At 37.6% G+C, this 288,358-nt stretch overlaps 1 protein-coding gene and 1 long non-coding RNA gene across 3 annotated transcripts; one reads left to right on the plus strand and one right to left on the minus strand.

Moving 5' to 3' along the window:
* The first annotated feature begins 34,679 nt into the window (after window positions 1-34,679).
* On the plus strand, window positions 34,680-236,802 carry MAN1A2 (mannosidase alpha class 1A member 2). Of its 2 annotated transcripts, none has more exons than XM_074188551.1 (13): window positions 34,680-35,093; window positions 103,800-104,055; window positions 119,462-119,558; window positions 132,410-132,528; window positions 146,280-146,360; window positions 166,288-166,382; window positions 184,312-184,435; window positions 184,746-184,839; window positions 206,486-206,601; window positions 208,569-208,788; window positions 218,740-218,912; window positions 222,355-222,470; window positions 229,626-236,802. In XM_074188551.1, exons 1-13 carry the CDS (start codon window positions 34,786-34,788, stop codon window positions 229,756-229,758), a joined length of 1,932 nt encoding a protein of 643 aa, XP_074044652.1. In that variant the 5' UTR covers window positions 34,680-34,785; the 3' UTR covers window positions 229,759-236,802. The 2 variants fall into 2 exon arrangements, with proteins under 2 accessions (XP_074044652.1, XP_074044653.1); XM_074188552.1 differs by lacking the exon at window positions 34,680-35,093 and adding an exon at window positions 40,055-40,178.
* On the minus strand, window positions 197,096-206,596 carry LOC141488465 (uncharacterized). Its single transcript, XR_012468694.1, has 3 exons — window positions 206,332-206,596; window positions 200,695-200,910; window positions 197,096-198,177 (listed from the first exon to the last, which is right to left on the minus strand). It is a non-coding gene; the product is annotated as an uncharacterized LOC141488465 (long non-coding RNA).
* Window positions 236,803-288,358: the final 51,556 nt, after the last annotated feature.

Consider the following 288,358-nt stretch of genomic DNA (forward strand, 5'->3'; position numbering starts at 1 on the left):
CAAAAAAGAAAAAAAAAACCCTTGGATAGAAAAAAAGTCAAACATTAGCAAATGTGGTTTTTTTGCTTCCTTGTATCTCCATCCCACTCAGCAAACACAGTGACTGATAATTGTTGAGTGCCTCATAAAAACTTGTTGACTAAATGTCAAGTACAGTATGTCTTTGTTATTGGATTCATAATCAAACGGTTTCTATTTATATTATACTTGGACAATAACAAAGGTCTTTTGCATATTTTTTTTTCCTATACAAGAAAACCAAGAGAGAGAAATGTAAATGATTTGCACACAGTCACAGGACTAGTAAGTAGCTGAACCAAGCTTTGGCCCCAAGCCTTGTGTCTTCTTCTCTTTCCACTGCACCTTCATATTTGAAGACTCATGCTGTCAGATGTAGCTATGCCTTTTGGGGCACTAATTAAACAAGTTCTTAGAATGATGACATTCTTCCTGGCAGATTCAGGATTCCACTCCCCACACAGTTTGGAAGTTAAACTTAGCACGTTCTGTTGGAAGCCTTCTTTCCGGACTTGTGCTGGGGTTTGTTTTGTTAACATTTGAATCTTCTATCTATTCTGTTGCTCACCATCTCTGTGTCCATAACCAACATGCACAAACACTGACCGCCTACTTCTCTTTCCTCATGATGCCATCTAACCAAACAGAGATGACACTAACCTTTCCTATCCAGCCAAATGAACAGGATGCCCAGAATTCATGTCCCTCCCAGAACTATCATCTTTCCTACTGCCTGAGGGATTTATAATGTTATCTCTGTAGAAAGGACAATAACACATCATTCTCTGTCTTCAAAATATGAGGAAATTGGCTTAATTATAGTAAGAAAGATTTGGGTTAGATAGGAAAACCTTCTTATAATTTACTAAATTGGATTTTTTAGGTCACTTGCTGAATCTTATTTTGCTGAAAATTCAAAGTAATAGGACTTAACAGCTATCATGGCTGATAGTCTTGTTTGAAGAGGGGAGATAACTTTTGAGATCCTGTCTATCATTATCATCATCATCATCATCATCAATAATGACAAGTATTTATTAAGTACCTTCTATGTGCCAAATACTGGGTTAAGCATGGGGATACAAAAAGAAGGAAGAAGAAGAAGGAAGAAGAGGAGGAGGAGGAGGAGGAGGAGGAGGAAGAGGAAGTTATTAGAGATAGACATTATAAAGGGGTTTTGTTTATTGGAGAAAATTATTCATTTACTTAACAGTCATTTGTCCAGTGCCTTAGCAACATTTTATTAAGTTCCTTCTATGTGAAAATCACTCTAGTAAGAGCCAGTGGGAAAAACCAAAAACAATTCTTGTGTGAGGAAAATAGCATGTTAGTATCTCTAGACACCTCAACTGTAGATTCAATGGTTTGAGGGTTATTAAAAGGCGGGACCAAAAATATCTTCTCTGTTGATCTATCACCATTTCTTTCTTCTGTGGTCATCTTATTGGCCCTCCTGTGTTAACTATCATAGCAGTTCTGTTCTTTTTGATCTTTAGCCTTTTAGGGAAAATCAACTCCTTTTATTTTTCTGAAACTGAATTCACTGATTTGAGAGAAGGGGATAAGAGTAATGAAAGTAGAGTTTCTGAACAGAATCAAGAACGAATAGGGTTGATAAATGGTCAAAGGATGTCAACAGGCAATTTTCAGATGAAGAAATCAAAATGATCTAGGGTCATATGAAAAAATGTTCTAAATCACTATTAATTAGAGAAATGACAATTAAAACAACTCTGAGGTACCACTTCATACATATCAGATTAGCAAATTGACAATTATGACAGAAAAGGAAAATGATAAATGTTGAAGAGGACATTAATGGACTATTGGTAGAGTTGTGAACTGATTCTGGAAATCAATTTGGACCTCTGATCAAAGTGCTATAAAAACTGTGCAAATCTTTTGATCCAGAAATATCATTATTAGATCTGCATCCCAAAGAGATAATTTAAAAAAGGGAAAAGTACCCATGTGTACAAAAATATGTTAGAAAGTTGTTTGAAAGCTCTTCCTGTGGAAGCAAAGAATTGGAAATTGAGCATGTCCATCAATTGAGGAATGACTGAACAAGTTATGGTATTTGAACCCAGAACCATCCAAAAATATCTTCTAGCTACAAAAACATCCTATGTTAGAGTCCATGAGATAGGAGACTGAACCCTAAGTTACTCTGAGGGGGGGAGGACACTAACCTCATTTGGGAATGTGGATGATATTTTTGTTACTTATTGTCCTGATTAAATGTTTACTTTTTCTATGACTTTCTTTGCTAAATCTACTAGTACAAAAAAAATCTAGACCTGAGTCAGTTATATTCACTCTTCATATTGTTTCATTAAACTGTTTTTGAGGATTGTGCATTGTGGGGGATTTAATCAGGAGCATAGTTGGCATGTGTTTACTTTCCAAAACCAAATCAAAATTAAAAAAAACAGAAACAGAAGTTTCTAGTTTTTAGACTAGGTGAGGAACAAAGAGCCAAAATAATAAAAGCCAACATTTACAAAGTTTGCAAGGAACTTGAGGTATATCATGTTCTTAGATCCTATCAACAATGCTAGAAGGCAGATACTATTATTCTTCCTATTTTAGAGACTTTGAGTTTATTCTGGCTCGCAGAATGGCTTATACTTGTTTGTGTGTGCTTACAACCCTGATAACAAATGACCAAAGAGGCATAGTAGCTCTGCAACTGATGTAAACCCTAAAATAACCAGAGAGCTCACACAGGTTATCAAAACCACAGTTAACTCTCAAAATAAAATAAACAATACAAAACTAACAAACTAACAGTGGTGATAAGCAAAAGGCTTTGTTTTTTCCAGTGACCTATTCCACTAGCAGGAGACCTGCTTTAGTGTGGACAAATCTCAATAAATATACTAGTGAACAGACAGTGAACTGTAGCCCTGACAATGGGGGTAATAGATAAATTTCGTGAGTAGAACATGGGTAGTACAGGTATTTCCCTACGTTCAGAGACTACCCGGTGTTTGTTAACAATGAATTGTTATATGTATATGTAAACACACATATGTATATTTATGTATATTCACACATGCCTATATATACATATTATATTATATTTAATATTAAATATGTATGATATAACATTCATTATATATTATATCTGATATTATTAAATATATTTAAATATATTATATTTAATATTATTAAATACATATTACATATATATTTAAACTTATATTTCTAGAACATAAGTGGTTGGAAATTCACCTTTCCTTAAAGCTTTCTTTTTAAAGAGATCAAACTAGGGAACTAGTTTAATCAAGGCAATCTGACAACTGAAAAATATGCTTAGAAGAGAACTCCCTTCATTACAAAACAGGGGAAAAAAGCTCATCTTCTTAATCCCATCAAAAGCCTCTCTTCTTGTCTTGCCCCACTCCATCCAACATTGAAGGACCTGAACCCTTCTTTGACTGGACAGCTAAAAGGTGATGTTTCAGATCACCATTTTGATGATCAAGGTTATTTCAGGAGAACAATAGGTCTCCTTCTTGGGGAGTCTGCTTCTCCAGCTAGACCCCTCCCACCACCACCACCACACAGGTCTATGGAATTCTCAATTTAGAGAACTATCAATAAATGTGCCTGCTTTCCTAATTCTGTTTTGTTCTTTCTTAAAGCCAAAACCTCTGGTAGCTTTTGTCCCTGATTAGGCAAAACTCTTGGAAGGTTAACAGTTATTTATTCTCACAGGCCAAAATTCAATGAGAACCCTTCTTCATTTTGGGTAACCACTTAGTGTGAGACAAATCTGGGATTTTGCTGTGACTGAGATTATCTCCAGAGGGTGAGATATAAAGGATTGTTGTTATACCAATTTCAGGATATAGCTTGCTTGTAAGAGTCTTAGCTGTGAAAAACAGGGTATCTCCTAATAGTAAAAAAGAGGAGCAAAAAGAGAGTTGGTTTTGGCATGGGCATCTTGATAGAATAACACATATGAATATATAAAATGCATATACATACATAGCATCTTATATGATCAATTAGTAAACATTTATTAAATGCCAATTATGGGTCAATCACTTTGCTAAATACTAGGAAAACAAAAAGAGGCAAAAGAATATCCCTGTTCTCAAGGAACTTAATATCTAATTAATGATCCTCATAAGCATTCAATGAGGTAGAAAGATAAAGAAGCTGAGACATGGGGAGAGCCAGTAATTTGTCCAAATTTACAAAGATTAAAAAAAAAACGGGACTTATGCTTGTATTTACATCTACTGATATCAAAACCAGGGTTCCTTTTTCCTAAAGCATAACAATTCTTTTAAAAAAGTGTTTCATTTCTTTATGTCTTAGCACATCTGCTCTAAATTCTCAAGACAAATGTTACTTCGTTAGACTATTAAATAGAATTATCAGTGAAGGAGAACTTTGAAGTTTCTTTTCTCATTTGAAATTTTGAAATAGTGCTAAAGCAAATATGTGGTCTTACAATTTATAATTGGAAATCACTAACTTCTCCAAAGTTCTTTCAAGCGTGAAGCAACTAAATAAAGTACCATTGGAAGGAGAAAGCCAAGTAACCTTGGCTCAGGACTAAGATATATTCCCATATCACTTAGTCAATACCAAGTCACTGTTCTCTAGAGGAAAAAAATTTGCATACACAATCCTAATACAAATATTAGTTTTACCTAATTAGTAAGTAAGTAATGTAAATGCATGAGACATAAAGTCTATGTTTCTTTCCCTACAAAAATTCACACAATCTCAGAATAGCAATATTCATTCTTAATAGGAACTGTGTTAAGGAATTTTATATATCTTATCATTTTTTGCCAGCAATGTGCAGTTGAATGAATGTGAACAGAGACTGTTCACCTTCTTAATAAACTGAGAAAAACATGAAAGATGACATTAGTGAGAATGATTTTGACCCTAGGTGAATTTAAAGTAACTAAATGACATGGAAAATCAACTTAACTCCATTATTGTCACACTAGATTCAGAATTTTTTCTTTACTCAAATAAATGAATTTCCTACATAACTGAAGTCTATCTCTTAGTACTGTAATTATTTAATCATTTGATAAAAGAAATTAAATATTGATTTTTTTCATGTAACCTTCCTTTCTGACATAGGCAGTTAAAGGTTCAGGCAGAACATGAAAGAATTCATGTAAAAGACTGGCTCCAACCCAAAAGAAATTTTAGGGACAAGAAGTATAGCTGTAGTATATATTTATTTATAGTATATATGTGTGGTAAAACAGAAGTTAAAGGAAAGAAAAAGTAAAGATAGTTGGAAGCCACTGCTCCCTAAGTAATCTAAATATTCTTTGCTGCCATGAGAAGATGACCAATAAGGAGAGGTATAGGAGCATGAGAGGTCCTGGGGGTAACCAAAGAGTGGGTTAGCTTCACTGGAAGACAAGCAACTCAACTAAGTAGAGGGTCAGCTTTTAAAGACTACATAGAGAAAACTAGATGTAGGTGGGAGGACAGGCAATGAGGGATATGTTGATAGTAGCTCAAAGACTTGATCTTTTCAGGTTCTGGAATCCATTGTTTTGAGGACAGGGGCTTGTCCTTGACCAGGGAAGGGCAAGGTACTTCACTTAATAACTTGAACAGTGGGATGGGGATTTATGTTACCTTGAGCAATGTTACTGTCAGTGCAGAGAATAAATTATAAAACATATTTTTCTATCCAATATTTCCTCTATTTCACTTTCCAAATATATTCTCCTTTATACTTTTTCCAGAGATTGACCCCTTGTAGCAAAAGATAATAAAGGAAAAAAGCAGTTCAGTGAAACAAAATACTCTATAAACTTAAAATGTCAGTTTATAAAATGGTGCATACCCATAGTCCTCTACCTCCTTAAAGTGAGAGCTTCTAAGAGGGCACTATCTCTTCTCTTTGGGGTGAAGCTTGATCACTATAATTACACATCATCTCCTTTCTTTCTCTTTCTCCTTGATTAAAATTTTCCTAAATGTGATATATATATATATATATAGATAGATAGATATATCTATCTATCTATCTATATATATATATGCTCCCTGACTTTACTAATAAGATAATAATGACCTTGGGTAAGTCATTTAGCCCCTCTCCAACTCAATTTCCCCAGTTATAAACTGAGAATATTAGTAGGAGCTGCCTTCCAGTGCCTTTATAATAATTGTAAAGTACTTAGTATAATGTATGGCACACATGGACCCAGGATCACCCAACCTTTTGGACAGTGCCTCCCCCTTCACTTTGGAACCCATTCTTTCTAAGCAACCATAACTAGAAATACAGAACCTAGAGTACTTAAAGTAACCAAAAAAAACCAGATCATATAATATCTCCTTAATAAATTTGATTTAGGGGCAGCTAGGTGGCACAGTGGATAGATCACTGGCCCTGGAGTTAGGAGGATCTGAGTTCAAATCCAACCTCAGACACTTAATAATTGCCTAGCTGTGTGACCTTGGGAAAGTCACTTAATCCCATTGCCTTAAATAAATAAAATTTAAAAAATCAATAAATAAATGTGATTTTCCCCTTACCTTCTCTCCTTCCTCATGAGCATCATTTAGCCTCTTATGGCTGAATCAAAATCATCATTATGGCCATAAATTATTGTCTTTCTCTATGATGGAGCAATGTCTTCAAAAGTTCAGTTAAACTGAGCAGGGTTGCTTGCTCCAAGACCAAATAGTTCTCTGGTGGGATTTTTGAGTGCCTTTGTCTCCCTTCTGTTGAGGTCCTTTATTTTCCCCGGGTCTCTCAGCTTTCTTTTCTTGCTGCTACAAACCTGAATGCCTCTAGTCGTCCTTATTCTAATTTGCCATTCATGATCCGAACTGAGACTGAACCACGATATAACTAAGGCTATTAGGATTGTTTGTAAGGAAGGGAACAAAAAATTTATTAGGCACCCACTATAACCTGGACATTTGGATAAGCACTTTACAAATAATATTTAATCCTCATAACAATACTGAAAGATGGGTGATTTTATCTCTGTTTTATAGTTGAGGAAAATGAAGCAGATAGAAGGTGACTTGTCCAGGCTCTCACAACTAGTGCTATAAGTGTTTAAGGTCAAATTTTTAAACACAGATCTTTCTGACCCCAGACCCAGTATTCTACCCACTGCATTGCTTAGCTATCTCTAACATTTCCCTCAATGGTTTTACTGAAAACTTGGTCATATTCCCATATGTTTTTGTATTCTGGCTTTGGGTAGGCTTCTTACCTCTTCCTCCTCAGGGTACCTTCATATTCTATAGTCTTGTTGGGAGGCTGGGGATGGGGATGCTGGAACTCAATTGTGATATTTAGATACAGAATTGATCAGGATTTATTAACTTTCTGAGATCCCAGAATAATGACACCACTCTATGGGTTGGTCCCAGGACCACATAGCTTCCTAACCAGTGTCCTTTGTTCTCAAAGAAGACCATTATGTCAGGGAGGTGATGCCATGACAAACACATGAATTGGATTTGAGTGGGGGGGCTGTGCTAAATCACCAGCCTCAGTTTCTCCTCTGGAGCCATCTGGGTCTAGTGGCCAGGACAACTGGAGGTGGCCCTGGATGCAAGGTAATCAGGGTTAAGTAACTTGCCCACTATCACACAGTAAGTATATGAGGTCAAATTTGAACTCAGGTCCTCCTGGCCCCAGGGCTGCTGCTCTATCCTAGCTGCCCATAAAGACAGAGAACAATTCTAAATCCTAGAACCCATTCTTTCCAAGCAACTTTAACTCAAGCCATATTCACTAGGAATACAGCAATGAGTCTCAGAGACTTGACTCTAAACCATTAAAAAAATATACTTAAATTGCATGGAGATCCATATTCAAACAGCATCCCCCCTACCTCCCCACCATTCTCATACCACTGGTCATTCAGTCCAACATTAATACTCTCCACATTTGCATGATTATTACACTATTTAACTACTATCACTGTTTCAACATATTCATTCAAAATACTCTCTTATCTTATTCTTCCTCATAAATACTCAAAGTTCTTCCAAAAAATTGCAATTCCACTGATATCAGTAGGGACAAGTGGTCCCTTCAAGATTCATCTCAGATAAGTCCACAGATTTTTGAATATATATGTTGTCTATTCAAAGACATATAATTGTGTCCTACAAAGTTGAGGCTACCAGATAAGTGACTTCTAGATAATTATATTTTTTAATATGCCTGTTTATCCATCTAAACTTCTGAAGTCAATCCATGGGGAATGTAGGGAATTTGACTTGAATGATTCAACTTGACTTCCCAAAACTTCCATTTTTAATAGATGAAGCCCAGTAGATATTGCTGTGGAGGACAATGGGGGTGAGGAGCACTTTTCATCCTTACCACCCCAATTTGGAGAAAAGTCAATGGATTTGATTCTCCCATCCAATCCACAGTATTTGGTTCAGGTCACCACCTTCTTTTAAGGTTTCAGCCCCAATTCCACTTTTCTTTTGCCTTAGGGTTGGGAGTGGAGAAAACTCAAGATATCTAAAACTAGGAGTAAATGAGATTATTTTGTAAGAGTCTTAATCTAAGACTAAGATCCAGATTTTCTAGGCTTCTGTTCACTGAAAAGCTAGAAAACTTAACAATACAGATACAGACTATTAACAAGATTCATAAAATGACGAGCCTCCAAGGTGATTCTTTAAAACATGACAAACACTGTAGTCTAAGAATTGACCTAAACTCCTCTCATTCTGAGGTCAACAAATTGCCTGGGGCTGACCAAATTTATTATTTTGTGGATTTTCAATACCCTCAGGGGATCCCCAAGCTTTCTTTATGCATTCTTCCTTATTTAAAACAACCTACCTTGTGAAAGTGAGATGCCTAAGCATTCTCATCTTCAGCCTAGTCTTCTTCTCTGACTTACTACCCAATATAAACCCTGTTCAAGATCCCTTCTTGGGTCCCAAATATTCACTTTATGGCTCCCCAAGTTGCAGTTCCATTCCCCTGATTAAAGACCTCAATTTTGTTGCTTTGTAACAAAACTATGTAAACCACCTATCCTATATCCTCCTATGACTGAAAAAAAACAAAACAAAACAAAACCCAAAACCTTGTCAGAGAAAGAGAGAACAAGAAAAAGGGAGAGAACTGTTGCAAGGGGCTGACAGCCATGGCTACATGAGATCAAAAAGAAAGGGACTGGAAAGACAGCTTAGGAAAATCCAGTCCATCAAGAATCTATTTGGGTCAGGGACCTCTAGGGCTCTAGGTGGTACAGTGGATAGAGCACTGGCCCTGGAGTTGGGAAGACAAGAGTTCAAATCCAGCCTCGGACATTTAATACTCACTGAACTGTGTGACCTTGGGTAAGTCATTTAACCCCATTACCTTACAAAACAAAAAGGAAATTTTTCAGCATGGAAGGAGACCAAAACAGCCTTCCACTTTAGCTTCAGGGGTATTTCTACAATCACAATCAAAGTGGGAGGAGTTAGAATGAATAAAAGAGAATATAATGAAAAAAACTCAAATCAGCAAAGATTTCAATGGAGGGAAAAATTCTTTTGAAAACCTAGAGAACAAGCTGGCAAATTAATGAAGAGAATTCTAAAATTAGGAGGAAGAATGAGTACTAAAAAAAATAAAAGTTCACATACATCTCCAGATAAATATTACAAGGTAAAGGAAATTGAACCAATGCCTAATGAAACATAGAGCCATGTTGATACAGAGGAAAAATGAAGAGAACTGTGATAGTAGAAATTAGGTAGAGATGTAAATTGACTAGAAGTAGAGAATTATGATTGTAGGAGAAACAATTTGTAATCTTAAAGGCTGCTTGGGTGGAGATCCCCATTCTTGATGTACCATTGATTGTTTAATGTAAAATTTGACTTCACCCTCTACCTAATTCCTGGTCCAGTAAGAAAAAGGGAGTTCACCTTTTGCCCTCTGGATGAGAGGCAAAACATTAAAAACCTGGGTTGGACTGCAGTTCAAGGCCTGGCAGTCTTCTCTGACCTGTGGCCCAGCCAACACTGCTTGGCTGTTCTTTCATCTCGCTGTACCTCTCTTTCTATCCCTTCCTATATCTTGTAACCTTTTTAATAAATTTTTGTTTTATTTCCACCCTTGCTTTCCCAAGTCTGAATAATGATTTCTCATAGGCAGAACCGAACTCAAGTAGCCAGCGGCTATACTGTGAAATGCCAAGAGAGCAAGGACGAACAAGATGTTCCAGAATAGTTTAAAAGAGACAGAAAATCATAAGAGAAAAGTTAAGAGAGATCAAAGAGCAGAACTTATGGTCTGCACAAGAGAAATCATTAACTGAGTTAAAAAAACCTCCAAAGAAGCCAAAGAAAGAACAACAGGTTTGGAATACAAATATGCTGAAACGAAGGACAACCTAGGTGAAATGAAACAAAAGGCAAAAAAAAAAAAAAGATTAAAAAAACAAATACCCAGTCTTTTTGCAAGCAAAAGCTATTGATCTTGAAGACAGTTGTAAACTATTAACTTAAGGATTTTAGGTCGTTTTAAAAAAAACATGAAAAATGGAAAAATCTGAACATCCTAATGTCTGAATATAAAAAATGATACCAATCAATAGAATCCAAATATTGCTTCTAAGGAAAAAAAACAGCAAAACACATAGCGGTAAATTTAACAGTTATGATAACAAATTCTGCAAGTGGTCAAAGAATTGAATAGGCACTTTAAAAATTGGAAAGCCAACAAATAAGCAGAATGAGCAATTCTTGAAAAATTAGAGGAGAAACAGATAAGTTGGAAATCAGGACTATAGAACAAACCAACAGAACTCAAAACTAGTTCTCACCGAAATGAATAATAAAATTGATAAATTGTTGGCTAACCTCATTCTTTTAGAAGGCATAAATAAAATCTATAAAATGAAAAAGGCAACATTTCAACAAAACCAAAAGAAAAAAGAATGGGGGCAGCTAGGTGGCACAGTGGATAGAGCACCAACCCTGGAGTCAGGAGGACCATTAGTTCAAATCTGACTTCAGACACTTAATAATTACCTAGCTGTGTGACTGTGGGTAAGTCACCTACCTCCCCCCCACCATTGCCTTGCAAAAATCTAAAAAGAAAAAAGAAAGAAAAAGAATGATTAGAAAATACTATGTACAGTTGGAGAGAAAGAGAGAGAGAACACAAAAGAAATAGATTATCTTCAACAGCATATAAATTCTCAAACTTAAAGAACACCAAATAGAGTTGTTAAATAATATTATCTTGGGGAAAGAAAACAGTCTTAGCTTTAAAGAAACTACCAAAAGGAGGTAAAAGCAACAACAAAACTCATTCCTGATAGTGGTGGAGTTAAAGAAGAATTTTATCAAAGATTAAAAGAGCAATTAATATATATATATATATATATATATATATATATGTATATAGTACACAAATTATTACTAAAGACTGAGAAATAAAACAGTCTGCCAAACTCCTACCAAAAGTTAACTATGTTGGGGCAGCTAGGTGGTACAGTGGTTAGAGCACTGGTCCTTGAGTCAGGAGGACCTGAGTTCAAATATGGCCTCAGACACATAATATTTACTTAGCTGTGTAGCTTGGGCAAGTCACTTAACCCCATTGCCTTAAATAAATAACATTTTTTAAAAAAGTTGAATATGTTTCTAGACCAAGAAAGAAAGGATAATGCAAAGAACAGACCAATGTCATTAATGAATATTTATTCAAGAAATTCATAAAAAATCCTGCCTAAAAGATTACAGCACTTCATTTTTAAACACTTTCATTTTGACTGTTAGATTTATGCAAGAAATGTTAGGTTGTTCAATATTGTTAGAAATTATTGGGTGTTTGTTTTCCACAGGATATGAGAGGGTATTGCTGGGTTCTCACAGGTATCTGTTAGAACAATTCATTACAAAGACAGGAGTTTCTAGTTATTGATTAGGGTAAAAGGACCCATGTTACATGTAGGAATGTGAAGAAGAAACAAAGGAAAGGGCGATCAAAGAAATGACCCCAACCAATCACTGAACTGGAAAAGGTCCCCAAACCCAACATTAAGGAACCCTAGTTAGGGGTAGACCAAAAACCAGCTCTAGCTAGTCAGGAGTTGACTCAGGGTCTCTGACCTTTCTGCAAGTGCACTTGCTCAGTAAGGTCCAGGTATGTTAATATACAATCCCCCTATGATGATTGAGGATCATCAGAATAACATATATCAAATGGCCAGGGAGAGGGAAATCATATTTAGGAGTGTCATGAGATGGGTGAATCTTTTAAATTGTACCCCTACTGAAGAGGACCTATCAGGACTCAGAGGGGAGGACAAAACCTCTCAAACTGCATATAAGACTGGACACTGTCACAAAGCTTTTAATCACTCCAGGCTAAGTTATTATGAGCATTTATAACAAATATCATGAAAATAATCTATATAATCAATCATATATTAAAGATAGGAAAAATGGGCTTTGGGGAAAAGGGGCTTAAGGATCTATGTGGGTTCATTTTATGAAAAACTCACCTATCTGTGGAGGTCAGGTTACAGTTCACAGGTTACAGTTTCCAAATTACCACAATAAGTCCACAAACAAATACAAATTAGATCCTTTGAAGAAGCAGCTAGATAGTGAGTTTCTTAAAAGAGCTTGTAGTTTCTAAGAAGTTAAGCAAAAAGAGAGGGTTGAGAGAGAATAGTAAAGGGGATAGTCAAGTTAAAAAGGAAAAAGTGAAGGAGAGGAAGCCTAGATCAACATAGATCCAGTTTCATGGAGCTGAGGCCATATTGGTCCAGCAGCATGAGCCAGAACATAAGAGGAGAGAGGAAAGGGAGAAGAAGGAAAGGCAAAAAAGGGAGAAAGCTTGGGCAGAACCTTGCTCAAGTACATTTTTGTGGTGGACAGAACAAGGGTGGTGCTTGAGGGGTGATTTAGCACCTGGCTGCAGGTGTTCTCCAGTTCTCATGCAATAGGGGTGGTCCTCAAGGAGTGACTTAACAAAGTATGAGCTGACTAAACATGCTCCTGCCCTAAAGAGTGGGACCAAGATCAGCCTTACTGTTAAATAGGGTTCATGAAGAGCCAACACAGATTGAAGAACAAACCCCTCCCCAGTATAGAAAAGTTTCCAGCACGAAAAGATTACAACATTTCTCTGTACTGAATTCCCCTTCTTCAATATAAAAACCCCTACATCCAAAATTTTATAATTATCTCAATAGGTTGTTTTTCTTATTTGTGTCCCCGGTTCTTTTCACAGTGTCTTGCATTTAGTTGATGCTTCACAAGTATTTATTGAGTTGAATTGAATACAAAAGGACTTATCCAAAATCAAAACCAAGCATTATTTGTATTGAGAATATATACTGGAAGTTTTTCCAAGGAATACAAGAGTAAAGCAAGGATGCCCATTTTCCTTGTTCTTCTGTAAGATCTAGAAATGCTAGTAATAGAAATAAGATAAAAGAAAGAAATTAAACATTAAAACAAATGAGAAAATAAAAGTATTCTTATTTGTTTATGATTTAAGATAATAGCTTTAGCAAAGTTGGGGGCTATAAAAGAAACCCACAAAAATTCTTTATTATATAATAATTTTTCTGTTTTCACACATATACTTTTCATATTTTGTCATATAAGGACCCATGGGTAAATGGCATCCAACAGATGCCAACCCTGATACAAAATTTGGGGGCATTTTATAAAGAAAGGACAAAGAATCATAAAACTGAGTCAGCTAACCAATGAGATTTCATATAGATGACATAGTTCTATATTTGGTCCTCTTATAACTTATACTATTTGCTTCAAACTCCTATTGATAAGAATCCCACTTAGACTGGAGAGGGAAAGTTTACCAAGAGCCATAGGATTGCTCTCTCTTCATCCAACATGCCTCTTATCTTGTGGTTTGTTAATCCAGGTGAAGGAATTTATTGATGCTATCACAAAGCTGACCAGGTAGTTTTGACACAGGTCAAGTCAACATTTAGATGTAGGAGACAGGCCTTGACGTAGCAGATTAACATTTTTACACTCTGAAATAATATTCCAATTTGTAACTATTAATTGGAGGATAAGAAACCAATTTTTTATCAGAAATATAGAATTAAAGGGTATCAGACTTAGACACTTGATATCTTTGTGGACTCAGTTACAAAATGTTCTTTAAATTTAAAAAAAAGCATCTTAAATCACTAGTTATATTCAGTGCTGAAGGTTGGTTCATGTTAATATAATTAAAATGACAATATTACCAAAGTTAATTTGTAGATTTAGTGATCAGAGCAAGACAAAATAATAACAAAACGTATGTGGAGGAAAAAATGATCTTGAATATGAAAGGAAATTATTGTAAAATGATATAAAGAAAAGGAATAGCATTCCCAGGCCACATTCTACAATATAAAGGAGTAATCATCAAAACATGAGGCACTGGTTATAAAAATAGAAAAGTCAGTTGAACAGACCAAACAAGGAAGAATCACAAACAACTCAATAACCCTGTGTTAGATAAACCCTGAAACATAATTACTTAGGGGGAAGAAACTTCCTCTTTCATAAGAACTTATGGGAAAACTAGAAAGAAGTCTGGCAGAAATTGGGCTTGATCAACATCTTAGATCATGCTCTATAACAAACTCAAGATATATACATAGCCTGAATATTAAAGATTAAAACAAAAACTGGAAGAGAAGCACCTCATCTAGTTTTCATGGTTATGGGGATAGAGGCAATTACAAAAGATAAAGTCAATAATTTTGATTATTATATTAAGTGGAACAGTTTTTGCAAACAAAATGAACACATCTCAGATAAAAAGGGGGCAAATTCAACTTGAGGGGAAAAAAAACTTTGTATTATAAATCTCTAATAAGGTTATGAAAGCCAAAAGATACAGATAGCCAACAGAAACATATGACTAAAAACCATTCCCCAATAAAAGATTTGTTAAAGGATATGAACAAACAGATCCCAAAAGAATTACAAACTATTAAAAATGTGAAAAAAATATTCCATATCACCAATCCTATCAGAAATGCAAGTGAATGCAATACTTAAGTTTCTTCTCTTACCCCAAAAGACTAGCAAATATGGTAAAAGACAGAAACAAATAGTGTTGTGAAGAGACAGGATCATTGCTGGTGGAGCTGTGAAATATATAAACATTCTGGACAGCAACTTGGAATCATGAAAATAAAATGTTTAAAAAGACTCCACTCTATGTGTATACCTCCAAAAAGGGCATTTTTTTTTTTAAAAAAGGTGCCTTGTATATCAAAATGTTTATGGTAGTACTTTGGTGGTAGCAAAGAACTAGATAAAAGGTAAATGCCTATCAGTTGGGAAAAACCTAATTAAACCATGCACATGAATACAATGGAATGTTATTATGCCATAAGAAATGGCAAAGATGATGAATGTGGAGAAACTTGGAAAATCTTGTATGAACTGATTCAAAGGGAATTAAGCAGAATTATAAACATAACATATACAATGACTCCAATAATGTAAATGGTAAAAAAAAAAACCCACTACAAAACAATTGAAATTATTTGATACTCTTTAATTTTATATTTCTGATTAAAAATTGATTTCACATCAAGTAAATGTCCTTCAATTGGGGAATGGCTTAGCAAACTGCAGTATATGTATGTCATGGAACACTACTGTTCTATTAGAAACCAGGAGGGATGGGAATTCAGGGAAGCCTGGAGGGATTTGCATGAACTGATGCTGAGTGAGATAAGCAGAACCAGAAAAACACTGTACACCCTAACAGTAACATGGGGGTGATGTTCAACCTTGAAGGACTCATTCATTCCATCAGTGCAACAATTGGGAACAATTTTGGGCTGTCTGCAAAGGAGAGTGCCATCTGTATACAGATAAAGAGCCATGGAATTTGAACAAAGTTCAAGGACTATTCCCTTTAATTTAGAAAAAAAACAGATATCTTATTGTCTGATCTTGTTATTTCTTAGACTTTATGTTTCTTCTTTAAGGACATGATTTCTCTCTCATCACACTCAATTTAGATCAATGTACAACATGAAAACAAAGTAAAGACTGACAGATTGCTTTCTGTGGGGGTGGGGTGGGGGGAGGGAAGTAAGATGGGAGGAAATTGTAAAACTCAAATAATATCTTTTTTTTTTTTGTGCAAGGCAATGGGGTTAAGTGGCTTGCCCAAGGCCACACAGCTAGGTAATTATTAAGTTTCTGAGGCTGGAGTTGAACTCAGGTACTCCTGACTCCAGGGCCGGTGCTCTATCCACTGCACCACCTAGCTTCCCCTCAAATAATATCTTTAATAAAAAAAAACCCTAAAAAAATTGATTTCACAATCTTGAATGTTATAAGTCTGAATGTAGTTTGTCTCAAGGCCTGTCTCCTACATCTAAATATCTAAATGCTCTCTTGACCTGTGACCACACCACCTGGTCAACTTTGTGATAGTACCAATAGATTCCTTCGCCTGGATTGACAAACCACAAGATAAGAGACTTAGATGAAGAGAGAGTAATCCTATGGCTATTTGTAAACATTTCCTTTCCAGCCTAAGTGGGATTCTTATCAATACAAATTTGGGGCAAAAATTATAAGTTATAAGAGGATCATAATGTAGAACCATGTCATCTATATGAAATTTCACTGGTTACCTGACTTAGTTTTATGATTCTTCGTCCTTTCTGTATAAAATGTCCCTAAATTTTGTATCAGGGTTGGTAACTGTAAAGATGCCATCCACCCATGGGTTCTTGGTAAAATCACAGAGAATAAACTTTCATTTATAAAATTAACTTTTGTTATTTCATTTTTAACCTAAAGAAAATTATGGTTAATACAATGAATGTTGCAAAATAATATATATATATATATGCATATATATATATATATATATATATATATATATCAATCTTTGTCCCCAAATAATTGAAATGAGAAAAAAAATCTTTCTTGGCCACTCCTTACTTTATAGGCATCATTATATACATTATATACATATATGTATACATTATATACAATGTCAGATTTCTTTTGATATATTGAATGGACTTTCAAATTATTTTTCCATATTTCTTTCTTTTTTAAAAAAATTCTTTGTTAATAAAGAAATTTTCCCCTTGAAGTGGGTGGGAAAAGGATATAGTTGAAGACTTGGTTAATTTCAAAACAAAAGATACCCCCCAAAATCATCTATTTAATAATGCATATATACTATATTCTTATAGCAATGTATGAATGTAGTATGTTTGCATGTGGGACCTGAGCCAAAGTAGTTTGGTGTAGGAGGTGTGGTAGTTGTTACAAAAAAGCCATGGTATTTCTGATCATAAAGTTCACAGATACTGCACTATATGGAATAATATACAAACTCATGAAATTAAACTTGTGAAACTTTCATTGTATAGTAGAAAGACTTGGGAATTTAGAATCAAAAAAGTCTGGATTCAAATACTGCCTCTGTGGGCAGTTAGGTGGTATAGTGGATAGAGCACTGGTCCTGGAGTCAGGAGGACCTGAATTCAAATGTGACCTCAGACACTTAATATCTATGTGACCTTGGGCAAGTCACTTTAACCCCATTGCCCTAAATAAATAAAATTTAAAAAATACTGCCTCTGACACTACGTGACCCTGGGTAATTCAATGAATTTTCAGTTGCCTCATTTTAAAAATAAGGAAAATAGGGACAGCTAAATAACTCAATGGATAGAGCACCAGTCCTGAGTTCAAATCCAGCCTCAGACAATTAATAATTACTTGGTAGTGTGATCTTGGGTAAGTCACTTAACCCCATTGCCTTGCAAAAACTAAAAAAAAAAAGGAGGAAAATAATACTAGCTATCTGACAAGGTGGGAATGAGGAAAGTACTTTGCACATCTTAAAATGCTACAGAAAAATGAGTTATCCTAAGTGATTGTTTTCATGATGTTACTTGTCTATATTTGAAATTGCTTTAAATACATTTGAAATTATTTTAAAATCTTGCTTTAGTGTTCAAATAAATGCCAAAGTCAAGAAAGTAAAATTTGAATAAGCTAAACCTATAAAACATGCTTTAAAAAGAAACGTGAAGATCAATAGTTTTAACATTTTGCACCCAAATGGTGGCGGGGTAAATGTTGTTCGTGGCAGGAAGTCTGACAGTTACATATTCAGTCAAAGAAATATCTGTAAGGGGCCAGTTCTGTAACTTCAGTTTTCTAATAAAGAAATTTCCCCTAAAAGATGATTTTTATTACAACACATTTTGTAGGAAAGAAGCAATAATTGTGTATCAAACTCTAAAAAGTAATGTTTCACATTGAGATTTAAATTCTTTCTACATTGTTTGACTCTAAATTTCCATTATCATGGATAAAAGAAGTTTTATTTTTTTGAAGTTTTATTGGTGCTTTTTGCATTTTACAAATCAATTCCTCACATAGCCCACCTTCTCTCACCAAAGTGCTCCTTAGTAACAGACAGTTGAGGAAAAACTGAACAACAAAACTGCAATTTCCATTTTACATCTCTATTCTCTTATATAGCCAAAGAAGGGCCAAAGAGTGTTTTCCTCAGGACAAAGATTGGTAATTTCATTTAATTTGAATGCAGCTCTCTTTTAATCTAGTTTTTCATTTACAGCAACACAGTCATTGCATATAATGTTTTCCTGGTTCTGCTTACATTTCTTTGAAACAATTGATGTGTTTCCATGTTTTTTTGAATTATTCATCTGCATTACTTCTTACAGTGCATTGCATTCATATTCCACAATGTGTTTATTGGATTCATTCTCCCATTGGTGCTCACCCACTTTTGTTTCCAGATTTTTGCTACCATGAAAATCGAACAAGACAATTTTGAAAAATGCTTTTGCTCCAGGAATCTCAAAATATTTGATGACCAGAACTGGGTGAAAATTTGTGTCTTGGCTTTCTGAAAGATTCCTCTAATCCCAAAGTTCAGAGGAATGTTCTTTTCTTAGTGAGATATTTTCATGGAAATTCCAACTTTAATGTGAAAATTCTTGAACTGGATACTCTATTTGATGAAGCTGTTGACAATTTGATTATGGTTTTTCTATTCTGAACTGCACAAGAGTTGTTGATAAAATTGCAGTCATGTAAACTAATAATACTGACTTCAGAAGTGCAAAAAATAAAGGTTTGAATTCCTTTTTCTCCCCCAGAAAAGGTCAATTAACTGCAATAGAATGGTGAAGATTGGTTCTGGTGCATAAATTCAACATCTAGATGAACAATGTTCTAGTTGACATGGAAATTACGAATGTAAAAATATTCAATTTTTTCACATTTATATGTTATAAGTTAAGATACTAAAATCCTTCCATGATTCATCAAAGTGGAGGACCAGCAAATTTTGTTACACTTCAACATGAGATTTCTGAAAAGATAGGCTATTTTTAAAAGATTCTAATAGACTTATTTTTTCAGTTGAAAATGTTACTGTTAATTTTTTGTTTGCTTATTTTATCATCACTTAATGTTTTTAATATTTTTTCCCAGTTACATGCAAAGACAATTTTAAACATTCATTTAAAAAAAAAATTGAGTTCCCAATTGTCTCCATTCTTCCTGCACTTTTTCCCTCCCTAAGATGATAAGCAATTTGATCCAGGTTACATGTGTTCAATCATGCTATTTGAGTTTTTTTCCTTCAAAATAGTGCTATCATTTTCCAAGATGTTATTTCCAACATGGAAAAGTTCAGCAATTAGTTTCAGAATCTATACACATCAATTGATTGAAGATATACCAGAATTTTGTAGAAGAAATTTCAAGTCTTTGTTGCTCAAAGAAGTGTTAAAAATATAATAATTACTATAAGTTTTCATAAACTATTTTCCCGGTCAAAGACTATTTTTCATAACTGTTGTGAGGAAAGGAATGTGTCCTCTTTAGACTGAAAAGAAGACTGGTTCTGTCTGGTCAGCCTTAAATCAAAGAATTGGGTCCACTTTTAGATTTCAAAAACAAGAACTCTCTCTGCCCACCTGGTACTTAAAATTAAAAAAAAAAATGTTACATCCCTCAAAGGAAAATAGCATTGGGAAAGGATGCTTCTCTAAGATCAAATAATAGAATGGTCTCCAGGCAAGTTTAAGGTCTTCTCTACTCTTGTTATATATATTGTTTCCCTCTTCCCCTTGTTACTGTATAAAACCTCATTCAGTTCAGTTTCTGAGATGATTTCCATTACCTAATGGTGGTGGATAAAATTCCCAGAGAAATAAAACTTTGTGTCTAATCTATTTTTCTTCATTGTTGTTATTTTAGTTCTCTTTTAAGATTCTTAATTTTAGGTTAACAGAAGATAGTTTGAGAGGAAAATTCCTAGGAATGGTGTTCATGGTGACCTTTTGCAACATGAAAATGGGAAGCTCTGGATCAATTACTTATATTCAAGAACTGAATCTTTGGAAGTGGAATCTTGATAGTCTTTATCAATTATTTTGAATTTAGCTAAAAAACAACTTTTTAAAAAGGTTTTTGCAAGGCAAATGGGGTTATGTGGCTTGCCTAAGACCACATGCTAGGTAATTATTAAGTGTCTGAGGCCGGATTTGAACCCAGGTACTCCTGACTCCAGGGCCAGTGCTCTGTCCACTAGGTCACCTAGCCACCCCTAAAAAAACAACTTTGAAAGAGATTATCTAGAGAAGAATGGGCAAATAGTTGATTCTGGGGCTGGAATCAGTAAGAATCATCTTCCTGAGTTCAAATTCCATCTCAGATTCTTACCTTCATGAATTAACTCTATTTTTCTCCTCTTTCCTCATTTTTTAAATGAACTACAGAAAGAAATGAGACTCCCGTGTCTTTGCCAGTAAAACCTTAAATGGGGTCATGAAGAATCAGGCATGACTAGAAAATCACCTGAACAACAAAAATGTAGAGAAGATATGAACTCTTTTTGAAAGTACAATTGAATGTAACTCAGTAATGATAATAATAATAAAATAATTGCTAGCATTTATATGTCTTAAAGTTTACAAAGTGCTTTATAAATCCTCCCTCATTTTATCCTCACAACAACAAAAGGAGGTAAGTGCTATTATTCTTGTTTTACAGTTGAAGAAATTGAGGTAGTCAGAGATTAAGAGACTTGCCCAAGGTCACATAGTGTCTGAGGCCAGATTAATGGAGCAGATAGTACACAATCCTAGGTTGGCATCTGTATGGGCAAAGAAGAAAAGATAAAAGAGATGTATGGAGGTTGATTTCACAGGAATTATCAACTAATTGAGGGGAGAAAAAGAAGCCTGGGTTTCCAGTCTTGGGGACTGGGAAAATGGTGGTGCATGCCATGAAGAATAGGGAAGGTGTGTATGTATTGGGGCAGGTTTTTGTGGAGAGATGATGAATCCTCTTTCCACTTTGATGTAAAATGATCTTTTAAATTAAATTTATGTTCTCAGATCATATTTTAAAAAGAATTCTGAAGCCAAATGCAACGAGAGAAAAGTACTTCTAGATCAGAGATGGCTTGATATACTTAAGGATTTTTATCATGAGAACATTAGTATTCCAACCAGAAAGAAAATGTGTGAATTTATCCTCTTAGTGCTAGGAAGGAATGTTGAAATGGAAAGGTCATTTTTGCTGATTAATAGCTTTGGGGGACTAGAAAAATAATAGATGATCACTGAAAGTAGAGAGCCTCTTTTGATAATTTAAAAGACTTATTTAGAGATGATAAGAGATATTTAAAAGAGTTAAGGATATATAATTATTGAGCAAGCTAAATTACTTGTTCAGATAAGTAACAGTGGCACAATAAATATGACATTAATTTCGACATTGATAAAAAAGGAAAATGACACTGTTTTAATTGATAAGTGGATGAATGATACAGCATTTATTTATTTATTTTGTCTTCTAATATACCAACATCTATGCTGTATAAAGGATATACATACAGAAACAAAATTGTACTTGTCCTCAAGGAATTTGTATTCTAAACAGGGAACATTAATCATATACACACACATACATGCACAATATTTTATATGTATATTATATATACTTACATATGTAAATATGTCTATATACAAGACATATGCAAATCAAGGTAACCTTGAAAGGGATGGCACTGATACCTGGGGAGACCAGGAAAGGTCTCATGCACATACATGGTAGTCACTGGGGATTCCAGGAAGCAAAGTTGTGATCAGAGAGATTAGAAGAATGGGGAGCAGTCTGTGTAAAGGTTTAGAGATGAAAGTTGGAATTTGTTCTTGATGAACAGCCAATAACCAGCATGTTCTGACCTGGGAGAACAGAGTGAGGAGTAATGTGTGAATAGTCAGAAAAGAAAGTAGGAAAAGACCAGGCAATGAAGAGCTCAAATTCTAGAAGAATTTATGTTTTCTTCTGGAGAAAACAGGGAGGGCAGCTAAGTGGTGCAGAAGATAAGAGCATTGGCCCTGGAGTCAGGAGGACCTGAGTTCAAACCAGATGTCAGACACTTAATAATTGCCCACCTTTGTGACCTTGGGCAAGTCACTTAACTCCACTGCCTTAAATAGATAAAAAAAAATTTTTTTTAAAAGAAAATAGGGAACCATTGGGGTTTATTGAGTAGGTGATATGTTAGGAAAACATTGCTGGCTGGAAACTGGAGTAAGGATCCAAAGAATGAGGATACTTGGGTAGGCAGAATGATTAGGAGACTAATGAAATTTTATGGGCAAGATATGAGAAGATGTGACATGGATGATGATCCAGCAAAACAAAGGGAGAGAGTGATCAGATGGGTAGTTGAATAATAGAGTCACTAAAACATAGAAAGGAGAGGATAGATCTGAAGAGAGGGGGAGGAGCAGTGCAGGTTGAAAGTAGAGAGGTCAGCAAGGATGAAGATTGAAAAAAGGACATTGATTTGACAATGAAATGGTGGCTTTGGAGATGATGTTTCAGCTGAATGATGAGGTCTGAGACCAGGTTGCAAAAGATTAAGAGGAAAATGGAAGGAGAGGAGAGGATGGGTAGGTATTGAAGATGGTCAACTTTCTCAAGGATTGAGAAAAGAGGGGGCATACAGTTATGACAGCTAGCAGGAATGGTAAAACCTAGGGATCGTTTTCCTTAAGAATGCCAAGGAGTAAACATATTTGTATAAAACATGTAAGTAATTTATACATAGAAATAGAAGATGAGAGAATGGGCATGGCAATCAGTTGGAAAAGACTGGAGGGGATGTATCTAATTGCTTTTGGGATTCAATTGACATGGATGATGAAAGGAGGGTTCACTTCATCATTGGTTGATTGGTGATTGTTGTCCTTCATTCTCAGAGGACCAAAATGACATCACTCTGAGCCAAGTTACAGTGTGCCCAACTATGAATGATCAGACCAACCCGAGCTCTCAATGCTCTACCCCAGGTCTGGCTCAGATAGTCCATGTCAATACCTCATCAATAGAGAATGGAGAAAAGGAGGAAATAGTGAGGGCTGAGATCAATTTACTGTGAGGTGAGGAAGAGAGAGAAGAGGGAACTTCATATGCATGGAGGCTGTCTTTTCCATTGATTATGAGAGGAGATCCTTGCTGAGAAGGCAGGTGTCACTGGGGTCAGAATCAAGGATCCAAAAGTAAAAGGTTGTCCTGCATCTTGTGAGGGCCCATTACTTGATGGCACAGCATAGAATGGATATATACACACATACTGGCAAACACAATGAGAGATTACCCTGCATTATAATATAACTTTTATAAATGCAGTCCTATTGAGGCTTCTGGACAGTTCTAACTAATGACACTGCTCTTTCCTGGTTTTCTTCTACTTGCGAATCTCCTTTGCCGGATACTTGTCTAGGTCACACTCCCACCCAACCTGGAGTGTTTTCCAGGCTTTATCCTGGGTCTCTTCCTTTCTCCCTTGATACTATTTTTCCTTTCTTTTTTTATTGATATTTTATTTTTCCATATATATATATATGTTATGAAAGTTGTTCAACAGTCATCCATATACACATGTGTATTTTTAAGTTACAAAATTTCCTTCCACCTTCCCTTCCCACCCCCCTCTGCTCAGCAGAGAAGAGTCAGGTGAATATTGTGCATATACATTTGTGTTAAACATGTTTACAGAGTAGTCATTTTTGGCATGAGGAATTAGGATTAAGGGAGAGAAATGCATGAGATATTTTTTAAAAAGTGAATGTAGTGTTCATTCAGATTCTGGAGGGATTTTGTTTTGTTTTGTTTTGTTTTTCTTCCTCTGGATGGGGATAGTATTGTCGACAGTCGCTATAATAGAGTTGTCCTTGCTCTCTGAACTGCTGAGAGGAGCTGCTTCCATCAAGATTGTTCACCTCACAATGTTGTTATTGATATGTACAGTGTTCTCTTGGTTCTGCTCCTTTCACTCAGCTTCAGATCCTGTTATTCACTCCATGTTTCTCTAGAGTCTGACCATTTATGATTTCTTATAGAACAATAGTATTCCCTAGTATTCATGTACATAACTTGTTTAGCCATTCTCCAATTGATAAGCATCCCCTCAATTTCCAGTTCTTTGCCATTATGAAAAGAGCTGCTACAATGAATATTTTGGAACATGTGGGACTTTTCCCATTTTTTTTATGATTTCTTCTGGATATAGACCTAGAATTGGAATTGCTGGGTCAAAGGATAGGATCAGTTTTATTGCTCTTTGGGCATAATTCCATATTGTTCTCCAGAATGGTTGGATCTGTTCAAATCCATCATCAATGTCCCCATCCTCCCACAACCTCTCCAACATTGATCATTTTCCCTTTTTCTCATCTTAGCCAGTCTGATAGGTGTGAAGTGATACCTCATTGTTGTTTTAATTGCATTCTCTAATCAATAATGATTTGGAGCATTTTTTCCATATGATTATATATAGCTTTAATTTCTTCATTTGAAAATTGTCCAGTCATGTCCTTTGACCATTTATCAATTGAGGAATGACTTGCAACCTTATAAATTTGATGTAATTTTCTATATATTTTAGAAATGAGACCTTTATCAGAACTCCTGGTTGTGAAGATTGTTTCCCAGCTTTCTGCTTCCCTTCTAATTTTGGTAGCATTGATTTTATTAGTGCAAAATTTAATATAGTCAAAATCATTCATATTGCAGTTTATAATGTACTCTACTTCTTGTTTGGTCATAAATTTGTTTCCTTTTCCATGATATATTTTTCTAAGTGATCTCCAGAGCTCTCATGACTTTAATTATCATCTTTATTAAGATAATTCTCGGGGTGGCTAGGTGGTGTAGTGGATAAAGCATCGGTCTTGGAGTCAGGAGTACCTAGGTTCAAATCTGGTCTCAGACACTTAATAATTACCTAGCTGTGTGGCCTTGGGCAAGCCACTTAACCCCATTTGCCTTGCAAAAAAGAAAAACCTAAAAAGAAAAGATAATTCTCAGGTTTCTTTGGCATGCCCCGGTCTCATTTCTGACCTCTAGTCATGCATTTATGACAGCCTCCTGGACATCTCAAATGATAGACATCTTAAATTGAACATTTCTAAAACTGAACTCATTATATTTCACCCCAAAACTTCCCTTAATTTCTTCCCTGTAACTTTCAACAGTATCACTATCTCACAGTCATCCAAGTATCTTCTTGACTCCTTATCTCTCACCTCCCCATATCCAATCAGTTGTCAAGCTTTGTCAGTTCTACCTTCTGCTTTATATATTTTCACTTTGATGTGTACAATGTTCTCTTGGTTCTGCTTTCTATATCCTCACTTTTAAAAATCTGTTTTTATTTACTAAACCTTTGTGGATCACTCCATCTTCATAAGAGATCTCTTGTAACAAAGTATAAAAAGTAAGTAAAACTAATAAAACCTTGGCCTTATTAGAAAGCTCAACATTATCAACCACTACTAGGTCTTTATCCCAAAAAAGATCATTAAAAAAGGGAAAAACCCCACATGTACAAAAAATTTTATAGCCAGAATTTTTGTGGTGTCAAAGAATTGGAAATTGAAGGGATACCCATCAATTGGGGAAATGGTTGAATGAATTGTGGTATATGATTGTAATGGAATACTATTGTTCTATAAGAAATGATGAGGGGGTGGCTAGGTGGTGCAGTGGATAGAACAATGGCCCTGGAGTCAGGAGTACCTGAGTTCAAATCCGGCTTCAGACAATTAATAATTACCTAGCTGTGTGACCTTGGGCAAGCCACTTAACCCCATTGCTTTGCAAAAAAAAAAAAAAAAACTAAAAAAAAAAAGAAATGATGAGCAGGTAGAGTTAAAAAAAAAAACCTGGAATGAGCTGAACTGATACTGCGTGTGACATGAACAAAACCAGGATAACATTGTACACTTTAACAGCACTGTGCAAAGATCAACTATGATAGCTCTTCTTAGCAATACAGTGATCAAAGGCAGTTCTATAAGACTTGTCATGGAAAATGCTATCCACAGCCAGAGAAAGAACTATTGATTCTGGATACAGACCAAAGCAAACTATTCTCACTTTTAACATTTTTTTGCTTTTTCTTTTCTGTGGTTTTCTCTTTTGTTCTGATTCTTCTTTCACAGCATGACTTATATGGAGATATGTTAAACATAATTATGCATGTATGATGTAGATCAGGTTGCTTGCTATCTTAAGGAAAGGGTAGGGAAAGGAGGGAGAAATTTTATAAAAATGAATGTTGAAAACTATAAGTGAAATTGGGAAAAAAAACTTGAAAAATAAAGTAAAAAAAGTGCATGCAACATAAAAAAAAAATTGAAATCCATTTTTGTTCCTTCATTCCCAATACCCACTCCTTTGTGTAAAAAAGAAAATCCCTTCATGGTTGATATATAGACATCCTTATGTGTATATGTGTGTGCATATATGTATGTTTCTAGGGCCAACTAGGTGGTGAAGTGGATAGAATACCAGTCCTAGAGTAAAGAGAACTTGAGTTCAAATATGACACTTGACACTAGATGTGTGATCTTGCCATCTCCAGTCTTCCTGATTGATATTTGACCACTGGACCCAGATGACTCCGGAGGAGAGAGTGAGGCTGGTGACTTAGCACAGTCCCGCTTCACTCAAATCCAATTCATGTGCTTGTCATGGTATGACTTCCCTGATGTTGCGGTCTTCTTCCAGAATGAAGGATGAACATCATCATCATCATCATCATCATAGTATATATATATATGTAATGTCTCATTCTGCACCTTTAATCCATTACCTTTCTATAATGGACAGTATGTCTCATCCTTGGTCTTCTAGAATCATAAATTATATTGTTATATTGATTATAGTTCTTACAACTTTCAACATTGTGTTTAAACTATTGTATAAATTGTTCTATTGGTATTGTTCATTTTATTATCAGTTTATAAAAATCCTCAATACTTTTATACTTAATGTTTATCAATAAATTTTTTATAATATTGATATTTATAGTATGCATTTTTCTAGCTCTACTTCATTCTGCATTTGTTTAGATAAGTCATTCCATGCCTTTTTGACACCATCTACTTGTTCACTTCTTATGGCACTCTTCTGGTGCTGCCATCACTCTGGGGGAAGCCTGTTTCACCTCAGAAGGCAGTCTGAGGGTGGGTCTCCCTACCTTCCGGCCTCTCTCCACTCCAGTCCATCCTCCACTGGGCCATTAAAGTGATTCTCCTAAAGTAGGGGTCTGACCATGTCACTTCCCTATTCAATATACTCTATTGGCTCTCCATCATCTTTTTTTCTTTTTTGCAAGGCAAATGGAGTGAAGTGGCTTGCCCAAGGCCACACAGCTAGGTCATTATTAAGTGTCTGAGACTGGATTTGAACCCAGGTACTCCTGACTCCAAGGCCAGTGCTCTACCCACTGTGCCACCTAGCCTCCCCTCTGCATCACCTTTGTAAGCCAGTCCCTTCTTCTTCCCCTTCTAGTTTTACTCTATTCCCCTCCACATCATTGACAACATCATCTTCCAGATTTTGAATGTTTTCACTGGCTGTCCTCTATATCTGGAATGCTCTCTCTCTCTCTCTCTCTCTCTCTCTCTCTCTCTCTCTCTCTCAGCATCATCTCTGCCTCCTGGCTTTCCCAGATTCCTTTATATCAGTAAAAATCTTCTCATTGGTAAGAATTCCTCCTTAATCTTAGTGCTGTCCTTCAGAGACGATCTTCACTTTAACCCACATTTATCTTGTTTGCACATAACTATTTCCATGTAAGTCTCTTCAATTATATGAAAAGCAATTTGAGTGTAGCACCCCCCCCACACACGCCTTTTCTTGTATTTACAGTGATACAAGGGTCAAACCCATAGGACATGATAAATGCTTGTTGATTCGTTTTTGAGTTTGTAAAAATAGCTTAACAATTCTGTTCCAGGATGAATCTCTGTGTAAATGTAGGAGTTCCAAGGAGATAGATCATATCCTTTGAAGCGAGGACTCTAAGATCCTTTTTCTAGGTTTTTTTTTTTTGACCTACAGATGAAGAGAAATCTTAGTGAAAGGAATAGTTTGAAACTTCATTGCTAGGATTATGTTCTGTGTGATAAAAAAACTGTTGGTCAAGCTAAGGGTAGATGAAAAATTATAACTATTTTTTGCAACATTTTAGAGTGTGATAGGTGTTTTCTTTTCAACAACTCTAAGGTAGATACTGCTAGTATTTTCATCACCATTTTATAAATGAAGAGATTGAAACCCAGAAGAGTCACATCATTAGTTAGGGTTAGAATCCAGATCTTCAGAAAGTTTTCTGAGTTTCCTGAACATTTAAGATAAGGCAATGGAATAGAATATGTGAGGTGTAGCAGGGAGACTAATTAATGATTGGCATGAGCAGACCAGGGAAACAGAGCTCATGATGGTGGTACATTAAGCCTCAATTCTATTGATTTCCTTACATTCTGGACACAGAAAAACCTTGGTAGATTTAGTTCAGTCCCATGATTGTGAGATGAGGCTGGGAGGCTCTTCTGATGCAAGTATTTCTGTTCTAGATAATACCATCTGGTTATATCACTCCATCATACCTACAGTCTTGTATTGATAAAATTGGTAAAATTCTCTTAAGTCTAGTCTTATCCCTGGGAGTTTGGTCAACTCAATTTTAAGACTCACAGAAACTTACATAAAATAGTTAGACCCAGGCACCATATTCCGTTTTAGCAGATACTTGGTTGGCCTTGTTAAATCACCATCCCCTACCATATGTTTTTCTGTTGTTTTTAATTCATGTTCAATCCTTTGTGATTTGATTTGGGGTTCTCTTGGCAGAAATACTGGAGTGGTTTGCCAATTCCTTTTTCTGGCTCATTTTACAGATGAGGAAACTGAGGCAAACAAGGTAAAGTGACTTGTCCAGGATCACACAACTAGGGAGTGTCTGAATTTGAACTCAGATCTTCTTGACTCCCGGCTCAGCATTTACTGCCATTTATTAGGTTTCCATATTCCTTGTACTTTCATGCTACTCATCTAGGCTTTGCACTTGGCACCTAAAGTCCTGGTATTGCAATCATTGAATAACAGGTTAGTCTGGAAGAAACCATAGTGATTATCTGAGAGGTGATGTGTACTATAACATTGGACTTTGAGCTAGGAGACTATTTGGTTCAGTGATCATAGGTGAGTTGACTTTTCATATCTTGTTTCATCATCTTCAAAATGGGAACAATACTTTCACTAATGTTATAAGGAAAGTGCTTGTTGAAACTTATGTAATTCTCTTCTCCAGGACTGTCATTACACAGATGAAGCCTCTTTGAAGCCCAAAGAGAGATTGTGACTTTCTCTTCAATGACAGAGCTTAAGCTTAGAGTCTTAAGACTGCTTCCTTAGTTTTTTTAATTTCATACTATTCTGTCTCCTAAATTACCCCTGAGGTCTCTTATTCACTTCAAAAATTCTGTGAATTCATCTCACATTTTGGTCAACATAATTGCAAGCAGGAAGTTGTTTATAATCTTATGTTGTGATTTTTTCCCCCCCTTGATTTTTGAGCCAGAGCTTAAACTCAATGAAACATGTTGCCCCCCCAAAACAATATCCAAGTATTCAAAGGGATTCCTGCAACAAGGGCTGCATAACTGAAATCTACAGATACTTAGACAAAATTCAGGACTTTTGATTTTAGATAGGTATTCTATCAGCCATTCAGAGTCAATTTTGCTTCTCCAGCAGAGTAAGAAGTGGTATACTATTTTCCTCTCCCAAGTTCAAGATGGGATGGAGTGGTGGAGATAAAGGAGGCCTATTTGTGCAAATAATGAATGCAGTAGAGAGGTTTGGAGTGAGAAGGACCAGGAGATGGGGAATGGTACCTGGTCTGGGGTGAAGCAGCAAATGACACTTTCTGACTATTCTGATAATCAATGGAGATTATGTAAAATAGAGATATTCTGTTTTATACATATGCTTTTCTAGGTTCCTTAATATTTACAGAGTAGGGAAGTTTGCTCCTCTGAAGAGGAAGGCACAGGTTAGGAAGGAGGCACAAGTCTGGTTGTAGTTTTCCTTACAAACTCATTTTGTGCCCTAGGCTTTTCTTTTTTACCTTTGTCTTCTAATATTACAGTAATCAACTAAAATCAAAAGGAGGATTTTAAGGAGTCATGAATGATATACATGGGAACTGAAAGACTTTCTTGTACACCAAAAGAATTATTCTTGTAGCAAATTATGACTGCAGCAACACTTAAAACAGAGCTGGGAATTGTATTTTTTATGTAGTTGTGGGTGTTAAAAAATGCATTGATACTGGAAAGAGCCAACACATGATTGCACAATAAAAAATATAGTTTTAATTTTAATATAGAAGCAGTTTCCAGGAATGAACCTATAAATCTGAAATTCATACATGCCAATTTTGTTTGGTAATGATTCATGAGACTAGGTTAATTTTATTTTCATAAAAATACTCATTAATTCAGATGAATTTTGTAAAAGGGAAATCAGTTTTGTACCTGCTACTTCTGACAAAACACAAATATTCTTTGAGGGCAAAATGTTCTCATGTAATTTCTGAGGTGAATTGTTTTCTTTACTGTTCATGTACATCATTCAAATTATGTGAGATATGATCCAAGCCCCCTCAATTATCACAGATTAAAAAAATCAGTAAATAGGGATCCATTTAAAAAGTTTTATTGATGTTTTTCCCCCCATTACTATACTTTTTCAATATTCCCCTTCCCCTCAACAGACGTCTTACTTGTCTTACAAAAAAGAATAGGCTAGTTAAACCAGGTCTAATAGCCTATCCTGCACATCATTTTGTACCCATTTTCTACTACCTCTCCACTGAGATGAGGGAGATATAAATTTATCATCACAAAGAGGCCCTTTTCTTAGGAGAAAATATGTGGTCTTGATATAGGATATTGCTTAATCCAGTAATTCTTGGAACTGCAAAGTCCAGATATAGGTGCAAACAATTAACTTTTACTTTTAATGAAGTTCCTCTTAAGCAAATACATTTAGAAATAGTTAAGGATAGAAAATTGCCTAAAATCTAGCATTAATCTCAAACCAGATTTAAAGGGCAGATTATTTTAGACTCTTCAAAATTATGGAGGGCCTTCCGAGAGCCTTTGTTTATATGGTTTACAAGTAGTAATATTTACCATACAATAAAACATCATAAAATTATGAAAAATTTTTACCATGAGGACCCCCTAAGAGAGTCTCTGGGGTATTCCCAAAGGATCCTCTACCACACTGGTATAGAGGAAGGGTTTCTGGCCTAAAAGTATAGGCTTAGATTTAGTTCTGGTCTTAGGTAAATTACCTGACCTCTTAGAGATTATTTTCTCATCTATATAAATTAAGTCAATTGGAATGGATGACCTCTATTCTTGTTGGGGTTTATACCTCCATATTAGGGTTTGGCACTGGAATTCTAAAAGAATTCATGAGCTTTGGAGCTCTTTCCCAGGCAAGTTGGTATTTTATTGGGCATGGTGCTGGGCACTGTGGACTGAGATGGATCTGACATATCCTTGTTATAAAACAAGGGAGAGAAGTTAGAAGAGAGAAAAAACGATCTCACACAAATAATTATTTGTTGAAGTGAGTCTGGAGGTCAGAAATTGTCTCCAAGAAGGGCTTCTGAGTAAATGATTAAATCCTGAGCAGACCCCTGAGAAAGGGCAGTGGGTGAAAATAACCCCTAGTCGTGGTTACTGATAACAAACACCCAAGAGGCCCATCGCTCTGAGATAGGATTTGTGGGGCCAGTCATAGTTAGAATTCCTGTCTTTTGCAAGGACCCAGGGAGGATGCTCAGAGCAGATCTGAATGTTAGGAAGGGGGTTCATTAATTTGTACCCCATCATACTCTTCAGTTCTAACAGTCCATGAGTCACAAAGACAAGGAAAAAAAAGAGAAGATATAGTGGTTTTTAGGGCCATTATTCTGACCAGGAGGGATACCAACCAGCACTAAAGCGGGGAGAACCCTCAGAACTTATGGGGTTCATTATCTCATTTTACAGGGCTGAACCTAAGTGACCTGCCCCAATCCAAACAAGAGTCGACCCTGCTGGGACTATCAAACCAGCAACCGGAAACTTGAAGTGTGTTTCTCAGGGTGCCTGGGCAGGCTGAGCCTGGTTGTGGGTGAGGAGGCTGGTGGTGGAGCTGGCAGGGATGTCAGGACCAGGGTGCTCGCCAGTCAGAAGTGGACAGTTGGTGCAAACTTGTTTTGTGGATTCACTCGGTTTAAGAGTGAATGATTATGGGGCGGCTAGGTGGTGCAGCGGATAGAGCACCGGCCCTGGAGTCAGGAGGACCTGAGTTCAAATCCGACCTCAGGCACTTAAGAATGACCTAGCTGTGTGGCCTTGGGCAAGCCACTTAACCCCACTTGCCTTGCAAAAAACTAAAAAAAAAACAACCAACCAACCAAACAAAAAAGAGTGAATTTTGGGGCGGGTGTTCTGGTGGTGAGGTCAGAGTTCAAATCCGACCTCAGGACCTAATAAGGATGATCTGGGTGACCTTGAGCAAGTCACCTAACTCCATCGCCTTGCAAAAAAAATTTAAAAAAGGGAATAATGCAGGTAAAATGAAAGGTAGGGAAGCTTCAAGTCCTCCCCTCCCCCACACTCCGCAGCACGTTCCTTTCTGGTTCTCTGAGCCTCGTTTGGGCTCAACAGGTGCCAGAGAGGACTCGGGGTGCGGCACCCCGCCCGGCGGCCTGCTTGGCCGCGTGCCAAGTGTTTGCCATCTCTCGGGACCCCCGCGATGTTGGGGGGCGGCCGGGCGGGTCCCTCCTTCTGCACGAGGGTAGACTGAGGCCCGAGGGCGGGGCCGGCTAAGGACCCTCGAGTCGCGGGAGGGGGCTTTGATGGGTGCCAGGCGTGCCCGTGCCCCGCGCCCCCGGGGGAGCAGGCCGAGGGCTGTGCCGCGTGCGGCGGCTGGGGGGGGGGGAGAGGGGCCTCGGGCGGGGGGGGGCCCCCTCGGGCCGGGGGGGCGGGGCCTCGGGCCGGGCGGGGGCGGGGCCTCGGGCCGGGCGGGGGCGGGGCCTCGGGCCGGGCGGGGGCGGGGCCGCGGCAGCGGGGGGGGGGCCTCGGGCCGGGGGGGCGGGGGGCCCTCGGGCCGGGCGGGGGCGGGGGCCGCGGCGGCGGGGGGGCGGGGCCTCGGGCCGGGGGGGGCGGGGGGCCCTCGGGCCGGGCGGGGGCGGGGCCGCGGCGGCGGGGGGGCGGGGCCTCGGGCCGGGGGGGGGGCGGGGGGCCCTCGGGCCGGGCGGGGGCGGGGCCGCGGCGGCGGGCGGGGCGGGGCCTCGGGCCGGGCGGGGGGCGGGGCCGCGGCAGCGGGGGGGCGGGGCCTCGGGCCGGGGGGGGCCCTCGGGCCGGGCGGGGGCGGGGCCGCGGCGGCGGGCGGGGCGGGCCGGCAGCGTGCGCGCGCAGCCCCCCCCGCACCCATCCCGCCCCCCCCCGCACCCATCGCGCTCGCGCCGACTCGCCGCCGCTCGCCCCGGCGCGGAGGCCGCGCTCGCCCCCCGGCCGGCGCCCTCGCCCTCGCCCCGCGGCGCGCGCCCGCTCGCCGCCCCCGCCCAGCCGCCCCGCAGCTCGGCCGCCCGCGGTGGGGGCGCGGGGCCGAGAGGGGGCAGGGAAGGAGGCGGGAGCCAGGCCCGGCCGGGCCCCTCGCGTCCGCGCGGCGGCGGGGGGGAGGGGGCAGCCGAGGGCCGGCCGCGGCCCGGAGCCGGCGCCCGGAGGCCGCCGTAGCCGCCCTCCCGGCCCGCCCGCGCCGCCGCCCTCTTCCTGCTCGGCGCCGCCGCCGCCGCCTCCTCCTCCTCCTCGCGGCGGCCGAGGGGGCATGAGCAGCCGCCCGCCGCGGGCCCCGGCACCCAGCGCGCCCGGCCACGCCGCTGCCCCCGCCGCCGCCGCGCCGGAGCAGGCCCGGGCCGGGCCCGAGAGCCGCCGGGGCTAGCGCCCGCGCCCCGGCCCGCCGCGCCGCCCCCGCCCCGGCTCGGGCCGCCCCCGGCCCGCCGCGCCCGCTCCCCGCGCGCCCCGTTTGAAACTTGGGAGGCCGCGGCGCGGCGTGTGAAGCCCCCCCGGGGCCGCCGCGCCGAGCCCAGCCCGGGCATGAGCGCCGCCCCGGCCGCTGCTCTCCGGGCGCGGGGCCGCCGCGGCCAGCCCGGGCCGTGAGCCTTCCGGGGCGGCGGGAGGGGCCGCGGGGCCGGGGCCGGGCCGAGGGGCGCGAGCGGCGGCGGGCGCGGGAGCCGTCCAGCCCGGAAGGGCCGCGGAGGCCGCGGACGTTGGGCCGGAGATGGCGGCTCCTCGCTGAGCCCCGCCGCGGCGCCCGTGGACCATGACCACGCCGGCCCTGCTGCCCCTGTCCGGCCGCAGGCTGCCCCCGCTGGCGCTGGGGCCGCCCGCCTTCTCCCACCACAGGGCCACCTTGAGACTGTCGGAGAAGTTCATCCTCCTCCTCATCCTCAGTGCCTTCATCACCCTCTGCTTTGGGGCATTTTTCTTCCTTCCGGACTCCTCGAAACACAAGCGCTTCGACCTGGGTCTGGAGGACGTGTTGATTCCGCACGTGGACACCAGCAAAGGGGAGCGAGACCTGGGGGGCGTGTGGATCCACGGCCCGGGGCGCGACGAGCACAGGCACAGGTGCGGGGGCGCGGGGGGCACGGGGGCGGCTTTTGGTTTTATGGGTTTGCTTACTTTTAGCATTCTGCAAGGCCGTGGGCTTCAGCCGCATGCCCAAGGTCTGAGGCCGGATCGGAACTCGGGTCCGCCCGACTCCCCACTGCACCACCCAGCCGCCCCCCCAGCATCTGAAATGAAAATTTCAATCTTGTTTCTTTTTGGCAATGGGGTTCCGCGGCTTGTCCGAGGCCACGCAGCTAGGTCATCATTAAGCGTCCGAGGTTGGATCTGAGGTTTTATATTCGTGTGATTTTTTTTTTTTCTCATTTATAGTCATCCATTCGGCTGTTTGGTACGGTACTAGATTTCTTTGAAACAAGATTATCAAGTTAAAATTAAATTCTCAAAGAAATCAATCCGTTGAATTGTCTGATTTTACAGAGGACTCCGAAGCCTTTAAAAAATGTCTTGTGCGGGTGTCAAATGTACAAAAAAAAGGTTTCTCTCTTATCTATGTGTGTACATACGCCCCACCCCCATCGTAAATGAAATATGCCACTTCTTACAGAAGGCTTTGCATGTGGCGCTAATGGTGTACTTTAGACCCGGTGCCTCATTTCCAACCTTTCTTTGAAAGATTTAATTTTGGACCTCAACTTTTAATCCTTTACTGAGAGACAAGCCGGGAAGCTGTCTCTTTCATAACTTCTGGCTCTATGTATTAAAATTAGGCTTTGAGGGGCGGCTAGGTGGCACAGTGGATAGAGCACCGGCCCTGGAGTCGGGAGGACCCGAGTTCAAACGTGGCCCAGCTCTGTGGCCTGGGTAAGCCACTTAACCCCATTGTCTTGCAAAAAAAAGAAAGAAAGAAAGAAAATTAGACTTTTTTTGGTCACATCTAAGGAGAGGTATTGTTTTATATTGTAAGCTCAGTTTAAAAAAGCAGGACTTTAAATTCACTTTGTGAGCCTTGTTTTACAAAAAATACAAATGAATAATATTAGCCCATTTTTACCTTTTGACGTTGATTTGATTTAACTTGCCTTTTTTAAAAGATAAAAGCTGAACTCTTTTCAGCTGACTTCTCTTTTAATTCATTGTCTTATAGTTTATTGTACTTTAATTGTGCTGGTCAAGATTTAGATAAATAAATTTAATGTGACTAAGCTGAATACAGATGTTAGGATTAAAATGGGATTGTTTCCTTATGTCAGCCAAAAGGAGTCTTTTTGAGAGATCTAGACTCATGGTTGCCAGTTTGGTCTTTTGGGACCATGACAGTTGGCTAAAAAGTTGGGGTTAGCTGTAGCTCTCTTTCTCCTTTCTCATTCTGGGCAAACTTCTCCAGTTCCTTCTCTCCACAGTCTTCCTTAAATGTATTGCCTGGAACTGAACAGGTTATTTCAGATCTTATCTAAGGAGAATATAAATGCTGACCTTTCACTCTTCTCTTTCTGGAAACTCCCACTTGTATGAATTCAGCTCATTAGCTTTTTTTGTCTGTCAGTTCTGTTGACTTGAAGGAGCTGTTGTCTGATGTTGAACTTGACAGTTCCTTCAGAGCCTTGAGTTCTTGGGACATTGGCAGTTTTCTGAGGGGAATCTGATGGCTGAGCCTGGAGGGGCCTAGTGTGTGACCTTGGGCAAGTCATTGTGAGCCTGGTCTGCCTCAACTCCCTCTACTGTAAACCGAGAGAGAATGGTGGTACCTCCTTCCAGGACTACTGTGGGAATCAAATGAAATAATATTTGTAAAAGCTCTTAGCAGTGTCTCCTATGCTATATAGAAATGCTTGTACCCTTTCCTTCCCCTCTAGCCTTGTCTCTTCTGTTTTGGCTTTTTGATAAAAGGAATTTACATTTATCTTCATTAGAGTTTAGAGATGAATCCAGTTTAATACTTGAAAAAATAAGAGTATAAATAATAAGATTTTGTTTTTGCACGCTATTTTTTTAATCTCTCACCCCTTATTCAGTTCTAAGCTCAATTTAAATGAATGGCAATTTCGGTAACTTTAATATCTCGTCTATGAATTAGCTTGGAGGTTGTTAATTATTCTGTTAGCTCCCTTTAATTTGCCAATACATTCCTTAAAGGACTGCTTTAATAATTAATAGATTTTATATAGGTTACTTTATTAACCGACTTTATATAGGTTACTATTTAACAAATTTTACATAGGTTACTTCATTTGAGCCTAAAGGGGTCTTGGGAGTTAACTGCTATAAATATAATATTGTATAGATTATTTTTAATCTGTTTTATAGATTAGGAAACTGAGGCTCAGGGAAGTTAGGTGATTTGCTCATATCACTAGTAAATTCTTAAGGGCTGATTAGAATCCAGATATCCATCACTGCACTATGGAAAGATGCCATTGATATCCCAATAATCCTCCTAAAAGTATTGGTGGTATTTTTCATTTCGGCACCAATTTGTATAAGTTGTTATAACGATTTAACAAAATCCAACATTTTATTCTTTAAAGTTTGCACTTTGCTCTGATGACACTACTATATTATTTTGATCAAGGCACATATCCTTTCTGATTCCCTGTCTTTAAAATGAATGATTGGATTACGAAATCTGCGGGGGCCTTTAGAGGTCCAGATTCTTATTGAGAAATTCCTGTCTGAAGTGACAGTGGGTGACACTGTCATCTCAGGAACATGCCATCTACCAGACTCACTGTATCATATTTTCTGTGTTAACTTAAAAATATGTGGTTATTATACAGCCTGAATCAAAATATTTAGACAATCTAAGTGTCATGGTAAGGCTAAAAGTAGAAAGCCTGATTTAAAATAGAAATGTGTACATTTTAGTCTCATTTTTTTTTGTAAGCACGAACAGGTTTACCAAAATTCCTTATATTCATGGGGCACTTTTAACTTTTTACCTGTTTTTTTGTTGGTTTATTTTTGTCAGAGTTTGTTGTGCTATTTCTGAGGACTTTGCTTCCTTTTTTTCTATTTGAGCTTCTTGCAGGGGCATAGTCTTGGAACCCTAGGATACTCAGAGTTGAAGTCTGTATTCTTGGGGGGGGGGGGGTTGCATAGAGCAAAATGAAGAAGGTAGTGTGTCCCTGACTTGGTCCAATATGGATGGATAATAATCCATTTATTTAGTTTACAAAAGGCCTTTCTCATAATGACAGCCCTCTGAGATAGGCAGTTACTCTTTTTATAGATGAAAACATTTAGGCTCTATAGAAGGTGTCACTTACTCATTTATTCCTAACTCGAAATGCTGCTAGAGACTTTAGACATTCTCTAGTCCAAACCATTCATTTTACAGATGAGGAAATTGAGGCTCAGAGAGATGATTTGCCCCAGGACCCAGGCAGTAAGTAGGATGGAATATGAACCAAGTCAGCTGATGAGTGTCTGCAGTGGGATCTTCCCCAGGTCTCCTCAACGAAAGGCCAGTGCTTAGCCGTTATATCATATTGCGTCTTACAAGCATCTTTTCTCTGATTTAAAAGGATAAAGTGTGGTTAAAGCTGAGGTTCAATATATACTATGTTTAAACAAAAGATGGTGACAGTCTTTGAACCCTCATGGATGATGGTTGGTAATGATATGAATGCCAAGTTTTTGATGAGTTTCAAATAAATCCTGTTAGTACTGGTTTGCATAGATTCCAGGGATCTCTTTGATATGAGGAAAGTGCTTTGTAAACATTCAGGTACTTTGGAAAATATGAGTTACGGACCTGTTATTTGCTGCATATCTTTATTTCATTGTAATAATTTATTCTGTTTTGATGTAATATGAAAATGAGTGAAATCTGAATACAGAAATAATTAATTGATGGCATTATGTTTGGGCTTTTAACCAGTTAGCCTCTTTTTAGCACGAGACTTGAGAAGGATAATGGACTGATGATGTTCTTTACAGAGGAAATACAGTGAACATTTTTAGCTTATGTATTGAAAATTTATTTAATTTGAAACTTTCGTTGTTTCTTGTTATCTTCACTCTTTTCCTGTCTCCCATTCAGCTTTTACCTTCTCTGCCCAACTATTCTATTTTCTAATCTCATTGTGAGTAATCTACTTAACCTACTCTTTTGGGTTTCTGTCCTTTGCATTTTGTATTTGAATGTTCATTTTTATATGTTGTGTTTAATCATATCTGAAAAATAATTGTGATAAAAATATCTTAGTGAATAATAAAAATTTTATTGATAATAATTTTCAAATAGGTATAACATGGGTACATTCAGGATGTCAAATATGCTTTAATTATATAAATATAGAAAGATTCCATTTTGATGGAAAAGATGAGACAGGATCATAAATAGAAAAATCGATAATTTCTTCCCCCTAGATATTCCTTCTTAATATATTTATTGCAAAATTTATGTGAATGATGATGAGAAGTAAATCATTGTCTTCCCATGCCTTCTATCTCTCCTGCCCCCTTTTATTTTACAGAGCAAAGGACTCTGCAAATATCCAATAAATACTTGCTGTCTGATGAGTTTTCCATTCTTGATTGAAGAATTGGGATACACAAAAACTTAATTAGAAAAATACAGTGTACCTTGCTTTTTATAATGGTGTTCCTGAAAAGTTTAGTGAATATTAAATCATTTTAAATGCATACCAGAACCTGCTATTTAAAATTGAGAATTCTATAAATAGTGTAATCATCCATTTAAAAAAATCAGATTTCAATACAAGTAATCAAGTTTACTCAGAGTAGATATATAAACAAATCCCTTAACCAACATTCAGATCTTTATCAGTGATTTTTTTTTGTTGACATTATATAGAAATGACATTTTTCTGTATTTTGTCTTAAAATCAGACTCCAAGCCCTTATATAAATGGCATGCATTTTGGTTCACTTAAAATAAAAATCTGTCAGGTGACAAAATGAAGTCTCATATTGGTCTAAATATAGACCATTGACAAAATGAGCCACACCCGTAAGGTGAGGTTCTTTGAAAGGAAAAAAAATGCACTGAAAAAAGGTCAAACAAAATAATTATGGTAAAATTAGATGTATTTACCAATCTGTGTCAAAATTTCAGAGCTGGAAGACACCTACCTCACAGGCCAAGTGGTCAATCTATATCTCAGCAAGCATCCCCAACAAGTAAGTGGTCATTCCTCCTTTCCCCTCTGGTAGCAGCTGATTGCCATTTGGGACAGTGCTTATCTTTTGAAAGCTTTTCCTCTTCAGTTTAAATCTGTCCTTTTGTGACTTTTCATTCTACATTCTGTTCTCAGAGCTCTTCAGAACAAGTGTAATCCCTTTTTCATATGACATCCCTTCAGATACTTGAAGATTACTGTCATGCCCCCCCCCCCCCCAGCATTTCCATTTCCAGTTGTTTCAAACTAATTCTTGTATACTGTGATCTCAAGGAGGTTCATTCTGCCCAGCTGAGAGGCTAGAGGGCCACACTGGAGTCAAAAAAATCTGGGTTCAAATGCTGTCTCTGACATTCATTGATCAAGGTGATCCTGTGTAAATTAACTTAATCTCAGTTTTAGTTGCTTTTTTCTTCTTTTGTTTTTTGCAAGGCAATAAATGGGGTTAAGTGACTTGCCCAAGGTCACACAGTTAGGTAAGTGTCTGAGGCTCGATTTGAACTCAGGTATTACTAACCCCAGGGCTGGGCCTCTATCGACTGCACCACCTAGCTGCCCAATCTTAATCTCTTTAATCTGCAAAATGGATCTGATGGTAACACCTCTCAGGGTTGTAAGGGTCTAAAGAAGCAATGCATAAAATACTTTGCAAGCAATGTGTTATGTAGCAGATGCTTAGGAGGTATAGTAGAATCTTGATGTTGCTAAGATACAAAGATCATAGCAGAACTGCTTCCTGATACAAGTAGTCCATGTGCTTAACAGATACTTTTAAAATTCATTCTTTCATTGAATGAGAGAGGGTGACATGAACAATTTGTTAGTAACAACAGCCCTTTAATTTTTAAAGAATAACTTCATTCATTCATTTATTTATTTTTTAGGTTTTTGCAAGGCAAATGGGATTAAGTGGCTTGCCCAAGGCCACACAGCTAGGTAATTATGAAGTGTCTGAGACTGGAATTGAACCCAGGCACTCCTGACTCCAGGGCCGGTGCTTTATCCACTGTGCCACCTAGCCACCCCTAAAGAATAATTTTAATTTTGAACTTGAGAAACACGAGCAATTAGACATTTCATGTAAAAAAGATTCTATAAGAAAACATCTCCATACTACATCTTGTTTTGTAAAGTATATAATAAATTTGAAATATAATTTCAAAACTGTATTTTTAAAAGAATTAGTTTGTGTCCTTGTAGAGCCTTATAACATCATAGAAAGATTGGAGGTATACACATTACTGTAATATAAAATATGATTGAATATCAGAGAAATTTGTACAATGCATTAGGAGGAGGGAGCATCATTACTAACTGATGGGCTCAGGGGAGACTATGAAAGACATACTACTAACTTTATACTAATCATTATGGGCTGAGTAATATTTAACTGGTGTGCAGGGGGTGACTGTGAAAGGAGGGAGTCTATGCATAGGGAATGGCATAAGTCTAGGGATAGAAGCTAAAAAGCCAGGGTCGCAGTGGACAGCAGAGGGAGGCATAGTGCAGAGGACAATGGGCTTGGAGTTCTAATATGACTTCAGGCTCTGAATAACTGGGTGACTTTGAGCAAATCACTTAACTTAGTTTTACTTAGTTTCCTCATCTGTCAAATGAACTGGAGAAGGAAATAGCAAACACCTCTAGGACCTCTGCCAAGAAAACCTCAAGTGAAGTCAGTGAAGGTCAGATATTATTGAATAACAAAATAAGTGGAAAGATGAGGTAGTACTGGGAAGTGCACACAGATTGTGGAGGCCTTGAATGCCAAACTAAAGAGTGGATTCTAACTCCACAGTAGGGAGCCATTGTAGCAGAAGGAGAATAGAAGTGAATTTGTCTGTAAGGAAGACCAGTCTGGTAGTAAGGATGGCTATTGTAATAGAGCAGCTAAAGCATTGAGACCCTCTGCTCGGATGGAATATTTGTATGCTTCCCTGTCTGAGATCAGAAAAATCTTAGAGAAGGATCAACTTTCAAGGAAACTTAAACCTGCTTATGGTGCATCCCACTCAAAATAACTTCTCCTCAGTTTTCTAAGAGGTTTCCTTTCTTTTTGATAGTCTAGTCTCATGTGTCTGGGGTGATCTAGATAGGGTTCACTCTCATCTCTCTGTAGGCCAAGGTCAGATGTTCATTCTCCTCCACTAATGTGCTTAGATCATCTAGGTACAAGGCAATTGTGTACCAGGGTTGGATTTTGAAAATATTAGCTGAAAATATGGGCAGCCTTTTTAGGGATCTTTAAAAAGTAAAGGTCCTATTGTATTGGTGGTGGTGGGGTTTGTCCTGAATAGTATCATCCACAGGTCGTCTTCTTTTTATTGTGCCATACTCCTTCTCTGCCTTGCATTTAGACCTGGGCCTGGCCCTTTAGTTCCCACTCTGGGGCCTTGGACCACCCAATTGAGAGTTTACCAAATCGAGACTATTCTACTTTCTATTTTTAAATTAAGGTAAACTGAGTTATTGGTTTGAGCAGCTTATTAGTTGGGCTAGCAGGAAGGAACCAGTAAGTTGGTGCCTAAAGACCCAGTGCCTAAAGACCCTGAGGTTGGGCTCACCAGTCTTATAGGGAGTCCATTGTTGAGGAAGTAAGGAAAAGGGTGATTAATTATGGGGTAGATGGTATCAATCAAGGGGGGGGGGCATAACACAATATTATTGATTGATCAAGGAATGTAGATTAGCACTCAGAGGGGGCTAGTAAACATCTCTTTCTGACAATTAAGGAATGATAATTGTTTCATGGGACCCAACAGGCTACTTGTAAGCTTTGTTAGGGGATCAGAACTATTCCCCTTGCTGTCTCCTTAAAGGGATCAAAAGTAATTGCACAAAAGTAGGCAAGGATGGATGACCTCTTTTGGGGCTGGGATTATAACTTTAAGCTAACTCAAAGGGAAAGCTGAATTCTTGAAGTCAACTCAAGAATGTAGAAAAGGCATTAAGCAGATGCATAAGCAGATATAAAGTTAATGCAGTATAAAATCAGTTACATTATAGAGTCAATACAGTAGAAATTCATACGGTAGAAACCAGAGGTAAGAATTTTTTTTCTTTTCACCTGGGTGCGCGCTGCTCTCTAATCTTTTTCTTTTTGCTTTGGAGTGTGCCAAAACAAACTTCCTCAAATTCCCCTTTACCGTTAACTGTTTTATTATTATTATTATTATTATTGTTATTATTTTATTTTATTTTAGATTTTTGCAAGGCAAATGGGGTTAAGTGGCTTGCCCAAGGCCACACAGCTAGGTAATTATTAAGTGTCTGAGACTGGATTTGAACCCAGGTACTCCTGACTCCAGGGCCAGTGCTTTATCCACTGCACCACCTGGCCGCCCCTGTTTTATTTTTTTTATAAGTTTTGTCACCTTTTGTTTTCATGTTAATCATTTCCTCTTAACCACCTTTGAATCTTCCCTTTAAAAACAAAACAAAACAGACTGGCTTTATGTAGTAGACTTCTGTATTCCTGTTTTCCTTTGAGAGGGGAAGGTATAGTTCAATATTAATTTTCTTTGAACTGATGTCCCTAATATGAGTTTGGAATTTAGTTTACTTTGTTTTTTAACATTTTTGTTAAATTTTTGTAGTTGTTATACTCCACATTGTATGGGTTCATAAATCTCTTAAATTTCTTTGGATTCCTTAAGTCAGAATTTCTTATGGAAAAATAGTATTCTATTACATTCATATAACAAAATTCTTTTGACTTCAATCAGTGGTCAAAATAACTTTGTTCCTAGTTTTTCTTTTTTTTTAACCACAAAAAAATGATGTAAATATTTTGGCATATATGAGACTTTACCCCTGTCTTAGATTTCTGGAGTTTCTGTGAGTGGGATTCTTGGGATCAAAGAATACAAACAGTTTTAGTAACTTGTTAAAAAACAGAATTCCAAATTGCTTTCTTCATTCAACCTATCCAACAGTAACTATTTACATTGATCTTCATAGTTTTTAATTAGAGGGGTGTGAGATGAAAATTCTTATTCTAATTGACATTTCTCTTCCTAATGATTTTGAATAATTTTCAACTGATGAATGGTATCTTGAAGTTCATAACTTTTGCTTGTTTACCTTTTTTGAGGGATAGTTCTTGGTCTTATATTTCTATGAATTTCTGATATACATTTGATATTAGATTCTTTCTGGAAGCAAAGTTTTATTCCTTACTTAATTTTTTTTTAAGAAAGATTTTATCTATTTTGAGTTTTACAATTTTCCCCCTAATCTTGCTTCCCTTTCCCCACCCCCACAGAAGACAGTCTGCTAGTCTACATTGTTTCCATGGTATATATACATTGATCTAAGTTGGATGTGATAAGAGAGAAAGCATATCCTTAAGGAAGAAAAATAAAGTACAAGTAAGATCCTTGCTTAATTTTTCTTTTTACTCTAGCAGTATTGATTTTGTTCATGCAAAATTTTTAAATTTTTCATACTCAAAATGATCAGTTTTGTCTTTTGTAAGCTAATCTATCCCTTTTTTTGGCATCTCCTTCCATCTTACAGTTTTAAAAATGATGTGACCCTTGATATTTGTCACATTCCTTTGGTGATTATGTGTATTGTAGTAAGGCATTAGTAGCTAGACTAATTTCTGGAAAACTACCTTCCTATTTTCAGTAGGGTTTTTTTTTTTTGTTTTTTTTTTTAGGTTTTTGCAAGGCAAACGGGGTTAAGTGGCTTGCCTAAAGCCACACAGTTAGGTAATTATTAAGTGTCTGAGACCAGATTTGAACCCAGGTACTCCTGACTCCAGGGCCGGTGCTTTATCCACTATGCCACCTAGCTGCCCCTTATTTTCAGTAGTTTTTGTCCTGTCCCTGAAGTTCTTAGATTCTTTGAACATTGGGCTACTGTTAATCACTTGGTTCTAGGTTAGTGAACATATATTAATCATCTTCTATGTAAGCAAGGCAGTGTACTTAGCTGAGCTCCTAGTCTAATGCAGGAGACAACATGCAGACCACTCTATACAATTAGACCATATGGAAGATAAATTGGAGATCAACCAGAGTGAGGCACTAGCATTAAAGGAATCCAGGGAAGCCAGGAGGGAGATAATTCCAGGAATGAAGGACAGCCTATGAAAGTGCATGATGCTGGGAGACAGATTATCTTATTTGAGGAACAGCAAAGAAGTCATTCAATCACAGAGTAGTAGGTGGGGTTGAGTAAGGAGGAAGAATATTGGAGAAGGGCATGTATGTAGGGAAGAATACAAAGGACTTTGAATGCCAAACACAGGATTTTATATTTGATCCTGGAGGTGTTAGAGGAAACCATGGGAATTGATTCAGTGGATGAGGTGGTGGTGTGGGTGACATGATCAGACTCAGTCTTTGGGAGAAACTCTTGGAGAGCTGAGTGGAGAATGGGAGGCTTTGGGGAAAGACTTGTGGCAGGTGGACCAACCAGTGGTTTATTGCAATAACCCAGATGAGAGGTGTTGAGGGCCTGCACTAGGGTGTTTATAGAGTTGGAGAAGAGAAAGGCAGGAATATTAGGAAAATAGAATCAATAAGAGTTGGCCACAGATTGAATATGTGGGGGGTAAGGAAATCAAAAATGACCCCTGGTAATTGTGAATCTTGGTGATGGGAAGGATAGGGTAGCATCCTTAATAGGATAAAAAGTTAGGAAGTGGGGGAAGGTTTGAGGGAAGAAATAAAAGACTCAGTATTGGACATGTCAAGTTTAAGATGCCCATGGGATTTCTAGTTGTAGATTTGAGAATGAAGTTTAAAAGCATAGAGGATAGGGCTGTTAAGTAAATTTGAGAATTATCAGCATAGAGATGGTAATTGAATGCTTTCATTCAAATTTGAAATGCTTAGCAAATTTCCATGGGTCTGCTTTATCTATATTGTTCCACTACTTACATTCTGTTTTTGAATTCATTACCCAATAATTTTATTGATTACTGCTTTCTAATAGAGTTTGAGATCATGTGATGCTAGACCTCTGTCATCTTTTCCCTCTCCATCATTTTTCTTGAGATTCTAGTCATCTTGATATCCTCCAAGATAATTTTGTTATTTTGTCGGTGAATGCTCTTGGCATAGTGGATAGAGGGCTGGCCTTGGGAGACAGGAAGAACCGTGTTCAAGAATGGCCTTTGATAGATACTGACTGTGGGGACCTGAGCAAGGATATTAGCATATTGTCAGACCTTATGTTGTAGGGAGAACATCAGATCTGTATACAGTCTATATTGGCAGAAGGACTTTTTTCCTTATTGGAAATTTTTTATACCAATAAAATCACAGTTCTGGTAAAAAAAAAATCTTTAAAGTAACCCTTGAGAGGTTTGATTGTTTTAACTCTGTATCTGCAAATTGATTTATATAGTATAGTTATTTTTATTATATTGACTCAGCCTAACCATGAGCAATGTCTCTTGCCAACTTTATTTCTTTGAAAACTGTTTTGTAATTGTATTTATTTGTCTCCACTATCTCTTGGTAGATTAACCTCTAGATAGTTTATGCATCCATATACCTGTTCTCAATGGAAATTCTCTGTTTTCCTATTGATTTTGTTAATACTTTATAGAAATACCGGCAATTTTTATGGATTTATTTTCTATCATGATAGTTTAATCAGTTTCTTCATTCTCTCGGGTTGATTATAAACCATGATATTTTTAAAATGGGTTAATTTTTTGCTGAAATGCTTTCACTTTACTTCTCTTGATTTATTGCATCAAATATCAGACTTCAAAAAAATATATGATATAAAATTTGCTCACATTTCTGCAACTATGTTAAATATTAGTGGAAAGAAGATTCTTCCCTTCCTACTTTATCTCTGTGCTTAATAGAAAAGCTTTTTAGGTATTTTCTTTTGCTCATATTAATTCATCTGTGTCCATGCTTTTTAAGATTTTTAGCATAAATTAATACTATAGTTTATCAGACTTTTCTCTTTAGCTACATCATTCAGCTTTTCTTATTTGTATGATTAATTTTAATTGTTTCCTTAATTCTGAATCATCTTTGTTTCCCTGTTATGAACGCAACTTAGTCATAGGAATAATTTATGGTGCTATAGTTTGTTTTCCAAGAAAAAATTACATCAGTAATTAGTGAGAATGATCTATAATTTTTTTCTCTGCCTTATTTTTTCCAAGTTTAAACTCATGATCATATTTATTTAGTAAAATGAATTTGATAGAATGTTGTCTTAATTATTTTGTAACCATTATTAATTTCTCTTCAATAGTTTGGTAGAATTCTCTTGCAAATTTGGTTGTTTAAAGGAAGAATGACTATTTGTTGGGGACGTTGTAGAGATAATTTTTCTTAAGGGGTGGATAAGACAGCCTTTCGATCCTGAGATTCTTTAATCAGGTGACTTAAGAAAAATGATTTAAGTGATTCCTCTTCATTTCCTCATGTGTAAAATGGAAGTAATACTTGGATTATGTCTTCAGTCTCTTGTTGTGAGGAAAGTTCGTGGACCTTAAAAAGTTGTATGTAATTGTAAGTTGCTAATTATTATTATTGTCCTCATTCACTAAATATCCAAGCACTCACTATTTGCCAGGTGGGGACTGGGGATGCAGATAGGAAAAAAATTTACAGGGAGCTTAGACTCTAATGGAGAGACAGCTAATAAGTATATAAATAATACTGTTGAGTTTCATTTGTGCTCAACTCTTCATGAGTTTTCTTGGTAAAGCTATTGGAGTGGTTTGCCATTTCCTTTTCCAGCTCATTTTACAAATGAGGAAACTGAGGGAAACAGGGAGAAGTGACTTGCCCAGGGTCAGCTGTTAGTAAATGCCCAAGGTCATATTTGAAAATATGTATATATATATATATATATTTTTTTTTTTTTTCAGTTTTTGCAAGGCAATGGGGTTAAGTGGCTTGCTCAAGGCCACACAGCTAGGTAATTATTGAGTGTCTGAGGCCGCATTTAAACCCAAGGTACTCTTGACTCCAGGGCCTGTGCTCTATCCACTGCACCACCTAGCCGCCCCATGAGGTCATATTTGAACTCAGGTTCCCCTGACTCCTGGTGTGGTGTTGTAGCCTTTGTGCTACCTATCTACCCATATATAAATATATGGAACATAAATATAAAATGAATTAAGTATAGTTATATGTTCACATACTACATACACACCACACCACACATACATACATATACTAATGAGGCAACATGAAATTTCATGTAAGGTAATTTGAGAGGAAGGGCCCAATTTTGGGCATATTAGGGACTTCATGTAGAAGGTGGTGCTTGAGCTGCATCTTGTTTTTTATTTTAGGTTTTTGCAAGGCAAATGGGGTTAAGTGGCTTGCCCAAGGCCACACAGCTAGGTAATCATTAAGTGTCTGAGACCGGATTTGAACCCAGGTACTCCTGACTCCAAGGCCGGTGCTTTATCCACTATGCCACCTAGCCGCCCCATTGAGCTGCATCTTAAAGGAAGAGGGGAACTTTAAGGTGGAACTAATGAGGGGAGCCTAAGCCGGGCATGGGGTAGATGGAGCATCATGTGTGAAGGCCAGTCTGACTGCAGAGTAGAGGTCAGAAGGGGGAAACTATTTATTGAGGTGCAAAGATAGGGCTTTATGAGATAAACAGAGGGCAAACTGGATAGAATAACTGACCCAGTAGTCAGAACTTGAGTTCAAATTTGGCCTCAATCACTTACTAGCAATGTGACCCTGGGCAAGTCACTTAAACCCGTTGCTTCCCCACCTCTTTCCCGTCTTTCCCCCCTCCACCCCCCTATAAAAATAGAATTTTGCTTTTTCATCTCAGAGGCAATAGAGAGCCTGGAGTTGATTGAGTTGGGAGTCAGGTATTTGTTTAAGGAAGAATGCTTTGGCAGTAGTGTTTGGGATAGATTGGAATGGAGAGAGACCTGATTTATAAATTTTGTTTAGATGGGACAAGGACTTGAACTAAGGGATTGGAACTGGGAAGAAAGGTTCAGCAAAGAGATGTTGTGGTAGTAATAGTAAAATTAGATAACTCAGGAGAGTGAGGAATCCTGAATAGTGCAGAATCCTTGTAGAGGAAGTTTGTAATTTTTTTTAAAAAATATTTTTCACTCTTATTACTTTGTTCCCTTTATTTTTTTCAACTTCATGTAACAGTAGTTTTCAGCAACTTTTTTTTATATTTTTCTCTCTCCCTTCCCTCCCCCTCTCTTCCTGACAGAAAGCAATGCAACATCTATAATTATGCTAAACATAGATCTTTATTAATCATGTATGAAAGAATATCACTTCCAAACTGAAGAAAAAAATTGGAGAAAAAATAATTTATAAGACAATTTTTTGGGGGTTTTTGCAAGGCAAATGGGGTTAAGTGACTTGCCCAAGGCCATACAGCTAGGTAATTATTAAGTGTCTGAGACAGGATTTGAACCCAGGTACTCCTGACTCCAGGGCCGGTGCTTTATCCACTGCACTACCTGACCGCCCCTCACTGTGCCACTCAGCTGCCCCTGACAATTTTTTTAAAAAAAATTAAAGTAATAAGAAACTAGAAGCATTCCCTGTAAGATCAGGAGTGAAACAAGGATGCCATTATTATTCAATATTATATTAGAAATATTAGCTTTAGCAATAAGAGAAGAAAAAAATGAAGGAATTAGAATAGGTATTAAGTAAAATTCTCACTCTTTGCAGATGATATTATACCTAAAGAACCCTAGAAAAATCATCTTTAAAAAACTACTTGAAATAATTAGCAACTTAAGTTATAGGATATAAAATAAACTCTCATAAATCCTCAACAGTTTTATGTAATACTAACAAGACACAGCAGCAAGAGGTAGAAAAAGAAATTCCATTTAAAGTAACTGAAGACAATATAAAATACTTGGGACTCTACCTGCCAAGGCAGACTCTGAAATCGTATGGAAGCAACCATAAAACACTTTTCACACACATAAAACCAAAGCTCAGTATCTGGACATATGTCAATTACTCATGGATAGACCAAGCCAATATAATAAAAAAGACAATTCTACCCAACTTAAATTACTTATTCAGTCTCTTACCAATCAAACTTCCAAAAAATTACTTTATTGAGCCAGGAAAAAAAATAGTAATTAAATTCATATGGAGGAACAAAAGATCAAGAATATTAAAGAATTAATGAAAAAATGCATAGTTATGCCTGATCTAAATTATATTATAAAGCATCAGTCATCAAAATTATTTGGTACTGGCTAAGAAATAGAGTAATGGATCAGTGGAATAGATTAGGAATTCCTAGTTGTTGTTGTTGTTGTTGGGTTTTTTTTTAGGTTTTTGCAAGCCAAATGGGGTTAAGTGGCTTGCCCAAGGTCACACAGCTAGGTGGTTATTAAGCGTCTGAGGCTGGACTTGAACTCAGGTACTCCTGACTCCAGGGCCAGAGCTCTCTATCCACTGTGCCACCTAGCCGCGCTAGGAGTTCCTAGTTTTGATGCTTATCATCTTCTTTGTAGTGACCATTCAGGACCTTAGAAATCATAAAAATAAATATGACACTTCTAAAGATTTTAGTAATGTAATTTTATAGTTTACTACAATTTTTAATGCAATCTAGTAATAGCTACTTTAGAGAAACACTTTTCTTCAAATAAAAAACAATGTACTGTATGAATTGTGATGCATACCTGAAAGTGAAAGTAATGATTCTTTTTCCATTTATTATTAACCTTTCAGCATATTAAAAATGAAATTGATCTAGTACACCAAAGAATAGGTTTATGGAACTATTCATAACATTGAGAGTTGGCAGGTAATTTTTAATCAGTTTAGGAGGATTGGTTCTTCTAATTTTCTTGCTCTAAAATGGTTAGCACCTGCTGCCTAAATCTTAAGTTGGTTGAATTCCATTGCTCTAGTCTGTAACTGCTCAGGAGGTTTTGCTGTAAGCATGGATCAGCCTTGGGAGTTTCATTACAAGTTCAATTCGGGAAGTTTTCCGAGGGAGTCTATTGGTGTTTGTTTTAGAGACTTAGAACTAGGTCTTGAATTTTTCCTGATAGAGCCAAATCCTTGGAAAAGAGTGGAGCTAGCTAGTTATGGTGAGCCATCTTGATGATGTCCTAGAGACCACCAACTTTTAGAGTGCTCTATATTGGGAGAATACTTTTCAGGCTTTGATTGGTAGATAATCATTGCCTTAAGTACATTGTGGAACTCATTTTCTTTATTAAAATTTACACAAATATTTGTCTTTAAAATGTAATATTCTCAATTATGGAAGTAATAACTCAGTTAAATATGGAATGGGTTAGGGTTGTAGCAACTGGCAGTGGAATCATATGTGGATCAGTATTTCCACTATTTATCACATCCTAGTAAGGAAAAAAAAGAACCTTAATATCGAACATGCCATTTAGTCAATCAGTAAGCACCTGCATATTCCAGATACTATGACAAGCACTAATGAAGCAAAAAAGAGGCAAAAGACAGACTGTCCTCAAGAAGTTCACAGTCTATGGCAGAGACAATGAGCAAACAAGTAGGCTAAGTAGTCATTAATAGCAAAGGGAAGGTACCAAAAATTGAAAGGGATTGGAAAAGGTGTCCTGTAGAATATGGAATTTTAGTTGGAACTTGGAGGAAGCCAAAAGCCAGAGCTGAGGAGGAGAGAGCATTTCAAGTAAGGAGAACTGCCAGAGGAAACATCCAGACTTAGGAGATATGGAATCTTTTGTATTGTTCTTGGAACAAACAGTGTCACCACATTACAGATTATGTTTGGGGAGGGGGGAGTAAGGTGTAAGAAGATTGGAAAGGTAGGAGGAGGCTAGGTTATGAGGGACTTTGAATGCTAAATAGGGTATTTTGCAGTTTTCTCCTGGAGGGAATAGGGAGCCACTGGAGTTTATTGAGTAGGGGGAATGATTTGGTCATTGAGTGGGCCAAGTGAACAAATATTTGTTGACAATCTACTGCTCTGGGAGCTGCAGGAATACAGTATCTGTTCTTGCCTTCCAGGAATTTGCAACCTAATCAGGGAAGCACGATATAAATACAACATTAATAATAATAGTAGCTAACATTTATATAATATTTGCCAGTTGGTGTATTAAGCCCTTTATAATAATTATCTCATTTGATCTTCAAATCACCCTGGGAGGTAAGTGCTGAAATATTGGATTAATTGCCAAATAAATATTATAGGCTGTAATTATTGTAGGAATTGCTAAGAGCTCAGACTTACTGTGGAGTTGTGGTCTTGAGGAATGGGTCAGCTTGAAAGGACCTTGAAAGATGGGTAAACTTTGGATATTGGCAAGATTATACATATACATTAGACATATTCCGAGAGTTTGGGAATGTCCTGAGCCAAAGCTACTGGGGAGGAACATATTTTGTGAAAGGGAGTGATGTTTGGCCTTACACTGGGGAATGCCCAGAAAGAGTTGGGCCTTGATTTAGTTTTCAGGGAATTATTGAAGGTTTTAAATCAGGGGATTCTATAAATCACAGTGCAGATGATTTATGGTAGAAGTGGCTAGAGTGAACAGTCTCCTTAAGATTAAAAACTTGCTGGGTATGACATCTGGAATGCGTTGCTTCGTTGAAGGGTTTACTAAAAGAAGTTTTAAACATAATGAATGTGAGGTTAATTTGTGTTGGACTTTGTGAAATTAGGGCATTCAGAAGGTTTGAATTCTTAGATCTTCAGAGACTTCAATAGATCTGTATCAGTACTCAATGAGCAATAATGGCTTTTAAGCTTTTTCATAGTATATTACCATTTTGTGTGTTGTCATAATTTATTAAAGGTAACTATCTAGTATTCATTGTAATGTTTTAAAGAATATTAACAAAAGATAAAATTCTAGTATTAAATCAATATGAGCATATTAGTATATATTCTCCTTTATTTTCATTATCTATGAGAATATGATTTTACTAAATTACTTTATATCATTTTTAAGTGAAGTAATTTTTAGGAAATTTATATTATATGTGTGCTAACTGGATTTACTATAAATATATAAATTCAAGGATAATTATTTACTTGACAGAAGATTCCTCTTCTTTTTCTCAATACATAACCCATCTCTTGCTCTCCTCCATATGCAGATCAGAGAGTTTTACTTTTTTTTCCTTTCTCTCTCATGGTGTTTCCCTTTTGTTCTGATTCTTTCGCAGCATAACTATTGTGGAAATATGTTTGACATCATTGTATATGTATAATCTATATCAGATTTCTTTCTGTCTTAGGGAAGGGAGGAGGAAGAAAAATTTGGAACTTAAAATCTTACAAAAATGAATGTTGAAAACTATCTTTGTAATTGGAAAAAATAAAATATTATTAAGTAAAAATAAAGTATAAATTCATTTTTCCCTTTTCCTTTCTTGTTTTCTTTTATTTATTTTTCAAGTTGCATGCAAAGGTAGTTTTCTGTATTCCCCTTTTGCAAGCTTTTGAGTTCTACATTTTTTCCCCCATGCTCTGTTCCCTCTCCTCTCCCTATGGCAGCAAACAATCTGGTGTAGGTTGTATGTATATTATTGTGTTGAACATATTTCTATATTAGCCACAAAGGAAATTAGAGGAATTAGAACTAAGTGAAAGAGGAATTAGAACTAAGGGGGGGAAGCATAAGAAAGAAAGGAAAATACATAAAAGCAATTTAAAAAGGTGAACATAGATGCTTTGCAGACTCCAGTTTTTTTTTTCTGGGTGTGGCTGACATTGTCCATAGCAGATCTCTCAGGATTGACCTTGATCATTGAATTGCCTAAAGGAACCAAGTCTATCATTGTTGATCACATCACAGCTTGTGACTGTTCATGTTCTTCTGGTTCTGCTTATTTCCCTCAACATTAGTTCATGCAAGGGGCGGCTAGGTGGCATAGTGGATAAAGTACCGGCCCTGGAGTCAGGAGTACCTGAGTTCAAATCCGGTCTCAGACACTTAATAATTACCTAGCTGTCTGGCCTTGGGCAAGCCACTTAATCCCGTTTGCCTTGCAAAAACCTAAAAAAAAAAAATTAGTTCATGCACATCTTTCCAGGATAAGCTATTTCTTTTCTTCTTTTTTTCTCCCCAGATTTTTGCAAGGCAATGAGGTTAAGTGACTTACCCAAGGTCACACAGCTAAGCAAGTATTAAGTGTGTGAGGCCGGATTTGAACTCAGGTCCTCCTGACTCCAGGGCTGGTCACTGTGCCACCTAGCTGCCCCTGATAAGCTATTTCTTAATGAACATTCACTCTCCCTATCGGACCAGAAACCAATAAATCACAAATGGACACTGCCTTTGCTGAGGGTATATAATGTAGTCAAAATTTAGGCCAGCATATTGGCAATTAGCCATTTGAAGAGCAACCAAAAATGAAAAGTTCAAGCAATTCTGAAATTACAATGTTAAGTCAGTGGAAAAATTATTCCATCAAAATTTATGTTTATATTGAACTTTTCAGGAACACCAGTCCTGCCTAAAGTGTCTGTAATGTTATTAATAGGACAAAATCAATCAATAATTAACATTTAGTGCATACTGTGTTAAGCACTGGGATACAAATACAGGCAAAAGACAGTTCCTACTTCCAAAGAGCTTGCACACAGTCTAATGGGGAGACAACGTGCAAGCAAATATATACAAAATAAGCTGCAGTCGGATGGTTAGTTGGTTCCTGGCCTTTGTTATCAAAGAAGAATCATCAAGTAGGAGAAATCTTAAGTAATTAGGAGAGAGAAGGCAACTGGAATTAAGAGGGGTTGAGGAAGACGTCTGTAAAAGTTGGGATAATAGTTGAGAATTAAAGGAAGCCAAAGAAACCAGGAGGCAAACACGAGAAGGGAGAAGGAGGCCTGGACAGCTAGAGAAGACTGGAGCTGAGAAAGGAACATCTCATGTAATTGTAAGGATGCCAGGGTTCCTGTATGGAAGTAATAAAAGAATATTGTTGGTAAAAGGGACTCAAAGGGTGAGGCTCTCAGTCAAGCACTAGTCCTTTTTTCTTGTTTCCATTTGACCTTCATTTACATTCATGAAAGAAAATTAAACTAAGACACAGCCCAACAAATTCTTTTTCTCTAGAGATTTCTATGGACAAGTACTTTCCTTTGAAGGCTTTTCCTTTCTTAAAAGAAATGAAGCTGCTAAAAATAAACACATAAAAAAACCAAACACTCAAAAACTTGTATTTATATATTATCTTATTTGAGAACACCCCTGTGAGGAAACTGAAGATTGAAGAGGTAATGTGCCCAAGATCACAGAGCCAATAAATGACTGGTTAAGAACTGAAATTTCCTTTGGGCTCCGTCAGGTTCTTTCCTCCTTGTACAGCTCTCCTTTGCAACTTCTTATCTCACCATTCTCCTAGTGAAGCTGTTGTAGCATTAAATTTTAAGCTAAATACAGTCTCCAAAGATTTAAAATTTTAGATAATCCACCAAAAGACAATGTAGAGATAAATGATCCTATTGAAGAAAGAATGTCCCTGAGCCATTGCTAGCTTGGAGAGAAAGATATCCGGATTGACATTTCTCCCTTCTCCCCCCACTGCCATTTGACTTGACTGCCCGAGATGATTTCAGCTAACACAGGTATCCTGAAGAAGAAAAAGGTCACAATATGTTAAAATAAAGTTTGGGTTAGTGGTCCAAATAGTTAGCACTGAATTCCTTCCTTTACCACTTCCTTTAAGAATTGAAAATAGGTTTTTTAACCTGTGGCAGATATCTTAACCTTGAATGCAAAAAAAGGACTCTACAAAAGAGATAGGTAGTGGTGCCAGTCACTTTAGGAGAATGAGAAGGCTCTGATCTTATCTAAACCAGAATTAAATTTGGTTTTAACCCTTAATCTTTTTTCCCTAGGAAAGACTTTACCTTTTAATTCTGCCTTTCTAAAGAGAAAAATATTAAAAGGGTTTTATTTAGACTGGAGAAATACTATTTTTTTTTAATATTTCTAGAGAAACTAAAAAGATTTTAAATGGTTCCATACTGTTTATGAGTGGGCTGCTACAGCATATTGTAAGATTTGACATGTAAGAAGTTGCATACAATCCTTCCATATCATAGAGAAAAGAATATGATAGATACAAGAGAGGGACTGGTTATGTAGCAAGAATGAGGGACAGATAGATGGAGTGAATATTTGTGCTGGTAACTGTGAAAAGTTAAAAGATTCCACCTCCTGGGCCCCCCCCCCCCCCCCAGCATGTTGGGTGGATAAATCAACAGATTTAGGAAGGACATTTAAGTAAGAATTGAGGTGCCGTTGAAATAGGAGCTTATGTTATTGAAGGAGGGGCAAGCAGGATCATTGCATATACTGAAACTTAATGTGATTGTAAAAAATATTAAAATAAGGTTGACTAATATTAGATGTTTGCTTTTAAATGCCTTTAAAGCAAAAATATTTTTTACTTCAGGAAAATTTTTATAATGAAGCTTCCAGCTTCTTATAAGTGTCAAGATGCAGTTTGTCAACTATTTTCTTTAACATTCATGAAGCAAAATACCTTTTCTCTGTCCAAGCTATCCACTCTTTTTACATTTTCCTCAGTGTGAGAGTTCATGTCTTTTAATTTGCCATTTGCACATTTTGATCTCTGCTTTCTAAGGAAAATCGAACTCTGCATGATTTGAATCTCAGATACTCTGAAAGTCCCTGATTGTACTCCAGGGAAAATTCAGCCTAACTCAAGGTTGGAATTCCCTAAGCTTAGTAATGAGGAATGCCAATTTAAATGTCTGTCTCCATGCTTTAACGGGCACTGTTGGGAAAAGATAGGCTTATTAATAGTGGAGAAAAACAAAGGATAGGAAGCAGTACTCCAGAGGGCACCTAGGACATATTCTGCTTTAGATATTGGTATTCATTTATTCATCCCATTAACCTCTCCAGCTCAGTCATTTTTCTTGGCTTTTCTTGATAACTCTTGAATTCTTTTCCTTATCAGTGAGAAAAAGACAGAAAACAGATTCTGGCTTTGGTTGGGGTTGATGATGCTGGTTTTATTAGTTTTCCTAGTATTATCCTATGGCAGATATTAATACTTCAGGGGCCTGTGATTTCATGAGCGGACGCTCCCTTCAACACTGATGACCTTTCTAAGGCAGTCAGGAAGTATTTTTAAAGTGTTGGAATTCAGAAATAAAAATGAAGTAACCCTTGACAAGGTGGGTACAGTGGAAAAACTGACTGGCATTAGAGAATAGAGTTCAACATTTGACATTCACTGCCCTTGGGCATATATTACATGAACTTAGACTGATTCCTCATTTGTAAAATAAGGGGGTTAGATAGGCTGTATGGTCCCTTACATGTAATCGTCATTCTATTGAGAGGGTACAAAATATGTGCAAAGTAACCCCAAGGTAATTTTGGTGAATGAGGAAAAGTGGTAGCAGATTTCTTGTCAGAGGTAACTTTGGGCCAGGGATTCTGAGGGATGGAGGCCCCAGGAGTGAGGGTCTTCAGAGGGCAGGGAGAGGCACAGAAAAAGACCATGTAAAAGGGAGTGTGGAAAAGGAGTCTGGAAAAAGGTTGACTGCTCAGATTGTGAAGGACTGCATTTTAAACAGAAGCTTTTATTTGATTCCAGAGGTAATAGGAGCCACAGGAGTTTCTTGAATAGGGAGTGACATGAATAATGTATTCCAACATTATATCCCATCTGTGGTCCCTTTTTCCAATGATTTCAGGATTTCTAGTTTGGGAAAGTCTCAGGCCAGTCAGCCTTGATTCTGCTCCTGGATATGCGTTTGACTTCATGAACATTATACCCTGCTCCCCCTTTACCTCCACTCCTTCCCCCCATTCCCTAGTGCTTATTTCTTGCCTTCTTTGAGAAGCTGTGTGATGGGAGAGACACCTGTCGGCCCTTTGAAAGGCTGCAGGTAAAAGGAGGGACAATTAAGAGAATGGTGATAGCTTTGGTGAAAGCAATTTAAAAGGATCATTTCCTGCTGTGGGAGGTTTGTCCCAGTTCCTGAATAGATTGGGGTAGGCATGGTCTTGATCCAGAAGGACCCAGCTGACATTATGCAGCATCAGTTAGTGCTGGGGATACAAAGAAAAGCAGACCTGTTTTGTGCTCTCCAGTAGCATCCATTCTGATGGTGGAGACAATGTGGGAGGAGATATGGGAAGTGCAGAGTGAAAGGCACCAGAATCCGGGACTAGGGATTGTTTGGTTATTTTTCACTCTTCTTTGTATCCACAGCATAGCACAATTCCTGGAAAATACTAAGTACTAAATAAATGTCATTTGAGGGATTCCAAGTCATTCAGTATTTAACAGAATAAGTCAAGGACAGAGCTCTTAAAAATCTTGTCAATTAGAGATAACTCCCTTATGTTGACCTTGAGCGGTTGTTTGGGTCCTTCCACAAGTTTTCGCAGCCACTTAACCTCATATTTCTATCTTGTTCACAGTTATCATGAGAGACTTTGTCAACCACCTTCTTGGTGAAAACTAGGCACACTGTGTTCAGGTCTGGGGAAACTTGTAGAGAAGAAAAGGAGATTTTTTTTTTTTCCTGAATGTCTTTCTAAGATAGCCAAAGAAGTGATTGTTGCTTCCTTTCTAAGAGTCTAAACTGTGGGTTTAATATTCTGATCTAGATTTTTGGGTCTGTAATTCAGTCCTTAAAATTTGCAGATTGTCTATTTTGAAAATGAAAAAGAAAATTCACAGTTCTCAAAGATCATTAACAGTGGGTTCAAACATTCAGAATTTCTTTATTTGTAAAATGTTTTCTTAAGTTCTTTTCCTAACATTTTTTTCTTTTTTCTTTTTTTAATGTATTTTTTTATTCTCATTTTGTACAAATTTTTTTTACATCAATAAAATATTCTTGCCTACAAATAAACAAAATACCCCTCCTCCCCCATGAATATAGATAGACTTGCTTGGGCAAAAAAAGTAAAGGAGAGAGAAAAAAACTAAAACCAAAAAAAAAGTAATAGTAATAATTGTAGGTATGGCCAGGTGGCACAATGGATGAAGCACCAGCCCCGGAGCCACGAGCACCCGAGCCCACATCCAGCCCCATAAACCCAACAATCACCCAGCCATGTGACATGAAAGCCACCCGATTCCCACTGCCCTGCAAAAACCAAAAAAAAAGAAAAAAAAGACCCAAAATAAAATAAAATAGTAACAATAGTAGGGGTGGCTGGGTGGCAGACAGAGCACTGGCCCCTGAGCCAGGAACACCCAGGTCCAAATCCGGCCCCCGACACCCAAAGATCACCCCAAGATCACCCCGCTATGCGGCCCCAGGCAGGCCACCCAGCCCCACCTGCCCTGAACCCTCCCCCAAACAATAACAAAAAATGTGCTTGAGTCTTTGTTCCAACACCAACAACTCTGTCACGAGTGGAACACATTCTTTATGGTAAGTCCATCACAAAAGTTACTTCCATATTTTTCCAATGTTGCCATTGCTGATTGAAACCTCCCTCCTTTCTTATTTCTCCACTATCACGTACTATATTTTCTCTCTCCTTTCACTCTGACTCTGCTGTAGGGTCGCTGAGTGGCACAGCAGACAGATCCCTGGCCCTGGGGCCAAGAAGCCCTGAGCCCCCATACCACCCCTTAGGCCCAGAATCCACCTGGCCCTGTGGTCCTGGGCAGGCCTTCCAATCCCAGCCACTTGCGTGAAGTAAGAAAGAAAATGTATTATATCTGACCACTCTCCCCCCATGGTCCATCCTCTCCTCCTTTATTCTCATCCCCACCCCTTCCCCCTGCTCCCCCCTCCTTCTTACTCCAGATGTCTATACCCCATTGAGTATATTTGCTGTTTCCTCTCCTAGCCACCTCTGATGAGAGCAAAGGTTCCCTCATTCCCCCTTGCCTCCCCCCTTCCATATCATTGCAATAGCTCATTGTAATAAAAAAATCCTATGTGAAATGTCTTGGACTATTCCCCCTCTCCTTTTTTCTTTCTCCCATTCCATTTCCCTTTTTTTCCTTTTGACTCCATTTTTACACCATATTTTATCTTCGCATTCAGCTTTCTCCTGTGCTTCAACTATAAAAGCTCTCTCTACCTGCTCTATTAACTGAGAAGGTTCCTATGAGTATTATCAGTGTCATTTTTCTATGCAGGAATACATGCAGTTCATCCTCATTAAGTCCCTCATATTTTCCCCTTCTCCTCCAACCTCCATGCTTCACCTGAGTCCTGTATCTGAAGATCAAACCTTCTGTTCAGCTCTGACCATTCCAAAAGGAACATTTGAAATTCCCCTGGTTCATTGAAAGTCCATCTTTTTCCCTGGAAGAGGACATTCAGCCTTTCTGGGTAGTTCATTCTTGCCTGCATTCTAAGCTCTTTTGCCTTCCGGTATATTGTATTCCAAGCCCTACGAGCTTCCAATGTAGCTGCTTGCTAAGTCCTGAGTGATCCTGACTGCAGCTCCACGATATTTGAACTGTGTCCTTCTGGCTGCTTGTAATATTTTCTCTTTGACTTGGGAGTTCTGGAACTTGGCTATAATATTCCTGGGGGTTGGTTTTTTGGGATCTCTTTCTCGGGGGGATCGGTGGATTCTCTCCATTTCTATTTTGCCCTCTGCTTCTAGAATATCAGGGCAATTTTCCTGTAGTAATTCTTTGAAAATGATGTCAAGGCTCTTTTCCTGATCATGACTTTCAGATATTCCAGTAATTTTTAAATTATCTTTCCTAAGTCTGTTTTCCATATCAGTTGTTTTTTCAATGAGGTGTTTCACATTTTCTTCTAATTTTTCATTTTTTTGGTTTGGAAGTATTGATTCCTGATTTCTGGTAAATTCATCAATCTTCCTGAATTCCATTCTTTGTCTGAAGGATTTGTTCTCCTCAGAGAGTTTTCTTATCTCTTTTTCCATCTGGCCAATTTTGCTTTTTAAAGCATTCTTCTCCTCAATAACTTTTTGAACTGTTTTGTCCATTTGACCTAAGCTGGTTTTTAGCAGGCTATTTTCTTCAGCATTTTTTTGGATTTCCTTGACTAAGCTGCTGACTTCATTTTCATGTTTTTCCTGCATCTCCCTCCTTTCTTTTCCCAGTTTTTCTTCCAACTCCCTCATTTGATTTTCAAAGTCTTTTTTGAGTTCTGTCATAGCCTGAGCCCAATTTCTGTTTTTCTTGGAGTCTTTAGATGCAGGAGCTTGTGCTTCCTCATCTTCAGACTGAGTATTTTGATCCTTCTTGGGCTCATTTGCAAAATATTTCTCAATAGTCTTCTTTTTGTTTCTCTGCTTGCTCATTTTCCCAGCCTGGGCCTGGTTTGGGGTGTTTCTTGAGCTTTTGGGACACTCCCACAAGGGTCTCAGTGTGTGAGGCTCTGTCCTCCCTCCTGGTCTGTGAATGACCATAAGCTTCCCCCTCTGCCACGGGGCTGAGGTGGGGGCCCCTGCTGTTCTATGGGGGGGGCCTAGACTGTGGTCAGGATCTGAATGTGGTCAGAGCCCCAGAGTCCTGTTCCAGGGGCAGAGGACAGAGCTCCGCAGTTTCTCTTCCCTCCCTGAGCTCAATGGGCTCATGCCCTGGGGGCTCCTGCTTCCAAGCTGCTCCCTGTGTGCCCCAAGGGCTGGGCTCCACGTGCTCGCTCTGGCAGAGGTCCCCCGCTGTTCCCCCACTTTGTGCCCGGTGCTCCCCGGGGTGCAGCTCAGGAGGCTCCCCCGCTGCTGGGAGCTGAGGCTCCCAGCGCCCTGGGGCTGCCTCCGGGAGGCTCTGGCGGGCCACCCCTCTGGTAGGTCACCTCTCCGGCCTGGGGAGCAGAGCCTTTCTGCTCTTTTGCCGGTTACCTTGAGTAGGAGAACTGCCTCACTGGGTCCCTCTGTGGGTTCTGTCTCTCGAAAGTTTAGTTAGAGTCCTTAGCTTATGAGTTTTATCAGAGAGCTCCTAAGACTGGATCCCTTCTTGTCGCCATCTTGGCTCCGCCCCTCACATTTTTTTTTCTTGATTGGTAAAATTTTTAGTTCCTCAAGTATAATTTGTCTAGGCAAATTGACTTCAGTTCATTTTAAGGTCAGTTAAGTGCTTTTCATTTTTTATTTACTTTTTTAGGGTTTTTGCAAGGCAAATGGCGTTAAGTGGCTTGCCCAGACCACACAGCAAGGTCATTATTAAGTGTCTGAGACCGGATTTGAACCCAGGTACTCCTGATTCCAGGGCCAGTGCTTTATCCACTGTGCCACCTAGCTGCCCCAGTTAAGTACTTTTTAAAAATCTTATCTTCAGTCTAAATTCCCTTTATTAGTAATCTTTTTTGTTCTATATTTTTCAGTCCAAAGGTCATTATCTATGATATAGGTGAGAGAGACACAATAATTCTTCTTCTCGATTTGAACCATAAAGAACATGGTCTGTTCCAAGCAATGGGGCACTTTTCTTATTTGTTTTTGTTATTTTTCCCAACTGGACATTAAAAAAAAATCTTTTATTATTGTTGTCTTTTTCCTGAACCTTTGATCTGGAATAGTATTAGAAATTCTTGTTTCTCTTATGTTTCCATACCCATAAATAGATGCAAGCATCTAGCTTTTATATTATTCTCAAGATTTTTCTTCTGTCTAAGAAGGGTAAACTCTGACATTTTTCTCCAGCCACTCTTTTCAGTGATTTCCTCGTGGCCAAAATTAGTGACCATTTTATGTCCTTGTTAAATAAGAAGCATCTGTGGTTATTAACCTCTGTGTTCTTCATTATAGTTTCTCATAACTTCCCCGTCTCCTTTCTTTCCCTGATTTTTTCTTCTTGGTATCTTTATTAGTTCTTTCAGTTATCATTTCTGTGTAAATAACTCTCAGATCTTTATCTTCTGGTGTCATCTGTTCGGTGAGTTCTAGTTTTGCCTTTCCGGTTTCCTCTGTATGTATTGGGTGAGGAAAAGGGGGTAGGATAACTTGTTGTCATCTCCATTTGGATATACTGATGAAACATCAAATTTAATATGTCTCAGACCAGACATTTTTTCCTCCCACTCTTCCCAAATTTCCTATTTTAGTAGGGTTACCAACATGTTTCTAGATACCAAGATTTGAAAACTCAGTCATCTCTTAACTCTTCTTCACCTCAGGTGCCAAAGCCATTAAAATAGACCTCCATCATTTCTTTTATATCCATCCCCTTTGTTCTGTTTCTGATGCCACTACTTTTGTTTATATTCCCATTACTCTTTCCTAGGTCTACTATTAGCCTCCATAGTGATTTGCCTGCCTTTGGTCTTTTTCTTCCTTTTTATGTCCATATCAGTGTCAGGATAATTTTTTATATAACTGTCCATATCATTCCCTGGCTCAAAACCTCAGATGGGTAGTTAGTTGCCTCATTGTTTATCAACTAAAATACAAAATCTCTAGATTAACATTCAGGGCCCTCCAAAATTTGGTACCAATCCATCCATCCTTATTTAACTCTGCTTTCTTTCATGAAGCCTAAGCTGCAATCTCTCTTGACTCTTAGCATTTGCTCATGTGGACTCTGACACCTAGAATGAATTCCCCCTATTGATAAACACTCATTGAAAGCTTTCTTTAAAACCTAACTCAAGTACTGTTTTCTCTTTGTAATACATTTTTTGATCTTTCAACTTTGAAGTGGTCTCTGAAATCTTATTTCTCTTTTTAACCTCTCTGTACTCAATCACATTCTAAATTGCATTGTAATAATTATTATTAGCATATATAGTTTACTTGCATTATTGTGTATCTTTGGGTACTTAATGTAACACTTATGGAACTTATTGAAAATAACTGCCTCTTGTACTGAGAATGAGCAGTTTTAAACTCTTTAACTGCAGAGACTGTATGATTTTTAAAATTCTTTACATCCTCAAAGCCTTGCACAGTGTTTTATGCATTTGAGACAGCTATCTTTAAATAATTTTGAAGCACATTAATATCAATTAAAAAAGTTTTGACATCACACTCTTACTATAAACCTTTATTTATAAATTATATACCTGTACTACTCTGTACTATATATAGTATATATATTGTAACTATACTCTATATAAATATATACTTAGTATGTTGTGTTCATTACAAACCGTAGACAAAAATAGAAATTAAAAGATAAGATAAAGATAATAGAAAGGTTATTATATCAATCTCTCAATGGTTCAAAATACCTTTTTTGATTTTTTGCTGAATATCATTAATATTTTTAGTGAAAATAGTATGATTGAAATACAGTTTATTATTTTTGAAAGTTTTGATTTAACATTGTTATAACAGTATTTCCTCGTATGCTGAAAGTGAACCAGTTGAGGGAATGACTGTCAACTCCACTATACTGTACATCTCCTACTCTTTGGATACCATGTATGACACATGGACAAACTTGGGCACCAATATCAACCCACTTATTAAATAATGGTTAAACAATTTTTATTAAAGTTTTCTTGCCTGGGATTTATAATTTTTCTCAAGTGCCTACAAGGATCTGTCAGATGATGGTGGTTCAAATCAGAAGTTGCTATATTTTTAATTAATGGAAATAACACTAAAGAAGCTGCCTTACCATCTGCTCTGCTGCTCTCATAACTGTTGGACTTTTGCATCAGACTTGCAGCTGAAACCTCTTCTTTAGGTCTTCTTCCTGTGTAAGAATGTGACTTTACGAGAATGACTGCTGCTCTTTGCATGCCTGTTGCTGTGTCTTACATCTGTGATTATTTTTTTTTTAATTTTCTTTCTTTCTTTCTTTCTTTCTTTCTTTTTTTTTTTTTAGGTTTTTGCCAGGTACTCCTGACTTCAGGGCTGGTGCTTTATCTGCTGTGCCACCTAGCTGCCCCTCATCCGTGATTATTAGAGATTTCTTTATTTGTTTGAGTAAGCGAGCAGTTCCTGAGTGGCTGGGAACAAACTCGGCCTGATGTGTGGGGAAGGATTCCTCTGGGTTACATTTTAAGCTAGAAAAGGGGATTGTGGTCTGAAATAGAGAGCAGCACACACTGGTGCACTTCTTTGGAGTCAGTTCATCAATAACTCTGCATGGCGTGTTACTTCATTTTTGTGTCTGCCATTTTAATAGTGATAAGACCAGAAACAGGGATCATAAGAGCAGCTAACCTTTCTGCATCATCTTGTTTCTTCCCCACAGCAGCTCTGTGCTAGATTGCTATTTTTTTCAGTTTTTCCAATAAGGAAACCAGGCTGAATAAAGCCGAGGGTCTTCTGTGAGATCATGCCCCTAGGAAGTCTGAGTTGGATTTGAATTCAGGTTATCTTGGCACTAAGAATAGAGCTCTTGGCCATTATGCTTCCTTTGAACTCAACTATAATTTTAATAGAACAGCTATGCATTTTCAAGTAGTTTTTTCTTTACAAGATCATGCTCCCAAACCAGTCTACCAGGTTTTATAGTCTGTAACATTCACAGTTTATAGTTGGAGGTGGGTCACATTCCATGCACATACTTTTTGGAGGTCAGTTTCCAGGAGCATTTTCTTCTTAGTCTCCTTCTGATATTCCTTGGATTTGGAGATCCAAACCGTAGGAGTGTTCCACTTTTCACAGGAGTATCTGATTTTTCAGTGGATCTAGTTGTGCATCATGAAGGTTCCTTCTCTTGAGAATATCCTGCCTTCTGCCCCAATACACTGGGGCCCACATCACCTTATTACCTAGGGCCATGAGTTTTTTCAATAATTGCTTGTGGATCAGCCAGTAGCCAGCCCTACTCTAAAATGACCTCTCATCATCCACCAGAATGATTGTTCCAAAGCACAGGTCTGACAATCTTGTCTGCACTCCTGCCATTACTACCTACTCAGTAAACTCCAATGGCTCCCTATTGCCTCCAGGTATTAAAAAAAATCTTCTATTCAATGTTCTAAAACCTTTCTGCTTTTCTTCTGCTTACTTTCTTCTTACATTTTTTCCTCTTTTTTCTCTGGTACTTCTCTTATCGAGGTGCCTCATCTGTCCTCCCTGGATATTTTCTCTGATTGCCCTCCCAGTGCCTGGAATACTCTTTCTTCTCATCTCCATCTACTGACTTCAGATCCTGATTAAAATACATTTTCAGTAGGAAGATTTTCCAACCAACCCTTGCTTTCCTTCTGCTAATTAGTTTCTATTTATCCTGTGGCTAGCTTGTTGTAAAGAATAGTTTCATGTCTTCCTCCTTAGATTGTGAGTTCCTTAAGGAGGAGGGACTGTCTTTTTCTTCTTTTTCAATCCCTTGTGCTTGGCTCATAGTAAGTATAGCAAGTTCACAGACCTCAAGTTAAGAGCCCCCTTGCTCTCTTCCTGCTGGTTAATTCTAGAGTCAGTTACTCCTACGTTGGTATGTCTGTCCTGGTTATATACATTGAAGCAGGTTCCTTTAAGTTGTCCATCTGACTCCATCATCATCTAGTCAGAATTTCTTTATTGACATGGTCATTAATCCTGCTGGTTAGGCTCCACTCTTCCAAATGCTTCAAGATGTCTTAAGGGAGGTGCTGCATGCAGTGTCATCCACAGGGAATCGCTTTATTGCTTTTCAATTTGGATTCTATGCTAGATTCTTTTCTATCACTTGGCAAACATGTCTCCCTATTTTATACCTTGTCTAATGTTTTATAGTCAAAGGGTCATTGTACAAGACGTTTTATTGTTCTTTCAACTAAACTTAAATTATTTATAAATTAAATGAATTATAAATGATTGACACTTTTTTGGAAGGGATCCTTTAAGTCAGTATTTTGTTAATAAATCAAATTATCTTTTCAAAACAAACAGTAAGTATAATGAAATCTTATTCCCTACATATTTCATTTACTTTTTAGATAAGATTTAGTATACTGTAGAATGTTGTTTGCAAAAACCTGCTTGATTCTTATTAATAATCTAATAAGAATGCATTCAATGTGCGTGCGTGTGTGTGTGTGTGTGTGTGTGTGTGTAGATGGATCTCATAAAGATTTTGGAAACAAGGAAAAATAGGTATAAAAGAGTGGTTGATGTTCTTTTATGAGGTTGCTTTTTAAAATTAGGATCTATTGCTTCTCTTTGTTTTGTGAGATGATGTTGATCATAATCATTATTATTTGTTTTACAAACAGTTTTTAAAATTTAAAAGTATTTTGAAATTGATTGCCTTTGGCTGCTGCCCTTTTTTCCTTTGGTAAGCAAGAATTTAACTTTTACTCCTTTAAGACTTTTATTTTAACTGTTTACCACACTCATTTGATATGGTTAGTAAACTTTTTAGGGTTTTTTTTTTTTTTTTTTTTTTTAGTTTTTGTAAGGCAATGGGGTTAAGTGGCTTGCCCAAGGCCACAAGACTAGGTAATTATTAAGTGTCTGAGGCTGGATTTGAACTCAGGTACTCCTGACTCCAGGCCGGTGCTCTATCCACCGCACCACCTAGCCACCCCTGGTTAATAAACTTTTATGTGAGATGACTGTAAGATCAATATCGATATAGTTTTTACTGTTCATTATCTATTTTTCATTATCAGTTATTTTAAATCAGGATTATATTTCTTTTGTATACTACATGTTTTTCTCCTCTATTTTTTTAGGTGGGTTTTTTTTTTTTTTTTTTTTTTAGTTTTTGTAAGGCAATGGGGTTAAGTGGCTTGTCCAAGGCCACAAGACTAGGTAATTATTAAGTGTCTGAGGTTGGATTTGAACTCAGGTCCGCCTGACTCCAGGGCCGGTGCTCTATCCACTGCGCCACCTAGCTGCCCCCCCCATTTCATTAGAAAAAATTAATTCTGATCTTTGCTCTAATAGGTTGGTGGTCCATTTGAACATAAACGATTCAGAGACAAACCCACAACAATAGCAATCTCTGTTAAAATGCAGTACATTTCATTTTCTATGATTTTATTCATTTATTTTTTTGTGCTGATTATATATCACCTACTCGTTCTTTTTTCAGTGAAAATATTCATTAAAAGTGTGAAGCTTCTGTGTCTACAATTTTTTGGTCCTTTTTTATTCCTTTTTTTTCCAGATTGATTAAAATGGTTTTTAATTAAGATATCTTAACAAAATGGCCCACCTCCCTCATGGTAGGAGAGAAGGGCCTTTTTCATTCCTTCTTAACCCATTCATTCTACTATATTTCTTACCATCCTTTCCTAGTTCTACCTTGGCATTGAAGCTGACATTTAGTTTGGTGAATAAAACATATGTTGAGTTAATTTGAAGGGTCTTATTGAATTCTTTATAGAATTTTTGTCATCTGTAGCGGATTTTGGTATATAGGCTACATTTAATTTTATGGTGTTTTTGAAAGTACTCATAAGCATTGCATTATGGAATGACCATACATGACTAATGGCATGTTTGTTATTACTTTTAAGCATACAATTATGCCAATTTAACAGAATCTTTTCTTTATCTAAGAAGAATTTGTGAGCCATTCTTCCATTCAGCTGTTCCTTTTCTTTCTAATGCTTTTGTTTATTGCAAGAATACCATTATTGGTGGAATTTAGTTTCTTTGACAGGACATCTACTTGGTCATTGGACAGAGATTTCTCTTTTGGAATAGCAAAAGTCATATTAAAGAATAACGACAGCCTTATAATGGATAGTTTAATACCCTTTGATCTTTTTTATGCCACTTTGCCATTATTTCTGCAGAAGGAGAAAGGGAGTCCATGCAGAACTGAGGGTCCTTCTCTGTTTTTCTCTATTTCTTGGGTTGCTATGACATAGTGGCCAGCTTACTGTTCATGAGCCTTTCCATTGCATAGATTGTTTTTTAGTCTGATGTCGTGAGCATATTCAGAGTCTTATCAGCATAGTGGTAGGACAGGACAGGCCTTGCCTGCTAGCTGGCATAGCCCTATATCATTCCCACAAGAGGAGGAGATGTTTGAGTAAAATTTTGTGTAGCGTGTAGGACAGCTGGGTGGCACAGTGGATAGAGTGCCAGATCTGGAGTCGGGAAGACGTCTCTTTGTGAGTTCAAATATAACCTCACCTGTAAAATGAATTGCAGAAGGAAGTGGTAAACCACTCCATTGTCTCTGCCAAGAAAACTCCAAATGAATTCACAAATAGTCATACATGATTGAAAAATGTCTAAACAACAGCAGCAAATTGTGTAGGTTTGGGGAATTTAACAATGATTCTTGAAGGCTGAGCCAAACATTGTGGAACTAAGTATCCTGTTGGTACTAGGGAATCATTGAAGCTTTTGACTGAAGTGATGTCACTTCAATATTTCATCTTGTACGTGTCGCTCAGGTGGTTTTCCTAATGTAGTCAATAGGCATTTATAAGAACCTACTATGTGCTGGGCCCTGTGCAAGTGCTAGGGATACAAGAAAAGGCAGGAGACAGTTCCTGCCTAGGAGCTATCTAGCTAATAGAGGAGGCAGCAAACAAACCAATGAGCTCTATACAGGATTAATAGGAAGCCTTCCTAGGTGGGATTTTAGTTGGGACTTGAAGGAACCCAGGAAATAGAAGAAGAGGGAGAGTATTCTAGGCAAGGGAGACAGCCAGAAAAAATACCTGGAGCTGAGGCCCAGAGTGTCTTGCTCATGGAACAGCCAGGAGGTTAGTGTCATTGGATCAAAGAATATGAGGATTTGATTTTAGACATGATAAGGAGTCACTGGACTTTATTGAATTTGGGGGTTATATGGTTGGACTTTCATTTTTAGAAAATGTCTTTGGCAGATTAGATAATTGACTGGAGTAGGGAGAGACTTGAGGCCAGCTAGCCCACCACTAAGAAGTGATGCCTGCAATGGAGTGTGGCTGTCAGAGGAGAGAAAAGGATGCATTGGAGAGATGTGACAGGTGCCATCTGCAAGCCTTGGCCAAAGATGAAATATTGAAGGGTGAGGGAGACAGAGTGAAGTGATGAGGCTGACTTCTAGGCTGTGAGCCTGGGGGTTAGGGAGGATGCACGGCATGGGGTGTGGGGGTTAGAGGGGGGAGGATGATGAGTTTTGTTTTGTACACCTGGAGTGTATGATGTCCACTGGGCATCTAGTTCAGATGTCTGAAAGTCCCTTGTAAATGTGAGGCCGGAAGTCAGTAGACGATGGCTTAGAGCTGGCTGGGTGCATTTGGAATCATTAGCATTGAGATAATACATCCCTCAGAGCTGATGAAGATCACCAAGTTGAAGTAGTAATAGAAGGAAAAGGGAAGAGTCCCTATGGGATCTTTTTGGTTAAGGAGTGATCTGGATGAGAATTCAGTAAAGGAGACTGAGGAATGGGAGGAGATCCAAGAGATAGCCAGCTTCTGAAAATCCAGAGAGAAGAGAGACTGCAGAGGATCGAGAAAAGGCCATGGATGACTGGTGATTGTGGAAAGGACAATTTCTGTAGAATTAAGTTGGATTGTGAAGGATTGTTGGGGGGGGTTGAGAAGAGAGGAAATGGAAGCATCTCTCCCTGACGCCTCTCTCTTCTATGTCCATGTGGAAGCCAAAAGGACATTCCAGTATTATTCTACCCCAGAAGCTTCACTACTTCCCCATTTCCACAGTGATTGATAGACAAAACTCCTAGTTTGGCCGGTCAGAATGTAGAGTTGGCTTCTCTGTCCAGGTTGGCAGTCTGCTGGCTCCTCTCACACATACTAGACTCCAGCAAAAACTGACAGACGAGCCGTGCTGTCTTGTGCCTCCATCCCTCCGTAGGCTATGTGCTCTGCCTGGAACCTTTTCTTCCGTCGCCTTCACTTTGGAAACTGGAGGACTCTTATAGACTCAGCTGAAGTGCTGCCTCCCCCTCCGTGACCTTTTCATTCTCCACTGCTCCCCACAGCCCTAGATGGCTGCTGAAGTAGCATGTGTGCTTCCTGAAAGCGGTGGTCATCTCACTCTTCTTCAGTGCCTTGTGAAGGTCTGGGCCCATAGAAGCCTCTTGCCGATTTTTTTTTTTTTTTTTTTTTTGCAGGGCAGTGGGGTTAAGTGGCTTGCCCAAGGCCACACAGCAGGTTAGTATTAAGTGTCTGAGGCCAGATTTGAACTCAGGTACTCCTGACTCCAGGGCCGGTGCTCTATCCACTGTGTCACCTAACTGCTCCTGACCAAATGTTTTTGAATGATATATGGAAAAACTGAATTGAACTTGACAATTCCATTGCACAGGGAAGTATGCACCATTAGAATAATTAGGTACACAGAGTTTATTTGTTTCTATTAGGAATTGAGTTAAAATAATCTCAGTTCTTAAAGAGGCTACTAAGTGATACAGTAAATAGAGTGCTGTAGCTGAAGATAGGAAGACTTGAGTTCAGATTTTTGCCTTAAAACACTTACTAGCATTGTGACCTCAGGCAAATCATTTAATCTTGTGCCTCAGTTTTCTCAATTGTAAAATGAGGATAAGAATGATTCCATAGTTGTTTTGAGCATTAAATGAGATAACATCTATAAAGCACTAGCCTTTAGCCTCTTTACTAAGTCATCAAGTTTCAACATTGTTGAACTCATTGTTCAGTTTCTGTCACCTTTTTGAAAATTGAATGGTCAAGGGACCAAGGGATTGGAGATCACAGCATGGGTGAATATATCTCACTGTGACATAGAAGTAACCCTGAGTTTTAAAAGGTTATGCCAGCTGAGTGGGTAGATATGAAGCCTAAATATAAATAGTCAGATCTTCTTTTTTTAAATTGGGGGAGTGGAAGGAAAAGTTGAGAGTTAGAGTGTATGCACTAGTATCTAATATGCAGAATTAACACAGGTGTATGTTAAGAAAAAGCTATGAAGTGTACCAAGGAATAAATGCATACTCACCACAATGAAATGAAAGATTCTTTCAGATGACTAATAACAAAGAACTTCAAACAAAAATAACCCTTTGTGGCTTCAGCTCACCTGGAAAAGAAGCAGAACAATAAAGAAAAGTGTCCAGTGTCACAGGGGCTGCAAGGAAGATCGACACAGGGACTATTGAATTGATCCAATCATTCTAGAGAACTCTTTGGGATTATACAAGAATCACTTAAATGTTTAATAATCCTTGACAGAAATGATCTGCTGTTTGCTGTATCCCTCCATGGAGGTCAGAGACAGAGAAAGCTACATATATATGAAAGTATTTAGCACAACTTTTTGTGGAGGGAGAAAATGATAAAGAGGTTATTATTGATTGGGGAATGACTGAACAGATTATGATTTGCAAGTGTAGTGGACTTTTTGTACCATAGTAAATAATGAACATGAGGAATTTAGAGAAGCATGGAAAAAGTTTTATGAAATGATAGAGTGAAGTAATCAAAACCAGAACAATGTACAAAAAGACTAAAGTAATACAAGCAAAAAAGAAAATTACCAGAAATATGAATGCTAAGTAATTTTAATGATATTGGCTCTGAAGAAGTAAGAAGAAAGCACTTCCCTCCCTGATAGATAGGGAGTTTGAGAAATGCCTGTTAGTTGGGGTTATTGCACTATTTGGCATTGCTTGTTTTTTTTTCCCCCCTCTGTGGAATACTTTGATTTTCTTTAGAAAATATATCTAAAAATAACCCATGAAAAAGGAAAATGTATCAATAAAGCTTATAAATTCTTGCAAGTTGATTAATTTATTTTAAAAATTATTTGACTACTGAGTTCCCGTGATAATCGATATTGATCTTTATAGAAACTCCCCCTTTGCCTCTTAAGAATTTTATTTCAATATCTGGACTGATTTCCTCCATAGAACTTGAATCTGTTGTGTTTTATCTCTCTTTCTCTGAACATTTTGAAAATGGTTCTCCCCAAATAAAGGCTTTAATGTCAGACCACCTGGTTTTCTTTTCTGTATCACAAATTCTAAGAATGAATGAATAGCCATTTTCGCCAAGGTTCCTGTCATTTTAGTCCTGGAAACAAATTCTTCCATATCAATGAGACTCAGATGCAGAATAGAATTGCCTCTCATTGGTTTCTCTACTTTTTTGAAGGCTGATCTTATCATTAAGACAGTTCGTGAATTTTATTAGTTGATCTGCTTATGGCAGAGATCGAAGTTTAGCAGGATGTCCTGATAATTGAAGCCTGACCTCCAATCTTCTGTGACATGTCTGTTTATCCTAGACTTGTGTTTAATTTCAAAATTTTCTGTTTCTTCTTTATTTACATGTAGTCTGTAGCATACTCAGAGGATAATACTCTTTCTGTCTACCTTATTTGTTCACCTGTGCTGTTGGATTTCTGCATGAGTGTATCTTCAGGTTCCACTAATGCTATCTTGCTTGTATGTAAAGTATTTTTTAAATTAATAGTATTTTTTTTCAATTGACATGGAAAAATCATTTTCAGCATAAATTTTTTTACAATTTTTAGAAAACTGAAAATAGTCCGCTTTTTTCTTTGCATTCAGATTACATAGTTCTTTCTCTGGATGTGAATGGCATTTTCCATCACAAGTGTTTTTGGAATTATCTTTGATCACTGTTTTGCTGAGAAAGCTAAGTCATCTATCATAGATGATCATTACATAATGTTGCTAATATTGTGTACAGTGCTCACTTCACTCAGCATTAGTTCATGAAATCTTTCCAGGTTTTTTCTGAAATCCACCTGCTCATGATTTCTTATTGACAGTAGTATTCCATTTCATCCATTTCCCAATTGGTAGACATCCCCTTAATTTCCAAGTCTTTGCCATCACAAAAAGAACTGCGTGTCAAATGTATAAATGCTGTAAATCACTAATAATAAGACAAATATTAAAATAATGGTTGTATGTGCATACCCTTTGACCCAGCAATACCACTACTGGGTCTATACCCTGAAGAGATGATGAAAAAGGGTAAAAATATTACTTGTACAAAAATATTTATAGTAGCCCTCTTTGTGGTGGCAAAGAATTGGAAATCAAGTAAATGTCCTTCAATTGGGGAATGGCTTAGCAAACTGTGGTATATTTATGTCACGGAACACTATTGTTCTTTTAGAAACCAGGAGGGATGGGAATTCAGGGAAGCCTGGAAGGATTTACATGAACTGATGCTGAGTGAGATGAGCAGAACCTGAAAAACACTGTATATCCTAATAGCAACATGGGAGTGATGTTCAACCTTGAAGGACTTGCTCATTCCATCAGTGCAACAATCGGGAACAATTTTGGGCTGTCTGCAAAGGAGAATGCCATCTGTATCCAGACAAGGAGCTGTGGAGTTTGAACAAAGTGCAAAGTCTATTCCCTTTAATTTAGAAAAAAACAGATATCTTACTGTCTGATCTTGTTACCTCTTAGACTTCTCTTCTTTAAGGATATGATTGCTCTCATCACACCCAATTTGGATCAAGGTACAACATGGAAACAAAGTAAAGACTGATAGAGTGCTTTTCGTGGGGGGGTAGGGGGAGGGAAGCAAGACTGAGGGAGAATTGTAAAACTCAAATAATATCTTTAATAAAAATAAATTAAAAAATAAAGTATTTGTTTTCCCCATAAGAAAATGTTTGTTTCATACCTATTTGATAAATGTGGGAAAAAGATAACCATTCAATTTTATCATTTTACAGGTTATCATTAAAATAACCTATGTGAAAGACATTTTGGTAGGTGTGGAGGATACAAAGACAAGACATAACAAAAAAGCGTAAACAAACTTGTCTTCCTAAATAGTTCTTGCCCTCCCAAAGCTTAGATTCATGTACATGTGCACAAGCATGCACATAAAATGTAAAAGGATTGTATTGTGCCTTAAGAAAAGATGAATAGGATGGATTCAGGGAAATATTAGATAACTAAATGTTATGCAAAGATGATAAAGTGGAGCTCCTTATTGTGGTGTATAGGGGGCTAATGGGGGAAAGACTATCTGAAACTGCTAAAAGCTGGCTGAATTTTGTACCATCTCGGCTCCTGAGAATGGAGGACGTGATACATATTGCTCTTCATAGAGAGAGAGAGAGAGGAGTTGGCAGGTATAGAGTGTTTGATTGTCAGCCCAAGTGGACAGTTCAGGGGCTGGTGATTCTGCTTCCTGGCCTGCCTTCACAGGTGTTCAACAGTGAGGTCAGCTGGTGGCTCAGAGGCCCTTCGAAGTGGTACCCAGCCTGACACCTCTTCTCTCCCACACTGAGCCAGCTCTGGCAGTGTGTATGTCAGCCTCATCATCAGTGTGTACTCCTGGAGAGGATGCTGCTGAATGTCGAGATTAAGCAGATGTGCCCCTGCTTCAGGGAAAACTTGGGGCCATTGAAAGAGCAATACAATTTCCAAATGCAGCCAACTCTTCATTCTACTTGATTAGGGTCCATGTTGCTGTCCAGGAATTCAGGCTTAGGATTGGAAAGCCATTAGATACCTGGACCATCCCACATGTGAAAAAGAGTTTGTTTAACAATAGCATGGAAAGCTCATCAAAGATATGGCGCTGATTTAGCTGCATCCATCTCCCCATCTTCTGGAAGGAGGCTCTTCTGGTCGGATGGGCGCATTGAATTGGATAGGAGATTCTACAAAGCCTTCCTTGGATGTCCTCGGTGACCAGAAATGGCAGAATCACTTGACCTTTAACACCAAGACCAGTGAAGTTTTTTAGAGAACAGTAGCCTGGTCAGTGCGGTTGGAGCCTCAGCTCCATGCCATGGCTCCGATGCCACCTCCGTCTCTCTCCTCCCCCCCAGTAGTAGTCTTTGACCCTTTGAGTACAGTGTGTTTATTATACATGTATGTCACATTTCCTCCTAGGTTTTAAATTCCATAGAGCTGGGAACTGTAATTCCATACAACACTCAGTTGCATATAAATATCTCCAGATTATGTAGGGTTCTGTGGAGTTTATAGTCTGTTGTGAAGGAGACACGTTTAATAAAAGGAGACTCAGAACCAAGGAAAAATTGGACTAGATGAACTTGAAGGAGTAGGAAAGCCTTCCCATGAGAAGGGGCACCAGAGCCAAACCTGGAAGGGAGGGCAGCATTCTTCAAGGTGAAAGGCCCCAGTGATTGCATTGAGCAGGGTGATGTAATTGAATGGAGTCTGTGATATTAAATTTGGGAAGAATAGATTTCCTGCATTAGTGAAAGCTCAACTGAGGTCAGAAAACATAAATTATCCAGCAAATTCTATGCTATAGACCCCTGTGTTACAAGGAAATGAATGAGGCATTTGGGAAACAGATGACAGACCACTGCAGACGCATGATGTCAGATACATCTTCACATGGGCTGTGCTAAAAGCGGAGCTACGAATTGACTTGCTTTAATTAACAGGATTTTCTTTTGAGTTCATGGAGGGTGTGCCACTCAAATTAGATTTATGTTTGACTACATCACTAGAAGCATCTTTTGAGTTCATGCTCTTGGTGAATTTTGTATCTTTAAATGCTGTTTGGAATGGGAAGATCATAGACAGTCAACAGGAATTTATTAAGCATCTCCTGGCAGGAATCGTGTTGAGTCTTGGGGACACCCAGGCCCTGCTCTCAAGGAGCTTACAGTCTAATAGGGAGACAGCATCAAACAGGACAGAGATGGAAAAAGTTGAAAAGGGCACTAGCATTAGGAGGGAGAGGACACAGAAAGAAAGGGAGTGGAAAGATGTCTGAGGGATGTGAGTCAGGGAGCTCTCTGCAGATGGCCAAGTATGAGAAAAAAAAAAAAAAACAAAGGAGCGAGGATCACAACATAAAATGGAAATTTTTGATTAAATAAAATTAAAACGATAAATCCTGTAGGGAAGCAGTTAACTTGGGGGGACATGACTTGCAGCAAGTTTCTCTGATAAAGGTCTTATTTTCATGATACATAAGTAACTGACTAAAATTTATAACAATAAGACACATTTTCTTAGAGTAAGATAAACATTTTAAGGATATGAACAGACAATTCATAATGGAAGAAATACAAGCTACCTATAGTTACGTGAAAAAGCACTCCAAATCTTTGATAACTAGAGAAATGCAAATCAAAGCAATTCTGAGATTCCACCTCTTACTCATCATATTGGCAAAGATATCTAAAAAGAAGGAATTACAATTGTTTGAGGGTCTGTGAGTAAACAGGCCTATTAATGCATCTTTGGCAAAGCTGTAAATTGGTCCAGCTCTTCTGGAATGCAATTTGAAATCATGTGCAAAAGAGTTACTAAGCAGTATATATGCCCTTTGTCCCAGGAGAGTTCAGATCTGGCCTCAGACACTTGATTCTTACTGACTGGGTGACCTTGGACAGGTCACTTAACCCTGAGTGCCTCACATCCATGGCCATCTCCAGTTGTCCTAATTCATATCTGGCCCCTGGATGACTGGAGGAGAAAGTGAGGCTGGTGACTTAGCATAGCATTCCCTCACTCAAGTCCAGTTTATCTGCTTGTCATGGTGACATCTACCTGATGACATAGTCTTTGGGAATGAAGGACAATCACCATATCAAAGAGAGAAAAAGATTCTATATATATACAAATATTTCTAGCAACTCTTTCTGTGGTGACAGAAACAGACATTAAGGGGACATCCTCTAATTGAAAAATGGCTAAATAAATTGTGCTATTTGAAGGTGATGGCATAATTTATTGCGTGCTGAACGTGAGGGAGAAGATGCTTTCAAAGTGATGTAGAAAGGCCTGTATGACTTGAAACATAATGAATTAAGCAGAATTTAAAGAATATAATAAAATTATTTTTAGAAAAGTGTAGAAAGATAATTAAAATTTTTTCTATCTCATGTAAAATTTTTTTTTAGTTTTGAGTTTCAAGTTCTCCCTTTCTCTATCCCATTCCCTCTCTTTAAAAAGGCAAGCAGTTCGATATGGATTACACAAGTGTAGTCATGGAAAACATTTTCATATTAACCATATTTCAAAAGGAAACCAGGGTCCCTCTTGCACCCCCCCCCAAAAAAAACCCCTCACAAAACTCATTAAATCTCATGAAAGCCAAAGGGAGTAAACAAAAATATGCTTTGATTAGCATTCAGACTTCAATTCTTTCTCTGGAGGTGAATAGATAGCATTTTTCATCATAAGTTCTTTGAAGTTTTGTTTTACTGAGAATATCTAAGTCATTCACAGATAATCATTGTACAGAGTTGCTGTTGCTATGTACAGGGCTTTCCTGATTTTGCTTGCTTCACTTTGCAGTATTAGTTTATGTAAGTCTTTTGAGTTTTTTTTGAAACCATCATACAATAGTATTTCGTCACGATCATATACCACAACTTGTTCAGTCATTCCCCAATTGATAGGTTCCCCTTAATTTTCAGTTCTTTGCCACCACCAAGAAAACTGCTACAAATATTTTTTTTACATTTGGTTCTTTCCCTTTTTTTAAAAAAATAAATTGGGAATAGAGGTATTGCTGGGTCAAAGGAAATGTAATAGCTATTTGGGCCTAGTTCTAAATTTGTTTCAAGAATGGTTGTATCAATTCACAACACCCACAGTGTGTTAGTCAAAATTTATTCAAATCCTCTATAGCATTTGTAATTTTTCTTTTCTATTATAATACCCAATCTGTTGATCTCAGAATTGTTTTAATTTACTTTTCTCTAATCAGTAGTGATTATCATATTTTTTGAAAGATAGTTCTTATCAACCTTGATTTCAGAGAAAGGATAAAGAATCCTGTCCTCATGATGGAAATTGATGGTCTAATAAGTAGAATAAATAGTTAGGTCACTGGGTCTGAAGTTAGGAATACCTGAGTTCAAATCCAGCCTTGTGTACTCCTGGCTATGCAACCTTCTGGGCAGGTCCCTGAACCTCAGTTTGTCTCATTTCCCCTATTGTAAAATGAAGTGTGTAAAGCACTTGATGCTACAAAGTGGGTGATAAATGCTTATTTTCTTCCTTCTTTACTTCTTTCCCTTACGTTTTGGATATGACCAATGTGGGAAAATGTTTTACTTGACAATGCTTTTGTGATACAGAGGTTCTGTAGTTCTTTCTTGCCTTTCTTTTCTTCCAGTGGATGGGAGCAGAAAAAAACTGAATTCTTGGTAATTGCAAAAAAAAATTTTCTAAATGAAAAAAGTATCCTTTGCTGTGAAGGTTGGGGAAAGGGAATGAATGCTGTGGGAGACTTGTGGAAGAAATAAAAAGGTTTTGGAATGGCTTCTGTGGTGAGTGGGATAGTGAATTGATTAAGGCGATATATAAAGACTGCCTTTTGAGATTTCGCAATATAAATTTGAAGTGGACCTAGTTAACATGGTTTTTTGATTTTCTTCAGCTTGATTCAACAGCAGGTGAAAGGGAGCCAAGGTGGCAGATTATGGGAGTAACCCAAAGCTGAGGTTTGGAAAAGCTTGATCGATGATAGGGTTAAGGAGGCAAGGGTTTCTCATGTAAAGGTTAAGGTGTAGAGTTGAACTGGTTCGCAAAGGGATTGAGTAGGGAAAGGAGGAGAGGATAACTGGTGCCAGGATGCTGGCCTGGAAAAGAACTTAATTTGTTCTTAATTAGTGGTCACAGTGGGGTAAGGAGGGATTGTAAGGTAGAGGGAAAGATAGAAAGTTAGTGATGATCAGATGAGAGATTTCAGAACATAAGAACTTGGAAATGGAAGAATATTTGGGGATGAAGACCAGTCCAAGGATGTGACCATCTCTGTGTATGGTTCTAGTGGACTCTATGTCCACCAGTTAGAATTAAATATATTGAAGAATTCTGTTTATTTTATATACTTTAAAACAACGTAACATATTATCCCAATATGAGGGCAGGGATTGGAAAAGAGAAACTGAGCCAGGTACTAAACTCAGTGAAGCAAGAGACTGTTTTGGAAGATTCCATAGACAACAGCCATCAGGATGAACTTCAAAAAGATGAGCAGGTACTGAGGGAAGATAGTAGAGAAGGAGTCTGGCAGTGAAGATGGGACTATTGATGGGAGGGAAGGGTAAAAGAAAGTGGAAACCATACTGGAAAAGGTTTCCACCAGGGATGCAGTGTCAATAGGAATGAGTCAAATCACAGTGAAAATGGAAATAGAAGGAAAAGAAAAAAATTGAAGAAGTAGGATACAGATCACACTTCCTTAATATAGACCATAAAATTTTTAAAAATAACAAGATTCAGGACCTTTTGGTGTGTTCACCGATTCACTTAATAAATTTTGACTTGTCTTAAAATTTTGCTTTTGGGAAAGGTTAAGAAATCGGATGGGTGGGGGAGTTACTCTGTACTCAATTCTGAACATGGTTGAAGGAGAAGTTAAGATAATCTGCAAGAGAGTCATCATGCCTTACAATTCTTATAATGAAGGAAGAATATGCTGGCTGATGCCACTGTGACTTCCCAGACCACAATATTCATCCTGAAAGTGTTATCTTTTCCCTGTTAGAGTGTAAACTTCTTAAGAGCAAGGAGTTTCTTTTTCTTTGTTCCCACTTAGGGTTTAACACAGTGCAGAGAACATTGTAAGTTCTTAATAAAAGCTTTTTCATTCATAATCCAAATTTCTTTCACATCTTTCTAGCTGCGAAATGACTGGGCCAATTCACCACTCCATCAGTAGTGTATAGATTAGCATACTTCTTCTTTCATAATTTCTCCAACATTGATTTGTACCCCTTTTTTGTTATCTTTGCCAGTTTGTTGAGTTATGTGGGTATCAGTCAATAGTTGTTTTGATTTCCATGTTCTTAATATTAATTATTTGGAATAAAATTATCATTGCAAAATATGTTACTAGTTGTTACCAGTTAGCATTTCTTTTGAGAATTTTTCATTTCCTTTGACCACCTATCTATTGGTGAATGTATCTTGGTCTCTTCTATTTGCATTAATTCCCCCAGGAGATCTTTAAGAGAAAAGAGGTAGTACTACTCATCGATAATTCTTTCTGGAGCTCTTGATGAGGGATGTAATTGAATGCATAGAGAATGAATTTTTTCTTTTTCTTTTTTTCTTTAGCTTGTTGCATTTTTTATTTTTATTTAACCTTAAAAAATTCATATCCATTGATCCATTGGGTGAGTTCTCCAGCTTTATCCCATGTGCTGATGAGTTCAAAAAACCAATGAGAGAAAACCAACTTTGGCTGGACCCTTCAAATGCACTGCACCAATTAAATTACATCAAATATATTATTATACCTTTGAAAATTCAAATAAAAAGTCAGCTTTGTATTACAAAAAAATAGAAATTAAATAAAAATCACAACACTGAGTGAAACTATATGCAGTCAAGTTTTTCCTTTCTCTCTTCTGTCTTTCTTTTTTAGTCTTCTAGGAATGAGAGAATGAATTTTTTCCATAAGAAATAATGTAATTAGAAATACTTAATGAAAATTCCCCAGAAATTTCACATTTTACTAGGCCAATATTAAATAATGAACTTGTTTTGTGATACAGATGTTAAAACTAAATAAACATGGATTAAAAAACTCATAAAAATAAAATAAAATTTAATTTCTCTTTACCTATACTGAGTGGAGTTCCTGGCATTAGAAGGTTATTTGTCCCTTGCACTTGAGAACTATAATATCAGGGAAGTAATGCCATGTCATATGATTGAATTGAAGGGAGGGATGCTGTGCAAAGTCACCACTTTCACTTTTTCCTCTGGAGCCCTATGGATCCAGAGACAAATGGGGATCAGGACAAAGGTTGCAGTGGGAGACTTTGGCCTATTAAAGCTAAGGCCTTTCCCAGGTCACAGTTTGGCTGAGGCGAAGCCCTTCAATGATTAAGGGCTAGATTAGAGAAATGCAGCAGAGACACCAAGAATGGCCACTTATGTTTAGTCAGAAAAAAAATTAAAGACCTCAGGACTTTTCAGAGTAAGGCAGGTAATAAATAATGCAAAGTATAGTCACTTTTTCAGAGTCAAAAAAAAAAATCAGTCTTGGAAGGGCTTCTGTCCAAAACAGAAACAATTTCTGTTTATATTTATAGCCTGTGAGCCAAAATGAGTCAGTTATACAGACTTACACAAGTTCTAGCAAGTGCCACAAAGTTGGTGAAACATTTTTTTCTCCCCCCAAAATGTGAATGTAATGGGTTTGATGAGTTATGAAGACTATGAATATTGGGGTATTTAATGAGACAGTTTTTTGAAGCTCCCCATCCTAGTTATATTAATTTTGTTAATACAGAAGTTTTTAAATTTCAGTCAAATGAACTCAGTTTTTAAGGAAATGAAGGAAAAGACAAACTATGAAATGACACACAATTCTTTCCCCCTAATTACATGAACAATTTTAACATTTAAAAATTATTTTTGAGTTCCAAATTTTCTTCCTCCCCTCCTCCCCTCATTGAGAAGTCAAGCAGTTTGGTACCATTTGATACATGTGCAGTCATGCAGACATTTCTATGTTAGGTTGTGAAAGAAAACAGACAAAAAAGCCATGAAAAAGAAGGTAAAGAAAAGTATGCTTCAGTCCTCATTCATTTTCTGCCAGTTCATTCTCTGGAGATGACTAGCCTTTTCCATCCTAAGCCACTCTTATCCCCTTCTCTTCTAACTTCGGCAAGAGATTTCTATACCCAGCTGAGTGGGCGTTTTTATTCCTCTTTGCACCAGTTCTGCTGAGAATAAGGTTCTTGTGCTCGCTCATGTCTCCCCCATCTTCTCCACTATCAAAGATGGTTTGTGCCTCTAAAAGAGGCACAGATAATTTATCCCATTCAACTTCTCCCTATCAGCTTTGCTTAGTGCATTTCTCTTTCTTTTCCCTTAATTTTATTCTTTTATATAATATTCCCATCATATTCAGCTCACACCTCTATCTGTGTGTATTCCTTCTAAAAATTGCCCTCATGATGAGAAAGTTTTTGGAGTTAACAAGTATCATTTTTTCCATGTAGGAATGTCAACAGTTTTTCCTTATGATTTCTCTTTCCTGTTTACTTTTTTATGTTTTTCTTGAGTCTAATATTTGGAAAGTCAGATTTTCTATTCAACTCTGGTGTTTTTTATCAGTTTCATTGCATGCCCATTCTCTTCCCCCGCCACTGGGCAGGTGATTCTTGGTTGTAATTCTAGTTCTTTTGCTTTCCAGAGTATCATATTTTAAACCCTCCAATCTTTTAATGTAGAGTTTATGAAATCTCATTATCTTGACTGTAGCTACACAGTATTTAATTCTCCCTCTCCCTCTCCCTCTCTCTCTCTCTCTCTCAACTGCTTTTAATATTCACTCCTTGACTTGGGAGCTCTGGAATTTGGTTAAAATATTCTTGTGAGTTTTCATTTTGGTATCTCTTTCAGAAAGTGATTGGTAGATTCTTTCAGTTTCTGTTTTTACCCTCTGGTTCCAGAATATCAGGGCAGTTTTCCTTGATACTTTTTTGATGATGATGTCTAGTTTTAATTTTTGATTATGACTTTCAATGTTCTAATTATTCTTAAATTAGCTCTCCTGTATTCATTTTCAGGGTCAATTGTTTTTCCAGTGGAATTTTTCACATTTTCTTCTATTTTTTTGATTTTTTAAAATTGTTTCTTGATTTCTCAAAGTCATTAACTTCCACTTTGCCCAATTCTAATTTTTTTAGGAATTATTGTCTTCGGTGAATTTTTGTGCATCTTTTACCATTTGACCTTGCAGCTACCTGGGTCCTGTTCTGATCTGGTGTGGCTGCAGTGGACTGAACTGGGCTCCACTCTCCCACTAGTACATGGACCTTTCCTGCCAACCTTTTAAGTTCTCTTGGGATGGAAAATTGTTTGACCCTGTTCTTTAGTTATCCTTGCTGCTCCAGAATTTATTTTGAGACATTATCTAAAAGTTACTGGGTAGAATTTTGGGAAGAGCTCAAGGAAGTCCCTCCCTTTTCTCTACCATCTTGACTCTTTCCTCAGTCCAAAAGATTTATTTTAAAGTCATATTTAGAGCAAAATGATCCAAAAAGCAATTGATTAAATATTTGAGAGAGCTATTTTGTACATTTTTGTAATAAAGTTGACCAGCCTTCTATCTGTCTTCTGCCATCAGAGGAAAGGAAAATGTTGAAAAGAAGATGATGTTGATCACTGAAACCCCAAGAAAGGATGATAGCATTTATGAGTACAAGTCTTAAAAGCCAGTTGAATTAGATCTTTGACTATAGAAAACAAAGAGGATTAACAAGAAAATAGGAGAAGAAAAGACATGAAAGTAACCAACCTTGAAATGAATCTAAAAGATGGAGGATGAAGTGAGACTATTTCAAGTGGAAGAGACAGTTGGAACCAACTCATCAAGGGAAGAGACTGGAACCTAAGTTTAATAATAACTAGTAAATAATTTTGGTAGAACAAAGCCTGCTGAATGGAAGTTATGGAAAATAAGCCTGGAAAGATATTTTGGAATTGTATTCTTAGAGACTTTAAAAGTCAGGATAAGGAGTTAAAACTCAAGTTAAACTTTATAGCAGTAAGGAGCCACTGATGAAATTTTAAACAGAAAGTGACTGACTGGACTGTGCTTTAGAAAGATTATTTTGTCAGATTTGTAGATTGAAGAGGCAACAGACTGGAAGGGAGGGGACCAGTTAGGGGATTGTCGCAATATTATAAGCATGAGGAGACGGGTGAGCAGAGTGGAGGGGACAGATTGAAGAGAGGCAAGAGATGTTGTGGATTCAATATCAGCAAAGTTTTCCAACTTGATTGATTGTTGGAGGTGAGGGAAGAGGAAAGATTTAAGAATGTTTCCCTTGCTGTGACCCTGGATGACTGGGAGCATGCATAATAGGGAGGAAGATGATGAATTCCGTTTTAGTGCTATTGAGTTTGTGATGCCAGTGTGTATCCAGCAGACAGTTGGCAATAAGAGTTCAGGAAAGTTTAAGGTTGATTAGAAAATTCTGAAATCATCTGCTCACTGATGAACCCATGGTATCTAAAGGAGGATTACCAAGGTCTTGGGGAGCACCCATGCCTAGGATGTAGGAGATAGTTATAATTTTATTTAAGGCAGTGGGGTTAAGAGTGACTTGCCTATGGTCACACAGCTAGGCAATTAGTAAGTGTCTGAAGCCACATTTGAACTCAGGTCCTCCTGACTCCAGGGCTGCAGCTCTATCTACTGTGTCACCTAGATGCCCTTGAGAGATGGATAACAGAAAGGGAAATCAATTAGGGAAGTGTTTCTAGGTGAAGGGAGACAGTAATGTCAAAAACAACCCAGATAGAACTCCAGTGAGATGTAGACTGAGAAAAGGCTATTGATTTTGTAATTAAGAGATCATTGGGAGTTCAGGTAATAGGGAGATTCTGAAGTCAGACCATAAAAGGTAGAGAAGAGCGTGGTGGGAGGGGAGGAGATGGGAGCAAAGATATCCAAATGTGGCTGGGGAAGGGGGGGGATAGGTATAGTATGACACCTTGAGGGGATGACTGAATCAAGAGGAAGTTTTTTTCTTATTCTTAAAAGTTTGGAGGATATCCACTCCCTTATAAGTGAATAAAATATTGAACTTGGAGTCTGAAAGACCTGGACTCATCATCTCTTGATTGAAGGGAGGTGACCTGGGCCACTTCTCTGCCTCAGATTTTTCCATTCTATAAAATGGAGATAATAATAGGAAAAAATTATTGCTAATTGTGTGATAATAAATAATGTAGTAATGTAGAATGGTTTTTAAAGTTAAAATAAATGCCATTTGATGCTTATATGCATCCTTATTATCATTCTCAGTCCAAGACATCTTTTTTCCAAAATAACTAAGCTGATCTCCTTCTAATTTAGTATCTTATAGTCATAAGTAATCCTGATGAGGGGACTTCTTTTCATTTTCTGTGATGAGCTAAACATCTAAGAGATAGTATTGACCTTTCCATTGAGACAACTGTTCTTTGGTCTATGGTTAATTACAGTTCCTCATGTTTCTGCTTTTGTTGTTGTTTTTCTTTACCTCCTGAGAGGTATCTAGCTGTTATTCATAAAGTCCTCCCTAAACTTCAAAAAACTAAACTCATATTTAGACTTTATTACCATGAAATGACTTGAACTAAATTGATTATAGGTTTTTATGGCATGTGCCAGACTATCATTTCTGGTAAACAGGAGGTTGTGGGAACATTGCTGTAAGTATTTTCTCCCTCTTTGAATTCGGTTTGCCAGTCCTTTGCTGTGGTCTGATCCTTTGGAAGTTGGCTTTTCCTTTGGCCAGGGCACTCTCTGCTCAATGGCCAGATGACTGGCCCTCTGTGGAAGATGTGCCCAATGGGCTGGAGACTTTCCTGGACTGTTTCCCAAGCTCTTGTTGTATGACAAGTCAACTTCCTTTGCTGTTAAAGAGGTGCCCTCTGGCTTTCGTCATCCATTTCTTTTTTTTTTTCCTTAAGGTTTTTGCAAGGCAAATGGGGTTAAGTGACTTGCCCAAGGCCACACAGCTAGGTAATTATGAAGTGTCTTAGGCTGGATTTGAACTCAGCTACTCCTGACTCCAGGACCTGTGCTCTATCCACTGCGCCGCCTAGCTACCTAGCCGCCCATCCGCCACCTAACCGCCCCATCCATTTCTTATAGTTAAGTCATCCTTGGGAATAGGTATTTGCAGCCCCTATTCATATTCTCCTTGTCTGCTTCCACTGACCTATGGTCTACCTCTGAGACAGTGATGTGTTCCATAAGTAACAGCCTCTGACTCCTCCCCATAGATGGTTAGTTAAGGGGATTAAATAAAAGTGGAGTTTTTGTGGGTCAGGCAGCATCATTCAAACCCTTTATGGATTCTGAAATGTTCTCTCAGTCAATTCTCCAACTTATTGCCTTTCTGCTTTGCTTGTCCAGAGTGCTAATTAATTAAATGGGAAGCTTACTGCACTTGCTATAATACAGGCAATATGTATTCTTCATCCTTCTTTCCCCAGCTAAATTGGGTGATTTAGAAGATTATATGGTTCCCCCCCCCCCCCCCCCCATGACTTCTGAGAAGGGTTTTTGAGAAGTTTCTCTTTTGTTGATGTTGTGTTTGAGTCTTTCTGTCCTCATTTGGGGTCTTCTTGGCAAAGATATTTGGAGTGATTTGCTATTTCCTTCACCCATTTTACAGATGAGGAAATAGAGGCAGGCATGGTTAAGTGGCTTGCCCCCAGGGACACACAACTTGTAAGTGTCTGAGGCTGAATATGAACTCAGGAAGTTGAATCTTCTTGACTCCAGCTCTTTATCCACTGTCACATTTTATTTTACAATCTGTAATTATTTATAAGGTGATTTTTTTTCTTTGCTTTTGAACACACCTCAGCAGGATGACAAAAGTACCATAAAATAATATTTCCTGTTGCCTTTCAATTATAATTTGAAACCAACTTTGGCAGATCTCTTCACTTTGCCAAGGAGAATTTATAAATCCCATTTACTGAACTGCTTTTTTTATATTTTCTACTTTTATTTATAGTAAGATTTTTTGAATATGATTTGGTTTCATGTCTTTATTTGTTTAATTCGTTGCTCTGGGTAAAAAATTTCAGTGGCCATCGTATTGGGTTTGAGTTGTTCCATCCTTACCAGGTCTAGTCCTTGAACAGCAGACAGTCTGTTAATAGAAACATGATTGCTTGGTAGAATATGCCAGAGCTTACTGTCTTCAAATAAAGTATTAGAATAAGACATTTTGTGGATTTTTTTTCAGCCTGAAAGTTGTTGAGATTGCAAGATCCTGTTTTGTGGAATGGATTGCAACCTGTACTTACTGTAAAAGGGCCTGAGAAAGCAGACTATCAATAATTGGTTGTTTTTTCTTTTGATGTGAAAGACTTTTTTCCTTTTCTCCCTTTTTTTGAGGGTAGCTTCCATGTGTTCTTATGTTTACTTAAAAATCTTTCTTAAAGGCCACAATGCTTTTAAGATTGTACTTCCATATTTGAACTGAGGATGATGAGTCTTCCTGACTCTCCTTCCATTGCATGTCTAGATGCCCTTTTTTATTCAATTGTTTTTCAGTCAAATGAGAAATTTGCAATTTTGTTTCCATTTCCAAATTAGAAAGTCCTATTATACTTCTGTACTAGATAAATTGGTTTTAGTCTGCAGTACATTAAAATGAAATTTCTTATTGGAGATATGCAGATATCTTTCAACAAAAACCCCAGAGAGAGAGAGAGAGAGAGAGAGAGAGAGAGAGAGAACAATCTGTAAATCATAATTTTATATGAATGGCTACTATTATTCATATAAATTTGAGTCTGAGTGTTTTCTGATAACCTCACCTTTTTCACTGTGTGAATGGATAACTTTTTCATATGACTACATTTTTTTTCCTAAGCCATGTTCTTTATCCAGACTGAGAAGTAAAAAATGATGAGTTTTTAGTCTGTTAATTTTTTTCTTCTTTAATTGGAGACTATTTTTTGTTACTTGTCAGTATCATTAACTACCTGTAAAAGATTATCATCCTATGGGTAGCTCAATTAATGTTCAATTAATTATTTCTTTGAATTATTGAGAAACCAGAATTTTCAGGTGATACAGAAGTAGCAGTTAAACATTTTAGTTGAGGATCATTTCAACTAGGTCTAGATGTAGAAATATTTTTATGGGTTTTTGAATAAAGCAACCTTTCAGTATATATAGGGAATACTGGTGTTCATGACTCAGTAATTGTTCTTCATGCATCAGGGAAAAAAAACTTGTAATGAAATCAAGATGGATTTGATAGTAATGAAATTCTTTAAAAAAGGAAATAAAAAAATAGATTGCTTCAGTTCTCTAAGTCATACAGAAGCAGACAGAAGAATTACTTTTAAAAATTTGGGCATAGATTTAACATTAATACTTTTTTTTTAAAAAGGGCTAGGTAGACCCTTGGAGGATGCATTTGCCAAACCTGGTAAAACTTTCAATTCAGAGCTGGAGGGTGATGGATGATTACATTCTCACTGATGACATAATGGTTGGAATGGTATAACCTCAGAAGGGTGGGTAGAGGCCAAGAAAATTAGAAAGAGAGGAAAAAACTTAAATCTATGATAAATCTATTTTTAAAATATCCTTTACTTATGAATCTTTTTGAGACCTTTATGAAAGTCTAAAATAGGTTATATCTCCTTAAAGAGGTAATGAGGTAAGTTTTTCCCCTTTTTCAGAGACCATAATTTTTTTTGCTCCAATTGTTTATATTTAGTGATTCTTTTTTTTTAAAGTTTTTTTTTTTTTTTTTTTTGCAGGACAGTGGGGTTAAATAGCTTGCCCAAGGCCTCACAGCTAGGTAATTATTAAGTGTTTGAGTTCTGATTTGAACTCAGGTACTCCTGACTCTAGGGCAGGTGCTCTAGCCACCCCCACATTTAGTGATTCTGCTTTTTTTTTTAAATCTTGCCAGCCTAAATGGAATGAAAGTAATTGTTTTATTTTTCTCATTGTTCAACTTAGTGATTTGAGTTACAATATCTATTCAGTAATTTTCTGTCATGGATACAATTTATGATGATTGGTTCCACATTTTGATCAATTGTTAATTAATTTCATTCTTTCTTAAACTCTAAAAAGCAAAGTTATCTGGTTTTAGTGATTTATTGGTACTATACCTAGAAAAACATGTTTGGCACTTATCTACTTCAACCCATCTGCTTACAAAAAGAGAATTGGAAACCACCCTTTCAGCTTAAATGCCCATCTCTCTTTCTGACCTCCATAGTTGTTAAGTGCTCTCTAAAATGCAGAACTTGGGAGTCAGGAAGACCTGAATTTAGTACCTGGAATCCTGGGCAGGCTCTGTGCCTCAGTTCCCTCATCTGCAAAATTAAGAATTAGCAACTTGATGGTCTTTCAAGGTCCCTTCGATCTCTAATTCCTAATTTATTGTGTATTTATTTATCTGTAAAAAGTTCTATCTCCTCATATTGTCCATTTTAAGTTCTTTAAAGACAGGAATTGTTTTTTACATTTTGGAAGCAATTTTAGAAGCAATAGAGTTCAACTCATACCAGCAAATTAATCCTTATAGATCAATAATCATCCCTCTTCTGATTGAAGACCTTCAGTGATGGAGAACCTAATTTCTCTTATGTATCTCTTATGTATATCACTCTAATTTCTCTTATGTATAGCTCTAATTGTTAGCGAGTTTTCATGACATCAAGACTGAATCTGCTTCTTTGCAACTTTATACATTACTCTTGGTTTTGCTCTCTGATGCCAAGTAGTACTTTATCAGGAAGCCTTTTCTGAAATACCCTACTGGCCAACCCCATTAATTCCTTCAAATTTCCTTGTGTATCTTCTGTATATACTTGTATAAGTACATGCTGTCTACCCTTATAGACTGTAAGTTCCTTGAAGACTAGTAATTTTTTTTTTGTCTTTGTAGCCCCACTGCCTAGCATTGTGCCTGGCATAAGGTAGGTTTTTTAATAAATGTTTGTTTATTGATGGATGAATTGAAGTCCAATGTCCTTTTGTAAGATAGCTCTCAGGGTGTAAGGGCTATTATGTGTGTGTGTGTGTCCCTGTCTCCTCCCCCCATGCTTCCACTGTCCTTCATCTTTTCCTCTTTTAAGTCAAAGGTCCCAAGTTCTTTCAGCAAGTCTTCCTGTGGGTTGGGCATGGGAACTCTGACCAATTTGGTTATCCTCATTTTGACATACAGAATTTTTCAAAGTCCTTCTGAAACTGTCCCAACCAGACCTGAGCAGAATCCTCCCTGTATTGTGGCTGAGGCAGAGCACAGGGGGTTGTCGCCTAATTTCTGTGACCCTGGGTTGAGTCCAGGGTTGGAGTCTGTCATCCCTGGTTCTTTTTTCTCGATGGCCACCAACCATCTCTGTAGCATGATCCCAGTCATGCTCACTGCTCTGGAGCTGTCTGACTCCAGTCTCTTCTTTGTTTTTGAAATTGGTCCTATCTTTGTTCCTCTCCAGACTGGAGGTGCAACTCTCCTTTGTCTTCACTGCCAGCAGCTCAGAGGTTCCAGCTGCCGTTGTTCAGGACTTGAGTCCATGAAGGGCAACTAAGCAGCATGCCTCTTATTCCTGGCTTCTCTTGGGTGGTTTCTTTTCCCAGTCTAATGGTTATTCTTTTTTTAAAATATATTTTATTTTTAATTACTATAGTTATTCTTGGCAGAGAAAATAGAAATGAAATGAGAATTGGAAGCTCTTTCATGATTAGCACCATGTTCTTTACATGGTGTGTCTGCTACAGTGGTTTGCTTTGTTCGCTTTACTGTCCAACATATCTTGGAGGTGAAAGCCCTTGAGGAATTTCCCTTTATATTGTGCTTTACTAGAGAGGATAAAGGATTTTAATATAGGATTGAAGAAAAAGAATCTGAGCATATTGGAGAGAAACAAACTTAGGACCAGAAACTTAACAAGTAAAAGAATGAAATAGAGAGGAGCAAGAGAAAATACACTTTTCTCATTGGAGCTTTGCAGGAGCTGTGAGGGTTTTATTCCCCCAGAAGGGAACATTGTTTTCCCCTCACTCCCAAAAAGGAGGGAAGAAATTCCTATCTTTGAAATAAGCAGCAACTTCCTAACCTCCACAGAAGGAAGATTCAGTCATAGACACTAAGAAGTTAGCCGACTGCTCTCAGCCCTTCACGTCATTTTCTTCGCTAATCCATTATTGTACCTTGACTTCAAGGGAGAGAAATGGCCCAGGATAAAAAATGTGGTATAGTTGTCCTGAATCCAACATGGAATCTTTTAGGATCAATGGAACTAATCCTCATCTTTCTCCCAGGTCTCTTATTTCATCAGTGGGAACACCCTCAATTCTCACTTTCCCCTTAACTTGAATAGTTCTAACCTTACAAATAGAATACACATAGGTAGGCCCACTAAATAGCTCGAGCTGTGACCACAAAGGTGAGATCTCATGAGAATTCTCAAGTGCTTTAGACAATGCTTTCACAATTTGCTTTAACAGAACTTATATTGGGCCTCAGCTTGGGTCACTAACTTGAAGAATTGGCAGGCCCTTTGTATGCATTGCCCATAATTGTTTCTAGGAGTGTATTTAACCACAGCTGATCTTTGGGCTAGTACTTTCAGTCTGTTCTAGTAATAGATTAAATAATAATTTGATCTTGCCTCTATCCACATTCCTGCATTTACTGACATCAAGAGGAAGACATGAGTAATGATTAGTGACTTGCTGATGAGTTGCACAGCAATTTATTGGAACTGATGTAGTTTAATAGATAGTTGTGCCATCTTCCCAGAATATTCATTTGAGATATGAGGAACTTAGTAGATCTGCCCATTGGTAGATTTCATTCACCCACAAGAAACCTAGACCTTTTTCTTTAGTAAATGAAGTTCAAAAGCTGATTTCAACTTAAGGAAAAGTTTTTTTAGTGGCATGATAAAAGGCTTGATTCTTGTACCTCTCTTGGTTCAGTATGCTATTGATGACTTTGATAAATTTATAGAAATACTTTAATCAGTTTTGGATTATTGGAAACTGAGATGAATAGATAATTCATTTCTTCTGTGATAATGGTCCAATTTTATGACCCAGAACATACCAAAAGATAGTTTGAAATACTTAATAGAAGCCTTTACTTACTTAAAAACTAATTTTAAAACATCTTCCCTGTCATTTTTTTTTTTTTTTTACTGTTTTCTTACTTATCCCTTTGATAGTCTCAATTTATTTTTTGCTACCTCCTTCTCCTTGGCTACTTAGTAGTCTCTGTCCTTTGAGAATTCTGGAGCCAGGTAAGCAGAGAGAATATAAATAATTTAATGCAAACTCTCTGTCTGAGACTTTGTAGTCTGCTGATATGGTAGCTCATTTTTTAATTCTTCTATCACCAAGTCTCAAGAGGAAGGGAGTAAAGGAAACAAACAAACCTGACTCCTCCTTCTCTTATGTTTTCCTTCTCCCTGTGTGCTTTTCTTATTCTTATGTTGTTCTCATCCCATCATTCCTTGATATCTCTTCCTTAGGGACCAGTCTCTGTTGGAGAAATCTTAAGCAAAAGAGAATGGAACACATTCCCTCATTACTCACATTGTACTAGGTGAAAACCTATCTCATAGAGATCATGGGAGCTACTCACTAGAGGTGAAAGGGGAAAAATCTTGTTAATTCCAGGATTTCTTTTTTTTAAGATCTTTCATCTCATCACCTTTTATATAATCTTATGAGTGTTGAAGTTTCACTGTATCCTTCTATGAAGATTAGAAAAAGACCTCTATAAGTATTGCCTCTATCAAATAGTTGATCTCAGAGTACTATAATTAGAATCTTTTTCTTGTCGAAGTTTACAAATCTCTACTATTCCGGCCCTCCTACCTACCCCATTATTAAGAAATTCTTTATAATGTAATCAAATCATATAATCATGTATTGTGAAGGCAGTGGAGAGATTCATTTTGGGTGAAATTTGACTTTTATAGGCCTTTGTAGCTTGAGCAGGGGGTAGCTAATGGACAGCTTCTTTTTTGCTTTGGTAGTCTCATTCAAGAGTTCAAGGGGATGGTCCCTGGCACAGTGTACAAACGTCTTTTGGAGTAGAAAGTTTATGCAAATAATATGGAAAAGTGTCATAGAGAATGAGGAAGGCATGGTTGGGTGATTGGCTGCTTTATTAGAGGATGTCCTCTTATTGAAGAGATCATGTAGCCATTCATATATTTTAAAGTAATGTAAACATCCACAGCTTTACCAAAATAATCCCCCAAAAACTGATGACCGTTAAAACTATATCTCTCACTCAAAATTTCTTAATGTATTTATGTGTATTTTTACATGTTTTAATCAATAGATGCATTCTCTTTTGTGCATAGATTTTTTTTTCCATTTGTGGTCATTTACACGTAAAACATTTTTGTATGTTGACTTCATTCACATTTATGTATAGTATTAGATTATGTAGAATTTCATTGTCTTTAAGTATCTTAAGACATTTGCTTTTCCATGTTTGAGGATTAAAAAACAGTTGTACATCTTTAATGATGAGGTAGAAGGAATGACTTAGGACAATTTAGGAGTAGAAATTGATTGTTTTGTATGGTCCAAGGTTTGCCACCACCAAATACTTGTTGACTATTCATAATTTGTATGTGCTCTACTTCTCCATAATCCCTTGGGACTGGAAACTCTTAATCTGGAAAACTATTATTGTAGTTCTCTGATTTATCTGAGAGATCAATTTTCCCCTCTGAATTATGAGGGATTTTGTCTTTATGGCATTTTAAAAGTGATTAATTATTTTCCTACAGCAATATACTGTGTATTATATTTTTGGCATATTCTTAACCTTGGGATGTATTTTGGTTGGAACTAAATGTTTGTCACCAATAGCTTTGTTTTAGTGTGGAAACTGGGTTTAACAAATTGGCTTGATAATCAAATGTAATTATATAGTTATCTGGAGTCTTGTACAGCAGAAAGTGATCTTAGGAATTCTAGAAGGATTTTTCCTTTTCTGGAATTCATTCTCACCCAAACAGATATACTGCTAAAGGCAATATCCCAATTATGTAAAATCAGATAATATTTTTCTTTAGTCACATGAGTAGGAAGTGAAAATGTGGTATGTGCATGGCAGTGTTGACCAGGACAGGTGGAAAACTATTATTGTGGTTCTCTGATTTGTTTGAGAGCTTGGTTTTTCCCCCTCTGTATAACGAGGGATTTGTGTATAGAGCACCAAGGCCAAGTGGAAGACCTCAGTTCCATCCTTTGTCAGAAATTTGCTGCCTGTGTGACTGGACAATATTGCATTACCCCTGTTTGTCTCAGTTTCATTGATTGTAAAATGGGGATAATTGAACTGCTGGGTGTCAGGAGGCCCTGAGTTCAAATCTAGCCTCAGACGCTTACTAGCTGTGTGACCTCACGCATCCAGGGCCATCTCTAGTCATCTTGATTTATATCTGGTCACTAGACCCAAGTGATTTGGGAGGAGAAAGTGGGGCACCCCCTCACTCAAATCCAATTAATGTGTGTGTTATGGTATCACCTCCCTAACATCACGGTCATTCTTTGAGAATGAAGGGAAAACATTATCATCATCATCAAAATGGGAATAATAATAATGGCACTTATCTCTGAGGTTTATAATGAGAATCAAATGAAATAATTATAAGATGCTTGATTTGGTCTCTGGTGCATAGTGGGGCCAGATAAATATTAGTTGCTGTTATTTGAAAAATATTCCCTGATAGTACTAGTAACCAAGAGAAGACTTTAAGAAAAAATAAGGCATTATATTGAGAGCATAATTCTGGCATTAAAATAGTAAATTTGATTTAGAGAAAGAAGAACCATAAACGATTTTATCCTCATAGTACAGATTGTTAAAGTGACTTGTCCATTAAAGAATGATGATGATAATAAGGTAGCAGTGGGCCCTGGGCTGTTTGGCTTGACATTTGGGATTCTGAACTTTTTCCCTGATAGTCATCTTCCCCTTGCTCCATCCCCTCCTACCCCCATCCCACCCACTGGCTTCCCTTGTTATATTCCTAGCCCAGTGCCCAGCCTCCTCTGGGGAGGCGTCTGCTGGACCCCCTCCGTGCTGGTGTCTTCCTTCCCTCCACTCTGTAATTCATTCCAGTCTCTGGTTGAGGAGGGATTGTCTTTGGGTCTCCAGCACTTAGGACAGCACCTGTGGAGCAGGGGGATGGAATTAAATCTATTTTAAGAACCCACTGGTTCTTTTTCTTTATATTAGTATATTGCTGGGTGGTTGTTGCACATATTTTTTGTTTGGCAAGACTTTAAACTCTTCAAGATGAAAACTACTCTCTTTACATATTACTATGGGGTATAGGACTTCTCAAAGTTGAGTAAATGTTTTGATGTGACAAGTATTATTCATATCACGTGAATGATTTAAATGGGTCTTGGCTTAACGCATCACCATTTTATGTCACTTTTAAATAGGCCACCTTATTCTCCTGTACTCAGAGGGAGCCATGAGCTCATCTCTGATAATACAGGTTGCAACCTGTCCATGCCTGCCCAACCTCAGACACCTCATGTATCTGTCTTTCCAGAAGTTTGCAACAAAGGGTCAAATTAGGTGCTGGCAGCTTTCCTCTATTTTTGTTTTTATAGCTATTGCCATTTTGAAGGTAGCAGCTTGCCCAGTTTATCTGTCCACTGGTTACCCTTTGCCTTATCACCTTGTGACAAGTTCATCTGTTATAACACACACACACACACACACACAGAGCACATACCCCCCCCCCCCCAATTCCTCAGATTTAAATGGGGGAAAAAACCTTTTCACTTTCATAGAAAATTCTTGAATGTCGCTGAGATTTTGTGACAGACCTAAGTTTTGACATTATTCATTTACCCTTTTTGTACCCCTGCCAGGATGGAAGAAGGTCAGAAGTCTAGAACTGTGAACTGTTGACTTGGATTTGGATGAACTTTGGAGTTGGTAGAAATGTGATTCGATAGAAGCATTGACAACTCCTGGCTCTTATGAACCTGACTTCTCTTATATTGCTTATCACTCTTTCAGATTTTGAGACTCCTAATGGTCTAATAGTGTCTATGCATGTCATCTAGTGGGGCTGGTGTGATTCCCATGCCATACCTCTTCTCCCAGCCCCCTTCCCTATTTCACATTACAACTTCAAAGGGCTGCTATAAGTTTCATGCCATCGTATTAAGAAATGGTGTCAAGCCAGTTGTAACTTTCTTAACCCTTAAGAATAGAAAACAAAAACTTTCTTATATTTTGGTAATCAAATTTTATCTTACTATTTGTCAACCACATCATTTTATATATTGATAATGCACATTGCATTCTTTTGCAACTGTGTTGTTTGTGGTGAGGTTCCTTGCTTCCCAAACTAGGGAGAAAAACATTTCTCTTTTACCCCTTAAATCCAGTCAGCCAGCCCTAATCTTGGTTGGAGGGCTGGTACACTTCCAGCTGGGTCTTTCTAACTCATTTTTATCCTGAACTCTTGGTACCCCCATGCGTGCCCTGTTAGCAAATGCTTCCTGATTGAACTTCCATGGGGGTCCCCAAATTGAGCAGCTCTCTTAGAGTGTTCACCAATTAGAATACAAAACAGCCTGTGATAAGTTCCGGAATAGTGGAGCCAGCTGACAACAGGAGATAGGAGTTGGGGTCTGTATCCGGGAGGAGGTAGTGCTTGATGATCTTGAAGGGAGGAAGACAAGAAGTGGAGCTTGGAATACTTATGGGGAAGTTGGGTAAAATAAAGTGCAAAAGGGAGGCTGGTGCTGTATTTGGAACAATCTTGAATCCTGAGTCTTGCAGTGTCTTGTGGCCATGTGGATTGTTTTTCAGAGGAGCAACTGCAGTTGGAACTAATGTAGGAAGATTAATGAGAGGTTCATAGGGTTGGAGGAGAGTTCAGGGCAGGGACAAGTCAGCTCACCATCTCAGAAACCTTAAATATGATATACTCAGATTCAGAACAAGTGATATTTTTAGAGTCTCCAGGGCACTGTCACCTTTTAGACTAATACAAGTCATTGGGAAGGTGTGATTCGAGCTGGAGAAGAGTTGGGGGATCCTGGAATTTAGATTTTGGAAATTTAGTAGGATTTTAGGATATAGAACTAGGAGGGAGCTTGATGATTGATTTTGGTAAAAGAGTGATCTTCAGAGAAATATCGGAAGTCAAAATCCATTCTTTTGATTTTTAACTCTAGAATCTGGAGATATCACTTTTCTCCCCTCCTTGATTTGTTGAGCCTGAGCCTCACCTTACTGAAGTCAGTATAGAATAATTGATAGGGACAGATAGATTTTGAATTGAATAGAGAGTCAGAAACGACTGAATTGTAGGTATCTTTTAAAATGTACATTTTGTGTTGTTTTGACATTGCTTCTGAGGAATATTAAAAAATATACTGTTTTGTGGAAGTATATAACGATATACTATCCCACTATGAATGATGGAGGGGTTACTGAAAAATAATAAATCATTGCTATAATTGTCAAATTTTCCCATTAATTTCAAATGTTTTTGCTATAGCCCTGTTTTATCTTTAATTTGCAACTTTTTTACTTTTAAGTTTGCCACTCTTCCCTCTGGTAAGATGCAAATGCATTTAAATAAGTCAATATACAGACTTTTTTGGTGGATGGTATTTACAGGATTTGTTTCATTGTATCTTCACCTATTGTATAATCTAAAATCTGGAGAAACTTAACCAATTTTGGGGGCATGTAAATGTAAAGATTTTGCATTTTCAGATTTTGTAACATCACCTGGACAGTCAGAAATAAACTTTTTTATTTTCATTTTGATAGAGTCAAATCTTGAGCATAGGAAAAATTATAGCCTAATACTAATTAATTATTTCATTTATTCTTTTGCCTTTAATTTGCCATCTTGTTTGTGATTATTACTTTCCCTCCTATGTTTATAGACTCATGGTTATACAAATAGAGATTAGTTTATATTCTGTATCAATAAATTGGGTAGGAATTATAATTCAAATAGCAAAACGTTTTTTGGGGGGGGGTTAAGGCAATGGGGTTAAGTGACTAGCCCAGAGTCACACAGCTAAGTAATTCTTAAGTACTTGAGGGCAGATTTGAACTCAGGTCCTCCTGACTCTAGGGTCGGTGCTCTATCCATTGTGTCACCTGACTGCCCCCAGCAAAACTTCTAATATGATAAATTATAAAATGAAATAAGAGATAACAAAATAAAGGAATAATTTTTTTCCTGCTTCCACACTACTTCATTTTTTTGTAGGCTTTTCGCTGGCGTGCAGGGGGAGTGGAGGGGTGGCCTGTGCTCCATGATGGTCTTCCATAGTGGAAGAGGAAATATTCCCTGAACTCCACAGTGCCTTGTACCTAATTATTAGTAAATGCTGTTTGTATAATTACATTAAATTGACCTGTATTCCAAGGATAAGCATTGTGCTTGGAATGCCTCACACCTGTATCACTACTTCTGAAGTTTACTTATTTCAAAGAGACTTTTACTCTGACAACTTGTGCTTGGGGTGGGTATGGCTAGATATTGGTCTCTTTTTAGTGAGGCCTGCAGAAAGATCTTAAGCTGTTCTTCCCTCTTTCTCCCTGCATGCCCCTCCTTCCTGCCCCCCCCCCCCCCATCCTATTATTCACACAGAGTCAAGGTTTGGGTGAATGAGTTGATTTCTTCTGCACCTTCCTAGGATGTGAAAATAAACCTTTAAGTTTAGATAAGCAGACACTTAGCTACTTTGGAGCTGGCAGAGGAGAGTTTGTCTCACATTGTTGTAGCTATGGCACAGGTCTTTGTTGAAGTTGTAACATTTAAATTAAATTAAATTATAGGATCAAAAAAGGAGTTGAATAGTTCTGTGATATTTCATTCTAGCTATTGAGAGAACTGAAAGAGTTAACCCTACTTTATCTAGGATGTATTTTTCTAGTAAGTAGATGTTGAATCCATCTGATCCAATCTCTTTCATAGACAGTGCTGTGGTTAACAAATAGCAATTCTCTTTTAAACAAAAATTCTTATTTGCTTTTAAATAGGCTACTGTCTATTTAGTTTATTACATATAAGTATTAACGGAATTCTTTATATTGAGGTCTCATGATGGATTGTTTTTAAACTTGGATTTTCAAAGGCTCTGTCAGCAAAGTATTTAGGCAGGTTCTAACTAAGCCTTGAAGGCTTCAGATATAGGTCAAATTGTGGACATGTTAGGTCAAGAACTAGCTTAGTTAAATTTGTAGATAATATTTCCTGAGGTTTAGTTATCAGATTGTAGTTTTTCATTCTTAGAGATTTATGAAGGTTCTACTAAAAGCGTGAAGGGCTCATAGTAAGGGAAGGCTATCCCCACTGATTTTTCAGTTCCTTGAAATTTCTGATATAGAGTCTTTTACAAGTATATCTACATATATGTTTTCCTTTTGAATTTTTAGGATAAACTCTAGGTTCCTTAAAGTGATTTAGGGAAACATCCTACCTAAGGAACATTTTTATATTTTATCTTTTAGATGGATTATTTTCTGAAGAAATATAGATTTATAAATATTATTTACTTAGGTTGATTCTATTTAATCTGTTTCATAACCTTGACATTTTTTTTCACCTTTTCCCCTATTGCTATAGTTCTTTGTTTCCATGGGTTTTTTAGATGCTGAATTTTTCCTCAAAGATAATACTTTACCCTAGACTTTTTACATTTGAATTATGAAGTATTGTCCTCATTTCTCTCTTTGCCTCTAGCTTTTTCCTGTTCTACTCTATCCAGTATAAAGTTTTTGCTAAGTCATTTTTTTAGTTGCATCCAACTCTTCATGATCCTTTTTGGGGTTTTGTTGGCAGAGATAATGAGTCATTTGCCATTTCCTTCTCCTGTTCATTTTACAAATGAGGAACTGAGGCAAACTTGCCCAGGGGCACACAGCTAGCAAATGTCCGAGACAAGATTTGAACTCAGGAAAATGAATCTTCCTGACTCCAGGCCCAGCACTAATCCACTGGATTACCTAAATTGCCCCCTTGTAGCATAATGCTATTACTTATAATAGGATATCTGGTATAATGCTGGCAGACTGTTCTCTATAAATGTGGCTTCTGACATGTGATTTGACTGTTTTGGAACATTTTATTAACTATTCATATTGAAGGCCTTCCATCATATCTGACTCTACCCATCTTGTGTATTCAGATTTAATCATTCATGCATGGTTTTATTTTTATTTTTATTTTTTTTTTGTAGATCAAAAAACTTCACTGGCAATGTTTATTATTTTGTTGTTTACTATTACTGCTTCTCATACCACATCAAGACCTTTTAAGTTCAGATTCTCATCACCTTTCTCCTGCACCACTGTAATAACTTCCAAGTTGGTCCATTCTCTCCAGATAATAAAAATTGATATTACAAAAGCACGTAGGTCTAATTTTGTCTTTCCTCTGCTCCAGAAGCTCCTTTGGTCCCCATTACCTCTAGGATAAGATAGCAACTCCACTGACTTCATCTTCTGTCTACTTTCCCTGAAGCATTTCTTCAGTAGTTCAGCCAAAATAGCCCTCTGGCTATTGCTCCTATGGGGTATTCCATCTCCTTACTCTTTGCCTCTGACATTGAATTGTACTTTTGTTTTTCAAATCAACTGGCACCTCTTTGAAGAAACTTTCTTTTTCCAGGTGATGTTCTTTTTTTTCTGCCTCCATCCTCTTCATCCTCATACCTCCACTGTGATTCTTTCTTAGACCGTCCTGTGCCACTTGGAGTCTTTTCTCATCGCCTCTTATCAGTCAGTCAGCATGCATTTATTAAGTATATTGCCCTCAGAGAGGCTCCATTCTAGGGAAGATAGACAGCTGTATGTAGCTGTAGTCCCCAGGTGATTGTGGAGAACACTGTCTAAGAGGCGGGGTTGACTGAAGAGGCTTAGGGTTGTCATGTGGAGTGCTGTGCCTAGGCCTTCCAGCACTTCTAGTAAGACTAGAAAAGTGAGGTGAAGCCAGACTGAGAAATGCATTTAAAATTCCAAGTAGAATATATTTGTTCCTTGAGGTAATAAGTAGTGTGGTCAGACTTGTGTTTTTGAAATATCCCTTGAACATGCATGTAGAAGATGGATTGTAGTGGAGTGAGACTTGAGGCAGGGAATAAATTTTGGAACCTTATGACATAATCCCAATGAGAGATGACTATATGATTCCTGAATGAGTAGAGAGAAGAGATCTTGGGAAGATAGAAATGAGAAAATTTAGTAAATGATTGGATAAGTGAGGTGAATGAGGAAGTCAAGCTAAGAAGGACCCTGATGGTGTAGACCTGGGTGTCTGTAAGGGTGGTGCCCTTGATAGAAATAGGGAAGTTTAGGTGAAGGGGGTATGGTTTGGGGGGAAAGAGGAGGCATTCTGGTTTGGACATGTGGAGGTTGAGAACTAAACGTTCAGTAGGACAGTTGGTTTAGTGGGACTGATGAGGTCATCAAATGAGAGTGTGTAGAAAGAAAACAGAAGAAGATCCAAGATAAGAGTCTTGAACTACATTTCCAGTTAGGTGATAGAATATGGATGATGAGCCACCAAATAAAACTGAAGTGGGGTACAGATAGAAAGGAGAAGAACCAAATGAGAACTATATCATGAAAACCTAGAAAAAAGAGAGTATCCAGAAGTTTAAGGTGGTTAGCAAATTCAAATGTTACATGGAAATCGAGAAAAGGCTTTTAGGTAGTTTAAGAAACCATTGGTAGCTTTTTTGAAAATAGTATGTTACCTCTTCCCACTTTTGTGTTCTACTTTTTTTTGTTTTGTTTTGTTTTGTTTGTATATCTTGCTCATCCTGTGGGACCATAAGACTAAAGGAAGGGGGCTGTGACTTTATTTTATTCATTGTTTTAACATTAAATTCAAAATTGATTTTTTTGTATAGGAAATATTATTACTGTGAAAATTGATCTGATACTTGAAATGATTTCATAGGTTTGAGTTCAGCAGACTACCTTTTCATTGACCATTTACTTGACCATTTACTTTCTTGAAATTCTTCTTGTCATTTATGTTGTATAATACCGTGGGCCAGTTAGGATTTATATAGGTGTATACAACTGAGTCCCTATTTTAGAATATGATTTAAATATTCACGAATTACTAACTTTTAGAACCAATATTTAAATATTTCAAAAGTTCTGTTATTTCATTAGATATGGGAATAAAAATTACTTTATCATTAGTTAATTACAAAAAGATGTTTAAATTGTACATTTCTTTGGATGATACCACCATTCTTCCAGTCACTTGAATTTAGAAATTCCTTGTTATCCTTGACTTCCCTCACTTTATATATCCAGGCAATTGCCAAATCTATTTGGTCTATTTTACCTCCTCACTATCTTTTGTATCTGTCCCTATTTCTTACTTGCATGGTATCTATGATTTTGGTTCAGAACCTTACCATCTCTCTTCTTATTAAAAGAACCTCCTCTTTGGTCTCTTGGCTTCATGTCTTTTCTCTCTTCTGACCTCCACATGACTGCCAAAATTATACTCCTCCATACACACCAACAGAGGTGTGACCTTGTTACTTCAGCAGCTTGTTCAAGAAGCTCCATTGGATCTCTGTGGCTTCTAGGAACAAATACATACAGATTCATCTGCCTATCTCCAACTTAATTTTTGAAGTTTATTTTAAATTACTCTCCATTCATTCTTCAGCCCAGCCAGACTGGTTTGATGTCTCTGTTCTCACCTGTTTTTTTACAATCCTTGGCTTCCTTAAAAACTTTGTTCAAGGGCCACCTCCTAGATGAATGAAGTCTTTACTAAAGCAGTGATAGCTGTGCTACCCTCCCCCAATTAACTTGTATTAATTTGCAAATATTTTATATGTATTTACTATATATTTGTTTCTTAGCATGGAAAGAAAGCTCTTTGAGGGTAGGCATATTTTCATCTTGTGTTTGCATCCCTTGTGCATGGTACTTAGTAGGTTTGGTTATTGAATTATCAAGATCCATAGTACATTATGAAATGTTGTTGATCTAAACAGACATCATTTCCTGTATTTGTACTGTCCCTTCATTTTTTTTTTGTTTGTTTTATTTCCTTGGCCCACACATTTATATTTCCATCTTCTCTCTTCTTCCATTGATACCTTTTGATCATTATTTGATCTTATTCATCTTATTTCTGTCTTTCTCTTCATGGTCCTACTTTGCTAGCTGTCTTGGTTAGTCTGTGCTTGTTTTCTTTCCCCATCTGCTCTCTGGGTTCTTGGCTCTTATGGTTGCTGAGTTTGCCAACCGTGCATATATGTTTTGATGTCCAGGAATTTTTGAGTCTCTTGATAATGGATTGCTTCTACAGTATAGTGGAAGAGTTGAAAACAGTCAGCATGAGATGGCAGAGTAACCCAATAGTTATATGTGTAAAAATTTAAGTTCTTTTTAGCAAGTCAGCTTCTGATCAAGCCCTTTTTCCCCTTGCTTATCTTTTAGGGAAGAAGAAGAACGTCTAAGAAATAAAATTCGTGCTGATCACGAACGAGCTCTAGAAGAGGCGAAAGAGAAACTAAAGAAATCTAGAGAAACAATAGAAGCAGAGATTGAAACAGAAAAAAATAAGGTAGCCCAGGAGATAAAGAAGAAGGAAACCAAGTCACTGCCACCAGTCCCTTTACCAAATCTCATAGGAAAAAATGGTGGAGAACCAGAAGATGAAGACACCCGAGAAAAGAGGGAAAAAATTAAGGAGGTAAAGAGCTGGAGTTACTCAGGACATATATTTTGTATATTTTTGGATCTGTACTATTTATGGCTTTGTATGTTATGTTATTCCCTCCTTGTCTGGAGGGAATCCTCTAAGTTATTCATTAATCTTATTCTCTTTTTTTTCACTTGGGTAATTGTTTCTTTTAATAATAACAGTAATCTGAAATGTGGATATTGTTCTATGTTTTTATTGATAGTGAGATCATTATCTCATTATTGACTTGCCTTATGTCACTGTGTCATTCAGAAAACTTGTCATGTGTAATGGCTAATTGACCATATCTAAAATTGGTTTATTGTTATTATTTATTTAGTTATTTATTGAATATTTAATCATATATGACTTTAAGGATAGAGCATAAAATGATTTAGACATGGCATCTTGGTGATTATAATCTAAAAACAAAACAAACTCCTCTTTTGTTGTTTCATTTTCCTTGTTTCTTAAACATAGCTGAACACAAGTCCAGTAACTCTTGAAGGTGGAAAGACTTGAAATGCAAATATCTGAGCATCAGCTTAACTAAATTCAGATAAGCTTGTACCACTTTGAGTGTCAGATGAAACAGTGCACACATTCCCACATATTCTCATTCTCTCTCTCTCTCTCTCTCTCTCTCTCTCTCTCTCTCACACACACACACACACACACACACTTTTTGTCATTCAAATCAGACACTGCACTAATTATGCAAAGGGGAGGGTAAAACCCAACCTAGTAATAATTAAATCTGATCAATTTTAGAAAAAGGAAGAGAGGGGTGGCTAGGTGGTGTAGTGGATAAAGCACCAGCCCTGGAGTCAGGAATATCTGGGTTCAAATCCGGTCTCAGACACTTAATAATTACCTAGCTGTGTGGCCTTGGGCAAGCCACTTAACCCCCTTTGCCTTGCAAAAACCTAAAAAAAAAATAGGAGAGAAGGAAAGGGAATGAGCATTCCTGTAGTGCCTGCTAGGTACCAGACCTGTGTGAAGTATTTTTATGCAAATATCATTTCATTTAATTATTTAAATGTTTATTAATTCATTCAAAATAATTAACTCATTGTGTTAACATAAATAACATAATACTTGTGAAAAACAACTATTTTCTAAATAGTAATTATAATGAGAAGAGTGTATTCTTTTACATATTTTTGGAAATCTCTTTAATGGGGTTGTGAAAAGATACTTAAATTCTCATTTGTGATGCATTGGCCTTACAGATGAGAGAAAATTTTCTATTATATTAATTACTAGTTATTAAATTGGGATCCAGGCATTTCTTTTTCTATTTTCTCATTTAGGGCCTAGCCCCTGTTGATTGGTCAACCAGTTTCTGAAGGACAGCATGTTAGATGAAATAGCCCAATCTTTCAGGAACAGTTCCTTCCTCTTAGATTACACCTCACTTGACTAAAATCTAGACAGAGTCTAATCTAGATGAATTCAAGCTTCATCTGTTAAGCCCACATCCTTATACTCTTTTGGTGGCATTTAGGGATACCTTGCTCTTGAAGGAGAAGATCTATCAGAGGGGGTCTGGATGGAGATGGACTTCGCTGTCCTGCCTACTAGAGGTGGCTGAGGTTCACAATCAAGTCACATGCTCAGCAGGAGGGACTGAAGACAGTTATCCCATCTCATTAATAGGGTTGATCAGAAGCTGACTTGCTAAAATTATCTCATTTAAATTGATTGTTAGACAATCAGGGTTTATTTTCTTCTGTTATATACTAAGACATTTACTATCTCCACTAGAGAGTTTTGGCTACTGAGACAAATCACTGACCATCAATTTATTGATTATCAGCTAGCCTAATAAGTTGATGATTAGTTACTCAGAAACTCTGTGTCTCATGTCTTTCATTTGTATCATAGATTTGTAGCAGGGAAAAAAGGAATATTTTAAAAGGAGAATCACATCTTAGTGTTACTATAAAAATAGTTTTTAACCTTGCTGAAAAAGAACCAATGCCCCCTTGAAGGTCCTGATCTAGAGAATAACATCATTCAATTAGTCAGCTATGTTGGGTTTTTTTTCCTCTCTCCATATTTTGTGTTTCAGATCCCCATTAGTTGGTCTTCTGTCCTTTTTGGGATGGGGATATTATCCTTGATAGAGGGAACACTGACAGAATAAGAGTTGAAAAGCTTCAGCTTCTTCAAAAAATTTTTTTATCACCTCATTTACATGTCAAAGCAGTCCTACTTCCATTTGGCTGTTTATATTTTTTTTCCTCTATTATAGTTGAAAAACAAAACACCTTGGCTGTACTTTTGTGTTCACCATTTCACAAATGTCCCTCAGTATGCCCCAGCCTGATCTTGTCCCTTCCCTTGGTGGGTGATTTCTCTCCTAGTAATTCCTTTAGTGTACATACTTGGTAGATCCTTGCATTTAAGTATATTGTTCCCCCTCTGGAATGTAAGCTCCTGAGAATGACTTCTGCCTTTGTTTCTCCTCAGTGTCCTGTGACATAGTGTTTGCTTAACAAAATGCTTGTTTGGTTGGTTCATTGGCAGGTCCCTGTCCTTGCATTTCCACTTTTCCTGCTCATCAGAATCGTTGGGTTTGTCATTCTAGCTTCAGGAGCTCATTCTGGGAATTTCCTAGCCTTCTTGGGATAACTTGCCTGTGGTTATGGTAGATGCTTACTAGTAATTGATGTTTTCTTAAACAGCTAGATGGTGAAATAGAAGTGAGCTTTCTTTACAGGGAGGAAGACTTGTTATGTTGGGGATATAAAAATAATGAATAACCACCACCATCAAGGAATTTACATTTTGGGGGCTAACATCATATACTCAAAGTCAGAAATCCCAGCTAAAAATTCCCATTCTATTATTTAACAGGTTTTGTGTAATGCTGGGTATATTACTTCTTATGTGATTTTCCAATTTCTTTTTCCATAAAATTCTACAGGGTTAAATTAAAGGATTCCCGAATGTCCCTTCTAGTGGACTCTAAATCCTATGATGTTATTAACTCTACATAGATTGAAGCTTTACTTGTGTATTTTATATGCTCTTTGCACACCGTCCTTTGTGAGTTTTGGTTCTATTTTAGGGACTTATTAATTCATTCAATCTGTGGAGATAAGAGACTAGAATGGTAATTTGAAAAAAAAGTCCTGCTCTAAGCGTCAAGAACCTAGGGTTCTTGCCTAGGGTTCTTTGACATTAGCTAACTGTGAACCCCCCTGACCAATGATTTATCCATCTCAGTTTGATTTCCTTATTTCTAAGATGAAGAATTTGCACAAAGTGATCTAAATCTCTCTCTTCTAGTATTCGTGCCCTGTGACTACTGAATGACAGAGCTTGGCAGAGTATGAACTTCTACCAGCCCCTCCCCTCCTAAGTTTGTGACTTTGAATTGACTAAAGTAATATTGGTATTTTGGCATAATTACTAACAAAATTCATCAACCATGTTTTTTTTGTAAATTACTTTGCCAGGTATCAGCTTAAAAGAAGTATTCTCATGATATATACTGCACAGCTGTATACTTGATTTTTTAAAAAAAATTATTGATGATTTGGATGAAAATATCAATGTCATGCTCTTCAGTTTTGAATTGTAAATGAAGTTGAGAGAGACTGGTGACAGAATTAGGGTCTAAAAAATCATTACATGAATTTTAAAAGATGAAATGTAAGGGATCTAGGGGAGTTTACTATATTTAGTTTCAGTTTTGGACCTTTAAAAAGGACTATAACAAAAATTCATAGAAACTTTAGGAGATGTTTGTAGTATTTCCTGAAGTATTGTGTTTATTTCAGGCTCTCATTTTTTAGGAGAAGTTTTGATGACCCTCAAGGTCTTAGAGAACATCTACTGGAACAGTAAGGGGATATGAAGTCACAAAGTTTGAGATTCATTTGAACAAAATGCAAAAATTTAACTTGGTGAAGAGAAGACATGGAGAAATGTGATTTTGGTCTTCCAGTGTTTGAAAGATGAGTGTAAGAAAGTAGATTTATTTAGTCATATTGTTTGGATTCACATAACAAAGTTAGGATAAATGGGTCAAAGTTAAAGGAAAACAGATTGTGGCACAGCTTAAATAAGGGGACACTTCTCAAGAATTTGGAAATGGAAAGATTGTTAACTTTGGAGCCTAGTGTATTTCCTGTCACTGGCCTTTTATCTTAGAAATAAATTCTCTACTTTCTGCCCCTTCCCCTTTCTCTTCCCTTCACCTTCTACCCCTTTCCCCTTTCATCCCTCTTCTCTGTCTCTTTGTTCTCCTTCCCTGGACACTGTTTCTGGCCCTTCTTTCCCATTCACCCATATTCTTTTAACTGCCCACAGGGCTCAAATAAAGATGGAGATCATCAATTCCCTTCTTTTTGATGAAAGGAGGATGGCGATATCTCTACATCTGCATTGCTACTGCCCCTTAAGATAGATCCTCTAGGCCTTCCCATCTCCCATACTTCTAGACCCTGTAGTTCCTCTTGCCCCTCCTGGCCTTTTGAGTGATATAGTTTAAGGACTTCTTCCTAAGATTTCCATCTCTCCCACTGTGGAACTCTTAGGATTTTTGTACCTTCCAGGAACTCTGAAAGCGAATTTTGTTTTATATATTGTTTTCCCCATTTCCCCTAAATTAACCATTTGGGTTAATTTTTTTTTTTAATTTGTATCTCCAGCTCTAACTTAGTGATTGGCAGCTAGTACTCACTGAAAGATGCTTTAAAATTCATTCGTATCTTAATATGTGACTACAAACAAAATTATCATTTAAAGAAAACTCAGACATTGAAGAAAATTGGTGAAACATTTCTAAGGAGCAGTGGTGTTCTGATCATATATATTTATTTATCTTGCTTTTAAATGAATTAAAAAATCAGATGACCACAAATGTGTCTCAATGTAAACTCCTGTGATTCTGAATTCTTAGATTTCATCCAAAGATTTATATTCTGTAAGCATATTTTTTTTTATGCCATACTATTTATCACCTAAAGTCTTACTTTTTCTTAGTATAAGTCCACCACTCAACAATAAGTCCACCACTCAATACCCATTTATTTAGTACCTACTAGGTACTAGACTGTGCTAAAACAAACTGGAAATACAGTGCAAAGCTAGAAACAAAATCTAAAATATTTTTTAAAAGCACAAGCAAACCAGTCTTGGCATTCAAGGAGCTCACAGTCTACTAGAACAGAAAACATGAAAAGAACTGTACAAATTAGATAAATATAGGATAATTTGGAGCTAATCTCAATGGAAAGATTTTAATACATTTTAGGCAATTCACTAATTAAGTAGGAAACAATTTATTTCATTTTTTTGAAATGCAATTTTTTTGTTTATTTTATATTTATATTATTACAAGATCTTGTTGTGAGAGTAAACAGAACCCCCCCCCCCCAAAAAAAAGATGAGAAATCTCAAGAATAGTGAGAGAGAGAAAAAAAAAATGTACCTCATTCTAAATGTGTTCAGATTCCAGTGGCTCTGTCTCTGGGGTGAATTGCTTTCTTTATGATAAATCCACCAAAGGATTGCTTCAGTATTTTTTCCACTGTATTTCCCTCCACTCTATTCTTTCCCAGTCTCATTATTCTATTCTCTCTCTCTCCTTTCACCCTATCCCTGTTCAGAAGTTCGTTATATCTGAGTACCTTCTCCCACGATCTTCCCTCCCTTCTATCACCTACTCCCCCATTCCCCCTTATTCCTTCCCTTTCCTCTCATTTTTATCCAGGGTAAGGTAGATTTCTATATTCTTTTAAGTGTGTATGTTATTTCCTTCCTGAACTATTTCTGATGAGAATTAAGGCTCACTCATTCCCCCTTGCCTTCCCCCCATTCCATTCTATTGAAAAAGCCTTTTCTTGACTCTTATGTGAAATATCTTAGTCCCTTCTTCTTTTCCTCTCCCTTCCTCCCAGTATTTTCCTTTATCACCCATTGACTCCATCTTTTTTACTATATTATACCATTATATTCCATTCTTTCCTGTGTCCTGTCTCTAATAGCTCTTATGAATGAGGAAGTTCATATGAATTATCAATATCTTCTTCCCATGCAGGAATACAAACAGTTCAACATCATTAAGTTCCTCATAGTTAGTCTTCTCATCCAGCTCATCTATGATTCACCTGAGTCCTGTACTTGGAGATCAAACTTTCTGTTCAGCTCTGGTTGTTTCAGTAGGAAAGTTTGAAAGTCCATCTTTCCCCTGAGAGAGGATGTTCAGTTTTGCTGGGTAGTTGATTCTTGGTCATAAACAAAGATCTTTTGCCTTCCAGAATATCGTATTTCAAGCCTTACGAGCCTTTAATGTAAATGCTGCCAGATCCTGTGTAAACCTGAGTATAGAGTCACAGTAGTTGAATTGTTTGTTTCTGGCAGCTTTTAGAATTTTCTCTTTTGATTTGGGAGTTTTGGAATTTGGCTATAATATTCCTGGAAGTTTTTCTTTTGGGATCTCTTTCAGAAGGTGGATGGTGAATTCTCTCAATTTCTATTTTACCCTCTGCTTCTAGGATCTCAGGACAATTTTACTGTATTATTTCTTGAAAAATGAAATCTAGGCTCTTTTCCTGGTCTTGACTTTCAGGTAGCCCAATAATTTTAAAATTATCTCTCCTGGATCTGTTTTTGAGGTCAGTTGTGACCTATCTTATTGGAAAAACATTTTTTCTTCTAATTTGGGGGGGGGTTGGAATAGTTTTATTTCTTTCTAATTCTTGAAAAGTCATTGGCGTCCTTTAGTTCCATTCTGTATTTGAAGGAGTTCTTTTCTTCAGAGAGTTTTTTTATCTCCTTTTCCAACTGGCTAATTCTGCCAGTTTTAGTTTTTACAAGGCAATGGGGTTAAGTGACTTGCCCAAGGCCACACAGGTGTCTGAGGCTGGATTTGAACTCAGGTACTCCTGACTCCAAGGCCAGTGCTCTATCTACTGCGCCACCTAGCCACCCCCTAATTCTGCTTTTTAAGGTATTCTCATTTACCTCTTGTGTCATTTAGCCTAAACTGGTTTTTTAACATATTATTTTCTTCAGTATTTTTTTTTAATATTTCTTTCACCAAGTTGCTGATTTGGTTTTCATAATTTATTTGCATCGCTCTCATTTCTTCTCCCAATTTTTCTTCCACCTCCCTTAATTGCTTTTCAAAGTCTTTTTTGAGCTCATCCATAGCCTGAGTCTATTTTCTATTTCTCTTGGAGGTTTTGGGTACAGAAGTTTGCATTTTTTTCATCTTCTGAGTCTTTCATGGGACCAAAGTAATTTTCTTTGGTTATATCTTTTTCTTTTGTTTGCTCATTCCCTTAGCCTATGACCGATTTACCACACTTCCAAAGTTTTGGAGACACCCTACAGGGATCTTAGTTCCTCTAGGTCTTATGTGAGGCTCTCTTGCCTGTGCTTTGATATGTGGATGACCGCAGGCCCTCCCTTCTGCCCTGTAGCTGTGAGGAGGGTTCCTACTCAGTTGTGGTGGTATGGAGGCCAAACTGCAACCTGGATCTGTGTGTGGGCACACAACTGAGTCTTGCCCCAGGGAGAGCGGAGAGACCCTGCAGTCTCCCCTCATCCCCTGTCTGTGGGCTGCCCTCCGCAGGTACGGACTAGCTTCCCTGATTCCCACTGCAGGTTCTCACCACAGGGCTGCTCTGTGGCCGGTACTGGCTCCACACTCGCTCTGGGGGCAGAGTTCTCTCGCCACCTTCAAGCTGTTCCCGGTGATCCCTGGACCAGGAGGTCTGGACACTGTCACGGACCCAGGCACTGTCAGGGAGCTAGGCACTCGGCCGGCTGCGCTATTCTGTGGCTGCACTTGTAGCAAGTTTTTCCACTCCCCAATTCTGATGAAACAGATCTTTCTCATGAAACTTCTAAGTTGTCTTGGACTAGGAAATTGTATCACTCAGTCTTTCTTGTTCTGCCCCTCTAAATTTTGACTAGAATCATAATTTGACAGCTTTTGGAATTTTTGGGTGGAATGAGTTTCTGGAAATTCCTGCCTTCATGCTGCCATCTTGGCTCTGCCCCTGGAAACAATTTTTTAAATAGGAAAGAGATGATTTAATAAAACTTTGTAGCCTGTTATAATGATATTCAAAAGATCTGTGATTTTGCTTGAGTGTAAGACTGATGTAGATAAACTCCTTCCATCAAGACAACTCATAACGACTTACTTTTAAAAAAAGCTTTATTGATTAATTTTTTTTCTATGTTACAAACATTTACAGGTCTCCCTCTCCATTCTGCAAAAAATTTCTGTTACATTACACTGTAAAACTACAGTGTAATGACTTAATCAGAAAGTGTATCTAACATTTCACATCTTTAGCATCTCCTCTATTTTTTTAAATTTATTTTTTTATTTAAGGCCATGGGGTTAAGTGACTTGCCCAAGTTCACACAGCTAGGTAATTATTAAGTGTCTGAAATCAGATTTGAACTCAGGTATTCCTGACTCCAGAGCTGGTTCTCTATCTGCTGTGTCACCTAGCTGCTCCACTTCCTCTATTTTTAAAAATGTTTTTGAATTTTTTTTAAAAGCCTATTTTCTTATCTTCCCACCCCATAGAAAGAAAGAAAGGAAAAATGTCAGATTTGTTTTAACAAATAAGTACAGCCAAGTAAAACCAATTTTGTTCTTGGTTGTCTACAAAAATAGGTCTCATTGTGGGTTGGGTTGACTATTGGGCAACGGGATTATGTTGTGGATCCAGCCTGGGCAGAAATCACATATATACCTCTGTGCTTTGTAACCCCTCCCTGCCTCATCTTTTGTGTGGGTGTCAGGGGTTTGAAAGAGAAGTGAGCTTGATTAACTGCCCTTTCAACTTGTCAAGGGTTTGTGTATCTGCAAGAGAAAGTCAAGAACTGGAGTGTGATTCCTGCCCTATAGATTGCATTTTTTTTTGGTTTTGTTTTTTAGGTTTTTGCAAGGCAAATGGGGTTAAGTGGCTTGCCCAAGGCCACACAGCCAGGTAATTATTAAGTGTCTGAGGTCAGATTTGAACCCAGGTACTCCTGACTCCAAGGCCGGTGTTTTATCCACTATACAACCTAGCTGCACCCTATAGATTGCATTTTGAGTAAAGTGGCATCCCCCTAATCTGGATGATGGCCACACAATGCAGGGAATCCACATCTCTGAGCTCTGGGTCTACAGAAGGTAGAGAAAGACCTCTAAACATGGGCCAGGCCTTTGAGGGGGAGATTTTTCCATCACCATTTCTGGCATCCTGGACCTCTGAACCAACTCAGATGACCTTTGTCAGAATAGGTTGAGCCTGGATATTGACCTAGGGGTGCGGATCTTTGATTTCCTGATCCTAGTGCAGTTCCTGACCATTTTGCTGGAATTGAGGAGCAAGCACTGACTGGAGGATTTAGAGTAAAATTTCTGCGTTCAACTACTTGTGGACTTTGGAATCCCTGCTCAAGTATGAGTTACTAAAACTCCACTTGCAGCTAGGTGGTACAGTGATGAGAGCATTGGTTTGGAGTCAGGAAGACAGGAGTTTGAATCTAACCTAAGACAAATTGAGACTTAGTAGCTGGTTTACCTTGGGCAAGTCACTTCAACCCGATTGCCTCACATCCAGGGTCATCTCCAGTTGTTCTGATAAAAATTTGGTGATTGACTGAGATGACTCTGGAGGAGAAAGTGAGGCTGGTGATTTAGCATAGCCCCTCTCACTCAACTCCAATATTATGTGGGGCATGTCTTGGCATCACCTCTCCTGATGTCATGATCTTCATCCTCCTCTTCTTCCTCCTTCTCCTCCAACTAGAAACAGCTTTGCTTGGTCAGAACTCCACAGAATAATAAGATGACCTTCTAGGATAAGTTGATAACCAAAATTATTCTTATGCTGTTTAAGCCTTGGAGACTTCCTCAGCCACTTTCTCCTCATTAAATTTAATTGCCATGAAAAGAGAGAAGAATGGGTCAAGGAAGAGGGATGTATGCTAGTGTTCAAGACTGTAGAGAGGTGAGAAAAGGTCATTAGATTCAACAATGAAAAGATTATAGGTAAAACCTTAATCTGTGATGGCTAAACTAAACCTGTAAAACTGGAAGCTATGGAGATGTATTTCAGTGCATTATTTGATGCTTGTTTCTATCAGGATGGAAATAATAATAATAATAATAATAATAATAATAATAACAATTGTTATTGTTATTATTATTATTATTAAAGTTTTTGCAAGGCAAATGGGGTTAAATGGCTTGCCCAAGGCCACACAGCTAGGTAATTATGAAGTGTCTGAGGCTGCATTTAAACTCAGGTACTCCTGACTCCAGGGACAGTGCTCTATCTACTGTACCACCTAGCCACCCCCAGGATGGAAATTATTCATTTATCATATAATATCAGAATATTAAATAAGTGGATTTATTATATTTGATCAAGTTAGTGATAGTTTTAAGGGGAAAATTCAATATGGGCTAAATGGTTTACATTAATCAAGTCCTATTTTACAAGCTCTGCTAAAAAAATTCAATGAAATGTCATATAAGATTGAAATATTTAAATAGAACTTTATTAGGGTCAGTTTATAGAACTTAATAACTCTAGAATTTTAACTGCAAAAGAACTACAGAGGATAATTAGTTCAGAGCTGTAGAGAACCAGTATGGATGTCATCCTTGAGTCTTCCTTCAGATCAACATTTTCATTTCTCTAGCCATGGACTCCAGGCCCTTCACCTTGCTAATCACCCATCTCTCCAGCTCTGCATTATTCTCCAGCTCTTTGGTGTCCTTCCTAAAATGTGATGCCCTGAATCAATCAATCCAGTGACATTTATTAAGCCGTTCCTAAGAGCCAGGCTCTGTGCCAGGCTCTTGGGAGAGGGGAGCACAAAATTGCAGCTGTGATTTGACAAGGACAAGTACAGAACGTCACCTCTTTATTCTCAAAGGCAGTTCTTCTCTTAATGCAGCCTAACGTTGTATTAATGCTTTGAGCTGCTCAGTCACAGTTCATTCATGTTGAGTTGGCAGTTCACTAAATGACAGGAACTTTTCCCCATAAACTCTCTGCTTGCCTCTTCCCCCTCCCCCAACCTTTTGTATTTGTGAAGTCATGTATAAGATGTGACCTTTATTTCTGTTTCATTGTTTTGTATTAATTTTTCCCAGTGTTTGTGTCTGAATTCAGTCATCTGTGGCTTAGCAGTTCCTCCCCCATGAAGGTATCCACCTGTCAATGAATCCTGTAAGAGGTGAACAAGTATTGTTTACCATTTATTCTTACAGAATGTTGTAATTTTAGATTTGGTCCATTGCTTTATCCTTGGATCCCAAAGCAGTCATCCAACTTTTTAGTTATCCTTCCTAGTTTTGTGTCAACTGCAGATTTCATGAACAAGATATCTCAGCCTATACTGAACTTTGTTCAGTAGCTCAAGGCCAAGGACAGATCCCCAGGGCATTCTACTACAGTTTTGCTGAAATACTATATAAGCATTACTGAATCTAAGGTATTTGTTCCATTTTCTGTATGTGTTGAATTAAGGAAATGAGACTGGCTTGCTATGACTTTTTAATGAAGCTGTATTAGGGTCATTGATTACTATTTTCCATTTTTGGTGCTTATGATAGATTGCTTATCTCTTTTGGCTATCTCTTTAATTATACATTAAATAATTTCACCAGAAATTGTTTAGAACGAGGTCATTGTTCTGTAGTTTGTATATGCATCTGCCTCCCTATTTTTCTTCTTTTGGAGACAATTCAGGTTAAGTGACTTTCCCAGGGTCACGCAGTAAATGTCTGAGGTCAGATTTGATCAGGAAGATGAGTGTTCCTCACTTCTAATTCAGGACCAGCTAGTTGCCGAATTCTAATAATAGCTAACATTTATGTAGCATTTTAAGATTTGCAAAGCACTTAACATATTTTACCTAATGTAAGGAACAATAATTATCTCCATTTTCATAAGTGAGCAAACTGATTCCAGGGGACTTATGACTAGCCTCAGGTCACACAGCTCTGAGTGGTTGAGGCAGGATATGAACTTGATTTGTCTTTGCTATCTACACTGTAGAGCTATTTAATCTCAGTTGGGCCCTAACTGCAAAGATAGTCTTTCTATAACTCCATCTACCCCAGATGGAGTTAAACTACTTAAATAATTCATTTAAACATCCTGTCCTCAAGTCTTCCTCACCTCTCTTTCTAACCTACATCTTAGCAAAGACTCTTATTGTTTCTGAGAAAATAGAGGCTATTTGTCCCAAACTTGCTCTGAAAAACGAGACTCTTTTGCTACATCCCCAAACTTCTTGACATCATCCCCCATTTTATTTTCCTTTACTCTGGGTGAATATATGATGAAGAGGGGGGGCCTTCTCTCTGCCAAGGCTAACTCTCCCCTCTCTCTCCCATGCCTCCATATATATAAATATAAATATATATATATATTTAATAATATGTATATAATAGAATATTATAATTGTAATATTATAATATATAATATCTAATATATCTAATATATATTTATTTAGCCTCTCCTGTTTTTTTAATACTAGATTGACCATGTAATCATTTTCTTTTTCACAAATTTTCATTCATTCCCTATATATTGACTTCTTCCCAGCTGCCTAGAGGCCTCTAGATCTTACCTAATTCTCTTTTTTGTCACACAGCCAAACTCATATAAAAAGCTTTCTGATCTCATTGACTCTATTTCCTGGCCTTTCATTGTAATTTGACTTCTTACCTCCTTCATGAAAAGGAGTACTCAGTGATGGCTTAATTGTCAAATCTGATTAGTTTTTCTGAATTTCTACATTCCTTGAATTCTTTACAACATTTGACACTGGTGCTGATGCTTCCTTTTTGGATACTCTTTTGTCTTGGTCACTTCCTAAATTCTCATCATACTATCTTTGATTATGTCTGCTACTGCCAAATTGATATTCTTAAAGTACAGGCCTGACTTTGTTAATCATAAATTCCTTGCTCAAAAAAGTGATCTCCTTGGTTCTTAGATTCAGTCCTTTACTACCTCATTCCAATCCCTTTGTCCAGGTTATTCCCTTCAACACACTAAAGTCTGTCCAGAATGGCTGTGAAAGATTTAGCTAACTCTGATCAAAAATGATCTAAGGAGCAGCGAGGTGGTGCAGTGGGTAGAGCACCGGCCCTGAAGTCAGGAGTACTTGAGTTCAAATCCAGCCTCAGACACTTAATAATCACCTAGCTGTGTGCTTAACCCCATTTGCCTTGCAAAATCCTAACAAAGAAAAATTCTCTTGACGAAAAAGACCATTTACTGAGAGCACTGATGATCTCTTAAGTGTAGATTGAAGTATTTTCTTTCTTTTCTTCCTCTTTTCCACCCCCTTCCAGGCAGCATTGCTAATGGAAATATGTTTTGTATGACAGCATGTCTATTTGATATAGTGTTTGCTTTCTCAGTGGGGGGTTGGAGAGACCAAAAGGAAGGAGAAATTTAAAGCTCAAAATGTTTAAAAATAATTCTCAAAAGTAAATACAAAGAAAATATCATTCCTGTTTGAAGTAATGGTTACCTGCCCTTCCTGCATCCTTAATTTCCTTTTAGAAGAAACAGATTTTTGTTAATTTCCTATAGATTCATCTCATCATTTCTTGTTTATTTCTCTGAATAATTTTTTTCACATTGTTTAGATGCAAAATTCTAAATTCTTAACCCTCTTTAAGGGTTCTGTACTCCAGGTTTAAAGTCATGAACTTGTCTTTTGTAAAGTTTTTGATATCTGTATCTCTTCAGGTTGTGAAGTTTTGCCTTTTTTTCTCTCATCTTTATTTTAAGATTAAGTGATCATTTTATCTCAAAGTTCTTATCTTTTTTATTGTAACAACTAGTATTTTGGGTTTTTTGGGGGGAGGCATAATGAATTGTAGAATAATACTATTGATGATTCTATGGCATTTATATAGAATGAAATTATCATTAAGGCAAATCAAGAATTTATTTGTTGCTCAGCTACTTTTTTTTTTTTTAGGTTTTTGCAAAGCAATGGGGTTAAGTGGCTTGCTCAAGGCCACACAGCTAGGTCATTATTAAGTGTCTGAGGCCGGATTTGAACTCAGGTACTCCTGACTTCAGGGCCGGTGCTCTATCCACTGTGCCACTTAGCCACTCCACTCAGCTACTTTTGATAGAGAGAGTATCCTTTGTAGATACTGGTACCATATTGTGTCTCTGTATCAGGGTTTGTGATTCATTTATATTTTTCCCTTTACAGTATAAGTTGCATGGGAGAAGTCATACATGGTTTGTGGTTTGCTTGTTTGGTGAGCGAACTAATGCTGATGAGATTATTGAGTCATAGAAATATTGAAGTGCAAGAAGAAATACATAGCAAATAGTTGGGGATATTGACCCAGAGCTTTATAGAAACAATAAGATTGAGATAAAACTTTAGAATTATTCTGCATTGAATTGGTAGTGGAAAATGTAGAAGTGGATATGATAGCTAGTTCTACCTCAAATATTTATTAATCCCTTATTCTTTGGATAGCTATGCTAAGGCTTGGAAAATATATACACAGTTTAGAAAAGAGAAGGTTTTAGTCCTCTTAGAACTCTCATTTGAATGGAAGGACAAGACATAAGATCAAACATATGTATTTACACAGTATTTTGAAATGATACAAGTCTTAGGGGGAGGTATCCTAAGGTGAATGGGGAGATATGGTTATTTCTCGGGGGGAGAAAAATATCAAAAAAGACTAACAGAGTCATTGGAATTTGAGTGGTTTTAATGGAGGTGAATGGGCAGAATGAGGGAGGGGAGGGGTAGAGTCCAGGCATGGGAAGCTGTGTGGACAAAAGTTTGAAGAAAAGACAGGGTGAGTCATCTTGGGAGTCAGAGAATAGTCATTTTTGGCTGGAGGGTAGAATTTATGAAGCAGAACAGTGTGAAATAAGTCTGCAGAAGTAGGAAAGTGAATCTAGAGACACCAAAATAAATCCAAACAAATACTGGAAAAATAATTTGTAGTTTATGTTTTCTTGATGTCAGACTTATATCACCCATCTTCATATGAAACATAACATTTTATTATAATCAAGTTTGCTTTATAAATAAGTTATAAATAATTGGAGTACTATTATGGAGTTTAGATATTAAGATATATAGCCTGAGTGAATCAGGACTAGTTCAATGTGAGGGTTTATCTTTTAATTGGCATACTTCAAAAATGGATTGTATAAAAATTCTTTTTTTCAATGATGAACAATTTTGACTTATGGGAGTTTTGTTTTAGTATCCTACTTTTAAGTGCTGACATTGTGATAGAATAAAAAGGAAATAAGAAATATAAATTAAGGAAAATAATAAAGAAATAGGAATAAAACTTCAGGTTTTTAGGAAAAAATGTGTGGTGGATATCCAGGGTAATGTATTCAAATTTTTGTCTCTTCAGATGATGAAACATGCCTGGAGTAATTATAGGAAATATGGCTGGGGGCACAATGAACTCAAACCCATTGCTATGAAAGGACATTCCACTAATATATTTGGTAAGTTGATTTTGTCATATTGTCTTATTTCACTTTTTAACCTAGATCCTTAAAAATTAGTGTCATCTTAGCCATAAAGTACTTGAAACGTTAGATATTCACTTTAGGTTTCTGTAGTTCAAAATTACTGTACTTATAAGCATCATGTACAATATGTAAGAAAATGTCCTAAATTGAGGGAGAGAGGTTATTTGTTGAGTTACAGTTGCTAAAATTTCTGCCTCATTTTTCTCTTGTAATAGAAGGCAGCCTAAGAGGTTGATACTTGGCATTGTCTTAGTCTTTAGTATTTTAATAGGTCCTGGAAATCTTGGAACAGCTTTTGATGTGGGAAATGTTAAGAGAACTGATGCATGAGGCAATTCTAGGCTCTTCTGAGAAGTTCTCTTGTTAACTTTGAAGGGAAAGTTGAGGTCGGGGGAGATTTGTCTTTGTATCACTAGCACTTAACAGTTGAGTTGAATGTAATAAGTCAAATTCCTGATGGTTTCAGTTCATTTCACTCATCTGTAGCTTCTACCCTTTCTTATTTGACTTTGTAGCTCACAATCCCATGGAAGTTCAGGTGTGCTCAGGGTTTTGGGATATTGGTGTAAGAAGATCCAAGTTCTATTCTTGGCTCTGACATTTACTAGGGATGTGACTTTTGTCAGTATATACGACCCCTTAGAAACTTCTATTGCCCTTCAAGATTGCTCTGAGGAGCAGATGGAATCATGTCTGGGACAGGACTATGTTATAACATAAATCAGTATGGACCAAACGAAGTCTCTACTGAAACCTTTAGTCCTCTTTGCAGTCCTGTTATAATGAAAATACCCATTTCCCTTTAGCAGTGACCATTCAGGGCCAATCCTGGGACTTTCCTTAGAGATTCCTTGAAACTCTTGTGAATTCTGGGACTGGGCTCTCTAAATATAGCTTTTCCTTAAACGTATATTTTGTGATGATTAGGATAAAACATCCTCCTCAAATCATAGACTTTTAGAACTTCAAATATTGGTTAATCAGAACGTTGTGAGGTTGTTGATGTGTTTGTTTTTGGTACACATCCAAACTCACAACAATACATATATGTGAATATATGTATATGTGTATGTTTATTCACATATGCATACACATTTGTGTATGATACCTCAATAGGCAACTCTCTAAGGAGATTGTGGGAATTTAGGATGGGGATTACAGGATGCAGTGAAAGATACTGAATTCAGAAATTGGGTAGGAGAGGATATAAATTTTGAGCATAATAAGAATAATAAAGTTTTAGTGTGGCTTCCAAGGGCCAAAAAAAAAAAAAGTAAGAAAAGCTTTTTAGGGACTCTTTCCCTAAAAGATAAGAGAAGTTACTTCTGGGACAATGATAGGGTAAACTAGGATGGATGGCATAGTCTGAATGTAAAGGGTTTCAAAAGTGATCAAAGGAGTGGAGTGTGGATTGGAGTTTAAAAGTAACTAGAATTGATAATATGAATTTTTTGTTGTTCTTGGTATCTTTATAGACTGAATTGAGTAATTTAAAGCAATGTACTTGTAGTTTAGCTATCTGATACATAATTAGTATATTCTTAAGATTTTCTTTACATTGTAATATTTTTGTGTTGACTGATTTTATTATTAATGTTTGGAGGAGAAAGCAAGGGTCTTGAAAAAGATCCTCATTAAGGGACAGCTCTTTCATGTTAGCTAAAAGCTATCCACAGAGGGTAAACATTCTTCACTGCCTCAGAATCTTGAATGAAATGTTACTTCTATAATCTGAGCCCAGATTTGAGCATCTGTTAGTTATCCATGGAAATGTTAGTTCTTTAAAGGTATACAAAAGTATAATAAAATATAGATTCTAATTACTTTTTATTTCTACTTTTAGCGGTGTGTTATATTAGTTGTAAGTTCCATATGGAGCATAGATTGCACTGTAATTATCATATAAAAGCATCATGGACTTTTGTAAATCCTTTCTGTCTCATCATGTTTGCAAACCACTTCTAGATTAATTTCCCCTAAAATGCTGTTTCTTTTTTTTATATTTTTATATTTATATTTTATATTTATATTTTCTCTTGCTCAAAAACCTTCCTATTACTTTCTGGGTAAAATAGTCCTGCATATTTAGTGTATTTTAAAAATAAAACAAAAGTGTGTCAGACTACATTTTCAACTTTATTTTATAGGTAGAAACATCATGAATCCTCTCTCAACTACAGTGATTTCTTTAACATTTTCTGACTATACCATGCTATTGTATCCCACTTAATCTGAAATGTTTCCCTTTCCTTATAACTTAGTCACATCTTATTAACTCTTCAAAGTCAGTTCAAGTTGATTTTTCTTTCTTGAAGCTGCTTTAAACTGCTTTGGATTCCCATGGCAATTATCCATGTTATTTTAAACTTAAACATTGTATTGCCTAGAAAACTATCTTTTTATCTTTCACACACACACACACACACACACACACACACACAAATCTAGTTTTCTCAACTAATTTTGTAATGCCTGTATGACATTGGATGGAGAATGAACCTCAAAATCAGGATGATTTTGAACTTTAAAATTTTTATATATTCAAAATTTGCAGGCAGCTAGGTAACAGTAGATAGAGTGCTGGGCCTGGAATCAAGAAGAATTTTCTTAAAGAGTTCAGTTTGATCTCAGATATTTGCTAACTTCATGATCCTGGGCAAGTCACTTAACACTGCCTCAGTTGCATCATCTGTAAAATGAACTAGAGAAGGTGATGGCAAACCATTCCAGTATTTTTGCTTTGAAAATAGGGTCACAAAGAGTTGAAGATCACTTAAAAATGACTGAACAACATTAACAACAAAGTCAATTTTCTTTTTTAGTTTCTGTGAATGTTTCTCTTGCTTTTGTCATAAATCCTTATCCATGTATCTAATAGATCGTTTATTCCATGTTTTTCTATGTTGTTTTTGATGTCACCCTTTGTTTCTAAATTCTATCCCATGTGGTCTTTGCCCACACCATTTATAGACTTTATTGGTCTATAAGTGGTTTCTTCCAGATAGTTTTTCTAAAGTATTTTGTTAAATAGTGCATTCTTTTGCTTCACTAATAACAAGTTTTAGACTTAACAAACATAAAAAAAATTTTATCTAACATTATAGAAGCTTGTTTGTTTCTATATATTATATACTTAATCTATTTCATTGATCACCTGCTCTGTATCTTAGCCAATACCTAACTGTTGGATGATTGTGGCATTGTAGTATAGTTTGAGATTTAATACTCCTAGACCCCTGCCTTTTCACTTTTTTCAACAATTCTCATGATATTCTTAACCTTTTTGCTCTCCAAATGAGGTTTTAAAATTATTTTTTCTAACTTTATAAAGTATTTCCTTCTTAATTTGATTGTTATGATGCTGAATATATAAATTAATTTAGACAGTATTTCATTTTTACTGTATTGATTTGGTCTTCCCATAAACGGTTAATATTTTCCAGGTCTTTATATATGTCTTTATTATGTGGAGAGGGTTTTGTAACTGTTTATATAGCTCTTGGTATGTTTCTTGGGAGGCAGATTCCCAAGTGTTTGTACATTTTGTAATTATTTTAAATGAAATTTCTCTTTATCTTTTTTTCCTCTTGGAATTGGTAATATACAGGAATGCTGGCAATTTGTGTGAATTTATTTTACATGCTGCAACTTCTGATTTATTAATTTGATTGTTAGATTTTTAGTTGTTTTTCTGTGGTTCTCCATAGTGTTTTATTTTTGACGGCAATATGCATTTTTATTATATTTCTTAAGATGAGTAGTTCACATTTTTGTATTTATTTTTATTTTTCCAACTACATGTCATGAAAGTCTTGCAACATTAATCTACATGCAATCTACATGCATATTCATATTACATATTTTCCCACCACTCTCCTTCCTTGCCCCAGTGACAAATAACTTGGTAAAAGTTGTCATGTATACCCATGTTCAACATGCTCACATATTAGTTTTTTTTTTTTTATGTTTTTGCAAGGCAAATGGGGTTAAGTGGCTTGCCCAAGGCCACACAGCTAGGTAATTATTAAGTGTCTGAGACCGAATTTGAACCCAGGTACTGCTGACTACAGGGCTGGTGCTTTATCCACTATGCCACCTAGCCGCCCCAACATATTAGTATTTTTGTGTATGAGGAATTAGGATCAAGGAAAAAGAAAGAAAATTATGGGATAGGAAGAAAAAGCATAAGAGAAGTTTTTTTAAAAAAGTGAACATACATAATATCCATTCAGATTCTGTGGGGGTTTTTTTTGTCATTTTTTCCTCTGGATGTGGATGGTTTTGTCCATAACAATCTACAGGATTGTCCTAACTTTCTGAACAATTGAGAGGAGCAGCATCCAATATACTTAATTAGCTATTTTGTTGTTAATGTATACAACGTTCTCTTGGTTCATTCCCTTTGCTCAGCGTCAGTTTGTGTAATTCTTTCCATTCTTCTCTAAGTCCGACCATTCTCTCATCACATTCATATACCATAATTTGTCCAACTATTTCCCAGTTGATTGGCATCCCCTCAATTTCTGATTCTTTGTCACTACAAAAAGAACTGCTATAAATAATAATTTGGAAGATGTGGGACTTTTCCCATTTTTTTTTATGATTTCTTTTAGATGTAAGCTATCTGATATTGGTTTGTTGGGTCAAAGGGTATGATCAGTTTTATTGCCCTTTGTGCCTTAGTTCCATATTGCTTTCCAGAATGGTTGGATTAGTTCACATTCTATCAACATCTCATTTGTACTTGTATCAGAAATTGATGTTGTATCTCATCTCCCATTAAATTTCAGTGTCCTTTCTTGTGACTTTTAAATATACCAAATTTCTTCTCTATCTTTAAAAAATTCTCATTTGACCTAACCATCTCTGCTAACAGTTTTCTTATATCTTTTATTTCCTTTTCCTTTTCCTCTGATTATATCATGCAAGAGACTTAAAAGTATAGTATATAAAAGATTTCTTATTGTAAATAGTTCATATGTTTTTGAAATTGTTCTTTAAAATTTTGATAGAATTCATTGGTAAATCCATCTGATTCTGGAGATTTTTTTTCTTTTGGAAATTCATTTATGGCTTTGTTAATTTTCATTTTTTGTTAGATAAAACCTTATTTCCCTTTATTAGTCTGAATATTTTAGATTTTATAAGTATTTCCCCTTAGTTATTTTTTTATAGCATACCATTACACAAAATAGTTTCAGTTGATTTTCTTTCTTTTTTAACTATCTGTATTATTTTTAATTTGTGAAACCAAAACACTGGTTTTCCTGTATCTTTAATCCTCTTGTTCACCTGGATTTTTATAATTGGCTATTTTGTGTTTAGGTTTTAAAAATTTGTTAGTTTCCAGATTGTTGTTTAAAACTAATCTTTTATCATTTATCTGCACCCCCCCCTTTTTTTGATAATGAAAGAGATTAGAGGTGTAAATTTTTACCTAAGGACTTTTTAGGCCTCATCCAACCAGTTTTGGTATGTTGTTACATTGTAATAGTCATTTTTATTGATGAAAATATCTGTTGTTTTCCATGTTTTGTTCTTCTATTCAAATCTTTAGAACTGTTATTTAGTATTCAAATTTATATCCTTTTTTCAGCGGCTAAAGAAGCTTTTAAAAATAATTGCAGTGTGGTCAGTAAAGACTGTTTAATATGTATGCCTTTCCTACATCGTTTGTGAAGCTTTTTCATGCCTTACTCCAAGGCCAAATTTTGTAGAGGTGCCCTACACAGCTGCTCCCCTTCTTTCTATTGTCATGGTACATGTTCTCATGGTCCTACCCTTGAACAAATGCAGTATGTTTTGGATGTTCTTTTTGCTTCAGATCTCTCCCCTCTCCAATTCATCCATAAATCATTTGCCAAAATATCTTTTTTATAGTGCAAATCTGATAAATCAGCCCCAATGCTCAAAACTCTTTTACATCCAGCATAGGATGAAATCTGCTTTGTTTGTCATTTAGAACTCTTGACAAATTTTCTTCATGCTCTATTTCTTGTCTTCTTACAATTTGCAGTCCTGTCCACTCCATTCCTTTTCACTGCCCCAACAGACTCGGCTCAAACCTGTTTCTGTAGAGGGTCTCTTCTACCCCTCTCTCCTCTAGTATATCAGATGTCCCCAAAGACTTATTATGGTTTTAACCTATTAAAGTTTTTAATTATTAAAACTGCATTAAGACTTTTGGAATAATTTACATAGTTTGTACATATATAATTGTTTACATGTTATTGTACAAATAGAATGGGAGTTGTTTCTGTTTTTACGTTTGTCTAGGTCTGAAATGGATTCATTGTTTTGTTATTTTCTCCACTCATATTAAGCATAATGTTGTTTCTTTTTTTTTTATCATTTTACCATTTGTTTTTGCTTTTCTTGATCTGTGATTGATTGCTACAACTGGTTTTTTTTAAAAAAAAGTTTCACCTCATGCATAATAGATTTTGCTCCAGTTTTTTTATTTTAACTTTCTGGAACCCCCCCCCCCCCCCCCCGGTGTGGTTTTTTTTTTTTTTTAAATACTGTTGCATCATTCTACTTTCTGATTCATTCTGATAACCTCTTCTCTGGTAGGATTTTTTTTCCTTCTGTTTGTTCATTTCCCCAACCTGTGACTTGATTTTAGTTCTTTGTTAAGGTAGAACTCTGCTTCCAGGGTGGAGGACATACTATCCCAAGCTTTTGAGGGTTTTTTGCATCTCTTTTCAGGGATATTCCCAGGACCTGCAGGTTCTCACTTCCTCCAAGTTTCCTCTAAGATGCACAGTTCGAGGGTTTTTTTTAAATGTCTGATTTCTTACTTTTTTTACTCTTCCTCTAAACCACTCTCCTTTTTTCTGATCTTCTTTTTTCCTGTTGAGTTTGATGGTTTTTTCCTTTCATTAAATTCTTTGTGTATTTTAAACCCTTCCACGTCTAGTTGAGATGAATAGAATGTTGCTGAGACACTTGCTTCCTCTACTCTTTCCTTCTCATTTGTTGTATTTTTCTTGTATACCCTGATTATGTGAAATAGTAAGTTCTGTTGCTCCCTCTTTCTATATTGTTTTCTCTTATCTCTTCCCAAATACCACTTAAGCTTCTATCCTATTTCTCTCTGTGATTTTTGAAACCATTAAGATTTTCAAGGGGATACTGGTTTCTTCTCCCCTTATTAGAATGCCAATACTAGTTTCAGTTACTCCAGTGTATCTACTTTTCTTGGTTTTTCTTAACTTTGGTATTTCCATTCCAGATATTCTCTTCAGCATCTTTGATCTTTTCTTCAGAAATATTTGGAGCACCTCTATTTCTCCCATTAAATCCCTTTCTGCATGATTATACTCAATTTAGCTAGTTAAATTATTCTTGGTTGTAATTCTTAGTCATTTGTCTTTTGGGATATCATTACAAGCTCTCTTGTCTTTGTCATGATAGCTGCCAAGTCTTGTGTGAAACTAGTTCAGTTTTCTGACTGTTCCAAATGTGCAAAGACATAGGAAGGAAGGAAAGAAACATAATACTGTAGTTGTTAGACTTATCCTGGGCTAACAGCAACTAGGGATAAAGGGTCAGATTTCACGAGCAATAGGGGCAACTATAGAGTGTTTGGAGGGAACATGTGTAATAAGGCTAGAAAGGGTTAGGTTGGCTCTGGAACTGAAGAGCTCTAAAAGCCATTGAAATAACTATCTGATCTTAAAAGTTAAGAGGCCCTACTGAGTTTTTTTTTGAGTTGGGAGAGTGTAAAGGTCATGTTGATATTTAATAAAATTACTTTATGGTTTGGGCCCAGAGTCAAGAAGAATGATTTTTCTGAATTCAAATCCGACCTCAGATACTTCTTAGCTATGTGATGCTGGGCAACTCACTCAACTCCATTTGGTTCCCTCTCCTGATCTATAAAATGGACTGGAGAAAAGAATGCCAAATATTCCAGTCTCTGCCAAGTAAATCCCAAAGGGGTCATGATGTGACTGAAACTATAGAGCTGTGGTGCTGACCTCATTGCTGTATGCCTGTGAAACCTGCACAGTCTACCAGTGAGTGCCATGTCAGGAAATGGAATTGCTTCCATTTAAATTGCTTTAGGAGGATTCTGAAGATCAATTGGCAGAAGAGATCAGACACTTTCTTGAGCTAAACTGCCAAGTAGTCAAGTGTTACTAAAGAGAGCATAGCTACAATGGCTGTTCAAATGCCAAACCTAGGCTTGCCAAAAAGACTTTTATAGAGAAGTCACATAGGGCAAGTGCTAATGGGAGGTCAGAAGAAGGGGTACCAGGACACCCTGAAGGTCTCATTGAAGAACTTTAGAATTGACTGTGCAGCATGGGAGACACTGGCATAGGCTGCATGCCCTCAGCAGTGAGAGAGCTTTACTCTATGAGGAAGGCAGAAAGGAGGTATCTTAAAGGAAATGTGATATTTGTAACAGTTCCCATGGACTGTTGTGCCCAATCTGTGGCAGAACATTCCATACTCGTCTGATCAGTCACAGTTGGGCACACTATAAATTGTCTCAAACATAGTAATGTTATTTTGGTCTTCTTCAATAATGAAGGACAAGAATCAAACCAACCAATTCTTCTTTTCTCCAGTGGGCACTTTGTAAATGCTTTCTGTCTGACACAAGCTGGCTGTGTCCTCTAGGCACATCATGTAACCTTTTAGTGTGAGAGACAACTCTCAAACTCTTAAGCTGCAGAGAAAGTGCTGACCTATATTAATAGAGTTTCCTCACCCGAGTCATGGAATTTTATAGAATTAAAAAGAACTTTACCAGTCCTTTAAACATCCTCTAGTGTACAAGATCTTTGGCATAGCCAAGGTTATGGTACAGTAGATGGATTGGAGAATCATTAACATAGAGGTGGTAAATATATCCATGGGAGCTTAATCAAATTATCACTTAAAGAGAATAGAGGGAAAAGAGATGAGAGCCAAATGGGATCTGGATGAGGGTGTCATCTGGATAATGATCCTACAGAGAAAGCTGAAGAGTAATAAATAGGTATGAGAAGAACCAAAAGGAATGGTGTCTTGAAAATCTTGAGACGAAAATATAAAAGGAAAGGGTGAGAGGGTGCTCAACAGTGTCAGAGGTTGTTGAGAGGTCAAGGAGAATGAAGATTGAGAAAAGGACAATGGATGTGGCAATTAAGAGATCATAGGTTCACAAAGAGATGGATGTGAGGTTCAGGTGGAATTGGTGAGGTTGGAAGCCAGATTATAAGGATTTAAGAAGAAAGTAATAGGAAAATTGGAGGCAACCTAATGAAGTGCAGTTTCAAGGAGATTAGCCATAAAACACAGAAGGACCATCGAACCTTATAGTTGTGAGAATGGAAGGATTTGTAAGTACTTTTTGAGGATGGGGGGACACAGTTCAGGACCTCTTCTCCATAGTCAAACTAAGTCTTCAATAGATGATGTAATAGTATTTGTTAGTTGTTTGGAACATAAAAAAAATGTCATAAATATGATTAAGTGGCCAAAGATATCCCACAAAATCCTGCTTCATCAAGAATGTAACTGAAATTTGTACTTTTTGCAATGAAATATTAGAAATTACTTTGTTAATATTTGTTGAAAGATGAAGTTAATACTAATTTATTAAACAAAATAAAAAAAGATGTGAGTACAAGGAAGAATATAGACGAGAACATGACTGGTATTGAAATATACTACTGATCATTTGCTACTTTCCTGAATTGCACTAGAATTAAAGAGCTTCTGAAATAAATTTACTTTAAGAAGGATGAAATTCTTAGGAAGTCATCTAATCTAAGTCTTTGATTTTATAGTTTAGAAAGCTGGTGACTTTCACAGAAGTTGTCATATACACAGAAATAGAAAAGGTATTGCCAAAAGAGAAGCCAGTTCATTAATTGAGACAGTTTCAGAATTGGCAGGAACTTCAAAAACCATCTGGTCCAAAGTATACTTTAAATTCTTTTTGTAGCATCCTGTACAAGTGTTTATCTTTCCTCATTTACAGCTAAGTCTCTGTCCCAAGCTGTCCATTCTGCAGTTTGATACCTCTGATTGCTAGGAATCTTCCTTATAATTTTATGTTGAGGATTGTTTTTTTTTCTTTTTTTTTGATGGGGTGGGGGGATTCTTTGTTTTCTTTCACAACAAGACTAATGGAAATGTTTTGCATGTTGCATGGTTATAGCATATCAATTGCTTGCCTTAGAAGTAGGATGAGGAGAGAAGGGAGAGATAGAATTTAGAGCTCAAAAATTTTTTAAATGAATGTTAAAAATTGGTTTTACATGAAAGTGGCAAAAAAAGAAAATATTCAATTTAAATTTAAAAGTAATGTTATGATTCTGCCTTTCCACCTTTTGAATTTAATTTGTTTTTTGAGGCTAACCAGAATAAGTTTTCCTTATGACAGTATTTCTTTATAGTTGATTTTCTCATTCTCTCACCATGCCTCCCACCAAGTCCCTTATCTAGGATAAACATTTTTAGTTACTTCAACTGTTCCACATAAGGCAGAGGCAGAGTCTAAAGTTCCCTTGCTGTCCTAATGGTGGCCATCTGGATTTATTGGAGCTAGTCAGTACTTTCCAGAATTGAGCCCAGTGGTCCAGATGTTTTTCGATAAGGGTCCAGTACAGTGGAGCTGTTGCCTCCCTGGTACAGTCCAGGTACAGTGCCTCTTTTCATGCATCCGAGGATGGCATGAACGTTCCACCTGCTGTGCCGTCGTCCTCTGCAGTCCTGCGATTTTTCACTATTATCCTGCTTTCATTGCTTGCCTCTCCTAGTAAAGTGATGAGTTAAGAAATGGAATATCTGAGTCATTCCTCTGGACTAGTTCCCCCAGTTCTTCCAGTTTTATCACGACCCATGGTCAGGAATGGAGCTCACATCTGATTAGTGATTCTGAGCCCTCTCTTTTTCTGTAGCATTTATCCAGGGTGGAAGGAGTCTGGGAGAGCTTGTACTGCAGGGGGGATCATTTGGCTGAAATCATGCAACTATTTTCTAGCTGGATGGGAAATTAAAGAATTCAGAAGAATCTCCAACTTATCCGAGTCTGGCTACATACAATCAGCCAGAATCTGTGCCCCCTTCGTCTGTGCTTCCTCGCCCCTGACCATTCCTGGTAACATTTTTTGTGGGGGGGGGGGGGGAGCTGCTCTGCTGTCTTATCACTTGTCTGTTCACTGAGGAAGGAGTTTAGGGAAATGCTCCACTTGTCTGATAGAAATTGGTTTTGTTATAAGAAAGATAGAAGATGGGAATGTCTGCATGTTGCTTCTCTCCCATGATTTCCCAGGCCCTGGTAGAAAATAGTAATCAGTGCTGGTTTGCATGTTGCCGCCTCCATTATAATGTGAACCTCTGGACAACCTGGACCTGTTTCCCTCCCCCTCCTACCCCCCTCCTCCAATTACATGCAAAACAAGTTTCCACATCTGGGGCCATGTTTTTACCTTTCTTCGTATTCCCCAGTCCTTAATACATAGTCACCACTTAATAAATGTTTGTTGGATGAGTGTCAAAATTATTAAATATTGAAGCAGAAATTTTGAAGATAATCTGATAATTTTTCTCTGTTAAGATTCAGTTGCTCATTATGTTATTAGATTTAAATTGAGTGAACTTTGTGAGGTTTTTAAACAGGTTTTTAACTTGAGGGAAAAGGGTCAAGGAAACATGAATATTAATTTTAACTTACAGTGCCACCTACTGTTATGACCACCATATTGTTTTCCTAAAGATTTCTGATTTACTTCTGATTAGATAATATGGCTAATGAAACATCATTGACTTTTTTCCAATTGAATCATTTTTCTGCTAACTTAAGCAGTCACTTGCCAAGTATTTATTAAGAAGTTGGTTATGACTTGTAGTTTGCTGTTTAGTGAGGTGAGACAATATGTATAATGATAAATATGTACAAAGTAGATGCCAGATAATTTTTGGGAAAAGGAAATGGTAAACTGGGAGAGGGTCATGAAAAGCTTCACATGGAAGGTAACAGATATTTTTCATATACGATTTTGCTTTAATTGGTTGACTTTTCATTTGACTTTGATTCCAAGTACCTCCATCATAATGACTGACATAAACTTTTGATATTATATAGTAATTTGTAAATCATAAATGCGCTGGAGGAAAGAAACTCACTATTATCATTTTCCTGAATTCTAATTTTTTAGTGATAATTTCTTTTTGTATCAGATTTTTCTTAAAGTACAATGTCATCTTTATGTTAATTGCCAAATTGGATACTTAGTTTAATTTTAGTTATTCCTCTAACCATATTAGAATTCCTTTATTCAATATTAGCAATCTCTATTGAAGTAATCATCTGAAAAATTGGAATAATAACATTTGTACTACTTAAGGATTGTACAAGGTTGTTGTAAGGAAAATGCTCTGTAAATTGTAAAGTCCTTTAAAATTGGGAATTGAAACTGAACTGAAAAATTGTGAACTATGCTTTCATTCTTTGTTATCAAGAGTCCCTAAGACACTGTGAATTTTTTTTATTAACATTGATATTTTCCCATTAAGTATTATAAGAAATTTGAACTTTTTCTAAATCTTCTTTTCTCTGCCTCTTTCCCTTAAAAATAACATCAGCAACAACAGATTTTGAAATTCTACTTTCTTGGTTGTGTGAGATGAATTGCTCAAACTTGAATCAAGAGAATTAATTAAAATCCTTATTCGTGAAATAATGATGTGGATGCCTATCTTTCCTTATGCTTTTAAGATGGATACTCTGCCAGATTTAATTTTTATATAATTTTTCTTTTATAAAAAATCGATTTTAATGAAGAGAATACTGACTGTGAAATTTATTTTCTTAACTCTAGGAAGTTCAAAAATGGGTGCTACTATAGTAGATGCTTTGGATACTCTTTATATCATGGGACTCCATGATGAATTCAAAGAAGGGCAAGAATGGATTGACCACAATCTTGATTTCAGTGTGGTAAGTATATAATAGGATTACTGATCTTTTTAAAGCAACTTTGAAAAAACCCACAGACTTCTATTTCAGGTAGTTTTGTATAACATCCTAGGAATTTAGTATGACAGAGTAGAAGGATACTAGTTGTATAATCTGAAAACCTGAATTTAAACTTTGGCTAAACAATAAGTAATAAAAAACGTGTATCCATGTAAAAGTTGCTTAACTTTTCTGATCCTTAATTTTTTTCTCATTTGTAAAATAAGCTTAATAATATTTATTCTCACCCCACAGGATTGTTATGAAAAAAAAACTCTTTGTAAACTAAGTATGAGCTATTATGTCAACTGGTAATGAATACTAGACACAACCCTTTTTCTTGCTATTAGGGATATAAAACTTTGACTCTTAAATTTTATTTTATTCACAAACTCTGTTTTTCCTGATAAGTCTTGTTATTCTTATTACCACTTTGTTTTTTTGCTTGAATTACTGAACTAATTCTTTGAATGTTTTAGGGGATGAAAATAGCTACAAGAATATATTTTATGGTATTTTTATATTGCTTTTTAATATTTTTTTTCTGTCACTTGTATAAAATTCTGGTGTCTGCCAAATAATAGATACTTAATCATTGGGTTAGATAGTAATTATTTTTACAAATAATATGAATAGAAATAGATTCCTATAAAGGGCTTAGTATAGGTGGTAGATTATATTGATTACACATATTTTAGACTGTAGGAAAGGAGCATTTTTTGCTTTGTAAATTGTCATTTTAAAACCTTTCCCCCTTCATTCTTCCCATGCTTAAATCAATTTTTTTTCCTCTTTTTTTTCCTTCTTTCCCTTTCCTTGTCACAACATGACATGAGCTATTAACTTAGAGTCTTCCTCAGTGATTGTTCAGAATAAAAAAAAGGCATATTTATGTGAGAGAGGTGTAGGGCTTAGGGACTAATTTAATCTAAGAAGAGTGCATACTTTTTTTTTGCCAATGAATGAAGATGAATATGGTCACTTGGGAGTGAAATGGAAGTACTGACCATGGAAAGTAGTTAGTGTGAATGTAGCTGGCCAGATATATCCAATAACTGAGAATCCTTCTAGCCTTTCTTTAACCAATCCAGCTAACCAATCCTTTTTTCCCCTGTTCTTTCTAAGTAACTGATAAAATTTAAATAATAGTTATACTTATTACTTTTATTTTTTAAAACTTAAAAAACTTGTAGTGTTAGTTCTACTGTTTTATAGAACCTGCTCTCTTGAAAGTTGCCAAGACCCTCCAGCTTGGCAAAGTCCATTGTTTTTTTCAGTGAGCATCTTTCCTCACATCTCTGCAATATTTGACATTAAAGACTACTGCCTCCTTCTTAAAATTGTTTCCTTCTTTGGTTTCTGTGGTGCTGTCCTCCCTGCTTTAACATCTATGATTGTTTCATTTTTTCTTAGCATGGTGATTTTTTTCCTCTAAATTTGTGTGTTTCATTGCTCCCTTTCCCCCATCCCTAAATACTGTCAAGGCATAGTCTTTCTGTTGAATGACTTTCCCCCTCCTTTTTCTTTTCCTTTTTCTTTTAGTTTTATTTTTTTTAGGCAGTCATGTTTAGTGACTTGCCCAAAGTCATATAGCTAGGCAATTATTAAGTGTCTGAGGTCGAATTTAAACTCAGGTCCTCCTGGAGTCAGGGGTCCTCCTGGAGTTAGGAGTCCTCCTGACTCCAGGGCTGGGCTCTATCCACTGTACCACCCAGCTGCCCCTTAGTTAGTCTTTCACTGCAGTGCAGTTAGCATTTAACCTCTTCTTATAGTGTCCCAGAAATCATGTTTTACAAGCAAGGAATAATTAATCTTTATTAATTGATGTAGGAAATAGGCTCTGCTATTAGTAGTTCATATGGTCTGATCCCAAAGGTTTACAGAATACTTCGTATTTGCTATCGCATTTGATCTTTATATTGAATTCTGCAAAGAAAGTGGGTACTACAAATATCTCCATTTTACTGAAAAAGAAGTTGAAAATAGCTGAGACTTACCTAAGGGCATATAAGAAAGAAGTTCCTGAGATGGGTTTTGATCCTGACTTCAAGCCCAGTAGTCCTAGCTGCCTCTAGTCAGGACCTTTATATAGTATGGAAGCCCAAAAAACGAATTTGCTCTTTTTTGGGGGGGGGGGGTGGGTCTTAACCTGTGGTTTCATTAACTCCTGGTACAGAAAGTGATTTTCCCAGTACTTCTTGAATCCTAGGTTAACTCTCTGTCCCTTTGATATACTGTCTCAATACTGTCTTAGGCTATATTAATGGAAATAGGGTCACTAAGCAGAAGTTCTTAATCTTGTTTGTGTCATGGATCCCTTGGTAGTCTGGTGAAATCTATAATCTACTTCTTAGAATAATGTTTTTAAAGCATAAAATAAAATACATAGGATTATAAAAGATACCAATTATTTTGAAATATAATTATCCAAATCTGCATATATTTGGAAGTTTATAGACCCTGGACTTAGAACTTCTGATTTAGAGCAAGGTTCTGTTATACTTTTTTGTGGTCATATCACTTCTTGAGTAGTATAATTCAGAATATGTTATTTTAGAAAGGATCTTGATGAATTGTAGCACATTCAAACGAGGGTGACTAGAGGATAGTTTAGGGAAGTCAAAATTCCTAATTTCAATTAAAAATACTGAAGATGTGTAATCCAGCAGGGAAAATTGCTTGGTGGTAGTAGAATTGCTGATTTCAAATTTTGAAGGGCTTGTTTATATTTGGTTCTATGATGCAATGGTTAGATATTATAAATATTTCTTTAGTCTGTATTCTTGTTTATCACACGACTTGCCAGGCTCTTTGATTTAGTGTCCAGTGTTCTATTTTCTATTTATAGAAAATTATCTTCCTATTGACATTTTGACAGATCATTTTTGATTTTCATCTTTTGTTGTCCTACTTTCATCCTTAGACACTTGTGTTGATCTGGTTTAATTTGTTATCCACCAGATTCTCTGTAAACGACTTTTTTACTTCTCACTGTGTTATGAAGTGATGCTGCTTCTAACCTACTCACCTTCTTTATAACATTTTGCAGTTAGATTTAAATCCTATGAGGTTGATATGCAAGGACACTTGACTCTCAATATATAATCATATGAAAAATATTAAATGATTAATGAAAGCAATACATATTATAAGAGTTTGTAATAATGAAAGATCAGTTTAGCTAGTGAAGGCTTTTGGAAGGAGATGAGATCTGAACTGGACTTGTATGCATTGGTTAGGATTTAGGTAGGTAGAGAGGAGTAGGGAGATCATATTCCATATATGAAATTATATGAATAAGTGTGAAGGTTGGGAAGATAAAGATGGGGCAAAAGTACAGTGAAATCAAAGGAGACAGGGCTACAAAGAGAAATTGAGGTTAAATGGTAGAAAGTCTTAAATACCAGAGTAAGGAGTGTGGACTTTATTCAGTAGATAGTGAAACAGCATTAGGTTTTCTTGAGAAGGGAATGGCATGTTAAAATGCATTTGGGGAAAGATGAGGATCCTGGTTCCATAATAGGGAATCTGAACGGGATTCTATCTGATTCAACTTTTTTGTCTTATAGAGACATAGTGTGGACATGAAATGTTCATGGTTACACCTGTTAAAGGGATTTGAACTTTAGGGGAATTTCTCCTCATTATTAGTCTAAGAGCTCTCTGAGAGCAGGCAATGTTTTATTTTTGTTTTTACACATTTATATTCCCTTTGTATTTGCTGATATTCCACAATGCTTGAAATATAGTAAGTGCTCAATAAATTCTTGTTGGCTCGTTTATTTGCCACAGTTCCTCTGATTACAGGTCCAGTGCCCTTTCCATTTTGTCACCCTAATTATTCTGGTTGGTTCATAGAATAAATAGGGATAGAAACTGGAGCTGGAGAGATTGATTAGGAATATATTTGAGTAGTTGACATCCTGAGAGTCTGATCTTGGATGGTAACAGTAGGAAGAACATTTATGAGACATGTTGAAGCAATCATGGACACTTGATGACTGGCTATTAAATATAGATGGTAAGGGGAAAAAAGTCAGTGATAACCAGGATTTTGAGCTCTCTACTATATTGTGTTCTCCAGTGATTGATCACATATTCTATGAGGATAAGGACAGTTATTTTGCATTCCAATAGTGCTATTCGCCAGGTAATCAATTTTATTTAGGGGATCATGAAATTATCTGCTAAGATAAAGGGGATTTGCCTTCTATGTTGGTGGCAGAAATGCCCATCAAGTAACCATTTAGATGCTGAAGTCACAATATATATAGCAAATTGGAAAAGTAGCTTTTTTTTTTAGAATTAATTTGAATATTTTAAATTATATATGACAGTCCTTTTTTCAGCTTTTTAAAAAATGAGCATTGAAGATTTTGATTGTATATCTACTCTATGGATATGTATTTATATGCACAAATCATATATCTATATCTATCTATGAATGAAGTGTGTTTGTGTGTGTGTGTGTGTTCCTGTGTTCTGTGCACTAATGCCCCTCTCAGTCAGTACCTCCTTATGAGATCTGTGCATCTAAAAATACCCTAAGATTTGGACTCTTTTTCACACATTGCTTTTGGAAGAGATTGTTTGGTTCTTAATTTTTGGTTACAAATTGACAACTTTAAATTGTCTTGACTATATTTCTTCTTTAATTTTACTGTTATTTCTTCTTTTATGCCTACTTTTTACTTTTAGATATTGGAAACAATAAACTTCAACTGAGATTAATTTATTTTACCAGAATCTGATGTTCCAGTATATCGGATGGACTATCTGATGGATGTCCTGGAAGGAAGTGAATGATTTGGAAGTAAAAGTTTCCAAGAATTATTGGTAGCTTTTTGATCAATAAAACCAAATAGGCATCCAGACAGACTTGTCAGATCCAAAACAGATGGTTATAAGTTTAATTCTATATTCCATTTTTCTAGATAAAAATTTTACTTTTTAAAAAATAATTTTTAATAAAAATTTTAAATATTAAATAACTGTTTTGTTAATATAATTAAATTATGCAAATTGCTTAAATACTAAATGTGTAAACTTGCCACCTGGTAACAGGCCTAGGAACCATAGCAACAGATTTAAATGTTTAAAAAATGTCATTGAATATATTACAAAATGATCTTTTTGAACAATTGATGTGCATTTTCAGATATATTCTATACATGGGGCAGGTACCAATATCTGAACAACTTATAATAATAGATGACTAGTGAAGTAGAACATCTCATTTGGTAAACTAAGGATTTTAATTTTCTTGAAAGCTAAGGATTAGCTAACTGACAGTTTACTTTAGTTTCCTCCACACCAGCAAGGTATATAGGACTTGGCTAGGTTCCCCTTAAGAATTCTGTCCTTGATAAATCCATTCAAAAGACTTTATGAACCCATAGTAACTGACATAAGTTAAGACTCAAGTTTATAGTAAGTAAATAGCTCTAGTATTATTTGCTTTTTCTAACAACAGTGACCTTGTTCATAAGTGTTGATCCTTTTTCTGTTTTTATATTTAATCATATTTTACAAACAAGTTTTGTAGCATTTGCCTTTACCATTGATAAGCATTTCCCCTCAGGAAGAACTGTGCCATATTTAATTCTTCCAGATTCTTTCATTGCAGTTATTTTTCCAGCTTTCTTACAGCTTTATGGTTAATTATCTTTTTCATTAATTTTATTTTCTCTAGGTTAATTCTTTTAAACTTTGTATATTTCACATTTCCATGATTATATAAATTTCTGGCTGTGCCTACCTATTTTCCTGAGGTGTGAAGCTGGGGACAGAGTTTGGGGATATCAAATCTCCAATATCCCAGAATTCTCAACATTCTTCCAAAAAGAATACATCAAGGCGAGTGATAGCACTACTGTTAATATTGATTTGATACCGCTGAGTGAGAGCCAAAGAAAGGGAAGGGGATGTGACACCTTTCTTAGAGAGAATATAAAATACCTAATTATGTTATATTGCTTCTGCAAATACTGAAGACCTCATCTCTTTGGGAATTTCTTCTTAGGGATGTAGCTAGCAAACTATCCATACCTACTTAAGACCTATGTGATTCTCATCTGTGTCCTCCCAGAATGTCAACCTAGGGGGCCCACCTTATGCACTAATGACCTTTTTCTTTTCTCTTAACATCTACTTGTCATCTATGGCTAGATGGCAGAAAGACCATTTTCAATGGGCATGCCCTTTGTTTTTACTTTTCTTCCTCTAGTTCTGTCCCCTTGGCTAGCCCAGATATATATATATGAAACTCCTAGGTGGAAAGACAAGTAACCAGTGAAAGTGCCCTGTATCTTTTTCCCCTTGAATCTCTCTCGTGACTGTTCAAAATCCCTTCACGTTGCTTGACTGCTTCTGTGTCCTGAAGATATGAAGAGCTGCCAGTCTGATCATCTGCCCTGTGTCCACCCCGTAGGATCCTGCCACCATCATCTCACATGAAGGGGGTTCCGCACCTTCCCAGTCTCCTCATTGCCGAACCCTTAGGTTTTTGGCCCTTTCTGTCTGACTCACAGCTGGACATGTTAGAGTCTTGGAATGTAGTAAGCATTCAATACATGCTTTTTATTCATTCATTCATTTTTTCATTATTCATTCAACCTTTCACAGGTTGATCAGCCCAAATTTTCTTTCTATTACATAGTTCTTTCCTTTACTTCTTTTTTTCAGAATTTCTCATTAGTCACATGTTGTAACTTGCTAATTTTTCTAGGCACCTTTCTTTTGTTCTCTCTGTAAGATGCTTCCCTTAAGTTATTTGGAGGCAGTGGTCTTCCAGGATTTGCAGTCATATGGCAACACATGTAAAATATTTGTATTAAAAAAAAGCGAACCTTTGATTTCATAGAAAACTAGAAATAGTTAAAAGCAATTCAGCTCATTTCCTCCTTTTCAATTTCTGGGCTAAACTTATTATCTATCTCTTTTGTATATCCAGTACAGATGTAGTCAAATTCTACAGGGGTGTCTCTTTAATGGCATATCGAAATCCAGGCAAGAAATATTCCCCATCCACTTCATCTTTCATATGCAGCCATAGTCTTTGGAGTGATTAATTTCTTACAGGAATCTCTGCTATAGCTAGCTATAGCTTTATATAGTCCATGCAGTGCCTTCTGTAAATATGAGCATCAAAAGGATCTTGTCATCCACAGGGAATCCTTCCTCAATCCAAACTCTGCCCTGAAATCAGTTCTGAATCATCTGGTAGGTATACAGCTCCAATTTTATGTCTGATCTGAAGGTCATTTAACAAGGTTATTTCAATTTTCATCATCTTTCAAGGAATTTTGAATAATTTTGATGTATGAAGGGTGACCCTTGCTGTAAAAGAGCTTATTGCAGTATAATTATTGATACACTGCTCATGCTCATTACATATTTTTTTGAATTAACAATGAGGCTTTCCCTTTTCATGTACTACTCAATCACTGCCTACAACTTTACTTAGTGGCTGCTTGGGTACCAGTGGCTACCTGGGATCAGTTTATCCCTAGCTTCCGCCTCTTCTTGTCTTGACCCTGTTCTTAACTGTTCCTCCCACATGTCCCACTCTTTCTGTGCCTATGGTAGTGAGATCTCAGCTTTGGAATTCAGATTCCATGATGATAGAATACTAACTTTGCTGTACTTGCATTTCTTACTCTGTGCACCAGCCAGGATCTTTTCTGTTCCTTAGGACATGAGATGTCATCTTTTGTCTCCTGTTATCCTGGCCAGAAATGCACTCCTTCTGTATTTCTGACCCATAGAATTCTTTACTTCTTTCAAGATATAGCTTAAGCATCTTTTTTTATAAAAAGTGTTTGATTCCTCAACTGCTAGTGCTTCCTTACACCACTTCCCTTGTATTGAACTACATTGTTTTTATTTTGTATTCTTTATATACTTAGATAAGTAAAAATATCTCCCCCAATAGGATATGAGCTCCATAACTGTAGAGATTTTAAAAATTGTATATCCACAGTGATGAGCACATGTTAGATGCTTGCTGATTAATTGACTAATGCAGTCTTTTTTTTTTTGCAAGGCAGTGGAGTTAAGTGACTTGCCCAAGGTCACACAGCTAGATAATTATTAAGTGTCTGAAGTCGGATTTGAACTCAGATACTCCTAACTCCAGGGCTGGTGCCTTATCCACTGTGCCACCTAACTGCTCTAACTTATGCAGTTTTTTTAAGTGAAGCATCTAATTTAGCAATGTTCCACTTATGAGACTTAATCAAATTCTCTCCCCCTCCTCACCTCCCCCCCCCAAGCCCTTCAGACTTAGGTCACAGAATCACAGGTATCTCAGCTGCCACCTAGTCCAACCCATACCTAAGAGGATTCCTCACTTCAAAATATGTTACAAGTGGTTCTTCAGGTTCTTGAAGACTTTCAGAAGAAAAGCCAGGCTGCCATGCCACTTTTAGGCTGCTCTTTTATTAGGGAGCTTTTCTAGATTTGTCTGTCTACAACTTGCCCTTGTTTCTGCCTAATCTTTCCCTGGACAGCCTTTCAGATCTTGAAGAAAGTGATCCTGTGATCCTTGTGTCTTCATTTGTCTAGGTTAAGCATCCTCTCTGCCTTGTACCAGTCTCTGTAGCTGGATACAGAATCTTCACCATCTTGGATGCCCTTCTCTGAGTTTTGTCTAGCTTATCAGTATTTTCAGAATTTTATAATTAAGTCTAAACTCAGTATTCCAGATGAGACCTTTCCAGGGTCAAACATAGACAAGCTGATCAGCTCCTTTTTCCTGAAATACTATGCTTCTCTTAATAAAGCCAAGAGCACATTAGCTTTTTCTGAGTGCCATAATCACACTGTGAAATCATTGAATTTGCAATTCACTAATACCATCCCATACCCAAATCTTATCAAAATTTTGTCTTACTATGTTTTTTTAATTGAATTTCATTTCATTAGACTTGAATTTCAATGTTTTAACCTGTCAAGATCCTTTTAAATCCTGCACTATTGTCATCCATGACTTTATCCTTGTCATTACTCAATGTGTTAAATAGTTCAGAGTCAAGCCACACAGGTTCTTGAGCATTGCACTGGAGATTTTCTACCAGTTTGATTCAGTTTGCCCCTGGTGTTTGAGCATAGCTTTATCATTAGCACTTTTTCTAACTTGTAATGCCATCTATTCCAGATGTCTCCATTTTCTGGTAGAGAATAGGAGGGTATTTTCCTAATAGCCTTGCTGAACTAGATAAATATTGGTTGCAGAGTGGCCCTATCTAGTAGTTTAGAAAAAAATTATTCAGTTGACTTATTCTTGATGAAGCCATGTCATCAACCATCTCTTTAATAAACTCTTCCAGATTCTTTATAGGAATAGAAGTTAAAGCTCTTTGGCCAGTAAAATTATCTTCACTTTTTTGTAAATCATGGCATTTGCCCATCTTCAATTTTAAGGCATTTTAAGAAAAAAATCTAAGATAATGAATGAGTTTCCTTTGCATCCACATTGGTCTCTTTTTATAGTTTTTTCAGTCTTCATTGAGATTATTTGGTTGTCTTCCACCCATTCTGGACTTGTTTTCCTTGTAGATTTTTATTTCAAGGGCTCTGATGTCCTTCCTCTAAACCCTCTGAAATCTGTTTTCCCAAAATCTAGGAGATCTATATCTATATCTATATCATCTACATCTATCTATATATGTTAGATTATGCCCAGATTTCTTTTATTTTTCTTTCATAATATCTAAAATGGGATGGTATTTTCTCTCCAGTTTACTCTATTTCCATCCCAGTGAGCATTTCTCTCTAATAAACATAGTCAGACCCAGTGTAGAACTCTCCCCCTTGTTGGATTCTTCCATCTTTTGAAGTATGAAATTATCACTCAGCCAAGTCAAAAGTTATTGCTGTTTTGACAGAGCTTCAAGCTGCTATATGAACATTTGAAGTCCTTTGTCATTAGTGTATCATTCCTCTGTGCTAGTCTTTGAATCTTTTCTCAAATTCCTTGTGTATTTCCTTTTGTCTGGTGTTCTTTAGTGTGTGCCAATGTCAAAATTATGTGTCCTTCTTCCATTGTCTTCACTCTAATACTCCCTCTTTTCTTCTTCTGGATTTCCTTATGGGAACATACATTGTTAATGTGCTATATTATAACAGATTGCTTTTACTTATCTTGCAGCTAGGTGGCATAGTGGAGTTCTGCGATTGAAGTCAGGAAGATCCAAGTTTAGATGCAGCCTCAGACTTTTATTATCTGTGTGACCCTGGGCAAGTCATTTCACTACTGCCTGCCTCAGTTTCCCCTCTATAAAATGGAGTTAATAATCGTCCCTACCTTGTGCACTTGTGAGGATCAAATGACATAAGCTTTGTAAAAAGCACTTAGCACGATGCCCATGACAGAGATGTTATTTATATACATGTTTGCCCTGTTACCACCATTATCACAATTATCATTTATTTGAAATAAGTTCTATTCATGGTTTGTTCATGAGTTTCACCCCATCAAGTCTTCATGGCATCTGTGAGGTTAAATTTGCTCTTCTGTACTCCTTGTTTGTTGCTTAATCTTTGTAGATTAATGTCCAAAAATATGAGGCCAAGGGATTTTGTTACCTAGGAATTTCCACCTGTCTCAGTTTTCATTTGTCCTTTATTATAGCTACTCTCTATGCTATTTAGATAGGGGAAGGGGAAATAAGCTTTCTTATGTCTTTACTATCCCTTTTTTCCTTTAAAGTTTTTTTAAAATAGATTTGCATAATGCTTAACAAATATTTTTACTAGTCTTCTTTAGGTGCACTTTATCTCTAATGGGGAGGGTATATAGCATCCTTATTGCTATTTCCACAATGCTTTTATATTCAGTAATTCCAGAGTGAAAAATAAATATGTGAAGAATTTTTTATTAATTTCTTCTGTGGCTGAGAATCCATGAAAATTTTTACATCAGAACAGAGTTCTGTTTGAAGGTACTACTCTGTGAAAAGCTCACTTACTGTATAATTTTATTTAAATTGAAAACACATCTTTTTTTTTGTTAGAATTACAAAAGGATTTTGCTGGCATTAAAAACAATCTAAAATAGAATTGAAAGTTAAAACTGAAAATATTTCATAGTACCATTGTCAATATCTCAGAAGTAGTTCTTTTCAAGATTTTTTTTTCTTCTTCCTAAAGATAAAATGTCTTAAGTTTTTCCTTCTTCCTCTTTCTTGGGGACCAAATAATCTTTTAAAATATCCTATGTCTACCATCTTATATTTCATGACAAGTAGCATATCTACAGATATACCAGTATTACTATAGGAGACTGTGGAGTAAAGAAAGGCAGGTATTGAAAAAGTGTCACAGGTCACCTGAGGTGGTTTTGTCTCTATTGTAACAGCTTTCTTCCCTTTTGTCAGCATTATTTGTCTAGTATAGTTTCATATTTCCACTTATATGCTCTCCATTGGTGGAAAGTCTTTTCCATCTTTTGCACAGGAAATTACAACAGCATCTCCCCCTGATTGATACAAATTTGTGCAAATTCACCAGAAGACGTTTTTATCACACAGCTGTAATCTTGTTCTAGAATTCTAGCATTCACTATCTAAATTCATTAACTTTCATTGCATGGTTATTGTCCTGGGAAGATGTGGGATGAATGAGTCCATGCTATCTCATTGATGAAGTCCTTTTTGAGACTGGAGCCTTAGACTAGCTTTGCCTCAATCATGAAGGTAAACAGGGCAAATGCCAAGAGAGACTGGGAAAAAGAAAGCTGACCCAGACCTGAGAGAGAGATAGAGGTCTGAACTCTCTGATGCAAGGTCCTCAGCCCTAGAGAAGACTCAGACACAGAGAAACAGTCACAATGGCCATCTCAAACTCAATGAACTTGTCTTCTTTGTGTTTTAGGAGGTTCTGTTATGTCTTGGGATACTTGCTCCAAGAAGACAGAAAAAACAAGCCAAAAAATTCTTTTGTTGTTATCAGTTATACAATAGTTACCTCAGAGCAAGAGAATCATTTGATTTTGCACTTATTTTTCTTCTCTTCTTTTTTTTTTATCCCCTTCTGGATGACCTGTCATTTCTATGGCTGTATTGTACCATTTCCTCCCTTTTCAGGATCTTTTTTTGAACTGTAAGTATGCATCTGTCTTTATTCTTCAGTTTTCTTTCAGCCTTTCTTTCAAGTATCATGACTTTTTTTTCTGTGCCTCACATCCTTTCTTTTCCCTATTGAAGTCTCACTTCTGATTCTTTTAGGAATGCTCCATTAAAAACCTAGAATATGGAGATGGGTTCCTTTAGTCTTCCTTCATATTCTCCAGAAGGGAGTTCAATCCACAGACTTTTAGGATGGATATGTTATCTTTAGACTTGATGAAAGTCACTGTGTATACATACTTCTAGTCTCACATAATTGAGATTTTCAACCTTAAAAAAATTACTCATACTTCCAACTTAAGTCACTTGGTTACTCTTTTTTTCTTGTCATGAGCTTTTTTTTTTTTAAGGTTTTTGCAAGGCAAATGGGGTTAAGTGGCTTGCCCAAGGCCACACAGCTAGGTAATTATTAAGTGTCTGAGGCCAGATTTGAACCTAGGTACTCTTGACTCCAGGGCCAATGCTTTATCCAACTTTTCCTTTTCTTAATCATAACAATTCCATAGGCACACTCTTTCAGCCGTTTGGCTTTGGCCATGGCCTGTCTTCCCAATTGTTTTTCCATTGTGCCTCAACCACCACTTTTTCCCATTGCTTAACTTGTCTATGCTTGAATTTTTAACCTTTTTTCACTTTCCTTACTTTGTCTTAACAGTTAACATCTCTTTTCTTAGTCTTCCATTTAACGTCCTTATTCCTTAATTGTTCTGTTTCTTTTATATCCTGTTTCTTCCCTTCAATCTTATTTCATAGAACTGTGAAGTAGATACTAGTATGATATGGAGATTGCATTTTTTGAAATTTTCTTCAGTTTTTCCCAAATTCAATCTTGCCCTTCTTTAGTAGTTCATACTTCTCTGAATCATATCTATAGTTTTTTTCTTCCCTCCTAGCTTGATCCTTCTCTCATGGAAGCCAAAAGAGGTTTTAACTAAAGTATGTTAGAGGCAACGTTATCATACATGTTCCATGAAACAGCATATTCTCCTTTTGTTTAATTATAGACTGACAGTGGCCACTACATTATAGCCAGAGAGACTTTGATTTATCAACATATGTTACTAGGCAAGACATAAAACATATCTATCAATAACTTCTTTGAATTAGGTTGGAGAAATACTTTGTTGCCCCCTATTACCACCTTTTGGACTTAATAATCATAGATGTCCATTTGGAGTATGCCATTCTTTCTTCTCAGTGTTAGAAAATGTGAACCTATATAGCAAGGCTGCAAAAAAATCCTTAGGCCAATTTCATTAAGACAGTAGAATCCCAGAAAATGATATGTCTGGGAAGTGTAGAATGCCAGAGCCTGAACAACCAGAACTTGTTGGGAAACTGGCATGTGTGTATTGTTTTGCCATTTTCTTTGATTTGTCAAATCTTGAGGTTAAATGAAAGTTGACTTTATTACATTTTTCTTTGGGTGTTTTTAAGGGTTGTGGATGCATTAATCAAAATAAACAGTATGCCCTTGGCAGAAATTCTTTAGAATTATTGTTTTCAAAAAGGAAAACTTTCTCATTTTTTTACTAGCTTTGAAATATCTTTTCTTTTATATAAAACCTTGAAAGATATTTATTTTTCTTCCTTTTTTCTTCACAGAATTCAGAGGTGTCTGTATTTGAGGTCAATATTCGTTTCATTGGAGGACTTCTTGCAGCCTATTACCTTTCTGGACAGGAGGTAATTAAGTAATTAAGTAATATCATTTTGCCACTTAAAATATTTACTCATAGTGTCTGAAAAGAAAACAGTTATTAATATATTAGCTAGATTGATTGCCTGATTAGAATGACTGCTAAAGGACTGGATATTTGAGGGAGAATTGTTTCATAAGACATATAAGATAGTGAATTTTTTCCTTTTTTGGTTCTTCTTAAGTAGCAGATAAATTAGATAGATTTATTGTTTTATTTCAGTCTTGTTACAATATGATGCAATTTGAAAAAAAAAATTTCTTCCCTGTGCAGTTAATTGAAAAATCCTTTTCTATTCTTCTGAGCTTCAATTACATATCACCAACTACTAAAGCTAGACATTCTTACCTCCTAAAGATACCACAAACTCATTATGTTTCTCCCTAACTCTCCCCTTTCTCAGAATTTCGCCACCATCATTAATTCAGTCTACTAGGCTCATTGTTGCTCTCCACATTTTGTTGTTGTTGTTGTTATTGTTGCTTTGGTTTTTGCAAGGCAGTGGGGTTTAGTAGCTTGCCCAAGGCCACACAGCTAGGTGATTATTAAGTGTCTGAGGCCGGATTTGAACCCAGGTACTCCTGACTCCAGGGCCAGTGCTCTGTCCACTGTGCCACCTAGCCACCCCTGCTCTCGCCATCTAATCACTTTTCAGACTCTATTATTTCTACTTCCATAAGTCTCTTATATTTACTTTTCTCTCTTTTCATATAACCTCTATTCTTGAAAAGTCATATGCTTTTCAACTCTCTTAGACTATTACAATAGCTTGGTAATTTAGTCTTCCAGCCTTTACTTTATGCCCTCTTCACTCCATTCTCCTCATGAATGGCAAAGTGATATTCTTAATGTACAAGTCTTAGCTATATCACTCCCTTGCTCAATAGACCCAAGTGGTGTCCTGTTATTTTTTTAGGATCATATTCTATGAATGAGATAGTAAACTGATTTGGAAGGTTTAAAAGGATTGTTTTGCTGTAGTGCATGTACAATTGAGATTATACATTAGATTCTTAGTGAACCCACTTAGCATGGTTTTATAACTTTCTCCACTTTTGGTTTGATTTACCAAGAGGTCAAAGGAGGGAATGAAGGGAGGGTGTAGCCAATACAGATGATGGCTTGAGAAAGAACCAGTAGGTACAAGGATTGGATGTTTTGGTAAAATTGAAGAATAGGGTTAGTAGTCTTAAAACCTAGGTAAAAGTAGAATGCTAATTGATTTTGATTAGATGGAGCAATTTGAGAGTTCATGAACAAGTAAAATATTTGAGGGTGACGGCCGTATCAAAAATATGTCTCTGTAACTGAAGTGTAATGGAGAAGTAGATTATGGGAATTGAGAAGATTGAGGGACTAAGCTATTAGGATAAGCGAAAGGGAATGTCCATTTGGATAGGTGTCCCCTGAGAGAGACCATGAGGCAGGCATGAAGTTACTGAGGAAGGAAGGAAATAAATAATGGCCATCAGGATCTGTATTGGGTGATTTATCTATGTCGCATGCACTGCAGAGGAGGAGAGATTGCCTAGCAGTTGTGGTAGAGTCAGGAAGTGGCAGTAGGGAAGAAGGAGGGTTAGCATTTCCCCACCATGACCTGGAAAAGTTGGTGATAGTAGGGGAAAGTATGAGTGAAAATGTAGTAAGTACTTGAAAGGGTAGCGAGGTATGTTTCTTTTGGTAAGTAAAGTATGTCATCAAAGCAAATTTCCTCCTAGTGATTGTGATCTTATTTTTTCAGAGACAATTTGAAAAAAATAAGAAATAAAACTTGACATTTATTATTTGTAATTTTCTGTAAAATTGATTTGCATTTTAAAAAGTCTGTTCAGGTTTTTTTACTAAGACATAAAGGGGCTTTACAGACCCAGACTAAGACCTGAATTCAAATGTGGCCTGAGACACTTAGTAACTGTGTCACTTAGTGAGAAAGAAATAGCAGCCAAGAAAATGGGCCAAGAAGAGCCCTTGGTTCTCAGTGTCATAAACACCAGTAGCACCCCCATATAACACAGTGGCTTGCGGATCATTGTGGGTGGACTTAGTAAGAGCCTCCTATGGCCCTGGCCTTGGCCTTTGGGAATACAAGTCCAAAGAATGAAATGGTTTGGGTTCCCTCTGAGAGCTTCAGAGGTTTCTTCCAGCTGGGTGGATGAGGGGAAACTTTAGGAAGGGCTTTCACTTCCCTCTTTGTAGCCTCTCCAGGTAGCCAGTGGGTTGTCTCAGCTGATTCTCGGCCGTCCTGTGAGCTAGCTCTTGGGATAGCCGTGGTGGCTTTCCTCCAGTGAGGAGGTAGAACCCCAGAGATCCCACAGGAGAGGGGTGACTGAAAGCTGGTCCTTGTCAAATGACACCCAAGCCCTTACAGCACTTGCAGAGTAGCTCCTGGGCAGGGTTCCTTCACATTGCTTGGTGCCTAGATTTTCTAGATTTCTAGACCCTGCGTCACCACCACACTACCGCCACCAGAAGAGACGTTGATGTATAAGACTTTGAGTGGAGGATTTGGTTTCCCGATTTTTTTTTTTGCAAGGCAAATGAGGTTAAGTGGCTTGCCCAAGGCCACACAGCTAGGTAATTATTAAGTGTCTGAGGCTGGATTTGAACTCAGGTACTCCTGACTTCAAGGCTGGTGTTCTATCCACTGTGCCACCTAGCCAGCCCCCCCCCCCAATTTTTTTAAAAGTATCATTAATAAGAGGATTCTCATTAAGAATTCTTTATGACATTTTCTTAGAATAAGCCACATTTGATAACATTTTGATGACACTTTATAGTATTAAAAGCACTTTCTTATTTTTTGTTCATTAAGGGCCCACACTATTTCAGGCATAAGGTGTAGATTTTGGAGATGGAAAGACAAAAATGAAATAATTCCTCTCTTTGAGGAGCATAGGTACTGCTGAGGCCAGAGGACCTGTGGCTGGTATATGACAATAGGAACAATCTGGCTTTGAACAGCTGGGAGCCTCAGGGCAGGCCTAAGGAAGAAGCTCAGGCTGGGGGCATGAGGAGGGGGATTCTGTGCAGGAATTTGTGCAGAGTCATGTGTATATGATTAGAAGAAAGAGAACAATTTGGGGAGTAATAGATAATGTATATAACGTGTAATGATAGATAATTCTACATAACATCATAATAATTTTGTAGTAATACATCATAAGGCTGCAGAGGTCAAGTGGGTCCAAGCTCTAAAGGGTTTGGTGTTATACTAGCCAAGTCAAGAATGTTGTGGAGATGGTCCTGACATTTGGGGCTTGCCCAGCTCCAGTTACCTTTGGTAGTATGTAGTCACTTACATTAAGGGAATGGTCTTTTCAAATAAGTTGAATAATTCAGAACTTGAACTCTGCTGTGGTGAGACATCTGCACTCTCCCATGACACTTTTTTGATGATAATATTCTTTACAATGGAATTTTGAAAAAAAACTTGGCAATAAATACAGAAACAGTTCTGAAAAGAAGAAGAGAGAGAAAGATAGCATTAGTCATTGAGGAATTTTTCTGGAGAGAGATGTTTGGTTAATTTTGAAGAAAATAAGAAAAGGAAAAAAAAGCAGGGTGAGTCTGCTTGGAGAAAAGACAAGACAGAAGCCAGAATGGAGCAGTCGTGGGTACAAGTGATAGAAGTGACATAAAGCTTAGACTTCCCTGCAGCTAGGTTGCCTGGAGTGAATGGCCTCCACTGGGGGAATGATCTGACCCAAAATAACCTATACATTACAATGGGACCCCTTGTAATGTTTTTAGGGGAGACAAGTGGGTGCCCTAATGGATAGAGCCCTGGACCCAGAGTCAGGACGACTCATCTTCACGAGTTCAAATCTGACCTCAGACACTTAATAGCTGTGTAACTCTGGGCAAGTCACTTAATTCTGTTTGCCTCAGTTTCTTCCTCTAAAATGAGCAGGAAAAGGAAAGAATGAGCCATTTCAATATCTTTGCCAAGAAAATCCCAATCCAAATATGTTTTCTTAAGAGTCAGACACCATTGTATAAACATGCAACAGTGGCTTTTTTTTTTGGCTAGGCAGTGGTGTTAAGTGACTTGCCCAAGGCCACACAGTTAGGTAATTATTAAGTGTTTGAGGCTGAATTTGAACTCAGGTACTCCTGACTCCAGGGTGGGTGCTCTATCCACTGCATCACCTAGCCACCCCCAGCAGTGTTTTTAACCTAAAAATTTCCAAGAAATTCAGTTCAGTATTTATTAAGTACATCTAAAGGCTTAGTCCTGTGCCTAGACACTATTCTTCTTTTTAAAAGAAGGGGAAACTTATTTGGTTTTAATTCTAATTTGTTTAAGATCCCAGAAGAGGCTGCTAAGGTGCTGGACTTTATTGGTTCATTTACAAAACATAGATTGTGGAAGGGTTTCTAGTTAGTAGCTTTTTTATATTAGATCCCTATAGAATGATTGAGGTGGGAGTTATTAATGACACAAGCAGTGACAGAAACACCCTTCTTGGTGTTCTTGGTGTTCACATTCTTCTTGGCTTTCCTTAATTTCCTAGGGGATTAGAATTATTAGTTTGAGAAGCACCCATTATTATAACACTATTATAACAATATCTTTGACAAAAGAGAGACTATGGTGGATAGTAGATAGTTAGAACTTGGGGTGAACTTACCACCTCTGTCTAGGTATGCCAATTTTTGCCATCCTAGGAAGGTGACTTACCCTTTCAACATCCCAAGCCACTGTCTTCAGATTGAAAGCTTTGAGCAATTGCTGTTTTGCACAGACGAGTTTATTTGTATAGTAGCTCTGTGTGGATCAGTGCAATCATGGGACTTGGAGACTAAAGTAAAGTGAACTGTGTGTTGCGATATTAAGAGATAAATAAACTTTTCTTTTTTCTTCCTTTTCTTTTAAAATGAAAATTCACAGTATATTTACTTTTTCTCTTGGTATTTTGTACCAGAAACTATGAATTGTTTCTGCATTTGGAGAAAAGTAACAAGGCTCCAAAAAGCACACAAGAGCCAACCAAACTACTTGAATGACGACATAATACTAGAATTGTATTGACACCAAATTCCCACATCTTGTACATGCTTAGAAACAAATTGTTATTTACACCCTGGTAAATTGCTATTTTTTAAGGGAACCAAATTATATATTAAAACTAAGAAAAAATTTATATCAGTGGTACTTTGTAGGGCAAGAAAGTAAATGAACACTATAGTCTACCCTAACAAAATATTCTTGTCTATTTTTGATATATATATTACACACACACACACACACACACACACACACACACACACACACCATAAATGGAAACTTTATTATTTTCTTCCATAACAAGGCTATTTATATTAAATATTCACAGGATAAAAAAACTAAATGATTTATTGTGTTTACTGATCCTTGTCCTAAATAGAATGCGTTTCTTTTACATGATTGTCTCTTCTCATTTTTATAATAGCTATCAAAATGGCATCTCTTCCTGGATAAGATAACAACATAATTTCTGTGGATAAATGTTCTCTGAAATCTGTCAGATAAAATAGAAAAATGGAACTTTGGCATATTTAATACCTTAGTCACAAATAATGATAATAATAAGGAATCCTTCACTAGAGCACTAATACACAAATATGTAAGATGATCCTCGTTATTATCTTATTTGTGTAACTTACAAGTGCAATAGAAAGAATCTTTTTGACCTAAAGTCCTCAAGTATTTACAGATTTTTGCTAGATTTAACTGATCTTTTCTGTTAGACAATCTACAAAAAAGATATTGTTTTGAAGCAGAATAAGTAGGTTAAGGACCAGATTCTCAATCAAAGTCTGTATTTCCCTAATATAACATGATCTTGCTCCTGCCCCCCCAACCCCCCATGCTATTTATCTTCAATTTTATAATAAAAAAAATGCTTTTAAATTGTTTTGTTCCCCCCCCCCAAGTCTAAGGCGGGGAACTTGATAGCTGTCTTCAAGTAAATGGAGGACTGCCTCATTGAAGAGAGATTAGATTTGCTCAGGATGATCCCAGAGACCCAAAGAAGGCCTACTAGGGAGAAGCTGCTAAGAGGCCAGTTAAAGTTTGATGTCAGGAAAGATACCATCACATTGAGAACTCTTCCCCAAGTGGGATGATTGAAATAAAGTCTCCACTTCATAGAACGTTTTCAAGCAGAGACTAAATGGCCACTTAGTATGTGTCAGACTTCTTTAGATGTGGATGGATCCGAGTAGGTGGACATTGAAGTGCCCTCCAACTAAAAATTTCTGTGATTCTTTGCCTGGAAAAGGATTCAAGTAAGGAGAAAAAAGGGCTACTTTAGAAAAAAAGGATATTATAGAGGATTATTGGACTGATGTTTCCAGATAAAAGGACTGAGTTAGGGAAGGATGGATGAAGTGATTGACCTACCCTTGTTAAACCTGGGTGGTAGTTTTCCTGTTATTTAACCTTTTAAAGCCTGATAGAAAGTAAATGAATTGGTTGTTTTCAACTTAGGATGTAAATGAGCCTAACATTAAAAAGACTCAGAGAGCTATTGGGAAAGTGTGTATTTTAGTATTGAGGACAGTTAAATTTAGTATTGAATTATCTAATTTGTAAAAGTAAAATTTATAAATTGGATGCTAACAGATTCACTTTCATCAAAATCCACTTCTTTTCAGGAAGAGCACTTCTTTTGCTGATTAAAGTATCTACTCTTACTGAGTCACTATATAAATGAAAAAAAAAATTTTAAAAGCTCTTTCCCCAGAGAATAATATCTAATAAACTAAAATTGTGTGTCTTGTTCAGTTATTTGTCATAGTCTTGTCTCCTGATTCTCACTCTCTTGGAGAAAATCATTGCTTATATTCTACTATTTTCCTTTTTATAAATGAGAAAAAAAAACAACTTAAGCTCAAAGAGATGACCATATGTCCTTTTATTTGACTTTTAAAAAGTATCAGATTAAGGATCACAGGATCACAAAAGTTAGCCTTGGAGGGACATCAGAGGTTATTTTCTTCTGCAAATGAGGAAACTGATGTCCATAGAGGTTAAATAATTGATCAAATCAATGAATGTGTTTTTTTTTTAAAAAGTTTATTCCAAATTTTTTCCATCCTAGATACTGTGCTAAGGTATATAAAACATACCTTCCACAAGGGGAGATGGCATCGATGTTGGAGTAGGAGCCAAGAAGGGTACCAGAGAAATCCACTGATGTGTGTTTTCTAGAAATAATTATAGTATATTAGTATTGATTTGATTATTGAGCCAAGTGTAAGAATTAGACCTGGGCAAATGGGAAGATGGGTGGTGGACAGTGATGAGATGGGAAGCATGGTTTCAACTAGGCCTTGACTATGGATTTACCCAATGGTCATATAGCTAGGGCCATTGTTTTCAAAGCTGAGAAGATTTAACTCCTTTAGTGCTGGGGACATTTTTTTATTATTCTATTCCAGATTGGAAGAAGTTGAACGTCTTTGTCGGAATAGGTAATAAAATGGCTGGAACAGATTGTCTGAGACCCTACAGGTGGTTGAAAACAGAGATGACATCATCACACAGTGTTACTGTTTTAGGGGATAACTGTTATTTGTAGTTGAGAACTACTTGGTATGCTTATGGTTTGATGTTTGCTCTATAGCTGTCTCTTCTGTGGGTGTTAGGCTTAGGAAGTTTGGTGGGACTCTGAGGGCCTTTTGTGGGAATTGGCTACAGTTTAGTTATCTTAAAAGAAGGACTTGTGGTCTGTTCTTTTTAGCCTTAAAAGAGGTAGCCAATTTATACTTAGGGTCATTCATTTGAGCATGGTCAGTAACTAAAAATTTTTTTTTATTTAACAGCTTAGTTGACAGGCACCATTTTATAATTGACAAATCAGTGTGTTTCTACAGCTCATCCCAGAAACTTTTGTTACAGTTGAAATTCATATGGCAACTTTTGACTTAATCTATTTTTGTATTTGATCATTTTCTTTTTAAAGTGTTCTGTTAATGCTTCTTTAGCAAGAATCCCACCCTTCTGGCCTGGGATAGGGCAGGGGGGGGTGGGAGTGGGAGGCAGAGATGAATTCTCATCTTCCTAAGAATAAGTTTTTGTTTTAGAGACAACTTTGTTTTTATAACAAGATTAGATAATTCCATGTGCCAAGAATTTTCTAATTTTTCAGTTTTTTTGAATTTGCTAATTATAAATGTAAATTCTCTAGCTTAGAGGTTTCTAATTTGATGGTCTTAATAGAACTATAAGGCTTGAACTAGTCCTATTAATAATGACCTAATCTGGTTGTTAGCACAGGAAACTTGAATTGTATTAAGATCTTTTAAGTTTGCTTTGCCAATAACTGAAAAGGGGATCACTACAAATGACCTAAACCTAAGAAGCAAATTCACTTGAAATTGTTTTGAAACTCCACCTGTTTCAGAGTACCAAAGAGGAGAGATTTCCAGAGGATGGCCATTACACTAATATGATAATAATATCTGCAAAAGGGGTGCATTGGTACCTTGATCCTATACTCTGAGCCTGCCTCTCCCCCTTTCTCCCCCACCTCTCTCTCCCCACTCCCCCTCTCCTTTCTCCTCCCCTTCTTCTCTCCTCCTTTCCTTCCTTCTCTCCCCCTCCCCCTCTTTCTCCTTTCCCTCCTTCTCTCCCCCCTCTTTCTCCTTTCCTTCCTTCTCCCCCCCTTTCTCCTTTCCTTCCTTCTCTCCCCCTCCCCCCTCTTTCTCCTTTCCTTCCTTCTCCCCCCTTTCTCCTTTCCTTCCTTCTCTCCCCCTCCCCCCTCTTTCTCCTTTCCTTCCTTCTCTCCCCCTCCCCCCTTTCTCCTTTCCTTCCTTCTCTCCCCCCTCCCCTTCTTTCTCCTTTCCTTCTCTCCCCCTCCCCCTCTTTCTCCTTTCCCTCCTTCTCTCCCCCTCCCCCCCTCTTTCTCCTTTCCTTCCTTCTCCCCCCCTTTCTCCTTTCCTTCCTTCTCTCCCCCTCCCCCCTCTTTCTCCTTTCCTTCCTTCTCTCCCCCTCCCCCCTCTTTCTCCTTTCCCTCCTTCTCTCTCCCTCCCCCCTCTTTCTCCCCTCCCTCCTTCTCTCTCCCTCCCCCCTCTTTCTCCTTTCCCTCCTTCCCCCATCCCCAAAAGAACATCCCTCTTTTGTTGTACTGACCACATACCTTATCAGGGCTGAGCCCCATCAGTTAGCCTTTTGATAAAAAATCATCCACGAGGGCCAAAGAGTAACACCTAGTGGTTCAGCCTGGCCCACTTCTGCTGCTTCCCTTCCTGTTCTCTTTCAGTTTGCACTTGGATTGTTCATCTCTTTTCCCTGATTACTTTCAATATGAAAATAAATCTTCTTTTCCTCCTGAAAAAGGGGGTGCATTTGTGGGAGATGTGACTCAGTTTTCAAAATGGATGAATTATATGTAAAATTGTACTCGTGAAGAAGATGAAATTACATGAAGCATCTATTTGTTAATTTTAAAAGAAAAAAAGACTCATTTTCCAATTCTGGTTCTCCTGATTTAACAGTTGGGATTATTTGAAGACAGGTACATTATAATGTGATGACTCTTTTTAAAGCTCTGTTTCACACACACACACACACACACACACACACACACACACACACACGTATGATTGGGAGTAAAAGTGGGAAGCAAATTCTGTGGAGTTTTTGCATAATTCCCAGATTTTTGTTTATTGCAGCAGTTTTAATATTTTTTTTCTTGCAATGCAGTGGGGTTAAGTGACTTGCCCAAGATCACACAGCTATTTAATTATTAAGTGTCCAAGGCTAGATTTGAACTCAGGTACTCCTGACTCCAGGGCCGCTGCTCTATATTTTGTTACTAGATAATCGTTTGATAGATTTAGCGTGAGAAGGAACTTTGTTGTTATTCAGTTGTTTCTCACTCTTTGTGAACCCATTTGGGATTTTCTTGGGAAAGATACTGGAAGGGTTTGCCATTTCCTTCTCCATCTCATTTTACAAATGAGAAAATTGAGGCAAATAGGGTTAACTGACATGACAAGGATCACCTGGCTAGTAAGAATCTGAGGCTGGATTCATCTTTTGAACTCAGGAAGATGAATCTTCCTGTCTCCAGATGTGTTGTTTTATCCACTATTCCACCACCTCATTAAAGGACTTAGGAAGTCATCTATTCCAACCCCTTCATTCTACAGATTAGAAACTGAGATCTAGAGAAGTAAAATAATTTTTGTGAAATCACATGGGCAATAAAAGAGGAAAGCCAGGATCTGAACTGAGGTCCCTTTGACATAAATCTAGGATTCTTTGTTGTAGCCCATTTCCCGAGAGTTATTTTGTAGTTTCAAGTAAAATTGATTTCATTCTGAGAATTTTATGATAACCATGGAGGAGGCAGGAATCCTCCAGAATATCTCAAGACTGTAATTTGTAATCTCTCAAAATTCCTGTTCTCAATCAGTTTGCACTTCAATGAAATGAGAATTTGCTTAGATTACCTCTGAGACCCCTTCCAACTCTTAAGAATCTTTATGTTGAATTAGGCACTTCGATCTCATTTCCTCATAGTGTCAATTATTTTATATGTACTATTAATCTCTGATGAGAGCATGAACTTCAATGGTGCCAGTTGACAATACTGAGTTAATTCATGATTTATGGCAGCAAATGGAGAAGATGATTTTAAAACCTTTAGTGTGAGAATGGTGAACCACTTAAGGATGGGGAATCCACAACCTCTTAAGGTATACTCCCAGTTTTGGATACCTCTCTGTTAATAAAGACCTTTAGCAAACTGACCCTCTATGGTTTTGCCTCTTGGGGCCAAATGAACTAAGTTTAATTTGTCTAACATATATATAATCATCAATGCTTCAACTATTTGTAGATAGTCATGTTACCATGTTCCTACTGAGTTTTCTTTGCCAAAGGTTCCACATCCCCAGTTCCTTCAGTCTGTCATCCTATACATGTTCCTCCATCTATTACTTGTGAGGTTTGCTGTACCAGTGGACTTGCCATTTTGTGCTTTGTGGTTGGGTGGGGGAAGGAGGAAATCTGTGTGTGTATTTGTGTGTGTGTGTGTGTGTGTGTGTGTGTGTGTGTGTGTGTGTTTCACATTCTCTTGGAAGCTCCTTGAGAGCAGGGACTGTCTTTGTTTTCATTTGACTCTGTTTCCCCAGTGCTTAACTATGCCTCATTTATAGTAGATGCTTAATGAGTATTTATTGACTAGCTGACATTAAGTTTAAAAAATTGTTTGGAGTAAAGAAACTGGCAGTACTCCCAACAGAACCTGAAATGTCATAATAGTTCCCTTAAAATTAGGTGGCTAGTTAGCATTGTGGATTGATCTCTAGATTTGCAAACAGGAATACTGCAGTTCAAATCCTGCTTCACCACCTTATTAGCTGTGTGACTCTGTCTCAGTTTTCCTGTCTGGAAAGTAGAATTTAAAATTGTTGTTTACTCTTCCGTCCCCTAATGTTACATTGAACTCAGATCCTCTTGACTCCAGGCCAGTGCTCTATACATGTGCCATCTAGCCCCCCCCCCCCCCCCCCATCTATCATTTCTGACCTCTGAATGTAATTTTTTTTTTTTGCTAATTTCTTCTTAAATGGCTAGGACCCAGATTTGACTTATCCCAGACATGCCATTTAGCTAATCCATCACATCATCAAAGATCACATCAAATATATTTGTACTTTTTTGTCTTATTCCAGACTTTAGTTGCTCCCCTCATTTTGTCATTTTGATTATCTCCAGGTTCTACAGCCACTTTACCATTTTCAAGGCCTCTAAATAAAAACTTTTCCCAGATTTGGTTTCTAGCTTTTTTGTGAACTTGATTTTATGACTCAAATATGATTTATTATAATCTTTATTAAATGTAATTTAATAACTCTAATGTTCATATCAAAAATATGAACCTTCATTTCTTTTTTTTAAGGGTTTTTTTTTTTTTTGCAAGGCAAATGGGGTTAAGCGGCTTGCTCAAGGCCACACAGCTAGGTAATTATTAACTGTCTGAGACCGGATTTGAACCCAGGTACTCCTGACTCCAGGGCCAGTGCTTTATCCACTGTGCCACCTAGCCGCCCCGAACCTTCATTTCTTGAAGAAGTTTGGGGTCTTTGAGAAGTTTTGCAGATTTCCATAAACAGTACAGGGGTCATTATGGTTTTCTCAGTTCCTTTCTTGATCTGAACCTGCCAAGCATTCAAGCTCTCCTGTAGAGAACCCAATTCCAGATAGTTGGCATATTGTTAAATGCCAAACGTGTTTGCTTAAAAGACCATTTTACAGAGAAATCACCCAAGGCAAGGTCAGAAGAAGTGATACAGGTGTTGGACTTCAGGAAAGTAGTATTGCATTAGCTCAAGAAGAGATGCATGATCACAAATTTAGAGACAACTCCATTCCAAAAAAAAGCATGTAACAGATGTGCATTGAAAAAAGAAAATGGCCTTGTCAGGTTGTGAGAACAGTGGATTTTTGGATGGATGGACCTCTGTCCTTAAGAGATAGTACATTGGATGGAGCCTTTTCTGTGGAGCACTTTTTAAAGCATTCTAAATTCACTAAGTTGTACTATTATTTGGTTGTATCTCTCTGTCTTTCCCTGCAAAATAATGTAAGAGACTGTCAGATGCTTTACTAAAAATCTAGGTAAACTATCTAAAATCAGTTACCTGATAAAACTAGTGATGTATAACAAAAAGAAAATGAGTTTATTCCCTTAAAATATCTTATTCTTATTCTAATACTCCTTTCTAGGATTTTGCCAGGAATCTGCAATCTGATCACTGGTTTATATTTTGCAGACTTCATTCTTTTCCTTTCTCTAAAGTTGAGACTTATCTTGCCTTCTCTAGCTTGCCTAGCTTCCCTAACCCCATCAGCTCCCCCAAGGTTCAGTCATCATCTCCATGCAGATGATGCCGACATCTCTGTTTGCAGTTTCAGTTCCTTCTCATCTCTGATCATTAACTCATTGTGGATCTTTACCTGTATGATCTGGACCTTCAGACTCAGTTGCTATCTCATTCTTGTTTATGTCAAGGACAACCCCATCCTTCTCATCCCTGGGCTTTGTAAACCTGAGAGTCATCCCCCAAAGCCTTGGAGCTGTCCACTTCTTGTAGTTCTCTTTTTTTTTTTTAGGTTGTTTTTTTGTTTTTGTTTTTGTTTTGCAAGGCAAATGGGGTTAAGTGGCTTGCTCAAGACCACACAGCTAGGTAATTATTAAGTGTCTGAGACCGGATTTGAACCCAGGTACTCCTGACTCCAGGGCCGGTGCTTTATCCATTACGCCACCTAGCTGCCCCCCCAGAGTGTATTTTCACTTCACTTTTCTCTCCTTACACATAGCGCCTGCTCTATGTTTAAGTGTCTTGTCCCCTCCAGGGGAGTCAGTCTGTCACAGTGACCTGCTCCCAAGCTGTGCCCAGAACTGTCAGACAGAGGTGTGACAACCACACTCCCTTCTTTAAGAGGACAAATTTCAAACTGTTTGGCTTTTAAAGCCCTTCATGGTTGAGCTTAAACCTAACTGTGTAGGTTTCTTATATTTCATTTCCCTTCTCCTCATGGACATTACCTGTCCACAGTGTTCCGTCTAGGCAGTCATCTAGGTGTCACAGAGATGGACCTAAGTCAGACTGTAGTTTTGAAGGCTTGTTAGCTGTGTGACTTTGGGCAAAACCTCTTTCCGCCTTACTTTCCTCGTCTGTAAAGGATGATCACATAAGATACTATCTGAAGTGCGTTGCAAGTCTGAAGGTATTATATAAATACTAGTTATTGTTGTTTTTTTTTTTATTTTCTCTCTTCTCTGTGCCTTTTCCCAAAGCTTTCCTCTATGTATGTATGGAATATACTCTCTCCTATTTTCACCTTTTGGAATTCTCTTCTTTTAAGGCCCAGCCCAGATACCACCTTCCCCAAATATTTATTCAATTTGCACATGCTCTTTCCTTCAGTAGAATGAATGGAAACTTCCTCAAAGAGGGGTTTGCTTTTTTTTGTCTCTGTGTAACAGTGACTACAGCAATAATATTCTTTTTCAGCCTCACTTTATTCCGAGCCATTTGTACTCCTGATACTGTTTGTACATGACCATGACACATTTTTATATTCATCCTCTCCATATATTGTCTGACTTGGCTTTCTGTTCTGTGCAATCATTAAAATAGATTTTATACATGTCTTATGTTTTTATGTCATCTGTATTTCTCATTGTATTGCTCATAAGACCTTTTTCAGATCAGATTTGTATGTTGACTTCCTTGTGCCATCCATATTAGGTCTTTTTAGAAAACTGACTTTTTCTTATTTAATTATTCCTCTTTTCTCTCCATAAATTCAATGATGATAGCTTTCATTCTGTGATGACCTTTTGAAAGATACTCTCCCTAAATCTAGGGAACCCACTACACTATATCAGCATTTTCTTCCTTCTCTCTCACATTCCATTTACTTGCCCCACCAAGGTTCCAGTCATTTTCACTGTAACAAACAATTTCTCCTTTTTTATGAGAATCCAGAATAGAGGCTATCAAAAAGATAAGTCAAGAATTAATTAGTTGCCCTGCCCTTTTGCAATAAGAATAGTATGCCCCAGCAGATAAATATATCCTTTTACTACTCTATCATATTTCCATTCCAGGTTCATGTATTTTTTTCTTGATTTTGACATGTTTCTGTTTCTATATCTGTTGATTCTCAATGAAATGAGAACCATCATTCTTTTTCCTCATATGCCTTCTCGATAAAAAATTTAATACTGAAATAAACATTAGTATAACAAGAACCAGACATCTCAACAGATAGAACTAGCTATATGTTAGATAGATATAACTATATGTAAAAGTATCTGTTTATGGAAAGACTAGGAGTAGGAAGGGAGAAATTGAGTTTCATATTATACATTACTGTTTTTCCTTCTCTTGATTCTTATCTTGTTCCTTTACCATATATTATAGAGCCATTCTTGAACCATTAGGATCTTTATTTCTTTTAGCTAGTTGCCCATATTTTTGCTCTCTGTATCAGCAAAAGAGGTCATGAGTTTTAGGGATGGGTCTTTTTTTATGTTTTTTTCCTACTACATTCAGAGTCAGGGAGGAAGGTAATAGTCTCACTATATTCTGACAACATCTGAAGCATTAGATCACAAATTGACAAATTAGAGCAGGTGCACCTGAGCCTGATCAGGATGGTGAGAATATGGGAAGTTTGTGTCTTGTTGACTTCTGTTGAAGGACCTATTGAAGGACCTGGGGATATTTAACCTAGAAAGTAAAGGACTCTATCATGGTAGTGTTGTTCCTGTGTTTGAAGGAACATTCATATGGAAGAGATCTTAGATGTGCTTGCTTGATTCCAGAGGGTACAATCGGGGGTCATATGTGGAAGGTGTTAGAAGTGGGGGTGTAGGGGAAAAGTTACTGAAATTGAAATTTGAAGAATTATGGAATTTATTTAGAATTGAAAGAGAATATAAAGATCATCATTGCCAACGCCCTTGGCTTACAGAAAAGGAAATTGGACTCAGAGAGATTAAGAGATGGAAAATAGCAAAGTCAGGATTTGAACTCAGGGCTTATGACTCCAAGTCCAGCACACTTACAGTGCTGCTTTTCAAATTTCATCTAAAGCATAATGGGGGCAGGGCATCATACTCTCCCTAAACTTGACTTTGCTTCTCTTTAGATTAGGAATAATAATAGCACCCAGGGTTGTGATGGACATTCGTGTGGTGAGCTAGTCGTAGACAATGGTGTTACAAACCTTCTTAATTTTAGCTTCATCATCATCCTAACCACTATTAGACACAGGCAGGGATTTGATGTAAGAAAGTTTATTTTAAAAACACACTGCTGTTGGCTTATTTGTGTAATTTCAAAGTAAGGCAAAGTTCCTCACAATTAGAACTGTCCCAGGGTGCAGGAGGATGACTCTGTCGTATAGAGTGAGGTAGTTTGGAGAAATGGTTGAATGACTACTTGTGCCTTCAGGGGCACAGGTTAGGACAGAATCCTTTTCCTCCCAGGCTTCATCAGGCTTGAGAGCAAGATAATACGGATGAGGCAGAGGAAAATTCTGAACGTCATTGGCAGACGGGCCCATCTTCCCATCTCCTCAAGAGTCTCTCATTCAGAGACACTTTACTTTTTCATTGCCTCTGTTACAGGATTGACAGGTTTTATCAAGGATGGTAAAGCCATTACCAGTCACTTTTATAGTGTCTGTAAAACTTTTCCAAGTGGTTTCACAGAAAGGAAAGAAATAATATTTGTGTAAATGCCATATTATCCCAGTGTTTCCTAAGCTAATTTGGCCACAGAACACTTTTGAGAAAGTAGCATAGTGCCAGTATCCATAAAAACTGATGGGGAGAGAAGCATTGGTTTTCTAGGAATGTGGGACTGAGCAGCTGTGTGGCTGTCATCACATCTCTTAATGTCTCTGAATTTTGGTTTCATCCTGTCAACTATAAAGAGCAAAACCTGTACTATTTGGATTTGTTTGACCAGTTCTAACCTTTTCTAACCTCTTGTCTTGCATGTCAAATGGACATGCATATCTAATGGACATCTTGAACTGGTTGTCCAGTACACTATCCTAAGGACAGTATGTTTAAAACTGAACTCATTATCTTTCCTCCCAAATCTTCCCTATTAGTATGAAAAAATACTACCATCTTCCCAGTTACCCTTTCTTGAAATTTGGTTTCATCCTCTACCCCATATCTATTCAGTTACCAATTCCTATTGATTCTGTCTTCATAGTGGTGCTTGTCTGTTTGCCATGATGCAGGCCCCCATCGCCTCACCCCCAGACTGTTGCTGTAGTTTCCTGGCTTGACTCCCTGCCTCATCTCTTCCACCCTCTGTAAGACTGACCATGCCATTATCCTGTTAAATAGCCTTTCCTTGCTCTCTGTCTGTAACCTGGTCCCTTTTCCTTTTCCAGTTTTTTAACATCCCAAACAAGGCATACCTTCAGTTGCTTCAGAGCCTTTTCCCTGGCTTTTCCTCATGATTCGGACTTCTTTCTCATCTTTGCCTTGCAGATTTCCTGGCTTCTTTACAGTGTCAGCTAGTGTTCCCCTTTCTACAGGAAGCCTTTCCCAGTTCTATTGCTTGCTTTTATAGAATTGTCTCTCCCATTAGACTATGAGCTCCTGGAGAGCAGGGATGCCTTTATCTTTCTTCTCGGCATCCCCAGTACTTAGCCCTCTTTCTGGCTGCCTGGCTTCTGTGACTATTTACTACCCAGTTTTGAGGAATGTGCCCTTGCCGAAATTCATTACCCATGTGACCTTGTTTAAAATCATTACCTCTCTGGGCCTCAGTTTCCTCATTTGCAAAATGATCAGGGTTTCACTAGATGAATTCTAAGACCTTTTCCAGCTGTATTTCTATTATACTATGATCCTAAGTAACAAAATTGTGAGTATGTTACTATGAAGAACTAATACATTACTTAATGTTCTCAGTAGGTTTTTTGATTGTAATCCTGGCAGTTTTTCCTTCATGACCGTACCCTGAGTCATATTGATTTCTCTTTATGGAACATCATTCAGTTTGCCTATCCAAATACAGATATTTATATGTAACTTTATTAATTTGAAAATGGCATTTTTTTGTCCTCAAAATTGGAGTGAATTTGAAATATTTAAGTGAGATTTCCATCCTCACTTTTGCTGTGCTTCCTGTATTTGCCACTTAAGTCTCTTTATAAGAAAGCAGTAAACATAGGACTTTAGAATTGGAACATTGAAAAGGAGCTCAGCCTTTATCTAATGTCTCATTTTTCATTACTGGACAATGACTGAATCATTTTTTTCTTGCCATTTTTGTGTTGTTGCCTAAATGTTGCCTTTTTTAAAAAAATTATTTTTATGATAATGGTGTCCTTGTTTCATCTTTATCCCAGTCTAAAACCTCCCTGATATTTTCCTAAGCTAGTTGAGTATAATGAAAATTTATAATCACCATATTATCAAAGATAAAATTAAGATTATAGTGGAAATGGGATGTACATTTTTTCGTTTTGAGGCAGTGGGGTTCAGTGACTTGTCAAAGGCACACAGCTAGTAAATAATAAGAGTGAGGCTGGATTTGAACTCAGGTCCTCCTGACTTCAGTCCTGGAGCTCTATCCACTGAACTACTGAGTTGCCCCTTGGTTGTGCATTTTGAGCTGTTGTCAGTTATCTTGACTTTTATTCTGCCATTGAACTTAGATGATTTGGAAAGAGAAAGTGAGGCTGATGACCTTGTGCAGCTCTAGCTCACTTAGATCCAGTTCTCCACAAGTCACATTTATTAACCTGTGATGTTGATGACAGATAATAATAGCAGTTAGGAGTTGGATGAAGTCAGTTTGTTCTAAACTTTTTTAACTTTAGTTCTTGAAATAGCAATGTTGAATTGGGTAGGAGGACATCTGTATAAAAGAACAAAACTTAACCTTGTCAGATTTGGTTTTATTTGTTTAGAAACTAAGGTATGGGCCAAGTTACCTTGAGTTTAAGGAGGTGGAGAGGCATTTATAATCATTAATTTGAGAAGAAAATCTTTTATAACTTAGCCCATGTTCTAGTGTCCTATTGTCAATATAGGAGAGAAAGATGCTAATTCATCTATGATTGCTTTGGGCAAAAATGACTGAGAGATGAGCAGAGAGGAGCAAGAGGAGGCTATGGACCCATCCTTATTTTTTGTCCAAACTTCCTCCCCTTTTTTAAGCAGTCCTGGGCAAGGATGAAGTGATCAAAGGAGGAAAGTAAGGTTAGGTGGGTCCCAAAAAAGAAATGGAAAAGCCATTTCTTCCATAGACCAAACTGGAAATGATAGCATCAAAGGAGAGAAACTACTAAACCAAAAGCCATTTTCCTTCTCTCTTGCCCCTCCCTCTCCTCCTTCCTTACACACTTTTCCTTTATTCAGTCACCTGAACTTCTACAACTGTGTTTTTTCCCCTATCGTTGACCCATCTGTTGGCTAGAAGCCCTAGTTTACAGGGTCTCCCTCAACCTGCTTCCTCCTCTCTCCTCTCTCCTCCCTCCTTATCCCCTTGTCAGGACTCCCCTCAGGGTAGAACCATGCATCTTTGTCAGGAGGCCATGCTTGTCCTCCTGATCTTCTTTTCCTCTCCCTCTGCTCCTTTTTTGATTGATGTAAAACTTTTATTTAGTACTTTAGAGGGAGAAATAGAATTCACATTGAAATGTTGAGGAAATTCTCTTCAAGCCATAGCTATCACAAGGTTTCTCAGGGACAGAGGTGAAGCAGGGGTTGAAAGGATTTTGAAACAAAGCTTGATCAGTGCTAACATTTTTTTCAGTCTCTATACTATGGCCACAGCCTATATACATACATATATATGTATATCACCTGTTTACTTGTTTGATGAGAAAATGATAATGAAATTTTTCATGTTTAATTTTAGTGTTCTTATCAGGCATCTTTAGAACAGGAATTAGCTTCCTATCTCCTGCATGAAATTGTTTGAGTTTGGTGGCAAAAAATAGGTAGAATAAATGACTACATGAATCTAATTCATTAATGCATGCCTCAATATTCCGTCTTTTTACTCAACTTTTTATTTAACTTAGAGTTGAACTAGCTTTGTAAGGAAGAAGCAAATATAAAGTTGTTGCAAAGATGTTAGTTTTTCTTTAAGTTTTTGCCTAATGAAGTATACACACACCACTAATATCAGGCCATCTCCTTTCTTCTATAAATTGAATTTCCATATTTAACTCTTCTGGTTGACTTTCTTTGTCATCATCACTAGTTTCCCCCAATTACCAGCATATTCCACTTTTCCAGCAATTTAAGCGTTTCATCTTTTTTTCCTTTGTCCTGAAGTTCAGTGTCATATGCACTCTGAGTATTCAATTAATAGCGACTAATTAATGGTATAATTTATGACTATTCATATTTTTGTCTCAGGTATTCAAGAACAAAGCAGTGCAGTTGGCAGGGAAACTCCTTCCTGCCTTTAACACACCTACTGGGATTCCCTGGGCAATGGTGAATCTGAAAAGGTAAAATATGTTTTCTTCAGTTATTCTTTGCCTGAAGAATTAAATAAATCATTATCTTCCTTTTCTAAGCATAGGAAATTTTACGAATCTACTTTTCGTTTTCTTTTTTGAGCTTAGGCTTCTTATTTTTTCCTCTTCATGTGAACAGATGTTTATTTTCTTATATTTTATCTTTAAAGAGTTTTCTTTACCTTATTCCTTCCTTCCAATTATCTTCTTCCCTTTATATTCTGTGTCAGTTCAGATTTTTAACTAAATCCCCAGGTTCTTTCCTATTTTGTCTAATTTATACAACTCTATCTTCTTCACCTGGCTTATTCTGCATGATCATAAAATGTGTCTACTTTCTTCATTATTCCCTTATTTCCAATTCTGGTGGTTCTTTTAGTCCATTCTATGGACCTAAAGGAATTTTTCCCTTCTGTTCTATGCTACCTGCTTTTCCTCTTCCAAATCGGATTGAAAATGACATTCAGAGAGCAGTGCTTCCTTTAGCTACATAATTTATTAATGAAAAGGGAAGCTTTAGGCCCTGGTTTAGAATTATAGTGCTTTCAAATTCAACAAGTGAAGTTGAAGATTAACCCTTAAAATTTTTTTCCCCAGTATTTCATATCTTTTTTTTCTTAGAATATAGTTTTGCTTTCAACTTCACTGTAGATCATAGATTTAAACAAGGTACCTTAATGGTCATCTGGACAACCCCATCATTTTATAGTTGAGGAAACTAAGGTCCATAGAGGTTAAATATAGCTAAAAGAATTTTGGTGTTTTTGTTTTTTTTAGTTGTTTCAGGTATATCTTCTGATTCTTTGAAATCCCATTTGGGCTCATTTCATTTATTCATTTATTCATTCATTCATTCATTTATTTATTCATTCATTCATTTATTCATTTACTCACTTATTTATTTATTCATTCATTCATTTATCTATCTATCTATCTGTCTGTCTATCTATTTATTTATTTTGTGAGGTTACTGGATTGGTTTGCCATTTAGTTTCTAGCTCATTTTAAAGATGAGAAAACTGAAGCAAACAGGGTGAACTGATTTGCCCAGGGTCAGTCAGCTAGTAAGTGTCTGAGGCCAGATCTGAACTCTTGAAGATGAATCTTCTTGATTATAAGCCCAGTGCTCTGTTCACTTTGCCCATCTAGCTAACTGCCCTTTGAATTTAAGAAGATGATTTTGATTGTGTCAGCCATTTTTAAGTTGTATTTAAATAATTTATTTTATGCTATGAAGTATACATAACTTTAAAATCTTTCTTGTTGGAAAAAACCATACCATTTATTTTGATGTTCATTAGGTTTTTCTTTTCTTTTTCTTTTTTCTTTTTCTTTTTTTACTAGGCAATGGAAATATGTGACTTGGCCAAAGTCACACAGCTAGGTAATTATTAAGTGTCTGAGGCTGGATTTGAACTCAGGTGCTCCTGCCTCCAGGACTGGTGCTCTATCCACTGTGCCCCTTATTTTTCTATGTAGACTTAAAAACTTTATTATCAATCCATTGTAAAGCTTAAAGAAATGTACAGGTATAAAGAAAACCCTACCCAAGAGCATTCATTTTCTGGGGACATTGACTTGATTAGTAATTTTTCCATTATAAAATCAGAGTTCTTTAGTAAAATCTTAACTAGAGTATACATCTGAACATTTGGAAGCCAGAATTCTTTGCTGTGCATTGAATCTAATATACTGTCTTTTGATTATAGTGAACTATGTATGTTAACTATTTCCATACAAAAAAACAGAACTGTGTAGCAACTGCATTTTAAAACATAGGTGTGCACAACAGTGTAGACAACTTATTTTCTTGTAACTTGGTCTCATGACAAAGTTGTTGGTATTTTGCTCAGCAGCAGCAATATTAATAAAGATGACTTTAAACAATTTCAAATTGTCTTTATAGAAAAAGACCCTGAAAGATAGATCTCTCCTTTTGTAAAGCTGTAAAGTCTGCAGAGTGGACTGACTTTAGGGTTGCAGAATGTAGGATCTTAGGAATCTAAGATGTGCTTTCAGATCCTGCTTTAATGCTTAACTTGGATCATCTGCAAGTCACCTAAACTTGCTGTGCTTTATTTAATAGAACAGAAAAAGTTTTTTCATGTGTCTAATGGAAATAAGAACTATGTTCCTTAGATCAGATAATTAATGTGCAGCTCACATGACATCTCTACAAAGCAGTTTTCAGATTTTTAAAGTTGTACATCGATATTAGTCCTAGTGCTGTTAATTCAGCTTAGGGCTACAACTACTGCTGGTAGTACTACTAGTACTGCTGCTGCTGCTACTACTAACTACTACTACCAACTACTTACTACTACCTATTAGCTACTTACTGCTACTACTACTAACTGCTTACTACTACTACTTACTACCTACTACTACTACTACTACTACCACTACCACCACCACCACCAACTACTCCTGCTCCTATTTTACGATGGAAATATAGTAAAATTGTTGAAAGAAAAGGTTATTGAATCCTCAAATACATTACCAAGAAAAGTCCTACCTGGTATCTCTCTTTACTCCTGTAAATTCTTAGGAGTATAATAAAAAATTCTTTACTTTGGATTATTGTCATAGAAATTTTCATGGCAAGTGGGATCTAAATAAGTTGATTTTTTGAAGCTTCTTTCTAGCTTAGATTTGGTCTAGAACAATGCAGTGTAAAAGGTGAGGTATAGAGTAGGAGAAGAATGAATAGAAGAGTAGCAATGAAGGTATTGAAAATAGTTGAAAGTCTTGAGAAAAATTTATAATTTATACCATTCTATATTCTTCCTTGTCATTTCCTCATGTGGGCAGTGGCAGTGCTTTTGAAATGTCAGGTTTAAACTCTTAATTTTTCTTTAGTTTTGATATGTTAGTGTCTTTGAAAATCTAACTTCATTCTACCTCACTTTTAGAAATATTAATTCAGGAGAGAAGTAATATCAGAGTAAGATTAAGGAGTTGCAGACATCAAGGTTGTGGCACACTTGGGGGAAAATGATGCTTCCTTTAATTATAACAGATGTGTTTGGAAGAAGAAAATGGTGTCAGGGCCAATGCTTTCTGTTCTGAACAGATTGAGTTTGAAATTTCTATGAAAAATCTGTTTTGAGATATCTAAAAGGCAGTTAATGATATGAGACTGGAATTTAGAGGACAGATTAGGGTTATTTTTGTTTATAAGTCTGCATAAAAATGATAACTTTGTAGAAGGGAAGAGAAGACAGTCCAGGACAGAGCCTGGAGAGAAACGTACTGGGGTATGTTGAAGTGAATGATCCATCAAAGTGAAATTAATGAGCAGGAATCAGACAGGTAGTGGGAGATTCAAGAGAGAGCAATGTCATGAAAATCAGGAGAATAGTTTTACAGTAAGAAAAGGTGATCAGCAGAGTCATGCTACCAAGAAGTCAAGGATGAGAGTTGATTTTGTGTGCTTCAGTTTTATTCATGTTTTCTCTCCTTTTGTATTTCATCTATTTTCTTAAATTCTTAGATTCAATGTCCAATTCTTTGCCATTACAAAAAAAAAATTTTGTCCACACCTTCATTCTGCCCCCCCCCATCCTAAATCATCCCTATCTCCCATCAGACTATGAGGCTATCCCAGTCTTTTTATCAATACAATATCAGTATATCCAAATGGGGATATAAGACTAATGGGCTTGAAAGAATATTCTTGGTTTTTTTTCCATTTTTTTCTAATTAAATGCAAAGATAGTTTTCAGCAATATCCTTTTTGCAAGCTTTTATTTTTTACTTTTTTCTACCATCTTCCCTTCCCCTCCCTGTACTCATGGCAGCAAATAATCTGATATAGGTTATATATGAACAATTGTGTTTAAAATATTTCCATCTTAATAGTGTTGTAAAAGACTCTAAAGAGAGGAAAAAACCAGGAGAGGATAAGGACATAAAAGAACATGGTATGCTTTGCTGTGCATTCAGACCCCATAATTTTTTTTCCTCTGGATAGTGATGGCATTTTTTATCATAAGTCTTTTAGAATTGTCCTTGATCACTGAACCGCTGAGAGGAGCAGTGTCCATCACAGTTGTTGCTGTTCGTATGTACAGTGTTCTCCAGCTTCTGCTCACTTAACTCAACATCAGTTCCTTCAGGTCTTTTCAAGGTCTTCTGAAGTCCATCCATCACATTCATTTACTACAGCTTGTTCCCCAATTGATGGGCATCTCCCCAATTTTCAATTCTTTGCCATACAAAAAGAGCTGCCATAAATATTTTTGTACATGGCAGATCTTTTCCCTTTTTTTTATGATCTCTTTGGGATATAGACCTTGGGGTGAAACAAGGATGCCCATCATCACCAGTTTTATTTAATTTTTTTTTATGTTTTTGCAAGGCAAATGGGGTTAAGTGTCTTTTGCCCAAGGCCACACAGCTAGGTAATTATTAAGTGTCTGAGACTGGATTTGAACCCAGGTACTCCTGACTCCAAGGCCGGTGTTTTATCCGTTACGTCACCTAGCCACCCCTAGTTTTATTTAATATTGCATTTGAAATATTTGCTTTAGCAATAAGAGAAGAAAAAAAATTAAAGGAATTGGAATAGGCAATGAGAAAAAAAAGCTTTCACTCTTGCAGATGATATGATGTCATTCTTAGAAAACTCTAGAAAGCTACTTGAAATAATTAACTTCTTTAACAAAGTAACAAGATAAAATAAATTCACTAAATCATCAGCCTTTCTATGTATTACCAACAAAGTCCAACCACAAGAGATAGAAAGAGAAGTAGCCTTGTAAAAGTAAGGGAATCAAAAGGACTGGGTTCTAGCTGGTTTTCCTGTCTCCTTCCTTTCAATCCTATACTTCTGCAAACTATTTTGTTTCCCATATAATTCCTCTTCCCAAGCTCCAGGTAGGTCTCTCCAAGACTGTTAGATTGAGTGACCATATCAACCAGCAGGAATTGAGAGTGTCTTCTCACTCTAGGGATCCCCTACACTCTTGAAATCACAGGTTCCCACCTACAACTCAAAACTAAATTTTAACTTTATCCTGTTCAGCCACTTCTTTTTGTAGACCAAGAATCTGAAATTAAAAAAGAGATTGACAGTATGTGTAAACATGGACATTTATGTAGTTAGTCATTTTTATTTTGGAGTTCTGTTGTTTGACTATTTTGAATTACAGAAGAATTTTCCTACCTAAACTAAGTTTCATTGGTTCCTGAGTAAAATATTTCTAAATGACATTATGTAAAGGCAGATTGCACCAGACTTTACTGGTACTTTACTAAAGTAACAGTTTATTGTAGTTTACTGACCAATTTACTGAGAATCTCCATGGTCAAACTTCTAACTGAAGGTGTTAGAAACTTTTTTCTCTTTGTTCAAGTGTCCCCAGTGGTATTGGCTTTAGGGAGCTGTATATTACATTCCCAAATACTCTTGGTATGCCCAGTATGAGTTCTTTATTTTGTATTACGTATTCTCAGAACACAGATGCCTTTATTTAAAAATGTGTGTGTGGGTTTTTAGTTCAAAATTCAGTGTATCAATATAAGGGTATATATTTTACATTTTATGTTAAGTAATTTTGATGATTTAATAACTACATTACCAAATTATTATTTTTAAATTTTTATCTTATTTCTTTCATTTGTTTAGATAATTAAGGGTTTATTTTAAATTTAAATACTGACTATTATGTAGCCCTTTTCACAACCCACACTTTTGGATTTTTTAACTTAGAATTGAGGGAAAATAAGTTGTGGTAATGATTAAAAAATAACATTGAACATGAAATTAATCAGGGAGAAAAATCACTTAAAAAAAGCTTGAAGTTAAGCTACCTAGACTTCTTAAAGAAGCTAATAAGTAGCTTTAAAACTTATCTGGTTCTGCTCCACTGATTTTTGTTAAGGAAACTGAGACCTCGAAGAGGGTAGATGAAATATGCCCTGGGCTTATGGCCAAGAGTCAAATCCAGTTTCTTTGAGTTCATTTCTAGATGTCTTTTTTTTTACTCTACCCCAAAGATTATGATGAACCTCATGAGGAAGTCAAATACTTTAGGGTGCCAGAGGAAGTCATACAACTTGATTTAAGTTCTCTAATCTCAAGTGAATTGATTTTTAGACAATGCTTTTACTATGCCTCATTGTCTTTCTTTTTTCTTTTTTGGCTTTTTGTAAGGCAGTGGGGGGTTAAGTCACACAGCTAAGGTGTGTCTGAGGCTGGATTTGAACTCAGGTGCTCCTGACTTCAGGATCAGTGCTCTATCATACATTGTACCAACTAGCTGCCGATCCCCCTCCTCCATTGTACCACCTAGCTGCCCTCCTTATGGTCCTTTTTACACTTCCCACAAGAGCTATATAGTTTAAATATTTTCTTTTCAACACCTCCATCTCCCCTCCTTCCTCTCTAGCAGTAGATCATTTGCCATGCATACCTCCTCCTCAATATTTTAGACTCTCTTTTATCTGCAACTGATGATGAAATGGTCTTTTTCTTTGCCAAAATCAATCCCTCTACTTTTGCCTTGATCCTATTGCCACTTTAGTCAATTTTTATCTTCATATTTTTTCCTCTCCTTTTTTAAATGCCATCCTCATTTTTTAATATAATTTCCCATTTTCCCTACCCAGTTGGGCTATCTCTAGTAATGAAGATTAAAATAGAACCACCCCCCAAAAATAATTCTTTTGGGAGGGGAGGTATATTATCAGCACCAAACAATATGAAAAATAAATCTGACAATAAATGCTGTTTACCCTGCCGATTTTTGCTAGGAATGAGTAGTGTAATTTTGTATCTTCTCTGGAGCTATGGTTGATCATTATAATTTTTTGCAGTATTCAGGTTTTGTATTGTTTTGTTTTCCATTTCACATGTACTCATTTATTGCTCTCTTGATTCTGATTGCTTCATTTTGTATCAGTTCATTTAAGTTTTCTGCTTCTCTGAACTTCATGGTCATGTTTTTAATGCTGTAATAATGTTCCATTACATTCCTGTACTCCGTTTGTTTACCATTCCATAATCAATGGTTTTCAGTTCTTTGCTTCTATAATAAGTAATGCTTTGCATTATGTCCCAGTAACTCAATTCTCCCAAAGATGCCTTCAGTTTTGAACTCATGCCTCCCTGGTACCCTCTCTTCTTTGGGCCTCTCCCTATGAGTGAGGATGGAGGTGGAGGCTCCTTGCAGCCCCTCCATTTAAGGGAGGTGCCCAGGCTAGACATCTGTCCATTTTCTATCCAGTCTCACTGTGAGTTTTGTCATCAGCTCTCCACACTGAGAACGTTGTTTATGTTAGAGTAGGAACTGCCTTCTTTTGGGAGAGGAAGGGTATTCCCAGCACTTAGTACAGAGTTGTTATTCAGTTATGTCAAATCTTCAGGACCCCATTGGAAGTTTTCTTGATGAAGGTAGTTTGCCATTTCCTTGTCCAGCTTATTTTGCAAATAAGGAACCGGAGACACATAGGATTAAATGACTTGCCCAGGTTCCCACAACTTATAAATGTATGAAGTCAGATTTGAACTTAGGAAGATAAATCTTCTGACATCCACTGTCCCACCTAGCTGACCATTAGCTAAGATATATGCTGACTGACTGAGGATCCTTTGGTATAAAATATCAGAGGCAGTAGTCAGTTTATTCACTTTGTTTAGCATAACGTCGAATTGCTTTTCAGAATGAATGAATTTTTAGCTGCATCAGTAGAATAATTTCAAGCCTGTCTTTGTGTAGCTGTAGTGTCATTGATAAAATCTTTTGTTATTTTGTCAATTTTGTCAGATTTGCTGTATATGAAATGGAACTGGAGTGTTTTGATCTTCATTCTTGTTATTACTCATTTGGAGAACTCTTTGCAAGGTCTTTAATGAATATTTCTTAATTTCTAAGAGTTTAAGCTTTTTCTTATCAGAACTGTTTGTTCACGTCTTTTGACATTTTATATTAGGGAATGTTTCTATCTCTAACTTTTAATCTCTTCTTATAGGCAGTTCCTTTCCTGCTGTCTTTAAGTATGATCAAGTCCCTTCTTTAAAGGGACATCTTAAAAAAATCTGGAAACTTCATTTGACCCTGCCATCCTCTCATGCTATCATCTTATGTTTCTCTTCTTAACAGTCATTTTCATTTAAGCTGAAAATCACCTATAATGTCTTGCTCTCATTTTCTGTCCCTCACCTTTCAGTCCTTTGTAGGATGGTGCCCAGTAACATCATTCAGTTGAAAAAACTTTGCAATCTTCCTGGGGCCCTCTAGATCAGTGGTAGATCATAAATCTAGAGCTAGAAGGGATCTTCAGAGGACATCTGGTCTAACGCCTAACTTAGTTTTCAGAGATAGGATTTGAACGCAGCTACTCTCTGACTGTAGAACCAGTGCTTTTCCAGTTGTGCATTTTTTGCTTCAGTTTTCATTTTTTTCTCAACTTTTTCTCAAGGCTGTATCTTGGGTACCCTTTTCTTGTATGTTATCATCAGTTACCATAGGTTTAACTCCCATCTATTTCATTGGAGATGACTTCTAGATTAATATAATCAGATTTGGTTCTCAAATCTAGCTTATCTATGCTTCTATATTCTCTCCCCTTTCATATTTCCTTATTATTGGCCATAGCACCACCATCTTATACAGGCATTCTTAATTTTCTTTTACCTCCCTTCCCCCATTTGTGTCCCCCTTTGGAATCTTCTTGAAAATGTCCCCTTCCTCTTCTGATGTTGGAGGTCCCCTAGTACAGGGCCTCATCTTCTGCCTGAACTGTTGTAAGAGCTGGTGAGTTTGCCTGCCATTTCGGTACATCCCTCTAGTCAACCACCAAAGTGATTTTCTTAAACCTTAGGTCAGACCATATCATACTCCTATTTAGATTCTTTTTAAAAATTTTATTTAAGGCAGTGACTTGCCCAAGGTCATGCAGCTAGGCAATTATTTAAGTGTCTTGAAGACTGGATTTGAACTCAGGTTATCCTGACTCCAGGGTCAGTGCTCTATCCACTGCACCATCTGGCTGCCCCAGATTCTTTATAAAATTTTTTAAAATTTATTTAGGATTTTATTTTTCCTGGGTACATGTATAAGCAATTTTTAACATTTATTTTTAAAACTGTAGATCCAAATTCCTTCCTTTCATCCCACTTCACCCCCATTGAAAAAGCAAGTAAGTTGATATAGGTTATCAATGTACAGTCATTCAAAACATTTCCATAATAGAAGCCTGAAGAAAAATAAATTTTAAAAAGTATGCTTCAATCTTCATTCAGACACTGTGAACTCTTTCTCTGGAGGTAAGATGCTTTCTTATAAGTCTTTCAGAGTTTTCTTGGGTCACAATATTGCTGAGTATTATGCTTGGTACGTTGCACTTTGCATCCGCTCAGGTCTTCTCAGGTTTTTCTGAGAGCATCCTGCTTATCATTTCTTCTAGCAGACTAGCATTCCATCATTATCACATACCACTTTTTGTCCAGCTATTCCCCCAGGTGATGGATGTCCCCTCAATTTCCATTTCCTTGCCACCAGAAAAGAGCTGCTATAAAAGTCCTTGTTCATACGGGTCCTGGTAGTGGCACTGCTAAGTGAAAGGGAAAACATGGTTTTATAGCCCTTTCCAGGCATGGTTTGACATTGCTCTACAGAGTGGTTGAACCAGTTCATACTTCCACTAACAGTGCCTTAATGTCTCATTTTCCTTACATTCCCTCCAATATTTGTCATTTTTCTTTTCAATCTAATGGGTATAAGATAGTACCCCAGAATTGTTCTGTAGCATTGAGAACTTCATGTGAAACTGTTCATATCTTTTACTCATTTATTTTTATGAATTTGGCTGTTCTCTATGTTTGAAAAATGAGGCCTTTATCTGAGAAACTTGCTAGAATTCCTAATTGTCTTTTCCTTCAGCCTATTCTCTCTACTCAAATTTTAATAATTTCCTAACACCTCCAGTTTTAAGTAGAGTATCCTTCATTTGACCTTCAGAGCCCTTCATAACAAAACTCTCCTCCATCCAGTGATTCAGGCCTTGCTGTAGTCCCCTGGCTGCAGGCAGAGCCCTCGATGCTGGTGTCTGCCCCTGGCTTTGGCAGTGTCCTTGTTCAGGAAGCCCTTGCGGGCCTGCTTTGTGCTGGGGCTTACCTCTGCTGAATGCTTCCGGTTGATGCTGTAGTCTGGCTTGTTTGCACATGGCCATTGGTGGCTCATTTCCCCAGGCCAGGTGTGAGCTCCTGCAGGAGGAGGACTGTCTTGGGACTTTTTCACACCCCTAGACCTTAGGAGGTGCTTAATAAATGCTTACTCACAGATTTCAACTGCAGCCTCACATCAGAAATTACTTATTTGAGATTTCCAACTGAAGGTTCTAAAAAGAGGTTTCAGAATGTCTGCAGCAGAAATCCTGTGTCTTCTTCCTTTTCTGTTTCTGTTGGGCTCACTTAGTGGCCGCGCCCCCTGGCCCTGCCCCATGCTTTCAGGGCTATATTAACCTGTGTTAGTCGTCTCTACCTACCATTGTTGGTTGTCATCACCCCACTTCAGGCTGCTCCTAGCTTAAAACTTGACCAATGAACCTTCTTACTCTACCCCACCCTGGCTCTTTAATTCATAAGTTACTCTGCTATTCATTTGATATTTTCTAGCCCTGATCTTTCCATGTTTATTCCCCTGCTCATGAAACTCCCTTGGCTCCCTTTTGTCTCTCCAATAAAATAGAAATACCTCTGCTTAGCGCTTCAGGGTTTTCAAAATGTGAAGAACTTTACTAGGCATTATAAGTTACTTTCTTTAATGTAATCTGAGCTCAACATTTCCATCTCCTGTATTGTACCCTCCTTGCCTGAAACCCCTCACACCTACCTCCTTAGCCCCAGGCCCACCTTCTCTGTGAAACTTGTTTTGTACTTTGTTCATACAGATTTTGTGTTTGCTTTTTTGTGTATAGGAAACACTTACATTAATATTACTATAGACAGAAGAGGTCCAAGGCTGGGCACTCCAATTATACTAGGAGTCTTCAAAAGCTCTGGGAATGGAAGTCTCACTCATTCGAGTTCCTTCTCCCCTTTCTCCCTTCAACCTTAGATTGCTCCCAATGTGAAAGGGTTTTGTCTCTCCTCTGAACTACCATAACACCTTGTTAGCCTTTCACAACTTATTTTGTATTATGATTAGTATACATTTGTCTTATCTCTTACTAAGTTTTAACCACATTAAAGTCAGAGTCAACTACTGTTCTCTTTGCTATGTATTAAATGCCAAACTTTTAGTAGATTCTTAGTCATTGTCTACCATAGTTGTTCAATGGCAGTAAATTGTTTATTAATTCTAAATCTTCTCTTTAACCACATGAAGACCTTCATTATATCCAGACAAGACTCTTAATTGTATTCATATGCTTTACTTAAGAAATAAAATGTTTTATGCCTTTATTGTGAATTGTTCAAGGGACTACCCTTAACAAATATTTCAAAGTAATTGAAAGAATATAGATTTGTTTAAGAATAGATGCACTTTCCTCCCCTAAAAATAAGTTTAAAAAGTAATAGACTCAATTTCAGCTGGTAAGTTTCTAGTAATATTAATGTAGCATTATTCCCAGATGATAAAATCTAAGTATATTAGGCATTTCTGTCCTTTATAATTATATAAAATGTTATAGCAATAAGTTTGGCTCTAGAAGACCCTAGTTTTCTTTTAGAAGAAAAAAAATCTAAATTCTTCACAAAATGTACCCACAAGAAAGGAATTGAGGATATGAAAATCAGCAATGTTGGGATATGTTTGTTTTTCTGAATCTTTTACATAAGCATTTTATAGAGTTATTTTTTTTTCATTTGTGGAGCTATTTACTTTGACATTCTTCAATTAATTTTAGAATGGTAATATAGGAAATTTATTTAGATGCAAAACAGACTTTCATAAATATGCGTCATTGAAAATATTTTTTTAATCTGTAGTTATTCAATATGTCAAGGATCTGTGATTTTATCATTTGTGGAGTACTCCCTCCCACCTCACAGATCACAACCCATCTCATACTCTTTGGATGGTATTTGTTGTGGCTAAAAACTTCCAAGTTCTGTGCCCAGACTGTTAATTCGTCTCAACCACCCTTAACTCAGTTGTCCTGAGAGAATTGGCACAGCCCTAAGTAATTACTTTAAACCTTTCCACGTCCGTGGCACCTACATTGACATAACTGTCAAGAGCCCATTTGCCTCCACACCTTGATAATGTGCCAGAGAAGGAATGGAGGAATCTGTCATTATTACTGAATAAATTGAAATGTAAAAGTAACTTTTATTGTGCTAGACACACATGAGAAGCACTGGGGCATAGGAGACAGAGAGCTTGCCTTAAAGTCAGGAATCCTGAGCTTCAAGTCCTGTCTCAAACACATTCTGGGTATCTGATCCTGCTCCTTGACTCTTTTGGACTCGGAGTTGCAGAAAAGATGCTAGTCTGCATTGGTTGAGATGTCCCTACCTGACACTTCCTTATGTCAATGAAATCACCCATTGGGTCCAAGAGTACATGATAGGAGTATGATTGGAAACGACAAGAGGGCACCATGTTAAAATTATACTTGGTTCTAAAGGTTCTAGGGGTGAGGGTAGGTTGGAGTGAGAGATAAGGTCAAAGGTAACAGTTAGATTCTGGACCTAAGGGCCTGGGAAGCTGGTGCTACTCTACTACGGAAGTCTGTATGGGGAAGAGTTTTAAGGAAAAAGTTAAAAAAAGGTTGTTTTGGACCTGTTGAGCTTATGATGTCCCTTGGACTTCCAGTTTGAGATAACTGAAAGGCAGCTGGAGATGCAAGATTGAAGTCAGCAGAGAAGTTTGGGCAGGTGAAGTGGATTTGAGAACAATTAGTAGAGAAGATATTAGGATTACCAAGTGAAATAATGTAGAAAGAGGAAAGAGAGGCTAAGAGAGGGCTCAGTGGGACACCTAAGGTTAATAGTCCTGATCTGGATGAGCATTTAGTTAAAGGAGATAGAAAAAAGGCAATCAAATAAGAATGAGGAGAATCAGGAGATTGTAATGTCATGAAAACCTAGAGAGAAGAGAATATCAAGGAAGGAGGATGATGGTAGATGATGGCATTAAAGGCTGGAGAAGTCAGGAAAGATGAGAACTGAGTACAGACCACGATTTTTGTCAATTAAGAGATCATAACTTTGGAAGCTATTTAATAGTATATAGACTAGCATTGATGAGGGCCTGGACTAAAATGATAGCCAAATAATAGGGGGGAAAGACGCTATAATATTGCAAACTGCACTGTGGTTGTAGAATGGATAATATTATATAAATGAATGGAGTATAAGGGAGAGGAAAGTGTTGAGAAGTCTAAGGTTGTGAACATGAGTGGCAGAAAGAGTGGTTCTCCACCAGCAAAGGGGAGATTTGGAGGGTGGATTTAATGAGTTCTTTCTTAGGCATGCTGCAGTATAAATGCTTTTGGAACATACAAGAGACAGCATTGTAGAATAGTTGCTGATATGCATTAGCATTGGGGAACTCACTGAAAATTTACTCCCCCCCCCAAAAAAAAACAAAAAGGGCATCTAGTTAGAATGTGTACTAGAACTCAACTGAAAGATTAAGACTAGGTGTTAAACATCCAAGTGTCATAGGGATTAAGGTGATAATTGAACCTATAGTCACTGATGAGGTCACTGATAAAGAAAGAAAGGAGCCCAGGACAGAACCTTGGGGGTAGATGGAGGCAGAATGAGTGGTGTAACATAAACATGACCCCCCTCCCTCAGACTGCCACCTGCAGTACCCGCCACATCTACAAACCATCACAGCCTAAAGCCCAATACCTCAGTTCCTTGATCTGCTTGCCAGTAAACAACAGGAGGTTGGACCAACAGCGCTTACTTCAATTGAAGGAAGTATGAACTCCTTCTTTCCCTCATTAACATTCACCCCCATTGCTCAGTTCCTCCACTGTTGCTATCCTAGACCCCACCCTCCAAGTGGAGGGGACCCTCTGCCCTGCTCTCACTCCCCCACATCCCCAGGACCTTATTGACTACTTTGCTCCCTTGCCTGCCTAAGAACTGCTGGACCTTCCTGTCCTTCAGAAGTGGCCATGAATATCAGTCCCTCCTTTCTCTATGTTACATCCCCAGTTATAGAACAAACTTCCAGAGAGCCTGTGAGGTGTGAGTTTTCTGTGGATCCCTTGAATTAACAGAGTTCTTAGCACCCATAGGAGGCACTTAATAAATGTTTGTCCATTCCATTTCTTAGTATAGCAAAGGAGATGAAATGATTTGACTGAAACTGGCAGGACGAGAGCCCAAGATAAAGCAGAATGTTAGCAAAGATCAACTGCTGCTGAATAGTCCAGAAGGATGGGGACTTAGCTGATGATAGCATTGGCAGTCTTGAGGAAACCAGTTTCATTTGATTGGTGGAGAGGAACATGAGGCACTGGCAATAGCTAAGGTCCTAGAATGCATAAATGAAAAATTTGTTTTAAGTTTGGGGCAACTATCATGTTTGTAGATTTAGGGAAAGAACCACTGGATAGGGAAAATCTAAAGATTACAGGGAATTAAGGATCCAAGACTCTTGGAGGAGAAGAAAAGGAATATGCTTGAGGATACAAGTATGGGAATCCCCTTTTGTATGTTGGAGTACCCTTTCATTAGGAACATAAGAAAGGTAAGAAAAATGGAGGATTATATAGAAGATATAGACTAGACAAAGTATTTTAAGATACAGACTGGAGGAATAGAGGGAGCAGTACAGGTTATCTCTGTTTTTCCTCACCAAATTAGGTGACCAAGATCTCCTAAGGTGGGGAATGGGAAGATTTGTCATTATGAGACTTTAAAAGAGCAAAAAGTGTCCAATAGTCAGTATCTTTGAAGGATAAAACAACAAGCATGCAGGCTCCAGAACCTTGTTTTCTAAATAGCTAAGTTCTTAAGGAGCTGGATCAAGTCCTGATCACTATCAACAGAGGGATATAAAAGTTACCTGTAAGCTTGGAGGTGAAACAGGACTTTTCCTTTATATTGGTTCTAATTCCCTTCAATATTTGTGGATAATTGAGAATATTTTAAGAGGAAGAGAAATACTTTTTGGTTCTACTCCTAATACTTAAAAGTTCTCTTCTACAAAACCTGATGTCATAGCAGTGAAACTGATAATTTATGGTAAAATCAGTCTCTTCTAAAATATTTTGAATTCTAATACCAAGACTTTAATATCCACTAAAGAAAAAGAAAGAGCTATTATGTCAAGGATTTAGCCCTGGACAGGACCCTCATTTTCATTTTTTTTCATGAAGAATCTTGAGGTTCACTGAATTGAAGGGAGTTGAACAAATTTCAGTGCATCAGCACTTTCCAGACTCTGGTACAAAAGTGGGGAATAGGCAGAAAATAAAACAGTAGCTCTGGTGTCAAAAAAATTTGTATTTTGCTAACTCCAAGTCCTCCATTTCCAAGACTCTTCATACTCAATATCCTGTAAGACGTAGGTTTGTATTAGATAGTTGATTGTGAGGGAGTTTAGGAGATTAGGAAGGGATCCTTTATCATTTGATAGAGTTGGGGTTGGGGGACTTAGACTGTGTTACCTGAACTTTACCTAATTATAACTCCTTGCTTAAAGAATCATTTGCATTTCCCCAAAGTTTTAATTTGGTATGCATTTTTGTCAACTCATTCACTCTAAAAATTAAATAATTTGACAGTAAATTTAAAGTGATTTATATCTATGGTCGAATTTTTGTACAGTCATTTATTCCTTTCGGCAATCTTTATTTTTTTTCCAAGGAGCAATTTTTGTTCTATGTCGCTACTCTGTCAAACATTTTAGTGATGGGAAATGTCTGTAGAGGAACTGGTTGTGATTTTGGTTTTAGATTTATCATTTAGCTAAGATGTCTTTGTTAATTAAAAAAGATAGGGAGTATGACCCAAAAATTAAACAAAAAAGCTTCTGCTTATAGTTATAATATGTAAATGCAACTCTTGCTCTCATTGGTATTCTTTAATAATTACTTTTTATTGTTTTGTTGTTTTAGTTAAAATACAAGATGAGCTGGAGAAAAGTATAGTAAAGCAGCATAGCGATGTGTACTGAAATTAATGTTCATTAAATGCTAAATAAAAATGATGGCTTTTGAATTTTGACAATGCTATGGAAAAAAGCTTGGAATGGTTAGGGGACCAGCCAGAGATGCAAAAGGACCTGGATTCAAGCCCCGACTCTTAATACAGTGTGATCAGAACAAATCAACTAATCTTTTAATTCCCACAAATGATTTTTTATTACATTAGGAGCTATGCACTTCCACTGCAGGAGTTCACTGAAGAAACCTTTGGCTTTCCTTCTTTTCCAATACCTGCAGAATGAGAAATAGTTGATGTAAAATAAAGACAAGACTTTCACTTTGTCTAGATTTCATGCTTCAGCAATCATTGACACTCATGTTCTATTTAGTGTCTTAGGAAACAAAAATATTATTTACCAAAGGAATTTGTGATGTTATGAGTTAATAAATCTACACATATTGGCTTATTTACTCCAATTTCCCCAATAGACTTAATTAAACTCAGTTAAGCACATTGATGGGAAGCATAAAAAATACCACCTGTATACTACTATTTCTGTTAAATTGTGTAACTTCTAAAGTTTTGAAATGAAAGTAAAGAAAGAAATTTTGTTTCATTTCAAACTGATACTTTTCAAACAGTTGGAACACGAACTGCTCAAGAAGATTAGCTTTGGGGCAGCCAGGTGGCGTAGTGGATAGAGCACTGGCCTTGGAGTCATTACTACCTGAGTTCAAATCCAGCCTCAGACACTTAATAATTACCTAGCTGTGTGGCCTTGGGTGAGTCACTTAACCCCATTGCCTTGCAAAAACTAAAAAAAAAGAATGTGATCCACCCAAGACAGAGCTGGTGCTTTGGAACACAGACTGAAGCACATTTTTTTCTTTTTCCTTTATTTCTCATGAGGGTCTGGTTTTTTTTGGGGGGGGGTATTATGTTTTCTCTTAAGCATATTTTACTAATGTATAAAAAAATCATTTGCACAAAAACAAAAATAAATAGCTAAAAAAAAAAGATCAGAAGCTTTTGGCCTAATCTTCATCTTTCTTACTTGCCTCCACAGAGTTTTTGCATTTATTCATCTATTTTTTCTTCTACCCTTGTATTCCACTTGTTCTCAGGTCTCAGATCCACACAGCCTGCTAAGACCTAGTTCTTCCCTCTTTTGTCTCCTCTTCTATCCTTTTTCATACTTCCTTTCAACTCTAACCTCAAAAACACACAGGCCATTCTCTTCTGTTCTTTAAGTTACTGTCCTTTTGTTTTTTCCATTTCACTACCAAATTCTAAACATTTCATTTTCCATTCTGTTCTTGCATTTTCTTACCATTCAACTACTTATAATCTAGTTTTCCTGTCTTTTTCTATATATTTTCTATTCAAAGTCTGAAAGAATGCTTTTAGACCATTATTGGTCTGTTGTCCTTCCCCTTTGTTATTGTCAAACTCCTCAATATGTTATATGGAATATGTACAGTTAATAGTTTTTCTTTAAAAAATTCTTTGACACTGCTCTCTCTGAAGACACTGATTATGTTCTGATTCCTAAATCTGAGGGTTCTTTTGTCCTTCTCAATTTTCCTTTTATATTTTATATTATTGCCTGCTTCATCCTTAAAATTTCCTTCCTTTATTCTGTGACACTAATTACTTTGGTGACATTTTTTATTCTTTAGATCAATCTTTCTTGTTTCTTCCCTTGGGTTTCCTTGTATGCACACTTCTAAATATGACCTGACCAAAGCTCAATCTAAAATCTCTCCTCTTGGCCTCCTAAGATATCAGTCTGTGTATTCATTGATGATTTTTCCAGATTTTCTCCCAACTGTTATATATCTCTTATTTTTTCAGTGGAATTGGACGAAACTGGGGTTGGGCTTCTGCAGGTAGCAGCATTTTGGCTGAATTTGGTACCCTACATATGGAATTTGTCCACCTCAGTTATTTGACAGGGGACCCAATCTACTACCAAAAGGTCAGTATAAATTTCAGTAAGTTGGAGATGTTAACTTTAGAAAAACGAGTAAAACTTAATAGGTCAAAAGTATTTGACTTTTTGAGAATTTGTTTTTCAGGACCTTGTCCATTATTTTATTAATAAAATAAATTTTTTTTAGGAAGCCACATTTAGAATTATCTGCTACTTGGGTATTTTTTAATTTAAAAAAATCCATGCAAAAATCTAATTGAATAATAATGAGATCATGGAATCTGAGAGAAAAATGGGGTAAGTTGATGGTGTTTACATCGATGGTTTTATATTGTTTATATTTTGTTTTGTTCAGGTCATGCATATTAGGAAACTACTTCAGAAAATGGATCGACCTGATGGGCTTTATCCAAATTATTTGAACCCCAAAACAGGCCGATGGGGTCAGCGTAAGTATTACATAATTGACCTTTGTATCGTTATTCAAACATAATGTCTTCTTTAACACATTGTTTTAGATACTTAATTTTAAATATATTTTAGTACAGCAATAAATTCATACATATAAGATCATGTTAAGAAACTGCTTGTTTTTTAAGCCTGCTATTCCTGATCCTTGACTCTCTTTGCCTCATGCTTAACTTTTACCTTCCCTCTCCATTCTTGTCGTGTGTTGACATATTTGTGCTTTCAAGTATATCTAAAATGGCACATCTGTTCTGTCCTCATTATGCCAATTGTAGGGTGGCAATGTTTCTGAGAGGATGCTGAGATGCCCATCAGAGAAGGGTAGGTCAGGTCAGCTTGAGGTTATGAGACTCAGCCAGGGTGATGGCAAGGGGGGGAGATCTCTGGACTACCCTTAAACTGGGTCAGCTATTGTGGAGAAACTGAACAGAGAGGGAAGAGTGCCAATGGCCCAGGTGGGCCAATGAGCTGGGGATTTAGAGACCCCCATTCATTCTTTGGTACATGTAGATCTGTACATCCCTCTATGTATGTGTTCTTGTGTCATGTGTGAATGTCCACATGTGTATGTTTACATTTGCTCCTTGGAGAGGGAATATATGACTTCATGGGTGTACTCTCTGCACAAGAAGCCTTTTGGTATTTATCATGCTTCACCATATGCTAGGCACTTTGCTGGGCATTAGGGATTCTGACCAAGATAAAATGACTCCTGGCCTCCAGCAGCTTGCATTCTGTCAGAAGAGATAATATGCATATACATAAGTATAGACGAGCTAAAATCTTTTGAGAGGATAGAACTAGGAACTGAGAATATAGAAATGACTTAATGTAGAAGTTGTGTTTGAGCAGTTTCAAAGGAAACCAAAAACTCTTATGTATATGGTGAAGAGACAACTCAATGGGTATAGAGACTGTATGGAAAAGTGTGGGGACATGGATGATGTTAATCTTTACAATGTAGGGAAATTTGGAAGAAGCATGGCATTTGATGAAAAGATAACAAGTATTGCTTTTTTCTCAGGTACATATAGAATAACTAATACAAAGACTGGAGTTGAGGAGCAAGACTAGGGCTTAGTATACAGATGATGAATGAGCTCATGGGAACTGAGCTGATGAACTAGCCAAGCTCAAGATTACAGCAAGAGAAGAGACATAGGATAGCATGCCCAAGACATGGGCTGGGGGGGTTTACCTGCAATTTAGGGCATACTATATGGATGATAGTTGAGTAAAGGAGGTCAAACTTGAGTGGTTCATATAAACAGAAGAGATTCAGGTCATGAAAAGTCTCAGAAGAGATGATCCAGGAGGAGAATGTCTTCATTAGTGATAAAATGAAGGAGAGAGTTCAAAAATGTCTTTTTGTGCAGGAGAGGGGACACATTTAAGAACTCCTTTACAACTTTGATGAAAGCCATTACCTCTGAGAAATGAAGTTTGTTAAGGACAGATCTGATGCCAGTACCTGGATGATTCATTTCAATGTTGGTACAAAATGAAGCACTCAAAGGTCATTGAAAAGTTTACTAAAGGAGGTTTACTTAACCCTGACATAACAATTCTGTTATACTTATCTTCAATAGATGAGGCCCCTTTCATCTCCTTATGGAAATAGCTCCAGTCTGCAAGCCAGGGTGTGTGGTGACTCTTGTGGTCATATAAGCCACTAGGAACTTGTGCGAAGGGAGGCAGCGTTTGAGTCTTGAACATGATACCTACCATCTCCTCCACCACCTTCCTCTCTCCTCCACCCAGTCACATCCTGGTTTTGTCACTCTTGGGAAGAATCTAGCCTAACCCACGCTGCTGCAAAGAGATTAAGATGGATTAGAATTGAGGAGAAGCCATTAGATTTGTTAATAAAAAGATCATTAGTAACTTTGGAGAGAATATTTTCTGGTGACCAGCCCAGTTTGGGAATTTGGAAAGACTTTGGCATCATTAATGTTTGGGCAAGAGATTCAGGAATAGAGGACAATGTAGATCAGGTGGTTTTAACCACAGCATTGAGTTTAGGAAGATTTAGGTTAAAACAGGAGTGACACTCTAGGAGAGGACTGAAAGATAAATTGATCAGAGGTCCTAGGGAGGACAAAAATAGATTTGGGGAGCGGCTAGGTGGTGCAGTGGATAGAATACCGGCCTTGGAGTCAGGAGTATCTGAGTTCAAACCTGCCCTCAGACACTTACCTAGCTGTGTGGCCTTGGGCAAGTCACTTAACCCCATTTGCCTTGCAACCCCCCCCCCCCCCAATAAATTTGGAAGTAGTAAGGAATAGGGAGAGAAAGAATGATCAGAAATTAGATGATAAAGGGACAGGAAAATTTTCGATTATTTAAATGGAATATTTGTGAATGATGATGAGATCAAGGGTAGATTTATTCTTGTGTAATTGGAATGGTGAACTAGGTCATAAGAATTGAGGAATTGGGAGGTTAGGTGTTTTAAGTTACATCATCACATATATTAAAGTACTTTAGGGCAAGAGTAAGGAAGGACAGGATTCTATAAGCCAGATACTAAGTTCCCTAAGCAAAGTGGGATGTGATTTAGGGGCTGATAGATAATTGCTTGATTAAGAGACAGATTTGAATGCAATGAACTTCAAAAATTCACCTATAGGTGATTGGCTTCAAAAGGAGAGTTTGGAGGATGGGGGGAGGGCACAAGAAGGATTCTGACATTCCCCCTCCTGGGAACATGTGGGAGGGGATAAGAGAAAGTATGACCAGAATCTGGTATATGGGTGTTGGGGAGGGAGTCAATGCTATCTTCAGGGATTCAGATCTCTTTGAGTGGGAGTAGATGGAATGAATGAACATTTTTTGTTGTTGTTGTGAAATGGGAGGGTGATTGGATATGGTGTCAGGCAGATATACAACTGGAGTTGGGACTTGGCAGGTGACCGAAATAAATGGTGCTATGAGAGTTGGGGAGGGGTGTGGCTGGAGAGTCATCATTAAGATTCAAAAAGGAAAGGATAGTATAAAATTGCTAGTTATCAATTAAGTCTTGGGTGATTTTAGAGGGCTCTGTAACCTACTTTGCCCTCAGAGTCTCTAGGCAAGGGAAGAGGGAGGGTTTGAAGATGAGGGAAGCTCCTGATGGGTGTGAAGCAGGAAATGGTTCTGTGGTCTGCTCAGTGTTTATACTATGTGTGATTGTGTGTTGAAGGTTGTGATTCAAAAGCTACATTATTATTATCATCAGTAAAACCCATTTACCCAAAGCTTCAGCACTTGGCTATTGCTCATATATATTCAGTAAGCAATTTTATATTTTTTATTATGTATTTAAGCCAAAAAAGAACATTTCTGCATGTGTGTGTGTGTGTGTGTGTGTGTGTGTGTGTGTGTATATATATATATATATATATATATATATATATATATATATGTATATATGCCTTACTCTTTGCCCACATACTCATTGTATTAGTGACACTGACCTTTGATTTGTTTTACGCACAAATCTGATGAGCTTTCCTTCTAGCTCTATAGTAATTACAAAAATGTTGAGTAGGATATGGCATACAGCTAGAAACATTACTATAGTTTAATAATGGCATACAGCTAGAAACATTACTATAGTTTAATAATAAATATACCTTGAATATAGTGATTCATCTAACTAAAAATACACCTAAATATATAACCCTCCAGCTTATAATTCTCTAGAAGTTTTGTGAAATACTTGCTGTTATTTAAGTGTCTGAGGTCGAATTTGAACTCGTCTTCCTGACTCCAGGGCCGGTGCTCTATCCACTGCACCACCTAGCTGCCCCCACTTTGTTTTCTAATGCTTAAAAATACCTTCTTTAATACTGTATTCTAGGATTTTGTTAGGGATCATTTATTCTACCTTTTTGCCTCTCTTCTCTCTCCCCCATTTGAAAATTAGAAGGTTAATTACCTTTTAGTATCCTTCCAATTCTCTCAGTTCTGTAGAGACTATAAAAATATTATTCGTTTTTCTTAATTACAAATTTCTTCGGAACACAGGGATGTAACTTCCTTAAGAAATCAATGCTTTCTAACTATTTCCTTAGCTGTATTGGACATCAGTTCCCCATAAACTAAGAGTTTTAACGTGAACTCTTTGAACTTTTTTTGGATAGCTATAAAGTCTGTTGTTTGCAGCCCAACCCACATTTTCCCATTAAAAACAATACTATAGGTTGGTTTAGATTCCCAAGCACTCCCATAACTCTTGGTAACATACATACATACATACATACATACAGATAGAGAGATATAGATAAATATATGTATATATACATATATATATATAGAGAGAGAGAGAGATTTATTTAAATATGTTATAGTTTGAAAATTCAGTTAATTTATGCTTTCATCAAAAGTGTAAGTTGCCAACACCTCCTTGTCTTCATTTTCTATACAGTTCTGCGTGTGTTTCCATAAATTTTTTGGAGATTCTAACCAGTCTACTTGAAAAAAAGTGTGTGTATGTGTATCTGTCTGTGTCCTTGTATTTGTTTTTTGTTCATTATGTTTATTTACAGGTTTTACCCACCTCCTTTGTTCTCAATGTTGTCTTTTATTCTAGGTAAGTTATTGTTGGCATGTCTGTGACTTCCATTTACATTGTGTCTTTCTGTTAACCAGTTTTTGTTATCTTCACTATACTTTCTATAAAACCTAGTGTTGATGGTGGTATTGTGTATAGTATGAAATTATGTGCACTCATATTTATATAGTGTAGATATATTCGTAATAGATCTGGGAATAGATTCTATTAGTTTGGAGTTTTTTGGCCTCTTAAGTCAACTAATGCACTTTCTCCCTCTCCATTTCCCCCTCCCTCCATTAAAGTGAGTTACAGGAATGTATCAGTTTTTTTTTTAATTATCCATTTTTGGTTGGGGGGGAGAATCCTCCAGGATACCTTCCCTCTCCCTCTGTATATCACCCAGTATAGAGGTCTATTACTCTCATCCCCCTATTTCATTCCCTCCTTTCTCAAGTAGGGCTTACACTCTTCCTCTCTACCCCAACCTTGGCTCTCATTCTCAGAGATTGCAGGTTTCATAGTGATGCCCTTTCAGCACCCAAGGCTCTTGGTTGATCAATCCTAATTCCCACACCCTCTGTCTTTATTCTACCCAAGTCACCAACCAGAAAGTCCCATCTTGAATTGGGGGGGGGGGTGAGGGTGGGGCACTGAGGTTAAAGGACTTGCCCAAGGTCACACAGCTAAGTAATAAGTACCTGAGCCTGGATTTGAACTCAGGTTCTCCTGACTCCAGGGCTGGTGCTCTGTTGTGCCAACTAGCTGCCCCCCATCTTGGATTTTGATTGTTGACTACTTTTTCTCCAACTATATACACTATGTGTGCATTGTCTAACTGCTTGCTACACAGTGATCATTTCTCATCCTTGACTGACATCCTGCCACTCTCTCTGCACCAGTCTCCCCTCCAGTTAATGTCCTTGCCTCCTATTTTATTGATACAGTTGAGGTCATCTATCATAAATTCCCTCATCCCGGAACCTTAAAAGCCATTTTATGTTTTCTTTTGTGTCCATTTTTCCTTTACTGTATTCTCTTGAAATGAAATGACCCTTTTCCAGTCAGCACTAAACCATTTCATTTGTACCTTTAATTAGTCATTTATTCCTTTTGGGGGGGGGGGTGCAAGGCAGTGGGGTTAGTGGCTTGCCCAAGGTCACACAGCTAAATAATTAATTGTCTGAATCCAGATTTGAACTCAGGTCCTTCTGACTCTAGTACCCACTGCACCACCTAGCTAACCCCTAGTCATTTATTAATTAATCTTCAATTGCTCCCTATCTACAGATAATATCTAGTCTATCTTTTACAAAACTTTCCTTTGTTCATTTTAACTCCCAAGTGTTCCTTCTCTCCTTTACTAACAGAATCCTAGCAAGTCATGATCATTTATTATCAACCTGTGGCAAATTACTTCCAATTCCATTATAATATCAAAACCTTTCTTGTTGGTCACCATGCTCTCTTAATTGCTACATCTGTGGGTTTTTTCTCATTCATCCTCCTTGAGGTCACATCTCTGACTTTTGATGCTGACCACCCTTCCTTGTCTCCTGGGACATTCCACTCTCCTTGTTCTCCTGGGCTTCCATCAGAGCCCTGGCCTGGACCCTCTTCCCACCTCACTTGTAGATGTCATATGCCTTCTGAAGATCTCTTCTCTCTGAGGACTCCAACATGGCCTGGCCTGGCCTGGCCTCCAGTCATCTGCTGGTTGACTCTTGGAAATCTCGTTCAACTCATCTCTTCCCCCACCCCACCCCTGCCTGTCCTTTTCTTTTCTCCCAATTTCTCTTTCTTTTGAGAGATGCCTCATCCTCCCAGTTGCCCAGCGTCAGTAAACCCTTATTACTGTGTTGAACTCTGGGGATAGAGGTGCAATCCGAGAAATAGCTCACAGACTAAGGGAGAAAGACATCAAGGAAGCTGAAGTGGGGGGGGGAGTAGAGAAACCAGAGGAGGGTCCAAATGAGCGCAATGGGGCTGGGGTGGGGGGAGAATGGTGGCTCCATCTCCTACTGGGGTATAGGGGAGAAAGCAGATGGATCTAACAGAGTGATGGGGTTTCCAGTCAATTAGTTACCTGAGCCATGGCAGAGAAGGCAAAGGAGATCCCAGTTATTCCTTCCAGGCAGAACTGAGACCACTGAGAACTCCTTGACTCTTTTTCTTCGTCACACCCACTTCCATTCATGTTCCAAATTCTTCCGGAAGAGTGGCTCCTAAGTTGTCTAGTCTCAGCCCTTTCTAAGCCCCCTTCACCCTACTGGCTCAGACTTCTGCTTTTCTCACACAGGGGGATGGGGGGGTGGGGGGTCAATGGGTCATTCCTTGTCCCTTCCTCATGTTCCCACCAACCACAGCAAGTAGCTGCAAGGAATCCCTCCTCACCCCTGCGCCTTCCTCTACATAGTGATTCCTCGCCATTGGCCTGCCCTCATCCCAAGTTACTCATGCTTTTCCTACCCTTAGAGTACATTCCTATGCACTGAAACGTAATTTGGGCAGTGACTACTCTTTCTTTCTTAAAAAATCAGTATTTCAGAGTTTATTCAGCATTTATGTAGAAATTATAGATTTAGACAATGATCCCATGGTTTCTAGAAAGAGATCTTTTGTTTTTGTCTTCCATATTTGTTTCTTTAAAAGTCCCTTCAGATGACTATCTCCATCACCTTAGCATTGGTCATGTGGAGAACAAGGTGTGTGTGTGTGTGTGTGTGTGTGTGTGTGTGTGTGTGTGTGTGTGTGTGTGTGTGCCTGTGTGTCTGCACACACGTATGTACAAACAGATTCACCAGTTATTTGCTGCTGGTTCTTTAGAATCCTGAGAGAGCACTTCAGTGGCTGCAGTCCTCACAGGGAGAGTTCAACTTGCCCCTTTTTGCTTTTTTCATATTTTATATGTATATTTGAAAAGTATATTGGCTTCTCTTTGCAGTATACATCTGTCAGGACTATAAATAGTCTGCCAAACAAATGGTGGATTGAAATAAAATTTAACAATTCGGCTTTGGCTAACTATTATAATCACAGTAATGATAATGTCTGTGACTTGCACATAGCAATCACAGAGACTAATCACTGGTAATTACCTTCAAGAAAAGCATTTGATAATAGTTATACAAAAAAGAATAATCTATAAGGAGCCTGGGTGTAAAAGAATATCATTAAACTTTTTGGGGGGTCCAGTTTTGCTGTTTCACAAGCAGCTTTTTATTTTGAATTACATTTTTATAGTTTTGAGGGTAAAAATGCTCAAGCCAAGTTATCTATCCAGTAATTTTTTTAAAGGTCAAAATGGGGGGTTTAGGATTATAAGATTTTTTTATTCTCCTTGGGACAAGTTATTTAACCTTGTTGATTTGTGAAGAATCATTACCTGCTTTGTTTTAAAAAATAAAAATCCTGTACTGAAGTGTCCTGGCTGTTCTTAAAGACAAATTTTGTTCATTTATTGTATCAACAGCAGTATTTAAAGAAAAGAGGCAAAGCTATCAGTCCCTAAAACCTGATGTGGCCATCAGTGAGCACCTTGCCCAATGCCTGGCCCTTTCTAGGTGGTGGGTGAGTTGGAGGCAGCTTAGGGAAATATACTTGGAATCAGGAAGACCTGAGTTCAAATTCCACCTCAGACACTTGGTAGTTGTGACCTGGGCAAATTGCCTAATTTCCCTTAGTCTCAATTTCTTTATTTATAAAATGGGTCTAATGAAAGCATCTTCATTCAGTTATTGCAAGGATCAAATAATGATATAATGTATTGTGCCTTAAAAAACCCTTAAACCCCCAAACTACATAAAATTGTGGCCTTAGTTTTTCTTTTTGAAATGAGGATGCTAGATTCAGTGACTACTAAGGTCACTGTGATTCATAACTCTTAGAATATCTTCCATCTTCCCATTTGCTTAGTTTCTTGATTTTATTTTTAAGTAAAATTAGGTTCGTTTAATGTTGAGACTGTGCTAAAGTCTCTTCTAGATTTCGGCCAGAAACCTTTGTCAAACCTATTAGCTTAGACTTTATATAGAGTCTATCTTTTTACTCATTTTGAAAATTGGTGTGTTCCTATGGTTCTTCAATGCCTCTCATGTGGTGTTTTCTTACAAGTATATCTATGAGGCATATTTAAATCCAAATAGACTGTTTAGAAAGGTCACCATATTAAACATTTGTAATTTGAATTTTACTTTAAATAGACCATTTAAATATATATATTTATAAATAGTAAAGTGCTTTTCTTTTCTTTAGATCACAGTCAAGAAAGGGGGAATAAGGTAGCAAAGTATATGAGCTAATGATCTCAGTCTGGCAGGAAAGAAGTGAAGTCTAGCCAGTCATGCCTCACCTAGGATGTTGAGTGGTCTGTTACAGATCTTTAGGAATGGATTATTGGAGAGGTTTTTTTTGAGCTATATCACTTCTACCCCTGTAAATCCCAGAAATCAAAAGACAAAAGTTTACCGCCAGAGTAAGGAGTGTTAGCCCTTGATCCTTCATGATCTCATCATAGATATCCCATCCAGAAGCCAAGCTGAGTCCCAAGCTGCTTGAGTGGTCCTCTGCTTGATTAATGAGGAGAGGGACCAGAGAGAGAGAGTCTTGGGCTTTTTTCTACCTCCAGAGTATCTGTTGCAAGATAGAATAGAATTCATAACGAATTAAGATTTTCAACAAGTTGATGTATTTGGAATTAAGTAGTATGTTTTATTGAAGTCCTTAGGAATTAGAAGAGAAATGGAACTGTATTGTTGCTGACAGCATGTCCCTTTCTTCTCCCTTATAATTCACATGAAGCCATTCTGCTTTCTCAGTGACTCTTCCTTCCCCGCCCCCCCCCCCCCCCCACTATTTCTCTTGCCCAATACCTTCTGTCTAGTCTGCAAAACCATGAGTGAAGCAAGGGAGGTACAAAGGTTTTCTCCAGTTTTTTTAACTGATGAGGAAACTGAGGCACAGAAATGTTGCATGACTTTAAAAAGTCCCCTTGGATATCTCTGTACTAAATCTGATTATATATTCCTATTTCAAAAGAAATAAAAAATTCCCAATAAATAGAAACCTTCAGGTATTTGTTTCCCTTTTGCCAACATCAAAGATGTCAAACTTGAAGGTCTTGTACACAGAGCTTGCAAAACTCTTGAGTGATCTGAATCAGATTAAAATGTAATTTGGAAATGTTTAACAAATAAATATAGTACAACATAATATCACTTTGTGGTTTTCTAAGTCACTTTGTGGCCCCTAGAGTAAGATTCAGACTGCTTTGCCTGTGTGTGTGTGTGGGGGGGGCTGTCAGCAGAGCAGGGTTCAATTTGACTCCCAGGGTCAACACCAGGAATAGTGGATAGGAGTGATGAGAGCTTCACTTTAGGCTCAGTATGAGGAGAAGCTTCCTGAGTCACCTTCAGTGATATGGGCTCCCTACTGTCCATTTTTGTCCGTAGATGGCCCTTAAATCCTCCAGATGACATCTAACTGATGTTTTTAAAGATTTCCATCTTATTCTTAGTATTTTAGGAGAATTAATGCATCATTTGGGTTCTTAGTATGCTCTCTCATTTTTGCTATGCACAGTGTTTTCCAGTCCTGCAGCAATCAAAAAATATGTATTAAGCACATAATATTGCCAGTTACTGTGTAACTGTCTTTATACTTTGGCATCTTACTTCTAGATCATCATTGAAATATGAATAGAAAAAGGTAGATATGCTGAATGTAAAGAAAGCATGTAATTGGGTAGAAAAATAAAATATTATTTAAAAACTATAATGAAAGGAGTGATCATAAATGCTGAGAAATTCAGGTAACTTCTGTATTATTATGTACACTCATATCCCAACAGCCAAGATGGATTAAGTTGATCCTTTGCTTTATTATCTTCTATCATAGAGAAAATCTATTTTTTTTAATCTCACTCTTACTAACCAGTGTGGTATTAACTTTCAAGAACATTTTATAAGCCAAATTACCTTTTCAAAGGCAGACAATTAAAAGCATCTTTTATTCCGAAGATGAACATTTTAATTTGTGGATTAGCTCTGTGTGTCATTAAAATGAAAAGGAATGCATTAAGGATTTTTTAAAAGTTTTATAGTCTAAGTTTATTTTTAAAAGTGGTCAAAAGTACTGAACAACAAAAAAGTTGACCAAACTTTCTAAAATTAGTACCAAACTGAAAAGACAAGTTTCAAGTTACTTATCACGTACAGCAATAATCTTTTTCTCCACTGTGTATGGATAATTTATTTAGGCATTAAGTCCATAGAGAAGCATCTCTTATTCAGAGACTAGATATAATTAAATTTCAGGAATTTATTAAAATCATTAAAAAGTTTGGTATTTTTCAGTTTTATAAATTGGCACTTTTCCAGTGAATTTTAGCTAATCATTATGGTTTTCTTCTAATCTCTTGGTTGACTCCATCATCTAAAAATTTGCCTAAATTAATCTGTTAATTTAACCCTTTAAGCCCATTAACAGCAGCTCTTTGGTCATTCTGGTTTTGAATGCAATATACCCTGGCTTTTGGGGAGATGAGTTTTAAAGACTCCCTGATGAAGGAAACCCCTGGTTGTGTTGTTCATATGTGGGAGCAGGAGATTTATAATATGGATATGTCTAACTGACATGGATCAGACTGAATAGAAGTGGCCCAATCAAAAGACACAGAGATGTTTGAATTTGAAACTTACTGAATAAAATTGTTGGCTCTTTCTCTCATCCTTTCCTGAACTCTACCTTCTTGTTCCTTGTCTCTTTTCTTGCATAGACACTCCTCCCTGTTGGCTATCCTCTGTGAAGTTTCACTTCAACTTTACTTTGCCTTTCATTAACTTTCATGACCTCAAATCTCCACCCCAATTCTTTCATTGCAATTTTTTCATATCATGTATTTATTATATATATATATATATATATGCATATATATCAGTTTTTATATCATTTTCATTTCTGAATAGCTCTCCTCCTTCCCTTACAGTAAGTTATCACTTGTAATCTAGAAAATAAAGGGAAGGAGGTGGGGTAGAAGCTGCTTAGAAAAAACAGCTAAAAAATTAATGATGTGCCTGGCAGCATTTCTCAGGGAGGGGATAGAAATTTATTTCCTTAATTTTTCCAGGGTCAAACTTTATGATCATTATAATTTCATGATATCCCGTTTCTTTTTATGTTGTTCTTCCTGGTTCTGTTGTCACCACAGTATTTATGGTTGTCTTAGTATAGCTTGTTTCACTTGGCTTTAATTACCTAAATCTTAGCTTACTTCTCTGAATTCTTACTCATTACTACTTATGGCATAGTAATATTTGATTGCATTCATAGCCCTCTATTTATTTAACTATTCTACAATCAGCAGGTATCTATTTTTTATCTGAGTTTTTGTACCCGCCAGCAAAAATTGTCATGAATATTTTTATGTATTTGAGACCTTTAGATTTCTTTTGTTAACCACCTCATAGCATATTTGTAGCAGTGGGATTTCTTTTTAAAATAACCTATTTCCAAAATTATTTTCCAGAATGCTTAAATCCAAAGCCTTGCTACCAGAGCTTCAATAGTTCCTCTAATATTTACAACTCCCATCCTAGGCATGCAAAAAAAACCCTCAAAATTATTTTGATCTACATTCAAACTTTAATTTTTGTAAGAGTAACTCTTTTAGAAAGTGGTACAAAAGTACCACTAATTCTGCTAGTATGAACTTTTCCCAACACAGCAATTCCCATAAAATGTAGGGGAGAGGAGTCAATGCCTGAGAGGGACTGGGCTTGGGAAGGGATGGAAGGGGTGGTGATGTCAGAAGAACCCTGAAGTAAAAAGGGAAAGGGGAAATCTTCCATTATGTCTCTTCTCCCGCTGGCTTGGTGATTGAACTGTTAACTAATGAAAAGAACTTGCCCCAGGTGAGGCTGGAGCCTGGACCTCCTTCCAGGGGCCTCTGTACTCTGGGGTCAGACAGCTGACCAGAGGTGGCCTGGGCCCAAGGGGTGGGAGGATGGGGCAGGTTCACTCACTAATCTGGCAGCTTCTCCATGCTTCTTCAATTCCCTCATTGCACTGAAGAGATCTGGAGCAGATTTACTAACTCTTTTACAAACACATTCTTCCTTGTAGAAGATAGAAACTTGTCTGTAGCTATGAATGTACTTAGTTGTCAAGGGGAAAATGAAAGGGAGGTCACTAATAAAATCTCACAAAATGCTTGAAGTCTTAAACGTTAATTGTTTGAATGTTGAGGATTAATTTCTTGGTGGTCTGGATCTTATCACGTAAATAATTGTCTTTTGAAAATGTTTGCTGAGTTCCTTTGACCATTAATCATTTGGAGAGTGGATCTTAATGCTTTCTCTTACTTACCCTTATAAACTGGATAGCAGGACCCTCTTAAAGATATTTGGTGCAAAGCTTTATTTTTCCCATGATCGTTGCCATAGCTTATTATCTTAATTGCATTGGCTTTGCTCATGCAAAAGCTTTGTAATGTCTGGTAACTGTGATTTTCTTTTGTGATTAAAAGGAAGTGGGTTTTAGGAGGAAACATGAATTTGTTTGGAACGTGTTGGGCCTGAGGCAGCTCTACAGTTTGAGTAAGTATTTGGAGATTCTGTAGGAGCTGGAAAGAGTGATTGAACTGTAAAGAGATGAGGGCTACACAGGTAAGATTCAGATACAGATAAAGCACTGGAACTCAAAAGTCAGGAACTCCTCAATTCCAATCTGGTCCCACTCTGGAGGTTAGTCAGCATTTTAAAATGTTTCTGAGCCTCAGTTTCTTCATCTGTAAAGTGAAGAAAAATTATAGAAAAGAATTACTTTATAGTTATTGTGAGCTATAGTTATTGTGAGCATTAAATGGACAATTTAGGTGAAGTGCTTTGCAAATTTATGAGTTAGTTATAGAAATGTTAGTTATTCTCTGAATAAAGATGACAAATCTGTAACAACTGACAAGGTCATGAAGAGAGTGTAGGAAACAAAAAGTATATGACACTGGACAAAGTCATCAAGAGGGAGGATCCTTTAATGTCAACCTTAAGTCCTAGTGTCCTTCATAGCTTGGTTCAATGCCACTTTATAGGTAGCCTCTCTTCCCCAAACCACTAATTTATTAGTATTTAATTATATCTATGTATGTGACTTCCCTCATTGAAACTTAGGTAATTTTGCTAAAATCTAAGTAAACTGTGTTCAGCTAGGTGGCACAGTGAAGAGAATGCAGGGCTTGGAGACAATCCTTCAGGAATACAGTATCTAGAAGGCTTCACCATCTAGAAGGAAATCTGTTCCTCTTGTACCTAGCTGTACTTAACGACTTCCCATACAGAAGCAAACACAGGCAAACACACACCCTATTTTTATGCCTTATTGATATTTATAATCAGAGGACCATCAAAGTTACTTTGTTTTTTCTTTCAAGAAATTTTGTTTTGATTTGAGGGTATGCAGAAGAGACCTTGTTTCAGGAAACCCCTTAATAAGCTGTTGAATAAAGCACAGTGGGATTTGCAGTCACTACATCTTTCAGCTGTGTTTAAAAAGATGTGGTCTCTAGTAGTTTTCATTTGTAGAAGTCTGACTATTCCTTTCTCATACCTTTATCAAGAATGTCTTATATGAATTGCACATTATTCACAGAAATATTTTATAAAGGTCAGAAAGAAGGCTAGTCAGTGCTTACTAATATTTTCAGTAACTCTTTGTTATAAGAAAGTTCATGATATCAGTCATCCCTTTAAAGAGGTGAACCTCCTCTTGATGTACCTGTCTTAATCTAGCTCCTTTTCCTGTCACTAAGTATTTAAATTTTATAAATTTGATTTTATTTGGAAGGTCTTATGCTTTATTTCTCAACAGCATTGCTTTATTTCATTGCTTCAATCTCTACAACAAATATTGGGACATGTACAGTAAGCAAATATTTATTTTGAGTCCCACAATATATCACAACCAAGTACTTTGAAATTGGTTTTTATTACTATTAATTGCATGATAAAATAAAATGTCAGCTCCTTTATTTGTCCACGGAAAACCTGTGACGCATTTTTTCATTTAACTGTAACTATCTTTTGTCTTCTAAATTTAATTTATGTATAGAGTGTTGAGATTGTCCTGACTTACCTTTTAGTATTTTCCATGTAAACAAAAAATCATAAATAATACAATAATTTATAGAAATAGAAAATTCTGTTGTATTAGTGTAGACCTAGACAGTTATTGGTCATCAAAAAGTGGCTTGTATAGAGCACTTCATTCATCTGCCTCAGAAATCTTACATTCTTGCATAAGGATAGAACAAAAATCCTCATAGAAACTGAGAAAATGTATACTGTGATAAAATAATTATAACTTGATCAGCAAATGTGCTTGTCTAGCTGCAGGGTGGAAATTGTGGAATGAATTTTGTATTTAGAGCTATATGGAGTTGATAAGAAGAAGTCTTGGAGAAGGTGGTGCCTCCAGTTAATTTTTCATTTCTATAGCCCAGGCTTTCTTGTTCTCTTCCCCTCAATTCCATATGTTGTTTTTGAAGGAATGCATGTTGTTGAAGGGGTCAGTGTTTCCTACAAAGAAGTATACAAATCAGCTGAGAATTTCAAAAATGAGAATTTTGGAGATGGAATAGCAATGTGGGAGGGAGATAAAACTCCTCCTTCTGCTGTGGTCTTATTAAGGCTATTCTATAGATTAGTTATGAGTTATGTATGTAGAAACTATTCTAGGGCAGCTTGGTGGTGTAGTGGATAGAGCACCAGCTCTGGAGTCAGGAGGCCCCATGTTCAAATTCAGCCTCAGACTCTTAACAATCACCTAGCTGTGTGACCTTGAGCAAGTCACTTATTCCCATTGACTTGCAAAACCAAACCAAAGCAAAAAACTATTCTGAAAAAGGGATCAATAAAGACCAGATCATCATAGAGGTCCATAAGACCCAAATCCAGCTCTAATGATCTAATAACACTAGATGTTCTCCAGGGTCCTTCCATATCTGAGATTCTTATTTTCATGATTTTAGCCATCAGTTCTTTTAAAATTCTCCCAAGGGTCTCAAGCTTTAGTAGCTTGAAATTTTACTTTTATATTTAGCCCACACATCTTTCCTGATACCAAATTATTTTTAAATTAATTTATTTTTGAATTTTGCAATTTTCCCCTGAATCTCACTTCCTTCCCTCCATCCCCCCACAGAAGGCAGTCTGTTAGTCTTTACGTTGTTTACATACTATACATTGATCCAAATTGAGTGTGTTGAGAGAGAACTGATTCCAAATTCTTGCTAACCATTTCTTCTTGGTACCTGAAGTGGCCTCTCTGCTGCCAAGCGTCCCTCTGACATCTCTGTTTCTGTTGTTGGCAGTGCACTCGTCCTTTTCCCCACATTTCTCTTCTTAAGTTGAGGCCCTCAGCCTGTGCCTGACAGCTCCCTTCTTTCCTCTCTTCCCTCTTTCATTCTCCATGTTGGGGACATAAGATTGAGACATGTCATGTTATCGATCTGTAGCACTCTGTTGGCCTGGCACAAGAGTAGGGGAGGGGAAAGAAACAAGCATTTCGTGAACCCTTGCTGCCTCCTACCTAGGTCCTGAGCATCTGGTGCTGTCATGCCCCCTTTTACAAGTGAGGAAACTGAGGCAGCAGAGCAAGGATCTTGTCCATGGCCACAGAGCCAGGAAGAGTTGAGGCAGGATGTGAGCGGCCTCTCTCCCCCACACCAGTGCATTGCCTCCTCCTCATCCGTTGCTGCTGTGAATGTTTACTCTGAATTGACTTGGAGGCTTTTCCTGAGCCTTTCCTTGCCTCTTATTTACACAGTGCTTCATAGTATACTCATGTGAGGAAAGTAGATCATAAATAAGCTCTTAGATTTCAGGGATTCTGTTGTTTTCATCTTTGTGTTCCTGACACAGGTTTTTAGGAGACACTTAATAATTGTTTTTGTTACATGAAGCTGCAACCATTCTGCTTATTGTCTTCCAAACATGTATAGGATTCCTAACCTACTTATCTCTGCACGCCTCCTTCCTGTGTCTTATTCTGTGTCTGCCTCTCTCTGTCTCTCTATCTCTCTCTCTCTCTACCTCTCTACCCATTGGTCCATTTTTCTGAGCATCCAGCACCCTGACATAGATTCAGTAAGGCTCCCACATCTTCCTTCCTGGCAGGCAGCTTTCCTTCCACATTTTTATTCTCCTTAATGGTTACAGAATTCACTTGGAATTTATTATTGCCTGCCTTGTATTGATCTTTTCAAGTGAATATATTTTATGTTCTCAACTACATTATAAAGTTCTTTGGAGCTAGGAATGGGTCTTAAATTGTTTTGTATTTATGAATGCCTTAAATATGTAATATCTCATTCATCATCATATCTGCTTGGGACACATTTTGATTGCTGTATCTTGGGGTCCTCATTGTCATGCTTAGGCAGAATAGACTCTATCCTGAGTTATTATCTCTACAGTAGATAGATTAGGCATACAGATATATTTATATGTATAGTCATGAAAAATTTTAATATTTTGTTCATTGTGAAGTTACTCTTTGTATAATATACCAAATGGTAATATTGCAAAGAATTATTTTTAAGAGGTTTTGGATTTTTTTTAGGTTTTTTTTTTTTCAAGGCAGTGGGTTAAGTGGCTTGCCCAAGGCCACACAGCTAGGTAATTATTAAGTGTCTGAGATCAGATTTGAACTCAGGTACTCCTGACTCCAGGGCCAGTGCTCTATCCACTGTGCCACCCAGCTGGCCCTGAGGTTTTGGATTTTTCAAAAGGAAGATATGAAAGTCTTGGCATTAAAATATGAAATGGCTCAGGTATTTCAGGTATTTAAGCTCACTCCTGAACTTTCCACAAAAGGACAAGATGAAGTGATTTTCTTGGTCCAGACAGTATAGAATGTCATTGGCAGGAGATGGGGATGCGGGGAATGTATGTGAGAGTTGGGCAGAGTTCTTTCACTGCCTCACCTCAGCAGACCAACCTACTTTGGGAGCAACTGAATCAGTGGTGGCTGTGGTGGTGTCCAGACCTCTCAGCCCACAGATCAGGTCAGAAGGAAATGACCAGGTGCCAGCATTGCCCATAAATGAATCTAGTTCACAATCCTGGGGCTCAATCCTAGAGCAAGGAGCACTAGCACCCTAGAGCTTGTGGCTCAGGAGAGCAGGGAAAAGTACAGGCCAGGAAAGGAGTAATAAGCACATACCCAGGAACAACCAAAAATTTATAATTGTGAAAAAAATATTTACAGTAAGTTTCTCTGATAAAGTTCTCATTACTCATAGAGAACTGAGTCAGATGTATAGAAAAAGAGCCTTTCCTCAATTGATAAAAAGAATATGAACATCTAAGATGGTTTAGCCATTTCATTTCCAAGGCAACTAATGTGATGAGTTTTGAGAGGTAAACTATATATATAGTTTATTCATTCATTTAGGAAAAGGAAATTCTGTAGAGGACCCTTTTGTAGCTTCCTCTTCTCCCCTACACTACACTTCAGATCCTTTGACATCGTTCCCCATTTTCCTTTCATCTCTGAAAAACCTGCCTCATCAATTTGGTACCCTTGATTTCATCCCTTTCTGTCTGTAAATAGCCCCCCTCAGTCATATCCTCCTTTTCTATAATCTTCAGTCTTCTTTCTGTTGGCTCCTTTCCTATTACCTACAAAAATGATGTTTTTTAACCTGACCTTGCCATCCCCTTAAGTTATTGTAGATCCCTCTGTTTTTTCTCGTCCTAATTCCTTAGAAGAAGCCATTTATTTTTATTAGCTCCATTTCCTTCTACCCTTTCACTTCTCCGTTCCTTGATCCCCAGTTGAAATTGGCCTCTTTAAAGTTGCCATGACTTTGAGCTGTCCCAGCCAATGGCCTCTCTTGATTCCTTACCTAGGTTCCCCTCTTCATTTAACACAGGTGACACCCCCCCCCCCCACCCCGCCCTGGCCAGCTCCCCTGAGTTCCGTTATCAGTTCCACCAGATGACTTCTGGTTCTGCATAATCAGCCCCACTCTGTCTCCTGTCTTACAGCACCATCTTCCTCTGGCTATTACTCTGTTCTGGAGACATTCAAGCCCCAGTATATCAGGAATGTTGCCTTTCCTTCCCCAAATCCATCTCTCTTCTGAATTTCTCTTTTTTTTTGTTGTTGTTGTTGTTGATGTTGTTGTTGCTGTCATTCCAGTCATTCAGGTTCACAGCCAGACAGTAATACTTGGACTTTTCTTTCTCCCTCTGCCCACCTACTTACACACATGCTAAATCTTATCTCTTCATGTAACACCTCTCATCTCTCCATTTCCCCCAGTTTAAACTCTTTGATTTTTTTCTCCTGGATTATTGTATCAGCCTCCTAATGATCTCCATTATCTCCTTTTTTCCCCTGTCTATCCTTCAAAGAATCCCTCCTGTGCCACCTTTACTACATGGGGCCTTTCCTGGCCCCTCTTACTCTTTGTATTGGCTAATATATTTACATCTTGTTCTTGACTGTTGAGGGCGAGGACTATTTTGTCTTTGCATCCTAAGCTGTATACAAAACACATTGTAGTAGAAAAAGAAATGTTATAGTGATGTTGTTTTAATCATCAGAATGGGTATAAATCAGCCAACAAGCATTGATCAAGTCCTGTCTATGCGGTAAACAGGTTCTAAGCATCGGAAATATAAAGGCAAAGCTAGTCACTGACCACAAGGAACTTGCCTTCCAGTGGGAACCAAGGAAACATACCCACAGACTCCCAAGTAGAGTAGATGAAGGAGTGAACTGTCTGTGAGGGGAAGCTCTTGTGACTTGGAGACATAACTACATGTAAAGCTTCCTGCTAAAGTAGCCTTGGAGCTCAGTCTTGATGAAAGCCAGGCAGGAGAGTGCTCTATAGACAGTGCAAATGGAGATTAGTCATTATGTCTTGGGAGTGAATGCCATCCTCAAGAAAGAAAAGGGGCCAAGGGGAGGAAGGTGAGGAATGGTAGCAAACAGTGGAGAGAAAAGTTAGTGATGTATAGATAGACACTTAGAGGAATCAAGAAAGAGTGGTTGGGCAGCAGGGCACTTGTGTGTAAGGTGCTGATTCTATAGGACTTACCAGTCAAGGAGATCATTGTTTCTGAATAGTTGGAGCAGAAGCCAAATTGAAAAGGCTGAGTGAGTGGTAATGAAGGGGAGGGGAGAGAGAAAAGTTAACTTCAAATGAGTAAATAAGGTAAAGGGTATGTTTCTAATGGATGGTAAAAACAATAGTAGGAGACAATCTTGTTCCCAGAGTTGGGCAAGTCAAACAGAAATATAAACAAAACAGATAATGTAGAATTGAAGAAATTGTTTGAGAATTTAGAGCTAAAAGATTTATGTATTTTTTTGAATGGGTCTATCTCTTACTTAGATTTATATTGATACACATACAGTGAATATCTTGAAGCTATTTAACTCATTCTTCATTTCTTTAAGGTGTTTTTTATAATTGTATTTATTAAATCTTGATTTTGCTTGACCAATTAACTCCCAGATTTATTTTTACTGTGTTTCTTTTTCTTGTCTTATTGCTAGAAATAGCTTTTCTAATATGATATCAAATTACAGTAGGAAGGGGGAAATTCTTATTTTATTCCTGTATTTGTTAGTAAATCTATTATTTCTTCTTTATAAAGTATCCTAGCTTTTGATTTTAAAACGCATAGTTTTTTCATATTTTGTTGATTCTTATGTGCCTTTGCTTTGTGAGTTTAAGTGTAAATAATGACTTTTCTTAGTCAAAAAGCTTTTTGTATATCACTACAATCATTTTGTTTGGGGTGTGTTTTTTTTTTTAATATGAACAATTTTGTTAATTCTTTCCCCACTGTTACTAAGCTTACTTCTTAGGATCCCCTTCCATCCAAAGTAGTCTCCTCACTGTTCCCTTAGTGGGCTCTCAGCTTTAAGCATTTCCATAGGCTTTCCTCTCTATCTAGAATATGTTCCTTTTTCCCTGATCTCCTCCAGGTTAAACTCAACTGCCACCTCCTCTGAGAGGGACTCCTCTGTTCAATCTCCTCCTTCATTCCAAGCTCCACTCTTACTTTATTTGGATACATCCTCTGTTCCCTACGTCCTGATGATCATCTTTGTTCTCTCCTAGCACAGAACTCCACACGTAGAAGTCACTGCTTGACACTTTTTTTTAAAGTAACTTTCTTGATTTCCACTTAGAATATTGGTCTTAATATATGACAATTCTATGGTCTCTGTCCTTTATCAATAAATATTTATTCAGTGCCTATCTAGGCCAGACACTCTGCTAAGTGCTAGGGGTACCAGAAGAGACAGAAGATGGTTCTGCCCTCAAGGAGCGGCACCATGCAAACAAATCTGTACAAAGCAAGCGATAAACAGGCCAAAGAGGAAATAATTTAAAAGAGTCAAGGCCTGGAATGAAGAGGGATTGGGGAAGCCTTCTTGCTGGGGGGGGGGAGTGGGGGGGCTTAAAGGAAGCCCAGGAGGGCTATACTTAGAACAGAAAAAGGACTTCCTAGAGCCCAGAGAGTGAGCTTTGTTCTTGGAACAGCCCAGAGTTCAGGGTCACTGGATCCAAGAGAAATGCAGGGGAGGGGGCAAAGGGGTCAGAAGACTGCACAGGTAGGAGGGCTTGGCTATGAAGGACTCTGAATGCCAAGCAGAGCACTGCGGGCAATAGAGTTTATTGAGTAGGGGAGATGGGACCCAAGTTTTAGGAAAATCACTTAGTGACTGAAGCGGGGTGGAGTGGTGAGGAGAAGCAACAGCAAGGGAAGATTTTCATTTTGTTTGGTTTTTACAGGTAGGGGAGAAATAAGCATGTTTGTAGATAATAGAGAATAAGCCAGTAGAGAGGAAAAGATTAAAAATAAGTGAGAGTGCATGACAGAAAGGGTAGTATGTTGGTGGAGATGGGTTAGAATGGTCTCACCTGAAGAAGTAGAAGGCTTATCCTTGGTAAAGAGCTAGGCAGAAAAATAACGTAGTATTGCTATTGGTCCTTAATAAATGTAAAATTGTTCTTTATTTCTTCTTCTGTACCAACCATGACTTCCTTTTTTCTTTTTTCTTTTTTTTTGTCACAGATCACACATCAGTTGGTGGGCTAGGAGATAGTTTTTATGAATATTTACTGAAGGCATGGTTGATGTCAGATAAAACAGACATTGAGGCAAGGAAGATGTATGATGATGCAATTGAGGTAATTACAATTATGTCACAATGCCACTTTTTCTTTCTTTCTTCCCAGGTTCTTTATAGCTTTTCTCTGCATCACCACAACATTTAGTGCTGATTTTATATTACAAACTAAGTTTCTAGGAACTGTCAGTTCTCTCCACAAAGTCTTTCTACTTGTACGTAGAAATCTTTCCCTATGTCATAAGAGGCATAGTCACATGGTTATGATCTCTAAAGCTATTTTTTGCTTCATTCCATAAAAATTGAAATAATCATTTCACACAGTTTAAAAAAGCAAATTCACTGGGAGGAATATAATTACCTCAGGACTAGATCTACTGATGCCAACAACCAAGAGTTCATTCTCTTGGTACAAATGTATTTTTAGCTATAAAGTGATATTTTTGCCTTAGAAAAATTGAAGAAATTCATTCATATTCTCTCTCTCTCTCTCTCTCTCTCTCTCTCTCTCTCTCTCTCTCTCTCTCTCTCACACACACACACACACACACTCTCACAAAATTGCTTTAAAAACCTAACCTTTATCAATAGAATAGACTTTCTTTTTTCTTGTTTGCTGACCCTCCTGAGTTTTCTTTTTGATAGCACATCTCTGAATTGAATAAAACTATGGGTAAATAAGACTGTTGGCCCTAAGTTCCCAAATAAATTTTATATCCCTCAAGAATTCAGTCTGCTGATTCTCAAGGTAAAATGAATATTTTCCTGTAATTCTGAAGAAAATAAAATGATTTTCTCTCTACTTCTCTCCAGGACACTCTTAAACCTGCTAGACCAACACTTAGAGAAAAATCAGTTATTGCATGCAGGAATATACATATCTAGCCCCTTGCACATCTCAGTCCCCTGGTGGACAGTCTTCATGAGCTGCCGCTGCCAAAGTCAGTATTCATGGGGAGCCTTTCTGGTGCTCCTGGGCTCACATGTGAAGTCTTCTTTGATCAGTTGTGGCTGTAACACCTGTCTGACTTTGCTGGCATATACCTGGAGCCTCCAAAGTTAGCTCCAAGCTACAATAAGGCTCTTGGTTGAGGACAGTTTCTCAGAGGTTAATTTAGGCCATTTTTGTAGAGAAGCGAATGTGATGGTGACTATTTGTAAAAATAATATGGAATATGTTAGAGGGAAGTGTGGCTCAGGCTTGGTGAGCACCCTGGCCTGAGAAGTGAATTTACACTTTCATAGATGAATCCACTTCTCAATAATTTTCATTGAAAAGTGTGCCATTTGTTATTTATTCTCTGCTTAATTTAATTTGCATTTTTTCATTTCTTGAAAATTTATCCACACCTATTTTGTGTGGATAGGGCCTCAAATCTGTAAGGAAATTTAGTGATCATTTTGACTGATTTCCCTTTTTTTTTTTTTTACATACCTATTCCCATAATTTCCAATTGAAGGGAAAACAGTGTGAGATATTTTCTTGAAAATATTCATTATGAGTGACTTCACACAATGTTGCTGTTACTCTTAGTTCTGCTCTTTTCACTCAGCATCAATTCATGCAAGTCTTGGCACACTTCTCTAATGTTCAACCACTCATGATTTTCTTAATAGAACAGTAATATTCCATAACATTCATATACCATTATCTTGTTCGGTCATTTCTCAGTTGATGAGCATTCCCTCAATTTCCAGTTCTTTTCCACTACAAAAAGAGCTGTTTTGAATATTTTGTACATGTGGGTCTTCCTGTTTTTATGATCTCTTTGGGAAATAGACCTGTCTGATTTTGTTGCACCCCCTTCTAATACATTTATAATTTATTTTGTATTATAATTATGTGTTTTAGTTCATCTGTTCTGTCAGTCTGATGAAGGCAGGAATTGTCATATCTGAACATGATATCTCCAATAATAAATGAATTGCTTATGAATATAGGTTATTGACATTATTAAAGTCTTATGAATAGAATTGGTTTGAACACCAGCACATTTTTGGAGTCTCAAAAATTATTCATTTTTGTAGGCTATAGAAAAACATCTTATTAGAACATCTAATGGCGGTCTAACTTTTATTGGAGAATGGAAAAATGGTCACTTGGAAAGGAAGATGGGTCATTTGACCTGCTTTGCTGGAGGAATGTTTGCTTTGGGAGCAGATGGCTCCAGAAAGGATAAAGCTGGGCATTATTTACAACTTGGAGCAGAAATTGCACATACATGTCATGAATCGTATGACAGAACGGGTAAGAATTTACTAACTTGCTTAGTTACTGTATAATACTCTTTGTGATCATGCTATGCCCTGGAAAGCTACCCGGAATACAATTTTATTTTACTTTTCAAATAGTGATATTCTGAAATTTTGGTTCCTCATCAGCTTTTTTAATAGTTGCTGCTTTTTGAAGAGAGTTTTTAAAGATATACTTAGAGATTTTTGCATTAATTCAAATCCTTTCTATCTTAACCACATTTATTACTTTTGTAATTCAGTTTCCAAAAAGTGAGTCTTTATATAAAAGAATGCAGCCTGTAGCTCAGTTACTTTTTAAATCTTTTTGTTATTGATTGTTCTTCAAGTAGACACAAATAAGAGAATGGTCAGAAAATGTATTTAAAGAGTGGGGTATGCATAGCATAGTTCATCTGAACCTGAACCTAGCTTATTTGAATCACCTTAAAATTCAAACACCGTCATTAGTTTTTTTTTCTCTTCCTGCACACAACCAAACATATTGACAAATATCAGAACCAATTTGACATTAATTTTATCACTTGGCCTTTGTCCATTTCTCAGAGCAGTACTAATGAGCAATGAACTCCTCATAAGACTGCAAGGAAGCGAGGATTCTAAATCATTGATCCCTAGTTATTAAGAATTGATTTATTTTGGTTAATCTACTGGTTACTTTCTCTCATTGCTAGTTCCTCTGACTAAAAAAGTCACCAATCATACCTTAATTTTTTGTGCTGACTCTTATTAAGCCTTGGACAAATCAATCTCTCTGCATCCCAGATTGCTTATCTTTAAAGGGACAAAACTGGATTATGTAATCAAATAGCAGTTATCAGATCCCAGTGATTTACCTGGTACTGTGTCACCCACTGGATATCTTAAGATCTCTTCCGGTCCTTGGATTGATGTCCAAGTCATAGATCTTGTCATATCTCAATTTACAAAGAAGTGAAAACATTATGGGTTGTAATGCTTGTTGATTGACTGATTTTGTGAATGATTTATGCTAAATACTTTCATAGTAACTCAAACATTGAAGTGATGTAATAATGAATGTATCTCTGTTTGAGAATTTCAAATTAATTTTGATACACAAACATTCTTGAAATATGATTTTTATTTAATTCTAGCATGTGATAAAATTTAGTTAGAATGACTAGTTAATCACATAGTTTAAGTATCCTTAATAATGTATAGTTTGAATAACCAGTTTATTAACTCATCTTAAGAGGTTAAGGCTAAAAACCTTTATTGATGACAAAATGTTAAAACTAGGAAGGCATTTTTGCATGTTATCTCTTATAACTAAGTCCTGAACTCTATTTTAGGCAAAATACCACCAAACTGAAAGGAACTTTGATCCTGCTGAGTTGTTACTCTACTGTATATTTTTCAAATGTTGTTATTATACTATATAAATCAGTCATAAAAATTGTGATTGATCTGATTTTGAAACATGTCAAGAACATTAGCCTTGTGTTTCCTACCATATTAGCATGCTGGATAAATGTTTCATTTGCATATGACCAAGTCACATTTCCCCTTATCAAAACACATCAAATATAATATTTGAAGTAACAGTCCACATGCCTATTGTAAAACCTTCATGACAGTTACAATAACTATTGTTAACTATTATTATCAAATTACATTATTGTCTTTTATGTTTGACAAAATTATATCATTGTCTTTTATATTTGATAATGACACTACTGGTTGTGATTTATTATTTGTCTATGTAAGTTTTGATTGATGCAAAAAACCCTTTTCTACCACTTTGCATAAATGAATGTTGTTACTTATTTTTTAGCTATTATCTGCATAGCTTATCTTTGTTGGGCACCCCTTTTTTCTTTTCTGGCCATTTGATTCCTTAACCCAAAATGTATGCTCAATAGAGTTAACCTACTTTTGATTGCCACTTGTCATACCCATGACACACTTTTGAAGCTATGTTTTAGTGCATCCTTAAAATGATCTTTTGTCCTTGTTGAAAAATTATGACATTTCAAAATACTCCCATTACAGTAGCTTCCTGAAGATATTTTGCTTTGAGCTATTCTTTCTCTTTCTCCAGCCCAGCAGAATTGTGTTGGGATGAATATCACTTAGGATCTTAGAATCCTAAGACATATACTATGGTTTTGCAAATGGAAATGGAAGTGACCAGAGAGGCTAATTCTAGTTGAATTGGCTAGTCCTGATGAGGAACTGAAACCCAGAGAGGTTAAGTGATTTGCCTGATCTGACCCATGAAAATAATTAGTAGAGCTAGAATTCAAAGTCTTTTAAACATACTGAATCCTCAAATCTATTCTAGGACCTCAGTATCAATGTTCCTATTATATTATATTTGCAGAATTTATGTCTAACACTGTTGAAACTCTTTGTGAGCCAAGTATGACGTCTTTGGTAGTAGTTTCAGGTGTCAGTTGCATACAAGTTTAGGGAAAATCTCTTTTATTTACTTTGAATTTTTTTTGGAAAATTGGTGCTAAACTTTATCCTCTATTCCTTCAAAGGACGTACTTAAGTTATTCTGGGCTAATGATAATGTTATAAAAATGATAATGTAGTATTGAAATATATGATTTTCTGCTTGACTTCACCAACAAAAATTAGTATCCTTCTATAATTTAATATCACAAGATCACAGGATTCCATATTATGGAGATGATGCTTGTTCAGGTGTCCACAGATATTCCCAAGCTTCTTTGCCAACTCTGAAATTCTGATTTAAATTCTAGTGCTATAAAATTATTATTAGAGCCTCAAAGCCTAGACTGTGCTAAAGCTATTGATGAAGAATTAAGAACAAAAAAAGGACTTTTAGCAGTTGGGAGAAAGAAAAAAGTATAATCAAGAAAGAGATCAATTATTACTCAGTGATTGAGATGATACTAAGCAACAGTGATGAACAGATTGAACTACTTATTGAACTTTTTTTGCTTTTGTTTTCTCTACCAAAGAGATGGGATTGGGAAGGATAGAACAAAAATAATTAACAGAGAATTTCATTGAACATAAGTGAGGAGATCAGAGAACTTAGTTCTTCTTGGTGAGTTCAAGTTACTAAGGCTAGATGAACTATATATCCCAGAAATTTGAAAGACTTAGCCTGTATGATTGCTTAGCTATTGTCAGCAATGATAGGAAAATTATAGACTGGTGTTTGTTGCAGGATTGGAAAAAGACACAAATTAACTTCTTTCTTTGTTGACAATAATGATTGGTTAAAGCATAGAAATTTATAGACATAGTATACTTGAATTCCAATAGAGTTGTCTTTGTGAACAAGAAAGATGTAAATGTAGTCAATTATATTGATAGTTGGATTTGTCACTATTTAGTGACCAAACCTTAAAAAGTAGTCATTATCTGACTATCAAGTTGAATGAGGTCTTTAGTACTCTCAAGTTCTTGATCTTGTGATTATTTTTTTTTAACCAATAATTTGGTAGCAATGGTGTTTCCATTGGAATTTGGATTTTTGACCTATAGCTCAAAGCATAGCCATGACAGATCCTAAATAGGGATGGAATATATCTAACAAAGGTTAGTAAAAAAAAATGTTCTTAATGACCTTCAAATCTAATTCAAAGAGTTGTGTTGAAATTATTATATTAAAATAATCTGCATTTTCATGTACAGTCATTTTTTTTGGTCTTTGTATATGAAAATACTTGTTTTGTTTGGAATTTTTTTAATTTTTTTTTTTTTGCAAGGCAATGGGGTTAAGTAGCTTGCCCGAGGCCACACAGCTAGGCAATTATTAAGTGTCTGAGGTCAGATTTGAACTCAGGTCCTCCTGACTCCAGGGCCAGTGCTCTATCCACTGCCCCACCTAGCCACCCCTATTTGGAATTTTTTAATTTGGGAATTTTTTTTTTAAAAAAGAATATTTAAAAATTTTAATCGAAGTGCTTTTTTATTATTATATAAATATTTTATTTGTTTTCCATCAAAGCACTTTCAACTAAAAAATGGAAGGAAGGAAACTAGATACCAGCCTTGATACATACTGTGAAGTGTGGTTGAAAAACAGGAGAAAGGATAGGATAGTAATTGAAATAGTTAGAAGTTCACAGGGGACCAAATCCAAGAATGGAGTTGTGGCCTCAAATATTGCTTCAGAATTACACAAAGTGTAGGAAACAAGCAAAATTGACTAGAGATCTTAACCCAAAATGATCCAAACCCTCACATGCAGCTGTTTCTCAGTGTAATAATGACTCTGGAAGGGCAAAAATCAATTCAAATGAAACAGGATAAATAAAGGCAGACTAGGAGAAAGCATTATATGGTGAGAAGATATATTATTTGAGTTAATCCAGGAACCAGAGAGGGAGAATGCGATAGAAAATATTTGGGATACTGATTAGTGGAAGAAGAAGCAGAAGAAGACTTTGTCATTGTTTGATGCTCCAGCCCACCTAGAAAGAGGAAACAGATGAGGGAGTCAGGAGCCAGGTGGCAAGCCTGGCACTGAGGTTTACTAGGGGAATGATGGGAGACTTCAATTATCTGGACATCTGCTGGAGTTCTTTCTCTGCCAAAAAGGAGAGTAGCTAATAATTTCCTGGTTGTTCTTCATTAATAATCTCATAATTTAAAACATGGAACAACTAAGAATAAGAAATTTTCTCCGAGCTGATTCTTGCCAAGAGTGAAGTGTTTGTTGCAGTGAACAAGATGACAGCTAGAAGTGGGAACAGAAATGATAGAGATGATCTCCACTCCTTTCTCAGGATTGTGATAGAGAAGAGAAGAAAAGCACGGCAGATTTCATAGCGTTCAGAGTAGGATAGGGGGAATTCAAGAATTTAAAATTCTTCAGGAGAAGTTATCCAGGGAGACAAGGGAAATTTTTTAAGAATTAAATCCTTACATGAAAAGTAATTCAATGAGGGAAAGTTATCCAAAGAAATTAACTCACACGTGTGGATCTCATCAGTTAATGTAAAGTTTTAAAAAAGACATACCAAGATAGAAGCTAACAGAAGATGAGAGCAGTAGCAGGGTAAGATAGTGTAAAACAGTGTCACTAGTTGATGGTTCAGAAGGACCTCAAGTTGGTAAGGATAGTCACAGACAAAAAGGATCAGGGTTCACAACTACACTGGAAAATCTAAAAGAGGAAGATCAATGAAAGGATCAGATTTCATTTCTTGGTCAATAGGTTGACAATGACTATGAATATAGAGAGGAGTCAGAGTTCCTTAGTTCTGATTGACTTCAGATTCTATCTGGCAGAGAAAATAGAAGCAAATTTCCTCATTCATATATATGAATGAATGAGGAAATTTGCATGTATCTTCTCTGTTCAGTGGTATCTCCTACCTCCTCTTTATTCTGTTTCTTTTAAGTTAATTTTGCTCTTCCAGAGTCAAAGTCCAGTGATGGATTTCATTTTACTAAGATTCAGTTATATGCAGCTGTAAGGCCCTCTCTATTAAGATCTCCACTTCATTTTGCTTGTTTCCTATATTTTGTACATTTCTAGATCAACATTTGAGGTCACAGGCTTTATTATTTTGGATCCTTTGAACCTCTGACATTTTTTAACTGGAAAACACAGGACAACAGTGACTAACAGGGATAAATAAGGAGAGAATAAGAATACATTGGCAGGTAGGGATATGTACAACTGTAAGGTGTTATCTGGAAGATTGTTGAGAAAAGTTTCCAAAATACAAAGAAAAGGTTCCTTTTGAACTTGTGAGCTTGAATTTAATTTCTGGCAGAAATGCTAAAGCTTATTATTAAAAAGATGGCTACTGATCTTCTAGTAAAGAAAAGGAAGTGATGATCACAAAAAGGATCACGTTGTGTGGAAAATGGATTGGAGAAGAGAGAGACACTTGAACCAGGAAGACTACTTAGGAGCTTTGGTAGTAGTCCAGAATAAGCGGGGCTAAGAGTGGTGAGCCAAGATGGTGGTTGTGGCTGTAGAGTGAAGGGAATAGATGTGATAGCTGTGGAGGAGGTAGAGTTGGCAAGGTTGGAAACTGTTTGCATATGTGAGTTGACTGAGAAGAGTCAAGAACGATTTGAAGATTACACACTTAAAAGACTGGTAATTCCTGCAACACAAGTAGAGAGATTTGAGAAGAAGAGTATTCTTGGAGGGAAAGAAGTTGATGGTATGTCTTGCTGTGTCAAATATGAGGCAGGTAATCCAGAGAGATAAAAAGATGAGAGATCTGGGTGTCTTCTGCATAGAGATAATGACTAGACTCATTGATTCACGAGAATCAATTTGGTTACCAAAAGAGGATCAGTGATGTTTCTTTTTTACTACAGCATTCTTTTTCTTTTCTTTTTATAGGTTTTTTTTTTTTGTTTTTTTTTTTGGCAAGGCAATGGGGTTAAGTGGCTTGCCCAAGGCCACATAACTAGGTAATTATTAAGTGTCTGAGGCCGGATTTGAACTCAGGTACTCCTGACTCCAGGGCTGGTGCTCTATTCACTGTGCTACCTAACTGCCCCACTACAGCATTCTTTTGCCATTTTTTCAACTGATGTCCTGTCTTTTCTTCCAAAGAGACAATTTCCTGCTATATGGAAGAAAAAGCTTCCATTTGATGGAAGAAGTGAAAAATAAAGTACTATTTTAACAAATACTACCTCTGAATACTGTTACTAGGAAGGTACAGCTAGTAGAAACTGCAGGCAAAGGTAATTGCAGCTCACATTCAAATAGGATCCCAATGGAAGATTGACCTGGAAGTTGGAGTTGGAAGATATGGAAAGTTCTTTGTCTATTCATGCATTTCCCTATTGCTTAGTAGTGGTCCGCTATTGTCTTTAAAGAGGAGAGTGTTACTGTGTGTTTAGAAATTGATAACTGGACCATTTACTGAGGTAAACTATTAAAGATAATTTGAACCCTAACCCAAACTCCTAAAAGTGGTTTAGGATCTAAGTAGATAAATTTTGTAGACTTGATAAAATAATTGTTTAATTTCTTTTAAATACACTATTCTTTGTGGAAAATTTGCTTTAAGGTGGCCCTAGCCTCATCAGATCTAAGATTATATTATAAAGCATTAGTCATTGAAACTTTCTGGTATTGGCTAAGAAATAGAGTAGTGTATCAGTGGAATAGACTAGGTGGAAAAGAGACAGCAGGAAATGATTATAATAATCTGCTTTTTTGATAAATCCAAAGAGTCCAGGTTCTGGGATAAAAACTCTCTTCAATAAAAATTGTTGGGAAAATTGGAAGTTAGTACAGCAGAAACTTGGATTAGACCAACATCTCACACCCTATATGAAGATAAGATCAAAATGGGCACAAGATTTAGACATAAAAGACAATATTATAAGCAAACTAGGAGATCACAGAATAGTGTACCTGTCAGATCTATGGAAAGGGAAACAGTTTATGACCAAGGAAGAGATGGAGAACATCATTAAAAACAAACTAGATAATTTTGATTACATTAAATTAAAAGGCTTTTCTGCAGACAAAAATAACTAACCAAGATCAAAAGAAATGTGGTAAATTGGGAAACAATTTTTTACAACTGGTGTTTCTGACAAAGGACTCATTTCTAAAATATACAGAGAAGTGAGTCAGATGTATAAGACAAGCCATTTCCCAATGGTCAAAAGATATGCTGAGGCAATTTACAGATGAGGAAAGGAAAGTGATCCATAGCCATGAAAAATAGCTCTAAATCATTACTAATTAGAGAAAAGCAAATTAAAGCATCTCTGAGGTACTATCTCACACCTCTCAGACTGGCCAATGTGACCAAAAAAGGACAATTATCAGTATTGGAAGGGATGTGGGAAATCTGGGACACTAAAGCATTGTTGGTGGAACTGTGAACTCATCCAGCCTTTCTGAAGAACAATATGGAATTATGCCCAAAGGGTAATAAAAATGTACATACCCTTTGATCCAGCAATACCACTCCTGGGTCTATACTCAAGAGAACATGAAAAAGGGTAAAAACATCACTTGTACAAAAATCATAGCAACCCTGTTTGTGGTAGCAAATAATTGGAAATTGAGTGAATGTCCATCAGTTGGGGAATGGCTGAACAAATTGTGGTATATGTACATTATGGAACACTATTGTTCTATTAGTAACTAAGAGGAATGGGAATTCAGGGAAGCCTGTGGAAGGATTTGCATGAACTGATGCTGAGTGAGATGAGCAGAACCAGAAGAACGTTGTACACCCTAACAGCAACATAGGGTTGATGATCAACTTTTATGGACTTGCTCATGCCATCAGCAGTTTTAGGGTATCTGTGATGGAGAATATCATCTGTATCCAGAGAAAGAATTATAGAGTTTGAACAAAGACTATTACCTTTAGTTTAAAAAAAAAAGTTAATCTCATTATGTAATTTTGCTCTCTCTTTTTTTCCCCCTTTAAGGATAGGATTTTTCTTTCAACACATTCAATTTTGATCAGTGTATAGCATGGAAACAATGTAAAGACTATCAGACTGCCTTCTATGGGGGGGGGTGAAGGGAGGGAAGTGAGATTAGGGGGGAAATTTTAAAATTCAAAAAAATAAAAATAAAAAAAGGAAAAAAAATTTGCTTCAAATGAAAATTAAGGAATCTTAAAAGTGAAATTTTTCATTGTAAACCTCAATATTTCCCCATTCAAATATATTAAATATGAAGCTAAAAATACTCTTGAGCCTTTGTCTAACTCTTCTCACCTTAAAAAATAAAACTTTTTTTACATAGAATGAATCAATCCAATATTTTATTTAAAATTAAAATGAAAAGTGTACACATATACTATGTTTATATCTTTGTTTTGCATTTTTACCAGAAAGGTCATGGGATTCCTGTTTTATAGGTGGATTAACACTGGGTTGAAATGAATTATTCAAGAGGAACTTAATTATATAGTTTGTCCTAAAAATCTTCAAAATTTTTAAATTTTTTATTGAAATTTCATTTAATTTTCCAATTACATAATAAAGTAGGCAGCAAATAGTCTGGTAAAAGTTGTACATATATAATTTTATAATTGAATTTAACATAATTCTATTAGTCATGTTGTGAAAGAGGAATTAGAACTAAGCGAAGGAAGGAAACATAAAAGAAGCTCTTTAAAAGTGAACATAGTATATATGCTTTGCTCTGCATTGAGAATACCTAGTTTTATCTCTGGATGTGAATGGCATTTTCCATAACATGTCTTTCAAAAAAAAAGAAAAGGAAAAAAAGAGTTGCTACATCCATCATAGTCACTCACCTCACAGTGTTGTAGTTAACGTGTACAATGTTCTTCTGGTTCTGCTCCCTTCACTCAGCATCAGCTCTTCTCTAAAGATCAGCCGCTCATGATTTCTTATAGAACAGTAGTATTCCATAACATTCATATGCCATAACTTGTCCAGCCATTCCCCAATTGATGGACATCCCCACAATTTCCAATTCTTTTCTACTGCAAAAAGAGCTGCTATAAATATTTTTGAACAGGTGGAACTTTTCCTGTTTTTATGATCTCACTAGGATATAGACTTAGTATTGCTATTGCTAGATCAGAGAATATGCACAAGTTTAATTGGTCTTTGAGTGTAGTTCCAAATTGCTCTCCAGAATGGTTGGATTAGATCACAACTCCACCAGCATTGCATCAGTGTCCCAAACTTTCTATATTGTCTCCAACATTGATCATTTTCTTTTTTTTGCCATCTTAGCCAATGTGATAGATGTGAGGTAGTACTTCAGATTTGTTTTAATTTGCCATTTCTCTTATTGATAATTATTTTGAGTATTTTTTTCATATGACTATAAATAATCTTAGTCCATTTTAAAACTTTAATAGTTGCCCTGTTTTAAAAAGAGAATCAAAAATTAGATTTGCTTTCTGTTAAAGAGATATTTTACAATCTCCACTTCATATTTAATATTTTCAAAAGAAAAAAGTCCTAACAAAGCATTCTTGTTCATTTATCTTGTTTATTTGTCTCTTTGCAGTGTTAAAACTGGGTCCTGAAGCATTCAAATTTGATGGTGGTGCAGAGGCCGTTGCTGTGCGGCAGAATGAAAAGTATTACATTCTCCGCCCAGAAGTCATTGAAACTTACTGGTACATGTGGAGATTCACTCATGACCCCAAATACAGGCAGTGGGGCTGGGAGGCAACTGAGGTAAGTGAAAAACCCCTTTAGCTTAGGGGGAGTAAGGAACAAAGCCCTCCCACAATAAGCTTTTGCTTCATGTTCTCCATTCAGCATCATTCGACAGATGAAGGAACTGATTGCTATATATATCTGAGAGGTAGAAGTGACCCTCAAAGGGATTCATGTCTTCCTAATCAGAGGAAGTTGTAATAGATGATATTTTGGGAAGTGACCAGTTGAAATAAGAAATATAGCAAGCAGGGTATGTGGCTGGCCTCAGGAAGCTCGGCAATTCAGCAGTTTTTTCCTAGTGTACACTTGCCTTGAAAAAGCTGCTATCCAGTCCATGTGGCCAGCCCTGATCCCTGCCTCTCTCACCACTTTCACCGTCTCCTCCCCCGAGCCCAACAAGCTGGGTCTCCATGACCAGGCTTGGCTAATGGCCCAGCACTCAAAAGTCCCCTACCTGCATCACAGCTGCCCAGAAAGTGTCCTCTTTTTCCCCAGCCCAGGAAGTCTTGATCTATACCATGGCAAGAGATGTGGTGACATAAATTCTTTTTTTATGGGGAAACATTTTTAAAATATAAAATCTCTTGTTTTGTATCACCTTCCTTCTCAATAACCCTCCTCTATCCCTTAGTAAGCTATCTCTCATGACAAAGAATGAAAAGTGAAGAGAGAGATAAAGAGTTCAGCAAAATCACCAGCCCATCAGCTAAGTCCAGTGCTGCATGTTTTTATCTAACATTGAATTTTCCCAACTCTGCAGGACCAGATTGCTTGATCATTAGAATTGTATAACAGTTTTGTTTGTTTTGTTCTTTTCCTAGTTCTCGCTACTTTATCCTGCAGCAGTTCACATAAATCTTCCCTTTTGTTTCTGAATTCTTGATATTTATACACCATAATGGACATTTTTCAGTCAGTTTTTATCTTCTACTTTGTTTCTAGTTCTTTGCTATCATAAAGGTCAAAAGTATAACCATTCCTGTGTGCAGCCAAATAGTAAAATAGTGTATAGTAAAACAGAAGAGTAGGTCTTAGAGCTGGAGTCAATTGTAGAGCTGAAAAGTCAACATCTTTATGAAAACCAAAAATAGTTTCTTAGTATTAGATTAGTAATTGAGAAAGACAGTGAGCTAGGTACTGAAGTCTCTGAGAAAGGAGGGGACCTGAGTAGCCAGATATAACAGCTAACAGGATGGTGGGGACTGAATCTCAAAGAAGAGGTTGCTGAGTGTGATGGATGCTACAGAAGGGAGTATCTGGAAGCAGCGGTGGGAAGGAGAGTGCATACAGGTTCTTCCACTGGGACCATCTGAGGAGAGAAAAATCAACCAAAATAGGAGTGATCAGAAAGGCACATTCTTGTGAGGAAAGACAGGCAGGTCACAGTGAGGACAAGGAGATGAGAGTATGTGAGAAATAGTTCTGAGATGAAATTTGTTCATTGTAAAGCAGAAGTTGCAAGAGGTGGGCACTGGGCAGGCAGAGCTGGTGTGAGATGGGGGGCAACAAGAGAAGGATTTTGTTTTCTTTTTGAAGAGAGTGAAAAGGGGTTTTCCCTTTTTCCTTATGTTCCTTTATGTCAACTACCACGAAAGGTCAGTAGGTTCAGTGGCTCACTTTTTGTCCATGTGGTCAGTGTCGACTCTAGCCAAGATAGACATTAATAAAATTACTTGGTGAGCTGGGTTATCCAGTCACATGTCATAATCAGAGAAGTGTTTTCTTATGTGATCATATCTATATGTATATGGACCAGGAATCACTTGGTCAAAAAGTGTTTTAGGGTTGTATTTTCTCAAGTGGATTTTTTTTTTAACTGAAGAATGTGATTTAACTTAAACCATGTGACTACATATATTTACTGGACCAGTCATTTTATTGCTTGTAACCATGCCATGTTTTCATCATGAATATTCTTAATGTTATTTTTCATCAGTTATTCTCATAAATATTTTCTAAAGAAAAGAAATTAATATTTAATTTAGGTTTGAGTAATGTCTTCTTGGTCACCTTTTTGTTTAAACATCATTCTTCTTGTCTTCTTTCCTTTTTGTTTGTTATCCTTCTCTCTTGGGTCAGCTTAAAAAATCTACCCCCTTATGTCTTCGATGTCACCTCTAGCAGAAATGTCTTTGTTTTGTACTTGGTTAGGTCTGTCTTCTTTTTCTGATGTCATCTTCTTAAGTACCAGTTCTGCTTTCTCTTTGATGAGGTCCTGAGGCCTTGGCATTCAGCTTAGGTGATACCATTGTCATCAGTTTTAACAGCAAAGCACAACAGAAATGCTTACATTTGTCTGCATTTATTTTTTGTCTTTCTGTTTTCCTCTATAAATGTTTTAAGGATGGTCTAGTTTCATAAGTTCATACACCACATTTTTTAGAGGTCCATTTCCCCTGATTTGTGAGATGATACTTAGTTCTTTAAGTTTTCCATGATTCTCTTTTGTTGTACTTTGTAGGTGGGCTCGAACTCTACACCAGTGTTTCCCTCAAGGGGAAGGGAAGAAAACTAGCATTTAATTGATTATTATATGCTAGGCACTCAAAGAAGGCAAAAATGGTACCTGCTCTGCAGAGGTGGGGAGGCAATAGGCAAACACCTATGGAACAAGCTCTAGAAAGGATGAATTGGAAATGTTCAGCAAAGGGAACGGCTTCCTAGAAAAGTGGGATTTTAGCTGAGATGTGAAGAAGGCCAGAGGAGGAAGAAGCATGAGGGACACAGGGAGGAATAACAAGAAATTAGCACCACTGGATTATAGTATCCTGAGAGTGGGGGCAGTGTAAAATAGAAGTAAACTGGAAGCAAGGCGCCTTTAGATGGTAAACTGTATAAAAGCAAAGGAAGAGAGCAGCGTTTGAAACTTTCAAAAGCCATCATTTAAACACTGCAGGATTGCCAATTTAGAATGCAGTTGACATGCTGTGAATCATTTTAATTCATTCATTAAGTTCCTATGTGAATGAATGAAGCAGTTATGAAGTGCTTACTATGCACAAAGCTCTGGAGCGATTCACATAGAAAAATAAGACACACCATCATAACAAGAGAGACAGTACCTTTGGAGGGTTTCAGCAACAAGTTAGATGTATGTAAGCAATTCTAGGAGTCTTCACACAGATGAATTAGTGAATTTTTACCCTGTTATTAGATTTGGAACAGCTCAGCCATTGTGAAAAAGAAATCTCAACAAATAAATTGAAAAGACCCTTCTATTTTGATTTTCAGAGTAGAAAGGGAGGGAATTTTTGTCAAAATGTTATAAGGTTAAATAGATTTATGCTGTAAGGACGGTGCTTCAGTTAAGGCTTTTCATTGTGGAAATTCCATTTGATTAGAAATCCTACTTTGAATTATCAAGTCTCAGCATATCATGGTTCGCTGAAGTTGACCCTCAAAATTTGTGCTTCATGGAATTGTTTTGTTCTCTTTTCCTCTTTCATTTCTTTCCTAGGCTATTGAAAAGTATTGTCGAGTCAAAGGTGGATTTTCTGGGATCAAAGATGTGTATTCTTCTGCTCCTGCATATGATGACGTGCAGCAGAGCTTCTTCCTTGCGGAGACACTGAAGTAAGGAGATTTCCTTTTAAATGATTTTATTGTCTCATAGTTTACATGTGGTCTATTAGTAGATGACATATCCCAATTATTATGTATTATGTTTACAGATATAATAGTCATCAGAGTAGTATAAGCTTCTACAGATTTCAAATGAATTAAATTGAATGAGGAATTGAGTACCCTAGATGTAATTGTTCTCTGTTATAGCATAGGAAGATAATCTGGAAGTAATATTTTTTTTAAAATGAGGCTTTGTTTTCATTTAGGATTTAATATCTAGTAATGTTTTTGACCTTTTATAACGATGACTTCTCATTTTCTCTGAACTTTTTTTTTCCAGATTAAATTTAGGACAACTTTAAATGAATGTCCTATCTGTGCCTGAACCCCTACAAATAAACAAAGTTCATCATCTTTCTCATTCTCAATCCCACTATTACTTCTATTTTGTATACTTATATTGGATTATAAATTGGATTATTTAATTTGTTTGTTTCTTTTCTTACAAATCAAACATTTGACGCAAGGACAAGGCATGGATTTAAAATTCTTCTCCCTGAAAATGTCTACCATCCAAATATCTATAATAAATAAATTTATTGTCAAATACAAAGAAAGTCTGAATTTCAAACTCCCTTTATGAGATTAAATAAAGTCTTAATAACTCAACCAAGAAATGATAAACCTAAGAGAATTGTAAACAGACATCACTAATAAATGTTTATTACTAAGTCGTAATTAAAAACCAACCTTGATATAGTTTTAAAATTATTTATTTATGATCAAATTGAATCATATCACTGATGAAAAGATGAGTTCATAGAAGTCTATCTTTTAATGTAAGGAAAGTATAGACCTAAACCCCAAAGCTTATAATACTGCAATGAAAAAATCACTAGCTGCTTTCTAAGTAAATACATAAATAAATGAAGGATGACCCCTTTACCCCCTATTATTTGAAATAGCGCTCAAAATGCTAGCCTAAAACAAAAAAAAGAAATTAAAGAACTTGATGTAAGCAAAAAGAGTAAACAAAGCTAACTTCTTTTTCTGGTGTTGTTTTGTTTACTTAGAAAACTTTATAGAGTATCAACAAAGAAAGTAATTAAGGTAATAATTTTATTAAAGTAGCAAGTTACAAAATAAACCCACTAAAACCAACAGTGTTTTTTAAAGTTTTAGTTATAATTTTTATAACATTCAGGAGCAAATAATAGTAGAGTAAATCCTATATAGTGTAACTACAAAATCCATAAAATATTAGCAGTTAATCTTCCATTGTACACACTCTAGATAATGAATATAATTTAAAGCACTCTTTAAGGAAATAATGACTTAAATATTTGGAGAGATTGTCGTCGGGATTCATGTCTGGATCTTGTCAACATAATAAAAATGGCAATACTGTTTATATTCATTTACAGACTTACTGCTGTGGTAATCAAGTCTGATGCATGTTAAATGCTAGCAAATGGCTTTGTACAAAGGCACAAATGTTGCCAATGGTGAACTGAGCTTGGAGAATAGCTATAGTCCACTTTGTCTTGAACATTGAATGGGTGTTGGAACTTAAAATGTAACCAAAAACCAGAACAAAGCAGTGAATAGTGAAGGAGAGTAAGGTGAAGTATGGCCAGAAAAACCAGATCATGGAGAGTCTTTGGTTATCCCAAAGTTAGCAGCTGAAGGTTTTTGAATAGTAGAGCAACATTCTGTGACTTGGGAAGCTTGTTCTGGCTCATCACGATTGAAAAAGAGATGGAATGAAACATGAAGAAGAACTATTGGAATAGTCTATGTGAGAGGTGATTTAGGGCCTGTACCAAGGTGGTCACAGAGAATGGACTTAGGAGAATGAGTGGGAGATTATGGTGGAGGGAGAGTCCACAAGACTTTGAAATTGGTTAAATAAAGAGAAAGAGGAAAGAGTCAGAAATATCTTCAGGATTTTGAATTTCTCAATAGAAACAGGAACAACTAAAGAGGGCAGGGAACATTGCTTCTGCTACCTTTGACTCCCCAATCCCCGCCTCGGATTTTCATGACTCGAACTTTTTCCTGGTTCTCCTCCTCCTGGCCTGACTGTTCCTTCTCCATCTCCATGTCACATCCACTAATCAGGGATGTTCTCTGAGGCTTTCTGCTTTCTGCTTTCCTACTAATACTCTCTTACCTGATCTCCTCTGTAACCCGGGGTTCAGCTGTCATCTCCATTGAGGTGATTTCCAGATCTGTAAAAGCCAGCTCTAATTCTTATCTTGACAGTAGGATGCAAAAACAATAGCTTATTGGAGATTTCGAATTGATTTCTTTTAAAATTTCTCAAAGTCAGAATGTCTAAAATAGAATTCATTATCTTCCCTCCAAAATCCCCCTCTTCCAAACTTTCCTGTTTCTGTCAAGATTCTCATCATCTTTCCAGGCATCCAGGAATGAACCTTTGCCTTCTCTCTTACTTTATATATCTAGGCAGATGCCAGATGTTGGGGTTTTGTCACCCTAATTTATATAGATTCTTTTCTCTTCACTAACGTGGCCAGTGCCTCAGCCTAGCCCTTATCAGCTGTTACCTGGACTTTTGCAATGGCCTTCTTTTTGGTCTTCCCCACCTCAAAACCTTTCCTCATTCCAGTCCATCTCTATGTAGCTACCAAAGTTGTTTTCAGTAAAAATAATGGTCTGACCATATCACCCTTACACTTTTCTCTGTTTCTCTGTCTCCCTTTCCCTTTGCTCCTTCCCTTCTCCATCCCTCCCTTTCCCTCTCTCTCTCTCTCTCCAGTAGTGGTTCCCTGGTATCTCTTTTATCAAATATATCTTCACCACCTCCTTCCCACCTTTCCAGGTCCTTGATAAATTACTGCCCTTTATACTTTGTCCTTCAAATCCAGCTCTGCTGGCCTATTTGGTGGCATTCAACCCCATGTCCTGTACCTGAAATTCACCCACCTCCACTTCTTAGAAGACCTAACTCAGACACCACTTTCTACATGAATACCATGGATCCTCTCACTGCTTGTTCTCTCCAAACTTTGTGTTCATTCTGTATATATTTTCCTGTGATGCTGCTTCAATCTTTGGCTTTATATCTCTAGAGTTTACCATCTGACATAAATGTGCTTAATAGATTTATTGATTGAAACTTGACTTGTGTGGAGCTGACTGGCTCTAGTAGGCTCAACAATCATTACATCTCAGTCCCTGGCAAAAGTTCTAAAACTTGAATGCATTAAATCAACTAAAACCCAGGAAATTTTATTTCCCTCATGATCTGGATTAAAGGTGCTATTCCAGGTCTGGGGAAGTGTGAGGGGAAGTGAGGTAGATATAGTTGGCCTAGGTGAGTAGCCAGCTAATATGTGAGATATGATCTTCTCAGGAACATACATTTGTTGACATGGTTTGGCTTTTAAGCAAAAGGAAAGGAACCAGTAACTATGGAGGTATAAAAGATGAGGAACAAGGAAGGGGAAGTAGAAAAGGGTTAATCGGGGTCAGGGTGCTTTTTGTTTGTTTTTGCTTTAATGAGAAGGAATAGGAACATGATATAGGTTAAGTATCTAGCTTTATTCTCTGAAATTAGAGCAGGGAGAAAAAGATTGGTAAAAGTGTGGAAAGATTTGGAATTATGGAGTAAGAGAGATGAAAGAAATCATGGCAGACAGTTCAAATTTGATAATTAATTCCTAGATTTATTCTATGATATTATGGAAAATTACATGAATGTTCAATTTAAAATACCTGTCCCATTTTCTTCCACAGCAGAGGAAACTACAATAAAACAAATCTTACTTTGCGTGGCAATGAAACAGAAAGCTATTTTCATTTCTTAATTTGTATTTTTAAGACATATAACATTAATGCCACATTTTCTCCCACTTCCTTTATTCATGTTCTTTGTATTTTTCTTAAACAGACTTGCCTTATGAAGCAGCACATTTCATTCTGTTTTGTTTTTATCAAAGAAAAGGTTCATCTAAATGATTCTTGACAGGTTCAATGTCAGGACTGGACCATAGGTGTTAAAAGAAATGACCTGACTGGTTAATTAAGGAATCAATAGGCAATCACAGTGCCACAAGACTTATGTGAAAATGAGGTTTATTACAAGAGAAATGAACATATGATTGGAATGCAGAATTGACAGTCCTTAGAGAAGTTTGTGTATTTATGACATACAACAAAAGAAGGAGGAGAAAACAGGAAAGGTGTGGCATGGGAGGAGAAAGGGGCAGTAACCCCTCCTAAAGAGGAGCAGCTAGGGGGTGCCAAAAGCCACATTCTTTTCCTTGGAAACTGCTAAGACTATGAAGATAGGAGGGTCCCAACTGCACAAGTATGTTTCCCAACTTGGAACAAACTGGCTGGACCTCCATCTTCGGGTGCAAACAACAAATTATGTCACCTGAGGGGGAGCAGTGGATTTCGTCCTTTTTTCACACATTCATAGCCTCCTACATGCTCTGGGTCCAAAGTTTCTGGTAAATAAGATAACCTAAAAAGAGAAGTTCAGAGGATCCTTTGATAACTTTTTTCCAAGTGATATTTTATTTTTCCAATTACATATTACGAAAATTTTTCAACATTCATCCACATGCATATGCATTTTTTAAGTTAAATAATTTCCTTTTATCCTCCCTTCCCATCTGCTCTTCACCCCTCCAGTGGTGAACACTCAGGTGAATATTGTACATACACATTTTTGTTTAATATGTTTATAGATTATGAATTAGAATTAAGGGAAAAGAAAGAAAACCATGAGATAGAAAAAGAATACATAAGAGAAATTTTTAAAAAGTGAATATAAGGGGTGGCTAGGTGGTGCAGTGGATAAAGCCACCGGCCCTGGAGTCAGGAGTACCTGGGTTCAAATCCGGTCTCAGACACTTAATAATTCCCTAGCTGTGTGGCCTGGGGCAAGCCAGTTAACCCCGTTTGCCTTGCAAAAACCTTTAAGAAAAAGTGAATATAATGTTAATTCAGATTCTGAAGGATTATGGTTTTTTTTTTCTTGCTTTGTTTTGTTTTTTTCTTCTTCTGAGCAGGAATAGCATTGTCCATAGTCAGTCAGGATCCTAGGGTTGTCCTAGCTCTCTGAACTGATGAGAGCAGCTGCATCCATTATGATCAACTCACGATGTTGTTTAATGTGTACAATGTTTTCTTGGTTCTGCTCTATTTGCTCAGCATCAGTTCCTATCATTCATTCCATGTTTCTCTAGAGTCTGACCAATTCATGATTTCTTATATGTTTAATGACTCTTAATAAGACTCTTCGTGGTTTAAAAATTTTACTACCAAGACTTCAACTTCTCTCTAAAAGCAGATTAAGTATGCCTATTTTTACTGAAATTTAACTTAAAACTTCTTATTTTTAATCACTTTAATTAGCTCCTTTTTTAGGATCAATTTATAATTTACAAGAGCTTTCCCAGAGCAACAGTGTGAAATAGATGAATTACCCAGTTTTACAACTTGAGGGTCAAGGAAAGCAAAAGACCTATCCAAGAGCTGGACAGCATGTCCCATGTCCCTTCTATTCTGTTCCTCCTACAATTTCCTATTTCTAAATTGATATCACCATAGTCTTTTTAAGCTTATCCCTTAAAAACCTGGTTAGGTGTGTGTTTTTTTTTGTTTTTTTGGTTTTTTTTTTGCTGTGATATACCTTCTTTTTCTTCTTGTTTTCTCTCCTTTTTCCTCTTTCCCTCTTTTAATATTTCTTGTTGTCTTACTGGCTTCTATTTGAGTCATTTTAATATTCATAGAATTTATTGCTTAGGCAAAGTTTTGTGCCTATTGGGCCATGCTGTTAATTCTCTTTCCAATTCTTGTTACCACTCTCATTTCTTTTTCAATTATTTCCTGTCATTCTCTTTATTTCATTTATAAGAACATTTTGAATTCTTCATTTTTTTATATCCAAACTATGGTTGATTTTTTGTTGTTGTTGAGCATTTTTCATTCTTTCTTGGTAGATGTTTTGGGTTGGTCATCCTTTCACCTTAATAGTTTTTTATGGTCAGGTTCTTTTGTTTGTTTGCCCATTCCCTCAGCCTATTTCCTGACTTTGGTTCCAACTCCCATCCTTAGTGCTAACTTTATGACTTTGGGCAAGTCAAAACTTCCCTGTGTTTTCTCATATAAAATAAGAGGATTGAACCAGATGGTCTTAATAGCACTATTTTTATGATGCCCCTATCAGAATAATTGCTCAGATTTGAATATAGAATGTAGGTGAACCTGATGTCTACTGCTTTCTGCAATACCTATGAAATAGTTACATTGTGAAATAATATTATTCTCAATTTAGAAATGAGAAAACTGAAGCTCAGAGGTTAAATGACTTTTCCATGGCTTCCTAATAATTAAAATCAGTCCTAGAACCTAGATTGCCAGACTCCCAACCTGTTTGCCATCACATTATGCTGGCTATCCAATAGGTTTCAGTCTGGAATTTGCCAAACATAAATCAAACTTTGTTTATATATCAGTCTTGCCTTTTTAAGTTCCTTTAAGTAACATGGGATTATTTAAAATATTTATCCTGCACAGTGATCCCGTATCACCAGAAGGACCAGACCCTCTATACTCTTCCTTGTCTCAGTTTAAGTAGTGCTACTGATAGTAGATTGAAACCATAGAGTTTGTAGTCAGTACACCTTGACTCTATTGCTTCTACTCAAAAATCAGATATATTCTGCATTCAGAGATATACCTTGTAATGTTTTATCTATTTATGTAAATTTTCATTTCTTTTGGGAAATTAATTTGAAGTATTGTTTAATTGTACTGTCTACCAACATATGTTATTGCAATTGTAGGTATCTTAAAAACAATAATAGACCAGAAAAAAATTGCTTTATAATGGCTCTCATTTTAACATTTTAATTTCACATGTATTTTTATTATATGTGGTTCACATTTGTGAATAGAAAATACATTTTAAGGTTTTCATCTATTTGATATGTCATATTAGAATGCATTGCTGAATGGCAAATTATTTCTGGTAAACTAAGTCCATTTCTAGGATTTGCATATACATTATTCAAAGTAAGATATTGGTTTCTTTTGCCGTTAACATCTAGATATGACATTCAACCATTCTACTTACTTCTGTTTGATGTATCTCTAATACTACTTTTTTATTTCTTTCATTTTCAGGTATTTGTATCTGCTCTTCTCCAATGATGATCTTTTACCTTTAGACCACTGGGTGTTTAATACAGAAGCCCACCCTCTGCCTGTGTTACATTTAGCCAACACCACACTTTCAGGAAATCTTGATTTACGGTAAAAGCAGCTCAAGAGGAGAGACTTTACTCACCTGTGTTTTGTTTACATGAACCAATGCAGAAATTAGGCTGGAGAGGGGACTTTTGGAAACCTGGGCCTCCCAAGTCAGGATGGCAGGGTGAGAAGTGACTACTCTACTCGAAGCTCTTCAACCTATAGATAAATTGACTTTGAAATTATTCCATTTTATACCTGACCAAAATATGCTCCACAATTTGCAGGACAGAGACCTAATGTGCTTTAAATCCTAATGAGAAGGTCATATGGGGGAAATGCCGATTGTTACTGTATTGATTTAGAATCCTGGAATAAGGAGGATGGCCTCATGAGAATGAACAGAAACGCGGAGCTCTGTGCTGTAGAGTTACTGATAGCCTTTACAGCGAATTACATATTTGTTTCTTTCTGACATGGAATGGATCTTAAATACTTTGTTTTTCCTCCCTCCCTCCCTCCCCTCACTCCTACACCCTATTTTAATATTGGAAGGAATCGTGAAACAAGAACAGTAGAACAGCAGAACTGCACCAGCAGCAACAGCCGCCGGATTTTAGCCTGAAAGAGAAATACAGTCCCCTATGTCTTTCTGAATTATCAAGTCCCCATTCAATGACCAGCCTGGCAGCCATTTCAAACACCCGATTTGTTTCAACAATACCTCTTGATTGAGTTAGTTTTTTTCTGGGACATGAGTTCAACAAGGAAATACTTTCCCTGTCTTTGTCTTCATGTGGAATTTATCAAATCTGCAGTATTTTTAATACCCACTATTTTTTGAGAATCTAGGTTGGGAATTTTGTGCATGTAGCTCAGTCAAGTATTGGTAGCATGACAAAAACAAAAAACAACCCCCTCCATATTTCCTTGAAAACTGTTCTAAGAAAAAAGCTTTGTTGGTTTTTTGGGGAAGGGAAAGGGGAAAATTTTCCTCAAGCCACAGATCCATCAGGTAAATACTAGCCTTTTTAGCCTCCATGATAAACTCAGTATAGTCATTCACCTTTCAACCATTGTGAATGGTTTTGTTCAAAACACTCTCCTATAGCTTTGTTTTTCTTCATTGCCTTGATGAACTAAATTGTTATTACAACTCAACCAACTTGAAAAAAGAATAAGACACCAAAACTTCAGTCCCAACCTCCTAGCCCCTCTCTCATTATTAGCTGGATGGACAGTCCCACCACAAATCAATTCAGCCTTCTCTGGAGACATTATGGGACACCAAAAAATTGTCAGTAATCTTCAACAATAAAGGTGTGGTGCAGATAAGTATATAAGACATCTCAATTTGAGATGTAGCTGTGGCATCTCCTTTCATTGAAAGGTGAAAGATTTTGCACTGATATTTATATTGTTAGCCAGTCCTAATTGTTTCTGAGAGAGCATATTTTTTTTCCCAGTAGCATGAAATAATGGAAGATAAATGTTATCTTGGGATTAAATATTTTTGGATCCAAGTAATTTTGTGACACCACAAACCATCTTTCTTTACTATTTTACTTTGCAAACAACTCCCACTGGCATTTTGAGATGAGATTTTAGTGTCATTGAAGTTTTGATATTACCTTTATTAGTAATTGGACAGTTTTTGAAACTATTTGCTCAATCTTATATTGGGATTTAAAACATTTTAATATATTTTTTTTCTTTTAAACCTCCCTATTTAATGTGTGATGGGTTTAAGTGGGAAAAGATTCCAAGGAAATAATGTGTTTCAATTCTGCATTTTAATTCAATCCTGTCTGATTACCTTGAATCATAGTGTCAAATCCACAAAATATTGGCTATGTATTGTTAAACAATTTTTTTCAGTATGCATTCAAGATTATATTGTAAAGAAGATAATTTAAGCCCTTATAAGAGTTAATTTTGGCAGACTCTAAGTATTCCCACCAAATTCTGAAATCTTGCCTCCTTATTCTACTTGTAAGTCAAAAAAATATAATGAAGACCAAGTACTTTTTGTGTAATTTAAGTATCCTTCTTTAAGAATGATTTTAGAAGAGTATGGTGAAAATAATTTGATTTTCCAAAAAAAGTATGTTTAAATATGGAAATCCCATATGCAAGTCATGGAATGGATATAAAATTGGCCTTGCCTAGATCCAAAGTGGATCAGCATATGGAAAGAGGGTGACTAGGAAAGAGGATATGTGCCTTCGGCTGGCCAGGAATTGTTAAGATTGCCAAGTGGCTCATCCTCCTCTGGGGGCACAGCCTGGAGCCTTGGCAGTGGTCTCCTTTCCCACCTCCACCACCCAGAGGCCATGCTTAGTGGAGCACAGAAGAGGGGCCATAGAGGCTTTGGAAGAATAGGAGTCATCCACATATTTCATTTTTCTCTTCTCAGAATACCAAAGGCTATTAAACTCAATTACAAAGTAAATCAGCAGTTTCATGTTTTGCTTTGTCGTTTCCTCCAACGCCTGGTCCTGGTTCCCAAGGGTTCCTGCACTCTTGTTCGATGCCCCCAGGCTTAGTGTTCTGGAGTGGCCAGGGCCAGCTGCCTCTACTGTGTGACCAATGTGACCAAGGCACAAAGCTCCCTGGACCTATGCTTCCCTCATCAAAGGAGGGCTGTGAACCACATGAGCTCTGAGATTTTTCCTGACTGGAAAAGCCAGTCGGTCCTTTTGACTTTGCCAGGGATTGATCAGTAGTTCTCCAGGCATTACCTCCTTGGCACCTCAACACCTTTCCAAGAGAGATGCAAGCCTTTTCCAGATACATCTATGACAAATGATGTGATCAGCTGGGGCCCAGAATAAACCAAAAAATAGCTTGTCAGGAAGGGAAGTCTTGAATCTTTACGTTTTAAAGCCATTTCATTTCATTTTTGAAGTCTTACTTTTGAACCTAGGTTAAAGGATGTCATTAATACCACGGGAATGTTACTTGTTACCAGGGGAATCAACCAATTGAGGCCTCAAGTGGTGTATGGGTGCTTTAGGGACCTGTCATCTGATATGGGGAGCAGATGTTTTCCGTTGGAATGAAGCAACTCGCAGCATCTTAGAAGTAAAAAGAACCTTGGAAGTCCTGTGATCCAGTCCCTATCTTAAGCATGAATGTACCTTAATGTGCGATCCACAGAGTATGGTGGAGACAAGGCACCCTAAGTGAGCATCAGAGTGCTGTAGGGATTCAGAGCAGAGCAGGGATTTTTCATAAGAGTTGACTCAACCCCTTCTAACATCTTGTGCTACCTGGGCCTTCACAGGGGTCTCAATAACTTGTAATCCAGGATTCATTCATACATCTTTGTAAGTCTCATAATTGTGATTCTTGCCTATAAAATACCTGGATTTCTTTCATTGTTCTGCATAGTGATTCATTGCACATTGTCTTTCTTGAAGCTATTTCTGTCCTTTAAAATGTTTGTTGATATAAACAAAAGTTCCCTATAATTATTTGAGATATGCAACTTAGAGGGAAAAAGTTTATAATACATTTAAGAAAATTTATCATCCTTTATTCTGGTAATGATTATTATAATTTATAACTCATATTTAAAAAGATGTTAAACATTTTTTAGTAGTTTTTATTCAGATCGTAGAAAGAGCTGAAAAAATCCTTATACCGTTTCATGTTAATTATATAACCAGTTGTTTTCTTTAAAATTATTTCTTTAAAAACTATATTCTGAAAAAATAATATTTTAAGTGGCTACATATAATCCATGATAAACTAACAGTTAAGAGTGTGATTATATTCTCTCCCCTCCCAAGTTGAATTCTATCACAACTGAAAGGGAATATATTTTAGAAATATTTTTAAGCCTCAGCAGGGAGCCAAAGAAGATGTGCTTCATTGACCTGATCACAGATAAATTCTGTTAATAATCAGCAGAGCAAGAGCATTTTTCCAGGAAATGTCCATAAGATAGTCATTTGTTATAAAGAACACATAATAAAAAACATAAGCTGTTGTATATTTATCAATTCGGTTTTTTAGACCTCTCTAGAGTTGATCCTTTATGAAATACCAGTCTCATGTAACACCAGGTTGGTGTTAAGATGTCCATTCAAATATCACTATGAAAGGCTTTCATTGTAGACTCAGGAGAAATGAAGATACAGTTTGATACAAGGTAATGAATTTTGACTGTCTTCTGTGCTGATCAGTCTTTGTTCTTTTGAATGTGGATTTGTATTTTTTAGAAAGAGCCAAAAGTCTTAGAACCAGTCTGTTGAATAGGTTTAGTGATGCTTTTGAGACTAAAAATTCCCCTCGAGGCATTTTTAAAAGTTTCAGAAACATACTCAGTAATAAATGCACCATTGGAATGAATGAAGATATCACCACTGAGGCAACTTTGCTGATACCACACACTCCTTTGGATTTACAGACTAAGGTGTATTTGTTTGATGCAATATGAGTTTTTTTTTGGGGGGGGTGAGCATATCTTATTAGTTTTTGTTGAAAGGGAAAATAATTTCCTTTCCTAGCTTTATTACTTAGATTGCCACATTGTTTTCTTTAAAACAGATCCTGATTTTCTGAATCCTTGTGCTTCCTCCTCCCCTCAAATCTCATGTGATCGAATATTCCCACAGAGAGAATTGCCTCAGCCTCAGAGACCTGGAAATTCCTCATATAATCCCCACACCTCTTTCTCAGTGACACTATGAATCACAACTTTTGCTTCTTTGCAAAAAACGAGGGATTTAACACAGAAAAGGGATGATCTGACTTCTCTTAGATTAAAGATCTAGTCAAAGATTAATTACTTGCCCATTCCCAAACCTCTGTCCTGGGCTTCAATCTGTTTCTTCCCAAGGGTTCCTTTGCTCATATCTGATCATCCTATTGTTCTTTGGACAAGAATAAAAAATCATTTGACTTTTTGATCAAATGGTTAATATCCTCTTAGTTACTTATGCTTGTGTCTTGGGGTGGGAGAGATTTATGAGAGAAAATAATATAGGAGAAACCCCAAATTTTATTTAATCTAATACACAGTTATAACTATCTGCTAATGGAGTGGTAATATAGCACTACTACTTAATATAACAATATTAACCTGTTCCAAATAATATATATTTCGATTCCTATTGAAGGGTGACATAATGGGATGTAACCCATGCTAAATTCCTTCTCTATAGAAATATAATAAGCGAAGCATATTGATCTAACCAGATACGGAGATCTCAGAAGTTAAGAAATGGCTACTTGTCTATAGACAGAGAATAATATGCTTCCTATTGGAGAAGCTTCACTAAGTGAACAAAGTTAAATACTGCAGAGAATGTTAGCTCTTCAATCCACAATCTCAAATAAGTCATTTCAACCTTTAGGTAATTGTCTTGTACTTCATTTCCTTTTTATTCTTTTGAGCATGGAAATATTTGTTTGAAATAAAATTTTTAAGAAAAACGTTAATCTTTAGTTACTCCATTTCACTAGTTCCCAACCTTATCCACTTTAGAATATACAGTCCTCTTTTTAAAAAAAAACTACATGGGACTACTTGTTTGGCATATAGGTGTGTGTGTGGGGGGGGGTTCAAGCTAATTACAGTCTGTGTTGGGCATGCCCAACATAGAAGTATTGGTTTTGACTGCACAGATTCCAAGCAGAGTATTTACAGTTAACCAAATAGAGGAAGGCCTTCGGAAAAAGTACATTTTCAAGGTGGTTTTCTGTTACCTCAGCTCATTCAGATCAGCAGGATGGAGTTTATTCTGCAGAACTAGAACAAGAGCCTATTGAAAATTCTTCTTAGAGTAACTGGCGCTTCTTTTCATTTGACACCTGTGTTAATTGTTGGTTCACCTAGTGTGTGTGTGTGTGTGTGTGTGTGTGTGTGTGTGTGTGTGTTTGAACAGGGCTATCTGTGTATACATTTTGTCTTCCTACAGTTGCACTTTATGTTGTCTTCAGAACAGAATCCATTGATGAGGGATGGTGAGGTGTGACTGCCATTCAGAATGGGGGGCGGTGGACACCTGCCATCTGCCTCTTCCTCAAAGCTTCTCTGCCATGTTCACCCAAACAAGATCATGTTGTCTTTTTCAGTGTGGTGTCATTTTAAGGCTACATGTCTGAATCCTTTGATTAAAAAGGCTCTCCAGAATGTCCTTTATTCTCTGAATTCACCCTGCGCCCCCCCACCCCCACCCTGCCACACTTTCAGACTACTCTCAGAAACCCAGTACATAGGTCCCAGAGAACCTCTGATTTCAGTGTTACAGAGAAACCGATGCCTTGTGGAAGGAAAAAGGAGCAAAACTCATGGAAAAGAATGACATGGTTTGTTTTTTTCTTTTGGTCAGCATATTGATATTTTGTGAACTGCAAAAGTTGAGTTGGTCCTCCCATCTGTAGCAATAAGCCTGACTTTAAAAAATGCAGAAAAAATGCTGTCTTAAATTTACTTAGTGACCCCCTCTCCCTTAGATGCATCCTTCAAAAAGTTTCCCTCTGTGTTCCCTCTCCACCTCCCTCCACCCTTTGCTTCGTTGATGCTTCTTACCATCCAAGGCAATGTTGTCACTCCATGAGAGGGCTTGCCATTCTTTAGGGTTTTTTTTAGTTTTTGTCTTTTTTTTTTTTGCAAGGTAAATGGGGTTAAGTGGCTTGCCCAAGGTCACACAGCTAGGTAATTATTAAGTGTCTGAGACCGGATTTGAACCCAGGTACTCCTGACTCCAAGACCGGTGCTTTATCCACTATGACACCTAGCCACCCCAGGCTTGCCATTCTTAACCCATCATATCTTCAATGTTTAACAAATCCATTTTTAAACTTGGTTTGACTTCAGTAATTCATTCAAAAATTATAACTTGATCACATTATTGCTAAGATACACTTTTCTATGCACAGAATGTGTTGGAGAGGATTTTTCAGTATAAAATCTAACAAATGTTTTCCGTTTTCTTAAATCCCTTAAAAATTTGTTTTCAGAGTGAGCAGGGTATTGCCATCCCCATTTTATTAATAAGCTGCTGTTTGGAGTCTTGTGGTCTACCTCTAGTCTCAACTCTGGGGGCTTCAAAACACACACACACACACACACACACACACACACACACAGACAGACACAATGCATTTTAAACAGCTGCGGGCTCCTTGTAGGCTTGGAGCTGTGGAAGGAAGCTCCACAGAATCCAATGCAAATTACAGCTTCTACTCAATAGAAACCCAGAGCTTACTTTAAGAAGAACTAGTTATCAGGGATCTACTGGTTCGTATTTGGTTGATTCAAAAGGAGATCCGTCATTTTAATGACTGCTTTTGTAACTTGGACTGCCAACCCACATTATCAGTAGTGGGATGGCAGCCCTGTGACCCAATATTCATTTTTCCCATGATATAAGTGATCCAACCCAAGGAACTGTTACCAGTCTATTTCATGGGTTTTATATTCTTATCAGTGGAGGTATTCAAACAGAGGACAGTTTATTGTGTCTCAAGAATATCAAAGAAGGGATTTTGTCCATTAGGCAGGAAATTTATGTTCCATGACTTCCAAGGGCCTTTTCCAATTCTAGGATTCTGTGGTTCTAACCTGAATGAGATACTCACTGGCTGCTCCAAAATTGGTTTCCAGTCATGTCCTCCATATGTAATTTTTACAGATTAAAAGTAATATTGTATATAAAAGATTAAATAAAGATGTTCTTTAAGTGAAAATATTGTTCAGCATTCATTTCATAATTCTGCTTACTAATGATGGCATAGGTTCATAGTCCCTTTGCAGCTTGAAGAATAACCGGTTGCTTTTCTTCAGTTACCCAAATTCAGATAGATTTGCTTTACTTCAGTTGTTTTCAATCCTGTCTAACTTTTTGTGGCCCCATTTGAGTTTATCCTAAGAAAGATACTGGACTGGTTTGCTGTTTCCTTCTCTAGCTCATTTTATAGATGAGGAAACGGGTACTACAACTGATAAGTAACTAAATGCAGATTTGAACTTGGGAAGATGAGTTTCCCACTCCAAGCCTGGCAGTCTATTCAGAGTAGCACCTAGCTGCCCTCTTTAATTAATCTAGTTACATTTAGTTGAAATTACTAAGAATTTAAAAGGAGTTGAAAAGACTCTTTAAGGTTAGATGATTTTAAGGCAACCAGGGACAGATGTCCTAGCTTTTGTATAGAATGGTCAGTTCATCTAACTGAACTCTTTGCCCCTTTCAACAGACCCCTCCCCTCTCACCCCCAATCCCCAAAACTTTGCCACTTCCAAATCTGCTCTGATAATAACCTGCTTCAGAGTTTGCTGAACTAAATGGAGGACCAAAAGGCCAGAATCGGACTGAACTTAGAGGAAGTCTCAGGTGTGTGGGTGCATTATAAAAAGGAAAGCATTATGAAACTGCACAAAATTTGCACACTTCAGCTTGATTATGTATTGATCAAGACAAGAATGTTTCATCCTTAAATTTCAGATTTATAACCGCTTTAGATTTACATTACAGAGCTTTCCAAAGAAATTATCCAGATCATCTATAAATCGAACTAGGAAAGAAATTAATGCATCGTCAGTCCCCTAAATTGCTGTGGTATGTGGAAAGGAGCACCAAATTTAGAGACTGAGAAAATCTATGTTTGCATCTCATTTTAGGGGCAAGTAATTTCATCTCTAGGCCTCCATTTTTTGGTTTGGTTTTTTGGGTTTTTTGCAAGGCAAACAGGGTTAAGTGGCTTGCCCAAGGCCACACAGGTAACTATTAAGTGTCTGAGACCAGATTTGAACCCAGGCTGACTCCAGGGCCGGTGCTTTATCCGCTGCGCCACCTAGCTGCCCCTTTGGCCTTGGTTTCTTGCTCTTTAAAATGACGTGAAAGATCTAGTGGTTGTGGAGCCAACTGGATTTCAGCCCTCTGACATAAGATTATAGATCTAAATCTAGAAGTGACCTCGCCTGACCTTTCCATTTTACATAGAAGGAAACTGAGGCCCAGAGGTTATGACTTGCCCAAGTTAATAAGTGGCAGAGCCAGAATTTTAACTCCAATTCCATTCCCCCTAACAGTCCCTAGCTGCCTCTTACTACTGGGACCTGGAATGAGTCACTTGAACTTCCAGTGCCCCGAGGCCTGAGACCAAATTGCAGAGTTGCTGATGTGTTGATGGAGAAAGCTTTCAGACTGAGTTCCCTATGCTCATGAAATAAAAGGTCCGGCCCCTTCCAACCCATCTCATCCCCTAACAAACAACAAAATTCATAAGTGGTTGGACTACATGAACTGCACCCAACCAAATCGATAACTGAAATTCTGATGCTGTTTATTTGGTTTATAGAAGTTCATTTTCAAAATGAAAAACCCTTGAGTTCTAGATTCTTAACCCTCGCTTTCACTAGTTCCCTACAGTCAGAAACTATTATCACTAAATTCATGTCTGGCCAATGAATGCAGGTGACTTAAGGAAGAAAAAGGCCAATGATGCATGCACAGCCCCCTTCCCTCAAATCCAATTTGTGTCCCTGTCTTGGCATCACCTCCCTGATGTGATCTTCAAAAATTAAGGACAAACATTATTAAAGTGTACTAGTCTCCTTGAACATCCTCCCCTTGATTTCCTTCCGTCCTCTCTAGAATTCCTTCTTATCTCCACCTGTTTGAAATCTACTCTTCTTTTTGTAGAATTTATAAATTTATAAATGAAATTTGACAAAATTCTAGTGTATTCCACCCTTTAAACTGATGAGCAAACTGAGTCCCAGAGAGGTTCAATTTATTCTCCAATTTATGCTCCAAGAAACCTTCCCTGCTCCTCAGTCAAGTCAGTCTCTGTGTCTCTGTCTCTGTCTCTGTCTCTGCCTGCCTGTCTCTCTCTCTCTCTCTCTCTCTCTCTCTCTCTCTCTCTCTCTCTCCCCCCCCAATGGAATTTTAGTTATACTTCTTCAGTCATACACCTACCTGTTTTATCTCCCCTACTTGACTATAAACTCCGTAAGAACAGGAATTGTCTCATTTCCCTTTGTAACTATTTAATGAAAATTGACTGAATGAACCAGAGAACAGCTGTCCATTCTAAAAGACAGGGAGGGAATCACTACCTTTGACAGTAATTAAAGACTAGCCGCTAAACCAGCGAAGGTTCCTTGCTCTCAGGTAAGAACCTTTTCCCCAGCGGCTCCAATTAAAGTAGGATCTTATTTGAGGATTTTCTTTACAAAAGAGAAAGGCTACAGTTTGAAAAAATGCTATTTACTTTGTGAAGCCTTGGTAAATAGTGACACTAATGTGGGGGAAGCAGCTAAAGTTTGGAAAGCCTATAGGGCTAGGAGTGAAGAAACCCAGGTTCTAATCTAGAAGCGATCTCTAATCTGACCTTCTGGAATCAGGAGGACATTCAAATCTGGCTTCAGACACTTGCTAGTTGCCCTGGGCAAGTCACTTAACTCAGTTTGCCTCAGTTTCCTCACCTGTCAAATGACCTAGAGAAGGAAAGGGCAAATCACTCCAGTACTTTTGCTGAGAAAACCTGGAGTCACAGAGTCAGACACAACCAAAACAATTGAATAGCAAATGTTCTCATCTCAGTTTTGTTGCTTATTAATTGCATGATTCTGAGAAAATCATTTCTTCTCTCTATGATCCAGTTTTCTTTGTAAAATGAGAATCTTGGATGAGATGAATCCTCTCTTCCCTCCTAGCTATGATTCTCTTAAATGTGATCGATCTGTGGAGCATTTCTTACCTGGTAGTTTCTAATTGTTCTATATCTGTTGGTCTTGAGGCCCGGATATATAAATTACTTCCAGGTAAGAAGGGCTTTAAGCCTCCTTGGTGTCCCCCAAACACACATATGTGTAGAAGACTTCCGGGGCTATGATGCACTTCACAAGTTCTCTTATTTCATCTTTGCAATGGCTCACTAAGGTAGCGTAAGTAGTGAGTGGAATCTAGAAGACCAGAGTCCAAACAGATTCAGATACTGAGTGGCTGTGTAATGTCTGTCTGCCTCAGATTTCTCATCTATCAAATGAAGATAACAAGAACACGTATCTCCCAGGGGTTTTGTGACAATAAAGTGATGTAAGTGTAAAGCACTTCGCAAACGTTAGTGATAAACAAATACTAGTTAGTATTAGTATTATTATGAGTTAAAGTGACTTCCGTGGGGCAGCAACCCTGGAGTCAGGAGGACCTGAGTTCAAATCTAACCCCATTTGCCTTGCAAAACCCCCTAAAAATAAAGTGACTTCCCCAAAGTGACCTAGCTAGCAGGTAGCAGGAGTGGGCTTGATCTCATGTCTTCTATAAATCAATTGTTTTTCCAATATTCCTCTAATAGTTTTTGATCGGCATTATTGACCCCTCCCATAGACTCTTAAAAAAATTAAGGTAATGGGGTTAAGTGACTTGCCCAAGGCCACACAGCTAGGTAATTGAAGTGTCTGAGGCTGGATTTGAACTCAGGTCCTCCTGACCCCAGGACCAGTGCTTTATCCACTGTGCCAACCAGCTGCCCTCCCCCCTTGTCCCATAGGCTCTTAGTATTCAATATTTTATTGTTAGTTATTCCTGAAATCTGTAATTCAGAAAAGGTCATTCAGGAAGAACAGGGAAATTTGATGAATTAAGCATTAAGTGCCCACACTGTGCTGCTGTCCACTAGAGAAACAAGCCAAAAAATGACACATTCCCTAGGCCAAGACTTTGTAATTCTAAGGGAAGAGCTGTTCATTCAGAGAGGAGAGAGACAGAGACGGAGAGAGAGATACAAAATAAAGCATAGTAAGGAAAGACAAGTAAAATACTGCAAGAAAATTAGAAGATAGACCTTTAACACGACCTGAGCCTTGAAAGACTATAAAGCTATTGATAATGTTGAGAAGAGAGTACATTTTGGTCATGGTCTAATGACTTAAGATAACCTGAATCCCTGGGATCTGAGGTTAGGAAAAAGGAATTGCCACTGGAGGGAAATAAATACCAAACAAGGAGAAAGAACTCTATGCCAATGGTGTCTACCTTAATGTTGCCCATAACACTCTATACGTAAGGATGTTGGTCCATAGCAAAACCTGAAGGGCCAGAGTGTGACTGCCCGCCATATAATATAAAGATTGATAAGCAAAATCCTTTTGCAAGGCTTCATGACAGATGAGAAACTCCGTACAAGTCAGAGGTGTGCTACATAGGAAGACAAGTGATAAACAGCAAGCGTTTACTCAGTGTCTACTATGCTCCAAGTCTTCCCAACATAGCAGACAGTTGTCAGTAGGTGGGAAGCAGTCTGCCATATGTGAGGAGCAGAGCCAATATGGTTTATTGGAAAGAGGACTAGGTTTGGAGTCGCAGACTTATTAGATACTTATTAGATATGTGACTCTGGACAAGTCATATAACTTCTCTAGTCCTATTTCCTCATCTATAAAATAGCTGTTTGTCCTAGGTGATCTCTTAGAGCCTATGGAAGTCATGCCAACTGTGATCAATGTAAAAGATGAAGCTTATTCCAATAACAATTATTCAGTTGGAGCTTCATTTTTATCCTGGAAATTAACCAGGTTGGAAGCACAAATGTGTGGATATTTTTCTATGTTAGTTGTACCTTAAATTTCCTTTCCAGGAATCACATTTGGCATTTTATTTATTACCACAGATAGAACCTAGATGCTGAGTAACGCAACACTATTTTGAAAAATCTTTACTATTCAGCATTGATTTATTTGCCCTGATGGATTCTACCCATCTCTGTGTTATAAAAAAAAAAGATTCATTCACATGGTTCCAGATATGAAATTTCAGACAAGTTGCATTTGTAGTCTAGGGTCTCTCAAGTTCAAATCCCAAACTTTTCCAAGAATATTGTCTTTGAACAAGCCATTTCATTTCCCTGGACCTGTTTTCTAATCAATCTATTTTTGCATTTATCTTTCCAGCTATAATCTATCAGTCTATCATCCATCTATTCATCTATCTACTTATCTCTTTCAATCCATTTCTAAAATCTATAATGCTGCTACCCAAACCATGACATCCATCCTTTCATCTCTAGTATTCATGATACCATGATCACTCTTACCATGACATCTAGCCTTCCATCTCTAAGATCTGTAATGCCATGATCACCCCATACCATAACAACCATCCTTTCATCTCTAGCATCCATGATGCTATGATCACCCATATCATGAAATACATCCTTTCACCTCTAGCATCCATGATACCATGATCACCCATACCATAACATCATAATGTCCATTGCTCTCATCCTAAATTTCATAGGGTTTCAAAGCCTCTCAGTCCCTTGTATTCTGTGCTCCAGTAACACCAGTCTTCTTACTATGATTCAGATAAGAAACTTCATCTCCTAACTCTTAGGCAATTTCAGTGACTATCCCCCATGTCTGGAATGTTCTTAGCTTCTTCCAACTTCTAATGATTGTTTTTCCTTTCCATCTTCACCTCTTTCTGTGCTAAGCACATACTCTTTTTGTTTAGTCATTTTCTAGTCATTCCTGACTCTTCACAACTCCATTCAGGTTTTTCTTGGTAGATATACTAGAGTGGTTTCCCATCATTTTCTTCTCCAGCTCATTTGATAGATAAAGAAACTGAGGCAAATAGGGTAACTTGTTCAGGATCACACAATGTCTGAGGTTGAATTTGAATTTTGGGCTTCCTGACTCCAGGATGGGACCCTTAGTGAGTTTTTGACTAACCAGATTCCACCTTAGCAGCTTACTTCTCCTCCTTTGGTTTCTCATTCCTAGACCAACTCTAAAGACAAATTTAGGTCAGGACTAAATAAAATGCTGTTTAATATATATTTCTACTTACTGATTTATCCTAACTCTTACTTCAACTGCTTCACAGCTTCCTTCTGCTTCTTTTCTCTAAACAAATCCTTCAACTTCTCTCTCAGTATAGCCTCCAAGATTGCCCTGCCATGATTTGAGTTAGGGAAGGCATTTCCCCTTATGCAACTCAGGAAAGGAAGGTCTAGGAAGACTAAGTTACCTAAGTTACCTTTCCATGGTTACCTTGTTATCCCAAGTTCCTTCAACTAACTCTTCAGGCTCAAACTTCACCTGACCAAGAATCCTCCTCTTGAAATGAAGCTCAGATTCAAAAAAAGTCCTGACCAATTGTCCTGACCAATAAAGAAAATGGTGATGATGATGATGATGATGATGGTGGTGGTGGTGGTGGTTATGCTGCTGCTGCTGCTGCTGATGATGATAGTGATGGTGGTAATGGTGGGAGTGATAATGATTGGTAGGAATGTTGGGAATGATGATGATGTTGATGGTGATGGTGGTAGTAGTAGTGGTGGTGGTACTGGTGATAATGGTGGAGGTGGTTGTGGTAGTGCTGTCATTTCTGTCATTTACATATATTATCTAATAAATCCCTGTAAAATCCCACTTTTTAGGGGCAGCTAGGTGGCATAGTGGATAAAGCACTGGCCTTGGAGTCAGGAGTACCTGGGTTCAAATCTGGTCTCAGACACTTAATAATTACCTAGCTGTGTGGCCTTGGGCAAGCCACTTAACCCCATTTGCCTTGCAAAAACCTAAAAAAAAGTTCACTTTTTACAGGAAGCCTTCCCCAATCTCTCTTAATTCCAGTGCTTTCCTTTTTTTAATTATTTCCCATTTATCCTGTCTATAGTGTTTATATATATGTATGTATGTATGTATATATATATATATATATTCATTTTGTGTCCCTCCTCAGCCTTCCCCCCCATTAAGATTATAAATTCCTTGAAGGCAGGACCTGTATTTTATCCCTTTTTGTACCTCCATCCTTAACACAAAGCCTATCTTATAATAGAAACTTAATAAATGTTTATTGAATTTAATTAAAAGCTAATAAGATGAAGAAGGTCCATGAAAGACCATTGAGGAACAACAGGAGCACCTTTTAGGAGTCAAAAAAAGAGAAAGAGACAAAAACATTAAAATGACTAATTTGAGCTCAGAGCTGATTGAAGAAGAGCTACCCCCTGGGGAGAAGAGGTTGTAGGCAGTAAGGTGTTTCTGCCACTAGAGGGCACTAGTATACAATGAGCCTGAAGAGCGCTGGGTGAGGGGCAACCTCCCCTGGGCTGCCTCCCTCTAATGGGGCTGGACCCCTCCCTAGGGATGTCCTGGGGAAGCCCACGCCACCCAAGGGTGGGTTTGTTGGAACGGGCTCTCCCAGGGGTAATAGCAATCAGAACTCACATTTAAAGAGCCCAGAGCCCATCATCTCCCCTCTGGTACCTAGGGATGCAGAGGCTCAGTTTACTAGCGAGCTCTAGGCTGCATAACCCTCAGGTGTCAAAGGCAGAATTTGAACTCAGGACCCTCTGACTCAAGTCTAATGTTCTTTCCCTTACATCTTTCTAATTAAATAGTACTGATTTTTTTTAAAGGAATAAGATAAAATGTGAACCACATTACCTGGACGACTGGGAAAGTGCTTTGTACAATGTAAGGAGAGGGACTGGATGTGGGATTTCATTGGAACAGGAAACTTCCAGGTGAGGAAATTCCCCCCACTAGTGCAGGTCAGCACTTTCTAAGGACATTTCCAACAGAAGTAAGGTTAATTGACTTGTCCGAGGTCACAGGTAGAATTCAACCCAAGTCTTCCCTAGATTTTGAAGCAACCTCCAAAGGACCCACTATCTAGGGTTCTGATCCTGTAGTTAAAACCCAGCCTCAGACATTTCCTAGCTGTGTGACCCTGGGCAAGTCACTTAATTTGGGTCTGCCTCAGTTTCCTCATTTATAAAGTGGGGATAATCAATACTGCCCTCCCAGAGAATTGATGAGTATCAAATGAGATAGCACATATAAAAATGCTGCCTAAGTGCTAGCTATTTTTATCTTAGAATAAAAGTGCCACATAAATATGATTTACCATAAATAATTTTCACTAGGAAAAGACAGATCGCTTTCCCAAACAGAGAGGCCAACAACTCAACAACTGAGGGGCATCACATGATGAAAATACAATTCCACCCATCAGAGGATGCTTCTGCAGGTATCAGGCTCAAAATTCGAACTTGAACCCTTCTCACAACTTTTTAGAGAGGAAATTAAACTGTAAACTGATCTACATAACAGGTGAATGATGGGGAATTGTGTCTTGAACTTTTGGTAAAGTTTTATCAAATGAATTTTAACTGCAAATGGACTAGAAATATAGACTGGCATTATGGAAAGAGTATAAGACTTGAGGTGGGGAGATCCAGATTCAAATCCTGAATCTACCACTAATTTGTATTTTTTTTCCTGGTGAAATATTTAACCCTCTGGTCCTCAGTTTCCCCATATGGGAAAGGTCAGATGAGATGATCTCTAACATTTCTTTCTTACATCTCTAAGATATTATGATTCAATTTATAATTGAAAGAAAAAACTGTTGTGCTTCCTTTAGTAGGAATCATGAATTCTCCCCATTCCAATGTTTCCACTACTAATTTTTTTTTTATAAATTTGGTTATTTGTGGATAGGGTTTTCTTGGAATGAGCATACATATGCTTGTTCCTAACCTCAATGTCTGCAGTTTGATTGCTTTCTGGGTCTTTTTTCACTGTGGAAATTTCAGGTTGGCAGTCTCAACTGAATTTGGAATTCACTGGAGGAAAAAGCTGGGCCCCCCTTTTAGATAGAGCTTTACCTACCAGGGTCAGAGTCACCCAAAAGTCTTAGGAAGTTTGAAGCTTTTATGTCAAAAAAAATTTTTTTTAGGTTTTTGCAAGGCAAATGGGGTTAAGTGACTTGCCCAAGGCCACACAGCTAGGTAATTATGAAGTGTCTGAGGTCGGGTTTGATCTCAGGTACTTCTGGGCAGTTGCTCTATCCAGTGTGCCACCTAGCTGCCCCTAAGTCAAAAGTCTATCAAAGCTTCTAGTGAGCTATTTATTCAAGCTTATAACTGCACTAAAACTTCTGGGACACTCATTACATCCTCTCATTTGTTTCTCAAAGTAGAACAGTCCCAAATCCTGGACTCTTCCCCATCTCTCCCCTGCCACATCCAATCTATTGCCAAGGTCTCTCAGTGTCATCTTTGCAGTATCTATACACCTTCCTCTCCTCTACAGGCTCTTCGCCTTCGGACTGCTGCAAAAGCCTACAGGTTGGTGTGTTTGACACCCAGATCCAGTCCTTCTCCCCCATTAAAGCAACTTTCCTTATGGACAGATCTAACCATGTCACTCTCTCAATAAACTTCAGTGGCTCGCTTGGACCTCCAGGATCAACTAGAAAATCTTATTTGGCATTCAAAGTCCTTTGAAATCAGTTTCCCATATACACACACATGCACACACAGAGACACAGAGACACACACACACACACACACACACATGCACACACCACAGACACCACACACGCACACACACAGACACAGAGACACAGACACACACACACACACACCGCAGACACCACACACACAGACACACACAGACACACACACAGATACACACACACACAGACACCCATAGACACACATACCACACACACACCACACACATACACTGAAAAAAAAACACACCTCCTTAGACCTTTTATGCCATTCCCTCATATTCTATGATCCAATAATATTAATTTCCTTGTTCCTGGATCAAGACATTCCGTTTTTGTATTTTTGGTAAGGCAATAGGGTTACATGAGTTGCCCAAGGTGACACAGCTAAGTATTAGGTAAGACAGTCTATTTCTCAGCTCACAATATTTTCATTTTCACATTCCCCTGCCTGGAATGCTCTCTCTTCCCTTGGAGGACAGCTGGAACTTGCAATGGATAAAGTACTGGGGCCTGGAGTCAGGAAGACCTGAGCTCAAATTTGGTGAAACTGAACAAGTCACTTAATTTCTTGCTGCCTCGGTTTCCCCATCTGTAAAATTAGGATAATTACATAATCTACTTTCCCAAGGTTGTTTTGAGAATCAAAGAGGAAAATACCTGTAAAGCTCTTGGTAGTGCACATAGTAATCACTATATAATTATTAGCCATTATGGTAGAGAGGTCAAGTATTTCCTTTCCCATTCTATAGAGGAAGTGTGTCTAGCCCAAGCCCATGCATGCAGCAGTTGTAGCATTTTATTATTACATTCATTGATAATAAGGGTTATACTGTGGTCATAAATAAATATTAAACTTAACAAGTTTTAACAATTAATTAAAACTTAAGCTTTTGTTGTGTGATGTGGCCCAAAAGAGCCAAAAGGTTGGACACCCATGCTCTAGATGAACCCTCATCTAAAACGCTAAAGTGATAGTATGAAACTTGAACTTGGGTCTTTCTGGCTCCAGGTTCCATGTTTTCCCCACCATTCCACACTGAATAAAACATTGACTCTTTCTGTCCGTAGAACTATACTAAGCAGAGCTGAGTCTTTTCCCTCAGCTTCCTCCTCTTGAACAATTAGAGGCCTGAATGGAATGATCTCTCCAATCACTTCCAATTTGTTTGTTTAAGGAAACTGGAAATGTTTAGCTGTGAGAACAGAAACCTGACGGGGACTTGCTGTCCCTGTGTATTTGAAAGGTGATAACAGGGGTTAGTCTTGTTCCATTATGACCTCAGAAGGTAGAACAAGGAGCAGTTGCGTACATGTGTCAGTAATAGGTTTCAGCTGAATATAAGGAAAACTTCTTAAAACTCATAGTTCTATGATAGAATCAATTTTCTCTTTATTTGTTGTTTGCTCCTGTCTGACTCTTTGCAGCCCCTTTTGGGGTTTTTCTAGGGAAAGATACTGGAGTGTTTTGCAGTGACCAAACCATTAACAAATGTTTGCTGAATGAAAGAGGGGAGTGATAACTGTCTGTGCCTGTAACAGAATCTCTAGAAAAGCAGAGAAGGAGATGTCACTGCAGTCCTCCTGGCAGGGTATTCATCCTGGTGTTGGTGATGGGTAGTCCCAGTGGTGACTGATTAACTCCATTTTCCTCTTTAAAGCTAGGAGAGCAGAAATGAAGAGAAATGGGCACCTGTCCAAAGGGCAAGACCAGTGACCTAGGATTTAGGATCCCATAGAGTCTTCCGGTTGACTAAAGCTTTCCCTAGAGACTTTATAGACCATTCACGTAACTTATGCATGGCCAAGTTTCTATGATATTCCCTGCAGACTCTCTCCTTGAATATCTTGATTCCAGATGCACCTCTTGTCTTCTGAGGCAGTGTGGTCCACTTTTGACTAGGGAGATGGCATCATGGAGAGGGCACCAGCTTTGGAGTCAAGAGGTGGGGGCTTCAGCTATCAGCTCAGCTATCACCAAAACTATGGGTATGAACAAATTACCTTGGTATAGTCATATGCTATGCTTCCAAGTAAAAAAGACAAATTTAGAACTCTAACCCTAACTCAACTTCATTTATAAAGTGAGGAGCAATGTCTTATTTACTTACCTAAAATGGGGATAGGGAAGGAATTTTGCACAATACTATTTCTATTATTATCACTATACCTCACATTAAAATGTGATAGGATAAAGAGATAGGCAGCTAAGTAGCATGGTAGATAGAGTGAAGGACCTAGAGTCAGCAAGACTCATCTTTATGAGTACTTTCTAGCTGTGTGAGCCTGGGCAAGTCTCTTAACCCTGTGTGCCTCTGTTTCCCCATCTGTCAAATGAGCTGAAGAAGAAAATTTGACCTCAAGGAGCTAACATTGTCTTGGCTGAAGAATCATCCTGGAGGCCCCCACTGAGCTGGTTTCTTCCATACCTTTTCATTATTTTTTAAAAAAATTTTTATTTAAGGCAATGGGGTTAAGTGACTTGCCCAAGGTCACACAGACAATTATTAAGTGTCTGAGGACAGATCTGAACTCAAGTCCTCCTGATTCCAGGGCCAGTGCTCTATTCACTGTGCCACTTAGCTGCCCCTTTCCCACATCTTTTACAGACCATGGGTCATGTTTATCTCATCTTCCTTTTGACCACAGTTGAGAAAATAGTCATCTCTACCCCAGTGGCCTCTCATAATGGAGGTGGTGCCCGTGAATTCCCAGACCCTTTCTCTCCTCTGAGATGAACTGACAGCAATGTGGGTGGAGGCAGGAGGAAGGAAATCGGGTAATCAAGGAGCTCCATGTGCCTTATAAATTGTTGAGGGGGAAAACAGGAAGATCTGCCAAGTGGAAAAATACTAAACACTTGGAATGTTTCATTTGAAGAATCTGAGAAATATCTTGCCGAAAGAGCCGGATAAATAGGTGCAGGTCTCGTTTCCTCAGAGCAGAGCGTGCTTTATTTTCCTTTATACCACAAATGGAAAAGACAGAATTACAGAAGAGAAGGGTCGCCCGAGTTGGATTCAGAAGGCCTGAGTTACCACTGGCTTTTACTGGCTGTGGGGACAGGGCTAGATCACTCAGCTTTCTGGGGCCTCAGTTTCATTATCTGCAATACAGGAGGGAGATCTCTAAATCGATAAGCCTTGACCCTGAGCTTAGCTCATTGGCTAGTGTTTACAAGAGCCTGAAATGTTAAGATCATACCTATCTACCTCCCTCCCTAGAGAAAACCTTCCCCAGATTCTCAGGGGGATGCCTTAACCAAATAGGAGGTTATTTCATGAAAACAGCCTTGAGTGGGTCTGAGGAACCTTCTTTGGCTACTCATTGCTCTGATATGAGACCATGGAAGTGGTTTTTTGTCTGAGGAAGCTAAAGGGAGAGAAGAGTAAGATTTGGTCTCCAGTTCAATCCAATAATCCAACATTAACTTCTGGATATGGACAAGACCCTGAGCTACATTTGGAGATACTAAGAAGAAAGTATTAAACTAAGCTAAAGGGTCTACCATTTGCCCAATTCTTTACAAATATCTCATTTGAACCTCAGAGCAACCCTGGGAGGGAGATGCTATTAGGATCTTCTTTTCGCAGTTGAGAAAACTGAGGCAGCTAGAGGTTAAGTGACTTGTCCCAGTTCACACAATTTGGCTGTAGGTCAAATTTGAACTCAGATCTCCTCAAGCCCAGCACTTTATCCACTGAGCCCCCTATTTAGCTCTAAGCAACCTTGCTTGCTGAATCAAAAGGAAAAGAGGCCCCTGCCTTGGAGGAGTTTCCATTCCACTGAGGGTGGGCAGCATTACAATATATAGGGGGTAAATTGAAGGAATTGGGGAGAATCCAGAAGGTTTCATGGGATCCTATCTAGTATGGGATAGTTTTTTTTTTTAAAGGAGTGATTCTATAATTGAGCTCAAACCCTACCTCTGATCCTTACTACTTGTACCTGGGCAAGTCACTAGACTCAGTTTCTTCATCTGTAAACATAAGAGCACTGAATGAAATGGTCTCTGAAAGTCCCTCTGGCTTCTAAATCTATGATTGCCTACCCTTTAAAGGAAGCTTAGAATGTGAAGAGATGAAGATTAGGAGGAAATATCTTCTGAGGATGAGGAATAGTGTGAGGGAGGACGTGGAGTCTGGAGGGAGACTGCCCTCTCCAAGGAACAGGCACTAGGGCCAATTTAATTTCACAAAAATTCAGAGAGTATGAAGTCCAGGAGGATCAAATAATCTTGAAAAAGTAGACTGGCTCCAGACTGGGCAGGGCTGTAGATGTCAAACACGCTGAGAAGTTCCTATTTTCTCCAGAAACAATAGGGGACCATGGAAGGCTTTTTTTTCTTATTAATTTATTTTTGAATTTTCAATTTTTCACCCTATCCCCCTGCCCCCAGAAGGCAATTTGCCAGTCTTTATATTGTTTCCACGCTATACATTGATCCAAATTGAATGTGTTGAGACAGAGATCATATCCTTAAGGAAGAAACATAAAGTATTTCATCTGGTCACACTTGAGCTTCCCTAATGTTACTGGACAGTAGAGTTTAGGGAAGGCCATCCAGCATCAGGTTGTAAGTTAAACTTGCCAGTTTTCTTTTGTTTATCCAACAAGCATTTACTTACACTTATTTTCTGAGCACTGGAAATACAAAACCAAAAATGATCTCTGTCCTCAAGGAGCTTGCATTGGATTTGTGGAAAGTAAAGTTACTCATTTAATAAATAGAAAAGATATCAAAAGTAAATACTAAATTGCTGTTGCAGGAGATGGCCCTAGATACAGTGGGAGACCTTGGCTTTTTAAAATTCATTTAGTGAGGGAACCAATCCATCAGTTCACAAATATTTATTAAGCACTGAGACTATAAATAAAGAGTGATGACTATGATAGGCCAGGTGAGAGGTGATAGGGGCCTGAACCTCCCTGATACCTCCTCACTCAGCCATTGACTTTTTTTTAAGGTTTTTTGCAAGGCAAATGGCGTTAAGTGGCTTACCCAAGGCCACACAGTTAGGTAATGATTAAGTGTCTGAGGACAGATTTGAACTCAGTTCCTCCTGACTCCAGGGCTGGTGCTCTATCCAATGTGCCACCCAACCGCCCCCCCCCCCCCATGCCATTGACTTTTGAGTCATCGTCCTCTTCCTTTCACCTGAAACTTGGGCTCCTCCACAGCCCTCTTGTTTGAGTTTGGCATCCTGAAACTTAAGCCTCTATGTCACTTTGTGGCCATCTTCTTCCCAGGATCCCTTTATAGTCCCTCACTCTTTTCAATTGTCTTTAATATATTTTCTTCTCCTATTAGAATGGAGGTTCCTGTGACATATGCCCACAATCCTTGTTAGGGGAAAGGATGAGACTGACACCTCCTTTGAGCTGAAGTTGAACTTGGTAGTCATGTGCCTACATGAAGCCTGACATCATTGTGGGTCCTGGAACCAATATAGTGAAGCCTCAAGAGAGGGGAGCCTCCAGGCTGCCCGAGGAGGCTGAGTCTGAACAGGCTTATATTGGAAACCAAGCAAGTCAACCAGGCAGTGTTTAACACATAGTTATGTTCAATACATTCTTTATCTTTCTATTTGAACTAGAGTGGTGATCATGGGAATGGGAAAAAAAGGGTTTATGGGCTCCAGAGATATCATACAAGTCAGAGGAGTCAAACATGCCTCTCAGGTTGGGAACCTGGACAATGAGAAAGATGGTTATGCCCTTGACCGAAAGAGGAAAATTAGGAAGAAGAATGAGTTTTTGGAGTCAAGAAAACCTAGATGTAGCTCAGGGCCTTGTCCATATCCAGAAGTTAATGTTGGATTATTGGATTGAACTGGAGACCGAATCTTACTCTTCTCTCCCTTTAGCTTCCTCAGACAAAAAACCACTTCCATGGTCTCATATCAGAGCAATGAGTAACTAAAGAAGGTCCCTCAGACCCACTAAAGGCTGTTTTCATGAAATAACCTCCTATTTGGTTAAGGCATCCCCCTGAAAATCTGGGGAAGGTTTTCTCTATTTTGGACATACTGAGTTGGAATTGACTATAAATATCCAATTGGAAATGATCCATAGATGTTTGGTAATAGGGGACAGGAACTGGACAGAAAGAGCAGCGCTTAAGCTATTATCCTATCATCCCTCTTCTCTTACTCGATTCAACTTCAGGAAGAAGCTGTCTACACTTTTTCTTTCTGATTGTCACTCCCCATTCACTTCTCAGTCCCTTCCATTCTGGCTTCTCCTCCTACCACTCAATGGAACTGCTCTCTTCAAAGACATCGTTGATCCCCTTTCTTGCTAATCCAATGGCTATTTTTCAGTCCTCATGCTTCTTTGCCCTTTTGCAGCATGTGATACAATTGCCCAACTTTTGTTCTGACTACTCCTTCCTCCCTGGATTTTTTTTTTTTTTAACATTTCTTGGTTGCCCTCATTCTACTTGTCACACTGTAGCAGAAGCATGTGCCATCTCCTGAGTGCACTCCAGGACTCTGCTCTGGTCTCCTTCATTTCTCACTATTCACTCTCAGGGATCTCCTCAGCTCCCGTGGATTCAGTGACTCCTAAATCTATACAGCCATATGTCATCTTTCTCCTGAGCTTCAGTGTCATCCCTTCAACTCCACCAGGCATGTCAAATTCACCATGTCCAAAACAGAACTGAGTATCTTTTCTTCTAAACCATCTTTTCTCCTAACTTGCCATTTCTGTTGTGCAACCCCCCAATTCTTCCAGTACTCTTCTCAGTCTCTCCTTCCCATGGCCACTCAGTTGCCAGAGGATGTTGATTCACCATCTTCTTCATAACTCTGGAATGTGTTCATTCTTCTCTCTCTCCTCACTGCAGCCACCCAGAGCACAAGACCTCATTATCTTCTCTTCTGACCTATTGCCAGTGATTCCTTTTCTGGTCTTGCCTTTGATCTCTCCCCACTCCAGTCCATCGTCTACACAACTACCAATTTGATCTTCCCAAAATGCACGTCTGACCCTATCACACCCTGCTCAGGAAGCTCTAGGGGTTCCTCATTACCTTTAGGGCAAAGTGCAGATTCTTCTGTTTGTTTACAATGTGACCCTAGACTAGTTTTTCCAATATATCTTGCCTCTCTGTCTATTCCTTCCCTTCCAATACCCCGTACTCCAACCAGATCAGGCTGCTCCCTACTCCCCTGCTTTCATGATTCTTTGCAAAGTCTGTGCCCCCCCCCCCCAGACCTAGAATGGTCTTGTTTTATCTCTTGGCATCTCCTATCTCAAAGCTCAGTTTGAATATCACCTTCTTTGAAAGGTCTTTCCTTTTGATCCTAGTCTGTTAGTGCCTTCCAACCACTATGATTTTATTTGTTTGTGTATGGGGTGTTAAGGGAGGACTCACACCTCTGGTGAGGGCTTGCTGAACCCTCCTCAGGGCTACTTTTTCCACCTTTGGAGTCCCCTTTCACCCAACTTTCAGCTCCCAGAAGCTGTAGCATGACCAGTGGCCACACCCAGATGAAATGTCTCAGCAGAGGGACTAAACCACATTGAGGGTAACCAAAAAGCCTCAAACCTGTTTTGTTTTGTTTTGTTTTGTTTTGCACGGCAATGGGGTTAAGTGGCTTGCCCAAGGCCACACAGCTAGGTCATTATTAAGTGTCTGAGGTCAGATTTGAACTGAGGTTCTCCCGACTCCAGGACTGGTGCTCAATCCACTGGGCCACCTAGCTGCCCAAGCCTCAAACCTGTTGATGGGTTAAGGGGGTGTCTAATCGAAGCATATGAAACTAAAAACAAACAAATGAGAACAATTTGTTTCAAAGACTATGAAGGGCCAAAGCAAGTCCTGTGGAGCACTTAGAGCCTGGTCAGACACTGAAGATGCCAAGGCCATCCTCTGCATCTCACATCATGACCAGTCATCTTGATTTGTCTTGACACTGGACTCTGATGATTCAGGAAAAGAGAGTGAGGCTAATGACTTTGTGCAAGTTTGACTCACTTAAATTCAACTCACATATAAGTTAAAGCATGACGCCATTGGTCCTCTTGAAAAATGAAGGACAACACCAAATTGAGGGACTTTATAAATTCCAGATTCCAGATGACTTCTGAGATCCTTTCAATTCTGTTATTCTTTGATTAAGAAAAAGGAAATCACAAAGATCCATCAGCCGGGTTGGGTATCATAAGCCACTAGTCTTCCTGGTGCCCACACACACATTTTTGCCAGTCTTCCTTGTCCCCTTTAGTTTCCTACCCTTGCTATTTCAGCTGTCTGTCTGATCCTAATAACCAGGAAACAATTACCTTCCCTCTATAAGGCATCAAGCCTGAGCCCTGGGGGAGGTGCAAAGGCAAGGACCAGGTCATGACCCTCCTGAGACTCAGAGGGTGGAGCGAAGGTATATACTTACCTGGGAGAAGACAATCTGATTTGTTTGAGGGTGACTTTGCTGAAAAGTTAAACTTTTCATAGTTCAGGGAATCCCAACTAAGGAGTCCAGGCCACTCTGTTATCAGAGTAAAGCTACATTTCATGTCAAGCATAATAGAAGAGGTTCACAGCTTTGGAAGTGGAAGGGACCTTAGTAATGAAGGACTCCTCTTCTTCCCTGCTGCCATTTTCTCAGAGACAAAACTGAAGTCCTGAGAAATGAGTACCTAGAAGATTTGAACTCAGGTCCCCTCACTCCATATCCAAGGTCCTTCACACTCTACCACCCTCTCGGGTTTCCCCAATAAACCTGTGAGGTTAGTACAGATTTAATCAACCCCAATTTACAGATGAGGACCTGAGGCTGCTCAAGGTTAAGCAGTTAACCCATGGTTCTATTAACTAGTAAATGTCATAGGGAAGAACACAATGGAGTTCTCTTTATTTCTTGGAGAAAGTCATTTTTAGTTAAGATTTAAATAGTGCTTATTTTTTACCTGGATGCTGTGATAAACACTTTACAAATATGATCTCATTTGGAATTCACAACAACCCTGGGAAGTGGGGGGGTACTACTATCTTCATTTTACAGGTGAGGAAACTGAGGCAAAGAGCAATGAGTAACTTGCCTAGGGTTGCACAGAATCTTTGATCCTCATAACAAACTTAGGAATAAAATGCTATTTTATTTCAGTGAGAAAACTGAAGTTAAACAGAATTTCAATTTTCTTACCCAGAGTCAGTTGGATTTGAACACAGGTCTTCCTGTCTTTCCAGTGCTCCCTGTACTATAATGCCCTCCAGCCACTAAAGAGTACCTAAAGATCCCTGTGGCCCTATAGATTAATTCAGAAAATCCCATAATAGGATCATCGATACTCTGTGGTATTTTTCTTAATTTTGTTAAACATTTCCTCATTATATTTTAATCTGCCCCCCCCATATTCAGAGGTTGGAGGATCACGTAGCTCAAGAGAGAGTTGACATCTCGGGACTAGGGGATCACTTTTTAGATCTAGAATTCATTTCCATTCACTAAACATTCATTAAACATCCATTATATGCCAACCGAAACTGAAGCTTAAATGTGTTTATATTACTGTATTCCCTTGGAATACTATACAGGTGTGAGATTTGGGGAATGGGGGACAGAGAGGGATTGGAAAGGTTTTGAGAATGACGCCCAACCTGCATGACTGGCAGGGTGTGGGAGCTGGCTGAGGGCCCCCAAAGAAGATGAGTGGAAGGAGACATCTCAGTCCTGAAGGCAGACCAAGCTGACCAAGTGCAGCCTCCTGGTGGCTATATTTAGGTTTCCTCCACAGTCACAACTCATCAAGCCACATTAGAGGCACTTCAATTAGCCAATATTTTCTTTAAACAACAACTCGGTGCTTCCTTCCTGTCAATTGCTGAGAAAGTGGTAATTAGGAAAATAGTAATCAAGGGCAGAAGAGGAGCTGGGAGGGAGTCTTCCAGAAGCCTGGGAGACCCAAGCTTCAGCATCCCTCCCGTTGAAGTGGCCCATGATTGGCTCCTGCCACCTGTGTATGGATGAGAATCCATCCAAAGCAGAGATTTTATTGAGGCTGCGAACACTGCAGCTCACATTTAAATGGACGTCAAAGTGGTCCAGAGATCTTCCTGACAGGCCTCCTGGATGAGGGAGAGAATTCAAAGATTAGGATCCTTGGTTTTCAAATAATAACAAAATAAAGGACATGATAAAAACGTCTAAAAAGACATCACCAACATTTTCACTTGTTCTAGGCAGTTCTTGGAGGTGACACTTCAGAGAAGGTGCTGACCTGGGAAAAAGTTTTCTCATAAGTAAGTTATATATATATATATATATATATATATATATATACACACATATATACACATATATAGATATATGCATATACACATATAGACATATATGTATATAAATAAATAAATGAATACACAAATGTATTTATATATGTGTGTATATTTCCCTATAGCAATTAAATCACAAATGCAGACCCTGTCCTAGATCTCATTTGACCCTTACAGCAACTCTGTAAAATAGACTATCCACCCATTATTGTTCCCACTTTACAGATGGGAAATTGAGGCTCTGAGAGGTGAATGGCTTATTCCAGGGATCCAAAAGCTCTAACTGAGAAGTCAAATCCAAGTCTCCTGACTCTAACTCTCCACACACAGGACATGATTGCCTTGTTTTCTCTGCCCTTGGCCAGGATGATCATCAGGAAACAGAATGTGTATTGCTGGTGCCATATTTGAAGTCTTTCTGCCTTGACAGGATCTGTTGGTGTTTGGACTCCGCCAGCTTGAGAATCCAGAGTCAATTTTACAAACATGAGAAGATATTGGGGAGTGGTCCAAAGAAGGCTTCCTTAATAGTAGAAAGCAAATGAGTGTGAAAACAGAAATCTGTTTCTCTGCCCAATTCTGACTTCTTTGAAGATCATGCTAGTAAATCTCTGCCAATGATTGACCCCTGAATGTGCCATTGGATCAAAAGTAGGAGGCTACAAAGTCCTCTTTGCTCTCCTTTCCCTGAGGAATTTGAATGTTATATCCCCTATCTACTGTCTCTGTGTATTCCTACTCATGTAGATTCAGTGCCTTCTTTCTCTTATCCATCTCACTAAAAGATGAGTTCAAATTCAGCCTTTGACAGTGCTCCTGTTTGACCCCGGACAAGTCCCTTAGCTTCCCCATGCCTCAGTTTCCTCATCTGTAAAATGGTGATAAGAAAAGAACCTGTCTCTTGGAATTGTTCTAGGCTTCAAATAAGAAAACATGTAAAAATGTTTATAAATCTTAAAATTCTATAGAAATGCTGTCATCATTTTCATTATTCTTATTTTTATCCTCTCCTATCAAAGGTCATTTTAGATGCCACTTCTTCTAAAAAGCCTTTCTTAATTTTTTCAGTGCTGAGTGTACCCCTCCTTACTCAAATTATCTTGTATTTACTTACAGCCACCTGTATTTTCCTGTTCCCCACCAACTTATCTTGAATTACTTATGAATAGGTGTATCTTCTTGTCCTCTCCAATCTTCTCCATTCTCCTTAAGGGTAGGGAACTACCTCATTTTTGCCTCTGTATCTATAGCCCCTGACATAGGGCCTTCCACATTGTGTAGGCAGTAATGGTTGTTGATTGAATGACAATGTACATCAAAGTCAAACTCATTTGCTTTCTACAATTAATGAAGCCTTCTTTGGAGCACTCCCCAATATCTTCTCGTGTTTGTAAAGTTGACACTGGATTCTCAAGTTGGCGGAGTCCAAACACCAACAGATCCTGTCAAGGCAGAAAGACTTCAAACATGGCACCAGCAACTCACTCTGTTGCTGATGATTATCCAGAGAAGCTCATCAACAGACAGCCAGTCACCAAGTGTTGACATTTTTGGCCACAGAAACTCAGAAACAGTCTCTTATGTCTTTGTAGTCTGGTAGGCAAGACCTACACCAATGAAATCACAGATGCTAAAAGTATCATGGTAAAGGCATTGTCTCTGGAATCAGGGGATCTGGATTCTAATCCCACACTACCTGTGTGACTTTGGGCAAATCACTTATTGTCTCTGTGCCTTATATATAAAATGAGAGGAGGTGATCTACATGGCCTCTTAGATTCATTCTATTTATAAGGTTAAATTTTAAAATAGAACCAACCCAGAATATGGAAATACCCTACAGACAAAATGATGATGGGTTAGAATCTGTGCCTGTAGCTCCCTGGGGTCTGGTTTGCAGTCAGTCTGATCAGGGAAGAATGAGTAGACGTCATGACTGTCCTCAAGCTCTCAACCAGGCTCTCTCTGTATTCTTAGCTCAGTAAGGGGGGATCCAAGGGAATCTGGCAGATCCTCCCCACTGCAGGTTGGCTGAAAGTCTTCAGTCATCAGCAGAAACATCTCTGGAAATTCTGAGGAGGATAAAGTTGACTTCATCCTCAGAAATGAGGGTGATGAGCCCTTGGATCCTTAGAAATTAATATTTCAAACATTCCAGTCAAAAAGTATTGAGAATAAGTCAAAAAAATGTTTCCGCCCTTAGGGAGCTTAAATTTAATGGGGGAAATAACATGCAAATGGCTAGAAAGACAATAGATAGAGGGGATAAATTGGACATAGTCTATAGAAAGAAGGCACTAGCATTTAAAGGGACCTGGGAAAAGCTCCTTGTAAAAGATAAGATTTCATGGGGACTTTGCCTCCTAGAAAGTTCATCACTGGGAAATCTCATTATCCTACAAGACTGATTCTGCTTGATACTCATAGCTCATCAGGGTCCACAGCACCTCTGATTGGGCCATCTGCCTCAAGGGTGGATCCATAGATTGCAAGGGCTCTATTTGAGGAGAGGACTCAGCAGAGGTTTTCTGCATTTTTCCCACCAGCTATACTTTTTTTTTTGGAACTTTTCACCATTTCCTTCCATTTCCCTTTCATAATGAGCAATTCTTCCCCTCTTTATATTGTCTAATCCTTTTAGATTGCAAACTCCTTGAAGGGAGGGACTGACTGTTTTCATTTATTTTTATATCCTCAGTACTTAACATTGTACCTGGTTCATTGTAGCCATTTTATATTTATTAATTTATTAGCTAACTTGCAGGAAGCCAGAGAACCCAAGAGGCAGAGATGAGCAGGGAGAGAGTTCCAAGTTTGGGGTCAACCACTGAAAAGAGACAAGAGACAGAGACCTAAAGAACCAGTTTCAAGAAGATGTCATTGACCAATGACTTGATGGGGACATTTTGAAGACCTAGCTTGGGCTTTGGGGAAGGAGGCAGATGAGATGATTTCCAAAGTCCTTTCCCTTATGGAGTTGCTATGATTCTAAGATGAGGGAGCATAATTGCTATGGCCTAGGTGACCACAGAGATGCCTTCAAGATGGAACTCTGGGGAGTCAACCTTGATGGCTTTCCTTGGGGTTGGGGTGGGTAGTCAATGGACTATGAGTCAGAAAGTAGTAGTCAATGTGTCCAGTTCAAAACTTGTCTAATATGGCTATTTGAAAATCTGTTTTCTCTACTTGTATTTCCCCTGCTGTCGAGAAACAAAGAAGATATAACGGAAATTTTTTTTTTTAGTCATATAATCTCATAAGTGGTTCACCATGTGAAAAAAAATCTAAGGGTTATAATTGACTGCAAGCTCAATATGAGTCAGCAGTGGGATGAGACAGGCTGATCTTACATCTTTTGTAAGGATTGTGTTCAAAACAAGAGGTGACAGGCCCACTATACACTGCTTTGTTCAGCTCTCAGCCAGAGTACTCTGGTTATTTTTCATTTCTGTTTTAGAAAAGACACTGACAGTTGAAGCATGTCTACAAAAAGTCAACCAGCATGAGGGATGGTTGAAAGAACTGGGTGTATCAGGATAGTACTCACTTTAAGGTGGGGAGCAGATGCATCCAGGCTGCTTCTCCTCATCTCATACACACACATATACACACATACATATGGACATGCATACATATATGCACACACACACACACACACACACACACATATATATATATACATACATATTTATACACACTCATCCTTCAGAAGGAAGAGGTCTCATAATATGCCCCTCTCATTCGGCAATCTTTGTGGCTGTCCCTGGGATCTGGGGGCTCCTGATTGATTGCTGGTTCAATCTACCAATCCAAAAAAAAATAAGCATTTATTAAGTCCCAAGCTATTGCAATATGGATTAGGAATAAAAAAAAAAGATGTAAAAAGTAGATGCATCTCTACTTTTCTATAGACCTGACATTCATAGAGTAGTTCCAGTCATAGTAGTTCCTTGCTATTGAATTCTATTTTCTGGTCAGTGGTAGGAAATATTTAGCTTGAGAAAAGGAAAATTCTTGGTGATGGGGGTGGGGGACACAATAGCTAGCTTCAAGTCCTGGAATGGCTATCTGATGAAAATTGGTCTGAAGTCTCTCTGGCTCTAGAGAGTCAAACTAGGAGCAATGAGTAGATGTTTCAGAGCAACTCCTTGTAGGAAGAGCCAGGGCTGACCTTCAGTGAGCTCCTTCACTGGAAGCAAGCAAGTAGGGTCTAAAGGGACCTGTTAGAAGGGATCATTTTAGAGCAGATTCCTGTATTGGGTGAGAAAGCTGGGCCAAGTGTCCTCCCATGGCCCTCCCAGATCTAAGAGTAGATAAGTCTATAGTACACTCTCACAAATGATCAACTCTAGCCATCATCTGTCCGTAGGATTTTTATCTCAAAGCTGTCACTATAACTAGATAAGAGGTGTGGATAGTCTTTGTATATTGTGAAAACTAATTATTTCAATACAAACATTGACTCAGGACTAGGAAACTACTTAGAGGCTTTTATTGCATTCTCTCATTTCCTTTTCACCCAAGTCCCTCTTTTTTCCCTGATTAGACCCCGAATGTTGACAAATGAGGGTTAGTTTGGCTTTAGGAGCAGGTTCCACAGCCCTGGTTCTACATATAGATCTGGCACTTGGGATGCGCTATTTAAAGTCCTCTCTGGCATATACATAAGTAAGGTTAGGCAATTTTTAGGGACATAAGAATTAGCATGCTGGAGTGTGCCATTTCCTTCGCCAGCTCATTTTACAGGTGAGGAAACCAAGGCAAATAGGGTTAAATGACTTACCCAGGATCTCCCAGCCAGTAAGGTCTGAGGCCAGATTTGAACTCAGGAAGATGAGTCTTCCTCACTCCAGACCCCGGGCTTTCTCTACTACACCACCTAGCTGCTCCCCTCTGGTTTAGAATGAGCTTATCAGCTCAGCTGATTGCCTCAGTGGGCTTCCAGATATAGAACACAGATCACTGGTGGATAGCCCATGAATATTGTATATAGTCTTGTCATTTTTAACATAAATATTCATAGTATGACAATGCCTATACATTTATTTCATTTCGCTCTATTTCCCTGGACCCAATCAGAAGTGTAGCAGAAAGACCATGGGATTTAGCATCAAAAGACCAAGGTTCAAATCCTCTCTCTACCACCTGCCATCTGTGTAACCTTAAGTAAATCACTTAATCTTTCCAACCCTCAGTCTCTTCAATCTGTAAAATGTGGGGATTGAAGAAGAGGATTTCTAAAGTTACTCCCAAGTGTTATGATAGCCTTTTGCCTTTTAGCAAAAAATCAAGTATTCTTTCTATACCAGTCCAGTCTTGGATTCCAATCAATCCATCAATAAGCATTGATTCCACAACTGCTATTTTATCATCATCATCATCATTATTATTATTATCATATTTCTTACTGTATCTGAAGAACCATTTACACAGACATATCCACAATCATGGAGTTCCGAGATTAGCTATATCTGATTTAAGGTACTGTGCAAGGTTATTGGGGAAACAAGAAACAAAATGGAAACAGTTCCTGCCCTCAGGGAGGACCCCACTGGGGATTCAACATGTTCAGGAAGATGTATATAAAAAGAAATATAAGATATTGCTGTGTTTGTGTGTGTGTGTGTGTGTGTGTGTGTGTGTGTGTGTGTGTGTGTGTGTATGCACGCGGGGGCGGGGCAGAGGTGGCCCTAGGACTTGAATCTCTAGGAGTAGAAAAAACTTCATGCTCTTGCTGGCATCCCAGCTGAGTCTGGAGGGAAATGAGGTATACTAGGAGTTAGATGTGATGATGGATGACGTTCAGGTAAGGAGACAAGCCTGTGTAAAGTCATGAAGATGGAGGGTTGTTTTTGCTTATTTTTGAAAGAGTGTAAGAAGGAACAGAGGCAGCCAATCTCACTTCCAGGTTTATTGCTTTGTTGTTTTAGGTCACTTTTCAGATGTGCTCAACTCTTCATGAGCCCATTTAGGGTTTTCTTGGAAAAGATCCTGGAGTGGTTTGCCAGTTTTCTCCTACAGATCATTTTATAGATGAGGAAATTGAGGCAAACAAGGTGAAATGACTTGTCCAAGGTCACACAGCTAATAAGTGTCTGAGGTTAGATTTGAACTCAGGAAGATGAGTATTTCCTGACTCCAGCACTGTGCCACCTAGCCAGCCCCTCCCAACCTCCAAGATTTATTTATTGGGTACAAATACCCCAAAAGGATATGAGAAGAGTTCACTGTTGCCTGGGTCTCAATATTGGTTTGGTTACTGAGAGATGAAGCAGCGTATTCAAAGTCCTAGGAAGCCAGACCTATCCAGAACTGTGGACTATTTGTGGGTTAGGGTTAACTTTGTTTTCTTTAATTACGAAAAGTTAATTCTTTTTGATGAGATTAGGAACCAACTCAGTAAGTACTTCCATATACAGAAAATAGAAAAAAGAATTATATGAGACTGCAAAATTCTACAATATACAACTACTTTTCTTTTCAGATACATATTACATTTAACAGGAATAATTTTTCTCTTTTTTTTAAACTGAAACTTCTAAATTTAATTTTTCCAATTACATGCAAAAGTAGTTTTCAACATTCATCCATATGCAAGTTTATGAGTTTCACATTTTCCTACCACCTTCCCTTCCCTCCTCCCTCCCCATAGCAGCAAACAATCTGGTAAAAGTTGTACATGCACAATTAGGTTTAACATATTTCCAATTAGTCATATTGTGAGAGAGGTATTAGAAGGAAGGGGGAAAAAACCATAACATGTACAGTTTACAGTTATTTTTGATTTGTTGTTCAGTTATGACTGACTCTCCAATACCCCATTTTAGAAGTTTTCTTGAACAGTTTGCCATTTCCTATTTTAGTTCATGTTATAGATGAGAAAACTGAGGCAAATAGGGCTAAATGACTTGCCTAAAATCACACAGTTATTATCTGAATTTGGATCTCCCTGACTATACGGTGCCACCTAGCTACCCTTCCTTTATTGCCACTGTTCTATACCAAAGAATACAAAAGGAGCTGGAATTTCTGAAGAACCAATCTAGCACAGGGGATGGGTGTGTTCCTTTTGTGTCTGAGGCAATACCTAGGTATTGATGACTGCTGCCATTTTTTGACAGTTCCAGACAATGTAAAAAGTGGGCAAGACATAGGCAAGCCAACATGGTGGATGAGAAGCAACCCAACTGAATTTTCCTAACATTGACCTCTAGACAACTTTAAGATAATGCCTTGAACCAAATTTTGAAGCAGCAGAACCAATGAAAGGTCAGTGTGAAATATTTTTCTGATCTAAGAAAACTTAGGTCAGCAGAAGTTTGTGACACTGGGATGCAAGTCTGTTGGTTGCCCACACAAAGAGGGGCAACAATAGCAGCTGAAGCCGTAGCAGCTTCAGGAGCTCTCAGGTGAGAGACAATAAGGGGATTGGACATCTGCTCAGAAAACGATATGGGGATCCTGTGCTGACACTGGATACAGCTGGCACTAATTGTCATTCCCATTCTGGATCATACTTTTAGGGTAGAAAAGAGTGCAGGGGCTGGTTATAAAAGAGCAAGGGGCCCTGTTTACAGTTCAAAGATAATTCTTGTGGCTGCCGGGAAGCAGGGTCCTTTTCTGGGAAAAGATCAGAGTACAGTCCATAAGAGCAATGACCATACCTTTCTCCAGATCATAATACCTTGGAAGGACCAAAAGTTGCAGATCTGAAAACAGCAGCATGAAAAACCCTGAAATTTGGGGCAGTACCTCCCTATCCCCAGATGAAAAGAGCCCAACTTTAATATAAAGTTCTACAAATGGCCTGGAAAAACAGCAATTTAAAAAATTGACCACAAAAAGTGAGAGGGAAGACCAAGAAAGAAACTCAAAAGAAGATAACAATGTAAAAACAGCTACAAAGAAAGCCTCAAAGAAAAATGCTAATTGGACCCAAGGTCAACAAGAATTCCTAGAAGATTAAAGAAAGAAATGACTTGCAAAGGAAAAATTGGGGAAAGAAATGAGAGTGATGAAAAGAATGAACAACTTAGTAAAAGAGGTATCAAAAAACTGAAGAAAAGATCACTTTAAAAACTTCCTGTTCAAATGGAAAAAGAGGTATAAAATCTCACTGAAGAAAATAATTCTCTAAAACTTGTAACTAAGGAAGTGGAAACTAAGAGCACCACAAGACATCAATAAACAATAAAACCAAGTCAAAAGTATGAAAAAAAGAAGAAGAAAATATGAAATATTGAAAAAAGAATTGACTTGGGAAATAGATGAAGGAGAGATAATTTAAAAATTATTGTACTACCTGAAAGTCATGATCAAAAAAAAGCCCAGATATCATCTTTCTAGAAATTATCAGAAAAAAATTATCCCCAAATCTTAGATTCAGAGAGTAAAAGAGAAATTTAAAGAATCTATCAATCACTTCTTAAAGAGATCCCAAAATGAAAACTCCCAGGAATATAAAAGACAAATTTCAGAGCTCTTGGATCAAGGATAAAATATTTTAATCACCTGGGGTGGTGGGAAGAGAAACAATTCAAATATTGTGGAACAGCTTCCATGTTAAAGGAGTAGAGGGGTTGAAATATAATATTCTTTAAGGCAAAGGAGCCACAGTTACAACCAAGAATAGCTTACTGAATCAAATTAAGTATATCCTTCAAGGGAAAAATAAATATTTAATGAAATAGAGGACTTTCAATCATTCTTCTTTTTTATGATTTCTTTTTTTTCCTGTGAAAGATCTAGATTTATTTTTATTTTATATTATTACAATAATTTTGTTATAAGAGTAAACATAAGCCCCCCCCGCAAGAAGATGAGAAACCTCAATAATAGTGAGAGAGAGAGAGAGAGAGAGAGAGAGAGAGAGAGAGAGAGAGAGAGAGAGAAAATGTAGTTCAGTCTGTGTTCAGATTCCAATGGCTCTGTCTCTGGGGTGAGTTGCTTTCTTTATTATAAGTCCACTAGAGAAGTTGTTTCAATATTTTTCCTACAACTGCTATTATTAGTTGTATTTCCCTCCACTCTATTCCTCACCACTCTCATTTATTCTATTCTCTCTCTCTCCTTTCATCCTGGCCCTGTCCAAAAGTGTGTTGTATTTGAATACCTTCTCCCTTGATCTTCCCTCTCTTCTATCACCTATTCCCCCTTCCCTCCCCCCATTCCCCCTTATCCCATCCTTTTCTCCTCATTTTTCTCTAGGGTAAGATAGATTTCCTCATCGTATTGAGTGTGTATGTTATTTCCTCTCTGAGCCATTTCTGATGGGAATGAAGGCTCACTCATTCCCCCTTGCCTTCCCCCTTTCCACTCCATTCAAAAATCTTTTTCTTGACTCTTATGTGAAATTTCTTAGCTTCTTCTTTATCTCCTTTCCCTTCCTCCAAGTATTTTCCTTTATCACCCATTGACTCCATCTTTTTACTATATTATAGCATTATGTTCAACTCCTTCCTATGTCCTGTCCTGTCCTTTCTTATAAATGAGAAAGTCCATATGAATTATCAAAATCTTCTTCCCATTCAGGAATACAAATAGTTCAATGTCATTAAGTTCCTCATAGTTAGTCCTTCTCTTCCACCCCCTCTATGGTTCACCAGAGTCCTGTACTTGAAGATCAAACTTTCTCTTCAGCTCTGGTTGTTTCAATAGGAAAGTCTGAAAGTCCCCTATTTCATTGAAAGTTCATCTTTTCCCCTGAAAGAGGATGTTCAGTTTTTCTGGGTATTTGATTCTCAGCTGTAAACCAAGATCTTTTGCATTCTGGATTATCATATTCTAATCTCTACAAGCCCTTAATGTAGATGCTTCCAGATCCTGTGTAATCCTGACTATGGAGCCTCAGTAGTTGAATTGTTTGTTTCTGGAAGCTTTTAGAATTTTCTCTTTGATTTGGGAGTTTTGGAATTTGGCTATAATATTCCTGGAAGTTTTTCTTTTGGCAGGAGGTGACTGATGAATTACTTCAATTTCTATTTTGCCCTCTGCTTCTAGGATTTCAGGGCAATTTTGCTGTATTATTTCTTGAAAGATGAAGTCTAGGCTCTTTTCCTGATTGAGACTTTCAGGTGGCCCAATAATTTTAAAATTATTTCTTCTAGATCTGTTTTCTAGGTCAGTTGTTTTTCCAATATTTCACATTTTCTTCTAATTTTTAGCTTTTTTGGGAAGAGTTTTATTTCTTTCTGATTTCTTGCAAAGTCATCAGCTTCCTTTAGTTCCATTCTGCATTTGAAGGAGTTATTTTTTTTCAGAGAGTTTTTTAATCTCCTTTTCCAGCTGGCCAATTCTGCTTTTTAAGCTGTTCTTCTCTTCATTTGCCTTTTGTTTTGCTTTTTTTCCCATTTGGCCTAAACTGGTTTTTAACATTATTTTCTTCAGTATTTTTTTGGTTTTCATGATTTTTCTGCATTTCTCCCATTTCTCCTCCCAATTTTTCCTTCATCTCCCTTAATTGCTTTTCAAAGTCTTTTTTGAGCTCATCCATAGTCTGAGCCCATTTTCTATTTCTCTTGGAGGTTTTTAGATATGGAAACTTGGATTTTGTCATCATCTGAGTATGTGTTTTGATCTTCCATGGGACTAAAGTAATTTTCTATGGTCAGAGTCTTCTGTTGTTTACTCATTTCCTCAGCCCAAGACTAATTTACAGCACTTCCAAGGCTTTGAGTTTTTTTTTGAGATGCCCCACTGGGACTTTTATTCCTCCAAGGTCTTATGCTCTCTTGCATGTGCTTTGATATGTAGATGATCACAGCACTGCCCTCTGCCCTGGAGCTATAAGGAGGGACCCTGCTCAGCTATCTTAGTATGGAAGCCCAAACTGCAACCTGGATCTGAGTGTGGGCAAACAGCAGAGTCCTGCCCCCAGGAAGAGCAGAGAAATTTCTGCAGTCTCCCCTGACCCCCTTATCATCTGTGGGCTGTGCCCTGGAGGTGCAGGCTGGTTTCTCCCAAATCTCACTGCAGGTTCTGCTACCTGTGCTCCTCACTCCACACTCATTCTAGTGTAGCACAGTTCTCTCACTGCCCCTTCAAACTGTTCCCAGGCTGCATCACTCAGTCTTTCTGTGGGTTCTGCCCCTCTAAATTTTAGCTAGAGTCAAAATTTGACGGCTTTTGGAGTTTTTTGGGAAGGAGTTCTTGGGAAATGCTGCCTTCATACCACCATGGCTCCACCCCCTTCAATCATTCTTGATGAAATGACAAAGCTGAATAGAAATTTAACATTCAACATTCAAATTTAACATTTAACATTCAAATGTAAAACTCATTAAAAGGTAAACATGAAAAAGAAATTAATAAAGTTAAATTATTTACATTTCTTTATGGGAAGATGATAAATACAACTAGACTATTATTAGGGCAGTTAAAAGGAGTTAACAGAGACAGATGGCATAGGTGTGAGCTCATCATATTAGAATGATCTCCAAAATAAATAAGAAAACAAAGGGGTAAGAAAGAGGGATGAGTTGGGAAGAGTAAGGAAGAGGTAAAATGGAGAAATTTTTCTCATATATGAGATGTGTGAGGAAAAACTTTTACAATAGAAGAGAAAATGGGGAGGGGTGGCAAGCAATGCTTAAACCTCATTCTCATTGGAGTTGACTTAACAATGAAAAAATATACACACGCACACACACACACACACACACACACACACACACACATAATTGTATATAGAAATGCTATTTACCCAATAAGGAAATAGGAAGGGAAGGGGATAGTAAAAAGAAAGGAAATAATGATAAAAGGGAAGACAAATTAAGGGAGGCAGTGGTTAGAAGCAAACTAGATTTTTCAGGAGAGTTAGGGTAAAAAAAGAAAGAAGGAGAAACAGAAGAAAAGGTGGTCAAGGAAAATATGCAGAAATCTTAACTATGAATGTAAATGGGATGAACTCATAAAATGGAAGCAGATAGCATAATGGGTTAGCAACCAGAATCCAACAATGCATCATTTATAAAAGACATATTTGAACACACACTGAGCTGATAAAGGAATAGAGCAGAATCTAATATATGCTTCAGCTAAACAAAAAAGGGCAGGGATAACAACCATGTTCTCAGACAAAGATAAAGCAAAATAGACCTAATTAAAAGGAATAATCAAGGAAACTATATTTTGCTAAAAAAGTACCAAAGATAATCAATTAATTTCAAAAATGTTTACAGCAAGTTTCTCTAATAAAGACCTCATTTCTCATATATATATACTGAGTATAGTTATGAGTCAAATTATAAAAACAAGAGCCATTGCTCAATTAATAAATACTCAAAGGATGTAAATAGACATATGAAAAATGCTCCAAATCACTATCAATTAGAGAAAAGCAAATTGAAACAGCTCTGAAGTATCAATTCCCATTTAACGTCAATGACATACGCTGTTAGGAATGAGAGAAAAATAAATATACAAACTGAATTATTGGTGGAGTTGACAACTAGTCCAACCATTCTGAAGGACAGTTTGGAACTAAATTCAAAGGGTTATAAAATTGTGCATACCCTTTGACCCAGCAATACCACTTCTGGTTCTGTACCACCCCCAAATCAAAGAAAACAGAAGAGGATCCATATGTCCAAAAACATTTATAGCAGCTCTTTTTGTGTTGGCAAAGAACTAGAAATCAAAGGAATGTTCATCACCTGGGCAATGGCTGAATGAGTTATGATAGAGTAGTATTGGGAAGTGATGGGGGGGGGTGTAGTTTCAGAAAAACATGGCAAGACCTGTACGAATTATTGCAAAAGCAAAATGAGAAGAACTGCACATTATCATTGGGCATAGTAAAATCAGTGTTGCAATGATGATCAACTGTGAAAGATATGGCTTCTATGACCAATATAATGATCCAAGGCAATTCTAAAGGACTCATTATTTAGAAAGACTTTCCACTTCCAGAAAGAGAAATGATGAATTTTGAGAACACTTCATTTTTCTTGCTTTTTTTGGAAATATGGCTAATATGGAAATGATTTACAAGATTTTACATGTATAATTGATATCATATTGCTTGCCTTCTGAGTGGGTAGGAGGGAGGGAGGGAGAGAATCTGGAACTCAAAAATTAAAAAAAATACTGAAAATAAATAAATTTTAAAAGAAAAATAAGTGAGCAAGGCATGCCATTTCCTATTTTTTCCCCTATAGAGTGATAGTTATGAAGCTGGAAGGAACCTCAGGTAATAGTTCAATGTACTCATTTTAAATAGCAGGAAACAGGGCCCAGAGAGAATCTGACTTGCCTAAAATCACATAGATATAAATAGAAGACTTAAGATGTGAACTCAGTTCCTCTGAACCCCAAAATAGATTCCTTTCTACTGTTGGTATAATCCAATGAACATCCCATTTAGGGAAGTGGAGAGCATTCTGTCTGGTGGGAAAGTGGAAGCACATGGGTTCAGAGGCAAAAACCCCAGATGAAAGCTTCCCTTGGACCTAGACACCCTCCTGTTCCTTTCCCAAGGCAATCCTCATGTCTGTTAGCAGGCTGTTGGAAGATCTGTACTCAGAAATATCACAGTGAATCTGGGCGGGATGCCCATCTCTCCCAAGTATAATGGCAATGCCTAATATTTATGGACCAGAGACTTCACCCAGGTGAAGGAGGAATGAGTCTGATAGAGTGAATTAGTAGGTATTTGAACTAGCCATAGAACAGCAAATATTTACTCAAGAAGGAGGCCAATGGAGTTGACATTTTAATAGTCAATAAATAAAACTGAACCCTCCCCTCTCCTCCATTACCCTTTTTCCTCACCGTCATCAAAGACTTTTTTTTTCCTTACAGTTTTTGGCAGCACTTACTTTGGCCACTCAAGCCACCTGGGATGTAGAGGAAGGACATATGGGAAATGCTACCACAGTCTCAGGTTAGCATATTTTGCTTCATTTTCAATAGAAATCCAAGAACCATGATGCCCCAGTGTGGCCTCTAAGTTCCCCTGAGGACCTAAAAACTCCCATTGTACTCACAGAGTAGGATTTATTCCCCTCTAAGGCTAGGGATTAAGTCTAAGAAACAGGTAACCATGAAATAGGATTTAGAATGGCAATGCAGATCTGATAATACAGAAATATGATTTTTTAATTGGCTAAAATTGGCACCAAACCAAAAGGAACTTTGTTGTTAATAGTAATCCATAAGAAAGACAAGAATACAGGCTATGTGAGATCTATATGATGACGTCTCTCCTTTAACTCCCTCCCCACCCCCCCTCCCACCCCCACCCCCACCTACTCCCCTTCCCAGTTCAAATCCATTTAAGAGAAGTTTAGGAATATCTAATCCTAAATAGGTAGTTGTCTGAAACAGAGGACTACGACATCTCAGACACAGGGTTAAAGGAAACTGAATATTAGCCTAGGTACTCTTCCTTGCTTTCATTATTTGGGTCTGGTGGATATAACTGAAGAGATTTCCACTTGTCTTTGAAAGAGAGAGATTCTAGACACTCACTGTATCATAGGAGATTAGAGCAGAGATGACTGGCAGGTGACCTTGAAAAGATGAAGTTTAGAAGCAGGTATCAGAGAGCAATATTCACTAGAAACTACATGCCCAAATAACAAGAAAATCACTTAAAAACCAGGAGAGAAATGCCCACCGGAATGACTGTGCCCAGAAACCACCATAAGAACAAACTTATCTAGTGAATAATACTTTGCGCCCACAGAGGACAAAAGAGACCAGATAAACCATGTACCCAGGGAAAAAGTACACTTAGGGAGACATGTATAATGGTATTGTCAGAAGACACTGGTTTTCTTGGACAGCTATAGCACTAGGGGTACAAGACACACATATGTTTCCTGTCCACATGTGATCACTAATGTGCAACACATTCTCCCCATTGAGCATAAATATGATGATTTAAGTAAATTAAAAAGGAAACATCCATAAGGTAATTCAGTGAAATTTTTTCCCAGGTCAAGTCATTTAAAAAATTTTTTCCCCATTATTTTAATGAACAAAAGTCAATTTTCCCTTCCTCGTCAATCCCTCTCCTCACTGGAAAATAAAAACAAGACCCTTGTAAAAAATTTTTTTTCTCTAGCTGACAAGAGAAAGAAGACAATACATTGGAGAGGGTGATGGGCGATGGTTCTTAGAGAATGCAGACTCTTTTTTTTAAGGTTTTTGCAAGGCAAATGGGGTTAAGTGGCTTGCCCAAGGCCACACAGCTAGGTAATCACTAAGTGTCTGAGATTAGATTTGAACTCAGGTCCTCCTGACTCCAGGGTCAGTGCTCTATCCACAGAGCCACCTAGCTGCCCTGAGAATGCAGACTCTTAAAGTACCTTAAACCGGTATATTTTCCCCCTCTCTCTCTCTCTCTCTCTCTCTCTCTCTCTCTCTCTCTGTCTTTCTGCCTCTGTCTCTCTCTGTCTCTGTCTCTGTCTCTCTCTCTCTCTCTGTCTCTCTCTCTCTCATTCTCTCTTTACAGAGGGTACTTCAGTGCAATGACGACAACCAACCAACAACAATAATAGTTGTGTCATTCATATTTACAAAAAAGTGACAAATACACTTATAAAGTGCATTTCCCCCCAAACCATAGAGGTAGCACAGTAGCACATTATTGTTTCTATTTAACAGCTAAAGAACCTGAGGTCCAGAAAGTTTAAGTGACTCTCTCAGTTACACAGATTGATTGATTCCAAGTCCGTTTCTCTTTTCACTACACAATCTTGGCATTCAGTTCAATTGAACAAACATTTATTAAGCAAGACGAATACAAAATATTCTCTGTTCCCAGAGAAGCTACATACTCCTGGGATGGCTACACAGTGTACCAAAGTAAGTAAATACAAAGCATATGCAAGGTAATATAGTAAAATTTATTTTCTCCAGGACATGCCATTTAAAAGTTGGTTTCATTATATCAATGAACAAAAATCAATTTTCCTTCCCTCCCATATTTCTTTTTCCCACTGGAAAGAGAGAAAACCCTTGTAACAAAAATACATAATCAAATCATTTGATGCATACAATATTCCTGTTAGATAGATACTCTTATTGTCCCCATTTTATAGATGAAGAAATTGAAATTAAGAGTCCAGGGCCACACTGTCAGCAGCTGTTTGAAATCTGACTCCAGGTCTATTGCTTGATCTGCCTAGCAAGTATTCTTTTAATAGCATTGTGTAACTTCTTTTATTCTTTTGGTGACTTATAATTTTTATTCCTTCTGAGATCATAGTATGGCACAATTTGAAAATGGAATCATCCAGATTAACACAAAATGCACATAATTACAAGTAAAAATACAACAAATGAATTACTGAATTGCCTAAAATATATAATTAGGCAGAACAAATTCCTTCATTGCTCAGCTACTATCTATCTATCTATCTAGATATCTATCTATCTATCTAGATATCTAGATATCTATCTATCTGTCTTTATGCTTGTCTGTCTGTCTATTTGCATACCTGATGATGATGTTTTTCCTTCATAATTGAAGATGAGTATGTTGTCATATACATGATAACATGACTTTTACAATTATGTTTATTATAGTGAGAAGAGTGTTGTACACAGACATCCTTCTCACTTGTTTTTACCAAAACCATTCTACCCCATGACCTGACTTGATAGGAAACAGGACTATTGGTAATAGTCTGGTGCTGCAGGAGTCTCTTGGGCTTTTTTAACCTTCTTGTATCATTGAGGCACCATCAATGACTAGGCATGTGATTTTTGGTGACAGAACGCAACAACCCAATATTCAAACTTTTCTCTGAATGAATTAATCATCAGTATGTCCTTTCCTCTCAGATCTTCCACTTTCAACCATGCTGCCCTTGGAACCCAAAGACATTGACTTCCCAGAAGCTTCCTGGTGGGACATAGAAATAACACTTCTGGATCATTAATGGACATCATTTATGGTTGGAACTACAATGGTATCTGATCATTTTTGAACCTCCAACTTTCAGTTTTGATTAATGAAAAGAGTCTTGGCAAATACTTTCCCTCTGCTGTATCTTGCACTGGTCCAAGAATTTCACTTCGAGTGATACAATTATCACCTTTAGTGATACAATACCAATGCCCCTGGCCATCCCTCTTAATGATGGTTCCAGTTCTGCAAACCACCAAAATAGAACTGGGATCCTATTTCATTATTCTTGGTTGCATAGCCAGGTAAATCAAGCCTACTTTGAAAATTCTAATTTTTCAAAGTAAACATTTTGGCCCTGAGGGACACAGCTAAAAGTATCGGCTGGGAGGCAGAGGCTGGGCTAGGTGGTGACTTCCCCCTCAGCAGACCACCATCTCCATCCTAAGACCCAGCTACAAGGTTCTTAACTGCAGCAACTTTAATATATGCTGTTGGAGCTGGAATTGCCGTGGCTGCTGACTCCAGACTTGGCCTCCAATGGTTTTTCATTAAAGGATTTAAAGTGTACCTATTCCAATTACCAGGCCTCAAGAGTTGTGAATTGCTATTTTTCATCAGTCCTCTCTGAGTTGGGAGTGGGTAATGTGTGCACTTGTTGCATTCCTTGGATATGTAGTCATTTCTCCATAGGACTGTCTTTCTATCTGTCTGTCTTTCAATTCTATTCAAGTGATGTATTCAGTAATTACAATTCAATAATTCAGTTCTAGGGATGTATTCAATAATTACAATTATTTGGTTCAATAATTGCAAAAACAAAAATATACTAAAAATTGGGGGATCAAGAAAGGTTGTGTAGCAGTTGGTAACCTGATTTGTGCTTTTTTTTATGTTTTTGCAAGGCAAATGGGGTTAAGTGGCTTGCCCAAGGCCACACAGCTAGGTAATTACTAAGTGTCTGAGACCGGATTTGAACCCAGGTACTCCTGACTCCAGGGCTGGTGCTTTATCCGCTGTGCCACCTAGCCACCCCTCCACCGTGCCACCTAGCCGCCCCTCTGATTTGTGCTTTAAAAGAAGCTGGTGAGTCTAGAGTGAAGTGGTGAAGGGGAGGGAGCACATGGACAAAGGAATGGAGATGGGAGTAACAGTACTAGGTAAGGGGAACTGTAAGCAGATCTACCATGTGCTAGCTTCTGGGGCTGTAATTACAGAAGTACCCTCAAAGAGTTTACATTCTAATATCTTCATAGCTAAGTAATTGCAAGATATACACATGTAGCCCACACCTCAAAATTCATTTGCATGGGACCTCCTCAGTGGAAGAGGTTGATTTCTCAATGTTCAATACTTATGTTAGAGGTTGAGTTGATGAGAATTTGAGGGAAGAGAAATCCTGGTCTTCAAGAGAGGAAGAAACAAAATAAAACTCTAGTTTTAAACTCTCTTTAAGTTTCTGAAAGGAGAGAAGGACCCAGAAAGAAGCCAGTAGAAGTTGCCCTGTGTCTTCTCTGTCAAAGATAGAAGCCAGAAGACCAAGATTTCCCTTCTCTTATGCTCTCAGTGACTCTCATGAAGGCACAGAACATTGAGTAATCAATCTCCACCAATGGGCAGAGTCCTGTGCAAATGGACTTTGAGGTGAGGTTACATACAAAATAAATATATGATGATTAGATGAGTTTGGAAAGTCATAAAGAGTAAGGGAATTTGAGCCAGGATCCTGAAATAATTCATGGTCTTCCATAGTGAGACAGACATATGGAAGTATGACAAGTCTCTGAATGACATCATCCAGCAAAACATAAAAGGAGGCTGAGAAAGCTCTGCTCTTTTTGTGTAGTCATGACTAGAAGCTTTGTCCGGAGCAGCTGTAAACTCAAAGTACTGCTTCCTGATATTCCAGCATCCAATTTAAACAAACGAACTTGTGGTAACTCGCATAAGGACTAACAGGAACATGTTTTTTGTTTCATTATACTTTTCTAGATTGCTTGACTTTCCTGAGGTTTTCTCTTTGGCCAAAGGAATGAGCATTCCAAGGAAGAGAAATGAAATATATCTCTGGAATGTCAGAGAAAGTCCTGGAGTGCTCTTTTCCCTTTTCTTCATTTCTTGAAATCCATAGCTCCTGTGAGAAGTCTTTTGTTATCCTTGCATCTTCACACCCAACCTCCTCAAATTACTTTGTGTTTATATTGAATATAAGGGCAGAATTGGCACAAAAGCTTTGGAGAGGACAGACATTCTTCCTTCTTCTTTTAGAGAGACATATGTGGTTCTGGAATCTATTTAAAATCTACTTTAGGGAAGAGAAAGAGAAAGACATGTAGGGGAAACTAACTCACTATGATTTCAAACTTACTTCCTTAGAAATTTCAGGGAATTTTCCCTTGAATGAGATTGAGGCTTCTCTTTTGGTTGAGACTCATTTCATTTCCATGTATGGGAAATTTTCTTGCATGTTCTAATCGGTATAGCTTCTTCAATTTCTGTTTGCTATTTACTTGCTATTTGCTATTCACTATTTGTGATGATATTTTGTGGGATGGAGACAAACCTGCAGGTGTAAGTGTGGGATATCCTCCTTATTCCTTAAGAGATAGTAGCCAGGGTAGGGGATTCTCAACCAACCTATACCAGCAGTGGAACAGATAGGTGAAATTTTTCTTTATATATGGTATGTTTCAATACTCCAGAGATAACCAAGTGGCACAAGGGAAAGAATGTTGGATCTGGAGTCAGAAAGACCAAAACTTAAATCCAAGTTCAAACACTTCCTGACTGTGTGATGGACAAATCTCTTAACCTCTGTCCGCCCAGTCTCTTCAACTGTAGAACGGGGTGGCAGTAACAACACCCACCTCTCAGATAATTATTGTAAAGTGCTTATTACGTGTCTATCACATAGTAGATGCTTAATCAAAACTTAGTATTCCCTTTTCTTCTCTAGTATCCCCTTTTTCAAAGGAGGACAGGGCAATCAGAGTCATAGCCCTTCTCTTTCCATCAAGGCAGGAATTATAGTAGGTAATTGGAAGGCAGTAGGTAAGAATTCAGAGATATTTGTTGATGTCTCCAGTGAGTCATAGCTATACAACCCAAATGGGCATATGAAACCTAGATGAGTAACACATATCTTTTATATACATATGTCTATATATATATATATATATATATATAATATACACACATATATTTGTACTTGCTAATCTATATTAAGCTATTATAGGGTGCTAGGTGGCACAGTCAATAGAATTTGAGGTCTAGAGTCAGATTTCTCTTTCTAAATTAAAATTCAACTTAGGTACTTATTAGCTGTGTGACCTGGGCAAGTCATTTAACCCCACTTTCCTCATCTGTCAAATGAGCTGGAGAAGGAAATGGTAAACTATTCTAGTATCTTTGCCAAGAAAACCCCCAAAGGGGTCACAAAGAATTGGACATGACCTAAAATTATTGAGCAACAATATTAATGTTGTTACTTTGCTTCCCAATACAATACAAGCTCTTTTAGGGCAGGAACCAATTTCATTTTTATCTTTGTAACCTCCTGATGTTGGGAGAAATTGCAGAAGGCCCCTTCTTGTTGGGTGGATCTTCTTTGGCAACTTATGGGGACACAGGCAAGGATCACATAGGCTGAGCAATGATGGATGGCATGTAATGTATATCACTGGAAATTATTAATGAGATCCCACATCCTTTGGAATATTTAAGTGATCTTAAACCTAGCTCTTTGTCTGACACACAATGTTTTGTAAGTGTTTTCTGAACTGGATTGAATGTGAAACATGTTGCCTCTTGTGTACTGCCACAGTCAGATAAATAAATTGAATTTTTGCCCCAAAATGAAAATTTGCAGAGAAAATTGCTCAGGGAGAGAAGATGAGCAAAGGAGACCAGATTAGTCTATACATTATTGCCCTCAGAAGCCATCCAGATCAACTCATATATGAAAAAAAAAATCACTTCTAGGAAAAAAAGCAACATATGACCATCTTTGCTTAATGATTTTCAGTGAGGGGAAACCTGCTACTTCCCAGGGTGGCAATCTCCTTTTGAATACTGCCAAATATTGAAAATTTATTTATTTTTATAATGTCTAAATTTATTTGAGGTGTCATTGGTAGAGTTAGACTTGGATTTGGGACTATCTAATTCCAATTTTGCCTAAGATATTCACTATCTTAGAAAAAAAAATTATGGCTTTTCTCAAGTCACTTAGCTTCCCTGGGCCTCATTTTCCCCCCATCTGTAAATGAGGGGATTAGATTGAATGACCTCTATGGTCTCTTCCTGATTAAGAACTATGAATCTGTGTTCTTTGTCACTTCTACTCATGTTTTCTTATTCTGCCTTCTGGGACCAAAAAGAACAAGTCTAAAAACTCTCTTCCTCATAAGTTTCTAAAATACTTGAAGACCAACTACCATATACCTCCTAAGCCTTCTGGCTAAACATCCCCATTTTCTTCACCTGATCCTCTTATAATATGATTCTTTGTTCAAACACCTAGGCAAAAGAAATTTTGAATGCCTTCATTTCCATATCCATTCTTTCCCCATCCCCTATTCTGAGAGCTATCCTTTGTAACGAAGTTGAAAAACTGTCTATTTGTAGCAGGTTGGTGATTTAGGGGAATGTTGGGGAAAGTGGTGGTACCTAGCAGCTCTCAAACACAGTTATTAATGAATGCCTACCTGAGGAGCCTATAGTGTAACTAGCCTTTTCCCTTAGGAGATTCTTCCTATCCTCTTCCCAGGGAGCTATTGGAAGAGTCTCTGTCTCCTAAGATCTGTATAAGAAGGAAACTTCAAGTATTTAAAATTCCACTATTAGAAATTAATTCCTTAGGTTAAGTATTGCTCCCTCTCCCTGTACTCTCTTCTAAAGTTTTAGAAGGCCTGACTTTAGCCTGTTGTTCAGTCATGTCCGATTCTTCATGACCCTGTGTGTGAGATTTTCTTGGCAAAGATACTGGAGTGGTTTGCCATTTCCCTTTCTAATGGATTAAGGCAAACAGAGGTTAAATGACTTGTTTAGTGTCGCACAGCCAGTGAATATCTGAAGCAAGTCTTTCTGACTCCAAACCCAACCCTCCATCCATGGAGCCACCTAGCTAACTTTAACCTGGGCAGACTCAAAGCAGGGGGTTAAATTGTAGAATTTTTCCCATCCTTTCCAACTCTATTTATAAACCCTATGACCTTCCAAACAGTCCATTAGATGAAATACAAAAATACAAACACTGTTAAGGGTCCTTGAGCTGAGGCAATGGAAAGGTGCTCAAAGGACTTACATGAAAGAAAAACATCTGTTCTCTGTGACCTTGTTGGGACATCTGTCTTTCCCACAGAAGACCAAAGGATTTTGCTTTTATTTACCCCTTTGCTTTATGACTTCAAAACAGCTTCTAAAACTTAATGGAGTTGAAGACTTATTATTAGACTTTTTGCCTTCTATTTTTCAACCTATTCTTTATCTTAGGTATTTATTGATATCTTCTATAATTTATATATACATACATGAAGACATATAATAGTCATATAATTTATAGATAGTTTCTCAAATAAAAATAGATATTCTCTCTAGTCATAAATGATGCCTATGTTCATTATCTGAGAGACATTATAGAGAGCAGCATTTTGAGCAGATGTAGGACCTAGTTATACTATAGCTAGTATAGACTAATCTGGTCTCCTTTGCTCATCTTCTCTCCCTGAGCAGTTTTCTCTGTAAATTTTCATTTTGGGGCAAAAATTCAATTTATTTATCTGACTATGTTGGTACACAAGAGTGGGGGATGAAGATACCTGATTCAGACTATGTGTATGTTTCAGGTGCTTCCAGAAGCCTTTAGGACAACCAGCCTAGGATTGTCTGATATGATAAGAATAAGTATCATCAGGAAAGGAAAGGATAGTCAGTGAGGGTGATGGAACACTCACCTGCTCCCTGCTCCAAACAGTTATCCTTATAAAGTTTTATGTATCTCTCTATATATACAGATATATTTATAAAGATATATATATATATATATATATATATATATATATATATATATATATATATATATAAATGTAAGAGGGGAAGACTACTTTATTCACTTTCCTTCTTTCTACCAATGTCATTGGTTGGTTGGGCTGCCATTCAGCACCAAGAAATCCAGGGAATATTTCCACTGGCTCTTCAATGGATGAAGAACAGGTATTGGTGAGATTATGGAATGCAACTGGATGGGCAATATCCATTGAATTAATCCACTGGTAATTCCCTGAAGATAGACATGTCTAAAACTGGGGAAAAAAGAGAAAGGTAAATTATAAATGTGCAGTGTTTTCTATTCTACCAAACTGCTGATATATATATATATATATATATGTATATATATATATATATATATACATATATGCTGATATATATACCATATATATACCATTGATACCTCTTCATATCCTATTGCTGCTTCTAGTTATCTTGGACTCTGCCACTGGATCTTCCAGTTCTGAAAATGAGATTTTTGCCTTATCTTTTTAGGACCCAAATTTCCACACAATTTTCAGTCAAGCCCTCACCAAATCCCCATCAAATTCTCCTCTCCTCTCCTTTCCAGTATTCCTTTTTGTACTGTTTCTTCAATGGAATGTATTTAGGGCAAGCACTGTTTTGCTTGGTTATAGTTGAATCCTCTTATCTTAGGATATTATCTGGCAATGAGCTTTTAAAAAGAGTTTAATAAATGCTTTATATATCACTCTATATTGTTGCAAATCTAGGCAAGTGGTGGTCTCTAAGGAATCCAAATTGCATGTGACCCAAGGGACCATTCAAAGGTGCATGCCAGATATAAGTTAGGTATTTAAGTGTTAATATGGGTAGAATGCTGAACTTGGAATCAGGAAGACCTGAGTCCAAATCCTGTCTAAGTTATCTTTATTGGTTATCCCTTCTGTTCATAAACACACATACACAAATATGTATATATATATATATATATATATATATATATTTGTGATATATATGTAATAATGATGTTTGTCTTTTATGCTCGAAGAAGACCATGATGTCAGGGAAGGTGATGTCATAACATGCCCCATGAATTGATTTTCGGTGAGGGAATGCTGTGTTAAGTCACCAGCCTCACTTTCTCCTCCAGAGCCATCTGGGTCTGGTGGCCAGATAGGAGTCAGGATGACTGGAGAAGGCCCTGGATGCGAGGCAATCAGGATCAAGTGACTTGCCCAAGGTCATACAGTTAGTATGGGGAAAGTGTCTAGGGCTGGATCTGAACTCCCATCCTCCTGACTCCAAGGTCCATGCTCTGTCTATTGTGCCACAATTTATTATTATTGTTGTTGTTATATAACCCCTCTATTATATCTCTGTTATTTTTCTTTGTACCTAATTGTTTGCATTTTGTCATCTCCATTAGACGGTGAACCCCCTGAGGGAAGCTACTGCCTTTTACCTTTCTTTGTATACCCAGCATTTGGGTCAGTCCCTGGTTCAGAGGACGCACTTAATAAATGTTTATTGATTGGCTGACTGATCACCAGCTCTATTACCCTGGGTAAGTCCCAATCTTTTTCAACCACTTCCTCATCTGAAAATGGGACTAATAGTAGCACCTGGTTTACAGAGTTTTAAGAAAATCAGATGAGTAATATATGTAAAGCACTTTATTAATACTAACTATTGTCAACATTATCCTCCTCCTCATCATTGTCATCATCATCATCCTTCTCCTCTTCCTAACGGTAGCTTGCTTAAGATGTGGTACCAAAGATTTCTGACATTACCTGCATGACCAGAAATGAGGTGGGCTTGTCATATACCCTTTAGTTCAAGAATTCTGAAATCCCCTTAACTGACTTGAACTTCTGGTCTTTTCACGTCTCCTTCTGCCTTCCTTTACAAAACTCTTCTTGTCTTCTGTGCCGTACCCTCCAATGCCCTGATCTCTCAATCCTCTCCCAGGTCATCTCCCTGCACAAATACAATTAGGGAATTAGGCCAGTCACAGGTCATGGTAGGACAGTACTAAGTAATTAGGAAAGAGGAAAGGTCAGAAAGTGTCAGTAGGGACAGAAGAACAGACCATGTCATTCCCCTGCCTAGATGGGTTAGGAGGGCACAAGATAAGAAACAATTTGTAATTAGAGAGGAGATCAAGGATATGACATCTTCTAGAGACATACTAATTTTTTTTAGGATTTTGCAAGGCAAATGGTATTAAGTGGCTTTCCCAAGGCCACACGGCTAGGTAATTATTAAGTGTCTGAGACTGGATTTGAACCCAGGTACTCCTGACTCCAGGGCCGGTGCTTTATCCACTACGCCACCTAGCTGCCCCGACATACTAATTAAGATCATAGAAGGCAAGGAGGTCAGTATCACTGGGTTTCAGAGTATCTGGAAGGGGGTAGAGTCTAAAAAAGACTACAAAAGTAGCTGGGTGCCAGGCTATGACAGTCAATATGGATTATTGACAGCAGTAGAGAGAGGAAAGGGGGTTTATACTCCCATCACTATCAAGGCTAGGGTTTGGTGGGGGAAGATCAGTGAATACCAAAGATCCCACTTAAGCACAAGATTAGATCCAATTAACATGGGCTGAAGTAAGAATCCTCTTGTAGAAAGAAGGTATGGTACAAGCTATGCTTGTATGAGGTTTGACTTTAAACTGATAAGAGAGAAGTAGGAGGGGAGCAAAGGACCATAGGTATGAACAGGGCATCTGCTTGGTATGAAGGCACACCCTGGCAATAGTCCTCTTGTAACCTCTTGAAGATCCTAGCCTCTGATTATTTTCTTTAGTTATGACTTGTACCACACTTTCTTTCCCCAAGAGAGTTCTTCTCAGTCCATATTGATTGTCAATTTGGAAAGAAGTGTGAAGTCATATTGAAGCTATGAGAGAAAGGACAATTTAACAAATACCCTGAAAAACTGGAGAGCTTCAAGAAGAGAGCGACCAAGATGGTAAAGGGTTCTGTGTCTATGCTAGATGAAAAGTGATTGGAAGAACTGAAGATATTTAAACTGAAAATGAGACTCAGGGAAGACATGGTAGCTGTTCTCCCATATTTGGAGGGGTGCCAGGATGAAGACAGATTAGATTTATTCTGGATGGCCCCATAGGCTAAAATGAGGATCAATTAATGGAATTTACAAAGAAGAATATTTGAGACTGATGTCAAGGAAAAAAAAAAACCTTTGCTAGCAAATTACAGATGTCCAAAGTTGGAGTGGCCTGCCTCAAGAGGGCCACTCTTCCTGGGAGATTTTCTAGTAAAGGCTGATGGTCACTTGTCAGGGATGTGATGAAGGAGATTCCTTTTGGAATAGAGTTGAGATTTTATGCTACTGAGTGAGTCAGCATGGAAGCTCTGAGGACCCATGGATTACAAATTAGTAGATGTGGGCCAATGATTTGTCCCATGACAGTGGCATCACACTGGCAGCAGAAGCAACAATAGCTCACATTTCTATGACACTTTAAAGTTTGTGCTGTTTTTCCTGCAGTTCTGTGAGTTAGGGGATGTCAATATTAGCTACAATTACAGATGAAGAAGTAGAGGTTCAAAGAGGCCAAATGACTTGACTTCTTGTGCCAGAGTCCTTTCCTAACACCCTGGTGGGTGTTAGTTTTTCTCTGTCTCTGTGTCTCTGTGTCTCTGTGTCTGTCTCTCTCTGTCTCTCTCTCTGCCCCTCTCTCTGTCTCCTGCTCTCTCTATCCCCTGTCTCTTTCTCTATCCTTGTGTGTAGTATATTCCCTTCCTCTAGTAGAATATATAGTCCCTGAGGGTTTGGTCTGTATCTCATCCCCGTACTTAGTAAAGTATGTATTTTTTTAAAAAACTGAATTAGAATTTTTTCTCTGTCTCATGCTCTTTCCAGCGTTCCCCATGCCTTGCTCTACTGAGTTAACATTGCTATGAAGTTAAGCACTGGGAGGGGGAGGGGGTGGGGGAGGTAACAGGGGCCCTGACTTCCCAGGGAGGCTGTATAATATAGAGGAAACCAAGCCAGGGTGCTCATTGGCAAGCCAAGAAAAACCGTGGTCCAAAAAAGTCTAGCTGTCCAACCTGGGACAGGTTGATTACGCAAACAGGAACCAGGAACTAGGTAGATAGACGTGGGTTTTGACAAGCAGGTGTATTGCCCACAGATACACTCCCAAGAGTTCCCCTTATGCCAATGTTACTCTGTCCCTTTTGTGGGCCTTAATGTCACTCCAGATCAAGTGAGGCCCATTAGAGGGGGAGCTAAGAAAAACTTCAGGTAAAACTGGATTTGCTAAGAAAATATATCTCCTCCCTTACGAAGTCCATTTAAACACACACACACACACACACACACAGACACACACACACACACACAGACAGAGACACACACACACACACACACACACACACACAGAGTACATTTCTATACAATTTAGCCTATCTGTGACTGATTATGAATGACTAACCAAAGAATGGAACTGGTGATAGGGTGTTAAGGTTTAGCTTTGGGTTGGGATGAAGAAAAGACCTGGGCAGGGATGGAAATAAGAGAAAATCAGCCAGTTAATCAGCTATTTATTATAACTGTCTTTGACAATAATAGTTAATAAAGTGGATATTTACATAGGATTACAGTTCTGAAGGGTTCTGATTTTTTTATTTTTTATTTTCATCCATTTGTACATGCATATTTCCAAGTTACAAAATTACCCTCCACCCTTCCTTCTCACCCCCCCCCCCTCCCCTCGGTAGGGAGCAGGCAGGTTAGCATTTTATATATTTATTTTGTTAAACATATTTACAAATTAGTAATTTTTGACATGAGGAATTAGGATAAAGGGAAAGAGATACATAAGGGATCATTTTAATAAAGTGTTCATCAGATTTGGTATGATTGCTTTTTCCCCCATGTGTTTTGTTTCGTTTTGTTTTTCTTCCTCTGGTTGGGGATAATTCAGACCATTACCAGTCTAATATAGTTGTTCTAGCTCTCTGGACTGTCGAGAGGAGCTGCTTCCATCAAGGTTGTACATCTTGCAATGTTGTGATTGTGCACATGGCTCTCTAGGCTCTATACCCTTCACTCAGCATCAGATCCCTTAAGTCATTCCATGCTTCTCGAGAGTCCATTCATTTCTAGTTTCTTTTAGAACAATAATATTCCATAGTATTCATGTGCCATAACTTGTTTAGCCATTCCTCAATTGATGAGCATCCCCTTGATTTCCAATTCTTTGCTACTACAAAAAGAGCTGCTATGAATATGACTTTTCCTATTTTTTACAGTTTCTTCTGGATATAGGCCTAGAATTGGTTGCTTGGTCAAAGAATATAAACAGTTTTATTGCTCTTTGAGCATAGTTCCATATTGCTCTCCAGAAAGGTTGGATATGTTCACAACTCCTCCAGCAATGCATCAGTGTGTCCAGTCCTCCCACAACCTCTCCAATATTGATCATTTTCCCTTTTTCTCATCTAGGCTAATCTGATAGGTGTAAGATGATGCCTCATTATTGTTTTAATCTGCATTTCTCTAATCAGTGATTTGGAGCATTTTTTCATATGATTAGCTTTAAAGGGTTCTGATTTGATGCCTCATTTATATGCAATAATAATAACTAAAGATAACCTCATCCCATTTGATCTCACAACAACTTTGGGAGAGCTGCTATTATTTCCATTTTTGCAGATGAGGAAACTGAAGCTGGAGTATTGCGGGTATAAATCATATCTGGGAGCTGACATTGGGTTCTCAAAATCAGCCATTGGGGCAAAAGTTCTGTCACATTTGACATCACTGGAAAGGTTCTGAGTGAGGCTCTGGAGGTGGAAGACTACCAGACTGGTTAACTTTGAAGGGACTCATCTTCCAAATAGTCACAGGACAATTTTTTATTTTTTTAGCCATCTCTTAAGTCACAAAGAGAATCATAGAACTATAGAATCCTTGAGTTGAAAGGGACCTTGGCAACCATGAAATCCAACTGTACTTTAAAAAGGAACCATCTAGATGTTTTCCCCATATACAATCTGCATCTCCAAAGAATTCTCGAACAACTGGTCAACCGACTTTTTCTTGAAAAGCTTTCTACTGATGGGAACCCAGTACTGCCAAGGAAGCCCATTGCAACAGTGGTTAGCTCTATTGGTTAGTCAGTCGATGAGCATTTATTTCAAACTTCTACTATGTGTTAAGCACTGGGGAGACAAAGAAAGGCAATAGATAATGCCTGCCTTCACAGAGCTCCCAGTCTTTTGGGGGAGACAACATATAAACAACTCTGTACATATGAGCTTTTTACAGGATAACCTGGAAATAATGGAAAGAAAACAGAATTATTACAAAGTTTTTCCTGAAATCCACCTCAATTCACCTCTTTGTCACCTCTTTTCCTAGTTCTGTCCTCTGGGGCCAAACAAAATGAGTATTTCCTTCTTCTACCCAAGAACCCTTCATATATTTGCAGGCATTTTATTCTGACTCCCCCCCTACCTACCACTCACCCTTCTCATATTCAGGCTAAAATCCCTTGTTCTTTTGAGTAAGCCTTATATAAATCAATTGTTTTCCTCTGGGAGTTCTCAAATTCCTCAAAATCCTTCCTAAGATCTGGTGCCCAGAATAAACTGCTAAAATTGTGGTTTGACCCATTGCAGAGTATAATTACCATACCCTTAGGTCCAGGCCTTGTGGTTCTCCTTGAGCGGTCTGAGATTACTTTAGGTTTCTTGACTGTTACTATTGGTTTATATTGATGATGCTCTGCACGAAAATATCCATATCTTTTCAGACTAGCCTAGTTTCTGCCATCTTGTGCTGGTGAAGGTGATTTCTTGAGCCCAAGGGTAAGACTGGATACTGGCCCTCATAAATTTTAGATTTAAATCAATGTTAGAGCCCATGAGCTCTTTCTGAATACTAATTCTGTCCATAAGTTAATCTATTCCTATTATGTTTATAGAATTAGAAAAATTATATTTTCCATATTTCATATATATTATTGCTTTATTTCACACATATGATCATATACCATATTTTATCCATATTATCTTATTATATATTATATATCCATATTATCTTATATCTTATATTATAATTATATTATATTATAATTATCAAGTCTGCAAATTGCATAAGCATGTCCTTGGTATCATTAATCTGTCAATGACAACACTGCCAAGTGTAAAGCTCTACACAACCCCACAAAAGCTCTTCTTCCAAAGTAATAATGTTAGTATGTGGTATTTTTAAGATTCACAAAGAGTCTAAGATATAACTCATTTTATCCTTACAACAATCTGGGGAAGTAGAAGCTATTATCATTTCCATTTTATAGACAAGGAAACAGGCATAGAGACTTGTTAAGGGACTTGCCCAAGGTCATGTAACTAGCAAGTGTCTGGGGCCACATTTGAATTCAGATCTTTCTTGTTCTTATAAGAGCATCAGTACCATCATCAACTTTCTCTGGCTGTTAGGATGAAATTTCTGGTTGAAGCAATGACCCCAGTGAGCTAAACTGCAAACCTGACCAAATAGATACATATCCTACCTGTTTGCTGGCTGACCCTGGAATGAGGATGCAGCTAGAAGGGGGTTCTAGTGCTTGGGAAGTTGGGGAATTTAGATGACCCCCACCCCTGGTCCAGGAGGCAAGAGACCTTTAGTCTGGTACCAACTAACTGGGAGACCTTGACCAAATCCTCTGGTCAGTCTAGTACTCAGTTCTTTCAACAGTAAAACAGAGGAGTGGGCCTCATGACCTCTGAAACTCCTTGCAGTTGACATCTAATACTTCTGTGCCATCTTGACAAAACCCTTAGTATAATAGGGGATCTTTAGGCAGATCTGCAGGTGGCCTCCTCCCATCACCTCCACTCCCTCTCTTTCCGAGTTGGAGTCACAGATTCACAGAATTCAGAGTTGTAAGGAACCCTGGGAAGGAACCAAAAGTCAAGACATCACCCTGGTGATCAACGACCAGTTGTCTGATCTCTACTTGAGGGTCACCCATCAGTGGTGGTTCATTATCTCTTTTTTTTTTAGTTTTTTTTTTAGCAAGGTAATGGGATTAGGTGCCATGCCCAAGGCCACATAACTAGGTAATTATTAAGTGTCTGAGATCTGATTTGAACTCAGGCACTCTTGACTCCAGGGCTGGTGCTCTCTCCACTGTGCCACCTAGCTGCCCCAGTTCATTATCTCTTGAGGTCACCTATTCCACTTTTGTATAGCTCAAAATGTT

The sequence above is a fragment of the Macrotis lagotis genome, chromosome 5 (genome assembly GCF_037893015.1).
Source record: "Macrotis lagotis isolate mMagLag1 chromosome 5, bilby.v1.9.chrom.fasta, whole genome shotgun sequence".
Classification (NCBI taxonomy): domain Eukaryota; kingdom Metazoa; phylum Chordata; class Mammalia; order Peramelemorphia; family Peramelidae; genus Macrotis; species Macrotis lagotis.

What these genes read in the sequence shown, in the direction of transcription:
- MAN1A2 (XM_074188551.1), top strand. Translation starts at nt 34,786, where the DNA reads ATGACCACGCCGGCCCTGCTGCCCCTGTCCGGCCGCAGGCTGCCCCCG. An exon ending in CGCGACGAGCACAGGCACAG is followed by an intron (nt 35,094 to 103,799) that starts GTGCGGGGGCGC and finishes CTTATCTTTTAG; the next exon opens with GGAAGAAGAAGAACGTCTAA. An exon ending in ACCCAATCTACTACCAAAAG is followed by an intron (nt 184,436 to 184,745) that starts GTCAGTATAAAT and finishes TGTTTTGTTCAG; the next exon opens with GTCATGCATATTAGGAAACT.